The sequence below is a fragment of the Grus americana genome, chromosome 26 (assembly GCF_028858705.1).
Source record: "Grus americana isolate bGruAme1 chromosome 26, bGruAme1.mat, whole genome shotgun sequence".
Classification (NCBI taxonomy): Eukaryota; Metazoa; Chordata; class Aves; order Gruiformes; family Gruidae; genus Grus; species Grus americana.
This window is the reverse complement of record NC_072877.1, coordinates 4,790,553-5,065,511: the sequence shown is the minus strand read 5'-3', so window position 1 is coordinate 5,065,511 and position 274,959 is coordinate 4,790,553. Positions and strand designations below refer to the sequence as shown.

The following is a 274,959-nucleotide window of genomic DNA, read 5'->3' as shown; positions in this document are numbered from 1 at the left end:
TGGGGCACCCCAGCTGCTTCCCCCCCCACTGGGTGCCATCCGTAGGCTCACGTCACCAGCGGCCCCTGCGGTGCAACGTTCCACGACGGACCAGCCCCGGCCAGCACCGAGCTGCTGACCCGTGCCCTGGCAAAGCCCCTCCGGCTGGACACCCTTGCTTCCTGTGCCGGACTGACCCGCTGCCCCAGGGCTGGGATGTCACGGCTCTGCCTGGTGAGCCGCGGTTCCTGCTGGGCAATGGTCACCCCGAGGCCCGACCCCCCCAGGGGCACATGTGCGTGCCCAGCGTGTGCGTGTGCACGTGGGCGCTGTGCACGCACGCTTGTCACGAGGGTTATGTGCACCAGCAGTGTGCACGGGTGCCCCCCCGGCTGTGCCGGCCACGCTGCGGGGGCCGGTGGGGCCCATGAACCTCCCGAGTCCCTGCGGGATCCCTCAGGCTGCACTCGCCCGGCTGCGGGTGCTATGGCCAGTCCTGGCGGGAACCAGCTTCAGTGCCCGCACGGGGCCTTTGCCGGCGGCAGCCTGGGCTGCCCTGGTGCTGGGGCGAGGCGGTTGCCCCCCCGGGCCGGGTGCTGCCAGGGCTGGTGCTGCTGCTGGGTGCTCACTCCCAGCCCGTACCGGCACAAGGCCTGGGTGTGATGCCGATTCAGAGCCCGGAGCAGCGCTGAGTGGCACCACGGTGCCAGCCCGGTGGTCTGTGGCTCCGTGTCCCCCGACCTGGTGCAGTACCGGTGCTGTGCCTGATGCGGGCAGGTCCAGAGCCGAGTCCAGTGCAGCCTGGGCCGGTGCTGCACCGGGGCCATGCTGGGGCTGAGCCCAGAGCTGTGCCGGACCGTGCCAGATCCATGCCGGGCCTGGGCCAGACCCAAATGGACCCAAAGCAGACCACGCCAGAGCCAAGTCCACATCTGTGCCGGACCGTGTGGGACTGTGTGGGGGCCAAACCAATCCCACAACCGCACTGGACCGTGCCAGAGCTGAGTCCGCACCCGTGCCAAGCTGTGCCAGAGCCCAGTCCAGCCCACACCTGCGCTGGGCCGTGCTGGACTATGCCAGAGCCAGGCTGCAACCCACGCTGGGCTGCAGCGGTGCTGGAGCCGAGCCAGCTCACACTCATGCTGGGCTGTGCCAGACTGTGCCGGAGCTGAACCCACACCTGTGCCAGGGCGTGCCACACCAGTGCCAGACTGTGCCGGAGCCAAGCCAGCCCGCACCCACGAGGGCCGTGCTGGATCCAAGCCCATGCCTGTGTTGGACTGTGTTAGACCATGCTGGGCTGAGCCGAGCCCACCGCCGTGCCGGGCTGTGCCGGACCGTGCCGGACCGTGCCAGGGCCCGGCCTGCACCGGTGCTGGGCTGTGACAGGCCGAACCAGGCCGAACCGAGCTGAGCCGAGGCCAGCCGAACCCAGCCGAACCCAGCCGAGGCCAGCCGAGGCCAGCCGAGCCCAGCCGAACCCAGCCGAACCCAGCCGAGCCCAGCCGAGCCCAGCCGAGCCCAGCCGAGCCCAGCCGAACCCAGCCGAGCCCGCAGCCGCTCTGTTCCGCCCGGGGCGCCGGTGAGCGCGCACGTGGTGCTGGGGCGGGCTGCTCGCGCGGGGGGCGGCAGCTAGTGGGGCGGGACCCGGGGCGGAGGGGGGGGGGAGTTCTGCAGGGCGCTGCCCAATGGTGGCGCGGCTTCGCCCCTCGCAGGCGGCGAGCGGACCAATGGCCGCCGCGGGCGGTGCCGCGCGTACGGCGGGAGGGGGGGGGAAACGGCGCGGCGGTCACGTGGGGCGGCGGGAGGTAGTTAAAGCGCGGCAGGCGGCAGGCGGTTGCGCCAGTGGGAGGCAGCGGGGGCGGTGGCGGGAGCGGAGCTTCCCCCGCCCCAGGAGCAGAGACCCCCCCCCCGGAGCGGAGCGGGCCCGGTTCTTCCCTTCCCGGCGAGCGCGGCCCGGCCCTGCTGGTGAGCGGTGGCGCGGGGGGGGGGCGGGGCGGGCACATGGCGGCGGGAGGGGGGGCGGCGGCGTGCGCGGGAGCGGCCGTTACCGGCGCGCGGGAAGGGCCGTTATCCGGTGCTTCCCCCCCCCGCTGAGCCCCGTCTCTCCCGCAGGATGAAGAGCGGCGCAGGCCATGGCGCGGTACTCGGCCCCCAGCCCCCGCGGCCGGCGGGCCCGTAGGACGGTGGAACCCCCCTGTGCCCTATAGCGACCTCCCCCCACCCCCTATTTAATTTTATACCTAATTTATTAATCCCTCGCCCCGCTCCCCTCCACCCAAACCATGGACCCGACCCCCGTGGTGCCCTCTGCCCCCATGGCGGGCTTCCTCTGGATGCTGGTCCTGGGCTTCATCATCGCCTTCGTCCTGGCCTTCTCCGTCGGCGCCAACGATGTGGCCAACTCCTTCGGCACGGCGGTGGGCTCGGGGGTGGTGACCCTCCGGCAAGCCTGCGTCTTGGCCAGCATCTTTGAGACGGTGGGCTCCGTCCTCCTGGGAGCCAAAGTCAGCGAGACCATCCGTAAGGGGCTGATCGACGTGGGGATGTACAGCTCCATGCAGCAGCTGCTGATGGCGGGTTCGATCAGTGCCATGTTTGGTGAGGAACGGGGGGGTCAAAATGGGGGGGGGGGGGGGAGGGCAGTGTGCCTCAGTGATGGTTCCTTCACCAAGTTTCTCTTCTTCCAGGATCTGCTGTGTGGCAGCTGGTGGCTTCGTTCTTAAAGCTTCCCATTTCTGGTACCCACTGCATTGTTGGCGCAACCATTGGCTTTTCGCTGGTGGCCAAGGGGCAAGAAGGTGTCAGGTGGTCCGAGCTGCTAAAGATCGGTAAGTCCAGCTTGTGAGACCACCCCTGTGCGTGGCCTCTATCAGCACCCTGGGCTTCCCCTTCTGGCCGTAGGATGCTGATCGTGCCTCTTCTCTCCTAGTGTTGTCCTGGTTCATCTCACCCCTTCTTTCGGGCATCATGTCTGCTATCCTGTTTTTCCTTGTCCAGAGGTTCATTCTCCGTAAGGTAAGGGCTGTTCACCCTGTTTTCTGGCACCTTGGGGCTGCGGGTGCTCCCTCGTCTGCCTGTTGGACTGGTCGTTGGCTTATGTGCACCAGAGCTTCTCCAGGCACATCCGTTCTTGTGTTGACACTTGGGTGAGCCCTTCAGGAGGAGCTGAAAGGATGGAGAACTAGACCTGTAGCTGTTCCACAGAGTGGAGCCTGGGAGGTGAGGAGGCTTTGCTTCACCTTCTCCAAAACATCTGGGCCAGGAGTGTCCTGCCTGGCCTCAGCAGAAACAGCTGCAGTTTCCAAGTAGTGAAGTCACCCAGGATTGATAAGATCAGAGCTTCTTGCCAGGCTTTTCCTAAAGTCTTGGTGCATGGTTGGACCTCATCTTGTGTCAGGCTGCAGGTGAAGGCAGGAGCTGGCAGGAATGACTCTTTTCTAAAGCCAGGAGGGCCAGAATTGTCCCTGGTGCTGTGGAAACTGCGCTTTCCTCCTGTCTGGTGCCCCAGGTAAACCAAGGGGTGCTCGGGCTGGCTCCAGGGACATGCTCCCACTGTCGGGAGCCTCCAGAAGGCTTCCAGGACGAAGGATTGGGCACCCAGAGGTGCTGGAAATGGAGGTGGCAGCTTTAGACCTCATCTTCCTGACATGATGACCCTGGAGCGCAGGACGCTGTCTGCCCTGAGCAGGGGTCCCCAGCTGGCTGCGCAGAAGAACTCTGGCATTTTCTTCTGCATATTTGAGGTTAACTTAAATTATTTTAGGGGTTGGGTCTAACTATTTCTGGTTTGAGAGATGTTAAGATCTTATCGCTGCTGGTTTCTACCTGGCAGCCCTTTAAAACAATTCAGCGTCACCGCTGTCAGAGTAACCTTGCGTAACTGGCCTTTCAAAGCTGGGCTGGCCCCGTCACGCTTCATTCTGGTGCTGAATAGCCCGGTTGCTCCGTCCTGCTCAGCATTTGGTAATGCTCAGCGTGTTTGTACCAGCGCTAGACCCCAATTGCTGGGCAGCGCTGGAGATTAAGTTCTCCTGCTGCTTGGGTGAGGGCCTCTCTGTGCAGGTATGCGGTCAAATAAGCTGCTTTGTGAGTAATGGACTTTTTTATTTTGTCCAAGTCAGCTGGAAAGAGGTAAAAGCTTTGTCTGACAAATGGTTTTGTCTGAGAGTGCCTGGGCAGTTGAAAGAAAACATCCGTGCAGCTGGAGGCTGGGGAGGTCTGCAGGCTGGGGAGCCTCAGGAGGGGTTCAGGAGCCAGGCAGCCCCCAGCTGCGGGCGCAGATGAAATGCTCCAGCCTTGGGAGTGGCAAGACACTCGGCTGGTCCTGCCCTGGGGAGCCTCGTGGGAGTTCTGCCACCCTCTCTGCCCCCTCCCCAGCCCACCACGGGGGTCTGACGGTGGCAGCTCTTCAGACTCCCTCATGGGTTATTCTCTAAAAGCTGTCGGGAGCTCCGGCTTTTGGCAGGGCTGGCAGGAGCGTGGTATTTGAGCTGCTGTCAGCAGCTGACTGAAGACACAAACCCCTTTTTGGGAAGGGGCTGTTGGCTGGGCCGCTCCTCGGCTGCTGCACAAGCCTCGAGGTCTGGCTTTCCGCAGCACTGATCCTTCTTTTGCAGGCAGATCCCGTTCCCAACGGCTTGCGAGCTTTGCCCATCTTCTATGCCTGTACTGTGGGGATCAACCTCTTCTCCATCATGTATACTGGTGCACCTCGTAAGTACACGTCAGAATACTTGAACCTTAATTTTTAAATTCTTTACAAAACCTCCATTAAATGCACGATTTACCCCTTTTTTGCTTTACAGGGCTGAAATCTCCTAGAAGGCGGCTGGCCTGTGCCGGTTACAGAAGGCTGCAGGCTAGCGTGCGCTGAGTTCTGGGCTAGATAGTTGCCCAACCAAAGAGACCTGCTCAAACTAAACCCCTCCAGACCTTTCTCCTTAGACTTCACAGGACTTGCAGATAACATGACTTCCCCTTCTCTTCTCTTACCTGTGCTAAAACTCAGGTACCCGGCTGCTGCTGAAGAGACTCCTCAGGCTGCCGGTAGCGAGGCTAGGAGCAGGGATGGAGGCTGTGCCTCCTGATTCACCTTGTCCCTAAGGATAAACTAATTATCCCTGGCAAAAAGAGCTGGCACCTGTCCTGAGAAGAGGAGTTTGTACTTCAGTTTGAAAAGCCAAATTGAAATGCTTGTTTGGCTGTTGTGTAGGGGGACAGGTCGTGGGCAGGACGAGGAGAGGGCTTGGCAGGGGAGAATGGCTTTGCCTGCGGAGCCAAAGGCTCCGCAACTTCCATCCGCCGGGGTGACTCGGCGTGAGCTGTTTTCGGTCTGAGCATGGGTTTCCTGTTGTGGAGGAGTCACTGGAGGTGGGATGAGGGCAGTCGGCGCTGGCTCTGCAGGGTTTTCTCTGTAAACAGTGGCTGGAAAAAATTTTGGAGGGATGTCAGCTTCCCTTTCCCTTGGCTTTCCAGCCATGGGGAGAAGGCAGCGTTGCTGTGATGCTGCTGGGGGCACCGGGGCTGCAAAGCAGCAGCGGTGCTGCTCTGAGATCACTTTGTCACTTGGCACCCCCGAGGCGGATTCCTGTTTATCCCGAGTGCTCAGCTGCAGGAGGGCTGGGTGAGCTCTGTGCCACTCCAGTGCGGGGTTTGTAGCCTTCAGCGAGCCAGGCTTGGCGTAAGCAAATAGTCAGGTGCGTGGGTGAAGTAGCTGCAATGTTGCTGGTGGTGCATTAGGAGCAGTAAGTTATTGCCTGCAGCAGAAAATGCAGGAGTTGAGCGGTCGCAAGCACCTGATACTCCAATGTGGGGCTGCAGCATGCTGTATAACACAAAACCTGTGCTAAAAGTCACGCTGCATGTGAGAATGCTTGAAACTAGGTCACGTAACACCTCAGATGCCTTGAAACTTGAGCTTAAGTTCCTAGGGACTCGTGGAGCAGGAGAACCATCTTCCCCCAGCAGCTGGAGGAGTTAACGGAGATGCGGGGCTCTCCGGTGGGAGCAGCCCAGGTCCTGCGTGTCCTCTCCCTGACCGGGGGAAGCGGCGCTGTTGCTGCAGCAGCCGTACTGGGTGGTTTTGTTTTTTTTTTTTTTTCTTTGACATTGCAGCAAGTGAGGAGACGAGGGCTGCGAGGAGCATCCTGTCCCTGCTCAGGGCACATGCTGGTCCCTGATCGGGTTTGGCTGTGGGAGGGAGGGGAAAGTGTCTGCACATGTGAAAGATTAGCTTTTGATGGGGGAGACTGTAACCTGGGGGGGGGGGGCTTCTGTGTGGGTTAAGCTCTTGGTTTCAGTGTGGTCAGCGGTAGCTTTCTGATGCTGTTTCTCCCTGGCAGGCGAATTAGCTCAGGGATGTTGCAGGTGATGGAGTCCCCGTGCTGGGAAGAGCAAAGTCATATGTCGAGGAGGCTTTTGCCCAGAGGTTTTCAAAGATCCGTTGTTTTATTTCCTAGTGCTGGGCTTTGACAAACTTCCTCTGTGGGGTATCCTCCTAATTTCGGCGGGGAGTGCTGTTGTCTGTGCTCTCGTCGTCTGGTTCTTTGTATGTCCGAGAATGAAGAAGAAAATTGAACGTAAGTAACGCTTCTCTCTTTGCAATCCTTTGGGGAAGGGCATGCTCGGACTAACCAACTTCTCTTCCCAGCGGGAGATCTCATTAGCCGCAGGGCTGTTATTAGCAGGGATCCTCAGCTTCCGTTATCACTTAAGCTGCTCTGCAAACCCTGAGTCACTGGGGCACGTCTCATCGAGCTGGACCCTGCGTGCTCCTAACCCGCAGCAGCACCAGAAAGCTGCTCCCTGGGACCCCAAAATACCCCTGGAGGAGCCGTTGTGCTGCCAAGCGGTGTCTGGCAGCTGATTTCTGAGCAGGGCGATCTCTGCCTGCTGTCCTTTGCAGTTCGAGGAATATTAAACAGCGTGATTTCACTGTTTAATATAGAAAAAGAGGAGGCAGGAGACAACCTGCATGTTAACCGGTGTAACCTTTAATCCTCTGCATACCTGCTGATCAATCTTTGGCCTGGCAGATGCAGATCACAAGTTTAAAGCTGTGTAAGCTGATGAAATCCTTTCCCTGTAGCAAAAAAAAAAAAATCTCTATTGAAAGGCATCCAAAAGAGCAGTCCCGAGCTCTGCCTCCTGAAAAGTACAGGCAGCTCTCCTAGAGTCGTGTGTGGTCTTGCATATAAATTTTGTGTGCAGTCTGGGGCACTTAAGGAACTGGAGATGAGGGGATAACCAGTGTCCTTGTCAGACTGGTGTAATTGGGGTGTGACTAACAGCTTTATGGCTGCCCTTGACATTCTTCCAGCTGTTCGAGCTTTGGCTTAACTCCTGCCTGCAAGACAGGCTCCCCTGCCTGCTGAGGCTGCCTGCCTGCCCCAGAGCATCTCTGGGAGGAGGTGGTGATGCAGGGGCAGACAGGCTCTGCAGGGGCTCGATGCCAGGGTGAGGGGCTGGATGTCGCAGCCTGGCCCTTGCAGCAAGCAAACTGGCTGGGAAATGATCGTGTTTGTGACAAGGAGGTGGTTTGTGTTGTCTGAAGGAGCTGACCTCATGTTTTCACCTGGAGAAAACATGCTTTTCCCGGTAGAGGGGGAGTAACAGCCTCAGCTTCCAGGGCTTGGTGCTGCTGGCTTGGCTCTTCCAGTGGGACAGGAAACCAGGCTGGCCTCGGAGGTGGAGACTGGCTCCTGTTTGGGTTTGTCACCCACCAGTGGGAGCTGGAGAGGAGCCCAGGTGGGCGAGTCCTCCCAGCAGGCTGGAGCTGATGGGCTGGCAGAGGAGCTGGGCTCTTCTGGGCACCTTCCCATTGGCTTCAGGGGTCGCAACCAACTGCCCCAGAAGCAGGTCCAGAGCATCCCACGGCTGCTGGGAATGGGGATGGGACAAACATGGCTCAAAAAGGAACCTCTGCCAGAGAAAGAACAGGCATAAAAGCCCTGTGACGGTGCTCACCACACCCCGTGTGGGTGGGGGGGGCCTAAAAATAGGAGATGAGCTGGCTTGTGACAGTTTGGCTGTTGTGCCTGAGAAGGTGTGACTCCCTGGGAGTTTCCGAAGTTCAGGATGGGGGGGGAAGCTATAAATTTTTATTTAGCTGCCATAAATCTGAGTGGTGAGGGGTGTGGGCTTGCTCCTGGTGTTGGGTGTGGTGGTGGGATGGGGTTTGATGGCAGCTGCCTCCCTTCACAGGAGAGATCAAATCCAGTCCTTCTGAAAGCCCCTTGATGGAGAAGAACATCAGCCCGAAGGAGGACCATGAGGAGCCCAAGGCACCTCTGGGAGATGCCAAGAGCCCCGTTGCTGATGTGGGGTCGGCTGCGCCCCACCGGGCAGCAGTGGAGGAGAGGACGGTCTCCTTCAACCTTGGGGACCTGGAGGAGGCCCCAGAGCAGGAGAGGCTCCCCAGCCTTGACCTGAAGGAAACCAGCATCGACAGTGGTGAGCGGTGGGGGGTGGTACGGGGGTGGTGGCACCCCAGCCCAGGTACCCTGGGTGCTAAACCTCTGCTGTCTCTCATGGCAGGAGCTGTGCAGCTGCCCAATGGCAACCTTGTCCAGTTCAACCAGGCCGTGGGCCACCAGCTGAGCTCCAGCGGGCAGTACCAGTACCACACTGTGCACAAGGACTCCGGCCTCTACAAGGAGCTGCTGCATAAACTGCACCTGGCCAAGATGGGGGACTGCATGGGGGACTCGGGGGACAAGCCCCTGCGGCGTAACAACAGCTACACCTCCTACACCATGGCCATCTGCGGCATGCCCCTGGACTCCCTCCGTGCCAAGGAGGGGGAGGAGATGGAGAAGCTGACCTGGCCTGTGGCGGACACCAAGAAGAGGGTCCGCATGGACAGCTACACCAGCTACTGCAATGCGGTGGCAGATGCCCACCCGGCTGCTGACGTGGATCTGAACACGGCCCAGGTGGAGATGGGAGTCAGCGACCGGAAGGGCAGCAGTAGCTCCCTGGAAGAATGGCATGACCAGGACAAACCCGAGGTGTCCCTCCTGTTCCAGTTCCTGCAGATCCTCACAGCCTGCTTTGGCTCCTTTGCTCATGGTGGCAACGATGTCAGGTCAGTTGGGTCGGCAGGAGCAGTGGGGGTGCTCACTGGGGCTGGTGCTCATCTTGCCCAGAGCCTCTGGCCCTCTAGACTGGACCTTCTTTCCCTTCCAGCAATGCCATAGGGCCCCTGGTTGCGCTCTACCTGGTCTATCAGACGGGCGATGTGGCTACCAAGGTGGCAACTCCCATCTGGCTGTTGCTCTACGGAGGTGTGGGGATTTGCATCGGCTTGTGGGTCTGGGGAAGGAGAGTCATTCAGACGATGGGGAAGGACCTGACTCCCATCACACCATCAAGGTAAGGTCTGTCTTGGGGCAGGGGGAGGCTTCAGGCAGTCCTAAAGCTGCAGCCCACTCCTGGAGCTCCTCTCTGGGGGGTTTCATTACTCAGGTGGTGGAGCTGGGGTGTGTGTGGCCCCATAACACCTCCCTGGGGGGTCAGCCTGGGGCTGCTGGGGGTCTGGAGAGCCAAGTGAGGAGCTGACCCTGCTGTGCAGGGTCTGCTTGGGGAGAGCAGTCCTAGGTCTGGCTTGGGCTAAGCCAGCCTGACGTGCCAGGCAGCGTGGGAGGTCTGGTGCCTGCATTCTCATACACTTTCTGTCTCTGCAGTGGCTTCAGCATTGAGCTGGCATCTGCCCTGACGGTGGTGATTGCCTCCAATGTTGGTCTCCCCATCAGCACAACACACTGCAAGGTAGGTTGGGGGTGGCAGGAGGGGATGCTGCCTACTTGGTGCGAGCTCAGCTGCCTCCAAATCCTGGTGCTAATACAGCTGAGCTGCGCAGGGGGTCCCAAAAATAGGCTGCTGGCCGGCCTTCAGGTCCCAGCTCTGCCATTTGCATCTCAATGCGGGGTGGCAGCAGCGTGCCCGGGGCTGGGGGGAGTCCCTGGGTGAGGCAGCACTCCAGGAGGCTCTGGGAGAACAAAACCCCTTTGATGAATCCCTGGGCTCTGCCAAGTGGTCATGGGAACCCGGGCTCTGCAGTGCCCTCTCACCGCTCCAGGAGAGCGGCTCCTCGCCCTCCTCCCTCTGCCTGGGGTCTGCAGTGTCCCCAAGGGCTGGAGCAGGACCCCTGGCCCCATGGCTGAGGGCACCCCTGGGAAGGGCGGTGGGGTGGGAGTGGGGTAGCAGGCACCCAGTGGGTGCCCCATTCTGCTGCGATGCTGAGCTGTGCCCTGACTCCTTGGGCAGGTGGGCTCAGTGGTCTCAGTGGGCTGGCTGCGCTCCAGGAAGGCGGTGGACTGGCGCCTTTTCCGCAACATCTTCATGGCCTGGTTTGTCACCGTCCCCATCTCCGGTCTCATCAGTGCCGCCATCATGGCTGTCTTCAAGTACGCCATCCTGAAGGTGTGAGGGGCTCGTGCTGCTCCTGCTTCCCTGCTGCCCCCCTCCCCTCCAGGAGCTGGGGAGGTTCGTCCCACTGCGGGATGGGGGCTGCCATCATCTCTGGGGCTTCCTCAGTTCTGCGTAGTGTTGTCACTGAAGTATCCTTTTTTTTTTTTTTTTAATATAAATGTCTTGGCGCTAAGTTTCTAGAGCGGGCTGCAGCAGTGAGGCTGTGCCTGCCCCTGGGGTGACTCCCCTGCTGCGCTGTAGCTTTAGATTAGCAGTTATGGGAGGCCACTCTTCTTGTTTTTAATGACTTAATTAAGATCCCCTGGCAGTGATTCCTCCTTGAGTAAGGACTGGGACTGGTCCTTGCCCCTCCTGGGAGGGCCCGGGGGCTGTGGGACATCCCCCTGTTGTGGGCTGTGCTGCGTTCAGCTTTGCCTCCATCGCTGTAGTGGTGTGGACACCAGATGCTGCCCAACCATCCTGCTCGGGGGTCCCTGGGGAGCAGCCCCTGGCCCCCCCCCCTCACTGCTGCTACCTCGGATTCAATAAAGATTTCCTTCGTACACCAGTGCTGCCCCTGAGCTTGGGGAAGTGGGGGGGTGCTGGGGTGGCCCCTGTCCCTCATCATGTGCTGCCCCATGGCCTCTGCCCTGCCCCTCCTTGGACCCACACACTGGGAGGGAGCTGGGCCTGGGGCAGCTGATAAGAGCCCCCGTGTGTCCCCCAGTGTCATGGGACCAGCTGTAAACATCCCTGGGCTGTGCCCCAGCCCTGCATGGGGGGGGTTATCAGGGCCCCACAGCTGGAAGGGGGGGGGGGGGTGGTTCATCTCCCTGTTGCCAGCCCCTGGGCAGGAGCTGTTCCTGCAGTCACAGAATCCCAGACTGGTTTGGTTTGGAAGGGACCTCACAGCCCATCCAGTTCCAACCCCCTGCTGGGGGCAGGGACACCCTCCACTAGCCCAGGTTCCCCAATGCCTGTCTGTGTCCCCAGCCCCAGGGTGTCCCAGTGATGGTCCCTCCTGTCCTGGGGTCAAGGCCAGGCACGGGGACCCACGTCAGTGGGTTGCACTGGGGTGTTGCAAGAACTGCGGGGGCGATTGCAGGGAGATCGGGGACTGGCACTGGGCCGGGGTGGGTGCGGGGGACAGCCTGGACACTTGGGGCTCCCTGGGGGTGCTGAGCCCTGCCTGGGGGTGGAGGGATGGGGATGTGGGGACACGTGGGCTTGGGAACATCCCTCGTGGGTTTGGGATGTGCCTCGTGACGCTGCGTGGGGACGTCACCCACTGGGTGATGGTGAAGTGCCCTCTGGGGATGAGCACGTTTCCCACTGGGACTGGGCTGCGTCCCGCGGGATTCAGGTGCCCCTTCCTGTCCCCGTCCCTCCACCAGGACAGCTGGACACCCCCTGTGCTGCGCAGCCCCCCCCCCCCAGCTCCCGCCCCTCCCCGGGGGGGGGCCGGGGCACCTATCGGGGCGGTGGCGGGGCCGGTCCTTGACCCCAGTTAATGATTCGGCGCCGGGCGCTCCCCGTTGCCAGCGGCCCCCCGGGCAAACACCGGCCACGGGGGCTCCGGGACTGGACGGGACGGGCGCCCGCGGCCGCTCCTGGCGCCGTCGGGGCCGTGGCCGTGGGAGGGCGCTTCCTCCGCGGGGGGGCGGATTGGGCACCGCGGGGGGGGGGGGTGGAGGGCACGGGGGGCACTGCCGGGGGGGGACGCGATCCAGGGAGGAGGGGGAGCCCCTTTTGGGCGTGCGGGGGGGGGGGCACTGATCTATTTGGGGGTGTATGGAGGGGTGCTACCCCAGGTGGGGGGGGGGGCACGGGGGGCACTGCCCCATTTGGGGGCGCATTGCCTCACTTTTGGGGGGATACGGGGCGATCGGCGCCCCATTTTGGGGTTCACCATCCCGGGGTGCCTCTGTTCCCCAGGACGGCTGTTGCGCCCGAGGTGGGGGGGGGCCGGGCCGGGGCCGGGGGCCGGGGCGGGGCGGTCCCGCGGGGCCCCGTTAAAGCGGCGGCGGCCGGAGGCGGCGGCCGGAGGCGACGGCGATGGGCAGCGAGGGGGAGCGGGGCCCGGCGGCGGGCCCGGGCCCGGGGCAGGGTGACCCGCGGGCGCTGCGGAGGGACTGCCAGCACCGGTGGGGCCGGGGGGGGGGGGCCGAGGGGGGGGCAAGAGGGCGGGGGATGGGGGGCAGCAATGGGGGGGGTGTCGGGGGGGGGTGATCCGGAGCAGCAGGACCTGCGGGGAAAGAGTTTTGGGGAAGCGGATATGGGGGGGGGGGGGGGGAACGGGACACAGGACACACACTTGGGGGGGGGCAGGACCTGGGGGAAAGACCCCGGGGGTGCAGGTACGGGGGAGGGCTCTTGGGGGCGTGCGGGAGGGGGGTAGAGGCCCTGGGGGGGTCCCCCATGTAAACACGCTGGGGGGGCAGGCCAAAACAGGGGGCTCACCATGCCCCCTCCCTGCCCTGCACCACCTCCCACCCCCCCACGTCCATTTCCAGCTCAGAAGCCCATTTTTCTGCTCTAATAACTCTCTGTGGGGCCCCTGGGCCAGGCCAGGCACGCAGCCCACCCCCCTGGCCAGGGACGGGGCATGTGGGGACAGGTCCCCATCCCCTCCTCCGTGCCACCCCCAGCCCTAGACACCCCCCACCCCACAACCCCTCCCCGGTTGCCCCTAGAATTTTCGTCAACCGGAGCCTGGCGCTGGAGAAGATCAAGTGCTTCGGCTTCGACATGGACTACACCCTGGCCAGTGCGTTTTTGGGTGGGGGGAGGCTGAGGCAGTGTGGGGGGTGACAGGACACACACACCCCCACACCCCCCCCCAGCCCCCTGCCCACGCCACCCCCCTGCCCCCCACAGTGTACAAGTCCCCCGACTACGAGGAGCTGGCCTTTGCCCTGCTGCTGGAGCACCTCGTCTCTATCGGGTACCCCCACGAGATCCTCGCCTACAAGTATGACCCCACCTTCCCCACTCGGTGAGTTTTGGGGATGGGGGGAACAGGGTGGGGGTGTTGATGGGACCCCCACCCACTGATGGGGTGTGCGGCGCAGGGGGCTGGTGTTCGATGCCCTGTACGGGAACCTGCTGAAGGTGGACTCCCACGGGAACCTGCTGGTCTGCGCCCATGGCTTCCGCTTCCTCAAGGGGTGAGTCTGGGACACCCCCCCGGGGGCTGGGGAGGGGGACGAGAGGGGGGCCTCGCCGTGGGGGTGCAGCTCTGTGCTCTCTCCCCAGGGCCGAAATCCTCCACTATTACCCCAACAAGTTCATCCAGCGGGACGACATGAAGCGCTTCCACATCCTCAACACCCTCTTCAACCTCACGGGTGGGTGAGAGCCCCCTCCCCATTGCGGGCAGCTGCCCTCCCCCATGTGCCCTGCATCCCCTCTCACGGCCCCTTCCCCGGCAGAGGCCCACCTCTACGCCTGTCTCGTGGACTTCTTCACCAACTGCTCCAGATACGTCAAGTAAGAGGGAGCTGGCGGGTGGGGGCTTGAACCGGGTGGATCTGGGGTGGGGTCTTCACCCCCTTGACCCCCCCCTTTCCCTGACCATTGCAGCTGTGACACTGGCTACAAGCACGGGAACCTCTTCATGTCCTTCCGTAGCATGTTCCAGGACGTGCGCGAGGCCATGGACCACGTCCACCTCTCGGTGGGTGTGATGGGCAGGGTGCTGGGGTGGGTTGCTGGGGGGGGAGATGCAGAGGGTACCCCAGGGAGACTTCGGCCAGACTCACCTGTCCCCTCTGCAGGGCTGCCTGAAGGAGAAGACACTGGAGAACCTGGAGAAATATGTGGTGAAGGATGTGAGTATCTGCGGACCCCCATGGACCCACCCCCTGGTCCCCTTTGGGGGGGTCCCCATGGCCCCCCCCCTCCGCCACACACACTGACTTGCCCATCACCAGCCCCGGGTGCCACTGCTGCTGAGCCGCATGAAGGAGGTGGGGAAGGTCTTTCTGGCCACCAACAGCGACTACAACTACACTGATGTGAGTGGGGGTGTATGTGTCTGTGTCCACCCCTCCCACCCCCCACCCCCACCCCCAACCCCGAGTCCAGCCTGCCCTGGGGCAGCCTTGGGGGGGGCAAAGTGCAGGCAGGGGGGGGTCTGCCCTCTCCGGGGACAGTGGTGGAGACGCTGGATGTCGTTGCAGGCCATTATGTCCTACCTGTTCGACTTCAGTGATGAGGACAAGGTGAGTCTGTCCCCGATGTGGGCTGGGCAGGGGGTGCAGGGTGCCATTGGCAGCCCCTCGCTGAGTCCCACCCCGACACCTGGCAGGCCGAGACCCCGCTGCGCCCCTGGCGATCCTATTTTGATCTCATCGTGGTGGACACCCGCAAGCCACTCTTCTTCGCTGAGGGCACCGTCCTGCGCCAAGTCAACACGGTGGGGATCCCTCCACTGCTGCAGGGCCGGTCAGGGCAGTGGGCACCATCTGGGCACTGCGGGGCGGGGGTGTCCTGTGGGCACGGTGGGGTGGGCGCACCATTGGGTGGGCACAGGTAACGGTACTTCCACCCCATCCCGGGGTCCTCTTGTCCCACAGGACACGGGGAAGCTGCGCATCGGGACGTACACCGGCCCGCTCCAGCACTGCGCCGTCTATTCCGGTGGTGAGCGCCTGGCCGGGCTCTGCAGGCACCGCGGGGGATGTGCCTGCACCGTCACCCTGACGTCTGGCTGTCGCAGGCTCCTCGGACGTGGTGTGTGACCTGCTGGGTGTGAAGGGAAAAGACATCCTCTACATGGGGGACCACATCTTCGGGGACATCCTCAAGTCCAAGAAGCGTCAGGGCTGGCGCACCTTCCTGGTGGTGCCTGAGCTGGCCCGTGAGCTGCAGGTCTGGACGGAGAAGAGCGGTGAGCAGCACCTGGCCAGGGACACGGCCAAGCCCAGCTGGGGGAGGTGGCTCAGAGCCTCCTACCCCCCCACCCCTCCGATGGCAAACTGGCCGGTGGGACGTGCCCCGACAGCCCGTGTTGGTTGTGCAGGGCAGTGGGGGGATGTTGCCCCCACTGAGCCAGCCCCGTTGCCCTTGCAGAGCTGTTTGAGGAGTTGCGGAACCTGGACCTCTTCCTGGCGGAGCTGTACCAGTGAGTGGGCACGGGGCGGGCAGGGCACACTGGTGGGGGGTGTGGGCATCCGTGGGGGACCCTCCAGACGAGTCCCTGGCCGGGCCTCTCCTGCTCCAGGCACTTGGACAGCGGCAGCAGTGAGCGCCCAGACATCAGCTCCATCAAGCGTCGGATCCAGGTGATGCTTAGGGTGCTGTCCCAGTCCGCACACAGCTCAGCTCCCCCCCACACCGACCCCCCCCCCATGGGGAATGGGGAGGGGGGGGCATCATTGGGTGCCCTGACCATCCTGCTGCACCCACAGAAAGTCACGCACGAGATGGACATGTGCTACGGGAAGATGGGTAGCCTGTTCCGCTGCGGCTCGCGTCAGACGCTCTTTGCCAACCAGTTGATGCGCTACGCAGATCTCTATGCCGCCTCCTTCATCAACTTCCTCTACTACCCCTTCAGCTACCTCTTCCGGGCACCCCCTGTCCTGGTACGCAGCTCCTGGTCCCTCCTGCTCACCTGCTGTGCCTCGGGGGGGGTAACGGGGCTGATGGAGGCATTTGGGGGGCACCCAACCCCTTGACTGCTCCGTGCTGGCCCCTCTCTGCAAGCCTTCTCCCCGCTGCAGATGGCACACGAGTCGACAGTGGAGCATGGCCGCCTGGACGTGGGGGAGGCAGGCACTCTGGCACCCTGGCTAGCCCAGCACGGCCACCCCGGCCAGCAGGTGGGTGGCAGGGGACAGATGGGCAGAAGGGCATGGGAGTCCCAGCACCCTGATGGCAGTGGGGTCCCGTGCCCACTGAGCCCCCCCACCTCCATCTCAGGTTGCTGGGGTTCCCCAGGACTCCAGCGGGGAGGAGGAAGATGACGGAGAAGCCTGAGCCCACCCCAGTGCTGATGGCTGCTGAGCTGGCAGGTGCCAGCCCTCGGGAGGACGTTCGGTGGCCTCAGACCGCTCACACCGCCGGCTGGCAGACCGAAGCCACCCGTGGTCAGCCACCACCTCCGGTGGCCACAGCATGGCTGGTGGCCCTGGCCCACACCCCATGTCACACGTCACCCCATGCAGCGGTGCCCTTCTCCCCCCTGCCCCAGGAGAAGGGCCCCCCAGAGCCCTGGGGCTGCCTGGTGCCCCCATGGTCACTCATGCCCCCCCGCCCCCAGCATCAACTGCTTCTCCCAGCCAGCTCGATGACAGCCTGGGGCCTCGCGGTGCCGGGGACAGCCATCTGCACCGGGTACCGCTGGAAACCCTCTTTGCACCGGCGGGTGGTCGCAGCAGCTCCTGCCCGTGCAGCTTCGGTGCCCGGCCCCAGGCACCACCGTGACACTGGGGCCTGGCTCTGGGGGGAGCTGGGTGGACGGTGCCCCAGGGGTCTGGGGCAGGGGGGGGACACTGCTGCCCCCGGGAATCCCTTTTACCTGCTATTACCCTCTTCTGTTTTCTGCCCTTTTCTATTTATAAAATACTTGAACTCCTGGCACCAGAGAGACATAAAATTGGCTATTTTAAAGGAAAAGTGCTTTACCCCAGAACCTGGGAGTTGAGGGCAAAAGACAAATCCCAAATCCTTGGCCAGCAGCTTGGAAGAGGGTGGCAGCCCTGAGACACCCCCCCTCTGCCAGCACTGTCCCACACCCCGGAGGAGGGGGCCAGGCCTGCGGCACTCCCCCAACCACAGCCAGACCCGTGTCGGGACTTCCAGATGCTGCTCTCGGACTTCTCCCAGCATCGAGGTTTCTCAATAAAGATGCTGAGCCAACGCTGGTGGTGGCTGTGTCGTGACGAGGCAAAAAGGGGAGATGAGGACAGGACCTCTACTTGCTGGGGACGGGAAGGTGACAACGGGTCTCCCTTCCACCCTTCATGGCAGCCGTACCACTTTACTCCTCACAGCAGGGAAACCCCGCCACCCCCAGAACCAGCCTGTCACAGCAGCCTTGTGCCACCACTCGCTTTGGGGCAGAGGAGGCTGCCATAGGGCCCTGAGGCACTAGTGGGGCTCGGCTGCTTCCCAAGGACCTCCGCACCCGTTGCGCATACCGCCGTGAGCCTCCTCAGGGCCCGTGCGGAAGCTGCTGTGGTCCTGCAGTTACCCCAGTCCCTCCAGCCTCTCGCCAGTCTGGCGCAGCTGGCGCCGCCGTACAAGACTCAAGACATCGGGCCTGTGCATGCCTTGCAGCAGGGAACATCCGGACGCTGTCCGGGTAGGGCATGACACAGCTCTGGAACAAATCCCTCAGGACATCACTTCCAAAACACTGGAAGGTGCCTGGAGCACTGCAGAGTCTGAGTGACATCATCCTACAGCAGGAAAATCGGGGCATGCGTCACAGCAGAGGAGCCAAGGGCAGTCCCAGGGGACACAGCCCATGTCTCCAACCCTTGGCCTTGCACACGACTCACTAGCCCACACTACATCTCTACTGCAAGTTTTTACATGTTTACAATAGTGGTTATCTATTTGAAACAGGCTTATTATATGCCACCCCTACATATTTACATCTGAGAGGCAACAAGAGAAGTCAGTGGAGTGCATGCAAGGCAGCGCAGGGGAGCAAGCAGCCCGTACCCCACTGGGAATCCCTCAGCAGCACTCCGAGGGGTACGAACTCAAACCCTCCAGCTCTGCCACCTCTGGCAAAGCCTTGTTTTTCCGGAAGAAGAACTGAGTCTCCTCCTCAGCATCCAGGATTTCACTGAGGGACGACACCACAGGGTCATGGTCCTTCAGCATCTCTGGGTAGTGGCTCCCAGCCCGCTCTATCCGCAGCGAGCGCCGCACTGGAGTCAGGAATTTCAGCTCCTGGCGTTCCAGCAACTCCTTTCCTCTGCAGAGAGGACAAGAGCCGTTAGGTAAATCCTGCAGAGGAGCGCTGGCACAGGCAGAGGGTGCTTGCTGCCAGGAGTGGGCAGCTCAGCCTTACCTGGATGCAGACGTAACTTGTAACTTGATTGAGACGGGCAGGCTGGTCAGAGACCTCCCCGTCAGGCAGGGAGTGGCTGCCGCGTGCTGCCTCTCACTCAGGCAAGGCGTTGTAGGCTCCCAAGGAACGGGCTGCTCAGCTTTTTCCCCTGACAGGAGAGGAAAAGGGCAGCGCGGTTGCAGAGAGCAGCAGCTGAGGAGGGATTACACCACCACGGTGTCCGGACACGGGCAAGGGCACCTTGCTACAGAGGTGTGTTGGGCCGGGACCGTGCCCAGCCCTGGCAGAGGAATCTTGCCCCATTTTTGAGATCAGGATTCTGGACTTTCACAACACGCTGTCTCCATCAAGAGGGACATGGGGTGCTAGGACAGACTGCAGACCATGCTGCTTCCCTGCCTGCAGCAGCAAGGAACCCCAGCCTGCCCATGCTCCAGCCTGCCAGCCAGCCCCCACACGCACATGTTACCTTCTGATGTTTGGTCTGCAGCCTTCAAAATATCAAGGACAACTTCCCTGAGCTCCTGGAGCGGCTGCAGAAAAAAGCAGAATGCGGGTCAAGGCAAGCCTGATGGGAATGGAGACCAGAGTTACAACTGAATAGGTGAAAAGGTTTTTGCTGCATCGTGACACCCCGTGCTGGAGACAGCAGCAAAAGGCTGCAGAATTTCCCTTCGCCAAGTCAGACCCATCAGCGCACAGACACAGCTGGGCAGGCGCCCACCCGGCACGGGTAAATCCCACCAGATGCTGCAGTTACGCCGCCCAGACCGGCACAGAGCTGCTGTTGCTTTGCTTCCAGCTACAGCTCCGGCACGAGCAGGGTACGTGCCCTACCTGGTCATGCCCACACGGCACTGCCTGCTTGGCTGATTGATTAAAGCCAAAGGTGCTTCTATAGCACAAAATGGGACCGGCAGCTCTAAAGGGCTTTTTCCCCAGTGACTAGTGCTGCTAAACTCATCCCAAAATCCAACCCCTGGATCTTGAGGAAACTTGCTGGCGCAGAGGCAGGGAACACAGGGAGCTACCGAAGAGAAGCGCGCCTCACTCACCACAGCACCAGCGCAGACTGCTGCTTTGTACAACCCCGTCACATCAAAAGGGCCGCTCCGTGCGAGGAGTTTCGCTCTACAGATCCAGAACTTGGCAAATTTCTCTGCCTGGGGCACATGGGAGAGCACTGCAGAGAGCTCCTCTGCCTGGACACCCTACAAGAAGGGCAAGGTCCCAGAGAAAGGTGTCAATTGCGAGAGCCAGAGGTGCGCACCAGGGGAGCTGTCAGTGCGTAATCACTGTCTAGGAAAAGGAGGGTCTTTTGCAAGTCTTCTATGTGACCATGGCCAGATAATAGCTTTCCTGCCTCTATTGTCCCCTTCGTAAAATAAGTCTAGTATTTCAGAGGGATGTCGAGGGATAGACTCTTCAGTGCTGGCACTGACTGAGCCACTAAACCCTGGAGCAGGACTGGTGGCCAGCATTCCCAGAGGTGATACTTCAGGGCAGCTGTGAGGTCCACCAGGGACGTACCTCAAGCTGGCTCAATCACCCGAGCTGCTGCTGCAGAAATTCCTGCTGCAGACTGCGCTGCCAGGTACCAGGACATTGGCGATGACACACGCAAGCCCTGTGACTGGGTATCGCTCGTTTTGCTCGTTAGCACACCTCGCAGCGTGCCTTTGGCCTATCTGTAACTCCATGAGGACTTAATTTTCCTATGCATGATGTTACCCCTCTGACAACTACAGCCAAGCGAGTGAGAATGCTTGCTCCAAACCCCTCTGTGCTGCCAGGGGGACATGGCCCTCATCTGCCAGGACGCTCCAGGAGAAGAGGAGCCCATTCAAGCAGCTCCTTTCCCACTCCCACCTCCTCAATGAGCTTCAGACACTCAGTTAGTATGTTGTTGATCTTCTCCAGGCAGAGCTGCTCTGGTTTCTCTTGCTTCTCTTTCTCCTTGACATTTCTCCAGGACAGCTTCACTGCATTTTTCTGAAGCAGTGTCATAGGTGGCCGCTTGTATATCTTGCCTTTGGATGCCAACCACTCCTCCAGCTGTTTCCTGTTAAAGGACCAAAGGATCACTGTTACCATCCTGGCAGATGGCCAGCACTTGCCAGGCTACTGTTTTCCCTCGGAATCTCCCTCTAGCCAACTTCAGCTGCTCAGGAAGAACCAGTACATCCACCCTAAAAAGACATCCACGTTCTAGGCTCTCCTCCTGCTTGCTGAATTGGTGGGAGAGGAATCCAGGGTACCACCAAATCTCATCCCCACCCTCCTCTTTTCTGGGGCGTCAAGCTCCAAGCAGGTACTCGCCGATAAGGGGGACTTTGGACCCAGTTTCCAGCAGGTTGGTGCTGGTTCACACAGTTAAACACTTTATACTCTGCTGTCCCCTGGAGGTGAGGACAGTTGGCCAAAGCTGCTACTTACTTACGATCCGCAGCCGATGGGGTCTTGGGAACACGCCTAGCCTGGACTCCACTTGCTTTTGGCAGCTCTGGTTTAAGCCTCTCTCTCCTACTCCTAAAATCACTCTCAATAGCTTGTGTTTTGGAGCTGTGTGCGCTGCGAGACTGGTTTTGCGGGACTGTCACTCGGGACGCTGCTGTGCGTCCAGGAGGCACCACCTTCACGTCCTTCCTACCTGCCTCCCCTTTAGCCACGGGCCTTTGCCATTGCATCGTGCCACCCGGTTTCAGGCTGGATTTCAAGTTTGTGGTCCCCTGGGGCCTGCTGGAGGCCGGAGGCTTTATGGGAGATCTTTTCATTTGGGGGGGTCTACTGTGGTGCTTAAGACTTCCCACTGGAAGTATGCCAAGTGGCTTTCCTTTGGGCTCCCCTGCCATATTAGTTTTTTCCTGGTTTGCCCCTGGTTTTTTATGTAGCAAATTAGTAGAAGCAGTAAGTAACCGAGGGGGCTGCAACGGCTCAGTTTTGACACTTAGTTTTTGAGATGTGCTCTTTGAGCCTGGCAGGGTTTTCCCGAATTTATCCTGAATCAGATCTTCCTTAGCCTGGCGGTTATTAATTCTGCCCTTTGGGCCCGTGACGGCTCTTGACGTTATGGCTGAGCTTTGCCCGTGAGCCAAGACTTTCTTGTTCCCGAGATTGTTTCCATCAGACTGAAAAACTCTGTTCAGCACAGAGCGTGTAGAAGAGGTTTGTGCTCGGATGTTTTCTTTGTTGCAGACCAGCCTGTCCTGCAGACCCTCATTTAGGGAGCAAGGTGCCCCAAGAGGGGGGTGGTCACTTCCAGTCTGAGGTGCTGCAGCGGTGACAGTCTCCTGTGCAGGCTTCTTGCTCCTTTCTGGATTTAGGTGACCAGAGGTTGAAGTTGGGAGCCTTCCTCTGGGCTGCGTAGGGTGGCTCATGCTTGGCACGAGCCCCACAGGAAGCTTTGCAGTCTTCCTCGGCTGCTCCAGACGCACCACGGCCGCTCTCTGGGATATATTTGAAGACTTCTGCTGAGCAGCATGGCCAGCGTGTTGTGTGGATTTGGCACCAAGCTTGCCATCCCTCTGAGCACCCATCGCCACGTTTCTGAGAACATCCTTCTTGTTCCTGTCAACCTGGAGAGATAAAGCAAACCTCAGCCCCAAGGCAAGCTCAGCTTGGTCAAACCCTGACAGCTCACTCCTGCCCCAGCCCTGCTAGCACAGGGGATGTCCACGTGAAGGCCCACAGTGACAAAGCAGTTCTCAACAGAACAATAACACAACACCCACCAGTGCAAGGGCAGAGGATGAGTCTCCCACACTAAGTTCCTCTGAAAAATGATTAGTTGACTTATTGCCAGTTATTCAGCAATCTGATGACTGCACCCCATTTGGGGTCAGGAACTCATTACTGTGATTTGGGTACCCTGTTCTGCCCAGAGTCGCTTCAAGCGTGAAATACAAAACTAGACTCAGAAGATTTCTACTTACATGGTCTAGTTTAGAAACTGGTTCTAAGGGTGGATTCAGGTGATTCCTCCGGTCCTTTAAAAGGGGTCTGTAGGAAGTCAAACAACGTATCAGGTTATTTAACAGATATTGCAGAAAAGGTTAAATATCCAAAGCACTGCTGGGTGTCTCAGTCACAGGAGCTAATAAGAAACTTTTTGAAATCAAAAAGCTGTCAAGTACCATGTGATACTAATTCTTTTTCTTTTGTGTGGCAACAGAAAAGCAACACAAAACATTGACATCCAGCATCATCACAAAACTGACAACAAAAGTAACCAAAATGGTTCCTGCAGGCAGGGGGGGCTGGCAGACAGCAGACTGCAATAGACGCTGCTGCCCCTGACTGGTGTCCTGAAGTGCTCCTGTGCTGCAGACAGCCGAGGTGCATCCGAGTCAGCTGCTGCCATGCTGCAGGTCACAGCGGCGTCTCAGAGCATTGGCCAGGGTTTACGCTGTCACGGCAAGCCGCAATGCTGCAGTGGCTGATTCACAAGCCCTTCAGCTGCCCAAGCACCAGCAGCGAAGCGGGGAGGTGGGACAGCAGCCCTGGCTGTCGGGTCCCCCCCCATCCTGTCCTCCTTCTCCTCCCTGAACTGGAACCCTCCGACAGCAACCAGCTGCAGGGTTCCCCCACCCCTCTGCTCCAGAGTTAGCAGCTCCGTCAGAGAAGATTAATGTCTGTGCAGCTATTTTTCTGTAATGAAAGAGCCTGAAGAGTTAGGGTATTGTCCTCTATTCTACACAAGTGGTTGCCATAAAGAAAAATCATGAATCTTCTCGTTTCTGTTATATTCATGGAGTTTTCCAGAGCCTGGCACAGGGACTGGCTGGCTCTTTCTGGTCTCTGATCCTGCTTCCCTTTATCTTCTCCCCACGGAGAAGTTTTATGGCTTCTTTTGCACTACAATGTCATGAGAAATACTAACGGCAGTGAGGAGTCTTTCAAGTGTTCAGGTTTGCCAAGTGCATCAGCAGTTTCAATTAAAAGCTTTGCAGAAAGGTGCCTCCCTACCCGCAGCCTGCAAGGTGCTGCTGCTCTCACAGCAGCGCATCTGCAGGCAGCCCAGCTCCAGAGGAACGGAGCAAGGCAGCAAAGGGTTCCCGGAGCCAGGTAACTCATTTAGCAGGTGGTTGTATCTATTTCCTTTTAAATGCACTGAAAAAGCCCCTTCCTAATATTGACCTATCCCAGAAGGCCACTTAAAGCTGCCATAAAAAGCAGTGGTGAGACCTGTTCTGTCAGACCCAAGAGCTGAGAAAGTTTCACGGAGACTCAGAAAATACCCGCAAGAGACAATATCAACCAGCAGGAAACGTCAACACTCAAACCATCCCTTTGCTCCTGCTGCCAGTAACTCTACAAAGTGCTGCCGGGGTGCCGCGGGGCAGAGCCGTCCCCGGTCACTGCCTTGACAGCAGGGCACTGGGAGGAAGTGATTCTCTGTACGTGTGTGAATCGCTGCAGAGAGACACTGGCAAGTCTGGAAGTGAGCTTTACCTCAGAGAATCACTGAGTGATTTGGGTCAGAAGGGACCCTTACAGATCATCTAGTCCAAGCCCAACATCCTCCTGACTTACTTTGCACTCGGGCATTTCAGCTTTTCTTTGGCTGCTACGTACTCCTGGAGCCGTCTTCTCTGCTCCTCTGCAAAGAGAGGGTAGGAAAATGCAGCGCACGCACCACAACCTCAGTGTTTGGAGCATCGATAAGAATGGATTTCTTTTACATTCACAGCATTACTGTGCAGGTCCCCCGAGCTCCCCACCTGAGCCTGACAATGCTGTTCCCAGAAATTCCCAGAGCATTTCCATGCACATGATAATGCCCAGAGGCTCATGGGCACATAAAGATCAGAGCTCTCCGAAGCTCACAGCATGATGCTGCTGAAAACCTCAGGTGTGTGGGGCTTAGTCAATTCACAGAAGGAAAGAATGGATGCTGCCAATAACCCCGCTTCAGCTATGTATCCTGTAAGCCTGTACCCTGCTGTGGCCGAGCCTTCTGCTAACACAAGCAGGTGGGAAAAGTGAGGAGCATCTCAACAGGGGGGGCAGGGGATACCTCTGACACCCCCAGTTTGGCTGAGGACTGTGGTACTGGGGCATCTCGTGGCAGGGACAACCTGGCCCTGGCTGGAGTCCAGCATCACCGGCTCCCCAAGGCCTTGGCCCTGTCACTAAAGCTGTCCCACCCTCATCTGACAGGGCTCTGAGGGCACCTCAGTCATCCTCCCACCAGCCCTCTGCCCCCCAGGCTACCCCCTTCCCTTGACACTGCATCCCAAGGCTTCCATAGAGCCCCGAGAACAGCATGGCACCCCCAGGTGCCCCCAGTCTCCCCAGCACTCCAAGGCACACCCCAAGCCCCTCCACACTGCCTGTCCTCCCAAACCACGTCAATGCGCCCCTCTCAATAGCGGGTCAATGGGGGTACACAACACCCTCACCACCCCGACTGTCCCAATGTTCCTCACAAAGTCCCAGCAGCCACCCAGCCTGTCCCTGTCCCTCCACTCCACCCCCAAGGCAGGCCCACCCACCCCACAAAGCCACCCAAGCCTATCTCTGATCACTCCCTGCCCCAACAGCACCCCCAATTCCACGGGCACTCACGATCACCCCGTCACCACAGGGTCCCCACAGCCCGTACCCAGCGGGGCGTGCCCCCCACCCACCCCAGAGGGCCTCCCATGTCCCTGCCCCACAGGCTCCTCCGATCGCCCACAGCCCCCCCGGAGGCCTCTCCCGCCCCATATCAGCCCCAGTTCCCCATCACCTCACAGGGCCCCCAGATTTCCACTCTTCCCCCACACCCCAACCCCACAGGGCCCCTGGCGTTCTCGCGCCCCCTAACATCCCCAACCGCACAGGCCCCCTAGCCGCCCGGCCCCCAGGGACGCCCGTCACCCCCCGGGACCCCCAGCCCCTCACCCTGCGTGGCCGCCCCTGCCCGCTGCATGCCGAGCGCTCGCCTCAGCACAGCCGCCGCCGCCGCCACTACCACCAACAACCCACCCGCGACCGCCAACGGCCGCCCCGCGTCTATTGGCCGCCGCCTTCTTCAAACCGACCAATGCAGAGCGCGAAATTGCCGGGACGGAGCGGGGCTGGCGGGCGGGGAGAGCCTTGATTGGCTGGAGGCGGGCAGGGGTGCGGTGACAACGCGTCCCCGCCGGCAGCCCTGCTCATGGGGGGCGGGGCAAGGGCGGGGCCCGGTACGGGGCGTGTCTCGCTGGGCGGCGGGGGCGGGGCGAAGGAAGGCGGGAGCACACGGCGCCAGCGGCTGCCCCGGCAATTGGTCCCGATTTCCGTCAATTACCGTGCGGCGGGGGCGTGGCCTGGCATGGCACGGACTGACACGGCACGCCTTACCATGCCAAGCCGCGCTACGCCATGCCGTGCCATGCAGTGCCGCGCTGCACCACACCGTGCCCTCTCATGGCGTAACACACCAGGCTGTGCCATGCCACACCATGTAATGCCATGCCACGGCACACCATGCCACACCACAGCACGTCATGCCACCTCCACGGCATGTCATGCCACCGCCACGGCACGTCATGCCACCGCCATGGCACACCGTGCCACACCACAGCACGTCATGCCACCTCCACGGCATGTCATGCCACCACCATGGCACACCATGCCACACCACAGCATGTCATGCCACCTCCACGGCATGTCATGCCACCGCCACGGCACGTCATGCCACCTCCACGGCACACCATGCCACACCACAGCACGTCATGCCACCTCCACGGCACGTCATGCCACCACCATGGCACACCATGCCACACCACAGCATGTCATGCCACCGCCACGGCACATCATGCCACACCACAGCACGTCATGCCACACCACGGCATGTCATGCCACTGCCACGGAACATCATGCCACACCACAGCACGTCATGCCACCACCACAGCACATCATGCCACCACCACGGCACACCATGCCACGCCACAGCACGTCATGCCACACCACAGCATGTCATGCCACCGTCACGGCACGCCATGCCACGCCACGCCATGCAATGCCACGCCATACCATGCCATGCAATGCTATGCGACACCACACCACGCCAGACCATGCCATGCCATGCCATGCCGTATGATGCCAGAGCACATCACGCTGTAGCCAAAAAGATAAGCCTGTAACGCAGACCTACTTGTATTGTATGCGATAAGAAACTATTCCTTGTTACTTTAGGTAGAAGGCTAACAATTGTTAGAATGAGCACCTGCCACACATCATGACAAAAAGGAGGAGCTCCAAGACACTTCAAGGCCCTTATGTACAGACTTTGCAGAAAGGGAGGACACTAATTGTCTCCAGCAGCATCCTTATCTCCCTGAGGGGAAAGGTAATTTGGGCCAGGGTCCCCACGACCACCGACCCGTAAGCCCCCTACCCAAATTATCCCACCTCCTCAAAAGATAGAGGCGGAGAAAGGAACTGAGCGTGCGTTCTAGTTTGCATGCTAGGCGAAGAACTATGAACCAATTACTGTAACGGGGAGTGCACCGCTTTGTAATCTTTGTAATATTCGTGACAAGAGAACCGGCGCTAGGGGTGCCTGATTAGAGGAACTATCCTCCTGACACCCAGCGCTGCAATAAAGGAAATGCCTGCTTCTTAATGCTAAATTGGTGTTAAGGAGTTTTCTTTTATTCCCAAATTTCGGTGACACCACCATGCTATGTGATGTCATGCCACACCGCACGATGTCACGCCATGCTACCGGCCCACCACACCATGCCTCAGTGGGGGGTGGTGGCAGTGGCCAGGCAGGGGTGGCAGCCCTGGGTGCTGCTGGGAGCTGTGGGTGACCCCACCCGTGGGATGCCCACCCTAGCCACCCCTGGCCGTGGGGTGGGCTTGGGGACGGGGTGGCGGAGGGTCTTGCATGGGGCCGGCCCTGAGCTGTGAGGTGGCCCATGGTCACCCCCCCACCCCCTGGGCTTTGCACCCAGGCCTGGAGAGCCCCCCAAAGCAGCTGAAACAGCAGGATTTCCCCATCCATAAACCACCCCCACATCATTTAACCCCCATGAGAGCAACAAGCTGAGCGATGCCATCCTGGGAAATTTTTTATTTCCACCTCCATCACCAACAAATACCCCCATTCCCGGTAACAAAAACTACAATATTTCCAATGAAAGGGATATAAGTTAAAAGCAAGGGATGGGCACAATAAATAAGTATAAAAGCACTGGACAGACACAATAAATAAATATAAATTGGGGTGACTTGGGCTCACGGGGCCCAGAGCTGCTATTTCACGTGAAATAGATGGAGAGGACGGGGGTCCTGGCTGGGGGGTTTGTACTCGGTACATACGGCCTGAAAACCGGTGACTGCCGGTTGGGTTGGGTGCGGGAGCTCCTCAGCGCCCGCTGAGCTCATAGGTGGCAATGTTGACCTGGTCGGGCTGGTTGGTGATGCCAACGGGCTGACGGGGCTGCAGGGAGGTGCAGATGAACCAGCCAGGGAAGGCGACCGACTCGAAGCGGGTGGTCCCCTCGGCCGGGCTGTCCAGGCGGTAGAAGATGAAGCGGGTCAGCTCTACGCTCTCGATGTCTCTCCTGATGTCAGCTTCCTATAACCAGGGGGGTGAAACTGGGTTTAGGGTGGGATGGAACCCCCAGACCCATGGGGGACGGAGCAGTTGAGACCCCCCGCTCACCTCCAGCTGCAGCACGGGCTTGGTACCACTCATCACACATGACATATAGAGTTGGTAGCCCTTGATGCCCAATGCCACTGGCACCCGCCCGTTCCCTGGGCCACCCTGCGATGATCGGGGACGGTACAGAGCGATGTTGAGCTTCACTGCAGAGAGAAGGGACGGGTTAACAGGGGCTGCTGGGGCTGTGGGGTGGCTCCCGGGTGGTTCCGGGGTTGGGGACAGGGACATTGGGTTGGGACCATGTCCCCTCACCTTTCCGCCCGGCGGAGGGTCCCTGCAGGTGCAGGGCCACCAGCTGGGTGGGCGATTCCAGCACGAAGCACTTGTGGTCGATGTCGAGGATGTCAAAGGACTGGGAGCGGGTGTAGCGGTAGACGGGCGCCCCAGCGTAGCTGCCCTCGATTTGCTGGAAGGAGACGGGCTCTGCAGGGAAGGAGACGGTCAGGGGGATGCTGATGGACCCGGATCCAAGAACATCCCCCAAGAACATGCCCTGGCTGGGGTGACACCCCCGACACCATGTTCCCATACCAAAAATGTCATCCAGGAAGCCCCCAAGGTCACTGTCGGCAAAGTCCTTGTGTGCTGGCTGCTTCAGGAGCTTGGTCATGGCAACCACAAGGACAGCGGCCTGGCGAAAGGTCCTGGCAGGGTGTCCCTTGGTCAGTGTCACCTGGATGTCCACCCCAGGTGATGTCACCTCCAAGTCCAGGCGTGGTTTCTGGGGAGGAAAGGGGACATGGGGTGAGACCCTGGCTTCCCCATCATGGAGGTCTAGCCGTTCCCACCACTCCAGTGTTACCTTCTGCAGGCAGAGGCAGTCGAGGCCATAAAATGTCTCCTCATTCAGGCTGAAAGGCAAAGGGAGATGGTGAAGCCAGGGATCCCATGGCACCAGAGTGGCATCATGTCTCCAATGTCCCCCCGGCACCGCCACACTTACCTGCTGCTCTCCAACGTGTCCAAATCAGGGACGAATGCCATCTCCACTGCTGACTGCAAAAACCTGCCGGTATCTGTTGAGCGCTGTGGTGCTCGGCTGCCTGCTCCTGCCTGTCCTGCTGGCAGCGTCGCTTGGGCGCTCTCTGAGCCCGGTGTCGGCGCAGCGGGTTTTCAAGAGCTGCTGGAAGGAAGCTCCGTCAGCGGGATTTCCACCTTTCGCAATGGCTGGGTTTGCCCAGTTCCTCCAGCAAGACTGGGAAGGCTGGGGGGCCGGCTTCTCATGAGCAGTGCCGTGGGGCTGCGTGTGGGACTGTGCAGGGGGCAGAGCAGGGGCGATGCTCTGGGGTCGGTGTGTGGAGCAGAACAGGGGTGATGTTTGGGGTCAATGTGTGGGACTGGTGCTCGTGTGCCGACCCTTGGCTGCTGGGCTGACCCAGCAGGGACTGCCCCGGCCACAACCCCATCCCAACCACCAGGGCCGCAATGACGCCCATCCTCGTCAGGCCTGGGCACCACAGCTGCCCCGGAAGGGGCTGGTGGCGCAAGCACTGCCACTCCACCATTACCCCACGACTTCCTCCTGCGCTGCCCAGGCCCGCGGCACCACGGCCGGCAGGGCTGCCTCTATCACCCCTCCTGTCCTCACTGCCCCAATATCAGAGGGTGCAGGACCCTGCGTCCCCTTGTGGCCCACCCATGCCGCCCTGGGGACATGGCTTTTGGGGACACTCCTTGTCCCCACCCTGCAGCTGGCAGCGCACCCCGTTCTGCAGGATACCTCGCGTCCATCTGGGGTGTCGGCTGTTGCGCCATGCTGGCCTGGCCAGGGACGTGCGTGGTCGGGCTTGCGTGGCTAGAGGCTGTCGAGGTGTTTTCCTGGTGCCCGTTTCACTTCCTGAAAGCGCCAGCGGCCCCGCACAGCTCCTTGGGCTCGAGGCTACTGCGGCCGTGACTCACCTGGCAGGAAACTGCCAGCAACCCCAAAACTCCCCGGGGCGTCTCCTGCCCTGCCAGTCCTCCATGCCGGGGTGAGGCCCGCTGGCTGCCACCCACACTGGGATGCCCTGAAGGCCCAAGCTCCCGCAGGCCATGGCATCCTCCATGCCAAGGGGTCTTCCACACCATGGTGGTCTCCAGGCCACAGCGGGGGTCCTCAGTGCACAGAGGGGTCCCCAGGCCAGGCCGGAGGTCCCCAGGGAATGGCAGGGGTCCCCATGGTGGGGGTCCCCGGGCCGTGGTGGGGGTCCCCAGGCTGTGGCAGAGGACCCCAGGCTGTGGCAGAGGACCCCAGGCCGTGGTGGGGTCCCCGGGCCGTTCCACAGGCCGAGGCCCGAGGGCCGCACCAGACACCCGTGACGCCCCCCCACTCCCCCCCGCCCAGGCCCCGCCCCAAGGCCTGGCCCCGCCCCTAGAGGGTTCTCCCCGCCCGGCGCGCGGAGGCGCAGGCGCCTTGGGCCGGGTTCGGAGGGGGAGTGGCGGCAGGCGGGGGGTGTGGCGACGTGGTGACGCAACGGGCGGGGCGGGGCAGCGCGGGGCGGGGCGGCAGCCGGCAGTTGGGGACCGCTGTCAGAGCCGGGGCCACGAGCGGGTCGGACGGACGTGCCGGTAGGTACCGCGGCGGGGCCGGGTTGGGCGGCGGGGCCAGGCAGAGCCGGGCGAGGGCCGGGGGGAGGGCCAGGGCCGGAAGGGCGGGAGGCCGGGCCGGGCTGGGGGGGGGCCGCGGCCGCTCCTTGGTGTCCTTGGCGCCGCCGCCCGGGCGCCTCGGGGCGGAGGGGGAGAGGGCGGGAGTACCGCTAGATGGACGTCCCAGCGCGGCCAATGGGAAGGCGGTTCGGCGTCTTGCGCCGCTCCTATAGGCGGCGAGGGGCGCGAAGTCCCGGCGGCGGCGGTGGGCGCTGATTGGCGGGTCCGGAGCGGGGGCGGGCCTGGCGTGCGCGCGCGCGTGTGTATGTGGGGCCGCGCGGGGGTCCCGCGCCCCCTTCCCCGCCCGGCCGCAGCGGGGGTGTCCGCGGCCCCCGCCCCCTCCCCGGGCTCCCCCCCGGTCCCCGCCCCGCCTGGCGCGTTCGGCCGCGGGGCCGCGCCCTGGGTTGCCTCGGTCCGCCCCGTCCAGCGGCTGGATCCCCCGCTCTGACCCGGCGGGGCCTCCCGGGGCGGCCTGGGAGGGCTCAGGTGGTGCGGGGGGGTGGGTAATGGTCTGCGCCTGCCTCCGGCTGCCCCGGGGCCCTCGGCTGCCGCGGGCCCGAAGGTGCCTGGTGCTGTAGCAGCTGGGCCAGGAGCCTGCGGCCCGGGACGGCCCCGGCCCCGCCGCTTCCTTTTAACGCTGAATTTGTGCTGATTTGAACCCCCCCAAAAACCCCGCAATTCCCAACTAACTGCCTTCTGGGGCAGGTGTCACGGATTCCGGCTGCCAGAGGCCAAATTTAGTACCTTAATCTGCTTAACGGTATGCTCTTGCCTGTCCCAGCTGTTAATCTGTTATGAGTGTTCCTGTTGTTTGACCTCTCGTTGAAATTCGGGTTGCGATGTGACTGTCCCCACGGGGGCCTGGCCAACAAACCTGGGCTTCCTCTCCTTAACGCCTCTTCAGCTGTAACTCCGTGCGTGAACTTTGTGTTCGTGTGTGACCCCTGTATCGGTTATCTCGGGCTCGGTTTCCTACGTCCTTGCTCCTGGTCCTTGTGCGCTGATTTGATTTACCTCGGAAACATCCCCGCTCCAAGCTCGCCCTGGTCTGCGGCACGGCACGAGCTCACACGCCTTCAGGAAGGCAACCAGTTCTGCAAGAGGCCCTCAAAAACCAGCTGGTTCTGCTCAATTTGGGTGAAACCCTGGCATTGACCCCCGCTGTTTTCCAGAGAAGTCACTGGGACGCTACTGAGCGGCAGCACCGAAACCGGACACCAAAGCCAGAGACTCCGCCAACGCTTTTCGTCCTAAAGCTTTTTCCCCGCCGCGTGCGTGCCTGTGCGCCGACACCTGATTCAGTCAGCTCTCTAAAATATTTGCGTGTGTTTTGCCTGTTAAATCTGAGGAGGGTAAGCTGGGAAACATCTACTGCGGCCGCGCTCGCTGTCCTGCACCTGCCTGCCATTTCTTGCCTGTTACGGTCCAGGTTTGACTGCAGGTGGAAGTGAGCAAGCAGGGTGGAAAGGACAAGTGGTCTTCCCTTTTTCCCTTGAGTAAATCTGTAAAAGACTTTGGCCGAATTAGAGTGATCCTGGGTCTTCCTTGGGTTCTTTGGACCAAAATCTTGTGTTTTGAGGCGGGAAGCATAGCCACTGCTGTGCCGAGTAGCCAGAACTAGATTCAGCAAGGCAAATCTGGAAGCCTGGCTGACGAAACACAGGTCACAGAGGTGTATTTTTTTTTTTTCTTCAGTCTGCTGCAAAACTTGATTTTAATGTGGTGAACGCACGATAGCTGCTTTGACATTGGGCTGCTGCTCGTTAAACTGGTCGGGGAAAATGGAAACTGGCTAGTTGGGTCACCTCCAGCCTCCGGTCCTACCTCTTGCGGGAGGAGCTGGGTGGAAAGGGCAGCTCCAAGAAGAGCTGGCTCCAACTGCCAGCACTTCCCCCGAGGTGATCTTGCTCCAGCACTTTCCCTTGGGCTGCGGCTGTCGGTCGGATGTGTGTAACAAGGAGCGTGGTTAACCCCAGGCCTCACTGTACACCGAGAGCTGCAAGGTGGAGGTTGCTGGTGGACCTTTGAGAGGACCCACACTGGCTCTGGGTTGCTTTTCTGGGTTCCCCAGGCAGGGGAGAGCCCCTCTTTGTGTCTTTTGACTGTGTGAGCCTTCCTGGGTCCGAGCCTTTAAGGAGAAGTGATAAAGCGGTCTGTCCTGGAGCCTGCATCCCAAGCGCTTCGCACCACCGTACCTCTACTTTGTGAGGGGTCTTCCCCATAGACGGTTTCTTCCCAGCTTTATCCTGGGGCACATAACACAATCTTGCAAGAAGAAAACCTTGGCCAGGCCGAGTGATCGCAGGGTGAGTAACTCAGCAAAACTCAAAGCTGAGACCTTCTACCTGGGAGAGAGCGACAGAAAAAGCTTCCACACTGGGTCAGCATGACGAGAACTGTCCCTCTGCAGCTTGCACAGGCCTGGAGGAGTGTGCCCCGCTAGACTGGATCAGCTCGATGTGAAGGAAAACGTGACGTTCAGCATTAAAATCCAGCTGGTAACAAATTTTTTCCAGCACCCTTCTGGGCACGGTGCTTTAAAGTGCTTTTCTTTAACCTTGTACGACGTCCCTGCAAATGAGAGGTTGAGGGGCCAAAGTGTCCAACTCCTGCTGGAATCTGAGTTTCATAGAGGGGATTTTCCTGTTTAAAACAAACAAAAAGAGGATTCTCAGAGGAAGAATTAAAAAATCAAAAGAAATGAAAGAATACTTTATGGATTTATTATTGGAAAAGGAGTCGATGTTGTTGACTAGGAACTAAAGAGGAAAGCATCAGGGGAACCTGATACCTTATACTGTTAATCGGGGCTGCGTTTCACCATCAAGCATGCCTTGTTTTGTACAAAGGTGCCAATATAAAAAGGTGCAGGTGGCTTTGATGTGTAGTGGCTTGTTTGAGGCCGGAGTTGGGTACCTCACCGAGCACATCTGCTTTTCACTGTTGCGTCGGGGGAGATGACAGTGCTGTGTTGGCAGGGATGGGGGAGGCAGACCCGGCCGTGCCGAGTGTCTTGAGCAAAAACTACATTTCCCAGCTGTCTGGGACTTGGCCATGGGACCGCGTGGATGGATTAATCCAAATTAAAAACTGATCCTAAGCTCAGTTCTCTGTGCTCGGGGTGAGGAGGAGGGTGGTCTCTGCTCTGTGCTCTCCCGCAATAATTTCTAACCTGCTTTTCCCTTCTCTCTCAACAGGAACTTGCGTGAGGCGACAGGACAAACATGCTTAATTTAAGGACTTGTGTGGCAAAGCTGAGGCCGTTGACGGCCTCGCAGACTGTAAAGACAATTTCCCAACACAGGCTGGCAGCACCCAGGACGTTTCAACAGATCAGGTGCTACAGCGCACCGGTGGCTGCCGAGCCTTTTTTGAGCGGGACTAGTTCAAACTACGTGGAGGAAATGTATTATGCTTGGCTGGAAAATCCCAAAAGTGTACACAAGGTAAGGAGCAACCTCTCCAGGATATCGCCTTCGCTTCTCTCTGTGTGTGTCTGAGCATTGGGTTCAGGTAAGTGCACGCATCTCAAGGAGGATTGAATTCAGCTGGAGGGGCCGGATGATTGTGGATGGTCCTTCTGCCTCACTTTGCCGGAATGAAACGTCAGCGATTCCTTGAACAAGAGCCAAGAGGAGTTCCTCTGTTCGAGAGGGAATGCCGTGGGCTTGTGGGACGTGGGCAGCATCCTGGATCACAAACGGATACAAGGAATGCCTTATCCTGGGAATCCACCTGTAACGAGCGCCCAATGCTTTATTTTTTCCAGCTCTGATGGCTCATCAGGAGGGTTTATTCTGGAGTGGGGGATGGGGGGGAGGCAGGGAGGGTATTCTCCACATCTTGACTCGTTTCCTTTTTTGCTTCAAGCACGTGTGGTGTTACATGTTGCGGTAGACGGGCTGTAGCTAAGCTTGACTTTGAGCTTGTGTGCATAAAGCCGGGCTGCTGATCTCCAGCCTGGGGAGGGGGGCTGGGTCTGGTGGCCAGAGGAATTCCCACCAGCTGGTCCCAATTTTAAAATTGGGAAACCAGCCCAGCCGTGGGCAGTATGTGCAGAGGTTTGTTTTGATCTGAATTACTGACGCTCCTCCAGCGAGGAGAAGGCCAGCTCTTTAAACATAGAGTCCAGCAGGTGAGGTCTCAGCTGGGAAGAGGATTTCTAAAACCCAACTGCATTTTTCCTCATCCCCAGTGTTTCACAAGGAAAATGTTCCTCTAGTGACTAAGTCTCAGCATTACCCAGGGGATTTTTAAGACAGTTTCATGCATGCCCTGATGTAGAGCAGGGATTTTCTTGATTCAGTTGCACATGAGCAGTCTGCAAACCAGGTTTGCAGATGGTTACATGAGCAGTCAGGGGTGACTAAGGAATCTCATGCCCCAACGCTTGCATCAATGTTGAGTGTGTTTTTGATGGCACCGATCCCATGCATCCAAAACGCACTGCCTGTAGGGTGCTGTAAAGGTCTTAAGGTAGGATCACAGCCGGATTTTCATAAATGATGTTAACTTTATGCTTCTTTTGAGGCAAACGAGTGGCTGAGCCAAGCAATACAGACTCAGAAAGCACAAAGTACGTTGGTTTGGGTTGTGCCCTTTGTCAGATAGTCACTTGAAAGCTACCCAAGCACACGCGTGTGTTGCAGCCCAGTCCTTCAGAGGTGAGATAGTGAATTAAAAGCCATGAATCTAAGTGCTGTAGTCTAATTTAAAAATGAGCAAGGGTTATACCACGCTTGTCCCAGTGACAGGCAGATTGGCAAGAGTCTTCACGGTTTGATGCCGGCTCTTCAGCCTACAGACCCCGCTCAGTCTTGAATGTCGCTCTGAGCAGATGTGAGAGCAAGCATCGAGACTAACCGAGGCGGCTGGCTGGGAAGTGTATTTGGGTCCTGAGGTCAGACCTCTAGATCTCTTCTGGTCTTGTCTCCTCTTTAATGTAGCCCCTTGCCTGTAGGTGGGCAGTGCATGCAGTGCTGTGCAGGAGTCCTCGTGCACGCTAGCTGAAGAAATTGGAAGGAGAACTTAGGTTGGAAGGAGCCTCTGGAGCCTCTGTCCCGTCACGTCTCGCTTGGCGGTGGCATCCAGCTTGGAGGTGACATCTAGCTTTGTGGCTAGATCAGGTCACTCGGGGCCTTGTGTGGTCAAGTTTTGAGCACCTACAAGAGTGGAGCTCCCACCACCTCTCCAGGCCCCCAGTCCAATGTTTATAGTGAAGAATTGCAAGTGTCTATTAGTTCCCCCTGGAAATCAACGTCCCTTGAAGTACTTTTAAGTGCTCGGAGAGCAGTGCAGGAGTTGACATAAGATTTTTGCCTCCAGTGCGGCTGGTAATGGTTTGTGAAAGCAGGAAAATCAGTGTGAAAATGAAATAGGGTCTTTTTGCCAGGAAGCAAACCTGATGCTTGTAATGTAAAAAGCAAGTCTTACAGATTGCTTTTTAAATAAAATCAACCTGGCATCCTGCTTGGCAGAAAGGGGTTGGACCAGGGGTGTTGGACTAGATTGATCTTTGAAGGTCGTTTCCAACCCAAATCATTCCGTGATCCTATGAAATCCAGCTCCAGGTCCCAAAACTTCTGGTGGGGTTGATACCTGAGGTTTGGCATGGACTCTGCTCTTGCTCCCTGATGCACTTGACCCTCATAATTGACTTGTCTCTCCTGGGTGGATCCCACCTCGTTCCAGTGACCCCTTTACCAGCTCCTAGCTTTGCCCCTTTCTCCTCTCTGCACTTTTTCATGGTTCACCCTGTCCCCGTTGGGACACCAAGCTGCTGCGGTGGGATCAGGGTTGTGGCTGTCCCCGCTCTTGGCTCACGAGCGGTCCCCGTCAGCCTGCGTCACCTCCGACACGACACTGGAGCAGCAGTGGAACGTTTCACCACTGTCCCTGATAAGCACTGGCCTCCATCCTGTTAGACGTAGGGTCAGATCTGAGGGTGGACTTCCCAAAAAAACTCCGGGCTGTCACACAGACCTGGCTGTGGCTTATCTGTTCCCTGCACAGAGCAGAGACTGGCTACGCCTCACCATGCTGCTCTTTGCTGGTGAGAGTGAGACCTTCAGCCAGGGAGGAGCTGGGGTTTCCTTGCTGTTGTCACCAAAAACCTATGAGAAGTCTGGCCAGCACAACCTCCTGGCTAAGCAAAATGAATTCACTTCCCCATGCAGACACTGGTGGTTTAAACTGCAGAAAATACTTAAGGGATTGTTTAGAGTAGGGAAGATTTGAAGAAAAAAAAAAAATTTTTTTTTAGGCTTTTTTCAGCTGAACTCGAGTTTCTGAGTCTGGTGAGCTAATAGAGGTGGGGAAAGAGGAGGTGAGGGTGTGGGGTGCCGGTGGGCTGCTGCAGGCTCAGTGCTGCTCGCTGCTGGGACCACTTCCGACAGGAGTGGGGACGCCCTCCTCCTGCCCCACGGGGCTGAGCGGCTCTTTTCCAACTCAGGTACGGCGCTGGCTGCTAGTGATGCTCGGCACAACCCGTGCCATCTCCCCAGGACCCCGAGCAGCTTGCTTGCTTCAGGGCAAGTGGCCAGAGGTAGATGATACCCGCAGCCGTACATCTGCGACAAGTTTAGCCTTTCTAAACGGCAGTTCCTGTGTTTAGGTTGAACTGGTGTAAAGGGATACAGCTCTCCCAGTACGTATGTCCATCAAAGTCTTTAACGTGGAGTTTTTGATATGCCAGTGTGTTGATTTTTATATTGAAAGTGGCTTTATGGTCACAATGCACGTAGACATGCGTGTAACCCCAGCTTTGCTGACGTGACGGCAGGAACCTGCAGCCACACCTGGCCCTGGGAGGTGCCTTTGCTGCGTCCTGTGCGGTTGTGCTCGCAAACAGGGGCCCAGGCTGAATTTGGTAGGAGTCCTGAGAGTTGGAAACATTTGAGTTTCACCCTCCTTCTTCAAAAGCGAGCACCCTGGAGAATTGAAGGTCCTTATTTATGTTGATAAGGGACAAGGTGATATGCAAAGCACAAACTGATCAATCGCCGCTTGGCCCCCTGCTCTGTGTCGTAAATTTGGTTTGGGCTTCTCCTGTTCCGGCTTTAAGCTCTGAATGTTCCTCCTCTTCTCCCTGCTAAAGCAGGAGGTGCTGCCTGGCTTGCCGACCATGCAGAGCAGCTCTGGTTGGTACTTTCTGTCCCCTGGAGTCTGTGGCAGGAGAAGGAGCAGGGACACAGCCTGAGCTGGAGGTAGAGGCTGTGTCTCCTTTGTTAACCTCCTGGCCCGGAGCAGCCCCAGCCCAATTTGAGGTGCCCTGCGGCGGGTGGGAGATGTCACCCCTCTCCCCTTGCCACGCATGCCTGACCTCTGAGCTGGCTTTGTGGCGGAGGCTGGGATGTATTAGTCTGAGCCCACACCCTTCTCTGGGAACCGAGTCTGATAAAGGAAATGAAAGATGCTGGTTTCACTTGGTGAGCTCCTTTTGGGGCTGTTCTCAACAGAGAAGCCTGTGGTGAGCTCTGCTCTCCAAGCTGAGCTCAAAATCCCTCCAAAGCCTGAACTATCTGGGCTTGCCGCAGTCACCTGGCTCTCCCATCCTGCTCTGCCGGTGCATGAGCAGCGGCACAGAGGAGCGCCGGGAAAGCCGGTCCAGGCTAACACCTTGCGTTGTGGCTGTGGTGGGACACGTGGCTGTGGGGTGGTCACAGCAGGGACGTGGGGCTGAGAGCATTTAGCGTGCCAAGACCTGGGAGCTGCTTGTGCCCTCAGGAGTGGGGAGATACTGACTTACGTGTAGGGTATAAGAGCTGGAGGAGTGCTCACGGGGCTGCCTTGGGCACGGAGAGGGTTGGAGGGGAATAACCCGATGAGCTTTATTACCGCTGTTACCTTCAGCAAGTGCTGGATTAAGGCAAAGTCCCCCTTCCCGCGATAAAGCAGGATAACACCGATGGGGCTGTTCAGCCTCTTCCATGGGATACGTGAGCTCCAAAGGTGCTTCCGTGGGTCACCAGAAACCCCCGGGGTGGCCCTTGAATACCCTCAAATTTTAAACCACATCAGCAACTTGAAATCTGACATTTTTATAGCTCTTATCAGGGCCGCAGCCTTCACCGGGGGCGAAGCCTGCAGTCAGGCAGCCTGAAGTACTCTGTAATTACGTTGGGCAATAAAGCATTTAGCGAAAGTGCCTGAGCTGACCGAGCCAGTGCCGCACCTTGTTTGGAGAGCTTAAAATTAACTTTTTCTTTCAGAACAGAAGCAAATCGCATCTCCATGTGGTTAATATTGTTGAATGTCAGAAGGGAGGAGGTCCTAAAGGCGGCACCTCTGCCTCCTGGCTCTGTCCTTGTGCCCCCAGCACTGCTGCCAGCCCCCTCGTTGGCCTAGCAGATGCTCCCTTTCTCTCGCCTGTCTTTATTTTCCAGTACATTAAACAACCTTAAACCACTGAGCAAAGCAGCCAGCCAGATTCCCCATCCCAAGGGCACGGAGCCCATCCTGGGGTGCTCGTCCCTTCCGCTCACAGGAGCCGATGGCTTCTGGGGCACCCATGAGCCCTGAGCGTTTGGGGAAGGGAAGGGGCTTGGGCCACGAGTAAGGATTGTACAAAAAGCAGCTATCCCTCTTTTCCTACTGAATTTCCTTTAGCAGACAGCAATCAGAACAGGGTCAGATGTTTTCTGTCTTTTTTTTTTTCTTTCCCTTCTCTCTCTCTTTCCCTCCCTCGCTCCCTCCCTCCTTCCTTTGGGGGAGCTATTGTTTATCAGTTCTGGTGCCAAATTGTTCCAGATTTTATTTATGTTCCTTCAGTGTGACCTGTTTCTAAATTTAATCACTTTGCACAGCCGTGTGATGGGGGGTGCCTGGGTAAATCTGGGCTGGAAATAGCTTCCTGGGGCATGTGATGGGTGCTGCAGCCGCAGGGGCTCCAGGGAAGGGGGAGAGCTGGTGCTCCTCTGGCAAAGGTCAGGTTTTCAGTTCTCTCCACCCTGCTACCAGGGTGCAAAAGCTGCTGTTTCTGCCCCGAACCACCACTGGAGCTGCTCTCTCAGCAATTTTTGACTTGGCTTAAAAACGCTGGGGTTGGCTGGGCAGCACTTCACCCTCCTCTGCACCACTGAGGCTGGGTTTGGTGGTCTCCACAGACACGAGGTTCAGGGGCGTGCAGGGTACTGAGCACTGAGCTCTTGCTCCCGGCCAACGGAGAGACCATTGGGCTGAAACCAATGTGCAAATCTGACGGGATTTGCTTGCTCTATCTGGTGCCTCGGGTACCTGCCGGCATGCAGATGCCGCTCCGTCTTGCCCTCGTCCTTTGCTATCGCTCAGTGGCACGTGGGAAGTGGGTAGGGGTGAGAGCGTGACAGGAGGACGTGGCTTGGACTTTGGTCTGCTGGTCTCTCCCTTTCCCCAGGTCTGTTGACGCCTCTTTGAGCAGACAGATTAACTTGGGCTTGGCCTGGGAGGCTTCTGGGTTCTTCAGGCAGTGCTGGAGAAGTACCACAAAGTTACACCAAGTCTGTTGAGGGCTTTTTTGACAGGCTTTTGTTTTTTCTAACACCTAGAAATGCCCATCTGTGGAGGGGTACAGGAGCAGAGGTGATATCTGCCTTGCTCGGGGCACAGGGGACAGCTGGCACAGGGGACAGCTGGCACAGGAGTATCTGTATAGCACTGGCATCAGCATTGCTGCAAGGACGGGGAAAAATTGGAGAGGGGACAGAAAAAGTAAAAAGCTATTGCTGGTTGAGAGCTGGACAACATGGGTTACGCTGTGTCCTGGGTCTCAGGACATTTATAGCACAGAAAAGAGGAAGAGGTGTATTTAATTACAGGGTAAAAAATATTTTTCAGAAAATATTGTGGGTATTTAGAGGCTAGTCTCCTGAGCTGGAGAGAAGGAAACGAGCCTGAAGACCAGGCTGGGGCTCACCGCTCAGAGCAGCAGCTTCGAGAGCTGAGCTGGGCAAGGGGTGTCACCCATGTCCTGTCCTGAGCCCTGCTGCTGAGGGAGGGTGGCCTCTGGGATGGTCTCATGCCAAAAGAAACAATTCAGATGAATGGGAAGTGGGATAATGGCGTGACTGGAATCGTGGGAGAGCGTTAGTGCTTTCCTGTCCAAGGCAGGTGGGCACCTTCCGCAGTGGCTGCGTGGAGCTGGGGCGCAGGGGAGGAGACAGCTCTGCCCTGGGGGCTTTTACTCCCCGCCGTGGCAGTAGAGCTGAGACCCCAGTAACCTTGCTCGAGTGAGGAGGTGTTTGGGTTGTGGATAATGACGCTGTCGTCTCTCTTTTTCCCTTTATCCTAGTCTTGGGACATCTTCTTTCGCAATGCCAATGCCGGAGCTGCTCCAGGCACCGCTTACCAAAGCCCCCCTCCACTGAGCACCAGCCTTTCCACGCTGTCCCAAGCGCAGTTCCTGGTTCAAGCACAGCCCAATGTAGATAAACTGGTGGAGGACCATCTCGCAGTGCAATCTCTCATCAGGGCGTATCAGGTAAGAAGACAGCCTTTGTGCTGAGGAGGAGCGTGTCTTCCGTAGAGGGACGTGTGGTGGCCGAGGTGGGCTGGGTTTAGTGTGGTTGATGCACGTGTTTTGCATGGAGAGTGTGCAGGATGTGTGCTGGGCCGCCTGTTTTTTAACAGGAGCTGCTGATCTGTTGGGGCAGAAGCTCAGCTGTTGCTTTGCTGGACAGTCGAAAGATTAAAGCTATTGTCACCCAAACAGAGCGATTATGGTGGCAGGGAGGGGGAGGTCTTCTCGGCGCAGGGTGGTTTGCTGGCTTCTGGAATGGTGCTTCTGTGCTGTGGGCTCCTGCCTCGCTCAGCGGTGACGTGGGACACCCATCCTGCTTCTCCCGTGTTGCTAAGAGAACTTCTGAGGTCCTAAAATCAAAGTTCAGGAAGCATTTCCTTGTGATTTGCAGCTGGGAAGAGGGCTGTGGTGCCGCTGGGCTGCAACTCAGACCGATACTGCCAAAGTCAGCCTTTTGGGAGAAACAAGGAAGGAAACATCCGCCGGCTAGGGGATGGCCGGGCAATATTTTAACTTGAGAGAACATTTAAACATGTTTCTATATCTGTGTCATCTTTTCACCTTCGGTTGCGCTCTGATTTGTCAAGTGTGGGGGCTTTAATTGGTGCTGTGGTGAGAAGTTAACAAACCCAGCTGCTGTGGAGGTGTGACCATGGTCTTGTCACCTATTCCTGCAAAGCAGCACCCGCTGCAGATTGTGTTCCTGCTTAGGTACGGCGAAAATCCAATGTACAAGGCCATAGGTTAAGGCAAGAACTGCAGCACTGGGCAAGTCCAAAGGTCCACCCAGCCTTGGCCCTGCTCTCTGGCTTGAAGAAAGTGCCCCTGCCCACCTCCGCAGCCGAGGTGCCAACGTCAATGCTGGGGCACTGCCTTGCTTTCCTTTAAGAAGGAGAAGCTGGGATGTGTTTGTGAGGACCTGTGTCTTCCCTTGTGGCTGATTCGTGGGAGGTGACCATCCTGCCAGCTCTCTCCAGCTCGGGCAGATCCTGGCGAGCCGTTTCTAAAGGCCATGCAGCTCTCACTGGTGGAACGCAGATGCCAAGTTCAAACAAGTGGTGACTGATGTAGTTGGAGGCAGCAGCTCAAAGTCAGTGATTGGAACACAAAATCCACAACCTCTTCTGCATTCCCATCACTTCCTCAGGCTCCAAATGGCAGTGCTGGGAGGTGATTGCTCTTGGATGTATTCTTCTGAGCTGTTTGCATCCACCTCCCTTCCTACCCCAGTGTCACTGTAGGGCTGTATCTGCAGTGGGGTGTCCAGGTGAGGAAGTTCAGCACAGTGTATGGAGGTATGAAGGAGTAGAAAGGCAGGAGAAAACCCTTCCTGTGATGGGTAACCTACTTAAAACACCAGGCAATTAATATCTTAAGTGGATCAAGCTGAATTGTCCCTGTAATTACAGGTGAGCAGCGACCCTGCTCTGCTGCAGCATCAGCAATGGCTTCTTAATTGTAGTTGTGGTTGCATCTCCAAGTCATTATTTCTTTTTGAATCCTAGAGTGGTTTGGGTTGGAAGGGACCTCAAAGCCCATCCAGTTCCAACCCCCTGCCATGGGCAGGGACACCCTCCACTAGCCCAGGTTGCCCAAAGCCCCATCCAACCTGGCCTTGAACCCTGCCAGGGAGCCAGGGGCAGCCACAGCTTCTCTGTGCAGCCTGTGCCAGGGCCTCAGCACCCTCACAGGGAAGAGTTTTTTCCTATTATCTAAACTAAATCTCCCCTCCTTCAGCTTAAAGCCATTCCCCCTTGTCCTGTCACTCCCTGCCCTTGTCACCAGTCCCTCTCCATCTTTCCTGTAGCCCCTTCAGGGACTGGAAGGGGCTCTAAGGTCTCCCCGGAGCCTTCTCTTCTCCAGGCTGAACCACCCCAACTCTCTCAGCCTGTCTCCATAGCAGAGGTGCTCCAGCCCTCGGATCATCTCCGTGGCCTCCTCTGGACTCACCCCAACAGCTCCACATCCTTCTTGTCCTGGAGACCCCCGAGCTGGACGCAGTACTGCAGGGGGGTCTCACCAGAGCAGAAAAGAGGAGGAGAATCTCCTCCCTTGACCTCCCGGCCACACTGGTTTTGATGCAGCTCAGGATACGGTTGGCTTTCAGGGCTGCGAGTGCACATTGCCGGCTCATGTTGAGCTTCCACATCATTCCAAATTTCTTCTGCCTTAGTGAGCAACAGGTCCAGTAGTGCCTGCTCTCTGGTCAGATTCTCAGTCATCTCTACTACAAAGCTGTCCTCAACCACTCCAGTAGTTTCCTGGACTGCTTACAGTTCGCCGTGCTGCTTTTCCAGCAGATGGTCTGATGGTTGAAGTCCCCTATCAGGATCAGGGCCCGCAAGCGTGATGCTTCCTGCAAATATCTGCTGCGGTCTTGTTTTGGGTTTGGGGCTTTTTGTTTTGGCTTGCGTTGCATGTGGAGAATAACAAGCAGCATGGCTCCTGTGGGGCAAAAGACCTTCTCTTCACTCCCGCACCAATTCGAGGATTTGCTGTGTACCTGCAAACTGCTGAGTTGACCTCAAAGCCACTGGGTGCCTCCGGCTCAAAGCTGTTTGCTGGACGAAGTGGCCTCCTGGTCCTCCTGGTGAGAGCATCCTGGCCATGGGGAACAGCGTAGTGAGCTTGTGTCCTGCTGACTGCTAAATGATGGGCTGGGCCCTGTGCTTTGCTACAAGATGGACAAGCAAATAGTTCCCACACAGAGCTGGCCCAGAAGAAGACCTTTCCATGTGGCTGCCGGTGCTCAGGGGCACTTGGTCATCTGGCCCTGCAGAGAGCATGGGGGGGAACGTTGCTTTCTTAGCAGTTTGCCTTAACATCAATGGCTGATTTCAGGCCCTCTGGCTGGTAAAACCACAAAAATCCTTTGCTAAAATCCCCTTGGGATATTTTGAATAGAAATGGCTTTCTGGTAAATAAAGTCAGATCAGTATGTCTGGTTTGTGCGAGAGATTTATTAATCCCCTCATATACGAGTGATTTTTTTCTAACTGGTAACAGATTTGATGGCCAGGAGTAATGTTTTCATGGCATAAAGAAGGCATTGCACCCCATACCACAGCAGTAGTGCTTCCTGCCCTGCTCCCAGCGTAGCTGAGCCTGAAGCTTGGAGACCAGGAGCTGTCAAGAAATAAACCGTGGCTTGCCAATATGAAGGTTCTGGCAACTGAGATGAATTGAGTTTGCCCAGAGGGATGTGGTGGGATCTGTCTGTGGGCACCTCCTCCTGTGAAGGCAAAAAGCGAAATTCCTCGTTATCTCTCATTATTCTCTGTGGCTCCCGATGCAGATTCAAACCCAGCGTGGTGACTCCTGGCCTGTCTGCCACCACTGGGAGCTGTCAGGGCTCTCTTGGTGCCAAAGCTCTTTGGTATTTCTGCACCTGCCCCTTCCCAGAAGAGTGCTCCAAGTCCTGCTGTAGGCTCCTCTCTCCAAAACGATCCTGTGAGCTGCTGACCTCTAATAGCACAGACAGGCAGATGTTCCTCAGACACGTTCCTCCGCCGTTCGGGAGCTATTACTGCTGGTGGCAACGCTTGTTTTCTCTGCCACGTTGGCAGGAGAGCACCTACATCCTGCCAAAATCTGGAAAACTGCCTCTTCATTTGCTCTGATGCTCAGGAGGAAACCAGCGGTGTGGAGTTACTGCATCCGTAGAGAGGAGGTGCTTGGGTTGGACACCAGGCAAGTGGTGGGAGACCCTTGGACCGCAGTTCCGGAAGGTCTCTGCTGTGAAGGAGATCACCTTCCCCCTGCCTGCCCTGTCAAAGCCTGGCTTCAGGCAGAGCAGAGCGGTCCTTGCAGCTGGTAGCACTCACACCTACATGCTGTAGTTGAAAGTAAACCCAACTTTTCCAGGCTTTAGTTGCAGCCAGAAATTGGGGTGGCTCTGCAGAAAATGCAAAGAGGGAAACTGTGCATGACTTGTCATTGTCGGTTTTTTGTTTGGTTTTGTGTTTTGTGTGGGTTTTTTTTTTTTTTAGGAATGTCTCTTCAATTAACTTGTTTTAATGACTAATTTGTGTTGTTGCTTCTAGGTCAGGGGTCATCACATTGCAAAGCTTGATCCTCTCGGCATTAGTTGTGTAAATTTTGATGATGCGCCAGTAACTGTTTCTCCAAACGTCGGTGAGAATTACTCTGCAAATTAATTCTAATGTAATTTAACTTTTTTACCCCTCCCCTCTTTTGTTTTTCTCCCTTTCCCCTCTCCCTCTTGGTACCTGTTCTCCTTTCCATTCCTGGCCCATTTCATAGATTCGAGGGCATCATGTAGCACAACTCGACCCACTGGGCATCTTGGATGCAGATCTGGACTCCTCCCTTCCAGCCGATATTATCACATCCACAGACAAACTGGGTGAGGGCTTTGAGAGCAGTTAGTGCTGCATTGCTTGAGCTCCTCTCTCTTTCACAGCTTTGTAGGTAGATTGCTTCACCAGTAAGCGGGGAAAGGTCTTAAGTTTCCTTAGTAATGATCACTCTAAATTTATAGTCGACCGACCGGTCGCTGTGGAGCAGTTCTGCCCCCCTCCGGCTGTCGCGGCGAATGGGTCTTGTGCCAAAACCCTATTGCTCAGCTCATGTTTCTCCTCCAACCGGTGCCAATTAATTATGTCATTGAACTCATTCATCCAGGGGTGGAAGCAATTGCATCTTCTGGAAATGCAAAGCAGAGAGGTTTTGTGTTGGTGGGAGCTGGAGGTCTGTTCCCTCAGCTCCTCTTGCTGCTCTCGGGGGCCCCGAGAGCTGGGGGGAACGGGCTGGCTTTGTCTCTGAGGGCTGAGAAGTGCCTCTTGGCGTGCCCCTGCAACGATGCCCTGCCCTCCTTCGCTCCTGGCTTGCCGCAGCATCTAAATCCCTTAATTGCCCCCTTTTTCCAAGACTGAGCTATGAGTCCCTGCTGGTGATCATAACAAGGAAGCTTTGGGATGCGTTCCCATCCGAGTAAAGAGGTGGAAATTCCAATGCCTTCGAGCGAAAGATGCATGAGTGTTGCACAGAAGCGTGTGTGATGCCTAGGACTTGAAATTCTAATCTGAAATTGCTTAAACTTAGCACCTCTCAACGTGCTTTAGACTTGATCTCTGTAGTACGCTGCCATTCTTCTAGCTAGAACGAGGTTGCGGCGCTGAGCTCTTTCACCTTGCTGGTGCTTTCCAAGGGTCATTACCCTGGCACTACGAGCGCTCGAGAGGCATGCTTCTAACTTAGAGTAGAGCAGCAGTAATGATTACTAACCTCGCACAACTGAAACAGCCGATCAGAGCGTACGGTGCATGTAAACGATCTTGATTCCTTGTTCAGCTGCCAGCACAGGGACACCAGCCCTGGACCTGCTGGACCTTCATACAGGATTACGTGTACTGGGAGTGGTAGGGAAGGATTAGGTTTTGGTTGACCCAGCTCGCTGGATGATGTGGAAGCTGCTTCATCCTGAGGTCTGGACTTCTGATGTGCTTGTCCAGAGGATCAAGCCCTGGATCTGTCTGGGGAGCCAGCCGGCTCTGAGTTGGAGCAAGCCCTGTGCCTGGGAGGTTTTGATGGGAAGACCTGGGGAGATGATGGCCACGAACCCAGGTGCAGGAGAGGACACAAGTACTTGTAGTCGGCACTGTGAGAGGAGCAGGGAGACTTTTTTAGGTGACTTTGAAGCTGTTCCCAGTGGCTGGGGAGAGGAACGGGTGAGGAAAGCTGTTTCTAGCTTAGGGTTTTGGGGCTCTGCTGTGGGCACTACGATCCTTCTGAAGCAGAGCAGAGCCCTGAAACCCTGTGCCTGCTGGACGTGTTTCCCTTTTGAGAGGAGAACAGGGTCAGCCCGAAACCCAGAGCCAGCTGGCTGCAGGTGGTTGCAGTAACTGCTCTCACTCATAAGAAGAGGGAGCTGGGTGTGGGGAGCAGAGTTACTGTGCCACTCAGCAAGTCATAGACTCACAGAATGGTTTGGGTTGGAAGGGACCTTAAAGCCCATCTAGTTCCAACCCCCTGCCATGGGCAGGGACATCTTCCACTAGATCAGGTTGCTCAAAGCCCCCTCCAACCTGACTTTGAACACTCCCAATCCACCGCTTCTCTGGGCAACACGTGCCACCGTGTCACCACCCTCAGCGTAAAACATTTATTCCTCATGTCCAATTTAAACCTGCCCTCTTTCCGTTTAAAACCCTCGCCCCTTCTCCTGTCACTACAGACCCTGGTGAAAAGTCTCTCCGTGCCTTTCTCGTGAGCCCCCTTTACATACCGAAAGGCCGCAGTAAGGTCTCCCTGGAGCCTTCTCCTCTCCAGGCTGAACACCCGCAACTCTCTCAGCGTTTCTGCACAGGAGAGCTGTTCCAGCCCTGGGATCCTCCGCTGGACCTGCTCTAACAGGTCCATGTCTTTCTTGCGCTGGGGACCCCGGAGCTGGATGCAGTGCTCCAGGTGGGGTCTCAGGAGAATGGAGTAGAGGGGGAGAATCCCTTCCCTCGACCTGCTGGCCACGCTTCTTTGAATGCAGCCCAGGATATGGTTGGCTTTCTGGACTGCAAGCACACATTGTCGGCTCGTGTCCAATTTGTTACCCACCATTATCTCCAAGTCCTTCTCCTCAGGGCTGCTTTCCATCCATGCATCCCCCGTCTGCTGGGACTGGGTCCTGATCCTTGCACTTGGCCTTGTTGAACTTCAGGAACTTCACACAGGCCTACTCCTCCAGCCTGTCCAGGTCCCTCTGGATGGCATCCCTTCGCCCCAGTGTATCAGCTACAAAACTCAGCTTGGCATCACCTGCAGCCTTGCTGAGGGTGCCCTTGATCACACTATCTACGCCATTGATGAAGATATTAAACCGTACTGGACCCTTGAGGGTCACTGCTCCTTCCTGGTTTCCCCTCGGACATTGAACTCATGAGGCTGCTTCGGTGGGGAAAACGAGTTCAGAGGGCTTTTCTTCTGCTTTGACTGTGTGGTTCCTCTGAAGCAAGGTGTGCTCCAGCAGTGTCCTTGCTTCAGAGGAAGAACAGCCCAGTAACCCAAAGTGGTCCAAGAGCAGCAACTGCAGAGCTGGGCTGACAGCATTGTCACAGCTGTAGCAGAATCAGAGTAAAGTTGTATAAGCTCCATTTTTCCTGCTTCCCCAGGATGAGCAGTCACGAGCCCAGCAGTGTGACCCGGCCCGGCTTGGTGTGGTGGAAAGTGTTCAGGCATGGCTGGTCTGTAGGCATCGGCTGGAAGAGAATCTCAGCCCACAATCTGTGTCTGAGCCAGGCGTTAGGTTTAATTTCTGTTTCTTTGTGGCTTTCATACTAAGATATCTGCCATTGTGGTTCCTGGTGTTGATTGAATTACCAGGAATCCATGAATTCTTAGGAAATAACGAGTCCTGGGAACAAGCTATGCTGGTATCAGCCACTAGCTCGCACTGGGGTTGTGTCCCATGGTTAGGACCCCAGACTCAAATGGCTGTGTCTAGTCAAAGGAGGCTTTATTACAGAATCATAAAATCTTTAAGGTTGAAAAAGACCTCTAAGATCATCAAGTCCAACCGTCAACCCAACACCACCATGTCTACTAAACCATGTCCCAAAGCGCCACATCTACATGTTTTTTGAACACCTCCAGGGACGGTGACTCCACCACCTCTCTGGGCAGCCTGTTCCAACGCCTGACCACTCTTTTGGTGAAGAAATTCTTCCTAATATCCAATCTAAACCTCCCCTGACGCAACTTGAGGCCCCTTCCTCTTGTCCTTTTGCTTGTTACTTGGGAGAAGAGACCAACTCCCACCTCACTACAACCTCCTTGGAGGTAGTTGTAGAGAGTGATCAGGTCTCCCCTCAGCCTCCTCTTCCCCAGGCTAAACAACCCCAGTTCCCTCAGCCGCTCCTCATCAGCCTCGTGCTCCAGTCCTTTTACCAGCTTCATTACCCTCCTCTGGACACGAGAAGGGCTGTAAGTATTATTTATACTGAATAGACTTTCCCCTGGTATCCTCATCCTGGAAAACCTCATCCGGTTGATCTTAAAATGCAGCTTGGTGAACATAGCTTGCAAACTGTTCAGCAAGAGGGGAGGAGAACAGCGCTGGTGCAGAACGTGGGCAGAGCTCTGGCCAAGCCTAAGATCGAGTGTCACCTGCTTGTGGCAGAGAAAGCAAATTTCTAAGCAGATCCTGCTGGCTTTTTTTGCTTTGAAAGAGTATTTCTTAACACTTGATAGAGCAGTTAATAACAGGAATGGTTTTGAAACTTGGAAACAATCTTGTTTCCTGTTTCTGAGCAGCGAAATCCTTAAAGGTCAGCTTTTGTGGTGCGAGCTCTGCTGCCAACAGCTTAAACCGTGGCTGGGCAGTGCCATAATTCAAAAGGAGTTGCATGGTTAATCTCGGAAATTGATCTTTCTTCTCGCTTGCCTTTTGTTAAGCAACTGGTTTGTGTCTGGTTTGGAAGCTCTCCTTGGATTAAGCAGTGTGAGCTTTGGAGAAAATGTAAGGAGGACAAAGCCTGCCTGGGGGTACTCGGTCTGATGAGTGGTGGGGCCGGAGCCACCAAATTCCTCTTTCTCTTTTTAAAAAAATGAAATATTCTCATCCTGGTCTTCTACTGCAGCTGATCTGGCATGGTAAGTGGCATAAAACAAGGACAAGATGATTGCAGGAACTTGATGTGACCTGTCCAAGGAAATAATACCTCGGCATGCCGAAATCCAGGTTGTGCGTGGAAGGCAGTCTGTGTCCGCGCACCCATCTGTCTGTTGGTCTGTCTCTCGGTGGAAGGCAGCTGCTCCTGTCTCTTGCTCAGGGGAATTGATGGAAATAATCCTCCAGCTTGGGAAAAGCCAAGGCGAGACCCTGTGGGGAGATGGGCTGGAAGCACTGCCACCCCCCCTTTTCCTAGTTTGAGGCTTTGCTAACCAAACATCTCACCTAAACATACGATTTTTTTTTCCCCGCTGACCAAAAGGAGAGGTGTTTCCAAAGCCTTTCTTGTAACCCAGGTGAGATTGAGGCACTCGAGTCGCCTAACCTAGCCAAGGAGCGCAGCTCCGGTGACGCACGCAGCCCGGCCTGCGTCTGCCATGGCGTCCCAGCGCTCCCGCCTGCGCCAAGCGTGCTCGAGAAATGACGGCGTTGTGCGTGCCTGCCTCGCCATTGGTCTTCCTTATTAATGGCCTGCTCATTAACACCCCGATCCCCCTCCTGCCTGCGTAGGCAGCAGCGGTGCCTCCTTGGGGGTGATCTTGAAATCCTCCCAGTAGTGACGAGCAGAGCAAAACCCTCCGGGAGCAGATGTTGGTGAGAGGCAGCTCCCTGCTCTGCAGAGGATAATGCTGCCCTGGATGCAGCTTGACTGGCAGATGCCTTTTGGTTGTAGCGGGTGAAGATGCTGAGCCGGGTGGTCTCTCTCTCCCGTCCGAGGTGTGCACACGAGAGGAGATCTCAAACCATGCAGCTCAACTGCTCCCCAGTGTTTGATGCCCCCCGTTCCCCTCCCTGCTCCTCCCTCCTCTCGCCAGACTTTCCATCGGGATTTCTTTTCCGCCTAGTGTGCAGTCATCCTCCGTCCCAACCCTTTTGCCTCTAATGGTTTTTGATTGTATTTTAAATACTGTATTTTTTTTGACTTGTGCTTTCCATGACTAGTTTTCACGGTTCCAGGTTTTTTTTTTTTTACTAACTTTGACTGCGTCTCTCTATCTTCTCCCTTTCTGCACCCCTCTCCCTGCCCACCCCAGATCTCGCAGTGTTCAAGGAGCGGCTGAGAGTGTTAACAGTAGGAGGTATGCAATTAATGAGCCTTTAACCCTCTGGAGTGCAGGACTCTCTTTGAATAGGTTATTCTGGGCATGAACCAAGCCGGTAAAGCGGTCCCCTCTCGTCTCGCACCGCTCTTGAGTTTTGTGACGTGTTTATTTTTAATTTGTTTCACTAAAAGTCTTGGTGTAGGCGCTTGGTTAGTGATGCTTCACCTGTAGAGATCCCCAATTTAGAACCTTGCTGGCCTTTTCCATACTGTGTGTTTGCATGCCTAGCTTGCTAGAGTACACGTTTTGTTGTGAACATTAATTTTACGAGGCCTCAATCTCCCCGATTGGTTTGAGTCTCCTAAAAATCCAAGCTGTCTTCTCCTGACACTGCCCTGGTTTTGTCCCAGTGAAAATTCGGCAGCTCATCACTACTTCCCTCCCATCTGATGGTATTGCTGCCTATAAATACTCAGCACTGTCAAAAAAGCTGGCAGGCTGCAGCAAAGCAGAAGCAGAGATGCTTAGAGCCCTGAAAACTCCTTGTAAAATCTGATACCCCCCCCAAAACATGCCTGAGTCTTCAAACCAGCATGGCAAAGCAAGCCAAAGCCCTGTGCCGTGGGGGTGGGAGCCACAGCAAATTACCGAGAAACCTCCAGCCAGCAGCTTAACTGGGTTGCTCCGTACTAATGCTGCCTCTCTCCAGGACTCCTCTTTGGATAGGAACCGCAGAGGAGTCTTGGAGACACGGGGCCAAACCGGCCAGCTGCAGTTCAGTGCTCCCCGGCACAGCTCAGGAGCTGAGCTCCCCAGGGTCTGTCTTAATTCCTTCCCCGGGGACTGGCAGCATCCAGGAGGGTGATGTGGGAGATGGATGGCAGAGGCAACCAGGAAAGCCTCTGCTCCGGGCTTGCTGTGGGTGCTCCCAGCCTCCGGCAAGCACCGTCCTTGAGGCCACATAGGGATGAGCCGTGGCCAGCCCCGTCTCCCGCTCATCCTCCGTTCCTGGACAGAGGGCAAGGAATAGACTTTTAAAATTAAGTTCAAGGAGGGCCAACTCTGGATGGGCAAATTTTTGCCTCCCTTTGCCTGGAGGCAGGTGGGGTGTGCTGCCCTGCAGCATTTAGGGGGTGGCATCCCCCATACCCTCCCTAGAAGAGACCCCAGCTGAGGCATTGGGCTGGTTTGGAGGGAGCTGTGAGGAGCGGTGGTAACTCTGCCTCCTCCTTGGCTCCTGTCCTGGGTTAGAGAACACCTTGGAGCCCGGCTCTGTTGGGAGTTTGGGAGGGAGAAACAGGAGCCTGAGGGAAGTGTTAGTGCTCTGGGCTGGCAGTGGGCAGCTCTGCTCGTCCACCCCCCTTCCAGCCAGGCTCCTGCTTCAAAAGGGTCTTCGGACTCCCCAGTCCCCTTCCCAGCTCTGCTTCTGCCTTGCTGCATCGGTTCAGTGAGTTCATTGTCCCTCCTCCTCTGTGCCTCAGTTTCCTCAAAGACAACCACGAGCTTCAGCGGGCGCTGAGGCACCTCTGATGGCTCTGGGGTACCGTGGAGCTGCCGATGCTGTAACAGCAGCAGGCAGCGGGGCGTTCGCCTGCAGCTCTAAAATCTGACGTTCGGGTCCGAGCCCTGCTTGGCACCTTCTCCAGGCACAGCCCGGCTCCCTGCAGCTCCGCGTGCCGTAAGTAGGAGCTGCCTGCGAACCAGGAGGTGCCAGCACCAAAAAGGAGGGGGTTTGCTGAGCAGAGCTAGGCTAAACCCCTAATTAAAAGGCTGTTAATTGGGGCTAGGGGAGTATCTGGGCAGCAGAATCCCCGAAGGGCCAGCTGGCTGCCCCGCTCCCGGGCTGAGCTATTCAGGAGAGTCCGTCGCAGAGCCCTGATGCCCTTTTCTCTTTCTTGCTTCTCTTTATCTCTGTCTTTGGGGTTTGTCTGTTTTAACCATTTCCTTCTCCGCATTGACTTCCTTTTAATTCCCACCATGTGGTGACACCTCTGTTGTGCTCGGTGACTCCTCAATTCCTCTGTTTCTTTTCTCTCCTCTCTGTTATAATTTGTGGTGTATTTTTTGCGTTCTTGGGGCTACAAACTTCCTGACTCTCACCCTGGATTTTAATTACCAATTTACATGCGTATATATATATTGCTTTGTGTTTCATTTCCTGCGTTACCTTTCGTAATAACCTTGTTGTTTGGTGCTTAATGTCTTTTTGTTTAATTACGGCTTGGTTTTTATCCATATAAACCTCCTTCATGCTTATTTTTGGTTTTATGCTGCTTTTTTTTGTCTCTTCCCCACCTCTCCCAAATGCACCTGGTCCCTGCGTGACGGTGTCCCCCCGTCCCCCTTCTTCCCTCCTCTCTCTTGCTTTCGCTTGTCCCACCCACGAAAAATCCTGCAGGCTTTTACGGGCTGGATGAATCTGACCTCGACAAGGTCTTCCACTTGCCCACAACCACTTTCATCGGTGGAAATGAATCGGCTCTTCCACTCCGGGAAATCATCCGTCGGCTGGAGGTGAGGAGGGCAGGGCGGGCTGTGTGAGACCTGTTTGCAGCCTGGGGCAGGGGCAGAGCAGTTGCTTTTTGGAGGTCCTGAGCCCTGCTGCTGCCCGCAGCCTGGGCCAGCCTGCAGGTTTTAAGCTTTTCAGGTTGGGAGCTAGTCCTCAGTGCTTGCCCCACTTGTAGCAGCTGCCCCACGTTACTTGGTCATCTCTGATCACCTCCAGCTTCATGCTGTATTGGGGTGACATATTTGGTCTACCCAAGGTGGAGCAAACCCCAGGCAGCTAAGTATTGCATTTTTTGAAACCTCTCCAGCTACATTTTCCAGTTTAAAGCAGCAAACGGTGCTGGGAGAGTACAGGAGCAGGCTGGAGGCAGGCGATACCCCTCTCTGTGCGCTGGCTGCAGTGCTGCTGCCCTGCGTGGTTGCCCCTTGGAGGGTCTCGGTGCAGGAGCAGCTCCAACCTGGGGCTGGGGCTTCCAGCTTTTGCAGCCGGTTCCTCTTCACTGCCAGATTTTATACCCTGCTCCCCCCGGTCTGAGGGCACAGACACTTCCCAGGCAAGCTGCAGGCTTGCTCAGATGGTCTCTGCAGAGATGGGTTGACCTTGGGAGAAGCAAAGCTGTGTCAACATCTTGGATAAGCTGCAAGAACGGGCTACTTATTTGTTGGGGGAGCTTGTTTTGCTGCTTCTCTCCCTGCCATATGAAGAGGGGTTGTGGACCTGGTCACAGCTGATGCCACCGAGAGGGCAAATCTTGTCACCGAGGTGGATGTAAAGGACTCAGGGGTCTGATCTTGGGCCCCTCGGGGAAAGGGAATTAAACATTTTGATGCTGGGTCATGTGCAGGGTCCAACCTGCCCTGCAGCATCCCAGGATGTCCCCTGCGGTGTCCCCTTTCCTGGGAAAAAAGCTCAAACCAGGCTCCCGAAACAGGGCTGGTGTGGTTCTGGCTGCTGGGCGCTGCTCACGGGTCCCCCCAGGCTGCCGTCGCAGGCAGCGCTTGCCGGTGTTCAGGCAGCGTGATGCGGCTGCCAGGCAGGAGGGTTTGCGTCTCCGCTGGCACAGGAGGGCTCTTTGTCTTGCTGAAAGGTTAGAGGGGAACAAAAGAGTCCCGGGCCCCGTGGTCCGATATGATGCCGCACGTGCCTGTCTTTGTGGGGGGTGAGGAGTTATGAAAGCCCCGACTGTTGTCTCACGGCCCTTCTCCCGTCGGGGCAGATGGCGTACTGCCAGCATATCGGTGTGGAATTCATGTTTATCAACGACCTGGAGCAGTGCCAGTGGATCCGGCAGAAGTTTGAGACCCCGGGCATCATGCAGTTCACCAATGAAGAGAAACGCACACTGCTGGCCAGGCTGGTCCGCTCTACCAGGTATCCCAGGAGGGGTCTTCACCTTCTCCTTATCTTCCCTTGCTGCACAGGGTGGTTTGCTCCCAGCCCAAGCAATGCGGTCACCACCTGAGTCACACCTTGACGTCATCTGTCGTGGTCGGCTTAATCAGCAGGGTGATGCCAGTGATCTGCTGGTCTGGCAGGCTCAGGTGCTGGCAGCCCAAAAACGTGGGTGATCCTGAAAGAAAAGGTCTAAAAATAAGGTTTAAGTGCAGCACAACGTTGGGGTGGGGGAGCGGCCAGCTGGGTTCTGCAGAAGGAGACCGTGGTGACCGGGAAGGCTGTCAGGCTGTTGTGTGATGCCTGCTTAAGCATCACTTGGTGCTGTGGCTCCCTCGGTGCGGTCCCCATCCTTTCTCTGGTTTCTCTCCTCAGCTGTAGCCCTGACACTGATTCCTCTCTCCATTTGCCCTCCAGGTTTGAGGAGTTCCTCCATCGGAAATGGTCTTCAGAGAAGCGTTTTGGTTTGGAGGGCTGCGAAGTGCTCATCCCAGCCTTAAAGACCATTATTGATAAGTCGAGTGAGAAGGGAGTGGATTATGTTATCATGGGGATGCCCCACAGGTAACCCTGCCTCTCTCCATAGCTGTGCTTGGGGCACGGAGGAGGGGGATGCTGCCGGGGTTCGGTACTGGAGGGCACGCTGGCTTCTGCCATCATCTAACTGGTCTTGGCTGGTGGTGAAACTTAGCTGGAGAGCTCAGGCCTTGTCTGCTCTCTGCTCATCACGGTGTTTTCAGCTTCAGCTAAAAATTCATCTGGAGAGGGGTGGTGGCTCGACCGGCAGAGCTGGAATCCCAGAGCATGGTTTGGCCTGCCCACTCTGGGGCAGCTGTTGGGATGCGGTGGCAGCCGGTCCATCCCCGTGCTGAAGGCTCTGCAGTCTGCTTCTCAGGAACCCCCTCCCTGGTTGACCCTACAGCCGTCGTGGGAGGTGTGGGGTTGTTGCATTGCCTGAGTGACAGGGGGGACGGCGGGTCACCGTTGGCACTCGATGCCAGGCTGGCACTGTTGGTTGCCAACAACGGTCTTGCTTTTGCAGAGGACGCCTGAATGTTCTTGCCAACGTGATCAGGAAAGAGCTGGAGCAGATCTTCTGCCAGTTTGACTCCAAGCTGGAGGCTGCTGATGAGGTGAGTCTCCTCTGCCTGTAGCAGGTTACTGTCACCTGTCCCCGTGCGGTCCTCGAAGGCTGTGGCCGTGCAGTGTGAGCTGGATTGTGCCACCACTTGTGGTCTCACTTGGTGGCGTCAGCGTTGTAAGAATTTCCATGTCACACACGTGCTCACGTGACTGAAGCCTTCATGTCGGTGCCGCTGCTGGTCTGTCCTTGCCTGTCCCAGGGGGTGATGTGTGCTCTGGCTGGTGCCTCCAGCGCAGTCTGGGTGGTCAGCGGCTCTCCATGGGTGTAAAGCAGCCTTGGGGTGAACAGTGAGGTGAGAGGAAGGCGGACAGGAGTTGAGGTTGGCTTTGTACCCTTGCAGCAGCTCCTGGTCCCCATATGGGGCCCTAACGAAGCTCCAAAAGCCCCGAAGCTTGAATCACTTGTGCAGCAGGCTCTGTTGCTGTGATGCACTCATGCTCCAAAGCTTCCAGCATCATAAACTGGGATGATTTGGCTTTTGGAAAGCTGGGCTGGGTTGGCTTTATCCTGCCATGCCCTTCAGGTGGGGTTTTGAGGTGAGAAAGCAGCAGCCTGGGGCGTCGAGGTGCCCCAACTGGGAACTGCATTGTATTGCGAGCAGTGCGAGGGACGGCTGTACTGCCGCAGTGCAGGCAGAACTTGGGTGAGCATTGTCTGTTTTCCTGTGTCTTCCCAAACCCACCACACTTGCTTCTTCCTGTGCACCTATGGTCTTACCTAGATGGGCTTGATGCATGTCTGAGGTTTGGTGATGGTTTGGCACCTGGAACAGGCTACTTTTGCATTGCTGGGTGCCAGGTCAGCTCCTAACGTGAGTTCCTGCTGCTTTCTGCCAGTGCCTCCAGAAAATGCCCCCTTTTTCCAGCCCTTGGGGTCAGCACCACACTGCCTCAGGTCTCCTTCCATGCCCCAAAAGCCGCTCATGTTCTTGGGGTGACTCTCCTTTTCCCTCTGTCAGGGCTCTGGTGATGTGAAGTACCACCTGGGAATGTACCACCGGCGCATTAACCGCGTCACCGACAGGAACATCACCCTTTCCTTGGTGGCAAATCCTTCTCACTTGGAGGCAGCTGATCCCGTTGTTCAAGGGAAGACTAAAGCAGAGCAGTTTTACTGCGGAGACACGGAAGGGAAGAAGGTGAGTGGTGGTGAGACACCTGCAGTGAAATGGCTAGGACTGGACACGGTTTGGTGGGAAAGCGAAGAAACCCAGCTGGTTTTTGTTTGCCAAGCCCCTTCCCCTGCCATCGCCCTGACTTTGCCCCCCCATCCTTCCCCGCTGACGTTGAGGATAACTTTGGTAGGAGCTTGCCCACCTCAGGCTCCCATTGCTGCTTCCTCCGTCCCTGAATGACCGGCTCAGCCGGACTGCAGGGAGCAGCAGATGCCCAAACCCCCAGTTGGAAAGCAGGGAAATGAGGGGAATTCCCAAAAGCTAACCTAAACGTCACGGCTTGGAGGGCTTGGCGGTAGGAGCCTTGAGCTGAAGGATATTAATGTGACCAGGGATAACCATTCCTGGGGCTGGGAAAGCTGGAGCTGGCAGCAGGAGGCAGCTCTCTGCACCCAGGTGGGAGAGCAGGTGGGGAATGGGCTGCATTGGGGGTCTCTTGGCGGTCTGATTCATCACAGACCTGTCTCCAACACCAAGAAGCAGAAGGGTGAGATCAAAAGTGCTTCCCTTCCTCCTACACCCCAAGGGCTGGATATAAATAGACAAACTCTGTCCTCGTCTGACAGGCGACATCCTCAGCCAGCCCCTGGGTACGACAGCAAAATAATGTCACCGAAGCAGGAGTGAGCTCCTGGTGTGGCTCCTGCCCAAAGGTCTTCTGGGGTGAAAGCATGGGGGAAAGGAGCATTTTTCTCATCTTCCCCCAGTTAGAAAAAGGCTTTGCTTTGAGACGTGTGTGTTTGGGAATGGGACTTGCCTCCCAGCTGCTGTGTGCTGGGTGTCATCCTGCTGCCCAGTCGAGGCGCCCCAAGCATGCTGCCCTTGCTCAAGGGAGAACTGGTGGCCGTAGCCTTCTCCCCGGCAACTGCGCCAACCGTGGCCGGCTCCGCTCAGATCCCCTGAGAAAGCATCGGATACATTGATGAGGTGCTCTGTGTCCTTTCTGGGATGCCAAAGGCTCATGGGGATGAGGCTTGGGCCCTTTCCTGGTGGCTGCCCCTGCCCGCCGTCCCTGCATAGCCCCTGCTGACCGCTGTGGCTTTGTCTCCCAGGTGATGTCCATCCTCCTGCACGGAGATGCCGCTTTTGCTGGGCAGGGCATCGTGTACGAGACGTTCCATTTGAGTGACCTGCCCTCCTACACCACCCACGGCACTGTCCACGTCGTCGTGAACAACCAGGTGAGGAGCAACATCCTGTGTCCGTGGTGGTCCCTTGCAGACCAGCCTCTGCAGGCTCAGGTCTGGGTGGTAGCTGGCAGCAGGCAGTAGCTGTTTCCCAGCCAATGTTCCTGGCACGAGCCATAATCCAGCCCATGCCCCACAGTGCAGTGGGATGACAGCCCGGGCGCAGGGACTGGGACAGGCTGTGGTGCATGGGGTGCAGGAGATGGGCAGGTTGTGCTATGGCTGAGCGGTGCAGCCGTGGGGGAACCCCCAGCTCAGCTGCAGCAGCTGAGCTGCCCTTGAAGCATCCTTACCACTGCGCTGGTCCTGTTCTCTCTCGCCCACTACAGATCGGTTTCACAACAGACCCCCGGATGGCCCGTTCCTCCCCGTACCCAACCGATGTTGCCCGCGTAGTGAACGCGCCTATTTTCCATGTCAATGCGGACGACCCAGAGGCCGTCGTGTATGTGTGCAATGTGGCGGCAGAGTGGCGAAGCACCTTCCATAAGGACGTGGTGGTGGATTTGGTAAGAAATGTGGCATGAGGCTTTATCCTAAAGCTGTAGCTCTGCCGTGGGTGCTCGCCGATACCTCTCGGGCTGTATTTTCTGAAAGCTGAGGTTTTTTCTTGAGGGCTTGTCTGGCCCTTTTGACGTGACGGAAGGGAGGAGGTGGTGTAAAGCAAGGCAACGAGGCTGTGATAGCACTTGGAGAGGCAACACTGTCTCTATATGGAACCTGCCCTCACCTCCTGCATTGGGGAGGACATGCTTGGGTCCCACCTGGCCGCTTCAGACCCTGCCTAGCACAGAGACCCAGGTACCTCTGACTGCTTGCAGAGCCACGCGTTGCAAGCAGCTGCTTTCAAAGGCTCTTTGCCTTCCTGGCAGGTTTGTTACAGGCGCAACGGTCACAATGAGATGGACGAACCCATGTTCACGCAGCCCCTGATGTACAAGCAGATCCGGAAACAGAAGCCAGTGCTGCAGAAATACGCAGAACTGCTGATTTCCCAGGGGGTAGTAAATCAGCCAGAGTATGAGGTACTGTTCCTTGGGACCTGGGAGGAAAACTGCGGGCGGCATCTCTGGGGAAAAACTACTTGTTTGTTTCAGACCTGGGTGTGAACAATGTGACAGGACCATTTCTGCTTGTGCTTGTCACCTAAAGGTGGCAGAGCTGTGCTAGGGTTGAGTGAGTGCTGCAGACCTGGCAGCGACGGGGTTAGGAGCCAAGGCTCGTCCTTGGACTGTGCCAGCTCTGAACAGCACAGGAACATCTAGTTCAAGGATTGCCCCATGATCAGCGCAGCACAGGCCATACGGTGCTGGGCCACTGCGGCACAGCTGGGACCCACAGGAGAGGTGGGCTCTGCAGCACTCGGGCTTACTGTGGCCTGGGGGTATCTGGGGCAGGTCCTCTGCTCCAGCTCTGCTGCCCCGGCAGCAAGCGCGGCAGCAGCTCTGCAGGCCCTCCCTTGCCCTGGTACCACTGTGCAACATCTTTAGCGTTGAATGCGTGTTGTCGGTTCAGACGACAGCAGAGCTGTCCCTTGGGGGACGGGGCCTCCAGCAGCAGGTCTGCTCTCTAAGGCTGAGCTGCATAGCTCTGGGGCTCCCCTGCTCTGGGGACTAGCTGTACCCTCCAGCACCCTTGCAAGCTTGCGCCAAGGCCCCCAGGCTCAGCACCCTTGTTTGGAGACCCCTCGCTAATGCTTTTGCACCTCCTGGTTCTGCCTTTCAGGAGGAGATTGCCAAGTATGATAAGATCTGCGAGGAGGCCCATGCAAGATCCAAGGATGAAAAGATCTTGCACATCAAGCACTGGCTTGACTCACCGTGGCCTGGTAAGTCACTAGCAATGTTTTGGGGGTCCCTAGCAAAAAGCCTGGCTTCTATAGAGCTATGGCAGCTGTTTTCCAGTAAATTGCCGTGGTGGGGAGGTGGGGTGGTGCTCTCCACTCCTGGCATCCCCACCCTTGCTTGAGGGTGTCCATGACCTGAGCTCATGGCAGGGAGCTGGGCATGACTCCCACAACATGATGGACTGCTCCTCCTCCTGCAGGTTTCTTCACTCTGGATGGCCAGCCCCGGAGCATGACCTGCCCTTCCACCGGTCTGAATGAAGAGGACTTGACGCACATTGGTCAAGTGGCCAGCTCGGTGCCAGTGGAGGACTTCACTATCCACGGAGGTAGGAGCCTGTGGAAGCTATGCCAGACTGGGCGTTTGTTCCAGTGAAGATAGGGGATAGGGCTGGAACATAGCCTGGAAGGAAGGGACCTGTTACGGTGCTTTGATATGTGTGGCCAGCAGGTCGAGGGAAGGGATTCTCCCCCTCTGCTCCGTTCTCCTGAGACCCCACCTGGAGCACTGCATCCAGCTCCGGGGTCCCCAGCGCAAGAAAGACATGGAGCTGTTAGAGCAGGTCCAGCGGAGGATCCCAGGGCTGGAACAGCTCTCCTGTGCAGAAACGCTGAGAGAGTTGCGGGTGTTCAGCCTGGAGAGGAGAAGGCTCCAGGGAGACGTTACTGTGGCCTTTCAGTATATAAAGGGGGCTTACAAGAATGGTGCAGAGAGACTTTTTACCAGTGACAGGAGAAGGGGTGAGGGTTTTAAATGGAAAGAGGGCAGGTTTAAATTGGACATGAGGAATAAATGTTTTACGCTGAGGGTGGTGACACAGTGGCACGTGTTGCCCAGAGAAGTTGTAGATGCCCCATCATTGGAAGTGTTCAAAGTCAGGTTGGAGGGGGCTTTGAGCAACCTGATCTAGTGGAAGATGTCCCTGCCCATGGCAGGGGGTTGGAACTAGATGGGCTTTAAGGTCCCTTCCAACCCAAACCATTCTGTGAGTCTATGAGAATTAGTTCACGAGGGAACTGTGGTTAAGGGAAGTGAACCGAGGAGTAGCTCTTCTTTGGAGCTGACCCTTCCCTGCAGTCCTGATTCCTCATCCCTGGTTCATCCCTCTGGCAGAGGTGGATCTGTTCCTCTGCCCCCAGGCGTTTGCATCTGTCAGTCCATGAGCAGGTCGTGGGACAAACGTGGTGTTGCTGGAGCTCCCTCCTATGCTGGCTGTAAACCAGGTTCTGTCCCGGCAGGTTTAAGCCGTATTCTGAAAACCCGTGGGGAGATGGTGAAGAATCGGACGGTGGACTGGGCCCTGGCAGAGTACATGGCATTCGGCTCTCTGCTCAAAGAGGGCATCCACATCCGCCTGAGCGGCCAGGATGTTGAGAGGGGGACGTTCAGGTAAAGCCAGCCATAAAGGCGGTTCCAGCCTTTCCAGAAGGGATCCGAAGGGTGACGATGGAATAACACTTCCCCTTGTTCCAGCCATCGCCACCATGTCCTGCACGATCAGAACGTGGACAAGAGGACCTGTATCCCCATGAACCACCTCTGGCCCAACCAGGCTCCTTACACCGTCTGCAACAGCTCTCTGTCGGAGTACGGCGTCCTCGGTGAGTGAGGAGGTCAGCACTTGCTGCCCGGGGGTGAGGCCACTCTGGGAGGATAACACCCTTGCTTCTTTGCCATCCCTCAGGATTCGAACTGGGCTTTGCCATGGCCAGCCCCAATGCCCTGGTGCTTTGGGAAGCCCAGTTCGGGGACTTCCACAACACCGCTCAGTGCATAATCGACCAGTTCATCTGTCCTGGGCAGGCCAAGTGGGTCAGGCAGAACGGCATCGTCCTGCTGCTTCCCCACGGCATGGAGGGCATGGTAAGGATTCCCCCAGCTCAGGGGCACCCCAGGGTGCCCATTGCCTGGCCTGCACCAGAAGCAGAGCCGAGGGCAGTGGCAGCAGGTAGCACTGCTTGCAGCATGGCAGTGCCCAGCGTCGACTTCTCACGCCAGCCTTGCCCCCTGCTCACTCTCCCCCCTGCTTGGCCCCTGCAGGGTCCCGAGCACTCCTCCGCCCGCCCAGAGCGATTCTTGCAGATGTGCAACGATGATCCCGACGTCTTCCCCGTGAGTGGCGGCTGTGCCGAGCTCAACCTGGCCCTCCCGTGTCCTGGATCCCACCACTGCCTTGAAATGGGGAAGGGGGGGCAATACCACCCGGGTGGGCTCAGTGCAGTGCTGCAGTTGGGGTGGGTGTTGTGGAGCCGGTAGCAGGAGGCATGGGATGGCCTGGGCTCACGCTGCAGCCAGGAGAGTTTGGGGAAAGGGGCGGAACCCGGCGCCCAGGCTGCACCTCCATTGTTCCTGGGGCTGCTGCGCAGCATGAGGCAGAGGTGGTCCCAAAAGCAGTGTGGGAGGGGGTTGCTGGCCACCCCAAGGTGTGAGGGGCACAGATGTGCAGCCTGTCCTGGGTCTCTGTGTGCTCTGGACGGGGAGAGGAGGGAGGGAGGGCTGGGTGCCGCTCTTCTCCCCACTGCCGGAGCTGCGAGGCCAAGAGGCACCTTGTGTTTCTTGAAATTCCCTCAACTGCGCTCGCTGAGGCAGAAACTGGACGATTTTGACGTGCGCCAGCTCTACGACTGCAACTGGATCGTCGTGAACTGCTCCACTCCGGCCAACTTCTTCCACGTCCTCCGGCGCCAGATCCTCCTGCCCTTCCGCAAACCGGTCAGTGCTGGCAGCGCTGTACCCGGCTCGATGCTGAGGCAGGGCAGCCCCGTGTTCCTGCCAAGCCTGGGAACGGGACTCGGGGCGGGCTTGTTCCTGCACCTTGGCAGCAAACATGGGTGGTTTGCCTCTGCCCGGGCCAAGGACCTCTTGGTGCTCGGGGTTGGCTCAGTATGTGACGTGCTGCCAGCCGGCTTGTGCAGGCTGGGGTGGCTGCAACCCTTCCTGCGCTCCGCAGCGAGGTCAGAGACGCTGGGGCCGGCAGGAATCAGTAGATAACCCAGTCCAGCCGCTTGCCTTCAGCTCCACCCGTGGGGCAGGCAGGTCCCTGGCAGCACCTCGGATCTTCCCCAGGGGAAACCCAGACTGGGAAAGCTGGTGCTGTCAGAAACCGGTGGTGCCCAATCTGGCAGAGCACAGCCGCTGGGTGAGGAGCAAATCTCTTCAAGCTGCTCCTGTGCTCGGGCAGGGAAGGGCAGGCAGGTCAGTGCTCCGACCTTTGCTTGCAGGGGCGTTTGTGGTGAGGCTGACCACCTCGCCCTGCCTCTTCTTCCCCCTTCCAGCTGATAATCTTCACTCCAAAGTCACTGCTGCGCCACCCTGAAGCCCGCTCCAGCTTCGACGACATGCTGCCAGGTACGAGCAGTGTGGGGGTGTCTGTTTGCCCCCCGCGCCACTCTGCAGGGTGAAGGGCAGGACCTGGCCACCTGGGGTAAAGTCTGCCTGGCAGCAGACTCCGCACGCCAAAGAGTCGCCAGCCGGCATCGGGGCATCGCAGACAGCCTGTGCAAGGAGCTCTGTGCCGGCGTGGCACCTGGGCTGCCTTCCTCCCTGCTCCTCTCCAGCGCCGAGGCGGTGTGCTTGCCCCCACTGTGGCTGGGGTGTGCCGGCTGCAGCCATCTACCCAGAAAATTGAAGCCACCCCTCATTAGTGCCCAGTCTGGCATCCCGGAGAGACGTGGCTCAGCTTTCCAGGCTTTGCCGTGGCACTTCCTCCATCGGCAGCCGCTTCCCACCGGAGTGGTGTGGCTGGGGTTTGGCAGTCCTGAGTTCCACAGAGCTGTGATGGTTTGTACTGGGAGCCAGACCCAGTACCAGCTGGTCTGGCTCTGCCTCTCCAGTTTGCCTGCCCAGGCTGGGGTCCCAGGGGGGCTGGGGTCCTGGGGGGGTGCTGGCACGGGATGCGGGTGCAGACAGCTGCCGGCACGGTGCCCCGGACTGCTGCGGGTGACGGTGCCGTCCTCTCCCTTGGCAGGCACCCACTTCCTCCGTGTCATCCCCGACAGTGGCCCCGCAGCCCAGAACCCTGAGCAGGTGAAGCGGGTGCTGTTCTGCACCGGCAAGGTCTACTACGACCTGACCCGCGAGCGCAAGGCCCGGCAGATGGAGGCCGATGTGGCCATCACCAGGGTGGAGCAGGTGAGTGGGACCCGGCTGCCTCTGACCCCGTGGGCCGGGGGTGCTGCGGCCGCCGTGACGCCGTTCCGTGTTCCCCGCAGCTCTCCCCGTTCCCCTTTGACCTCCTCCAGCGGGAAGCCCAGAAGTATCCGGCCGCGGAGCTGGTGTGGTGCCAAGAGGAGCACAAGAACCAGGGCTACTACGACTACGTCAAACCCCGGCTCCGCACCACCATCAACCGCGCCAAGCCCGTCTGGTAGGGGCTCGGGGGGGGGCTGCTGTGATGCTGGTGGGGGGGTGTCTTGGGGTGCAGACCCCCCCCTCACTCCCTGCTGCCTTCTCCACAGGTATGCAGGGCGGGAGCCGGCGGCTGCTCCTGCCACCGGCAACAAGAAAACCCACTTGACGGAGCTGCAGCGGCTCCTTGACACGGCCTTCAACCTCGACGCCTTCAAGGACCTGGCCTAAGCGCCAGCCCGGCGGTGGCAGCATGCTCCCGTCCGTCCGTCTGTCCGACTGTCTGTCCCTCGCTCGTCTCCCTCCTCCCTCCTTAACTACAGACCTTGTAACACCCCACACTGGCGCCTGGAGTCCTTGTCTGGCTCGCGCCGGGGCCAGCCTTGGTGCAGCCGCCACGGCAAGGCGAGAGGGGTTGGGGGCCGCCCGGCCCAGCCACGGCGGGTGAGACCCTCAGCCCCCCCGTCCCCCAGGAGGGGGGCGCTGGTCCCCAGAATCTTTTCTGGGAGCGTCCAGCGTGCTGGGCCTAGCCCCCTCCCCAGTCCTCCCAGCCTGGTGCGGCACTTGTCCCTGCAGCCGCTGCCTCTCTCGGGGGCCCAGGCAGGTCTGGGGGTGCTGCCCCACCCCTCCCCCAGCTCCTGGGCACCCGCGGGGCGGTTTGCCTGTCCCTGGGGAGCACCGTGTCCCCCCACACCCACACAGGCACCCCGGCCTGGAGCCCCTGCAGCTGCTGGGCCAGTGCTGGGTGCCGCGTCCTCCCACGGGGGTCCAGGGGGGCGGCCCTGGCTGGGACCCCAATAAACACCGAGTCCTCCCAGCGCCACGCGGGTCGTCCTTCGGCTGCGGGGCTGGGGCGCTGGGAGCCAGGGAGGGTGTGCGCCACGCACACACACACGCAGGTGCTTGCACACGAGCGTGCAACCTTTCAAAGCGGGGCGCGTGGCTGCGTTGGTGCGGTTGCGCTGTTGCGCACTCGGTCGCGCGTTGTGTCGCTGGCACGCGGTCGCTCTGGCGCACGGGGGGGTCTGCGTCCCTGCACACACCTTGCTCACGCTCGCGTGCACGCTCAGACGGCGTCACGGGCACGCGTGGCCCTCGGTCCCACCCCCGCTGTCACAGGCACCTGTCACGCTGTCACACGCGCGCGTCACACCGCATCGCCCTGCGCACGCACAGTCACACCGTATCACACAGGTTGTCACACGCACGGTCACACACGACCCCTCTGTGTCACGAGCAGCCTCTCACACGCACGGCCCTTTACACCCGCCCCGCTCTCCCGCTCGGTGCTCGGCTGCCCGCGCCTGGCGGGGCGGGGCGGGGCGGCCCGTGCATACTGATGAGCTCGCGGCCCCATTGTGCGCGGCGGCGGCGCGGGCTCGGCTCGGTCCGGTTCGGCTCGGCTCGGCCCGGCTCGGACCCGCGCGCCCCGCCCCGCCCCCGCGCGCCCCGCCCCGCGCCCCCCCACCCCCCACCCCCCCCGCGCCGCCGCCATGGAGCCGGGGCCGCGCGCGGGCTGAAAATCCCGCGCAGCTTCCGCGCAGCCGCGCGCGCCCGGCGCCGCCAGGGCCATTTTGGGCCGCTCGCGACGGTGAGTGCGGGCAGCGCCGGGGCGGGCGGGGACGGGCGGGGACGGGCAGCGCCGCGCCGGGCGGGAGGGACCCTGCGCGCAGCCCCGCGCTGCGGCTGAAAATGGCCCCTCGCCCCCCACACCCGCCCCCACGCTGCTCGGGGGCGGCGGGGGCGGTTGCCATGGCAATGGGGTGGGGGGCCCGGCCCCGGGGCCTGTCCCCGCGGTGCCACCGAGCCCGCGGCCGGGGAAAGGGGGAACTGTCACCGCGAGGGGCAGGGGGGGCCCGGAGCTGGTGGCACCTCCCGGGGATCGGGGCAGGCCCGGCTCGGCGCGGGTGCCCCCCCCCTTCCCCCCGCAGCGGCCCCATCCCTGCCGCCCTCCCGCGGGGCCGGGAGGGAACCGAAAGCGCCGGGGTGACCCCGCGGGCGCCCCCCGCTGCCGGGCCGGGCTGGAAAAACCCCGGGCGGCGCCGGCGGCTCCCAGCCGGGGGCGGGGGGCGATGCTGGAGGGGCCGCGTTCCCCTCCGGGTCTCGTCCTGGAAAGTCCCCGCGGTTCCCCCCACCCGCAGGCGTGGGGGAAAGCCCGCGGCACCCGGTGTGTGTGTGGGGGGTGTCTGTGCCCGTGGGGATTTTTGGGGGGAAGCCGCGGTGGGCCAGCACGGGGAGGGCTTCCTGGGGGGCCACGGACCTCCCACCCCTCCACTCCCCCCCCCACGGCGGGACCGGGGCGGTGGGGGCGGGCGCGTGCTGGCCGGCTCCCCGTGCCAGGCCCGGGCAGGACGCCAAGTCCCGGTGCCGGAGGCCGGGGAGGTGGGGGGTGGGCGGGCAGGTTCCGGGCCTCCCCCCCTTGCTGGCCCCGCCGGGGTCCGTGGTCCCCTGCCCCTCCTGGGGATGGCCGCCCCCTCACCCGCAGTTTCCTCTGCCTCCCGCAGCCCCGGTGACGGTGACGCCGTCCCGCAGCGCCCGCCGCGGCCTCGGAAGACCCAGCCTGCGCCCACCCGCTGCCGATGAACTCCATGAACCCCATGAAACCCTCCCTGCCGCCCACACCCCACGGGTGAGTGCCGGCACCCTGGGGCTGCTGCTACCCAGGCCATGGCCTCCATCCCTCTGTCCTTCGTCTTAATTAATTTGTTTTTCTTTTTAGTGATGGTTCATTTGCATACGAGGCTGTTCCTTGGCAACCGAGCACCAATCAGCCGGCGGGATCCCTCTCCGTGGTAACCACCGTCTGGGGTGTCAGCAACACCTCCCAGAGCCAGGTACTGGCAGCATCCTCATCCCCCACCCCGGGGACTCCCCACAAACGGGCATGGCTGCCCCCTGCCTGACCCGCTGCTCCCCCCCCCCCACCTGCACCCCCCAGGTTTTTGGCAGCCCCATGGGCCCCGGGGGGAGCAGCTCCAGCACCCCGCTGCTGCCTGGCATGGCCGGCACCGGCTCGGGCATAAGCTCGCCACCGTTCCTGCCACAGCAGCCCTTTGCTGAGGGGGCGTCTGGGAAGGGTTACGTGCAGCCGAGCGTCTATGGCCGTGGCACCTACCCCGGCGGGCCGGGCTTCGCTGCCAGGTAAGGCCAGCCCTACACACCCTGTCCTGGCATGTGCCCCCCCGCAGGGCCGCTGCATGCCCCTTCCCTGCTTCTCTGTCCTCCAGCTATGCCGGCAGCCCCGGCGGCCCCGGCGGGATGGGGCTCCCCTCACACGCTGGCCGGCCCCCCGCCGACTTCACCCAGGCGGCTGCCGCCGCCGCTGTGGCTGCCGCTGCTGCCACAGCCACGGCCACGGCTACAGCGACGGTGGCGGCGCTGCAGGAGAAGCAGAGCCAAGAGCTGAGCCAGTATGGCGCGGTAAGAGCCTGGCCACGGCAGAGCCGGGGAGCTGGTGGCTGCCCCTGCCCTGCCATGACTCCCCTCTCTCCCCCCGCTGCAGATGGGAGCAGGGCAGCCCTTCAGCGGCCAGTTCCTGCCCCATGCCGGACCCCGCGGCCCTGCCGGCATGAGCTCGGCTGGTATTGCGGGTGTCTTGGCTCCCTCCGGCGTCTCCCCCGTGAGCATGAGCCCCGCACGGGCACCTGGCGCCGGCCCCCTGTACGGTGGGCAGCGGATGCCCCAGCACACCTACCCGGCCCCCCCCCCGAGCCAGCAGCTTCCTCGTCAGGGCCTCAAGCGGGCGTACTCCAACGAGGTGAGCATCTGCGCTGGCGGGATCATGGCGTGCCGGGACTGTTCCCCCACCACTCTGACTCCCCTGGCCCTGCAGGGATACCCAGCGCAGCAGTACCTCCAGGGCGGGCAGTACGCTGCGGCCAGTGCCCAGTACACCCCCAGCGCCCCCCAGCCCTCCGCTCCGTCCCCCTCCTACCCTGGCCACAGGCTGCAACAAGGCATGGGCCAGTATCTCTCCGCCTCGGGCAACGCTGGACCCTATTACAAGGTACCAGAGTGGGGATAGCAGGCACGGCGTGTGTGGGGGGGTGTCTCCCATCCCCTGGTGCCAGCCCCCCGGGACCTTCCTCCTCCCACAGCCGGCTGACCAGTTCAACGGACAGAGCGCCAGCTTCGGCACCTACAGCCAGGCAGCCGTCAATGGGGTGAGTCCCGGCACCGGGTGGGGGGCAATGCTGGCCTGGCCGGGCGCTGAAGGTGCGCGGTGCCTCTGCAGCCAGGCCGGTCGCTGCCGGGGTATCCCAGCTCGCCGCTAGCCGGGAACCCCACGCCGCCCATGACGCCGGGCAGTGGCATCCCCCCCTATGCGTCCCCGGGTCAGGACGTCAAGTCGCCCTTCCTGCCAGACATGAAGCCCAGCGTCACCTCCCTGCACCCATCGCCCTCGGGTAGGTGTCCCTGTGGGGCTGGACGGGTCCTGGGCGGGGGGGGAGGGGGGCACATCTCAGAGCCCCTGTGTGGGCCCCACTGCTGCCAGTCTGTAGCCATTGCCCCTTTAAAGGCAGGGTGCTGCAGGGAGGAATCTTGAGGAAAAGGGAGGGGCTTCAGCACAGGGGGCGTGGCCACCCTAAGTTTGGGGAGGGCTGGGGAGGGGCCTCAGAGGCACTGTCCAATGAGAAGGCAGATTGAGGAAGTGGGAGGGGCTGAGTAGTAGGAGGGGCTTGTGAGAAGGTTGGGACCTCAGTGGGAGGGGCCTCTCGGGTGGTGGGAGGGGCCTCTCGGGTGGTGGGAGGGGCCTCTCGGGTGGTGGGAAGCCTTCAGTGGGAAGGGATTCCTGCACGGATGGGGTTTCACCGTAGCAGGAGGGGCTTCCTGCACAGGGATGGGGTGTCTGAGTGGGAGGGGCCTCCACTGTGGGGGCAGGGCCTGAGTGGGAGGAGCATCTTTCATGGGATGGGGTGCCCTGGTGGGTGGGGCTTTCTGGGGCGTGGCCAGGGCAGGGGTGTCCCTGCTGACCGTGTCCCCGGTAGGGCCGGCCCCCGGGGAGGAGCTGCGGCTGACCTTCCCGGTGCGGGACGGCGTGGTGCTGGAGCCCTTCCGCCTGCAGCACAACCTGGCCGTCAGCAACCACGTCTTCCAGCTGCGCGACTCCGTCTACAAGACTCTCATGATGAGGTGGGGGCAGGGGGCTGCGCGGCGCGGCAGAGCACAGTACGGTGCCGCATGTGGCGCTGTGCCGCACAGAGCGGCATGGCGTCGTGCGGCGCCGCTTAGCGTGGTGCTGTGCAGTGCGGCGTGGAACAGCGTGGCGTGGCGCGGTGCTGCGCAGCGCAGCTTGTCGCAGCACGGTGCTGCGTGGCACGGCTTGGCGTGGTGGTACATGGTCTGGTTCAGCATGGCACGGTGCTGTATGGTGCCGTGGTACTTGGCATGCTTTGGCACAGCGTGGTGCAGTACGCGCGGTGGTACATGGCATGATTCAGTATGGCGCTACATGGCGCAGTGGTGCGTGGCGTGGCACAGCATAGTGCTCTGTGTGGTGGTACCTGGCATGGCTGGTCGCAGTGCGGTATGACATGATGGTACATGGCGTGGCTTGGCACAGCGTGGCGCTCTATGGCGCGGTGGTACCTGGCACGGTGGTTCACGCCCCTGCCCACACCCCTGCTTGCCCTGCCAGGCCTGACCTGGAGCTGCAGTTCAAGTGCTACCACCACGAGGACCGGCAGATGAACACCAACTGGCCAGCCTCTGTGCAGGTGAGCGTCAATGCCACGCCGCTCACCATCGAGCGTGGTGACAACAAGACTTCCCACAAGCCGCTCTACCTGAAGCACGTCTGCCAGCCTGGCAGGAACACCATCCAGATCACCGTCACCGCCTGCTGCTGCGTGAGTCACCGGAGGGGGGCCAGGGGTTGGGGCACGGGGGCTGGGGCCATGGCTGAGTCTCCTGTCCCGTCTCTCCGTAGTCCCACCTCTTCGTCCTGCAGCTGGTGCACCGGCCCTCAGTGCGCTCAGTGCTGCAGGGTCTCATCAAGAAGCGCCTGCTCCCTGCTGAGCACTGCATCACCAAAAGTGAGCGCCGCAGCCAGCACCCCTGGCCTGCCAGGTCCTGGGGGATGGGGGGCTGCAGCATGGGGGGGGGGGGACGACACCCTGGTCCAGGGGCTGCAGCACAGTGGGGGTGATAGGGCACCATGCCCAGATGCCACCACGGTGCCACCCCAATGCTGGCATCCCAGTTTTGACCCTCTGTGCCCCTCACCCCCCTCCCAGTCAAGCGCAACTTCAGCAGCGGGACCATCCCAGGGACCCCGGGGCCCAACGGCGAGGATGGTGTGGAGCAGACGGCCATCAAGGTGTCCCTCAAGTGCCCCATCACCTTCCGGAGGATTCAGCTCCCAGCCAGGGGCCATGACTGCCGGCACATACAGGTAGGGGTGGTGGTGGCAGGTGGCTGGGGGGTGCACTGCCTGCCGTGTGCTCCCCCCCCACCAGCTCAGCTGCTGCTCTTCCCCACAGTGCTTCGACCTGGAGTCCTACCTGCAGCTCAACTGCGAGAGGGGGACGTGGCGGTGTCCTGTCTGCAAGTGAGTGGGGGCCCAGTGGGGCCGTGCCCCTGTTTCCCTGCCCACGGGGGGGTTTCCTGCCCTCACCCTGCCTCTCCTTGCCTGCAGTAAGACGGCCCTGCTGGAGGGGCTGGAGGTGGACCAGTACATGCTGGGCATCCTGATCTACATCCAGAAGTAAGTGTCCCCACTCCGTCTGTCCCTGGCTGGCACTGTACCATGCCTGGGGGGCCATGCAGCTGACACCCCCCCCCCCCCATCATCCTGCCCCCAGCTCGGAGCACGAGGAGATCACCATCGACCCGACCTGCAGCTGGAAACCTGTCCCAGTCAAACCCGACGTCCACGTCAAGGAGGAGCCGGAGGGGCCGGCACTGAAGCGGTGCCGGACCCTCAGCCCCACGCACATGGTGCTGCCTAACATCATGGAGATGATCGCGGCCCTGGGGCCTGGCTCCACACCCTTCCCAGCACTGCCGCCACCACCGGCGGGTGCTGCTGCCGACTATGGTGCCCCGGGTATGGGGGAACCCGTGGGAGACAGGGACGGCCCCCATCCACGTTGTGTCCTCCCCCACCCAATTGCCTTCTTTCTTCCCGCAGGTTCCAGCTTTCCAGGACCCGGGGGCTTCCCAGAACCGTTCCCCCCCTCCGGTGCTCCCGGCACTCCGACACTGAGTGACTTCGCACCAGGACCGCCCCCCATCTCCTACCAGTCCGACATCCCCAGTGGTCTCCTGGCCCCTGAGAAGCCCCCCGCACCCCCTCTCCCCACACAGGTCAGCTGGGCTGCAGGTGGGGGGGCTCCTCCTCAGGCCCCCACATCTCCCCATTTGGGGGACTGGGAGGGTCCCAGTGAAGGGAGGGTCTCACTGCCGCACTCTCTCCTCCTAGCTGCCCCCGCCAGGGCGGATGGAGCCGTCCCACCCCCCAGTACAACTGGGGCTGCACAACACCCCCCCGGGCAGCCAGCCAGCACAGCCGCTGCACCACCGGAGCACGCCAGCACGGCCCCCCCTGGGACCCCCTGGCCCAGCGCACGCTGCTGACCTCACCTTCCCCCCTGCGCCCGGCATGACCGGGACGGGTGACGGGTCAGAGCCTGCCCTCGATGTGAGTACCCCGGTGGGGGTGGCTGGGGTCCTGCTGCTGGTTCGGGACCCTGGCTGCTGCGGGGTGGATGGGGAGGAGCTGGGGGGGCCGGTTGTCACACACTGCCGCCCCCAGCTCCTGCCTGAGCTGACGAACCCCGATGAGCTGCTCTCCTACCTGGGTCCCCCTGACCTCCCCAGCAGCAGCAACGACGACCTCCTCTCCCTCTTTGAGAACAACTGAGCCATCCTCACCCCCCCACTGGACCCCATCGTGGGGCTGGGGGGGCAGTGCTGGTGTGCCCCTGTCTGCTGCAGAGCCGGGACCCCCCCCCTCCCCCAGCAAGGGGGCTTCTCCTGAAGGGACGTGATGGGACGGACAGACGGACGGGCTCAGCCCCCCCAGAAGCACAAGGCTGTACATAGTGTAGAAACACTACTGCCCCCCACCCCCCCCGACCCACTCCCCCGTATTTAAAGGCAAGTGCGTTGCTGCGGGGCTGGCCCACGCCCCCTGTATAAATGTGCATACGCTGCTTCCCCTTGTAACATACGTGCCCGGCCTGGGGGTGCGGGGTGTGGGGTTCGGTCCCCCAACTGCCCCGCAGCCCCCCCTGCCGTCGAGCGCCCTGTACCGTCTCCTTATTGCTGGCTATTAAAGGATTTCGTTTCGGCGGGGCTTACGCGTCGCTGGGCAGGGTGCGCCCCCCCCCCCCCCCGCGTGTCCCCCTTGGTCCTTGTCACCCCGCCGTGGGGCTGGCCCCACGGCCCCCCTTCCCCCCCCCCCGGCCTACGGCAGGGGAGCCCAGGTGGGCGGTTGGGCGGGTCCTGCCCCCCCCCCCCCCCGGGCAGTCGCGGCCAGGCCAGGCAGCGAACCGTGCCCGCCGCCGTCAATCATTAACCACGGGCAGGACGGGCAGCGCTGCCGGCAGGCCCCGAGCAGCGTGGCGGGAGCGGAAGCCTTACCCGGGGCTGGACTGGGGGTCTCTGGGGCTTCTCCAAGGCGGGAGCGGGGCCCGGCCGCCCCACAGCCCGCGGCAGAGCGCCCCAAACAGCGGCTGCAGCCGCCCCCACCGCGCTCCCGGCCCCGCTCGCCCAGCAGGGCGGCTGCTGCTGCTGCTGCTGCTGCTGCTGCCTGCGCCGCCCGCCCGGCCCCCGGCCTGCCCACAGCCCCGCCGCCACCCTCCCGCCCTGGGCCTGCCCCACACGGCGGCCCCGGCCCCGCCCGCACCCCCCCCCCCCCCCCCGCGGCTCGGCCCTGGCCCCGGCCCCCGCCTCACCCCCCCCTCCCTCCCCGCAGGCACCGCGCATGCGCGCCCCGCCCTGCCCAGCCGCAGGACCCGCGCGCCCCCCGCCCCCGCTTCCCCCCCCCCTTCAAATGTGGCACCGCCGATTGGCCGTCAGCCCCGCCGCTCCGCCACAAGGCCGGCGGCCGTTGGCCGGCGCCGCGGGGGAGGCGGGCCCTCCCCGGCCCTATATAAAGGGCGGCGGGCAGCCCCTCTCCTTCTGCTGCGCCGCGCCCGCCGCACGGATTCGTCGTCGCTGCCCAGCTCCCGCCATGGCCAACCCTGTCGTTTTCTTCGACATCGCCGCCAACGGCGAACCCCTGGGCCGTGTCACCTTCGAGGTGGGGGGGGTGGGCTGAGAGGGATGGGGAAGCCGGCAGAGCTGGGGGGGGGGTGGGCCGGCCAGCCGGCGGTGCTGGGGTGAGGGGGGGGGGTGGGGGCCGCCATTTCCTCGCCGGGGCCGTTTTGGGGGGAGGGGCGGTGGGCATTGCGCCTGCGCGCCGCGAGTGGGGGGCGGCGGGGGGTCCGCGCCGCCTCCACGTGGCCGCGGCTCCCGCGCTGGGCGGGGGAGGGGGATGTGAAAGGCGGGGGGGAGGGCAGCGACGCTCTGGCAGCGGCGTGGAGGGAACAAAGGACCCGGCACATCCCCCCCCCGGCCCCGCCAGGCGCCCCCGCTGCGGGCTGAGCGGGGCGGAGGATGTGGCTCGCCTCGCCTGGGAAGCGGCGGCGTCGCGGTGCTAGCCCAGGGCGTTTCCCCGCCCGCGGGGAGCCCCGCCGCGCCGCCCGGCATTTCCCGCCCCGCCGCAGCGCGTGTCCCGCCGCTCCGCCAGCAGGCAGCCCCGCACCCCGTGCCTGCCGGCCTCGGGCGGCCTCGCCGCCAGCCCGCCTTTCTGCCGCGCCGGGAGGCTCCGCTCCGCCCCGGAGTGTACGCGGCGGTTTCCCCTGCTGCGGGATCGGGGCTGCAACTGCCCGCGCCGCCATTTTGTCCCGGTTCCCCCCCCACCACCACCCGGAACAGGGCTGCCCCTCGGCGGGCGTCAGCAGCCCCCGGAGCCGCCTGGTGCATCACAACGAGCTGCGTGACCCCCCCTTCCCGGGATGATGCTTCTAGGCTGCCAGTTGTGCTCCCGGGTCTCGAAAGGCCGGCGGGGAGCGAGCGCCGCGGTGGCAACCCGATCGCCGCAGGATTGTCGCTGCGACGGCAAAGCATTTAGCGCCCCGCGAAGCGGGCACCCGGTGGTGTGAAGCATCTCTGCTATGGCCGGGGCTGCGCTCCAGGAATCGCTGCGGCTGTCGCAGAGCCCGCGGGGAGCACGCTCCCTGTCCGGCAGCGCCTCGCTGTGCAGATGGCTGCTTGCTTGCTGCCTGCAACCCTCCTGGAGTAACTGGGAGGTGGTGTGCGCTCTGCCTTGGAAGGCTCGAGTCAAATAGGTTTTTAATTTAATCCTGGCCAACGGAACGAATGCGCATCTGCCCTGTTGAGGAGACATGCGGCATATTTAAACTCGTTTGGATGCCATGTCTGTTAGTTCAGAGTTTCCAGATGCCTCCAGATGAAAGCTTGAGGTGGGGAATGCTCTGCAGCCGCAGGCATGGCCAGGATCCACCTCCACGAGGGGGTCCCTGGGCTCCAAGCAGCGAGAGGGTGGCTGCGGGCTGGGGTGCCCCTGAGGGCGGTGACCGGTCTTTATGCAACCTGACTAACAATCTCTCCTCTCTTTGCAGCTGTTTGCAGATAAGGTCCCAAAGACAGCAGGTTGGTAATGCGGCACTGGCTACACTGTGGCTTTGTCAAACCCAATGCTCTCCCTAACTTTGGAAAAAATGAGCCATTCATGGTGGTTTTCTTCCTTTGCAGAAAACTTCCGTGCCCTGAGCACTGGTGAGAAGGGATTTGGCTACAAGGGGTCCTGCTTCCACAGAATCATTCCTGGGTTCATGTGCCAGGTGCGTGGTGCTCCCACCACAGCAGGGAGGTGGGTGGATGAGGAGATCTGGTGCTTGTGTGGGTTTTGGAGTTGGGTGCTGGCAGATTTGGGGTGGGAAAACAGTTCTGCCTCTTACCTGCGGCCTCTGAAGGGCTGCTGCACCTGGTTTGGGTCTTGTGCTGAGCCCGTGACCTGAAATGCTGCTGCTCTGCAGGGTGGTGACTTCACGCGCCACAATGGCACTGGCGGCAAATCCATCTATGGGGAGAAGTTCCCCGATGAGAACTTCATCCTGAAGCACACGGGCCCTGGCATCCTGTCTATGGCCAATGCCGGCCCCAACACAAACGGCTCCCAGTTCTTCATCTGCACTGCCAAGACCGAATGGTGAGTGGGGGGGTGGTGGGGGGGCAGGTTTGGGGGTCCCAGGTAGGGATGTGACATGCCAGGCCTGGTGGCAAGGTCCCTGCATGGGGACAGCAGGTACCAGCTGTGACCGGTGCTTCTCCTGCAGGTTGGATGGCAAGCACGTTGTCTTCGGCCGTGTCAAGGAGGGGATGAATGTGGTGGAGGCTATGGAGCGCTGTGGCTCCAAAGATGGCAAAACAAGCAAGAAGATCACCATTACCGACTGCGGGCAGCTCTCATAAACCCTCCTCTTTAACGACTGACCATTCCTTGGGCAGCCTGGGTGCTGTGCCCCGCTGCAGCTCGCCCCATCCTACCCTACTCCTGACTTACTGCTGCATTTCTACTGGGTCTCAGCCCCACGTGCATGGTCCAGCTGGGCCAGTTACCTTTGAGTCTAAATAAAACGAGTTAAACCACAGCGGCCCCTTTCTCTCCCTCTTACTAGGGTGAGTGGTGTGGGGGGAGTCAGGGGGGCCCCTGCTGTGTGGTTACACCAGGTCCCCGCACAGCTGATCTGTAGGGGCATTAGGGAAGACATGCCCCCCTCACTGCCATGGGCCCCCTGCAGCTGTGGGGCTGCAACACCCCCTCCCTCAGGCACAGAGGGGGTGGTGGAGTGTGAGTGGTGTCCCCTAAGTCAGGGTGCCTTGTGGGTCTGTCAACATGTAGCATTGGGGACTGCTGATCTGGACTGTGCTGAGAACATGAGGATTCCACTGGTCCTGGTTTGGGGGGGATCTCAGTGGTCTCTGTTGGGGGTGGGACCTGTGGGTGGAGATAGACCAGTGCCCTGTGGCCCCAGCAAGGCAGGGCCCTGTCCTGCTCTGGGGGGCACCTGCAGCAGTGCTGCTGCCTGCACCCCTTGTCTGCAACTCAGCCTTTGCTGGGAGCTGTAACCCCCTGCCTGCACCCAGAGCTGCGGCACCCCGTGTTCCCCTTGCTGTGTGATGGGGTCTGTTTGGGAGCTGGGCTCTGGTGGGGGTGAGGTCCCAGAGCAAGCGCGGAACCCTGGTGTTGGTGAGGCTGTGAAAGCGCTGCCAAGAGGAGGGGAGGGCCAGCAGTGGCTTTCAGTCCTGGCACCTTCTGTCGGGGAGCCCCTGTGTTGGGTTTGCGTGGCAAGGTTTCGGTAGCGGGGGGGCTACAGGGGTGGCTTCTGTGAGAAGCTGCTAGAAGCTCCCCCTGTGTCTGATAGAGCCAATGCCAGCCGGCTCTAAGATGGGCCCGCCGCTGGCCAAGGCCAAGCCAATCAGTGCCTCTGTGATAACATATTTAAGAAGAAGAAAAAACACTTAGAGAGAGAGAGCTTTTGCAGCCGGAGAGAGGAGTGAGAAGATGTAAGAAACTCTGCAGACACCAAGGTCAGTGCAGATGGAGGGGGAGGAGGAGCTCCAGGCGCCGGAGCAGAGATCCCCCTGCAGCCCGTGGTGAAGGCCATGGTGAAGCAGGCTGTCCCCCTGCAGCCCATGGAGGAAGGATGAGGGGGTGTAGAGATTCCACCTGCAGCTTGTGGAGGACCCCACGCTGGAGCAGGTGGAGGCACCTGAAGGAGGCTGTGGCCGGTGCGAAGCCCACGCTGGAGCAAGTTCCTGGCCGGACCGGTGGACCCGTGAAGAGGGGAGCCCATGCCAGGGCAGGTTTGCTGGCAGGACTTGTGACCCCGTGGGGGACCCCACGCTGGAGCAGTTTGCTCCTGAAGGTCTGCACCCCGTGAGAGGGACTCCATGCTGGAGCAGGGGAACGATGAGAGGAGTCCTCCCCCTGAGGATGAAGAAGCGGCAGAAACACCGTGAGATGAACTGACCGTAACCCCCATTCCCCGTCCCCCTGTGCCACTGAGGGGGGGGAAGGTTGAAGCGGGGAGTGAAGTTGAGCCTGGGAAGATGGGAGGGGTGGGGGGAGGTGTTTTAAGAGTTGATTTCATTTCTCATTCCTCTACTCTGTTTTGCCTAGTAATAAATCAGATGAATTCCCTCTCTAAGTTCGGCCTGTTTTGCTCGTGACAACAATTAGTGAGTGAGTCCTTATCTCGACCTACAAGTATTTCGTTATGCCTTTTCTCCCCTGTTTAGTGAATGAGGGGAGTGAGAGAGCGGCTCTGGTGGGCCACCACAGCCCCAGATGGGGGGTGTCCTTTCCGGAGCTCGGCGCCGTTGAGTGTGAGGTGGTGGAGCACGCGCAGAGGTTGGTCCTGGCCCCTGGGAGAAGCTGCCGTCTGTTGAATGGAGACGGCACGGGGGAAACCTTTCTGTGAGCACCGCGGCGGCACGGGGGAAGCCTTTTTGTAAGCACCGGGGCAACACGGGGGAAGCGATTCTGTGAGTACCGAGGCGGCACGGGGGAAGCGATTCTGTGAGTACCGAGGCGGCACGGGGGAAGCGATTCTGTGCTGCACCCAGGCAGGAGGAGGAGGCCTGTCGGTGTCAGTGGGTGCGCAGGAAGCCTTTGAAGCCCACGGGTGGGGGAGCCGTGGGCCCCTCCTTGACCCCCCCGATGTTTTCTCCTGCTCTCTCTGCAGCTCCGTGGGGTTGGAGGACAGTTGTCTCTTCCACGTCTCTCGCATCACGGCACTCAAGCTCCAGGCTGGGGGTCTGATGGGTGCAGCTCCCCCCCCGTGCCTGCTCCCTGTCACTCTGCCTACGGCTGGGGACAGCAGCTGGGTGATGGGGATGCTGCTGCCCCACCAGCCGATGGGGCTGGGGCTGTGGGCCCTGCCCCCGGGGCAGCCCCTCTATTCCACGGGCTCCTGCGTGCTCCACATCCCTGCCCGCCCTGGACTGCTGCCACCCTGCTGCCCCACGGCTCAGCAATGGGTGCAGGGCAGCCCTGTGCTCCACACTCTGCCCGGCAGAACCCAGAAGCTGTCAGAGGCCTCCAACAAGGGTGGGGCAACCATTGAGAACAGCGACCCCACTGCCAGCCCCCACCAGCCCGCCCTGGCCCTGTTGAACAGCAGAACCACCATGAAGCCCAAAGGTGAGTTTTGGGGGGGGCGGCAGAGCCTGCAGGTGGGTGGTCAAGCCAAGGAAAGCTTGCATTGCCCTGGGGTTTGGTTGAGTTTGTTTGCTTTTCCAGCAGCAGTGACTACCCCGGCAGCCCCAGGGAAGCCCGTCGATCTTCCCGAGCAGGGGCCAGCTGCCTTCGCCGAGGCCTTTCCTTGCAGACAAGTGACACCAACACCAATGATTCGCTCGCCTGGCTCAACACTGCAGATGGCACAGACACTGTCCCTGATATCCCTGATAGCCCCAACTTTGCCTTCCTCCACAAGCTTCCTGACCTCTCTGAGTACGTGGTGAAGGGCGGCTGCCCCAAGGAGCGAGCAGTGGCAACGGGGCTAGGGGACAGCAAGGACACTGTCCCCGATGTCTCTGACATCCCCAATGTCCCAATGTCTCTGGCAGCACCGCCTTTCTCAACCAGCTCCCTGACTTCTCGGAGTACAGGGAGGAGGGCAGCTGCCCCAAGGACCAAGTGGCAGCAGCGATGCTGGGGGATGCTGGCCCCTCCGGACTTGGGGTGGTGATGTCCCCCTTGCTGGACCCCAAGGGGAAGCAGGGTGGGTGGCGGCAGAGCTCCCCACCTGGCTGCCAGAGAGTCCCGGGGAGCCTTCTCAGGAGAGTCCTATGGAGACTTCAAAGGGGAGTCCTACAGGGAATCCCCTGAAGGGTGGCCCAGAAGGCAAGTCTCAGAAGGGTTCCCCAGAGAGTCCCCTGCTGAGCCCCCTGCGGATCCCACTCCTGAGTCCCCAGGCCAGCCCCCCAGCGTCATCCACCCCACATGGCCCAAGTGGTGGAGGAAGCTCTGCAGAGGCAGCCCCGGGGTGGAGGGGGGTGTTGATTTGTTTGTCGCTGCCGCCAGGCGTCGTCTCAGGCCGTGTGTTGCCCGTATCGGGAGAGGCGGGTGGCAAGAAGGCCAAGCACCCTGTGTCAGCCGGCAGCCCCAGGATGCAAGAGACCTCCCCGCAGGACAACGCGTCACCCAGGAAGAGCAAGAAGATGGTGGTGCGCCAGGTGGCAAAATACTCAAAAACCCTGTGGGAGGGGAAGTCAGAAAGGGACAGCACAGTGCTGGGCAGCAGCGGGCAGCAGGCAGCAGCAAGCGCAGGGTATCTGAGGACACCAACGTGCCCACCATGGTGCTTGAGCACCCTGGAAGCCCTGGGGATGCTGGAGGGCAAAGCACCCTGTGCCTGCCGCCCACCCTGCCTGCTGCGGATCAAGGAGGCATGGAGCATGGATCCCTGCAACATGCAACCCCAGGACAGGCTGCTGTGCAGAAAATTCCAGGCAAAACCACTGCAGGGGCTGAGGATGCCTCGCACCGACTGGAGGGCGTACTTGCTGAATTCCATCCGGAGTTTCCACCTGCTGGGCCAAAGAGCGAAGGCGGTGGGGCTGGCGTGCCAACCGCCGACCCGGAGCCCCATGCCAGCCACAGCGTGCCCCCCCCAGGGTCCCCAACCCCCTGCCAGTGGCCCCGAGAACCAGCGCAGGGCCAGATGCCTTCAAGCCCCTGGATGATGACAAGAAGGAGACGGCACCGGCAGCAGCATCGAGCAGCAAGGCACCCACCGGGATTGCTGCCAAACCCGAGCAGCCGAGCAGGCTGTGCCCATTGCCCATGAGGGGTGTGTTGGATTTGCGTGGCAAGGTTTTGGTAGCAGCGGGGGCTACAGGGGTGGCTTCTGTGAGAAGCTGCTAGAAGCTCCCCCTGTGTCTGATAGAGCCAATGCCAGCCGGCTCTAAGACGGGCCCGCCGCTGGCCAAGGCCAAGCCAATCAGCGCCTCTGTGATAACATATTTAAGAAGAAGAAAAACACTTAGAGAGAGAGAGCTTTTGCAGCCGGAGAGAGGAGTGAGAAGATGTAAGAAACTCTGCAGACACCAAGGTCAGTGCAGATGGAGGGGGAGGAGGAGCTCCAGGCGCCGGAGCAGAGATCCCCCTGCAGCCCGTGGTGAAGACCATGGTGAAGCAGGCTGTCCCCCTGCAGCCCATGGAGGAAGGATGAGGGGGTGTAGAGATTCCACCTGCAGCTTGTGGAGGACCCCACGCTGGAGCAGGTGGAGGCACCTGAAGGAGGCTGTGGCCGGTGCGAAGCCCACGCTGGAGCAAGTTCCTGGCCGGACCGGTGGACCCGTGAAGAGGGGAGCCCACGCCAGGGCAGGTTTGCTGGCAGGACTTGTGACCTCATGGGGGACCCCACGCTGGAGCAGTTTGCTCCTGAAGGTCTGCACCCCGTGAGAGGGACTCCATGCTGGAGCAGGGGAACGATGAGAGGAGTCCTCCCCCTGAGGATGAAGAAGCGGCAGAAACACCGTGAGATGAACTGACCGTAACCCCCATTCCCCGTCCCCCTGTGCCGCTGAGGGGGGGGAAGGTTGAAGCCGGGAGTGAAGTTGAGCCTGGGAAGATGGGAGGGGTGGGGGGAGGTGTTTTAAGAGTTGATTTTATTTTCTCATTCCTCTACTCTGTTTTGCCTAGTAATAGATTAGATAAATTCCCTCTCTAAGTTTGGTCTGTTTTGCTCGTGATGATAATTAGTGAGTGATCTCTCCCTGTCCTTATCTCGACCTACAAGTATTTCGTTATGCCTTTTCTCCCCTGTTTAGTGAATGAGGGGAGTGAGAGAGCGGCTCTGGTGGGCACCTGGCCTCCAGCCAGGGTCAACCCACCACAAGGGGCCAAAATCCATGGGAGGAGCTGCCGTGGCAGCTGTGCATGCCACCGCAGCTGCCCGCCCTTCCACCGCCTCTGTGCTATCCCTTGGGCTCCGGGGGGGGCCTCACGGCTGTGCCCACCCCGCTGCTGGAGCAAGAGGAGTCGGTGCCCATCACACTCGACCAGCAGCCCGAGCAGGAGCGCATGAAGCAGCCCAGGAGGAGTGGCAGCGGGTGGCCCTGCAGATGGCACTGGGCCGGCTGCAGGTTTTTCTGCAGAGGGAGAGTGACATGGAGATAGCCAACAAGTATGGCTCCCCATAACCCACCACTCCAGCACCGTCCCTCGTAGCACCCATGTGCAGAGGACATCCGCAGGCAGAGACCTGCACCCACCAGCTCCAGCCCCAGCCCTCTCCCAGATCCCTCTTCCTTGCTTCATTCAAGTTGGGTCTTTGCTTTGCAGCCCCTCTCTGCCTGTGGTCATTTGTGCAGTGGGAGGAGGGGTTGGGGGTTAACGCAGCCCCTGCCCACCCCGCAGGTGGCTGAGCTGGGCTGGGGATGGCCACTGAGAGCACAGGAAGACAGGGCATCGCTCCGGGTGCCAGGAGCCCATGGGAGAAACCACGTTCATTAGCATCAACTCCAGGAGGATGGAGGCCTCCATCACTGCCCCAGTGCCGGCATCACTGCTGGCGAGCTGGATCCCACGCTGGGAGGGAACTGCAGCTGCCCCGGGGGCCAGGCAGGGACTGGCTGAGCACAGAAAACAGCTCGCACCCGGCCGGCGAGCAGGCATCACTGGCCGGGTCTCGCATGCCGATGTCCCCGAGCTGGCGCTGCACCGGCTGCCCAGCTCGCTCGATCCCTTCTACAGCTTTGTCTGGTGCTGCCTGGACCTCATCCAGCCAACCCCCCTGCCCACAGGTGAGCTCCGAGCCTGTGTCACGAAAACTTCGCAAGCAGTCCGTGCTGACCGAGGCAGGAGGCCAGGTCGCAAATCATAGAATATAGAGAAAGCCAATGTCAAGTGTGTTTACTCATTACTATTTGTTCCAGGCATCATTCTAGGAAGAAACTAGCTTTTCCTGCAGGATTTGCTACAGTTTCATTGCCTTTAAAGATGACACTTCTTAGCTCTGCTACTCCAATCCAGCCTCACAGCCCAGCAAAATCATACTGTGGGTAGGAAACCTTCACCATACAGAGACAGGCACACTACGGGAACGCAAAGAACAGGCTCTTTCAACCACTCTTCCTTTTGCTTACCAAAGTTCAGAGAATGTTAGAAAACCACAACATAAAACAAAAAAAGCAGGGTTCTCTTCCACATTTTATGAAGTCCATTATATCAGCTGTTCAACACTAAGTCCAACTCCAGTCTGAACCTGAGAATAAGAAATGCCAACTTAAATTTCTGGGAAAAAAGGAAGAGCTTTGAAGTGGCCAGACCAGAAAATGTTCATGAAAGCACTGTTGCGCAAGTACGCATCACCAATCACGAACCAACTGCACCATTACCTAAACAAGTGATGTTCTCAGCTAATTTGCAGCCACTGACATCTGGAAAATAGCTCAGGGGCTCTTGTTTGTTAGTGCTGACCACGTAGGTTGGAATTGAAACTGGGAAGAAAACCATATGCAGTCAGTCTGGTTTCATTCAAGTCCAAGTATGTTCAAGTTCCCATTTACGAGGAATCACAGCAGGTCCCACCCGCCTGTCGTGGTTTAGCCCCGGCTGGCAACTAAGTGCCACGCAGCCACTCACTCACTCCCCTGCAGCAGGATGGGGGAGAGAATTGGAAAAGTGAAAGTGAGAAAACTTGTGGGTTGAGATAAAAACAGTTTAATAGGCCAAACACAAAAAGGAGGAGGAGGAGGATGATGATAATAATATAAACCAAGTGATGAACAGCACAATTTCTTATCACCTGAAGTCGATGCCGTGTGAGACCCCCAGCTGCTGCGCATGACCCCCAGCTACCCAGCCTCTCAGCCCACCCCCTCAGTTATAAATGGAACGTGATGTCATATGGTACGGAATATTCCTTTGGCCACTTTGGGTCAGCTGTCCTGGCCATGTCCCCTCCCAGCTTCTTGGGTGCCCCTTGCCTTCTCGTTAGCAGGGCAGGATGAGAAGCTGAAAAGTCTTTGCTTAGCAACAACTAAAAACATCAGCGTGTTATCATCATTATTCTCATCCTAAATCCAAAACACAGCACTATACCAGCTGCCAGAATGAAAATTAACTCTGTCCCTGCCGAAACCAGGACACCGTCCCTGCAGACCCCAACACCGCTCCTGTGCAGTGTCCCGAGGAGCAGTAAGCGCAGCACAAGAAACCTTCCTTCAAAAGAAGGCCCACAGCCTGCTCTTTCAACAAGATGCACAGAGCAGCAGCTGAGAATAACCTCTGCTTTAACTATACCTAGCTCTGCTGCCTGCATGGGGAGATCAGCTCCTAAATGCTCCCCAGCCCTAAAGACACACATCTTCCCTAGGGAAATACCAGAGCACAGGGACACCTGGTCATTCAGGTTAAGCTGATGGGGAGAAGGACTGGAAAGAGAGGAATAAGATGAGGGAAAAGACTGAGGAGCTGAGAGAGAAATAAAGGTACAGGGGAAAGGCCAGAGAGATGGAGAAATCAAGAAAAATAGGGATGAGGAGGCCTGCAGAGAGACGGAGGAAGAAAAAGTAGGGTTGGGGAGCAGCACAGAGTGATAGAGAAGGGGGGGTGGGGGGAGGAGAGGAAGGAGGGGTAGAGAAAGACAGGGACAGGGAACAGAACATACAGACAGAAAGAGAAAAAGAAGGAAAGTGAACAGGACCAAGTGACTGAGAAATAAAGAGTCAGATCCGGACAAAGAGACCAAGAGGAAAAGTAACAGCAATGGGCTGGAGGACAGAGGTGGAGGAAGAGGAAGGAAAGGCTGAGAATTAAGACAGAGGAAGAGTGAATGGAAAAAAGGGAGAGCCGGCTGGACAAGGGGGTAGAGCAAGAAACAATGGGACAGGCAGTGGGACAGAGAAATAAAGACAGGAAAGATGGGAGAGGAAGCAGGACAGAGAGACAGAGAGAGGAAAAAAGGGTCAGGGAACAGGACAGAGGTAGAGAAAGAAGCATCAGGAAGAGAGAGATAAAGAGAGAAAAAAGACAGACAGGAAGGAGGACGGGACAAAGAAGGAGACAAGGACGGGGCAGGATATGGATTGTCAGAGAAAGACAGGGACAGGGAGCAGGGCAGGGTGATACAGAGATGGAAAAAAAGGGACAGGGAGGCAGGACAAAGCGACAGACAGGCAAAAATAAGAGACAGGGAGAGGGGCAGAGATGGAGGGGGAAAAAGCCTGAGTTGGGCAGCAGGAGAGGGATGGAGAAGGCAAAAGTAGCACTGGGCTGCAGGGCAGAGATGGAGTGAGATGTAACAATGACAGGGAGCAGGACAGAGTGACAGAGAAGTACTGAAGAGAGAGTAGGAAAGAGAAATAGAGAATGGGAGGAATAGGGAGGAAGGCAGAGAGATGGAGCAAGAAAATAGAAAGATGAGTGGCAGAACAAAGGGAAAGAGACATGGATAGGGAGCAGGAGAAAGGGACAGAAGAGGAAAAAAATAGTGACGGTCTGGAGGACTGCGATGCAGGAATTAAAATATAGACACAGAGAGCAGGACAGAGTGACAGAGAGAGAAAAAAGGAATAGGGAGCAGGACAGCATTGGAGGAAAAAAACAACTGTCATGAGCAGCAGGACAGATAGAGAAAGAAAAAATATTGAGCAAGAGAGAGAGGAAAGAAGGGACAGCCAGCCGGACAGCAGAATATAGTGAGAATGGATGGGTCAGTGAATGGGACAGAGGGAAAAACAGAAAAGATGGGGACAAGAAAAATGACAGAGGGACAGTGAGTGAGAGGAAAAAAAAGGGGGGGAGGATCTGGACAGAGATGGAGAAAGAAGCAGCAGGGACAGAGGAAGAGAGGCAGAAAGAGGAAGCAGGACAGAGGGACTGGGAGAGCAAAGTCCCTCCCCCTGTAAGAGAAGATCAGCTTTGAGACCACCTGAGGAACCTGAACATACATAAGTCCATGGAACCTGACAAGATGCACCCCAGAGTCCTGAGGGAATTGGCCGATGTAGTTGCTAAACCACTTTCATATTTGAAAAGTCACGGCAGCCAGGTGAAGTCCCTGGTGACTGGAAAAAGGGAAATGTTGCACCCATTTTTAAAAAGGGTAGAAAGGAGGGCCCTAGGAACTAGCGACCTGTCTGTGCCTGGGACGATCATGGAACAGATCCTCCTAGAAGCTCTGCTAAGGCATATGGAGGAAAAGAGGTGATTCAAGACAGCCAGCATGGCCTCACCGAGGGCAAGTCTTGCCTGACCAACTTAGTGGCCTTCTGAGAATGACTGGTTGGTGATGTGAAGTTTGGGAGCAGCCTTGGCTGCAGTGACCATGAGATGGTGGAGTTCAGGATCCAGTGTGGAAGAAGCAAGACAATAAGTAGGCTTACAACCCTGGACTTCAGGAGAGCTAACTGGCCTCTTCAAAGACCTGCTTGGGAGAATCCCATGGGTTAGGGCTCTGGAAGGTAAGGGGGTCCAAGAGAGCACCACTGCCTCCTAGGTCAAGACTGGTGCATCACAAAGAGTAAGGAATCAAGCAAAGGAGGCAGGAGACCTGCATGAATGAGCAAGGAGCTTATAGAAAAACTCAAATGGAAGAAGGAAGTTTACAGAATGTGGAAAAGGGAGTGGCCACTTGGGAGGAACATTGTCAGAATATGTAGGGACGCAACAAGGAAGGCTAAGACCCACTTAGAATTAAATCTGGCAAGGGATGTCAAGGACAACAAGAAGGGTGTTTTCAAGTACATCAGCAGCAAAAGGAGGACTAGGGAAAAGGTGGGTCCACTGCTGAATGAGGTGGGTGCCCTGGTGATGGAGATACAGAGAAGGTGAAGTTACTGAATGCCTTCTTTGCTTCAGTCTTTACTGCTAAGGCCAGCCCTCAGGAATCCCAGACCCTCGAGGTAAGAGAAAAAGTCTGGAGAAAGGAAGACCTTCCCTTGGTCGAGGAGGGTCAGGTTAGGGAACATCTAGGCAAACCTGACATCCACAAATCCATGGGCCCTGATGGGATGCACCCAGGAGTGCTCATGGAGCTGGCAGATATTATTGCTATGCCATTCTCCATCATCTTTGAAAGGTCATGGAGAACAGGAGAGGTGCCTGAGGACTGGAGGAAAGCCAGTGTCACTCTGGTCTTCAAAAAGGGCAAGAAGGAGGACCTGGAAAACCGCAGACCAGTCAGCCTCACCTCCATCCCTGGAAAGGTGATGGAACATCTGGTGGTCATCTCTAAGCATGTGGAGGAAAAGAAGAATATTGGGAATGGTCAACATGATTTCACCAAGGGGAAATCATGCTTGACCAATCTCTAGCCTTCTATGATGGCAAGACTGGCTGGGTAAATGAGGGGAGAACAGTGGATGTTGTCTACCTCAACTTTGGCAAGGCTTTTGACACCGTCTCCCATAACATCCTCATAGGTAACCTAAGGAAGTGTGGGTTGGATGAGTGGACGGTGAGGTGGATTGAGAACTGGCTGAATGGCAGAGCCCAGAGGGTTGTGATCAGCAGTGCAGAGTCTAGTTGGAGTCCTGTGGCTAGTGGTGTGCCCCAGGGGTCAGTACTGGGTCCAGTCTTATTCAACATATTCATCAATGACCTGGACGAGAAGACAGAGTGTACCCTCAGCAAGTTTGCTGATGATACAAAGCTGGAGAAGAGAAGACTGACAGGGGATCCGATCAATACTTATCAATATCTAAAGGGTGGCTGTTAAGAGGAAGGGGCCAGACTATTCTCAGTGGTGCCCAGTGACAGGACAAGGGGCAATGGCCACAAACTGGAACACAGGAAGTTCCATCTGAACATGAGGGAAAACTTCTTCACTCTGAGGGTGACCGAGCACTGGAACAGGCTGCCCAGAGAGGTTGTGGAGTCTCCTTCTCTGGAGATATTAAAAACTCACCTGGATGCGATCCTGTGCAACCTACTCGAGGTGATCCTGCTTCAGCAGGGGGGTTGGATTAGGTGATCTGCAGAGGTCCCTTCCAACCCCTACCATTCTGTAATTCTGTGAAGATGTCCCTGCTCATGGCAGGGGGGTTGGACTAGATGACCTTTAAACATCCCTTCCAACCCAAACCATTCTGTCATTCTATGATTCTATGGACATGCCTCCAACATGCACAATGCTCTTCAAGTAGTTGTTACCTTAGAAGAGTCTGGGGTGGCTACCTTGGAAATTCACCTGTCTGCAGAAGAAACCAAAATTATTCTGGAGGTGTCTGGTTTCCGTTTGAGACAGGTGAATTCACAGGTAGCAGTCCTATACTCTTCTACAAGTAGCTATGTGAAGAGCATAGTTTATCTTGGTGGCAGGTCCAAGACCAGTAGCTCCCCAGGACTCCTCCCAGGCACCTTTGGACTGTTTTTGTCTTCCCATTAGAGAGCTGATTTTTTCAGGTAGCAGCCCCAGACTGCCCAGCCTCAGTAGCCCCCAAGGAAGCCATCCAAGATGTTTTTGCCTGTGTTGGAGGCAGGTCCATGCCAGTAGCTCTCTGGGACTTCTCCCAGGTAGCTTTGGTGTGGTTTGACCTTCCCTGGAGATGGCTAAATTATAGGATAACAGCCCCATACGACTCCTAGGTAGTTACCCGAAGAGTTTTGTCCATGTTGGAGGCAGATTCATTCCTGTTAGCTCTCCAGGACTCCTCCCAGGCTTCTCCAGGAGCATTTTGGTTTCTTCTGCAGAAAGGTGAATTCCCAGACTCTTCTAAGGTTACTACCCAAAGAGCATGATGTGTATTGGGGGAAGGTTCATGCCCAGTAGCTCTCTGGGACTTTTTCCAGGCATCTTCAGGAGTGTGTTCATCTCTGTAGAGAGCTGTATTTTGTAGATAGCAGGCCTAGACTCCTCCAAGGTAGCTACCCAACGAGTTTTGTTGATGTTAGAGGCAGGTTCATTCCTGATAGCTCCCCAGGACTCCTCCCAGGCATCTTCAGGAGCATTTTGATTTTCTCTGGAGAGAGGTGAAGTCCCAGGTAGCAGCCCCAGACTCCTCCAAGTTTGCTACCCAAGGTGTTTTGTTGATGTTGGAAGCAGGTCTATGCCCAGTAGCTTCCTGTGACCTTTCCAGGCATGTCTGGAATGTTTTTGCCTCCACTGGAGGTAGCTGAATTTTGAAGGTTATAGCCCCAGACTCCTCCAGAGAATCCACCCAAGGAGTTTTGCATATGTTGGAAGCAGGTCCATGCCTGCTAGCTGTCTGATATTCCTCCCAGGCCTCTCCAAGAGTGTTTTGGAGTATTGTGGAGACAGGTGAATTCCCAGGTAGCAGCCCCAGACTGCTCTAAGGTCACTACCTGAAGAACATTTTGTATGTTGAGCATAAGTCCATGTCTGGTAGCTCCCTGGGATTCCTCCCAGGCATCTCCAGGAGCACTTTGGTTTCCTCTGGAGACAGGTGAAGTCCCAGGAAACAGTCCCAGGTTTTTCTAAGGTATCTACCTGATGAGCATTGTGTATGTTGGGGAAGGTCCATACCCAGTAGCTGCCCAGGACCTCTTCCATGTAGCTCTGAGTATTTTAACCTCCCCTGGAGACAGCTGAATTTTGCAAATAGCAAGACTCCTCCAGAAAAGTCACCCAGGGAGTTTTGCATATGTTGGAGGCAGATCCATGCTCTGTAACTTTCTGAGACTTTTCCCAGGATGCTTTTGAGTGTTTTGTCCTTCCCTGGAGACAGCTGAAGTCCTGGGTAGAAGCCACATATGACTCCTAGGTAGATTCTTGGAGTTTTCTTCATGTTAGAGGCAGGTCCATGCCCGGTAGCTCTACGGGACTCCTCCCTGGCAACCACAAGAGTGTTTTGGCTTCCTCTGGAGACAGCTGAAGTCCTGGGTGGCAGCCCCAGACTCCTCCTAGGTATTTAATTGAAGAGTTTTGTTCATGTTGGAGGGAGGTCCATGCCTGGTAACTGCCTTGGACTCCTCCCAGGTATCTCCAGGAGCATTTTGGTTTCTTCTGGAGATAGGCGAATTCCCAGCTAGCAGCCCCAGACTCTTCTGCAAGTAGCTATGCAAAGATCATTGTGTATGTTGGGGGAATGTCCATGCCTGGTAGCTCTCTGGAATTCTCACAGGCATCGCCAGGAATATGTTTGCTTCCTGTGGAGTCAGCTGGATTTTGCAAGTAGGAGCCCCAAACTCTTCAAAATACAGCAGCCTGAGGGTTTTTGTGTATGATGATTGCTTCACTGGACTTTTTCAAGAGTGTTTAGGCTTCCTCTGGAAACAGGTGAAGACCTGTAGCAGTCCCATGCTTCTCCCAGTATTCTCTCCAGCAGTTTTGTGTATGTTGGAGTCAGGCCCAGGCCTGGTAGGTTCCTTGGAGTTTTCCCAGGCAGCTCCTGGAGTATTTTGGCCTGCCCTGATGTCGTGGTTTTGCCCCAGCCAGCAGCTAAGCACCATGCAGTCACTCGCTCACTCCTCAACCCCAAGGGTATGGGGAGGAGAATGGAAAAACAAACTCATGGGATGAGTTAAAGACAGTTTCATAGGATAACAAAGGAAGATAATAATAATAATAATAATAACAACAATAATAGTAACAATAACAACAACAACAACAATAACAACAGCAGCAGCAGCAACAATAACAACAATAATACAAGTGATACACAAATGCAATTGCTCACCACATGCAAAAGGAAAATTAAAACAACCCGACAATTAAAACAACCCAGTCTTTCTGAGCAGCCATCCCACCTCCCAGCCAGCCTCCCCAGTTCTATCTGGAGCATGACATGACATGGCAGGGAATATCCCTTTGGCCAGCCTGGATCAGCTCCCCTGGCTGTACTCTCCCAGCTTCTTGTGCACCTTGCAGGTGGTGGGGAGCTGAAAATTCCTTGACTTAGTGTAGACACTACAACTACCCAGCAACAACTGAAAACATCAGTGTGTTATCAATATTATTCTCACACTAAATCCAAAACACAGCAATATACCAGCTACTAGAAAGAAAAAATAACTCTGTCTCAGCTGATACCAGGACACCTGGAGACAGCTGAATTTTTGTCAATAACACCTCAGACTCTTCCAAAATAGAAGCATGCGGCATTTTGTATGTTGCCCAGTGACTCTCCAGCACTCTTCTCGGGCATTTCCTAAACTGTTTTGGCTTTTTCTGGAGACAGCTGAATTTCTGGGTAGCAGCCCAAGACTTCTCCAAGGGAGGAATCCCTCAGTTTTGTGTATTTTAGAGGCAAGTCCATGCTTTGTAGCTCACTGGGCATCTCCCAGAGTGTTTTGGCCTCCTGTGTAGAGAGCTTATGTCCTGCATATCAGCCCCAGACCCCTTCGAGTCAGTTGTTCCAGGCACTTTTTCTTCCTTGGCAGAGGTTTCTCCCCTTGTAACCACAGAACAGCCCCAGATACCTATGTGAAGTTTCCTTTCTTTTTTTCATTTTTGCTGTTCTTTTGAACTCCCAGGTTTTCCCCCAAGTTTGTTTATTTATTCAGGGATCAGAAGCTGTGTGATTTTTTTTTTCTCCTTGTCACCCTGTGCCCTTCATCAGTCCCTCCCAATGTTATGGATTTACGCACACCAGCCACTAAAAAAGGGTCATCGTAGAATCATAGTATCACAGAATAGTTTGGGTTGGAAGGGACCTCAAAGCCCATCTAGTTCCAACCCCCTGCCATGGGCAGGGACACCCTCCACTAGCCCAGGTTGCCCAAAGCCCCATCCAACCTGGCCTTGAACACTGCCAGGGAGCCAGGGGCAGCCACGGCTTCTCTGGGCAACCTGTGCCAGGGCCTCAGCACCCTCACAGGGAAGAATTTCTTTCTAACATCTCATCTAAATCTCTCTTTTAGCTTAAAGCCATTCCTCCTTGTCCTGTCACTCCCTGCCCTTGTCACCAGTCCCTCCCCATCTTTCCTGTAGCCCCTTCAGGGACTGGAAGGGGCTCTAAGGTCTCCCTGGAGCCTTCTCTTCTCCAGGCTGAACCACCCCAACTCTCTCAGCCTGTCCTCATAGGAGAGGTGCTCCAGCCCTTGGATCAACTTTGTGGCCTCCTCTGGACTTGCTCCAACACAGTGCGACCATAGGATCCTGCTGAAAATGCAAAGTCTGAGTGAAGGTTTCCAGTTCCTTTTTTATTAGTTCTCAGGTGACAGGTCGAGCTGGGCGCTCCCAGAGAGGGACCCCTACCTGCCTCTCAGTTGTACCTATATCACCCATCACCCGATCCCCAAGTCCAATCACTTAATTCTGGTTGGTCGTCTCTTCGTTTCTTATTGGTTTTTTTGGTTGCTGGGCTGGCCTTCTGAAGTTACCTCATTCTCTTGGAATTGTCTCCTTGGTCCTTTTCTTCTTCATTCCTCTCCTATCTGCGGTATTCCGCTAGTTCTTTGTAAGCACCATTAGTTTTGTCAAAAAGTTTACTCTCGGTCAGATCTTGCAGCCTAAGGCTTCAACTACTTTAGCTACTAGTGCTAAGCTACTAATGCTAAACGAGACTATTTAGAGAGATGAATACAGTTAATCAAATTTCTTCTCTAAGAAGGCACGGGCAGCAAAGAGATGCATTTGGTAGTGTGCTGATGGTCTTTAGCTCATCAACCTTCAGGCACCCATGGCCGCATGGTCCTACCCCACAGAGGCTCCCTCTTCTGGGAACAAGTGGTGGGTCAGCACCAAAGCCCCTCTTTGGCCTTGTGCCCACAAGGCCATGGCGTCTGGCTGCTTTTTGCTGACGTTGGGACTCCCATGTCATTGTGGAGAGCAGACAGGAGATGGTGTGGGGAGGAGAGGTGAGATGTGGAACTGGGGCTGGGAGGAGGGGTTCAGTGGGGCGGGGAGGGGACGGAGCTGCTGTGGGGGTGGCAGGAGCTCTAGAATGGGTCTGGACACGGGGAGGCAGCAATGGGCCAAAAGTGGGATTTGTGCTGGGGAACATGGGCAGTGACAGGAAGCAATGCTGGAGAGCAAAGGCACCTCACGGCCCCTGAGATGCTGCAGTGAGGGGTCTTGACACCAAAACAGGGTGGTGTGGGCAGGCAGGAGGACAGAGGATGGACAGAGGTCCCCAACTCAATGGGCACACATCTGCAGAGTGCTCCCCTCCTTCAGTGTCCCAAGATCCCAGCCGTGGTGCTCCAGACATCCTGTTGCAGCTACTCAGTGTCCCTCGATCCCCTGTTGTCTTCACAGGGTGCACTGGTGCCTCAGAATGGTGACATGAGGTCATGTCAGGTGATGTCATTCTGACCCTGGTGGCACTGTGCTACCAATCAGTCACCACCCTGGCTGCTGGCAGCAACCAGGGTCACACTGCAGCCTCCCCTGCCGGGCATCTGCCCAGCAGTACCCAGAGCTGCTGGCTGTCCCGCAGAGCGTGTCCTGACAGCAGTCCATGTCCGCAGAGGAACATAAAGATATTGTCTTGCGTTTGCTGCGAGAGGGAAAAAACCTCAGCAGCCCCGGACTCCTCCAAGGAAGCTACCTGAGCAGTTTTGTGTATGTTGGAGGCAGGTCAATGCCCGCTAGCTCCCTGGGACTCCTCCCAGGCATCTCCCACAGTGTTGTGTCCTCCCCCAGTAGGCAGCAAAAGGATAGAAGCATAGCATGGTTTGGGTTGGAAAGGACCTTCAAAGATCACCTGGTCCAACCTCCTGCCACGGGCAGGGACATCTTCCACTAGATCAGGTTGCTCAAAGCCCCCTCCAACCTGACTTTGAACACTCCCAATCCACCGCTTCTCTGGGCAACACGTGCCACCGTGTCACCACCCTCAGCGTAAAACGTTTATTCCTCATGTCCAATTTAAACCTGCCCTCTTTCCGTTTAAAACCCTCGCCCCTTCTCCTGTCACTACAGACCCTGGTAAAAAGTCTCGCCGTGCCTTTCTCGTGAGCCCCCTTTACATACCGAAAGGCCGCAGTAAGGTCGTCCTGGAGCCTTCTCCTCTCCAGGCTGAACACCCGCAACTCTCTCAGCGTTTCTGCACAGGAGAGCTGTTCCAGCCCTGGGATCCTCCGCTGGACCTGCTCTAACAGGTCCATGTCTTTCTTGCGCTGGGGACCCCGGAGCTGGATGCAGTGCTCCAGGTGGGGTCTCGGGAGAAGGGAGTGCCTTTGACTGATGTGGTATATTTGCTGTGCACACAGTGCAGGGGCTGGTATTGCCCTCCAGAGTCTCCCCGTCCTGCGCACCCTGGGACAGAGCTGACACAGGGAGCAGAGGTGGGGGCGATGACCTGTTAAGGAGCCCCATCGGTGCCTCTGTGGCTCAGAATTTAGCAGGCTGGTCCCATTCCCCTGCCGTTGGTGGGTCCCACACCCAGCTCCCTGACTGCTGACACCATGGACATCCACATCCCTGCGGGCCCCACAATGCCGTTGGGCCCAGAACCGGTGAACTCCTGGGTTTGCTGCCGTTACGACCCAGACAATTGTGCTACTGGTCTGTATTTATTGCCACGTCACAACTCAGAAATAAACGGTCGACCCCTGAAGCTGATTCCGGGAGTCTGTCGTCACCCTCCATACCCGTACCCCAGTGGGGCCGCCTGAGGCCCTTGCAGGAGGGCCGGGGCAATGGACTTGGGGAGCGGGGGGGTGGTTTGAGCTCCTCTGGTGGCTGGAGGGCGCTGGGCTGGTCCCGCAACAGCCGGCTGGCTGAGTTGGACAGATATGGAGGCCAAGGTGGAGGCGGGCAGACCGGGTGGGCATGCGGGCTGGTGGAGGCTAGTTCCCCCCGGTGCTGCGTGGCTGACGGTCCGCTTTTCCAGGCACAGGTGATGGCTGCTGGTGTCGAGTCTGGCTCTCAGGGTTGCTGGGGTGGGTGGGTCCGGCTGTCCAGGCGTGAGGGGTAGCTGCTGGTGTTGGGCCAGGCTCATGAAGCTGCAGCGAGGCGCCTGTGGAGACAGGAGGCTGCTGAGGCCCTGCTATGGCTGCGGTGCTGGGGGGGTGTGAGGGTGCGGGGCAGCACCGGGCACGCTGTGGGGTGCGGGCACTTTTAACTAACACTTGCAACAGTACGAAGGGGTTTCCAGAAAGAGTGCCCATGAATTGAGAGGCCACTTCAAGCATCTTATACCAGAAATCTCAGCAGAGTTTGGCCAGTAACTAACGCGGCACTCCAGAATACCCTACCCCTAAATGCTTCACGGCTACTAGCAGCCATCTAATACAGAAGTTTGGCAACTCCCCTCTCCCCCCAACAACTCACCGTCTTCTCCTCCTCCACATATAGATGGCACAAAAGAATACCATCCCAAGCAACATGGAGCCCAGGATCGCCATGGCACCTTCTATGCCGTACCTCTGGAAATCATTGGGATCCATAGCATTTGCGTTCTTCTGGCCATCCACACCTGGAGGAACCATTCGGAAAGTTAGTGTGCCCTGCAGACCCCTGATAATCTCACAGGAGGCCTGATGTTGCCAGGAAATGGCTAGTGCTGCTGCCTGGAGGCTCCCTCTGACCCTTTGCGACAAGCTGTCCCACTGAACAGAACTCATGAGGCCAGATGGAGAGCCCGTGGGGGAGCGCAGCTGTTTGACCAATTGCCCCCCTGAGAGAGACAGAGCCAAACCATCCCTGTGTCAGGGAGTGCCACCCCCAGCTCTCCCTCCCCAGCCCAGCACCCACCCCCCGAGGGGATGGAGTCAGGCCCTCTGGGAAGACAGCTGAACCGCACTCTCCCTCTTTGCCTTTTCTCCAGCATGGGCACTGCCTGCATGCCCCCAGTTTTCGGGACTTGCTCCCACTTATGGCCCCCTGCCAGGCTGCTCAGTACCTGTATTTGTTCGAAGAAATTCATGGATGCCGGCGTGGTGGGCTTCCCCGGGGTTGGACAGCGCTGCCAAGAATCACAGAAAGGTAAAGCCTCAGCGTGGCTCGGGCAAGGAGGATGCAGGAGGACGGTGCAGTGCAGGTTCTCCTCTAAGGCGGTGCCCGATCTGTCAGTGTGTCCCGTTTGACCTCAGCTCGCAGGAGGGAGCCCACGCGCCTCTGTTGTGCCCAGGAGGGCTCACGGCAAGCTCTGGGATGCAGGTGTTGTGGGAGGCACATTCCATTAAGAGTCCTATTTCCCATCATCTCCTGAGCGTGGTTCAGGTGGCCTCATTCCCCAAATGGCAAAGTTCTGAAACTCCCGTGAACTGGGTGTGGTGAGTGGTGAGCATCTCACTGCATCCACAGAGGGTTACGAGTGTCTCTCTCTGGCACCCTGATGGCAATAACCTCCGCACCCCAGAGAGGACAGTCATCCGCAGAAAGCCACTCCTGGCTTCTTCCAGAACACTTGCTCTGTACTAACAGTTTGGCTGCTGACACAACGTGCAGTGGCGGGCACCAGGGCACGAGCCTGCAGCTGCACGGTGATTTTGATTTATGACACTGGCTGACCAAAGGACAGCAATTACCTGGCACGCCTGTTGATTGAATTGCCCCCTCTTCTGCATCAGAGACTGGCACTGCCTCGCTGCCTCCTTCCTGAAGCGCCTCCTTCTCCACAGTCTCACGGTCCATCCCTTTAGAAAGACAGTAGGTGAGTTTCATTAGATGCAACTGGTCCTCATCAGGAACACGGTATCTTCAGGAGCCAATACTTCTCCAAATACATTAATACCGCTTTGAAACAAAGCTCGGACATTTGGCGGTGCACCTAGTCGCTGGTTCAAACAACGTGTCATTCACGGAGAAAAAATTAAGCACTAGACACTTTCCAGTTTACCAGTAGACAGCAAATCCCAGCCTGCTGAGAGACTAGGAGATTGCACGTGATCTCCTGGCTCGCATTCCACTTAGTGCATTTTTGGCAAACTGCAAGGTGGTGGTAAATTAGTTCCTTCAGAGAGGACAGGAAGACGCTGTAGCCAGTTCATCCGGGGAAAGAGCCCTTCTGAGCAGCGCTTCCCATCATGCCAAGTCCGTCACACGGTAAGGGTGACAGACACATGTGGTGGACCGAACCGCAAGCTCTTGCAGCCATATGCTGGGCACTTTCACAAGTGGCAGCGAAGAGCCCACAGTCCCCCAAAACAAGAGGAAAACCACCACCAAGATGTTATCTGAAACACAACTAGAAACAGACAGCTAACCCACCCGAGACTGAATTAACAGCCCTTCGCTTCAGCTGCCTTCAAGTTAGGTGTGCGGCCTCAAGCTGGGTGTCCAGCTTCCACCTGTCCCTGACCCCGAGGTGGCACTGAGAGGCCTCAGACCTGGAGGGGAACAATGGGGCTGGAGCAGGCTGTGAAGCTGGGGCTGCTCCGATCCTGGCCAGGGCATGCCTGCAGCCCAGGCCAAGTCTGCCAGGCTCAGTGACCCCAAGCTGCCTGCGCATCCTGCTTGTCCATAAATGCATCTAAAACCCCAGCTGCCCACATCTTCTGGTTCAGAGTGATCGATACCCACCACGTGCCGTGCTGTCCCATTCCTTCAGGATGTCCTTGAAGATTTCTGATACCCGCCGGGAAGATGTTCCTGTCTCGGCTCTATACTTTGCTCTTTGAGGGCCTTAACCGAAAGTAGAAAGTTCAATTTCTCACAACTACAATATTGAAAAGGAGTGCTTAGTCTGTGAAGTCAGTCAAGCCTGACTACTCACCCCTGGGATGCCAGGTGAGCTCCAGCGCAGGATCTGTCCGAGGATCTGGAAGAGCCCTCCCTGTACCCACACCTGCAACCAAACACCCACGAGAAGTTTCCATCATACACTGTGATATACACCGTCATAACTCAAGAGCAGAACATGTAAAGGGATGACGTAACGACAGGGCACACAGGATGCAGATCTGTATTCTCACACCTGCTGCAAGAGATGCCTCGCTCACATTTGGGCTTTGAGCTGGCAGCTCTCAAAGGAAGTCAAAAGCCATGACGTACCCATGCCATCTCCCTGCGCATCAACCCCGGAACCCAGCTGGGAAGCTGGATGTCCATCGCCTCCAGCCACGTCTGTAAACAAACCAAACAGAGAAATCCCGTAAAAATACTTCTTCAGATCTGAACGGCAGTGAATGCAGTTGAAACGCAGGATTGCTCTATGTCGCAATAGGGGTGCCAAGGGAAGGTGAGAGCCAGAAGGAGCTTTCCGTCCTGGCACATTCCGTGTTGGAGCAGTGCCTGGACGTTTTCAACGTCAGAGCTGGGCTCTGGCAAGAATGAGGGAGAGTGTTGGCATTGTTAGGTGAGCAGGCAAGCGCAGCTCCCCTTGTGCCACGGAACAGCTGGAGCACCAAGGCTGTCACTCACCCCATCCCACTACCACAGGCAGAATTGGCAAGCATGGCTTGCTGCTCACCTGAACTCTATTGCTGCTCACAGCCCCCTTCCCAACTCCTCTCCTGCTGCATTCTACTTCTGCAGGGCACAGTGTTCCTAAACATTGTCGTTTTGAGCGGAAAGAGGCACAACCAATGCCTAAAGAGAAGCAGCCTTGCTAATTTTGCAGTTAACCTCACCGTGCTGTATTTTCTGTGCGGAGCAGTTCCTACATGTGTCTGCTTTGGTTTTGCATCAAAAACTGGTTTTGCTTATGAGAGGCCTTGCAACAGGGTTCGTCAGCCTGGCTTTGCCTCATACCTCTCCTCCTTCTGCTTGCTGGCCGTGGCTCCTCCTGGCTCTGCCAAGGTGGAGAGCACAGCAGGGGTCTTTCAGGAGGCACATCTGTCTGGCGTGGCACGGCCACCTCTCTTCCGTGGTCAGCAGGCCCTTCTGAGTGCAGCTCTGGAAAGCAAAAGCATGAGGAATGATGCGCGTTGGGGTCAGCTGAGCTTTCAAAGTCATGACTACAGCGGATGATTCAGTAGGGCAAACTAGATCCAAAGAATGTGCCGGCACATGGCTTCTGTGCAGTAAGAAAGGGAAAAACTATACCGCTACAAAAAATGGACATTGGTTGTCCCCGTCAGTCCTCTGATGCCATGTGCTCTGCAACCCCTGTGCCCTCCTTGGGAAGGATTCCTAAGCCACTGTGTCACGCAGAAGTCGTCAGACCACTAGGTCTCACCGTGAAGAAGAACAAACGGTTCTTGGTTGAGTCTGTGGTGACAAGGCAAATGCAGTAGAAGGACACTGACAGCCCATCTGCTAACCGTCTCTGTTGAAAAGGTGTGTGTCTCTTCATCACCTGATCTTCCTGAGAGGAAAAGGCAGAAAAGGGAAAACACAATCGATTGGGTCAGGACAACCATGTTCTGTTCCTACCCCTGCCAGAAAAGCCCTTGAGGAAGGAAACAGCACATCTGAAACGCGTCTGCTTGATTGGAATTGTACCCGCCTCCTACAGCAGAGCCAAGAAACCTTCCTCAGAAAATCACAGAATCATAAAAGAAGGGTTATCCAGTACACAAGATGATCTGCACTTGTCAGTGGGAAGGGCACGAGACCAAAACTTCCCCACCAGACCAGGTCAAATGGTATCTCGGCGGAGAAAAGCCTCTGTGCGGCTGGGCAGCAGGGCAGCAGGCTCAGCGGGGCCCGAGCTGCGGGAATGTTCACAACCCTCAGGCGACGTCTGATGAGCCTCTGGAAAGAGCAAAGAAAGCAGCCCTAGCTTGTTTCCCCGAGCGTGCACTGAAACCTGAGGAAAGGTCACTGAACCTCTGGAAAAAGGTCACCCTCCTTAGCCTAGTTTGTTAGTGCTAAAAGCAGCGAATTCAAGGGTGTTCTAATGGCAAGGGTTAGAGAACCTTAACCCGAGGTGATGTTCCCAACTGCATCTGGAATGAAGTGTCGTAGGGGCGCTTGGATCCATGAGGTTTTGGGGTTAGGTGAAATTAAACCCCCTTGTCTCGTCGCACTCGGTGGGTTGCGAGGGAGGTGAATCTTTTCATCCCCCAAAGGCATGAGTCCCGCTCAGCGGAGCTGCCAATGCAATGAGCCACAGGAATGACTCAGAGGAACAATATAACGGAGTTTTATTAACAATCTAGGGGCTAGGTGTCAACAAGTGGCAACTGTGCGGATAACGGGTAAAACACTTGCCATAAGCAGCGACTAGGACAACCGACAACTAGGCAAATTGGCCTGGCAAAGGCAACAACCGGTTTTATAAGGCATGAATTTCTTAAGAGGAAAGGAGAAGAAGAAAAGAAGGACAGAAGGAAAAGAAGGAGAGGAGAGGCTAGGATAGGTATCACTACCCTTGGATGCTGCGATGTCGTCACAGGGATGGCTCCTTAGTCCGCAGGTCTTGGTCCACAGGTGGTGGGTCGACCCCGGTGTGGCGTGCATGCTCACCTTTCTACTGTTCTGCCCCTCAGGGACCACCCTTGGGGCGGTAACACGCAGATGAGCTTTGCACCTGCGCAGTCCATTGTTCTAGAAGGTTCAGGGGTTCTGTCTGCGCAGTCTGTCTCCACAGAGTTCTGGAATTGGGCTGGGGGGAGCTCCTCCTCCGTCCAAGGTGTATGGCGCACGCCCAAAGCAGCCGCTGGAAAGTTACCAGAGGAGGTAGGGGGAAGCAATCCACCGCTGTAAAAAATATAGAAGCTTAGCTAGAAGAAAACTTATGTGAACTAGAAAGCTGCTTAAGGCCTAGAACTGTTTCAAAGCCTATAATCGTGGGAAAGGGGTTTCTAATCAAGGTAATAATAGGTAATGAAGCTAACTGACCATGGCAATGTACAATGCTGCTACGTTCCTTGTACAGTCCCTACCCAACCGGACAACAGGCCCGGGGATATCAATCTTATCAAGAAGGTTGTTATGGAGAGGTGTATCCCCAGCGAGCGTACTGCGTATGCCTGCAAGAAGAGGGTCATTCAGCGAACACGGGTGCGAGACCACTGACGACCACCAGAGACCCCTGAGGACCACCAACTCAAATCACTGAGCATGCGTGACGGGGAGGAGAAGATAGAAATGGATTCTAAGAAAGGATTATCATAGGACTGCCTGTTCTTGGAAAAATAATGAATATGTATATTTTGAGTCTAGATAACCTGTGTGTTGGTAATCCCTGTATGCACGTTTGGTGGAGCTGTTTCCCCCGTACATCCAGCGCTGCAATAAAGCAAACCTAGGGTAACTCGCGTCTGGTAGATTTCTTTTACAACCGCCTCACCTCCGCAGTGCCCGCACCGCCCCCCCTTCCCCCCTCCCCCCAAAAACAACCATGAGTTCTTTGAGACAAAACAGGGGATTTGTGGCTTTCCAACAGTCTCTGACACCCCTTCAGCATCCTACCTGCCTGCACATCAGCACGCTCCCTGCCATCCTCGGGCTCAGGTGCTTTCGGCTGCAGCTGCCTCTGTGCTCACTCTTTGGCCACCACTCTTTTGTGGATTTCTCTCTGCCTTTGAGTCTGAGGACAACAACGTGGCATCCTCTGGGCTGCGGGAGGGGAAAAAAAATCCAGGTTGCTTCCTGTACGTGACTGCTACTTAGGCTACAGGCCGGCCAGATTTGTACAGAGAGCTTTAAACTAGATTTAGTGGGGGATGAGGAGGAGGGAAAGGAAGAAGAGGAGGAGGAGGAGCAAAAAGATGATGAGGAAGACCAGGAGAAGAATAAACTGGAGAAAGGGGAAGGGGGAGGAGGAAAAGTAAGATCGGGGGGAAGAAGAACAGGAGGAGGAAAACCAGGAAGAAAACGAACAGCAGCTCTCCTCAATCATGCAGGCCCCTTCACGGGTGTCTCACAGGCACCCTGAACATCACGCACAGGGTCTTCCTTGAGAAGGACCAAAGGTGGACGAATGGGCCAGATGTGGGTGGATGCAAGGGGCGTGGGGGGGGGAAGCAGGGCGGAAAAAAGGAGCAGGGAAGTCACAGTCTCAGAGGTTCATTCAAGTTGGAAAGGTCACCAGGAGGCCCCAGGCCTGCGTCCTGCGGCGCCAGGCAGCTCCAGCGAGGATGTCAGTCCATGATGCTGGGGGGTTCCTCCAGTGGGGTCTAGAAAGCCTCCGAGGATGGAGGCCTGAAACAGCGTTGCTTAACAGCATCGCCTTGGCCGCTATTTGAACGGTTGTGGCTGTAGCAGCATGGCTCCCTCCCCACCATCGTCTGTTCACATTGCTCTAAATAGCTTCGCAACATCAGCAAACATTGCCGCCTGATGCTCTCTCCCTTTACAAGTCTTCCAAGGAGACATGAAACAACACAGGGTGTGCTGCAGGTCTGCGAGGGACCCCAGCAGGATCTCCCTTGACCGCGAGAGTTGCTAGTTATTCCGGGTGGGTGTGAAGATGCAGGGAAGTGGAATCAAAGAAGCCGTTTGGGTTGGCAGGAGAGATAGCGGCTTCAACAAAGCAGCTTCAGCAGCAGCTAGCAAGGAGGAGTTGTGGAAGGAGCTGCATGCTCCGCGACACTGGCACCTGCCTGAACCTGTCTGACCTGCCTCTGGAAAAAGAGCAAAACGCAAGGGAAATGTTTCTCCTCCAAAGCTACAAGTTTCTGGGCTACAAGGCAAAGGAGAACTGAAAAGAAATGGAAGAAAATAGACACCGAGCAGGAATTTTCTGTTTCTTTTCCTTTGGTGACTCTTGCTAAGAAAAGGACCAGCAGCTCCACAGCCTGCAAAATGCATGGTATTTCATATAGCAACACTAGCCCTGCATTTGGGGGACAGGGCACCCACGACCTCTTTTTCGTTACTGCACCTAAACCCCTGTGCATTTCACACCTCCTTACAAGTAGAGGGAGAACGGGAACGACATAAGGCGAATACCTACTTGCCAATTTCTCTCAGCAATTTTGCCTAGTGATTGCGTACATGGGGTTTTGCATGCAGAAATTTCTGAAGAAGCCTTCCCGGCAAGTCCTGCAATTTCAAAAAGCCATTAAAGGACAAGGCCTCTGTTAACTCGATGCTGCTGTGCTTTTACGAAAGATCACTGCATGACACTAAACCATCTTTCCTTCCCCCCCAGTGTTGCGTATCTGGGGACTGATAGAGCATCCGTGAGAAGAAGTCCGATTCCTGTAAGCAGCAGCAGGTTGGTACCCATCAGCATTGGTAAAGACAGGATGCAGATAAGAATCCAGCAGCCTGCTGAATGATTGTGAATTGGTTTTGGCAATCTGTTGGTAAAACCCAAGCAAAATAAGCTTAGGGAGCCAGGAGGTAAACTGAAGCATTAATGTCACGTACAAGCAAGAAATCGGTAACGATGGGGAAATGATGGTCAAGTGTGCAGATACTGCAGTGGAAAACAGCTGCCAGAAGTCATTCATCTTACTGTCTTCGCTAACAACCCTAGCGTCCAGCATTATGGGGTGCATCTCTGCAGCAAGGGCTAGTTCCAGCTTGAGCTGCTCTGCCACAGCAAATGGGAAGCTACAAATTGGTTTCCACGGGTGGAACTGCACCCTCAGGAATACTGCTGTGCTACTGCCAGATAAAGTGGCTTCAAAAGCTGGAGGTGGGAATGCAATTCCATTAAAAAAAAAAAAAAAAAATGAAAGTGTCTTACCACTACTGCACTTCCTGATGTCCTCTGTTCGTACCAGGAATGTTTTATGTACCTGCGTCTCTTAACCACACTGGAGAAGATGCTGAGGTAGGAAGGCTTGGAGATGTAGCTCAGCTAGTCAAACCCACAGCTGCCTTTAATGCTGTATGCCTTACTTCAGCTTTCATTGTGCAAAACAATCCCCAGTGTGACATTGATGCAGCCTGCTTTATTTCTGGGTGCAACAAGCCCTCAAATACCAGATTTGTGGCTTGATAAGCATAACTGTGCTGATCGGTCGGTCGGTCGCTTCAAAAGAAAACAGACGGCCTAGCAGGTATCCAAAGCTCCCAGGAAAGGATTCATCTGAGACCTTGAGAAGCTCTCTGACCTGGAAGAGGAAGTCCCTGGATGGGGTGGGACAAAGCCAGGCAACAGGACATTCTCCAGCCTCAGGAGGCAGAGCTGTGTGCTGTAGAAAGGGCACTGTGACATGAGCTTCTGGTGGAGTTCTCGGTGTGACAGGAATGCCCCCCCCCAACCTCATCTCAGGTCAGGGATTTCCGCAGTTTCAGCCCCACCACCATGCCTTGTATCAGCAACTGGAGCGCAAGTGAGTCACGGGGTGCTCACCCTGGCCCGGAGCGGTCCATCTTCTACACAGCCTGTAGATGTCATTTGTAGATGTCTCCTGAGGAGACACTTCTGCCTTTCTCTACTACGTTGTATTCTTCAATGCAGGAATATGCCCCTGGTTAATCTTCTCTTTAACAGCTTATTCAGCTCTCCGAGACAGAGAGGGAGCGAGAGAAAGAAATGCAGATGAACTAAACTAAAAAGTAATACCATTGACTACAAAGCAGAAGACCCAGAGACCAGCTCTTGGTTTTAGAGGGACAAAAGCAGATGCAGGAAGAAGTACATGGAAGTGTTTGCAGGTGAAAAGCTAGCACGAGACTAAAGCTTCCTGATCTTACCCAGTATCACTCTAAAGGCAGAGGATGCTAGCAGAGCTCATCTGAGATGTGCCAAGACATTTCATGAGTTCGAGTTGCTGATTCCACCCAGCTTAAAGATAGTGACTTCCATCCCTCTCCTGTTTTTCTGACTATCCAGATAGCAAACCATCACTAGAAGCCTCGTTCACTAGACAGTTGTCTGACAAGCCGCTCTGTGACAAAAAGCAACAAGACAATTCCCCAGGAGCACAGGCTGCCTGCGCGGATTCCGTGCTTGCCAACAATCTCACACGGAGCAGAAACTAAAGCGAGCCCAAGAAAAGTCCGAGACCTCGCCAAGTGCTGTGAGTGCCACAGCAGCTCCACTGGCAGAAAACCTCCTGAGCTTCAGCTGGACTCGGGAAGGGATTTCCTAAAGCCTCTTTCCTCCACAGCTACCCCAGCAGCAGGCAGTGAAGCAGCACTGCCCAGCTTCCCTCCTGCAGCACTGCCAAGCAAAACAGCAGGCGCAATGCGACAATCAGCCTGCACCGTTGGCGCTGAGTGATCTGCACCAGAGGACCAAAAGAAGGAATAAGGCAATTAAACTCCAAAGAGAAACACATCATTTACTACCAGGGCGGGGCAGGCAGCGTGGTGTGTACTCTCCTGAAGTACTCCAGACGTGAGAGACGTAATTTCACCTCAAACACAGCAAGTGAAAAACATCTGAGGGTGGCACCCCAGCTCTTCTCCAGGGTGGCCAGCCGGCTACCCGAGCTGCTGAAACCACGAGCCAGAGCGTGGAGCATGACCACACCGGTGCCCAGCACCTTACGAAATGCACTGCTGGCACTGCTGCAGGGACAGCAGGGCTTGTTTCCACTGGAGCCGGTGCTGTTTTCACCCCCCCCCCAAACCAGAGATAACCCTTAGACTTGGTAGCATTGCCCAAATCCAGGAACAAACATTAAATCCAGAGGCACCCCACACCTGGCAGCACCCCCCAAACCTGGCAGCATGCACCCGACACAGCAACGTCCCCAAACCCTGAAGTTTCCCCGCAAATTGGCACTAACCTCCAGGCTCAGAAGCTACACCCCCCCCGAAAAACCCCCAAGCCCAGGGGCACACCTTAAGCCTGCCGACAGTCCCCCAAGTCCAGAAAGAACCAAGGAGTGCCCTGTGGGACGGCGGCGCTGCGCCTGGAGGTGGGGGAGAGCTGTCGCAGGGGAGTGGGGAAGGGGTAGAGAGGAGGGGTGCAATGGGGCTGAGGGGGGGGTGCGTGTGAGCATGCCACTGGGGGAAAGCGCTGCTCCGGAGTGACACTGAACTGCAGCCTCCCGGGGCCAGCAAGGCCTGAAGCACATGGGCAAGGTGCTGGGCAGCTGGCCAAGGCCAGCTCATAGGGAGGAATTCCGGTCTGGGGAAGATGCTGCCAACCCTGGGGGAGAAGAGCAGGGAGACCCCCAGTCCCATCCCCTAAGACTGGCCCTTGAGAAGGGCAGAGGAGGATGATGGACAAACGAGTGTGGGATCTCCCAGTGCAGATAAGATGAGCAGCCAACTTTATTGTGCTGGGGCATGGGGGCCAGCACTCAGGGCTGGCGCATGACTGGTCAGCAGCATCTTCCAGGCCTGCTGTATGGTTTTTGCGCCCGATGTTGTAACCGCGAGCGGTGTCGGATGCGGTCTGGCCCAGGGTGGCTGGAGCGGCTGCTGCTCTCGAGCACCAGAGCGCCACAGGACAGCCCCGACGCTGCCTGGCTGGCAGAGGTGGAGCTGCTCCTCTGGAGCGCCAGCAAACCGAGGAACAGCCCCAGCGCCATCTGCCAGGCAGTGCTGGGGCTGCTCGGCTCGACACTTGGAGCTGGCACATGGCTGGTCCCACGGGGTTTGCCAGGCCGGCTGTATGGCTTTTGCGCCCGACGTTGTAACTGCGAGCGGTGCCGGATGCGGTCTGGCCCAAGGTGGCTGGAGCGGCTGCTGCTTTCAGGCCCTGGGGAGCTGCAGGATGGCCCCGGTGGTGGGTAGGTGATGGTGCTGGGCCTGCTGCTCTCAGGCACCAGGGAGCCATGGGACAGCCCCGATGCCGCCTGGCTGGCGGTTCTGATGCTGGCAAGCTCTGACTTGTCACTGGCGCCTGCAAGGGGGGGGCAGGAAGGTCAGCAGCACGGCCACCCAGCCCCGGGGCAGGAGAGGCCATCGTGGTGCCCACAGCCCTCCTGAAGCCAAGCCCAACCTAAGTCCCTGCTACCAGGCCTAGCCTGGCCCCTGGCCCCAGCGCGGGGGACACCCGGGTGCTTTGCCTCTTACCAGGGCACAGGCCAGCACAGCAGTCACACTGCCAGGTGGTTGCGCTGTTCCTCAGGTAGGAGCAGCGCCTGTGGATGCCTTTGGCTGCGCAGGAGCTACACAGGAGCATCTGCCAGGACCTGGGGAAGCACAGGGGTTGCTGGTTGTGAGGACAAAGTGTCGCAAGCACCGGATTGCCTGGCAGAACCCTTCTTCTTAGTCCTTCCTCCCTGAGCACGTGGGGAGACAGAGATCCCATGCAGAGCCCTAGATCGCTGCTTTGGCAACTCACCCCTCTTCCTCTGCCTGCTCCCTGCCTCCCAGACAAAGGCACTTGCTGGCATTGCAGCGGATGTGCCTCTGATACACCAGTCCAAATGCCTGGTCGCTCTCCCGTGACGGTTGTCTGCTGGAGAAGGAAGGGAAAGTCTTGAGCCCCGGCTGCCCCAGCATCAGGCAGATCCAGGCCGTTCCTGCCCTTCTGCCCACACCCTGTTGCCAGCTCCTCCACGCAGCAGAGGACAAAGAGTCAGGGGACAGCAGGCGGCCAGGCCTGCCCTGGCCTGGCACCACGCTTGCGCCTGACGTCTTGTGAGTCGGGAAGAGAAAAACGAACCTCTTGGAGATTCGAATCCCCATGGTGAGCATTTCCATCACGAACTGATCTTTGCTTTGGCAACGCAAGCAGCGGAAGCAGACGCCGGCATGGATAGCCTGCTTCTGGATGCAGGTCCGGTGGAACCAGGCGTGTTGGCATGCTGGGCACACCATGGTGTGGTAGGACTTTTTGTCCTCCACGAGGCCCAGGCAGATGATGCAGGTGGTGTTGTGCTCTGGAGCGGCCTGCACTGCCTGCTCTGGGCGGTGCTCCCAGCAGAAGGACCTGGGAGAAGGATGGAAGGGATGGGCAAGGTGAGGTGAGAAGTGCCGAGTCCTTCCCCGGTGATGGCGAGGAGGGCAGAGGAGGTGTGAAGGAGCCCCAGCTCCTGTCCGGGCTCAGGCTCGGGCTGTGGCAAGCTGATGGGAAGCGTCCCTGTGGGTTCCTCGCTTGCTGGTAGGTGGGGAGGCTCCTGCACGAGGGCCGGCAGCCCTTACCTGTACAGCCCGAAGAACTGGGTGACACATTCACCCTCTGAGGCGCAAGGGAGATGGAAGCTCCGGTCGCATCCCTTCTGCTGGCAGGTGATGGCGGCGCCCGTCTCGCCGCAAACGAAGCAGCGCTGGAAAGAGCAGAGCAGCCCCCCTCAGCGGCAGGCTCAGGGCCTGCGTGGCTGGCCCCATGCCTCCGGGCCGGGCACAGACTGTGGGCATTGCTGGCTCACAGCCCGCAGATCGGCCTGGTCCACGAAGCTTTGGCCTGTGCCGGAGCCTCTGCGGAGCTGCTGGGAGCAGGCATTTGTCCCAGAGCTGGTGGAAGGGCTGGGATTTCTTTCCGGGGCTCCAGGTGGAGCTCCCGCAAGCCTCCCGGCTCTTGCCAGATGCTCACCTTCTGGGCTGCCTCCTGGATTGCGCGTCTGGTGTCCTCAGTGAGAAACCCGTTCCTGCTCTCTTGTGGAAAAAGCCCACTGGCAAGGAACTGCAGAGCAGAGGAGGCCAGGAGCTCATGAGATCAGCAAGGAGGGGACTATCCCTGGCTGAAAGCCGGACAGAGCCCCAGGACAACTCACCAGGCAATAGGTGTGGGCACAGAGCCCCTTCTTTGCGCTTTTGCACCCACAGATATCCGGGTCAGCCTCTGCCCGGCGACACAGCATGCATGCTGGAGGGGAGAGAGCAAATGCCGCTGGGAATGAGCACCTCTGCAGGGCTGAGGGAAGCGTCCCCCAAAGCCTGGCTCTGTCCATGCCTAGCTGGCCTAGCTTGGCCGGATGCAGACTGCCCTGACAGCCCCTCTGCCAGCCATGGGGAGCTGTGGGGAGGGATACTTTGCTCTCACCTTGCTCCCTCGAGTCGGGGTCCTGCTGCTTCATCGCGAACGCGGTGCACATGGACAGCAAGTGCTTGGAGAGGCTCTGCCGCAGCAGTGCTGGGGTTTCTCCTCTGCACACTCCTCTGCCAACCCTTAGAGAGCAGTGGGACACGGTGAGCTTGTATCGCAGGCCCCGGAGCCCCAAGGAGTGCGGCTCCCCTCCTCCCTCGGCAGCCCTGGGCAAGCCCCTTCTTCCCCTGCCCTCTCCTCACCTCGCCAGGTCGCAAGGCCAGAGCCCAGCAGCCCTTTATCCAGGCCTTGGCGACGGGTCACAGTGGCCACTGTGACATCACCAGCACTCGTCTGTCTGTGCCCCCAGTATGGGCAGGGGTGCCCTCGGCTACCTGCCGCCCCCTGTGACACGGCCACCTCGGCACCCGAGTCAGGGGGGTGGCTGCTTTTGCACCCGTACGGGGTTGCAGTGCTGGCACCGGTCGCCCAGAGAGGCTGTGGAGTTTCCAGCCTTGGAGACAGGCCCAAGCCAGCGGGATAAGGGCCTGAGCAGCCTGCTCCAGGGGACCCTGCTTCAGCAGGAGGTGCTTGGACTAGATGGGCTCCTCTGTTGCAGGTGGAGTCATGCGCTTCACTGGCGAGAGAGCAGCAGCAATATGTTTAGTGATATAAACCAGGGATTTAACAAAGTATGGTAGCGAACGTGACAATGGTTAGTGGTTTAACAAGATGCGATGGCAAAGTACGCTTGATTATTTACTGCAGAGAGGACAGGGCGAGACAAAACTGCCAGGGAGACCCTCCCGTTGAGTCATGAGGTTCAGAAAGGACCTCCTTGCTTTCTAAACTCCTTCTTAGTTAGAGCTCTGAGTCTAGGTGCGGCTGGATCCAGTCCTAGTGCAAGTCTTGATCAACAGTATATGCCTAGAGGATTATATACGCGCAATCAATCCTTTATATCACTTAGCTGAGATTTCAAAGTTTAGCGTGCAATTGATCGCTTACTGAGGATCTGCTGTGGCAAGGAATCTCTCCACCTCAAGGAGTAACCTAATACTCAAGGGGAGATCCTGGCGTGCAGCCCACGGCCGTGCAGGAGAGCTCCGTGGGCGAGGGGCTGTCCACTATTTATCGAGTAAGATGATTGACTGCTAGTCGTATTTGCGTGCCAGCAAGACCCCTGGGTCACTGTTCCAGACAGCCCCCAGCTGCCGTGTTGCCATCCGTCCCCCAAAGTGCAGCGAAAGCTGGATGCAGCCATCGTGGCCCCCACTGGTGGCTGTGGCTTCAGGTGTGGGGGGAGCACACCGCCACACCCTCCAACCTCAACCATTCTGGGCTTCTGTGCAAGGCAGCCTTGCACGTGCTGGCAGGGACCTTGGTGATCGCAGGCAGGCCTAAAGTGCCGAGCACGGGAACGGGAACGGGAACGGGGCCAACTGCACGGGGATGTGGACAGTACAGAGTGGGGACTAGGAGGTACTGAGCAAAGGGCAGGGACCTTGCAAAGTTTGGCGCTTGTGGACATTGCAAGCGCGTGACAGGGGTGGCACCAAGCACAGAGATGGGGACCTCACTGAGTGTGCAGTTAGGGACAGCGCTGAGCATGGGATACTGGTTTTGGATGGGACAGAGTTAATTTTCTTCATAGCAGCTTGTACGGTGCCCTGTTTTGGATTTGTGAGCAAAAGAGCATCGGCAACACACTGATGTTTTAGCTATGGCTGAACAGTGTGTGCACAGTGTCAAGGCCTTTTCTGCTTCTCACACAGCCCCGCCAGCGAGTAGGCTGGGAGTGCACAAGATGCTGGGAGGGGACACAGCCGGGACAGCTGACCCCAAATGACCAGTCCCATACCTTATGGCAAAGTGCTCAGCAATGAAATTGCGACCTGTTGTTGCTCCTGGACTGGCTAGGCATCGGTCAGCTGGTGGTGAGCAACTGTGGGTTTTTTGCATCACTTGCTTCCTTTGTTTTGTTTTGTTTTCCTTAGCGAACTGTCTTTATCTCAACCTATGAGGTTTTGCATTTGTACCCCTCTGATTCTCTCCTCCTCCGTCAGACTGCAGAGGAGAGTGAGTGAGCATCTGTGTGGGGCTTAGCTGCCTACCGGGGTTAAACCATGCCAGCATGGGACGTGGGTGCTGCTGAGCATGGGGCTGGGGACCCCACTGAATGGGGGGCCAGGGCCAAGCTGAGGGGTAGTGCTCTCATAGAGCGTGGAGGCCAGGGTCGAGCGTGGGGCTGGGGCCAGTGCCGAGCACAGGGATGGGGACAGCAGTGACAGTGGCATGGGAAGGGTGCCTGGCGTGGTGGACGGGTATGGCTCTGAGCCCCAGGAGATGCGGGGAGAGCCGAGGAGATGCAGGACGGCCTCTCCCCCGAGCACGTCCGGCACCAGGAGGGGTCTCACGGAGGTTGTGCCCTCTCTGCTGCTGGGCGTGACAAAGCACTGGCCCTGGGGTCCCAGGGAAATTGCAAGGCCTCACCACAGAAGCTGTGTGGTCCATTTAACTCTCCCCTCTCCAGAAAGGCTATGCAGGGGATTTAAATCAAGGGAAGTTGTGTAGTGAATGAGGAAGCAGTAAAATGTCAGCGTGCCAGATCAATCAGCAGTGGATGACTCTGTGCTGCCCTCGCACTGATGGTCCAACCCTGCTCCCACATCTGTGCGCACTTGGCAAGGTGACCGGTCCCTGCCCTCCTGCCCTGGTTGTGCTCTGTAGCTCTTGGCAGGGTTTTGAGGGACTTTGGCCCTTGCATTCTGCTCCTTCAAATATGTCCCCTGTCCAGAAGCTTTCCAGCCTGCCACTGCCAAAGGGACAGCCCAATTCAGCACCCATCACCAGACACCACAGGCCTGGGTCCATATTCCTGCTCACAGCAGTCGTAACACAACCTGCACCTTTCGCAGCTGCACTACTGTCACGAGCCCAGAGCTGCTGGCTGTCCCGCAGAGCGGGTCCTGACAGCAGTCCATGTCCGCAGAGGAACATAAAGATATTGTCTTGCGTTTGCTGCAAGAGGGAAAAAACCTCAGCAGCCCCGGACTCCTCCAAGGAAGCTACCTGAGCAGTTTTGTGTATGTTGGAGGCAGGTCAATGCCCGCTAGCTCCCTGGGACTCCTCCCAGGCATCTCCCACGGTGTTGTGTCCTCCCCCAGTAGGCAGCAAAAGGATAGAAGCATAGCATGGTTTGGGTTGGAAAGGACCTTCAAAGATCACCTGGTCCAACCTCCTGCCATGGGCAGGGACATCTTCCACTAGATCAGGTTGCTCAAAGCCCCCTCCAACCTGACTTTGAACACTCCCAATCCACCGCTTCTCTGGGCAACACGTGCCACTGTGTCACCACCCTCAGCGTAAAACGTTTATTCCTGTGTTGGTTTTGCGTGGCAAGGTTTTGGTAGCAGGGGGGCTACAGGGCTGGCTTCTGTGAGAAGCTGCTAGAAGCTCCCCCTGTGTCTGATAGAGCCAATGCCAGCCGGCTCTAAGATGGGCTCGCCGCTGGCCAAGGCCAAGCCAATCAGCGCCTCTGTGATAACATATTTAAGAAGATGAAAAACACTTAGAGAGAGAGAGCTTTTGCAGCCAGAGAGAGGAGTGAGAAGATGTAAGAAACTCTGCAGACACCAAGGTCAGTGCAGAAGGAGGGGCAGGAGGAGCTCCAGGTGCCGGAGCAGAGATCCCCCTGCAGCCCGTGGTGAAGACCATGGTGAAGCAGGCTGTCCCCCTGCAGCCCATGGAGGAAGGATGAGGGGGTGTAGAGATTCCACCTGCAGCTTGTGGAGGACCCCACGCTGGAGCAGGTGGAGGCACCTGAAGGAGGCTGTGGCCCGTGGGAAGCCCACACTGGAGCAAGTTCCTGGCCGGACCGGTGGACCCGTGAAGAGGGGAGCCCACGCCAGGGCAGGTTTGCTGGCAGGACTTGTGACCTCGTGGGGGATCCCATGCTGGAGCAGTTTGCTCCTGAAGGTCTGCACCCCGTGAGAGGGACTCCATGCTGGAGCAGGGGAACGATGAGAGGAGTCCTCCCCCTGAGGATGAAGAAGCAGCAGAAACACCGTGAGATGAACTGACCACAACCCCCATTCCCCGTCCCCCTGTGCCACTGAGGGGGGGGAAGGTTGAAGCGGGGAGTGAAGACGAGCCCGGGAAGATGGGAGGGGTGGGGGGAGGTGTTTTAAGAGTTGATTTTATTTTCTCATTCCTCTACTCTGTTTTGCCTAGTAATAAATTAGATAAATTCCCTCTCTAAGTTTGGTCTGTTTTGCTCGTGATGATAATTAGTGAGTGATCTCTCCCTGTCCTTATCTCAACCTACAAGTATTTCGTTATGCCTTTTCTCCCCTGTTTAGTGAATGAGGGGAGTGAGAGAGCGGCTCTGGTGGGCACCTGGCCTCCAGGCAGGGTCAACCCACCACAATTCCTCATGTCCAATTTAAACCTGCCCTCTTTCCGTTTAAAACCCTCGCCCCTTCTCCTGTCACTACAGACCCTGGTAAAAAGTCTCGCCGTGCCTTTCTCGTGAGCCCCCTTTACATACCGAAAGGCCGCAGTAAGGTCTCCCTGGAGCCTTCTCCTCTCCAGGCTGAACACCCACAACTCTCTCAGCGTTTCTGCACAGGAGAGCTGTTCCAGCCCTGGGATCCTCCGCTGGACCTGCTCTAACAGGTCCATGTCTTTCTTGCGCTGGGGATCCTGGAGCTGGATGCAGTGCTCCAGGTGGGGTCTCAGGAGAAGGGAGTGGTGATGTACATGACGTACCCATGCCATCTCCCTGCGCATCACCCCCGGAACCCAGCTGGGAAGCTGGATGTCCATCGCCTCCAGCCACATCTGTAAACAAACCAAACAGAGAAAGTCCCGTGAAATCCCGTAAAAATACTTCTTCAGATCTGAACGGCAGTGAATGCAGTTGAAACGCGGGATTGCTCCATGTCGCAATAGGGGTGCCAAGGGAAGGCGAGAGCCAGAAAGAGCCTTCCGTCCTGGCACATTCCATGTTGGAGCAGTCCCTGGACGTTTTCAACGTCAGAGCTGGGCTCTGGCAAGAATGAGGGAGAGTGTTGGCATTGTTAGGTGAGCAGGCAAGCGCAGCTCCCCTTGTGCCACGGAACAGCTGGAGCACCAAGGCTGTCACTCACCCCATCCCACTACCACAGGCAGCATTGGCAAGCTTGGCTTGCTGCTCACCTGAACTCTATTGCTGCTCACAGCCCCCTTCCCAACTCCTCTCCTGCTGCATTCTACTTCTGCAGGGCACAGTGTTCCTAAACATTGTCGTTTTGAGCGGAAAGAGGCACAACCAATGCCTAAAGAGAAGCACCCTTGCTAATTTTGCAGTTAACCTCACCGTGCTGTATTTTCTGTGCGGAGCAGTTCCTACATGTGTCTGCTTTGGTTTTGCATCAAAAACTGGTTTTGCTTATGAGAGGCCTTGCAACAGGGTTCGTCAGCCTGGCTTTGCCTCATACCTCTCCTCCTTCTGCTTGCTGGCCGTGGCTCCTCCTGGCTCTGCCACGGTGGAGAGCACAGCAGGGGTCTTTCAGGAGGCACATCTGTCTGGCGTGGCACGGCCACCTCTCTTCCGTGGTCAGCAGGCCCTTCTGAGTGCAGCTCTGGAAAGCAAAAGCATGAGGAATGATGCGCGTTGGGGTCAGCTGAGCTTTCAAAGTCATGACTACAGCGGATGATTCAGTAGGGCAAACTAGATCCAAAGAATGTGCCGGCACATGGCTTCTGTGCAGTAAGAAAGGGAAAAACTATACCGCTACAAAAAATGGACATTGGTTGTCCCCGTCAGTCCTCTGATGCCATGTGCTCTGCAACCCCTGTGCCCTCCTTGGGAAGGATTCCTAAGCCACTGTGTCACGCAGAAGTCGTCAGACCACTAGGTCTCACCGTGAAGAAGAACAAACGGTTCTTGGTTGAGTCTGTGGTGACAAGGCAAATGCAGTAGAAGGACACTGACAGCCCATCTGCTAACCGTCTCTGTTGAAAAGGTGTGTGTCTCTTCATCACCTGATCTTCCTGAGAGGAAAAGGCAGAAAAGGGAAAACACAATCGATTGGGTCAGGACAACCATGTTCTGTTCCTACCCCTGCCAGAAAAGCCCTTGAGGAAGGAAACAGCACATCTGAAACGCATCTGCTTGATTGGAATTGTACCCGCCTCCTACAGCAGAGCCAAGAAACCTTCCTCAGAAAATTACAGAATCATAAAAGAAGGGTTATCCAGTACACAAGATGATCTGCACTTGTCAGTGGGAAGGGCACGAGACCAAAACTTCCCCACCAGACCAGGTCAAATGGTATCTCAGCGGAGAAAAGCCTCTGTGCGGCTGCGCAGCAGGGCAGCAGGCTCAGCGGGGCCCGAGCTGCGGGAATGTTCACAACCCTCAGGCGACGTCTGATGAGCCTCTGGAAAGAGCAAAGAAAGCAGCCCTAGCTTGTTTCCCCGAGCGTGCACTGAAACCTGAGGAAAGGTCACTGAACCTCTGGAAAAAGGTCACCCTCCTTAGCCTAGTTTGTTAGTGCTAAAAGCAGCGAATTCAAGGGTGTTCTAATGGCAAGGGTTAGAGAACCTTAACCCGAGGTGATGTTCCCAACTGCATCTGGAATGAAGTGTCGTAGGGGCGCTTGGATCCATGAGGTTTTGGGGTTAGGTGAAATTAAACCCCCTTGTCTCGTCGCACTCGGTGGGTTGCGAGGGAGGTGAATCTTTTCATCCCCCAAAGGCATGAGTCCCGCTCAGCGGAGGTGCCAATGCAATGAGCCACAGGAATGACTCAGAGGAACAATATAACGGAGTTTTATTAACAATCTAGGGGCTAGGTGTCAACAAGTGGCAACTGTGCGGATAACGGGTAAAACACTTGCCATAAGCAGCGACTAGGACAACCGACAACTAGGCAAATTGGTCTGGCAAAGGCAACAACCGGTTTTATAAGGCATGAATTTCTTAAGAGGAAAGGAGAAGAAGAAAAGAAGGACAGAAGGAAAAGAAGGAGAGGAGAGGAGAGGCTAGGATAGGTATCACTACCCTTGGATGCTGCGATGTCGTCACAGGGATGGCTCCTTAGTCCGCAGGTCTTGGTCCACAGGTGGTGGGTCGACCCCGATCGCATGCTCACCTTTCTACTGTTCTGCCCCTCACGGACCACCCCTGCAGCTTTGCACCTGCGCAATCCATTGTTCTAGAAGGTTCAGGGGTTCTGTCTGTCTCCACAGAGTTCTGGAATTGGGCTGGGGGGAGCTCCTCCTCCGTCCAAAGCAGCCGCTGGAAAGTTACCAGAGGAGGTAGGGGGAAGCAATCCACCGCTGTAAAAAATATAGTAGCTTAGCTAGAAGAAAACTTATGTGAACTAGAAAGCTGCTTAAGGCCTAGAACTGTTTCAAAGCCTATAATCGTGGGAAAGGGGTTTCTAATCAAGGTAATAATAGGTAATGAAGCTAACTGACCATGGCAACGTACAATGCTGCTACGTTCCTTGTACAGTCCCTACCCAACCGGACAACAGGCCCGGGGATATCAATCTTATCAAGAAGGTTGTTATGGAGAGGTGTATCCCCAGCGAGCGTACTGCGTATGCCTGCAAGAAGAGGGTCATTCAGCGAACACGGGTGCGAGACCACTGACGACCACCAGAGACCCCTGAGGACCACCAACTCAAATCACTGAGCATGCGTGACGGGGAGGAGAAGATAGAAATGGATTCTAAGAAATGATTATCATAGGACTGCCTGTTCTTGGAAAAATAATGAATATGTATATTTTGAGTCTAGATAACCTGTGTGTTGGTAATCCCTGTATGCACGTTTGGTGGAGCTGTTTCCCCCGTGCATCCAGCGCTGCAATAAAGCAAACCTAGGGTAACTCGTGTCTGGTAAATTTCTTTTACAACCGCCTCACCTCCACAGTGCCCGCACCGCCCCCCCCTTCCCCCCCCCCCCCCCCCAAAACCAACCATGAGTTCTTTGAGACAAAACAGGGGATTTGTGGCTTTCCAACAGTCTCTGACACCCCTTCAGCATCCCACCTGTCTGCACATCAGCACGCTCCCTGCCATCCTCGGGCTCAGGTGCTTTCGGCTGCAGCTGCCTCTGTGCTCACTCTTTGGCCACCACTCTTCTGTGGAGTTCTCTCTGCCTTTGAGTCTGAGGACAACAAGGTGGCATCCTCTGGGCTGCGGGAGGGGAAAAAAAATCCAGGTTGCTTCCTGTACGTGACTGCTACTTAGGCTACAGGCCGGCCAGATTTGTACAGAGAGCTTTAAACTAGATTTAGTGGGGGATGAGGAGGAGGGAAAGGAAGAAGAGGAGGAGGATGAGCAAAAAGATGATGAGGAAGACCAGGAGAAGAATAAACTGGAGAAAGGGGAAGGGGGAGGAGGAAAAGTAAGATCGGGGGGAAGAAGAACAGGAGGAGGAAAACCAGGAAGAAAACGAACAGCAGCTCTCCTCAATCATGCAGGCCCCTTCACGGGTGTCTCACAGGCACCCTGAACATCACGCACAGGGTCTTCCTTGAGAAGGACCAAAGGTGGACGAATGGGCCAGATGTGGGTGGATGCAAGGGGCGTGGGGGGGGAAGCAGGGTGGAAAAAAGGAGCAGGGAAGTCACAGTCTCAGAGGTTCATTCAAGTTGGAAAGGTCACCAGGAGGCCCCAGGCCTGCGTCCTGCGGCGCCAGGCAGCTCCAGCGAGGATGTCAGTCCATGATGCTGGGGGGTTCCTCCAGTGGGGTCTAGAAAGCCTCCGAGGATGGAGGCCTGAAACAGCGTTGCTTAACAGCATCGCCTTGGCCGCTATTTGAACGGTTATTGGCTGTAGCAGCATGGCTCCCTCCCCACCATCGTCTGTTCACATTGCTCTAAATAGCTTCGCAACATCAGCAAACATTGCCGCCTGATGCTCTCTCCCTTTACAAGTCTTCCAAGGAGACATGAAACAACACAGGGTGTGCTGCAGGTCTGCGAGGGACCCCAGCAGGATCTCCCTTGACCGCGAGAGTTGCTAGTTATTCCGGGTGGGTGTGAAGATGCAGGGAAGTGGAATCAAAGAAGCCGTTTGGGTTGGCAGGAGAGACAGCGGCTTCAACAAAGCAGCTTCAGCAGCAGCTAGCAAGGAGGAGTTGTGGAAGGAGCTGCATGCTCCGCGACACTGGCACCTGCCTGAACCTGTCTGACCTGCCTCTGGAAAAAGAGCAAAACGCAAGGGAAATGTTTCTCCTCCAAAGCTACAAGTTTCTGGGCTACAAGGCAAAGGAGAACTGAAAAGAAATGGAAGAAAATAGACACCGAGCAGGAATTTTGTGTTTCTTTTCCTTTGGTGACTCTTGCTAAGAAAAGGACCAGCAGCTCCACAGCCTGCAAAATGCATGGTATTTCATATAGCAACACTAGCCCTGCATTTGGGGGACAGGGCACCGACGACCTCTTTTTCGTTACTGCACCTAAACCCCTGTGCATTTCACACCTCCTTACAAGTAGAGGGAGAACGGGAACGACATAAGGCGAATACCTACTTGCCAATTTCTCTCAGAAATTTTGCCTAGTGATTGCATACATGGGGTTTTGCATGCAGAAATTTCTGAAGAAGCCTTCCCGGCAAGTCCTGCAATTTCAAAAAGCCATTAAAGGACAAGGCCTCTGTTAACTCGATGCTGCTGTGCTTTTACGAAAGATCACTGCATGACACTAAACCATCTTTCCTTCCCCCACAGTGTTGCGTATCTGGGGACTGATAGAGCATCCATGAAAAGAAGTCCGATTCCTGTAAGCAGCAGCAGGTTGGTACCCATCAGCATTGGTAAAGACAGGATGCAGATAAGAATCCAGCAGCCTGCTGAATGATTGTGAATTGGTTTTGGCAATCTGTTGGTAAAACCCAAGCAAAATAAGCTTAGGGAGCCAGGAGGTAAACTGAAGCATTAATGTCACGTACAAGCAAGAAATCGGTAACGATGGGGAAATGATGGTCAAGTGTGCAGATACTGCAGTGGAAAACAGCTGCCAGAAGTCATTCATCTTACTGTCTTCGCTAACAACCCTAGCGTCCAGCATTATGGGGTGCATCTCTGCAGCAAGGGCTAGTTCCAGTTTGAGCTGCTCTGCCACAGCAAATGGGAAGCTACAAATTGGTTTCCACGGGTGGAACTGCACCCTCAGGAATACTGCTGTGCTACTGCCAGATAAAGTGGCTTCAAAAGCTGGAGGTGGGAATGCAATTCCATTAAAAAAAAAAAAATAAATGAAAGTGTCTTACCACTACTGCACTTCCTGATGTCCTCTGTTCGTACCAGGAACGTTTTATGTACCTGCGTCTCTTAACCACACTGGAGAAGATGCTGAGGCAGGAAGGCTTGGAGATGTAGCTCAGCTAGTCAAACCCACAGCTGCCTTTAATGCTGTATGCCTCACTTCAGCTTTCATTGTGCAAAACAATCCCCAGTGTGACATGGATGCAGCCTGCTTTATTTCTGGGTGCAACAAGCCCTCAAATACCAGATTTGTGGCTTGATAAGCATAACTGTGCTGATCGGTCGGTCGCTTCAAAAGAAAACAGACTGCCTAGCAGGTATCCAAAGCTCCCAGGAAAGGATTCATCTGAGCCCTTGAGAAGCTCTCTGACCTGGAAGAGGAAGTCCCTGGATGGGGTGGGACAAAGCCAGGCAACAGGACATTCTCCAGCCTCAGGAGGCAGAGCTGTGTGCTGTAGAAAGGGCACTGTGACATGAGCTTCTGGTGGAGTTCTCGGTGTGACAGGAATGGCCCCCCCCAACCTCATCTCAGGTCAGGGATTTCCGCAGTTTCAGCCCCACCACCACGCCTTGTATCAGCAACTGGAGCGCAAGTGAGTTACGGGGTGCTCACCCTGGCCCGGAGCGGTCCATCTTCTACACAGCCTGTAGATGTCATTTGTAGATGTCTCCTGAGGAGACACTTCTGCCTTTCTCTCCTACGTTGTATTCTTCAATGCAGGAATATGCCCCTGGTTAATCTTCTCTTTAACAGCTTATTCAGCTCTCCGAGACAGAGAGGGAGCGAGAGAAAGAAATGCAGATGAACTAAACTAAAAAGTAATACCATTGACTACAAAGCAGAAGACCCAGAGACCAGCTCTTGGTTTTAGAGGGACAAAAGCAGATGCAGGAAGAAGTACATGGAAGTGTTTGCAGGTGAAAAGCTAGCACGAGACTAAAGCTTCCTGATCTTACCCAGTATCACTCTAAAGGCAGAGGATGCTAGCAGAGCTCATCTGAGATGTGCCAGGACATTTCATGAGTTCAAGTTGCTGATTCCACCCAGCTTAAAGATAGTGACTTCCATCCCTCTCCTGTTTTTCTGACTATCCAGATAGCAAACCATCACTAGAAGCCTCGTTCACTAGACAGTTGTCTGACAAGCCGCTCTGTGACAAAAAGCAACAAGACAATTCCCCAGGAGCACAGGCTGCCTGCGCGGATTCCATGCTTGCCAACAATCTCACACGGAGCAGAAACTAAAGCGAGCCCAAGAAAAGCCCGAGACCTCGCCAAGTGCTGTGAGTGCCACAGCAGCTCCACTGGCAGAAAACCTCCTGAGCTTCAGCTGGACTCGGGAAGGGATTTCCTAAAGCCTCTTTCCTCCACAGCTACGCCAGCAGCAGGCAGTGGAGCAGCACTGCCCAGCTTCCCTCCTGCAGCACTGCCAAGCAAAACAGCAGGCGCAATGCGACAATCAGCCTGCACCGTTGGCGCTGAGTGATCTGCACCAGAGGACCAAAAGAAGGAATAAGGCAATTAAACTCCAAAGAGAAACACATCATTTACTACCAGGGCGGGGCAGGCAGCGTGGTGTGTACTCTCCTGAAGTACTCCAGACGTGAGAGACGTAATTTCACCTCAAACACAGCAAGTGAAAAACATCTGAGGGTGGCACCCCAGCTCTTCTCCAGGGTGGCCAGCCGGCTACCCGAGCTGCTGAAACCACGAGCCAGAGCGTGGAGCATGACCACACCGGTGCCCAGCACCTTATGAAATGCACTGCTGGCACTGCTGCAGGGACAGCAGGGCTTGTTTCCACTGGAGCCGGTGCTGCTTTCAACCCCCCCAAACCAGAGATAACCCTTAGACTTGGTAGCATTGCCCAAATCCAGGAACAAACATTAAATCCAGAGGCACCCCACACCTGGCAGCACCCCCCAAACCTGGCAGCATGCACCCGACACAGCAACGTCCCCAAACCCTGAAGTTTCCCCGCAAATTGGCACCAACCTCCAGGCTCAGAAGCTACACCCCCCCCCGAAAAACCCCCAAGCCCAGGGGCACACCTTAAGCCTCTGCCTTCCCCAAGTCCAGAAAGAACCGCCAAATGCAGAAACACCCCCAAAGCGGGCACCCTCCCACAGACCAGGCAGCACTCCCCAAAAGTGGCAGCACTGCCAGCCTCAGCGGGGCACAGGCACCCCAAGCCCAGTGGGCTGAGGCCACGCCATGGCAGCAGGGGCAGCCCCTGGGCTTGGTCCCCCCAACTTGGCCAGGACAGAGAATGGAGGCCGGAGCAGGGAGCCCGGGTAGCCCAATTCTGGCAGCAGCCTCGCCACCAGCCTGGCGGCAGTACCGCTGCTCCCCGGGACATGCCAGGGCTCTGGGGCCCAGTCAGGGCCTCCTGGGCAAGGCTGCCCTCCCCGGGGCAAGGAGTGCCCTGTGGGACGGCGGCGCTGCGCCTGGAGGTGGGGGAGAGCTGTCGCAGGGGAGTGGGGAAGGGGTAGAGAGGAGGGGTGCAATGGGGCTGAGGGGGGGGTGCGTGTGAGCATGCCACTGGGGGAAAGCGCTGCTCCGGAGTGACACTGAACTGCAGCCTCCCGGGGCCAGCAAGGCCTGAAGCACATGGGCAAGGTGCTGGGCAGCTGGCCAAGGCCAGCTCATAGGGAGGAATTCCGGTCTGGGGAAGATGCTGCCAGCCCTGGGGGAGAAGAGCAGGGAGACCCCCAGTCCCATCCCCTAAGACTGGCCCTTGAGAAGGGCAGAGGAGGATGATGGACAAACGAGTGTGGGATCTCCCAGTGCAGCTAAGATGAGCAGCCAACTTTATTGTGCTGGGGCATGGGGGCCAGCACTCAGGGCTGGCGCATGACTGGTCAGCAGCGTCTTCCAGGCCGGCTGTATGGTTTTTGCGCCCGATGTTGTAACCGCGAGCGGTGTCGGATGCGGTCTGGCCCAGGGTGGCTGGAGCGGCTGCTGCTCTCGAGCACCAGAGCGCCACGGGACAGCCCCGACGCTGCCTGGCTGGCAGAGGTGGAGCTGCTCCTCTGGAGCGCCAGCAAACCGAGGAACAGCCCCAGCGCCATCTGCCAGGCAGTGCTGGGGCTGCTCGGCTCGACGCTTGGAGCTGGCACATGGCTGGTCCCATGGGGTTTGCCAGGCCGGCTGTATGGCTTTTGTGCCCGATGTTGTAAGCGTGAGCAGTGCCGGATGCGGTCTGGCCCAAGGTGGCTGGAGCGGCTGCTGCTTTCAGGCCCTGGGGAGCTGCAGGATGGCCCCGGTGGTGGGTAGGTGATGGTGCTGGGCCTGCTGCTCTCAGGCACCAGGGAGCCATGGGACAGCCCCGATGCCACCTGGCTGGCGGTTCTGATGCTGGCAAGCTCTGACTTGTCACTGGCGCCTGCGAGGGGGGGCAGGAAGGTCAGCAGCACGGCCACCCAGCCCCGGGGCAGGAGAGGCCATCGTGGCGCCCACAGCCCTCCTGAAGCCAAGCCCAACCTAAGTCCCTGCTACCAGGCCTAGCCTGGCCCCTGGCCCCAGCGCGGGGGACACCCGGGTGCTTTGCCTCTTACCAGGGCCCAGGCCAGCACAGCAGTCACACTGCCAGGTGGTTGCGCTGTTCCTCAGGTAGGAGCAGCGCCTGTGGATGCCTTTGGCTGCGCAGGAGCTACACAGGAGCATCTGCCAGGACCTGGGGAAGCACAGGGGTTGCTGGTTGTGAGGACAAAGTGTCGCAAGCACCGGATTGCCTGGCAGAACCCTTCTTCTTAGTCCTTCCTCCCTGAGCACGTGGGGAGACAGAGATCCCATGCAGAGCCCTAGATCGCTGCTTTGGCAACTCACCCCTCTTCCTCTGCCTGCTCCCTGCCTCCCAGACAAAGGCACTTGCTGGCATTGCAGCGGATGTGCCTCTGATACACCAGTCCAAATGCCTGGTCGCTCTCCCGTGACGGTTGTCTGCTGGAGAAGGAAGGGAAAGTCTTGAGCCCCGGCTGCCCCAGCATCAGGCAGATCCAGGCCATTCCTGCCCTTCTGCCCACACCCTGTTGCCAGCTCCTCCACGCAGCAGAGGACAAAGAGTCAGGGGACAGCAGGCGGCCAGGCCTGCCCTGGCCTGGCACCACGCTTGCGCCTGACGTCTTGTGAGTCGGGAAGAGAAAAACGAACCTCTTGGAGATTCGAATCCCCATGGTGAGCATTTCCATCACAAACTGATCTTTGCTTTGGCAACGCAAGCAGCGGAAGCAGACGCCGGCATGGATAGCCTGCTTCTGGATGCAGGTCCGGTGGAACCAGGCGTGTTGGCATGCTGGGCACACCATGGTGTGGTAGGACTTTTTGTCCTCCACGAGGCCCAGGCAGATGATGCAGGTGGTGTTCTGCTCTGGAGCGGCCTGCACTGCCTGCTCTGGGCGGTGCTCCCAGCAGAAGGACCTGGGAGAAGGATGGAAGGGATGGGCAAGGTGAGGTGAGAAGTGCCGAGTCCTTCCCCGGTGACGGCGAGGAGGGCAGAGGAGGTGTGAAGGAGCCCCAGCTCCTGTCCGGGCTCAGGCTCAGGCTGTGGCAAGCTGATGGGAAGCGTCCCTGTGGGTTCCTCGCTTGCTGGTAGGTGGGGAGGCTCCTGCACGAGGGCCGGCAGCCCTTACCTGTACAGCCCGAAGAACTGGGTGACACATTCACCCTCTGAGGCGCAAGGGAGATGGAAGCTGCGGTTGCATCCCTTGTGCTGGCAGGTGATGGCGGCGCCCGTCTCGCCGCAAACGAAGCAGCGCTGGAAAGAGCAGAGCAGCCCCCCTCAGCGGCAGGCTCAGGGCCTGCGTGGCTGGCCCCCCGCCTCCGGGCCGGGCGCAGGCTGTGGGCATTGCTGGCTCACAGCCCGCAGATCGGCCTGGTCCACGAAGCTTTGGCCTGTGCCGGAGCCTCTGCGGAGCTGCTGGGAGCAGGCGTTTGTCCCAGAGCTGGTGGAAGGGCTGGGATTTCTTTCCGGGGCTCCAGGTGGAGCTCCCGCAAGCCTCTCCTGCTACAAGCCTCCCGGCTCTTGCCAGATGCTCACCTTCTGGGCTGCCTCCTGGATTGCGCGTCTGGTGTCCTCAGTGAGAAACCCGTTCCTGCTCTCTTGTGGAAAAAGCCCACTGGCAAGGAACTGCAGAGCAGAGGAGGCCAGGAGCTCATGAGATCAGCAAGGAGGGGACTATCCCTGGCCGAAAGCCGGACGGAGCCCCAGGACAACTCACCAGGCAATAGGTGTGGGCACAGAGCCCCTTCTTTGCGCTTTTGCACCCACAGATATCCGGGTCAGCCTCTGCCCGGCGACACAGCATGCATGCTGGAGGGGAGAGAGCAAATGCCGCTGGGAATGAGCACCTCTGCAGGGCTAAGGGAAGCGTCCCCCAAAGCCTGGCTCTGTCCACGCCTAGCTGGCCTAGCTTGGCCGGATGCAGACTGCCCTGACAGCCCCTCTGCCAGCCATGGGGAGCTGTGGGGAGGGATGCTTCGTTCTCACCTTGCTCCCTCGAGTCGGGGTCCTGCTGCTTCATCGCGAACGCGGTGCGCATGGACAGCAAGTGCTTGGAGAGGCTCTGCCGCAGCAGTGCCGGGGTTTCTCCTCTGCACACTCCTCTGCCAACCCTTAGAGAGCAGTGGGACACGGTGAGCTTGTATCGCAGGCCCCGGAGCCCCAAGGAGTGCGGCTCCCCTCCTCCCTCGGCAGCCCTGGGCAAGCCCCTTCTTCCCCTGCCCTCTCCTCACCTCGCCAGGTCGCAAGGCCAGAGCCCAGCAGCCCTTTATCCAGGCCTTGGCGACGGGTCACAGTGGCCACTGTGACATCACCAGCACTCGTCTGTCTGTGCCCCCAGTATGGGCAGGGGTGCCCTCGGCTACCTGCCGCCCCCTGTGACACGGCCACCTCGGCACCCGAGTCAGGGGGGTGGCTGCTTTTGCACCCGTACGGGGCTGCAGTGCTGGCACCGGTCGCCCAGAGAGGCTGTGGAGTTTCCAGCCTTGGAGACAGGCCCAAGCCAGCGGGATAAGGGCCTGAGCAGCCTGCTCCAGGGGACCCTGCTTCAGCAGGAGGTGCTTGGACTAGATGGGCTCCTCTGTTGCAGGTGGAGTCATGCGCTTCACTGGCGAGAGAGCAGCAGCAATATGTTTAGTGATATAAACCAGGGATTTAACAAAGTATGGTAGCGAACGTGACAATGGTTAGTGGTTTAACAAGATTCGATGGCAAAGTACGCTTGATTATTTACTGCAGAGAGGACAGGGCGAGACAAAACTGGCGGGGAGACCCTCCCATTGAGTCATGAGGTTCAGAAAGGACCTCCTTGCTTTCTAAACTCCTTCCTAGAGCTCTGAGTCTAGGTGCGGCTGGATCCAGTCCTAGTGCAAGTCTTGATCAACAGTATATGCCTAAAGGATTATATACGCGCAATCAATCCTTTATATCACTTAGCTGAGATTTCAAAGTTTAGCGTGCAATTGATCGCTTACTGAGGATCTGCTGCGGCAAGGAATCTCTCCACCTCAAGGAGTAACCTAATACTCAAGGGGAGATCCTGGCGTGCAGCCCACGGCCGTGCAGGAGAGCTCAGTGGGCGAGGGGCTGTCCACTATTTATCGAGTAAGATGATTGACTGCTAGTCGTATTTGCGTGCCAGCAAGACCCCTGGGTCACTGTTCCAGACAGCCCCCGGCTGCCGTGTTGCCATCCGTCCCCCAAAGTCCAGCGAAAGCTGGATGCAGCCATCGTGACCCCCACCGGTGGCTGTGGCTTCAGGTGTGGGGGGAGCACACCGCCACACCCTCCAACCTCAACCATTCTGGGCTTCTGTGCAAGGCAGCCTTGCACGTGCTGGCAGGGACCTTGGTGATCGCAGGCAGGCCTAAAGTGCCGAGCACGGGAACGGGAACGGGAATGGGGCCAACTGCACGGGGATGTGGACAGTACTGAGTGGGGACTAGGATGTACTGAGCAAAGGGCAGGGACCTTGCAAAGTTTGGCGCTTGTGGACATTGCAAGCGCGTGACAGGGGTGGCACCAAGCACAGAGATGGGGACCTCACTGAGTGTGCAGTTAGGGACAGCGCTGAGCATGGGATACTGGTTTTGGATGGGACAGAGTTAATTTTCTTCATAGCAGCTTGTACGGTGCCCTCTTTTGGATTTGTGAGCAAAAGAGCATCGGCAACACACTGATGTTTTAGCTATGGCTGAACAGTGTGTGCACAGTGTCAAGGCCTTTTCTGCTTCTCACACAGTCCCGCCAGTGAGTAGGCTGGGAGTGCACAAGCTGCTGGGAGGGGACACAGCCGGGACAGCTGACCCCAAATGACCAGTCCCATACCTTATGGCAAAGTGCTCAGCAATGAAATTGCGAGCTGTTGTTGCTCCTGGACTGGCTAGGCATCGGTCAGCTGGTGGTGAGCAACTGTGGTTTTTTGCATCACTTGCTTTCTTTTTGTTTTGTTTTGTTTTGTTTTGTTTTCCTTAGCAAACTGTCTTTATCTAAACCTATGAGGTTTTGCATTTGTACCCCTCTGATTCTCTCCTCCTCCGTCAGACTGCAGAGGAGAGTGAGTGAGCGTCTGTGTGGGGCTTAGCTGCCTACCGGGGTTAAACCATGCCAGCATGGGACGTGGGTGCTGCTGAGCATGGGGCTGGGGACCCCACTGAATGGGGGGCCAGGGCCGAGCTGAGGGGTAGTGCTCTCATAGAGCGCGGAGGCCAGGATCGAGTGTGGGGCTGGGGCCAGTGCCGAGCACAGGGATGGGGACAGCAGTGACAATGGCATGGGAAGGGTGCCTGGCGTGGTGGACGGGTATGGCTCTGAGCCCCAGGAGATGCGGGGAGAGCCGAGGAGATGCAGGACGGCCTCTCCCCCGAGCACGTCCGGTGTACCCACGGAGATTGTGCCCTCTGTGCTGCTGGGCGTGACAAAGCACTGGTCCTGGGGTCCCAGGGAAATTGCAAGGCCTCACCACAGAAGCTGTGTGGTCCATTTAACTCTCCCCTCTCCAGAAAGGCTATGCAGGGGATTTAACTCAAGGGAAGTTGAGGGACTTTGGCCCTTGCATTCTGCTTCAAATATGTCCCCTGTCCAGAAGCCTTCCAGCCTGCCACTGCCAAAGGGACAGCCCAATTCAGCACCCATCACCAGAACACCACAGGCCTGGGTCCATATTCCTGCTCACAGCAGTCGTAACACAACCTGCACCTTTCGCAGCTGCACTACTGTCACGAGCCCAGAGCTGCTGGCTGTCCCGCAGAGCGGGTCCTGACAGCAGTCCATGTCCGCAGAGGAACATAAAGATATTGTCTTGCGTTTGCTGCAAGAGGGAAAAAACCTCAGCAGCCCCGGACTCCTCCAAGGAAGCTACCTGAGCAGTTTTGTGTATGTTGGAGGCAGGTCAATGCCCGCTAGCTCCCTGGGACTCCTCCCAGGCATCTGCCACGGTGTTGTGTCCTCCCCCAGTAGGCAGCAAAAGGATAGAAGCATAGCATGGTTTGGGTTGGAAAGGACCTTCAAAGATCACCTGGTCCAACCCCCTGCCATGGGCAGGGACATCTTCCACTAGATCAGGTTGCTCAAAGCCCCCTCCAACCTGACTTTGAACACTCCCAATCCACCGCTTCTCTGGGCAACACGTGCCACTGTGTCACCACCCTCAGCGTAAAACGTTTATTCCTCATGTCCAATTTAAACCTGCCCTCTTTCCGTTTAAAACCCTCGCCCCTTCTCCTGTCACTACAGACCCTGGTAAAAAGTCTCGCCGTGCCTTTCTCGTGAGCCCCCTTTACATACCGAAAGGCCGCAGTAAGGTCTCCCTGGAGCCTTCTCCTCTCCAGGCTGAACACCCACAACTCTCTCAGCGTTTCTGCACAGGAGAGCTGTTCCAGCCCTGGGATCCTCCACTGGACCTGCTCTAACAGGTCCATGTCTTTCTTGCGCTGGGGACCCTGGAGCTGGATGCAGTGCTCCAGGTGGGGTCTCGGGAGAAGGGAGTGCCTTTGACTGATGTGGTATATTTGGTGTGCACACAGTGCAGGGGCTGGGGCTGGTATTGCCCTCCAGAGTCTCCCCGTCCTGCGCACCCTGGGACAGAGCTGGCACAGGGAGCAGAGGTGGGGGCGATGACCTGTTAAGGAGCCCCATCGGTGCCTCTGTGGCTCAGAATTTAGCAGGCTGGTCCCATTCCCCTGCCGTTGGTGGGTCCCATGCCCAGCTCCCTGACTGCTGACACCGTGGGCATCCACATCCCTGCGGGCCCCACGATGCTGTTGGGCCCAGAACCGGTGAACTCCTGGGTTTGCTGCCGTTACGACCCAGACAATTGTGCTACTGGTCTGTATTTATTGCCACGTCACAACTCAGAAATAAACGGTCGACCCCTGAAGCTGATGCCGGGAGTCTGTCGTCACCCTCCATACCCGTACCCCAGTGGGGCCGCCTGAGGCCCTTGCAGGAGGGCCGGGACAATGGACTTGGGGAGCGGGGGGGTGGTTTGAGCTCCTCTGGTGGCTGGAGGGTGCTGGGCTGGTCCCGCAACAGCCGGCTGGCTGAGTTGGACAGATATGGAGGCCAAGGTGGAGGCGGGCAGACCGGGTGGGCATCTGGGCTGGTGGAGGCTAGTTCCCCCCGGTGCTGCGTGGCTGACAGGCCACTTTTCCAGGCACAGGTGATGGCTGCTGGTGTCGAGTCTGGCTCTCAGGGTTGCTGGGGTGGGTGGGTCCAGCTGTCCAGGCGTGAGGGGTAGCTGCTGGTGTTGGGCCAGGCTCATGAAGCTGCAGCGAGGCGCCTGTGGAGACAGGAGGCTGCTGAGGCCCTGCTATGGCTGCGGTGCTGGGGGGGTGTGAGGGTGCGGGGCAGCACCGGGCACGCTGTGGGGTGCGGGCACTTTTAACTAACACTTGCAACAGTACGAAGGGGTTTCCAGAAAGAGTGCCCATGAATTGAGAGGCCACTTCAAGCATCTTATACCAGAAATCTCAGCAGAGTTTGGCCAGTAACTAACGCGGCACTCCAGAATACCCTACCCCTAAATGCTTCACGGCTACTAGCAGCCATCTAATACAGAAGTTTGGCAACTCCCCTCTCCCCCCAACAACTCACCGTCTTCTCCTCCTCCACATACAGATGGCACAAAAGAATACCATCCCAAGCAACATGGAGCCCAGGATCGCCATGGCGCCTTCTATGCAGTACCTCTGGAAATCATCGGGATCCATAGCATTTGCGTTCTTCTGGCCATCCACACCTGGAGGAACCATTCGGAAAGTTAGTGTGCCCTGCAGACCCCTGATAATCTCACAGGAGGCCTGATGTTGCCAGGAAATGGCTAGTGCTGCTGCCTGGAGGCTCCCTCTGACCCTTTGCGACAAGCTGTCCCACTGAACAGAACTCATGAGGCCAGATGGAGAGCCCGTGGGGGAGCGCAGCTGTTTGACCAATTGCCCCTCTGAGAGAGACAGAGCCAAACCATCCCTGTGTCAGGGAGTGCCACCCCCAGCTCTCCCTCCCCAGCCCAGCACCCACCCCCCGAGGGGATGGAGTCAGGCCCTCTGGGAAGACAGCTGAACCGCACTCTCCCTCTTTGCCTTTTCTCCAGCATGGGCACTGCCTGCATGCCCCCAGTTTTTGGGACTTGCTCCCACTTATGGCCCCCTGCCAGGCTGCTCAGTACCTGTATTTGTTCGAAGAAATTCATGGATGCCGGCGTGGTGGGCTTCCCCGGGGTTGGACAGCGCTGCCAAGAATCACAGAAAGGTAAAGCCTCAGCGTGGCTCGGGCAAGGAGGATGCAGGAGGACGGTGCAGTGCAGGTTCTCCTCTAAGGCGGTGCCCGATCTGTCAGTGCGTCCCGTTTGACCTCAGCTTGCAGGAGGGAGCCCACGCGCCTCTGTTGTGCCCAGGAGGGCTCACGGCAAGCTCTGGGATGCAGGTGTTGCGGGAGGCACATTCCATTAAGAGTCCTATTTCCCATCATCTCCTGAGCGTGGTTCAGGTGGCCTCATTCCCCAAATGGCAAAGTTCTGAAACTCCCGTGAACTGGGTGTGGTGAGTGGTGAGCATCTCACTGCATCCACAGAGGGTTACGAGTGTCTCTCTCTGGCACCCTGATGGCAATAACCTCCGCACCCCAGAGAGGACAGTCATCCGCAGAAAGCCACTCCTGGCTTCTTCCAGAACACTTGCTCTGTACTAATAGTTTGGCTGCTGACACAATGTGCAGTAGCGGGCACCAGGGCACGAGCCTGCAGCTGCACGGTGATTTTGATTTATGACACTGGCTGACCAAAGGACAGCAATTACCTGGCACGCCTGTTGATTGAATTGCCCCCTTTTCTGCATCAGAGACTGGCACTGCCTCGCTGCCTCCTTCCTGAAGTGCCTCCTTCTCCACAGTCTCACGGTCCATCCCTTTAGAAAGACAGTAGGTGAGTTTCATTAGATGCAACCGGTCCTCATCAGGAACAGGGTATCTTCAGGAGCCAATACTTCTCCAAATACATTAATACCGCTTCGAAACAAAGCCCGGGCATTTGGCGGTGCACCTAGTCGCTGGTTCAAACAACGTGTCAGTCACGGAGAAAAAATTAAGCACTAGACACTTTCCAGTTTACCAGTAGACAGCAAATCCCAGCCTGCTGAGAGACTAGGAGATTGCACGTGATCTCCTGGCTCGCATTCCACTTAGTGCATTTTTGGCAAACTGCAAGGTGGTGGTAAATTAGTTCCTTCAGAGAGGACAGGAAGACGCTGTAGCCAGTTCATCCGGGGAAAGAGCCCTTCTGAGCAGCGCTTCCCATCATGCCAAGTCCATCACACGGTAAGGGTGACAGACACACGTGGTGGACCGAACCGCAAGCTCTTGCAGCCATATGCTGGGCACTTTCACAAGTGGCAGCGAAGAGCCCACAGTCCCCCGAAACAAGAGGAAAACCACCACCAAGTTGTTATCTGAAACACAACTAGAAACAGACAGCTAACCCACCCGAGACTGAATTAACAGCCCTTCGCTTCAGCTGCCTTCAAGTTAGGTGTGTGGCCTCAAGCTGGGTGTCCAGCTTCCACCTGTCCCTGACCCCGAGGTGGCACTGAGAGGCCTCAGACCTGGAGGGGAACAATGGGGCTGGAGCAGGCTGTGAAGCTGGGGCTGCTCTGATCCTGGCCAGGGCATGCCTGCAGCCCAGGCCAAGTCTGCCAGGCTCAGTGACCCCAAGCTGCCTGCGCATCCTGCTTGTCCATAAATGCATCTAAAACCCCAGCTGCCCACATCTTCTGGTTCAGAGTGATCGATACCCACCACGTGCCGTGCTGTCCCATTCCTTCAGGATGTCCTTGAAGATTTCTGATACCCGCCGGGAAGATGTTCCTGTCTCGGCTCTGTACTTTGCTCTTTGAGGGCCTTAACCGAAAGTAGAAAGTTCAATTTCTCACAACTACAATATTGAAAAGGAGTGCTTAGTCTGTGAAGTCAGTCAAGCCTGACTACTCACCCCTGGGATGCCAGGTGAGCTCCAGCGCAGGATCCCTCCGAGGATCTGGAAGAGCCCTCCCTGTACCCACACCTGCAACCAAACACCCACGAGAAGTTTCCATCATACACTGTGATATACACCGTCATAACTCAAGAGCAGAACATGTAAAGGGATGACGTAACGACAGGGCACACAGGATGCAGATCTGTATTCTCACACCTGCTGCAAGAGATGCCTCGCTCACATTTGGGCTTTGAGCTGGCAGCTCTCAAAGGAAGTCAAAAGCCATGACGTACCCATGCCATCTCCCTGCGCATCAACCCCGGAACCCAGCTGGGAAGCTGGATGTCCATCGCCTCCAGCCACGTCTGTAAACAAACCCAACAGAGAAATCCCGTAAAAATACTTCTTCAGATCTGAACGGCAATGAATGCAGTTGAAACGTGGGATTGCTCCATGTTGCTCGTCTCTCCCTTCCACTCAGGAGCATTGCGCAGACAGTTACCGGGTGCTTGGACCATGCCGGTCTGAAACAAGCCGTGCACAGGGCTCATTCACACGACTTGCGGAGAAGAGCCCACTGGCCAGGGAGAGGCTGCACCAGCGCTGCCCCGTCTGTTCCCTGGGGCTGTGGGCTGGGGCTGGGTGTCCCACGGGGACCTGGGTTTGCCCAGGGAGAACACTGCCGGGCTAGAGCTGGAATGCTGCTGTCTTCCTGAGCAGACATCTCCTGAGGCGGATGTCTCTGAGGCTGAAAGCCGGGACCCAGAGCCACAGCCCTGGGCACGGCCGTGACAAGCCCAGGGATTCAAGAAGCGCTCCCGTGGGCTACTGCCTGGCCCCTGTGGTGCCACTCCGGCCCTGACATGCAGGCCGTGGAGGGGGGAAAGGCTGCCCCGGGGCAGGGTGGCACAGGGCCAGCTCTAGGGATGCTTTCTCACTGCTCCTGGCCCCAGCCTTCACCTGGAAAATGCCCCCGCAGCAGCCGCGACCCCTGCGCCTCCCCACAGGGCGTCTGTCTCCTCTTGCTGGCGGAGCTGGCCACGGCTCACCCAGCCCGGCCCGGCCCCGCTGCTCTCCCAGCCCTGCCCCACCACGACCCCAGCCCCGCTGTCAGCCCAAGCAAGGGGCAGTGGGTGCTGCGCCATGCTGCCAGGGCTGGGTGCTGGCCCTCGCCTGCCCGCCTACCTAATTCCCGTGCTTGCCACGGAGCGGCCCCGACGCCCTGGGCTCGCAGGGCCACCAGGAGGAGGATAAGGAGGCAGGTGGGGGCCATGGCCCCCCGCGCCTGAACCATGATGATACTGCTGCTGCTACTGCTGCTGCCAATGACAATGACAATGCCGCAGCTGCTGCTACTACTGCTGCTGCCAATGATAATGACAATGCCAATGCCACTGCTGCTGCTACTGCTGCTGCTGCCAATGACAATGCCAATGCCGCTGCTGCCGCTGCCGCTGCTAGCACTGCTGGGCTGGTGCCCACGGCACAGCACTTTATATCATGGCCTGGCACAGCCGGGCTCTGTGACCTCACAGCCCCGCCTCCCCACCCCGCCCCCACATTTCACCTCGGGAGGGCGGGGCTCCTGCAGGGGAGGGACACTGAGCCTGCCCCATCCTGCCCCATCCTGCCCCCCGGTGGGTCCTGTGCAGCGGGGGCCCCTCACCTCGTGAGGCTAGCGGGGATCCCCCGTGTTGGTGGGGCGTTTAAATTGAGGGCCATCAACAGCTTTCTGTGCCGGCACATTCTGTCTTGAACAGATGCTGTACGTTTTGAATTCTGGAGGTATGCTCTGGTGAGCGTGAGAGAGAGGGGACCGTTAAGTTCCTAAGCAAGCACAGACCCAGTTGAGGTGGGGCTGTGGAAGGGGTGCCAAGGGAAGGTGAGAGCCAGAAAGAGCTTTCTGTCCTGGCACATTCCGTGTTGGAGCAGTCCCTGGACGTTTTCAACGTCAGAGCTGGGCTCTGGCAAGAATGAGGGAGAGTGTTGGCATTGTTAGGTGAGCAGGCAAGCGCAGCTCCCCTTGTGCCACGGAACAGCTGGAGCACCAAGGCTGTCACTCACCCCTTCCCACTACCACAGGCAGCATTGGCAAGCTTGGCTTGCTGCTCACCTGAACTCTATTGCTGCTCACAGCCCCCTTTTATAAACTAGGCCCAGCCCCATCCTCATTGGACCCACCTGGGCTGCCCAGCCTCAGCATACAGCTGTGACATTTTGTTCCTTAATGCACAACAGAAATACCAGCCATAGAGAAGATTTTTCTAGAGGAAACTTCCCTCACCAACCCATTCATAGCCGTGCTAAAACTGGTACTGAGGGCTCGCCCTGCCACTGATAGAGTTGTAGGAGTGACTTCCTTTCCTTCTTGATGTGTACCAGCATCCAGCTGAAAAACTGAAAACATCCCGGCCCTGGTCCCAGAGGAAACTTGAAAGCCCTGAAAGGTGTTTCTTTCCTGAAACCTGTCTCTTCGCCTTATTTAAAGCCCTAATAACACTGGAGCTGCAGGCTCGTCTAGGCACCAAAAAGTCTGAGGAGCAACTTAGCATCTCTCTCGCCATCAAACAGCTTCAAGCTTCAAAACTGAAAATGTCCAGGCCCTGCTCCCAGACAAAAGGTTTCAGCCCCAGAAGGTGTTTCTTTCTTGAAACCTTTCTCATAGCTCCATTCACAGCCCTACTAACACTGGGGCTTCACGCTCACCAAACCTGCAAAAAAACACGAGGTGTGACTGAGCATCTCCCTGGCTGTTGAGCAGCTTCGAGCTTCAAAACTGAAAACGTCTAGGCCCTGCTCCCAGACCAAATTTCCCAGCCCTGAAACATGTTTCTTTACTGAAACCTGTCTCATGGCCGCATTCACAACCCTACCAACACTGGGGCTGCAGGCTAGACTAGGCATTGACAAACTCTGAGGTGCGACTTAGCATCTCTCTGGATGCTGACCTGCTTTGAGCTTCAAAACTAAAACCGCCAGAACCCTGCTCCCAGATGAAAGGTCCAAGCAGCTAAAAGGTGTTTCTTTCCTGAAACCTTTCTCATGGACCCATTCACAGCCCTAATAACAATGGGGGAGCACGCTCACCTAGCCAGCGTAAAACTGGGAGGTGTGACTTAGTATCTCTCTGGCCGTCAAACGGCTTCGAGCTTCCAAACTCAAAACGTCGAGCCCCTGCTCCCAGGCCAAAGGTGCCAGCCCCAAAAGGGGTGCCTGGGCTAAAACCTCCCTCAGCGGCCCTCGCACAGCCCTACTGACATTGGGGCTGCGGGCTCACCTATCTGCGGAAGGGGTCCAAATAGCATCTTACGTCCCTCTTGCCCAAACTCAGCGTCCAGCCTCCAAACTCAAAACGTCGAGCCCCTGCTCCCAGGCCAAAGGTGCCAGCCCCGAAAGGGGTGCCTGGCCTGAAACCTCCCTCAGCGGCCCTCGCACAGCCACACTCACACTGGGGCTGCGGGCTCACCTATCTGCGGAAGGGGTCCAAGTATTGCTTTACATCACTCTCGCCCAAAATCAGCATCCAGACTCCAAACTGAAAACATCCAGCCCCTGCTCCCAGACGAAAGGTCCCAGCCCCGAAACGTGTTTCTTTCCTGAAACCTGTCTCATCGGCCTATTCACAGCCCTAGTAACACTGGGACTGCAGGCTAGTCTAGACAGCGTAATACTGCGAGAAGCGACTTAGCATCTCTCTGGCCGTTGACCAGCTTTGAGCTTCAAAACTGAAAGCATCCAGGCCCTGCTCCCAGACGAAAGATCCCAGCCCTGAAAGGTGTTTCTTTCCTAAAACTTCTCTCATGGACCCATTCACAGCCCTGTGTCATGTGTTCGGCTAAGATAGAGTTAATTCTCACCAGAAGCTGGGATGGGACGCAGCCAGGACAGGTGACCCAAACTAGCCAAAGGGAGTATTCCATACCACATGACATCATGCTCATTATAAAAGGGGGGGCTAGTCTAGGAGAGGTAGCCCAGCTCTAGGACACATGGCTCAAGGACAGTCTGGCTTTGGGACTGGTCTGAGCGTGGGGTCTGAATTGTACAGTGGTTGGGTAAGAAACTGCCTTGTGTCATCTGTTTTGTATATTCTGTTAAGTATTGTTGTTATTTCCCTTTCCCTTTGCTGTCCCAGTAAACTGTCCTTATCTCAACCCAGAGGCTTTGCCTTTGCCTTCCCATTCTCCTCCCCATCCTGGGGGGGTGAGGGGTGAGCGAGCAGCCCTGTGGTGCTCAGCTGCTGGCTGGGGGTAAACCAGGACAGTCCTTTTTGGTGCCCAACGTGGGGCACAAAGAGTTGAGATAACAGCAGATATGACCCGAGTGTGTTGAAACAAAGTGGTCACAAGTATTTATTGCATTATTTTAAGTAGCCATCAGTCACAATGGTGTTTTGTTTGATCATGTGGCTGTGGTATCTAAACCCTTACTTTCTGTATGTACTTCTTGCAATGCTGTTTAGCATCTCTGGGAGAGGGGCACAGATTCTCATTTTGCTGTACTGTGTGATATCAACTGTAATATGATAACATCAATGGTCATGAGCTTAAGTTGGTATTTGTACAGGGCTTTGCTGTAATGTCCGTACCTTGGACATTTTTTTTGAATTGATTAATAATCTCAGCCAATCTATGGGAAAGACAGGGAGGAATACATTCTCCCACTCTTTCACTTCACCTTTTCCATTCAGGCTAGTCACAGCAGCTTTTGAGAATTTTGAATACCCTTAGGAAGTTCAAGCCAACGTGTTCTTATTATTATGTCTTCTGAATGTGTTTCAAATCTTGTTCAGGGTTGCAAAAAAGTGTTTTAAGAATATCACCCAGAGATCTTCCCTGAGGCTGAATAGTCAGGGCTGGCATGGCATGTGGGAGAATATGGGCAGGTATCTAGAGAACTTCTCACACCCAGTATTTTGGAATTTCACCCCCGAACAACGACAGAACCCTGATGAAGTGATAGAATATTTGAAAGGAAAATGCTGTGGTTATTCCAAGGATGCACAGCTTACTGCCCTGTGCTGGGCCCTTGCCACTATCTACAAAATACTGCTTGATAGTAGACAGCACCATCAGGGGGAAGAGAGGGAGAATAGCCCAGCCCCCATGACAGGCACTATGGCCACTCAAACCCCGGCAACAGGCACTGTGGCCACTCAAACCCCCATGGCAGGGACTGCAGGTGAACCAAAAACCAACCCATACCAGTATCAGTTGTCCCTATACACAAGACGAAATACACCAAGAAATCAGTTCCCTTAGTGAGCGATGATGATGAATTGGGGCCATCACGAGAACAGGAAGAAGAGCCAGAACCAGAAGTGATCACCCAATGCCTGTCCCTGAGTGAGCTGCGAGATACACAGAAAGATTTCAGCCACCATCCAGGGGAGCACATCATTACCTGGTTGCTCCGATGCTGGGATAACGGGGCCAGTAGCCTGGAATTAGAGGGCAGGGAGGCAAAGCAGCTAGGATCCCTGTCTAGGGAAGGGGACATTGACAAGGCAATTGGGAAGATGACACAAGCCCTCAGCCTCTGGAGGCAACTTCTGCCAAGTGTAAGGGAAAGATAACCCTTCGGTGAAGATGATGTATGTTGGCCAGGCAAGTGGACCACCATGGAACAAGGTATCCGGTACCTGAGGGAATTAGCTGTGTGGGAGATGGTTTATTATGACCCAGACAACACGCAGTTACCTACAGATCCTGATGACAGCCCAGTGCACATGACTCACGTGGCAGAAGTTTATACAGAGCGCACCGTCGTATGCCAACTCACTGGCGGTAATGGACTGGAAAAGCGAAGAGGCGCCAACAGTGGATGAAGTGGCTGGTCAGCTCTGGCAATATGAAGAGAGTCTCTCTTCCTCCCTTGTCTCAGCTGTAGAGAAACTGTCCCAGGAGTTCCAGCAACTCAGAGAGGATATGTCTTTCTCCCTGCCTGTACGGACCAGTGTCTCGGCTATTCAGAGCAAGCGTTCCTCGGCCCAGGAGAGAGGATATAAAGGGAACACACCACGAGGCAACCTGTGTTTTTTCCTGCGTGACCACAGAGAGGACATGAGGAAGTGGGATGGAAAGCCTACCTCAGTCCTACAGGCACGAGTACACGAGTTGCAAGGCAAAACAGTCACAAAAGGGGATTCTCCCAGGAAAAATGCCACTCCTATTTCCAGCAGGCAGTCCCCCAGACCAAGTGGAAGGCCTACTCGTACATACGATCCTCTTGAAGGGACCTCTAAGTCATCTTTACAAGAAGTGAGTAGTGAATATGATGAGCAGGATTAGAGGGGCCCTGCCTCCAGCCAGGTGGAGGAGAGGGACAACCCGGTTTATTGGACTGTGTGGATCCGATGGCCTGGCACATCAGATCGACAAGAGTAAAAGGCTCTAGTGGACACTGGTGCACAGTGTACTTTAATGCCATCGAGCCATGAAGGGGCAGAACCCGTCTATAAACATGGTGGTGTTGGGTTGACAGTTGGCTTTGATTATCCTAGAGATCTTTTCCAACCTTAAAGATTCTATGATTCTATGCTTCTGGTGTGACAGGGGAATCCCAACAGTTGACTCTGTTGGAGGCTGAAGTGAGTCTAACTGGGAAAAGCACCCCATTGTGAGTGGCCCAGAGGCTCTGTGCATCCTAGGCATAGACTACATCCAGAGAGGGTATTTCAAGGACCAGAAAGGGTACAGATGGGCTTTAGGTATAGCTGCCTTGGAGACAGGGGAAACCGAACCATTGTCTAGTCTGCCCGGTCTCTCAGAGGACCCTTCTGTTGTGGGGTGGCTCAGGTGCCAATCGTCAGGTAGGGCCATCCTCCCTGGCTGTGGTGTAGAGCACATTTTTTACATCTGGTCCTGCCCGGACTGGCCCAAGGGCAACTGCGTGAACTATTTCCTGTTTAGTTTCTTCAAAGGCTTGTTGTTGCTCAGGGCCCCACTTGAAACCTTCTTCTTCCAGGTTGCTTGATAAAGAGGGCTTACAATCAAACTGTAATTTGGGATACGCATCTCTTCCAAAAGCCCACAACACCTAAGAAAGCCTGTGTTTCCTTTTTGTTAGTTGTTGGAGGCATAGCTGCTATTTTGTTGATCACATCCATTGGGATCTGACAACGCCCATCATGCCATTTTATTCCTAAAAACTGGATCTCCTGTGCAGGTCCCTTGACTTTACTCTGTTTTATAGCAAAACTAGCTTTCAGAAGAATTTGGAATATTTTCTTCCCTTTCTCAAAAACTTCTGCTGCTGAGTTGCCCCATACAATGATGTCATCAATGTACTGCAGGTGTTCTGGAGCTTCACCCTGTTCTGGATCAGTCCATGGGAAAAGGTGGGGCTGTGTTTCCACCCCTAGGCCAGTCAGTTCCACATGTACTGGACACCCCTCGAAGTGAAAGCAAACCGTAGCCTGTACTCTGCTGCCAAAAGGATTGAGAAAAACGCATTCCCGATATCAATTGTGGCGTACCACTTCGCTGCCTTTGACTCCGGTTCATGTTGAAGTTCTAGCACATCGTACACAGCAGCGCTCATCGGCGGTGTGACTTCATTCAGGCCATGATAGTCTGCTGTCAGTCTCTGCTCTCCGTTAGACTTGTGCACTGGCTGTATGGGACTTAAAGGGTGAGCAGGTTCTGCTGATCGCTCCCTGGCTCTCCAGGTGACATATCAGCTTACGGATGGGAATTGGGGAGTCTCAGTTGGTGCGGTATTGCTGCCGGTGTGCCGCTGTGGTAACAATCAGCACCTGTTGTTCTTTGACCCTGAACAACCCCACAACAGAAGGATCCTCTGAGAGGCCGGCAAGGTAGACAACTGTTTGGTTTCCCCTGTCTCCAAGGCCGCTATGCCTTTCTGGACCTTGAAATACCCTCTCTGGAGGTAGTCTATGCCAAGAATACATGGAACCTCTGGACCAGTCACAATGGGGTGTTTTTACCACTTGTTCCCAGTTATACTCACTTCAGCCTCCAATACAGGTAGCTGTTGGGATCCTCCATCGCTCCAGAAATACATATGGGTTCTGCCCCTTCATGGCTCGATGGCATTAGTGTATGCTGTGCACCGGTGTCCACTAGAGCCTGATACTCTTGTGAGTCTGACATGCCAGGTCATCGGATTCCTGCAGTCCGATAAACCCAGTTGTCCCTCTCCTCCACCTGGCTGGAGGCAGGGCCCCTCTAAGCCTGGTCATTGTATTTGTTACTCACTTCTTGTAAAGATGACTTAGAAGTCCCTTCAGGAGGATCGTAAGTACGACCAGGCCCTCCACTCTGTCTGGGGAATTGCCTACTGGAAATGGGATTGGCATTTTTCCTGGAAGAATCCCTTATTTTGACTGGTTTACTTTTGCCTTGCAGTTCACGTACTCGTGCCTGTAGGGACAAGGTAGGTTTTCCATCCCACTTCCACACATCTTTTCCATGGTTGCGCAGATAAAACCACAGGGTGCCTCGTGGTGCGTACCCTCTATATCCTCTCTCCTGAGCAGAGGAACGCTTACTCCTAATAGCTCAGATACTGGTCCGTACAGGCAGGGAGTAGGGCAAATCCTCTCTGAATTGCTGGAAATCCCAGGACAGTTTCTCCACAGCTGAGTCAAGGGGAGAAGGGACACTTTCTTTGTATTGCCAGAGTTGGCCAACTATTCTATCCACTGTTGGTGACTCTTCATCTTCCCAGTCCGTTGCTGCTAATGACTTGGCATATGATGATGGTGCATTCCATACAAACTTCCGCCACATGGATGTGCCCTGGACTGTCATCAGGATCTGTAGGTAACTGCGTGTTGTCTGGGTCATAATAAACCATCTCCCACACAGCTAATTCCCTCAAGTACTGGGTACCTCATTCCATTGTGGTCCACTTGCCTGAATGACATACATCTTCTTTGAAGGGATACCTTTCCCTCACACTTGAAAGAAGTCACCTCCAGAGGCTGAGGGCTTGTGTCATCTTCCCAATTGCCTTGTCAATGCCCCCTTCCCTTGACAGGGATCCCAGCTGCTTGGCTTCCCTACCCTCTAATTCCAGGCTACTGGCCCCGTTATCCCAGCATCGGAGCAGCCAGGTGACAACGTGCTCGCCTGGACGACAGCTGAAATCCTTTCGCATATCTCGTGGCTCACTCAGGGACAGGGATCAGGTGATTACCTCTGGTTCTGTCTCTTCCTCCTGTTCCCATGATGGCCCAAGTTTGTCGTCATCCTTTACTAAACAAGTTGACTTTCATGTCCATTTCTTTTACATATAGGGGCAATTGATATCGGTATTGGTTGGTTCTCTAGTTCAGCTGCAGTGCCTGCCACAGAGGTTGGAGTGGCCACGGTGGTATTCTTAACTAGTTTAACCTTAAACAAGACCTGAACCACGTTCAGGAGACCTAGCAATAGGAACATACTGGTCTGAACATCCCAAGGATATACAGAATTCTCAAAAACTGTTGTCTTTCGGCTTCCTCTCCACCAACTCTCAGAAAATCCCTGGGAGCTGTCCTGATGGGGCCTGAATCAAACTGACCATAAACCTGTTGGTTGGAAACATCTTTGCAGCTCCTTGGCATGCTCGGGCAGGCATGCCCCAGCAGCACCGTCCCCTGGGACTGCGGCCCTTTTACAAAGGGGGGCCATGCCATCAGCCTCACTGCCCCCCCCCCCCCCCGCTCCTCCAGCCCACAGCTACAGCCATGACCCCTTATGCCCACTACGTAACCTGCTTGCCCAGACACCATGGCCACCATTCACCAAGTGCAAAGGAGACAGCAAGTCTTTATTCGCTAATGCGTGTAAGTCCCAGGAGTGAGTCTGCTCTGGGGCTCAGTGCCTGTACAGTCACCCTTCCCCGCAGACAACTCAGCAGTCGTTAGAGGAACAGCAGATACAGAGAATGAAAATACAGCAATGGGGAACAGGAGAAAGGAACAGAAAAAAATAAGGTGAGGGAGAAGGACTGAGCAGCAGAGAAAGAAAGGTACAGGGAAAAGGATAGCAAGATGGAGAAGTCACTAAAAAAGTGATGAGGAGCCCTGCAGGGATGTGGCGGAAGAAAAACAGGGTGAGGGAGCACAACAGAGGGAAAGACAGAAAACAATGAGCGAGGAGCAGAACACGCAGATCAAGGGAGAAATTAAATGAGAGGAGTAAGGAAGGTGGGAAGGAGAGAAAAAGATGGAATGAGACAGAGGAATTGAGGAGGGGAAAAAAGAGAACAAGACAAAGAAATGGAGAAAGAAATAAACAGTGGGGGACTGCAGGATGAGAAAAAAGGCCAGGGAGCAGGACAGAGGGGAATAATGGGACAATGAGCTGGGCAGGAGGATATAGCGAGAAAAGACAGGACAGGCAGGGGTATGGAGATGTACAGACAAAAACTTGGGGGGAGGATGGAGGACAGAGAGAATAAGAGAAAATGGACAGGGAGCAGGTGAGAGATGGAGAAAAAAAACCTGTTAGAGCAGGAGAGTGGCAAGACCAAGGCAGAGTGATGGAGAAAGAAAAAAACAAAAAAAACCAGATAGTGATGGGTAGAAGGCCAGAGGGACAAGGAAAGAGAGGACAAAGTGATACAGAAAACGGGTAAGGGACAGGTAGACAAAAAGTGGGACACTGCAAAATAGAGAGGCACAGCGAGCAGGACCCTGGGATAGGGAGCCAACGAGAATGACAGCTGGAGCATGAGAGAAAAAACAAGGACAGAGATTCAGGGTAAGAGATGAACAGGAAGGAGGGACAGTGAGGTACAGAACGAAAAAAAAAAACAAACCACAAAACAACCCAGCAACAGTGAGCAAGACAAAGAGATAGAGAAGGAAGGAGGGAGAGAGATAGGAAGGCAGGGACAGGGACACGTATAGGTGCAGAGAGGAAAAAAACCGCCAGGGAACAGGCCAGAGAAATTGTGGGAAGAAAAGGGATGGCTGCAGATCAGGACAACGAGATGGAAAAAACAGTGAAGGCTGCAGGAGAGAGACAGAAGATGGGAGGAAAAAAAAAACCAAAAACAAAAAACCAACCCCCCCACACACACACTAAAACCCAACCAATAGAGGGAAGCAGGACAAAAGCAGAGAGACAAAAAGAAAAGGGAGAAGTAGAACAGGACAGAGAAAGGGAGAGAGGAATAGGGAGCAGGACAGCAGGAAAGGGACAGGCACAGAAAACCACAGCAGCGCGGGGAAAAGGGGGGGCCGGGAGGCAGAGGAGGGGCCGCAGGGCACTCAGAGCCGGGACGTCAAATGAAGGAGGGAAAACCCACCCGGAAACCTGCAGGAAACGGCTCTAAACCGGCAACAAACCCAAACCCCGCGCAGCGCCGCACGCGCCCCAGAACGGTTCGGGCGGTCCGGCAGCCGCGTGCGCCAAAACGACACCGCCCGGCACGCGCCGGCAAGCGCCGCGTGGCAGCCGAGTGCCGTGAGACTACACTTCCCGGCATGCCCTGGGGAGCCAACATGGCCGACCGGAAGCCCCGTGCCCTAGGACTACAACTCCCGGCATGCCGCGGGAGGCAGCCTTCCATGCTTCCTGGCCCTGCGGGGACACCGTCCCGTCCCCTCGCGCCGACTCACTCGCCAGCCCCGCCGGCACCCCCGAGCTCCGCAGCGCGCCTCCGGGCTGGACTCCCCGCCCGCCAGTTCCCCCGCGTCCCCGCAGCCGGCTCCGACACGGCGGCGCCCCCGGGCGGTCTGCCCGCGATGCCGCTGCTCCGCGCCCCTGACACGGACTCCGCCGCCCTCCCGGAGGCGGCGCCGCCGCCCTCCTCGGGGCTTTCCCCGGGACCCGCCGGTCCATCCCGCTGCCCCGCTCACCTTCTCCCTCCGTGCAGCCGCAGCCCGGCGACGCCTCCGCTCCTCCCTTGGCTCACAGCAGCCCCTGCACGCCGGCAGCCCGTTACAGGGAGGGGCCGTGGCCATCAGCCTCACTGCCCGCACCTGGGGCTCCTCCAGCCCCAACCCACAGCTGGAGCCCAGCAGGAACAGGGGGCCAGCGCCTGACCCCCCCCACACCTCCTCCCCTGCCCTCCATCGCAGCCCCTCGCCCCGTGCAAAGGAAGAGCAAGCGCAACCGGGAGGGCAAAGGAGACGGCAAGCGTTTATTCATTCACACACGGACCGAGTCCCGGGAGCAACTCTGTGCTGGGGCTCAGGGCCAGGCCCTGGGACACCTCGGCAGTCGTTCCCAGAGCTGCACTCGCCTGTCCAGCGGGGAACAGACAGTGGGTCCGGCAGGACTACAGCTCCATCCATGCCGTGGGCTGAAGAGTTTTCTGATCCTGGACCCTTCAGGGACACCATTCTGCTCCTATGCTTTCCTTCTTCCTGTCCCTGAAGCCCTGCAGTCCAGAGCGCTGCCTCAGCATCCCCAACATGGCCCCAGGGTTCCCCTGTGATGGCCCCTGTTTGAGTCTGCCACGTTGTGGTCCCCCTGGAACCTCTCTGCCACCAGCCCACACCTCCAATATGGCCCCAACCAGCAGCACAACCTCCTGCCACCCTCCTCGGAGCTTTCCCTGGGACCTGCCACTCATGTGGCCCCAACCTGACCCAGTGCCCTCGGCCCCTTGGTCGGCCCCTTGGTGAGCCCCTACTGCCTGCCCTCACCGTGCTCGGGCAGCCCCGCACATCAGACTGTGGCCCCCCTGCCCGGGCCACCCACTGCAGCAGGACAGTTCTCCCTGTCCCGGTGCACCCCCAGCAACACCCACCATTTGTGTCACGATGCCTGGGACTTCTGCGGTCCAAGAGGTGCCCAGGTCTGCTCGCCACCTCCACAGGTGCAGCTGCAGCTTTGATCCTAGTTCAGCGCTGCTGCTGCCCCCGCAGCCTCCAGCCACCCTGGCAGCACAGCCCGTTTTCACAGAGGGGCTGTTGCAATCGGCCTCGCCCGGGACTTGTCTAACCCCAGCCCACAGCTGAAGCTGATCGGGAACACAAGGCCCTGGGCAGCAGCCTTGTCAGGAAAAGCTGGAGCAGCGGGAGTGCCCCAGTTCCTGAGAGCAGCTTGGTGAAAGCTGCCAGGAGGGCCCTTTTGTGAACAGAAAGGAGAAAAAAAAGTATTGTCACAGGGACAAAAGAACAAATGGAGAGGTCTGGGGTGCAATAAAAGAAGACGGAACATCAGGGCAGAACAGAGGACTTCTTGGGGCATACAGAAAGCAAAAGAGGACACCGGAGCACATTAAAAAAAAAAATCACCAGGAAAACTCTGGGACAGGAGAAAGTCGCATGGAAGACTTGGTGGCATGATGCAAGATGTACGCAGGGCCTAGGAGCACACAGAGGGCTTGGTGGCACACCCAAATACAAAGGGCCTTGCTGCCCACCGAAAGGGCTGTAACTCATGGCGCGAGGCTCAGGGTAGCTTACGGGATGCCTGCAGACAGCCCCTCACTTGTGCAAAGCCCATCTCCCAGCACTGCTTCTGCTGGCCCAGATGCCTGAGACATCAGGGGGTGTAGAGAGCAAACCCAGGAGCGGCCTAGGAACCTCTCGCGGTCCTGGAGGGGGTCCTGGCTGCCCACCAGATGATGTAAAATGTCACCAAGAGCCCAGAGCATTTATGGCAATCCAATGGAAATTCCCTGCAGCCCTGTGAACAGCACTGGGGTACTCCAGACATCCCCAGGGATCCCAGTGGTCTGAGATTGGGACCGGCTGCTCAATCCCCAACACATGATGTATAACCTCCTCACTGCACGTTGTCCTGGGCACTTTCAAGCGCAAAGGGACTGCAGCACAGCCGTACATGCAAAGAATAAAGCTACAGTTTATTAATTAATGCATGTAACTCCTGGGAGTGAGTCTGCCATGGAAGTTCGCTGCCCACACGTTCCCACTTCCCCTGTGACACCTAGGGTGCCATCACTGGTGCGGTGTTCGTCAGTCCAGTGAGAAAGGGTCAGCTCCTGCTGCTGCCGCCCTTGATGTGGCAAGTCAGTGAGCAGCGCTCCCCTCCCCGCCTCTGTTTTTTCCTTCCAGGATACAATTCCGTTCTGGTATTTGAGAGGAAAAACCTCACAGCCCCAGCCCTTTTCCCAGAAAATACGGGCACGCGTCACTGACGGCACACCGAGTTTTCAGTCATCTCTGGACCACTCAGAAAGCAGCATCCCGTAAAACCAGGATAAAAACTACCGCCTCCAAAAGGTCCAAACACCGGAGAGACTGAGGTAACGCGAAACAGCCTCTCGCCAGGACAGTGACCGAAGCAGGGGGTCACGCGCTTAAGCTGCCTCTCAGACAACCCAAGCGGCCCAAGTCAAACCGACGCTGTTGGAAAACCTTCCTTTAGGCAACAGCGTGCCAGAAAGCAGAGCTAAGCGCAGGCGGAAGAGACGTCACGTTGGCAGACTGTGCCGATGTGGAAGACAGATGACAACAGCGGCTCCGGACTGCTCTGCACCTGCGTAACTCGGAGCATCTGCTGATCTCCATCGTGCCTTCTCTTCGCGGCCCTCTGCGTCACTCGCGACACCCTCTGACACCGCAGCGCGCCCACAGCCCCCCTCCCTAGGCAGAAAGGCGAGCGCCGCGCATGCGTACTGCAGCCGGCCCTGCTCTGTGGCGTCACCGGAAGCGCCTCCCGGCGATCTCAGGCCTGGGCTTCCGCTGCCTCTCGCTGCAGGTACCGCGGCCGGCCATGAGCAAGCGGAAGGCTCCGCAGGAGAGCCCCAACGAGGGTATCACCGACTTCCTTACTGGTACGTGTGTGTGTGTGTGTGTGTGTGCGCGCGCGCGCGGGCCGCGGGCCGGCCGCGCTCACCGTGGTTCTCTCCGTAGAGCTGGCCAACTACGAGCGCAACGTGAACCGGGCCATTCACAAGTACAACGCGTACAGGTACCGCCTCCTCCCCCTTCCCCGCCGGTACCCTCGGCTTTGGGGCCCAGCCCGCCGCCGGGCGAGCAGGGCCTTCAGCGTCAGTCAGGGTGCTGACCGGCACTGTTCCGCAGGAAAGCAGCCTCCGTTATTTCCCGGTATCCCAGCAAGATACGGAGCGGGGCCGAAGCCAAGAAGCTGGTAGGTGCTTGTGCCCAGGTGGCCGGCGGGAGGACCTTGGGGGGAGGGGTGGGGGGGTGCTGGGGGGTTCCCGGGAAGGGCCAGGCTGAGCCCACCGGTGCCAGCTCCCCGAGTCAGAGCTCAGGGATGGGGACGCGGTGCGGCTGCTGAGGGGGGGGTCCCTGCCTGTAAAGGGATTCCGTTGCCGCGGGGCTTTCGCTTTGCTGCGTTACTGCTTCACTAAATGTGGGGAACTTGAGCGGTAATAATCAAAGCCTCGTTCAGAATTTGAGGGAACTGTTAATAAGGCCCTTGGATTACAGTGTTTATGCTGCCTGTGTTGTACCCTTGAATTCTTGTGCTCCCTTACGGTCCGATATTTTATCATGGTTTCGGTGGCCTTTTAGTTCCTTCTGGACTCTAAATTCTGGGGAGCTTTCCTTTTTACCCACATATAATGGCTTTAAGTTATCTTGAAGTTAACTTGTCTCCCCTCCCCCACGATATTTAGGATGGAGTAGGTGCTAAAATAGCTGAGAAGATAGATGAGTTCTTATCCACTGGAAAACTACGCAAATTGGAAAAGGTGGGTTTCTTTCCCTTATGCTCTGTTTCTCAATAGTTGCTTTTTATTTGTAACTTGCAAAGTAGCCTGCTTCCTTTGTGCAATTTCTGTTGTTGTCCCTGGAGAGACTGATGTCAAGCTTAAGAATGGTGGACATGGAGTCTATGGCAAGTAGAAAGCAGGGAACGAGAAGCTCAGCCAAAAATCTCAAAAAGGTCTATTTATGAAAATATTTTAGGTTATATAATCAGCATGTGAATGTCTTCTGTGAGAAGGCTGTGGAGTTTTGTGGTGTGATCATGCTGTTCACCTTAGCGTGGGTACCTAGACAGTTGTCAGGCGTGGTACATATGGCATTATTGTGATACGCGGTGCGACCCTTGGTAATGTTTTGTGTTGATTTATAGTGAGGCTCCAAAGCAGAGTCTGACTAAGCTGTTTTATCTTCTCAGGATTTCTTTGTTTATTGCAAATGGAGTAAAGCAGGGTTTGGTTTGTGTTGTTTTGTTTTTGCAGATTCGACAAGATGATACGAGTGCATCTATCAATCTCCTAACACGAGTTACTGGCATTGGGTAAAGTTTTTTTGTTTGTTTGTTTTTTGATTTTCTTTCCTCTTCCTGTTTATGTGGTGAAGCTATGAACAGAATTTGGGTGACTGCAAATAACGAAGAGAATGAGTTTGAGCCGATGCTGTAGTGCCCACAGTGAGATATCAATCATAATGATGACAGGAGTTGCTGAGAAGAAAGGGTACAGACGCGTTGATTGCAGACCTTGCGGTAGAGGAGCATGTCCTGGTTTTAGCTGCTAGGATAAAGTTAACTTTCACAGGAAGCTGGGTGGGGACACAGCCAAGACAGGTGACCCAAACTGGCCAAAGGGGTATTCCATACCATATGACATCATGCTCAGCATATAAAGGGCGTTGGCCAGGGAGGCAATGCAGGTCTGGTGAGCAAATTGCGTTGTGTATCACCTGCTTTGTATATTATGAGTACTGTTGTTGTTGTTATTTTCCTCTTCCTTTGCTGTCCTAGTAAACCGTCCTTATCCCAATCCACGAGTTTTACCTTTTTCTTCCGATTCTCCTTCCCATCCTGCCGCGGGGGGGTGGGGTGAAGCGAGCAAGGCTGGCTGGTGCTCAGCTGCAGGCTGTGGCTAAACCGCAACAGAGTGGAAATGGGAAGTTCCTGTGTGCGAGCTGAGAGGGGAGGGACAGAGGAGCCGGTCAAGAATGGAACTGTGAAAGACTGAGAAGAGTGGTAGTAAGATGTCCCTTTGGGACTTTTGGTGGGAAGTTGGGTCCAGTGACAACGGTGCACTCTCATGTTTTTGTAAAGTGAGTAGTAGACCCCTGAAACAGGCAACAAAATGAAATCAAATAAACCACCAAAACAAAAAACCCCTACCACATCAGGGCTCTTTTGCAGCATTTGAAACCCTTGAGGTTGAGGGTAGGGAATGCAAGTGTTCTTAAGTAATTATGGGGGAAAATGTGCTCAGAGTTTGAGGATATACTGAGATTTGAGGATGCCTTAGAGAAATTGGCATGGGATGCAGAAGGAGAAGCTTGGGTGCTTTCCCGTCTCGGGACAGTAGAAACTGCCTCTCTTGGTCTGGAATCTGGCAAGAGATGCAGGGAAGGGTAAGAAAGGACGTAAACGGCAGGTCAAGATTTGACATTTCTATTGTAATGTAAGAATCTTATTGAGGAAGTGGATCCAAAGTCTTTTAAGGGTGGTGGAGCTGTAACCATGGGATTCCAGAGCAGTTCCCCAGGAAGGGACTATGTTTCCAGGCCAGTTCTCGGCATTTTGAGGTACCGAATAGGTATCCGGGTATAACATTACTTGAATACCTGTGTCTCAGTTGAAACGTTGTTCTTTCCCTGCAGAGTCACGCAGAGCAATCTAATGACAAACGCTTAAAGGGGAAAAAGGTTCAGCCATTTGCTTGAGTGTTGTGCTTAAGGCAAACTCTCCAGCCACACTGGAGCTGGGACTGCTTTGCTGTACTGTTAGGTTGCAAACTGGAGCCTTTTTGGGTTTTTTGAAGTGCTAGTCTAAAGACACTTTTGTGTTGCTGTTGCCTTAAGCTGGTTCAGAGACTGACTGTGGTTAAAGTAGTTCTTACTGTGCATTCGGTATTGTTGTCTAAAGCAATATTGCCTGTTCGGTGAGATTTTGTTTATTTTTTACAATTATACATCACTATATAGTTATATCAATGCTAAAAATGTGCAGGCCAAGCCTTGCATAGCCATCCCTGCTGATTGAAAGTACAAACTCAAAATGCCTATGCTGAAAAGAGGGTAAGCATCAGAAGCAGCTTCAGTCTTGGCCTTGAAGAACCTAGGCAGTTACAGTGAATTCTCATGTCCTTTTCAGTGTTGTAAGATTCTTGCTGTTCCTGATGGCAGGTTGCCTTGTCTCTTTGCAGTCCTGCGGCTGCTAGGAAGTTTGTCGAGGAAGGAATTAAGACTTTAGAAGGTAAGTGTAACTTGGGGTCCTCAGTTCACACTCCAATAATGTTTTTTTCTGTCAAGGTGCCTGTTCCACAATGGTACCATGATAGCAGATATACCCTAGTCTTTGAAGAAAGTGTGTAAGATGCTAAAGTTAGCACACAGGCTAAAGGCATTACATATGTTTCCAAAGTACAGTACTTACAGATTACGTGGAAAATAACAGGGATTTTGGCTTTGAGGCGAATGGTCTATTCAAGTTTTTATCGGGAAGTGCTCTATGCATTTGTACTCATCTATCAGATGTTGAGTAGTCAGTTTAAAATCTCTTCCTTTGTGTTTGAGGTTGCCGTTTTCTTGTTATGTATTCTTTGTGCGCATCATCTTTGCGTTAGTGGAAACTTACTGTAAGATTTTTAGTCCTCAAGTAACTTTTTTTGTCTGTCTTAATTCTTCTAGATCTAAGAAAACATGAGCACAAGCTGACCCATCACCAGCGAATTGGGTTGAAGTAAGCTTTCTTGGGTGCAAGTGCTTGGCTTTTGTAATGACTCCTTCAGGCACTGGGATGTAATGTAAGGTTACACAGGCCACGTAAGGTTCTGTTCTCTCTGTGTGCTCTACATGCTTTTCAGTGGTTATTCAGAACTTTTTGTTTCATTGAGGTTGACGTTCAGTAGACTTAGTCTCCATCCAGAAGGAAATGAATTTCAAATTACTTTTTCAGTTAGCTTGTGGAGAATCACTTTAGCAAGGTTGCAATGATGGTTTCTGGGGATCTGCATAAAGTTGACCCAGGCTATTTTTTGTTGCATGCTGTGAGCAAAGTAAGACCTTTGCATGTCTGAACTTGAGAATGCCATGCAGAATGTGTGTCTGTCCCTCAGTGCTTATCAGCTTGAATGCTGCTTGCTGAGTGGCTGTTCCAGTGTGTTGCTAGTTCTGGAAGAATTATAGCTGTGTTTGCAAGAAGCTGCAACTGAACCAAATAAAGCCCTATATCTGAATTGGTTCTGTGTGGTGCCAGCTCTAGCTAGTCGGGGAACACGTGGCTCCGAGGGTGCGGTATGGCTGCCAGTGCCTGCTGTCCCTGGTTCTGGTGCTGGAGGGGTGAAGAATGCAGCTGCTGGTCAGGGGTCTCATTGTTTCACCTGGCCTCTTTCTCCACAGTCAAGCAGCATGCTGGCAGTCTTGTTTTTAAAGCTGTGTGAAAAAATACCAGGAGCTGTATTTGACTTGTGAGCTTCCATTTAGCTCTTTCCAACAGAGATCCCCTCTGACCATGGGTGAGGGACCTGTTTCTCCTGCTTGCTGGTGGACTGAGTTTTGTCAGGAACCTTTTTGTATTTTCAGAGAGCTGTGTAAATATAAACCAATTGGTTATATGGTAATATTACTCCCACCTCATAGCAGTTCTTCATATACAGTAAAAAAGATATGCAATGAAACCATCTTATAAGCATTGTCAAACTTGCAGTTGTGAGTTTTTACTAGTGCTGGGCAAGATGTTTTCTAAGATGTTTGGTGAGAATGGGGAGCTTTTTGTGATGTGACAGTAATATAAGTTGTATTCTTTCCTCTGATACATTTAATTGACTAAAATTTTAGGATGCTATCCTTGCTGCTCTTTCAGACACTTTTGTTTTTATATATGCAGATATTTTGAAGATTTTGAGAAAAGAATCCCGAGGGAAGAAATGCTGCAAATGCAGGTAAGAATATCTTTATCGAGGATGACAGGCACTGATGGCCAATGAATGACTGTCACCTCTAAACACACATCTTTCCCTTTTACGTAGGAAATTGTGCTGGAAGAGGTAAAGAAGCTGGACCCAAACTATATTGCTACAGTTTGTGGCAGTTTTAGACGAGGTTGGTACTCTGTGATCTTGTTGTGTTTATTTTGGGCTAATAAGCAAGACTCGTTAATATATGTGGTGTTCTAGAGAGAAAATTTATGCTGCAACCTGGCTTTTTCGTGTTAATATTGTCTTGACTGGTTAGTTCAGTGACGAAACACCCGCCTAAATCCTTGCTTCTCCACCCTGCCACCGTAAAAAATAGTATATTGCAACGTGTGAATTGTCTGCTTTGTTTTTACATTAACAACATTTGTGCTTCATTGCTATAGAGTACAGCAAGAAATTCTTGGGTGTTTTCTGAGATATGTGGGGATATAAACTTTTTGATGGAAGAACAAGGTTCTCTTACTTTAAGGTCATTTTTTCACAAATATCTCTAATAGTGACTGTTTTCTACCAGAAAAACATGTTTATAGGAAGAGGTTAGATGGATGTTCACCAATGTTAGTATACTTTGTCATACACAGAGGGATTTTTCTTTGCTTCTTGTCTAGGCGCAGAGTCAAGCGGTGATATGGATGTTCTCCTAACCCATCCGAGTTTCACATCTGAATCATCCAAACAGGTGTGTTTCTCTGCTTGTGTGGATCAGTACTGTGTGCTACTTCCACAAGGGTGTGTTTACACTCAGAAGATGTGTAGTCTCAGACTTGTATTGCAGCTTCTTGCATCTTTTTGTTACTGTAATAATAAACTCTTCTCTTGGATCACCAGGTTTATTTTAAGGAGTTAGAATCATTTCTCAGGTCTGTGTATTATGTTGTGTTCCCCTTGCAGAACTATCCAGTTTATTTACTCTTATCCTTCTGTCCCTCTTCTTCCCTTCACATGCACTCCCCCCCACACCCTCTAATTCATGTGCTTTTACAGCATAGAACTGTAACAGCTAGCTGGATAAAGCAGGGATTAAAGGTAAAGTATCTCTTTATGTAGCCATAATCTTTTGGACAAGAATCAAATGTCCTGCTGCCCCTGTAATCTTTTTGGGACTAACTCTGGAGAAGTCTTAATGACAGTTTGTATTTCTTGTGTTGCTTCTGTAGGTTCGTTGCTTAAAAGTTGAAAACTCAGACCAAGAAAAGAGTTTTCTCACTTCCAACGAAAGCAATCTGACATGGGGATTTTGTGGAAATTTGTTTTTATGTTGCACAACTGTAACTTTATTAGCTTTTTCTCAGTATTATTTTAACACCACCACCCCCAAGTTAAGTTTCATGTACAATAATATATATAGCGATGTCCCGTACTTATGTGGATCGTTGCCTGATAAATGGGTAAGATATTCTTGTTATTTGTGAAATAACTTCTTCTCTGTTGTCACTGTTTCTAGCCAAAACTTCTACGTCAAGTTGTAGAACAACTGGAAAAAGTCCACTTTGTCACAGATATGCTCTCTAAAGGCGACACCAAATTCATGGTAAGGCTTTTTTGGTAGTGAGGGATGTTGGGGGGCAGTGCAGGGAAACTGCCTTTCCTGACAGAAGCTAGGGTATATAAAACATATGTTGTTTGGACTGCTGGAGTTGTGGGGGTTTTTTAATTATTTTTTTTTTACTCACACCCTCCTCCCCCGCCCCCCTTAAAAACCTTCTGCAGTTAAGTCTTCATGAATCTCTCATGGTAGGATTTCAGTATTAGAAAATCTACAGGTATTTATGTAGTTCTGAACTGCAATAACCTTCATCACACAATGCCATTTGTGTCTCTGTTTTGTTTGATGTTTCCCCAGAACCTTAACACAACCTCACTTTGTTAGTTGCACCAGTGACCGCTTTCGTAACTCTGTTCTCAAGACCTTGGAAATGCTATATTTGATCTTAGGCCTATGTTTACCTTGTCTTGTCTGATACATGATATACTTTTGTCTCCTTTTTCGTCAACTCTGTTGTACAGCAGATTTAATGGCTAAGCTGCTAGACTCAAGATATAATAGGGAATATGTGGGATGCCTAAAAAAGTAATGAATTACAGAAACATTCATTTTGTTAGGTTCTTTGCTCACAGCAAAACTTTTTTTTTTCTTAAACATGTGGATTGGGTGTTTTCTTGCTTCACTTAGTTTTTCTTTTGAGGATTTCTCAAGAAAAAACTTTTTTTTAAAATTTCTATTCACTTGAGCTTCGTCTGCATTTTCCTTAATCTGTTGATGTTCGTACATACTGAAGAGCCTGATAATTAGGGCAGAGGAATGGAAAACGAGAAATCCTGTCATCCCTCCTGCTGTAACAAAAAATTAAGAAGCAGTTATATGGTACATTGAACTGTGGTTCTCTTAGCAGTGTAAAATAGTGATTCATGGTGCTATTACATCCAGCTGTTCTACTAAAATATTTTATTGGTTCAGCGGGAATTTAACTTTGCTCTCCAGGATGACTGAGGATTGTTTAGAGGTTGTTTAGGGGTGGGGAGGTGAAGATTGATCTCAAATCTGTTTAATTTCATTTTTAATTTCTTGCTTTCCTTACTTCCTCGCAGGGTGTCTGTCAGCTGCCAAATAAAGAAGATGGAACAGCCTATCCACATAGGAGAATTGATATCCGGTACACACACCAACACCACACAACCCCTCCCCTTCCTAACCCCCCCCCCCCCAACCCCTACTTTAGCTGTCTGCAACATAGTAGGCATTTGCATCAAGTTCTGCATTCAAATCTTTACCTCCACGTTCAGAATGTGGCATTTACTAGGCTTCTAATTCCTTTTCAGTATAGGAGCCGCTGTACAGCTGCCAGTATCTTCAACAGGTTATTCGCAAGAATGCTGTATTTTAAATAATGACTTTGTATCCAATTTCAGAATTGTGACCTACTTTATTATACTGCTTTGACATTAATTCTTGGCAGGAGTGCAAGCACCACAACCACGTAGTGGCTGAACACCAGTAACTTTGGGGTCAGGGTAGATATGATGAACCTTTATTTGATACGCAATTCGCTTCATTGTTGTATCTGGCTTGTGGGAAAATCAAATGTACAGAGTTGCAGAATGTGTGCATGTAAATAGGAAGTAAACCTAGAACAGTGTCTGAATGGCTGAATTCCAAATGGCTTGTAACTTTTTTTGTTACGTATTTGTTCTAAATCTGTACTTCTCTTCCACTTTTATTCTAGGCTTATCCCCAAAGATCAGTATTACTGTGGTGTACTGTATTTCACAGGAAGTGATATATTCAATAAGAACATGAGAGCTCATGCTCTGGAAATGGGCTTCACGATCAATGAGTATACAATCCGTCCCTTGGGTGTCACTGGTCAGTCTGGGCCTTTGCACAGAGTATTCTTTCTAGTTACTTGCTTTGTGTCATCTTCTCCTTAAATTGGTTTCTCAGTGTACTGGAAATACTTCTCATAAATACTGTAGTTCATTAAATTTTTCACAGTGTTCTTTCTGGTATTGGACACCATTATAGCAGGAAGAGGCAGCCTACTTATGTATATAGGCAGCACTGTGGCTCAAAGTTACTTCTTTGGGGCCACCTAATCTACTTAGAATCTTTAGGTCAGTAAGACTGTTTTTTCAGTGTCAGCAAATATGTGGTTTCTCACTCATTTAACAATCTATGTCATGTCCTTTGGTTGCTTTGTTTCAGGGAGGGGCTGACTATATATACATATATATCTCAATATAAATATATTTAACTGCATAACCACATGGCCCCAAAATTAATTTGTTACCTTATTTCTTTTGACAGTAATGAGAATCAATACCTAAACACTGTATGAAAAGGTCTGGGGGGGGCGTATTTTATTTTAAGTGTGTTTTACTTACAGCAGTTTTGTCTTAACCTTGCAATGCGTTTGGCATTTCAGGATTGTACAGACCTTCCGCCTTTCAAATAGCATCTGTAATTTGCTTGCAGGAGTTGCTGGCGAGGCCCTACCAGTAGAATGTGAAAAAGACATCTTTGACTATATCCAGTGGAAATACCGAGAGCCAAAGGATCGGAGCGAGTAACTGCTTGTCTAGGTTTGTAACCTAGAGAGATGTTTTCATAGCTTCCTATAAACATACAAAGTGCATATTCTTTCTATGGATGTTACTGGAAAAAGTGTACATTACTGATGTTTAATGTAAGTCCGTGGCACTAGCACAATGTGTAGTGAAGGTTAAATCCCATAAGATCTCATTTTGATCTATCTCTCCCTGCCTTCCCCCCACCTACCCCACCCCCCCCCGGGCCCTTGCCCTTAAAGCTGATTAAACACTTACTATGTTTAATTGAGTGGGCTGCAATACTAGAAAAACCTGCGGGGGAAGGTGGTGTGGCAGTCAGACCCCTTAGAGAATGCATATTGTCTTTTGCTTTGGGATTTAGTAAAAAATTTATCAGATGATAAATCACAGGTTTCTATTTAACCTCTGAGGGGCAGAAAGTTCTGGTGTAAAGGCAAAATGTTTCATCTTACTAAATTTCTTGCAGCTTGGTTTGAAGATGGTGGCCATCAATCAAAACTAATGCTGGTTCTTTGGAGTCACTGGAAAGTCTTACAAAACATTATTAGCCTTTTATAAAAGGCTATGTGCTTTGATTTCATAATACCTGTGGTGATCGGGCTATTAGGTTTTTTTCCTAATAATTTTAGTAGCCCTTAATAAGGGCTGTGATCATTGTTAGAAAAGTCTGGGTATTTCAAACTGAACAAGCCTTCTTAGCTTGTTTCTTGTAGTTTTGCAGAAGATGATCAGAGTTCTGATGCTTTCATGTTTTAATATCATATACACAGACATACTCTGTGCAAACATCACTAACTGTTTAACATCTAAAAACTGGGCAGTTCTTGGAGGAAATAATGTAACCTTTTTTTGCTATTTACTTTTATTTATTTTGAGGTTGAAAGACTTGGAAGTAACAACTACATTTGTGTAGTTGTTGCAAATTGCCTTTAAGTAATATGTATGATTTTTTAAATTGCTTTTTAATGCAGTTTGAGTCATTTTGTCTGTAGAGCATCTTGGAATGCTAATACAAGCTGCCGGCATAATAGAAGCTGCCGGCATAAACTGCTTGAGTAATGTAATCTACAGCATCTGTGTGGAGCAGCAGGTGCTTTATAAATAGTCATAGATCGGATTTGGCCATGGCAGTGAATTAGTACTGGCATTGCACAATTAAGAAAACTTAAATAGTTCTGAAACTTCAGTATGAGACCAGTTTGTTTCATATATATTGAAAGACTAGAAGAATTGTATTAGGAGAGCATTGTTCTTACAGAGCTTAATTTAAGTGCCGTAAATATTATAAGATTATTCTCACAGTGCTTAAATCTCAGGCTCTCTATGCTTATGTGTCTCTCTTCCAATGTATATTTGAAGGGGGGTGTGTGTGGAAAAAAGCGCCTAAAAGCCTATTTCTCATCCCCACTGAGTAGATGAAAGTATTAAAAAAACCCTTTTTAATAAAAAAAGACTTATTAAAAGTATTAAAAAACCTTTAATATTGGTTACACAAAACAATGTATTATGACTCCCCACTAGCCAGGAAACATGTCGAGGCAGGCTTTTCGGAACATGTAGATCAGGCCAAAAAAAGCCTGCCCATGTGCTTAGTTGCATAGCTAACTGCTCCAATAATTTTTGCTTAAAAATATATCATTGGAACACCTAAGACTAGCGAGAAACATGAAAGGCAGAAATATCTTAAATTCCAGCACTGAAGTTGCACCTTAGCACTTAATTATATAATGCTAAGTAATTATCGCTGCTGCTGTTGAAATACCACAGTTCTATGTGACTATAGAAGAATGAATGTAACATACAAGCCAGGCATAACTAATGATTTACCGTACGATTTCAAGTTCAAAATCAGACAAGGATTTTATATTTGAGCTCTGCAATAACTGGACCAAATAGGAAAAGGAAATGGGGGGTGTGTCTTTTGGAAGACCCTCTCTGGTCTTGAAGTGGAACTTTTAAACCATTATTCATGTCTTTGTTGGCTGCTGTCAAAAAACCTCCAGTAATGGCGAACCTGAAGCCTGCTGAGCCAGTTGGTTTCTTTACAGCATTGTTAAACATTATAGGTCATTTTTACACCAGGGGGAAATGTTTGAGGCATCTAGATTTTCAAATATTCTTTTGAACTTTTAAAGAAACTAATCTTCACTTAACTTGCCTGCCTAGGGAGAAGGGAAAGGAATCTCCTAGCACTGGGTCAGCCTATTGGACACACTACTGCTTATCATTCAGGGTTATGGACTGAAATAAGTACCTAAACACCCTGCATTTATGTGTTGCAGACTGATATTTTCTTAGTTGCTGCTGTTAGTTTGTGGAAGAGGAGAGCTGAGTTTGTGGCACAGGGCAGAAATAACTCCAGATGAAAATGCACATCCCTTTATACCGCTTTGCGTTACTAATATATCTCTTAATCTTTGGCAGGTGCTCAGGTGTGATCACTGCGCTGTTCTGCTGACTGTTTGACAAGACAAACTGAAGCCACGGTCACAGTGCTGAAAAATTTCTGGATGTTGAGCAATGTCACTGAGAACTAACTGGAAATGATGTGCGCAGTAAAGCCCAGAAGTACAGCCTGAGGTGCAAAGGCAGCTTTCTCCCTCTTGACCCATGATAAGCAGCATGTGATCTGCCCTTCTGTCCTTTCTTCAGCCACTCTATTTTGTGCACAGATTCCTCCTAGCTTCTCTCCCTGTGACAAATCAATCTTCAGCATGCCCTGGCCATGGATTAGGGACCTTCTTCCCCAGCCTCATCCTGGCTTTCTCCTTTTATTCAGTCCCAAATGTCCTACTGAAATGATTTAAGAGATCCAGAGCAAATCCTAAGGTTTCCATGCTTTCTGATGTAAGGAACACAGAACATTACACTGTCATGCATGCTTAAGTGTGGTTTGTTTTAGACAAGAGCCCTCCCTTGCCAGTTCTGAACAAATTTGTATCTCCTTTGTGGATGTTTCTCTCAACCAGAAACTAATCCTGGCTAAGCATCCATTACAGGTTTGGCAAGGTATGCAGAGATTTTGTAAATGTGTGGAAATTCTTGATGTACATAAAAGGATTATTTTCTGCCTCCTCCGCACTAGCTCTGCTGCCGACTTTGCTGTTTTAAAAGTGGTGTGCTTTTCTTTTACTAAATAATGTATCTGCTAGTGTCTTCCCTACAGAGTTTGTCCAACTGAAACTGGCTGCAAGAACTGCTGTTGTGGCTTTTAAAACCACAAGTATGTGTGCCTGTGTAGAGATCGTTCTTATACAATTGCCTCTGTCTTTGCTCTCTCTGTCTTTGATTAGAGTGTAGTTGCATATTCTGGAGAACTCCTTGGAAGTTCAATGTGTCAACTCCTTGGAAGTTTTCCAGAATAGTTTTTCTATGTGCCCATTTCTCCAGTTGGGTAAGCAGGTGTGTGAGTGCTTGCAGTTCTTATTTTATGCGCTTAGCTCTTGGTGTAATGGGCTTTGAGTGGTACAGCAATGCAGATGACTGTTCGCAATTGCTGGGAGCTCCCAAGAGCTTTGTGTTGCCCAAAGGCAGTGATAGCAGAAAGCATTCCATTTCTCTCTTTTCATCAAAGAACATTGCTACGCACATTAAATAGATTACTATTATAAGAATTGTACAGTTATCTAATTCCTCGTAACTGAGTCTAAAACAAAAGAATGTTGTCATTGCATATGACACAATGTGGAGGTTATGTTTGTAGACATAGGCTTTTGCCAGGATGGACCTTGCTTTTATTTACAAAGTAAAGGAAACACCAATACAGAACAGCACTTTGGGTGTACCTCTCATGCTAATTTAGTGTCAGCTGAGAGCAAATAGCCACATGTTTCAGATATGCTGTGAAAGGAAGAGGAGAAATGGCAGTTTCCCTTGAGACTAGAGACTCTCTAATGAGAGATGGTGCAGTCTCTGAATAGTGCTGATAATTTGCCTGGTGGTGCATTTGTCCTGGTACCTTGAGAGAAAAATCAACCTATCATTCTCTTTCTTCTGATATTCTTAAACATTCAGAAATTTATACCCGCATAAATTTTTAAAGACAGAAAGATCCATTCTCAATGAAGGTCACAGATCCTATTTTTTATGTTATGTTACTTTTTTTTTTTTGACATCAAGCCTTGATCCAAAAAATGTTGAAGAACTAGAAACAGCCAGAATGAGAAAGCTGGCTGTGTCCTGAGGTACTCCTAAAGAATACCATTTTCAACTACTATCTGTATCTCCTTATCTCTGTGTTAAGCATCCTGGTGCAGTGCTGAAGCTTCATGCTAAGCTGTTTCCGTGTCCTTTACTTTTAAAACCTTTCGATATGGCCATATGCTAATGTGACCATTCTCCTGTCGCATGTGACCCATGTTTTTTGTTCCTAGATATGTTGTAGTACTATCAGTTGCAGTGTTCTATATTTTGTTCAACTTGCCATTACCCAGAAGACTGGTCTGATTAATTGATGCATTTCTACCACTCCTATAGAGTCAGCCTGCTCCTTTTTTATATGCAAACCTGTTAGCTCTGATTTTATAGCTCCTCTTAAATCATTGTGAAAGGTAATGACTATTTTGGATGTGAGAGGAGGTCCCGTCAAGAGTGCATTACTAGTTGTATTTGGGACAGGGATTCTGTTGGTTAACTTAAAACTTAACTACTCTTATGTAGTAAACTACTAACTTTGATGTATTATAGAGCATCAACATGGAATGTATTGCTGCTACTCGAATACCTTGTAGGAGTATAAGGCAAATGTATTACAGAATTGCAAGCTTGAGAAGGCAAGACTATTTTATACATAGTCAAATTGACTATTGTTAATTATATAACACTTTTCTTGATTTGTTAATGATTAGGTCCTCTATCTGCCTTTATGGGGGCAGAGAGGAGCTTGCATCTGTATGTATTGTCAGACTACTTAACCTGACCTAAGTCATAAAACAGATGTAATACTGTTTCTTATCTGACTTAAGCCTACAGAATGACTACATTTTTACTTGTCCTTATATAATTAGTGTTGATCAGTCTTAGTAATGGAGATTACAGACTGATACGCTTGCTTATCCCTTTATTTTCTCCTGTTTTTCCTGTTGGGAGTTTTAATTTTCTGGGAATGTTCCCCAGCCCTAATGCATGCAGTGGTATGTAAGGTGACTAGAAGTTAACTTGGTACTGTGTGAAGTCTTCTGATGCCTTATAGTAAAAATATGTATAGCTGATGTATTCAGTGTTTTCTTCAATAATCAACAATAAACAAAGTGAGAAGCCCATCATGAATGTGTAATCGTGTTTGATTATTATTTGGTTTTAGCTGTAATTTTAAGACCATCAAAAAGCAGTAACACAAGCTTACCATGTTGAGCAATGTTTCCCAGGCAGCACACAGCATTACACTGCATTCTCCATCATCTTCAACAGGTAGCCCAGAAGGCTACAGTCTCAGGACTTGAGGCAGAATTTGTTGGCCTTGCGCTCTCCGTAACACTGAATTCTTCTAGGTGGAAGAAAAATGGTTTGTTCAGAGTGTTTGCTTGTTTTTCTGTAACTACATAAATATACAATGTGTCTTTTTTTTTTTTCCCCTCCCCTGCCCCAGTTAACTGGCCCTTATTCTGGGCTGCTTGGGTTACTTAGGGTTCTTTTCCTCCTCCTGCAGAAATGGACTGCAAGATATCTGGTAATTGCAGGAGGCAATAGCTGCAAACCTTGTGCTTATCATAGAGAGTATGTGCAAACGGGCAGGTGCTATACTATTGTTTGTGCATATGCAGACTAGCAGTTGGGGTTTGTCAGCGATAGCATCGTTCTGTCAGTACTCTTGTTCCACTTGCAACGTCTTGTATCGAGCGTGGATGTGCCCGTCTCCTTCCTCAGCCTCAGGGCTACAGCCGCCCTTCCTAAGGGAGTTGTCTGAGCAGTAGTTCAAAACGGGAATGGCAGTGAGTAAAGAGGTTGTTGGTGAGGTAGCTGAAGCGGTCGAGAGGAGCTGTAGCACCCGCCGGACTCTCGCACTGTGACAGGCTGGGTGAAGCGGAGCTGCCGCAGTGGGGCCCGGAGCAGTTCCCACCAGGCCTAAACGGTCTCCTCCCTCCCCCACACGCACCTCGAGCGGGTATTACAACTGTCTGCTGGCCGCCGAGACCACGGTCCCCTCCGGCCGCTTCGCCGCCGTTTCTCGGGCCAGCAGCGGGGCCCGGCGCTGAGAAGCCGGGCGGCAGGCGGGGGCGGCAGCTGCGCAAACGCACCCGGCTCTGACGGCCCCCGGGCCCAGCGCGCGCAGGGTGGGGCCGTGCGGTGCCCGCCAGCCCTGACGGAAGGGGCCGGAGCAGCTGTAGGCGTGCCGGTGCGCATGTGCGGCGGCGGGGCGGCGCATGCGGGCTGGGGGGCGCCGAGACCTCTACCCGGAGGCAGCGCGGCTGGCAGGTAACGGTGGGGGTCCGGGCCGCGGTAGGGCGGGGCTGGGCTGGGCTGGGCTGGGCGGCCGGCCGGCCGGCCGGCCCTCCCTCCCTACCGGGGCCCGCGGTGCTGTCCGGGCGATAGCCCGGTGGTGTCCTCGGGGCTGAGGTGGGCGGCCCTCGAGTCACCTTGCTGCGGCGGGGCCGGGCCAGAGCCCCGAGGGGGCGCCGGGTGCTCGCTCCGGCTGGCGCTGCCGCAGCCGCGGGCTGTGGAGGCGATGGCCCCGGGGCGCGGGCCGGCTCTGGCTGAGCGGGCCGGCTCCGGCCGGGGGTCTTGCCAGCGCACCGGTTTCTCGGCCGGGAAGCACGAACTTGTGGGGTCGGCAACGACCGAGCCTTCCCAGGGCGCCGCCGTTTACGCTGGGGAGAGGAGGAGGCGGCAGCAGCGGCGATGACGGGTCGCGCCGCCGACCCGGGGAGTTCCGGCGGGCCGCGCTCCGTTATCCGTTGCGTAATGCGCGTCAGTAACAGGCGAGGAGGCCGCGCTGCGCCGCTCGTGAGCGCGCTCGTGTGCCCGCGGCGCTGCCTCGCCGGGCCGCTCTCATGGCCGCGCAGCCCGCACCGCCGCCGGAGGGTGCGTGACAGCTGCCTGCCCCTGCGGGGAAACGAAGCTGGCATCTCAAAGAGCCGTTCTTGTCGGTTTTCTTCCTTGTGTACGTCGTTGTTTTGTTGGGGTGGTTTGTTTGTTGGTTTTATTTTTTTTTTCTTTTTTCGCAGTTCCGGTGTGGGTACTCCCGTGCTTACCTCTTCATTGAGGTTTCCGGTTTGGTGTTATCTTTTTGCAGTTAATATACAGGCGTTGGCTTACCGTGCGGTATAGTTGAAGATGGCAACGTTAAAGCATGAATGGTCCCCAACCTTTTATTCCTTGATATATTTTCCCTGTGGTGGTTGTACTAATTTTGTTGTTGTGGGAGGGAGAATCAAAGCAGGAGATAAAGGAGGTTTTATCTTCTAGGTGCTCGAAATGAGTACTGTGGCTTAGTTCTAGATCTCCGGCTTAATCTGTCTTTTCCTGCTTTACATTGTGTTTCGTCGGCTGTTGTCATCGCATCTGGTTGATGGAGACCAATTCAAATTTAGTATTAATAATTGTGGAACTGTGAGCTTGGTTCCTCTAAACAATTCTGGCTTGCAAGTAGAGCTGCTTCTTATTAGCAAAGAATTTATGTATTTCAGAATGAGCTAACCTGAGGAATCTTTTTTGTTTTGTTTTTAGAATGCTGTTTAAATACTCACTTAATATTTAACCCATACATTAAGACACAATACAGAAAATACAGCTGTATAGTGTAAAGAGAGGAGACGTGTTAGGAGAGCGAACAGGCTCACAATATTCAAGATGTCTCAATAGCCTTATAAAAATGAGGTGTAAACAGAACAGAGTGTCAGCCACGAGGGTGACATTTAGATTGAGAAGGTGATGAGCAGGATAGTAGAGTCCTCCTTTCCTTGAAGTGTTTTCAGTGAAGCTGGTGAGGAGAGCATCGAGACTACTTGGTGGTCAACTGCATTGTCATTTGTCTTTCTACGGCCGTGCCCCCTCTGTGCAGGGAGGCAGCAAGATTTGAGAGACAGCTGGCGAAGCCTGGAAGAGGTAGGGTTGTAGCATGTTTTCAGAAACTGGGGTGGGGGTGTTATCTAAGCTCCTACTTTTGTTTGATGCAACATCTTCACGTAATTTGAAAGTTAGAGTAGGCCGATGCCTTCTAAACTCTGACTAGGTCAGTCCCAACTCCCAAAATGTGTTGTGGCTCACTGCCGATCATTGGCAAACTTCTAAATGAAAATAGGTTATGTGGTTTGGAGGCCAGCTACAAATCCATATGATTACGGAGTGTTCCTGTCATGTTTTCAACAGCTGGAAGGTTCCCTGAAAGCCAGCTGTGACAAAAGAGCATTTTTTAAAAAAATATATCCCTGTGTGTTGTATGAATTCTTAGGCAGCAAGTTATCTTCCATATTGGTTTTTGCTGGAAAAAAATGTTTGAAGTTCAGGAGCATGTTAGGCAGTCACAGCGTACGTAGAGTATCACCATGTTAAAATGTCCAAGCATCAGCCTTGCTCCAAACACTTGAGTTACTAAGCTTTTTAAATCAGCGGGTTGAACTATTCTGACAAACCTATTAGAAAAAACCAACCAACCAAAAAAAACCCACAAACCCATAAAACCTCAAAATAACCCCAAACCCAAATTTGAAGTATGAGTTGAATTTCTGTATTGAGAGATTTGTTTGAACAACTAATGTTTTAAAAGATACACTCTGCTGCTAAAACTATTGTAATAATTTAAACTATACCATCGTAAAAGTGGCCATTCTCTTTCTCTTTTTTGTCAATTTAATGATTCTCCCTCCATGTTTGACAGGTAAAAAAGCCTTTTTACATAATAATTTTGAGAAGTGCCTGGTTTATGTACTAATCTTCAGATAAGGAACCTGCAGTCATGCTTGGCTATTTTAGATCCTCTAAACCCACAGGTATATACGTATCCATAGAATCAGAATATCTCAAGTTGGAAGGGACCCATAAGGATCATCAAATCCACGTAGTGATAGATACATAGTGCAGGTTAGTTATTAAGTCACTGAAAGTAGAGCGTTTGCCTGCTATGGGATGTAAATTGCCCAAGTGCTTCATTTTAGGAAAGGGCTAGCTATCTGAAAACAGGACTTAATTGCTTAATACAGATACTATTGTATTTGTGACAGAGGGACCGAGTATACCGATAAGCAACTAAAATAATGGAAGAGAGGTGATGACTTTAGGGATTTTACATGTTTTGCTTGCATTATTACTTTTTAGATTAGTCTTTCAATATGGTATAAATAACAAATGGGGGATCAGGGATTTCTGGTGTCAGGTGTTGCAGAGAAGAATATCAACAAATGTGTCAGCTGTAGGAAGGATTAAGTGGCAAAGAGTTACCCTTAAAATCAAACAAAAGCATCATCTTTGATAGCTTTTCTGGAACAGGTGTGCCTTTACATGTATGCAAACTTACTCTAGAAGGGGAAGCCTAATTTTCCACTGGGGAATAGTTTTCCTACTTCTTTTTTTCTGATGCAAAATCCCTAAATTGTGGTAACTAACATTAAATATGTCACGTCCATTGAAATATCACATGCCTGTCCTTTCGAGTGTTGTCCTCTACAGCAGTTGTAACAGTTACCTGTATTAGAAAATGTAGTTTTGCTGCTGTGTATGCACAGTGCAGAAATGCTGGTGGCTGCTGTATGACGTACAGAGGTCTCTTTTTATATTTTACGAATCTCTGAAAAAACTTTCTAAGAAGTCACAAGTGCACATGGAAGTCAGATATCTTTTTCTTTGGGATTGTTCAGTGCTGACGTGGCTTTGCCACTTGGGGTCCCTTTCAGAAAGGGTCCTGTCATGAAAGCAATGTTTGCTTGTTATGGGAACAGCACTAAGGCTCCTGCAAGCTCTTTTTGAAATGTAAGAATGTAAGGCCTACCTATGTAGTTGAATGTAATACTGTTCTTGGGGTTTAGTGATTCCAAAGAATGGATTGGCTTTCATAACTTCTTTGAATTGAAATGTGTTTGTTTCCATCAAAGCAACCATGATGCAAGGATGACACTCATGAACGTTCTTCAAAGGTCTTGCAGTTCTGTATCGGTGAAGTATGCAGAGGGTACTAGTCATGGATGCTTATAAATGCTTTGGATTTTATGCTGTTAAACCTAGGATTCTTACAGCTTCCAATGTTTCAGATCCAATGGCTGTCCCACCATCATACAGTGACTTGGGAAAGTCTGCCAGGGATGTATTCAACAAAGGATATGGTAAGTTACATGACTGTGGTTTGATAACCTTTCACAGTTTTTTTTGTAGGCATCTTGAAAATGACAATAAAAACATTAGTACCCCAGAGATCCCCAAAACACCTCGTGGTAGGAACTCAGCAGAGGCCCAGAGCATCTCGCCCCTTCTGAATTTGAACTTGAGACACGTGAAAATGGTGCAGTAGGCAAAGAGTTAGAGACAGTTAGGAGTTTGGCCTAAAGATGCACTCCAGAACAGTCTTTGAAGAATGCTGCGGTTTTTACCTTCCAGTTTTTGTATTTGGAGGCATTAAATCAGTCAAACTTGCGTAGATTGCCATAGGAGACAATATGTGGCAACAAACAGGTTCCTGAGGTAGAATGATCTTTATGTTAATCAGAACAGCCTATTGTCATGCCTATAGTGGAAATAATTTCATAATACTTGCATTCCTCTTCAAAGAATTTAAATGGAGAAATTCTGATACTAGTCCCTTTTCTGGGAGCAGTACTAAAAGCATTGATGGTTTTTATCTGGTTTTGTGAGTGTGTAATAGATTACATTTGTATCCCAAATCCATACGCTACATAAAATTAAAAAGCACTCTGGTCTGGTCTCTGCCACCCTGGAGTTCAGGCTTTGCTAAAAGTCAACTCAAGTTCCCTGCTTTAGTGTCAGATGTTTCAAGCTTTTCTGCTCTGTGCAAGGGCCAGGTATTTCCCTGGATTCATAGCAGGTTAGAAAGAAAAAGAAGAAAGCAATACTATCTCTGTATATGCCACTGGTTGAAGTAAGTTGAAACATATTTTTCTGAGAGAAGGGGAAAAGAAAAATTCCTGCCCTGCAATCAGAATTAGAAAAGTAAATTGAGTAAATCAGAAGAAATGGTAACTGTATTGATTGGTCTCAGCTGCAGGTAGCTACAGAAGGTGGAGATATTTGATGATGGGTGACTGTTACGACTATAAATTATGAGGCCACCCACTTTGAATTGTCAAAATTCCTTCAATCATTCTTCAGTATGATCAACAACTTTTGAAATATGAAAATAGGCTGTTTCAGGTCAGAGTACCCTGCTGTACTTTGGGTGTGTTGGAAATAAGGCTTGCTTGTGTGTTGTGGTGAAACAGACGCTGTGTACTCTTCTATTTTCAGGATTTGGAATGGTCAAGTTAGAGTTGAAGACCAAGTCTTCCAGTGGGGTGGTAAGTATTGGTGGCTTTCAACATCACCAGCATTGCAATGGAAGGACAAATTCCTGAACTGGTTGGTGGTAATAACTTGCTAGTGGGTGTTGCTTCTCTCCTTCAGTTCTCATTTAAAACCTATAGGTGACTGATGTATTTCTATAATAATGTGTGGAACTGACGTGGTGGTCCTTTTCCTGCAGCGTGCCAAGAATTTTCACGCATTTTGTTGTGGACATGTGGCTTTCCTCCTCATTCCCATTGCCACATCCCAAACATAATAGTTTCTTCACCCTAAATAGCTCTCCTTTCTGCTTATGAATGCAATTGAGTTTCTTTGCTGCTGTTGTTTTTTGTAGGATTTTGAGCCCAGACTGACTTTTTATCCAAAAGGCCAAGGGCCAAATAAGAGCCACAGTTTAAGTTAACTTCTTTTTAAGTCATGTCCACTGTGCTTACAATGCAAGACTTAATTAAAACTAAATAGTTGTCCTGCAGTACCCTTTATGTAGAATTTGAGAGCATTTTATAGACATTAATTAAGCTTTAGCACTTCAGGTAACTAGAAAATACTATGATCTCCACTTTAATGATGGAGAAGTGGAGCAGGGCTGGCAAAACCAGGAATGGATTTAATAATTTTAGTCTTTAACCACAGGCATATATTGTTTACCAGAGAAGCTTATTCTTACTCTGAGTCTCAGTTCCTGGTGTGCTACCACTTGATGCTGTTCTGATTGATAAGCTGTGCTGCTTTTCAGCCTACTTCGTAACCATATTTGCCTTAGCTCCCTCCTCTTGCATTCTTATCGTGCAAATGGTGTAAGTCATTCCTTTTATATTACTGTATTCTGTCTCAGTTGAGCTTTTGATGGATTACTTGGTTGTGCACGAGGAACTATGTGGTCTCTATACTATGACTCCTACCGGTTACTGACATCTCATGGTATGTGCATAGTTTTCCTGGCTGGAAGTTTTGATTCTCAAATAATATGCTAATGGTTAATTATGCTGTCTTCTGAATGTGACAGAACATGAACAACTGTATTAAGTTCTAAAATGGGCTTTTCCTTTTCCATGCAACTTCCGTGTTGGATGTTTATCCAGCTGGTAAGAATAATGACTGGTTTGGCATGTTGGTTCTTTATTGCTTTGTCTAGTGAGGTTTTCTGTGGTGCATACTGTCGTTCATAAACTGTTCCATTGGTTTTAGTCACGTTACCATCCACGTCATGACATTTGACTGTGTCTGTAGCTCTTAATCTGCTGTATGATCCATGTATGTAAAGCCACTTGCAATCTTTGTCTAACAATCCACAATAAGAACACTGTAAAAATGGCAGGAGGGAAAACAAGATAGATATGGTATTGATACAGTAGTCTGTTGCTTCAGGTTTTGTGCTCGTTAGTGTTTCTAATGAGCATTCTGCTGCAGCAAAATGGGGTTTTGGGGATGGAGGCGAGGTTAGGAACAAAGCATGAGATCTAATTCATACTTGGGTACTAATAGTACCTCTGATTGTTATGATACAGAAATGTTTTGGGTGTTTTTCCCATGGACCTAGGAAACAACAATGATAGTGTCTATTGGTTGTAATTGTTTCATAGATTGCAAGTGGTTTGGCCTAGTAAGTGCATGGTGTTCCTGAAGATGACAGACTAGAAGGTCAATGAGAAGCTGAGCTTGACTGCTTGAGTGTGACATGGAGCCAGAATGTGTTTGATTTTCAGCTACAAAATATTCGAGAAATGCTTCTACACTAGATGGTTTGATGAGATGTCTCTAGTTTAGACAGCTAAAGACTGATGGCAGCAGATGCTGACTGTGCACCTTCTGCTTCCAGAAGCAGATCCAGTTCTGACACCTGGCAAAATCCTTTGGCTTTTGATCGTATGACAGGGCAGGGTTTTTTCCTTTGGCTGTGGCATTTTACAATCTTTCCTCTGCTTGGTCTGAGAAACAAATCAGGCCTTTTTAATTGTTACCTGCCCTAAGATCAGAAGAAAGTTACTTCTGAATTCTGATGCAGGCTTGAGATGTCTTTACACTGACTTTGTGGAAGTGACATTAGAGCAGTGTGTAGCAATTATGTCTTAAAGGATAGCCTAATGCGTCCTCATTTGCATCACGTATTTTTGTTAGCTGGCTAGATGTGCTATAAAACTGCTGTGCTGTTGTAGTAGTGCATTAGCTTGTGTGTTTTTGTTGGGTTTGGGTTTTTTTGCCATGGTGTGTAAGGAATGTTACCTGGCTGTACTTCCCTGGCACTTCAAAACTATTTAAAGACAGTTTTTGTACACTCTGCAAAGTTCAGAATTGTGCAAGTAATGTATGCAGCATCCAGGAATGAGACGGATCTGGAAAGTCAGGGTTCCAAAGCTGGGATGTGTTGGCAACAGATACTGCCATATCTTAAGCACTGAATCTTTCAATATTTAAACTTCAAAAAAGGTGTAACTTGGAGAGCTAATGGCAGATTAATTATCTTTCTTCGATGAAAATATCTGAGAGATGAGGACAACTGAAATTAGATCAGTTTTCAGATGCTTCTTAAAATCTCATACACCTCGAGCTTACTACTGCGAAAATATGCCTATTCATCACTCTATACTCTGTTGTGCCTGAAACACTGAGTAGGCTACCTCTGAGTTATTCCAGAAGGAGAGACATTTATTGAGACTTCAAGTTCCCTAAGTAACAGGAAGCTTTGACGTGTGGGGTACTGGCCAAACAGCATAGGACAGCATGTTACAAAATACTTATTATACACAATTCAAAGTTGTTGGTTCAATTACACTAGTCATCGAAGGACCAGCCTGATGGAGAGATGTCAAGGTGCCACTGGGGTCAGGTTATTTTCTGATACTGTGAAGGAGAAGAGGTCTACGATTTTAAGGTGCCTTACAAAGGGGTGACCTAGCTTCTAAAGTGTAGTTGCTGGCTGAGGTAATGACAGAGAAGTTGGGTTGAGGGAGAAGTTGCTAAAGTCATCAACATGGTACATGAAGAGTCTAAGTGACAACAGTATAAAGGGTAGGGGGAACTACAATGTTAAGGTGTGGTAGTCGGTGTAAAAAGCATCAATGACCATTCTCCAGAAGACATTTTCACTGCTGAAAGGTGGGGAGGAAAAAAAAAAAAAAAGAAAAGAAACATACAGGATGTTTGGAGAAATGAGAGAAAAATCAATCTTTTTTTTTTTCCTCTTGCTATTCATCTAGCAGCGTAAGTTGGATGTAGGATTGCTTTTCTTAAGGGAGAGTGGATTTCCAGAAGACTGTAATAGGTGCTGTTTCATGCACAATTGGGACAGTACTGATAACATGATAAAGGGAATTAGAGGAGATTGTGAGGAAAAATCCAAGGATGCAAGGAGCTTTGTATCCCAAACGAGTATCATTTTGTATCTGGGTATGGACCTATGTGAAGGTACAGAGCAAGCTGTGGAATGTTGAAATAACAGTTGCCACCTTGGAGCAGAAAAATGATGGAGGAAAAAGGGTTTTTTTCGGTGTGGGGGAGGTTGGTTGATAAGTTAGGAAAAAACTTAGAGGGGAGAGCAGGTAATCAAATAATGATGCAGATGAAAAGTAAGTGAAGCTGTCAGGTCTTTGTGTAATAGTGCTTTTGGTCTTTGTGTAATAGTGCTTTTTCCAACCTAAGCAAGTTCCAGGGCTCTATCAGCACACCTCAATAAAAGAACCATCTAGAACAGAGATGCCAAAAGGAGTGGCGTTTTGTGATGCAAAAATAATTATTTTTGGTAGGGATAGGGAAGAGGAGGATGATTTTGAGGGTTCTGTCAAAAGGCCTAAGGGTAGCAAGTGTGAGTGCTGGCATTTGACAAGTGGAAAAACTGCATGTAACTGAATATCAGAGTGCTGAAACTCATATTATGCTCTTGGCAGGAATTCACTGCAACTGGTTCTTCCAACACAGACACAGGCAAGGCTTCAGGCAGTCTAGAGACCAAATATAAGATCAAAGACTATGGACTTACATTCACCCAGAAGTGGAACACAGACAATACACTGGGAACAGAAGTTTCCATGGAGGATCAGGTAAGAGGAAGTAGATACTCTGAAAATGTTTCTGTAACTGGTATGAGAAAGTATCGAGCAGAAAACATTGAAGAGTGAAAGTTGCACAAAACTATCTGGAGTATTAAAAAGAATGAAATTATGTGTATTTGCAGAAAGCACAGACTGAGAGCATCATGAATTTTGGGGGTGGGAGGGGTGCAAGCATTCCCACAGCAATGTGCTGCTATGCAATGATCCAAAAGTACAGAGTTACTGCAGTTCTGGGCGTGCGAAATGAACTAGTTGGTTGAATGAGTATCACTATTATCCACTCCAAATAGGAGTTCTTGTTTGAAAATGCATTCTAGCTATGTAGAACTGTCACTGCTGCAGTCATGCAGGGAAAACAAAAGAGGGGTCTCGCAGTTTTAAATGCTCTAACACACAAGGACTTAAGTTTGGCTGCCTTGAGATTAAATATATTTTATAAGGTTGAAGAGAAAGATTAGTGTTTGCAGCTTGGTACTGCTTATACAAAGGGTTGCTAGCATACAGCATTCTCAAAACGCAGAATTATTTTTCGAATAGCTTTATGCTTTTCACGTAATGCCTGAAGCATAAGGTAATGGTGCCAAAGGTAGTAGAAGTTCTCTGGTGCCCTCCACCGTGTATGGCCATCAATTTTTGTAGTTAGGGTTTTGTACTTTTACCTGTGCTTTACAATGGAAAATGCTGTCCAGCTCAAAACAAGGGTGTGAAAGCTGAGGTAGGTATGCGGTTTGGCCTGTCAAGTAGTATTGTGTCTTAAAAGAACACCTGTAGATTCTGAGAGAGATTCTTGAGCTACCGTATGGATTGTCGGAACCACAGGGGAATAAGCAAACATGAACTGAACAGTTTTTGTTCTTTAACATAGTTTCTCAATTTTCTTGTCAACACTAGATTTGAAATCTTCCTGTAATAACCTATCTACAAAGCATGCGCTGTTACAGGGCCTCATTGTGGGGAGAAAGTCCAAATTTTAATCCCTCATCATACAGCATCTTCAGATTTCGTGGGAGACATTATGGTCATGTTTTGTCGTCTTTTTAGACAGGAAGTAGAGCTATAGTAGTGGAATATAACAAATCATGTTTCAGCAGAGTTCTGAGCAGACATCTCTATTTTTCTTTGCAGTTGGCTGAAGGATTGAAGGTGGCTCTTGACACTACATTTGTACCAAACACGGGGTAAATATTTTCTGTTACCCTTATCTAAGGAGTAACTTTTAATTAGAAATGCTTATCTGGTCGTTGTGTAAACACTCAAAATTTACCGTAGCCTATTATGCAGACACTGTAGAATATTTTGAAGGCAATGGATAACACCAGGCTTAGAAGGACCAAGGTCTGCTAAAAATGATTCTTCAGCTTTTTGGCAAATTTGTTCTTCTGCAGTAGGTATTATACTTTTGTAACACTCCCCTTAAACAGCTAGGTCTCACATGGACCACTTAACTTGTACCATCTTTCTCATAGTGTTGACGCTCCTACTGCTGTCAACTCGGTGCCTTAAGAACACAAAGCAAAATTATTTGTTTTCCTGATGCTTTTGGGCAGATGTCTTTGCACAACTGAATGAGGAGGTAGAACCACATAGGTACTATGACAGGCAGTGGAATAGTGCTTTTTTTGTCTTTCTCAATTATTTTGTATTTATTTTTGATAGGCAGTAGAGCAAAGGAGGAGCATTTATTCTGGATAATGCACAAAGCTTGAGACTGCTTTGTAAATAATCACTGGTATTTCTTTATTGTTGGGGAGAGCCTATCAGAAAAATCAGAGTTTGAACTACTGCTTGGATGTAAGGAATTACAAGCTAAGTAAAAAATGAGACCCCAGGCCTGGGTACAAGTGACAGGCAGCAGAGTGTTCTATGTCTTCAGTGGGAGAGAAAGGAGGTTGGGGAGAGGATTGAGGTGGTAAAATTTTGTCTTGGTTACATTGTTTGAATTGATAGCAAAATAAGCACAAAGACACATTGGAGAGAGAGGAAGAGGCTTCTCCAGAGGGACAGAAAAAGGCTAAGTGGATGATGTCCAGACGATGAGGAAATTTTGTTTTTGATAGAGGAGACTGGTATCCACCAGTGAAGAAGGAAGGAAAACAACTGAAGGAATGGTGGAGAGAACTGAGTAGACAAAAAGTCACCAAAGGACAGAAAGGCCGGCTATTGGTGAGGGATGTCATGGATGCTCCTGAAAGAAACTGATGATGCCATAACACGTTGCACTCACTTGCAGAGGAAAAATTTGAAACCCGATGGTTTTTAGAGCATTAAGCAGAAATGCTTTTGTCTTTTTTGCTTCTTGGAAGATTTTAAGGAGTTTGAGATGGTGGAGGAAAACATGGCACCACGTAAATATATCCCATGCCCTCTTCAGCAGCTGTTAAGTTTTGAGTAGGCGTTACAGTCATTTAAAACTACATAGAATACATACTTGTATACAGATAAAATGGCATGTTTCTCTCCGCAGGAAGAAGAGTGGAAAGTTGAAGACCTCCTACAAAAGAGAATATGTAAATCTAGGTTGCAACATAGACATTGATCTCTCTGGACCAACCATCTATGGCTGGGCAGTGTTGGGCTATGAAGGCTGGCTTGCTGGCTACCAGATGGCTTTTGATACAGCCAAGTCTAAGCTTTCGCAAAATAACTTTGCCTTGGGATATAAGGCAGGAGACTTTCAGCTGCACACTAATGTGTAAGTATTATCTGAGCCTAGAAAAACATTATTGGAGGAGTCAAACTAGATGAATAGTGAGCATTAACTGAGTTAGGTGAAAGGTGGGTGGATGGAAGGGGATGCTGTTTTGTTTTGAAATAATTTATATCTGGTGTTTTCATCTTCAGTACAACTAAAGCAGGGGCAACTTTCCAACTCTTGGCTGTCTTTTGAGACTTTGTTTCAGGGTAATTTTGGTTTTTGTGTATTTAAGACAGTGGCGTAAAGGCACTTTATAATATTAATTTGGAATTAAAATCTGTAAATTTTAACTTCTATTTTGGTGTTAGATAAAAGAGCCTTCAATTAAGCTACTGTACCTTCCCCTGCTCCCCACCAGACAGAAAGCTTCTGGCTCAGAAATGCCCAAGGTGGAGGAGAGAGGTGTGTGTTGCATTGTGCTTGAGTGTTTCCAGCTGTCATCGCAGCATAGCTCTAGTCTTGGTGTTCCCATGCTCCGAGAGTCTTTGAGGATGGTGTATTTAAACCACTGCAGTGCAGTAACATTGTTTTCAGTCTCATCATTCCCATAACTTAAGTCTCCTTCTGGATTTGCCCCTTTATGTGTTATCGCAGGCTTGCTTTCCTAACTCCAGACAAGCAAGCATGTTATCTAGTTGGGGATTTTTTTGTCAGAACCTCAAACAATAGGTCTCAGCTGTTGGAAAGTCTTATGCCACTCTGCAAGCAAAACTTCGTTTTGAGTAAAAAACACATGAGCAGGAGTCTACCAGCTCCAGCTAGGAAGTAGATGAGCACTGGGTCCAGGGAAGTATTGGAGCTCTTGGTTCATTTTAAGAGATAACGATCAAATGATTGTGGGGGTTAATCTAAAGAGTTACCATTTACTAAACAAGGCAAGGCTTGACACACTTGCATCTATTGCAAACAGGAATGATGGCACCGAGTTTGGTGGGTCTATTTATCAGAAGGTTAATAATAAGGTTGAGACATCAGTCAATCTTGCGTGGACTGCTGGCAGTAACAACACACGTTTTGGTATTGCTGCTAAGTACCAACTGGATGAGAAGACTTCCATTGTGGTAAGAATTTTGTTACAGGAATGAGTATTTCAAGCTCCCTTAAATACTGAAAATCTGTGGTATGAAGTAATTGCTTTCAACAGTTACTGAGACAGTATGGTAAATGGCAAACTGTGGCTTCTGTTGTGGTTCAAACTTAAATTGGGACCTGACAGGTCATATTTGTGAAACAATGAAAAAAGAAATCTGAAGCACTGTTTTGTCCATGGTGAAATAGTCACTAGTCTGACTAGTGTGCTTGGAGCCTATGCAAAATATGTTTTCAGAAGGTAGTGAGAGGATGCAGTGGACTTCTAATTCTCTCATTCTAATCTAACACATAATGTAAAACTGTACTTTAGTAAAATGGTGGAATTTCAGCAGAGCTTACAGCCTTCTCCTAACAATCAGTTAACCCTTGCAGGTCTGCTGAGGGCCTGAGATAAGTGTTGTTACTGACACTTATAAATTCTTGCAGAGATGTTAGGGCCAAAAAAAGAAGTTTAAATAGCAAGAGAGAGTAGTTCAGGAGACAAAACTTATGTCCATGGGGAAGTGACAGTGAATAAAAGTAACTATGTGTACATTCTAACACCAAGAACTGAAGTAGCAACTGTTTGTTACACTTCAAGAATTAGTTACAGGACAATTCGGCCAAAATGAAAGATGGGAAATACTATTGTAAACAGCTCAAAACTTAGTAATGCAAAAAGGGGGTTGCATATTTATATATTTATTGCTCATTAAAAAAATCACGACTAAGCAATTTGTGAACAGGGGTCTGTGAACAAAACAGACTTCATTGGCTACTAAGAGAGTGTAATAACTAGTCCATTAAAGGATATAAAGAGACAGTGCTGGGGGCAGTGAAGAACAGGGTGGCATTTTATGTAGGCATAAAGGGTCACAATTTGAGGGAAAGATTGGAACTATTACTTAAGCCTGTAACAGCTTAAGCTGGAAACTCTTGAGGAGAAAAGGAAAAGATCAGAATACACCTCTGCTAGAGGTTAGTCTACAAGTAGCTGAAAGAACTAATGCATAAATCACCTTCTCAGGGCACTGGGACAATTCTGTCTGAATACTTATACACAGTGTATAAATATTGTGATTTTTTTTTTTTTCCTGTAGGCTAAAGTGAATAATGCCAGCCTGATTGGAATTGGTTACACTCATGCCCTCCGACATGGTACGTAAGTCCCAACTGGTAGCAGCAAATAGGGTTATTTTACTGTCACCTCTAGAAAAGAAGAGAGAAACAAATTATCTAGAAATCTTACATAGGCTCATAGAAGTAAAGGATGCGTACCTACAGAAGTTCCTATAGCAACTGAGAGACATTAGTGAGGCTGAAGTACTTGTGGGAGGGCATGGTACAGGGATATCCGTGTATGAAGAGTCTCTACTTGCTTTCCTAGGTGTAAAGCTGACCCTCTCGGGCTTGGTTGATGGCAAGAATTTCAGTGCTGGAGGTCACAAAGTTGGGCTGGGATTTGAGCTGGAAGCTTAATGCAGCTTTAAGTAAAACAACAGGTGGTGCTCTGGAACATGAAGGAAAAGTGTAACCAGTGTGTTTTGGCCTTAACATTACTCTGAAATTTCAAGAAGTGTGAACTTTCTACTCTTCCAAAGAATCATTTTAACCCAACACTGAAGTCCAGAGGGTGCCAGCACATCAAAGGAAAATACTTGAAGGCATGCATGGAAGTTGTGATGTTTGTGCCACATTTCACTTCGGTTTCCTCTCTTTTAAATCTGTTCCTAAAACCAAGAAAATCCCTCCTCTCCCCGTTATTGTACTGCATCCTGCATGTCCTACACTTCACAACCTTTTATAAAAGGTGGTCTCTGTGCTGTAGTGGAAATTTGGGGTTACATCAGAATGAAATAAATTGGCCACAGTTGGAAGATAATGGTAGTGTGTCTTGTCTCTTCTCTCAGGTTCAGAAAAGCTATGCTCCATCCAGCTGTGCTTTTTTTTTGTGTAACTTTAAGCATGGTTAATAGATAATCTGTTGCTTTGCTAAACTATACATGTACACTGAGGATTTCCTTCTCTGTGTTCTCTAGGATAACATCCTTATACCCCTCATGTTTTAGAGACCTGCACAGTGAAAGCAGCTTTTTCATTAAAATGTTATTGAGGGTATCAAAAAGAGCAAACCAAAAGTTTACATGGTTTAGATAATTTCGTTCCCATACAGGAAACAAGTATAAAGTAAGTACAACTGTTACACTTAAGGGAAAAAAAGTGCAAATCAGCAAAGTTAAGAAATTAAGTTCACAGTTCAAGTATATTAGGAAGGTGACAGTTACCAGTGACTGTGCAAGCTGATGGCATGCGTTGTCCGTAGTTCATTAGAAAGCCTAAAAGGCAGCAAAACAACCATGTGTGATGCCTAAGGGAAGATGCATCAGGACAGAGAATAAGAGCATCTGCTGTCTTAAGGCACAATTAAGAACTTTTTCCAAGCAATTAGAACAGGCATTTCCTACTGTATCTATGTGAAAAAAGTGTCCAAGAGGTGGATTCTAAAAGCTAGGCCATGTGTATCACATAAGCAGTAGGTGACAGTAGAAGGAGGCACTTGAACTTCCCTTCTCAGAGGCAGCAGCTTTTCACAGTTGGCTTCCTGAAGTAACATGTCTTCAGAGGCAACCAAAGTGACTTTACATCTGGGTTTGTTCTGGACTGTTTGTTTCTTCTACCTGAAGCTGCAGCCAGCTCCAATCGAGAGCCTAAAGAATAAAGAGTTAGAAATACAAAGTTCAACACTAGCTTACACTTGAGATTTCTCAAGAATAAAGGGGAAGTAATTTAAAAGATTTAATAATTTTACTGTGAACAAGTTGGTCAGTATAGTTTCGTGATGAACTGTGTGACTGCTGAAAAGGAAACCCTTAAGGTACTTATTTTCTCTAATATTTTTACTTTCTTTGCAATATTCTGCTTCATTAAATAAGCATCCCTGCCCACCAACATATTGCCACCACAAGACCATCCCAATTTTAAGAGTGCAGTTTTGCAGTATTTTTGTACAACAGGCAAGTACCTTCCCCTATCCTTTATTGTTCAGCACAACTTAAGTCCCCAGCGCGTGGCCCCCGTTCTCAGCAAGCAGGGAATACATCAAGTGGGGGAGTGGGTGCTTTCTGTCTCCCACAACTCCTACTCTCTCCCTTGTCCAAGAGAGTAATACACAGATTGCCATTAGCCATATTACTTATTGGTGGCAGAATTACACAAGCAGAAGTTGGAAGCCATGAGCTTCCCCAGTCAGTTTATAGAAGAATATCAAATACGTTACCATGAAGCTCTGCTCCTGATCCTTCATTGTGTCATGCATCACATTTTCTAGTTGGCTACAGAGTTTCTGCGATTCCAGCAGTAGCTCCTCACTGAAAGGAACAATTATTACACAATTATTTTCCATGGCAGTTTTGTTTAAAGAGATGCTGCCTCTACCTTTAAGAAATACTAGCAGGTATGCTGCAGAGCATTGAAGAATATTAACCTTTACCAGTCAATTCATAAGCTACTAATTCATATCACAACTGGGAAAGTTGGTGGTATCCCCAGGTTTACTGGGACAGGGGAAAGTTGGGTTCTTACTATGTGGAGTCACTGTTGCTATAGAAAAAGTTGCAGAACGATCTATAAAGGATTAAGCAGCATATGAATAAACAAACCAAGGTCTGTCATTGCAACTGGTGACTCAGTCCATTTAAGCAAGCCAGAACTACACGTGCTTGGTTACAGCAGTCTCTCCTTTATGATAGCTATGTAGCTCAGCTACTATCACCCTACATGACAATGCTCCAACAATTCCTATTGGCAGTGTAATTTAAATGAGCCCAACCATTCCAGATAAAACAAACCCTTTATTATTGGGGCAGAGGGAAGTGAAGCTATACATTATTCCATTTTTCAAAAGGAAGATTCACAAGCCCCAGGAAGTCCAGCTACTAGGTAAAAAAAGACTGCTGACAACAGAAGCTGAACACAAAGTGTACAATGTGAGAAAGCCTGTGTGTCATTATTTCACAAAGCAGGAGCCCCAGTTTTGTAGTGCTGGCATTAGCAGCTATAGAACTCCAGACTTCGCCTCACCTTTTCCTGACAGATTCTGATAAACTGTAGGTTCCAGAAGGGACCTGCAGCAGCAGCTGACCAGGGCTACCAAGACGTGATGTGTTCATGCTCTCTGGACTACCAGTAACAGGACCACGTACTTTACTCTGAAGAAAACACATAAGATTCAGACTGCAATTATTTCCACTAATTTCCAGCAGCCAGGAGTGTGACACAGCCTGGAACCTGGCTTTAATATTAATTCAAAACAACAGAGAAAAGAATGATAGGACATACTAAATTTACTATTAATTATTTCAGTAACCTGTGTTACAAACCATATTTTCAGGTTAAACTGGAGTTTTATTTTACTTACACAAGCAATTTTCAGCAAGTTCCACAGTTCTTTCTGTCGTTTCTCCTGAAGCCTAACAACTGTTTCCTCATCTTCATTCATCAGATTCATCACTTTCTCCACTCTGGGGAACAATTCCAGAGCCTTCTGCTTGCAAACTACAGTTTTACTATTAAAAAAAAATAATCAGATCACACATAGGCAACTGCAGTAGGGGAACTTTTCTGAAGTTTCTTATTTTCTGTAACACTCTGAGATCTCATTAGCTGTACGCACTGGTTTTTAAACCTCTCGAACAAAACCTCTTGCCAAAGGAGAAAATGTTTTCTCTCAACCCTCAATAAAAGCTGACTCTACAAAGCTCACCTGAGCTGAGCATAAATGACTCGGACTTTCTTTTCAAAGGTCTGGATTGCCTGTAGGAGCAGTCGTACTATTTCTTGGCTGTCACCGCTTGTCCTCTGATCTGGAATGAGAGTCGGGGTATTACACAGAAAGGCAGGCTTATAGGACAGAGAGGATTCTTAGTGGCTTGTTTCCACTGCTGCTTCAATCCCAAAACATCCCAAGTTCAGGGCACGCAAATTTGAGTGGGATGAATTGCACTGGATTTTAGCCACCTTCTTCAAAATGATGAAAACTGGAAAGCAGAGTTGGTAGGGTGGGTCTAATGCTTTGGGGCTGTATAGCTGCTCAGAGAAACAGCTATGTCTTTCATCCTTCCTACAGACATGCAGCAGCATATGCTCACAGCAACAGCTTGCTCTGAGAAGAGCTCCAGAGGAGTTTCAAGAAGAGCTCCGAAGGCTCCAAGAAAGCAAGGCTGGCTAGTTTAAAACTGACTCCCTGACTCCCCTCTCCAATAAAAGGCGAGTCTAGTAGAGTCCATGTGCAGCTAGCTTATGGGCAGGCCTAGAATGCAGAGAGTTTTCTCAGTGGTCATTATTGCATCTCCAACTATCCACACAAAGCAAGCTGACCTTGAGCTAAAATGTCTTTTACCTCTTGGCTTCTCTCTCAATCTCCGGTAGAGCTCTCTGGCTTGTTCTTCTCTAGAAGAAAAAGGCGAATAAGTAGTTCAAGAACTCAAATCTTTCCTATACCAGTCTGCCATTTCAGACCAATGACAGGTAAGGAGTCAAAAACTGTCTTTTAGTGTCAAAGTCCTTGCAGTCCCCCATAATTTGGGCCGAAGAGATATCACTTTCATTGTCCTGCAGTGAATAAGCTTAGCTAGCAATACTCCTGCATCTGAAGTTCAAGGTATTTCAACTCACAAATCCTCCAGTGTTCCTCCTTGTTTTCGACCTAGCGGGCTTCTCTGCAGGTCCACAATGTCTGTCTGCAGAGCCATCATCCTCTTCACTAGCTGATCCACATCATCCTCCTGAAAGCAGGGCAGAACATAAGCAATGGGACAATCTCATACTAAGAGACACTACTGCTCACACTGGCTCTTCCTTTCTCATTCACATTTCTAAACATGTCATCAAGATGCAAATGGCAGCCTTGGACAAACACAAACGAGAATGAATAATTTCAATTCAAGGAAATTAGCTTGGTGCTCTGGGATAAAACAACTTCCAAGAATTTTTTGATAAAAAAAATTCAGCCTGCAACAAAGAGCCACTGAATGGTCAGACTTTGTAGTAAATGTACTGCTAGTTCCAGGCTATCACTGCTTTTCCCCTTTTCCCTCAGCACACAACCACATCGACTCCTGGCGCCCCAAATTCTGCTTTTCACTTGAACTCGTTCACATGCAGACGTTGCCACTTGTTAGACAGTCGTTCTGCTCTCTGCCTCCTCCCAACAGAGGGGGACCAAGTGTTGGAAAAGAATAAAATATCTACTAGTCACCTTTCACTCCTCATCTGGGAGTGACGGTCCTTGGCTCTACTTACAGAGATTACGCTGTCTTGTGTCAGAAGGCTGAATACCTTACTGGGAGCAGGTGCAGAATGTGCACCAAAAATGGGAAATTGTTGCCTTTTCAAGATTCAAGACTCATGCTTAAAATTCTTGTGTTCCATCATCAAATCATTTTCTTTCCCGTTCAGTTTAACCTATGTTCCATATCCTCTTTTCTGTTATCCTGGCTCCAGAACTGGATTAGCAGGACATCTGAGTGCAACCACTGCAAAATCTCCTCTCACGTTCCCCAAGGTCCTACTTTTTTCCCCTAAGCGTTACAAACACAGTGAGCTTCATGAAGTACTGGCAATGGACAAAAATGGTGCCACCCAAACCAAAGCAATGCGACATCTGGCATCAGCCCAGACACCAGAAGTTTCTATTTAAGGGAGGAGAATGAAGAAAAAAGGAGAAAGAAAAGGAGCAGGGGAAAAAGGAAAAAGAAAAGGAAGGGAGGAAAAGGAAAAAAAAAAAACCCAAGCCTCTTTTTCTTTAGGATAAGCAGTTAGATTGAGAAACATACCCGCCCACAAAGTTCCACAGCTTGCTCCATCTCTTTCCAGGCAAACAGCAGCTTCTCGGAAGCTACAGGAATGAAAGAAGAGTGAGTGCTCTTCTCAGGTTCACACAGGAAAAGATAAGAGTGGGGATAAGAGGCATAAAGAGACTTCTGTTTGCCAGATGCTATACTCACTAATTCCAAATTCAATCTGCTCTTTATACTTCTCCAGATCGATTTGGATGCTTGTTTTAAAGAAGTCCAGCTTTGCTTTCAGCTGCTGGGAAAGGGAGGCCATAGAATTCTTCATCTTCGAGAGGGTACTATTGTAACGCAACAGATTCATCCTGCATGGATAAGAAGAAGGTCCTGTTACCCTCCCAAACTGAAACCACAAACTTCCACTTTTATCAAAAGTAGATACTTCAGAGAGTAGCAGTGAGCACAAAAGCAGTTGTGTCAGAGGATAGAACTCTCGGCTTTTCATTAATTGTTAACGGCTCCACTCATGGGCTTCCCCATTCCAACAGGGTCCCATTCCTGGCCTTTCCTTTTCACCAGGGAGCAAAGGCAGAGACAAGTATTCTAGAGAAACTGCCACCGTACATGGCTGCTCGCTGCCCCTGCTGAAGTCGGTTACAGTCCTCTTTCAGCATCCGGATTGTGTGCCAGATCTGACCCCAAACTTTCCGCAACTGGAAAAAGTGGAGATTCTTCTTTGGATCCTGAACTGCAAACAAAGGGCGGGGGGGGGGGGGAGGAGAAAAACATATGTATCAGCATGAAACCTCAAAAGTAGCATTACCACATGACAGAACAAACCAAAACATCACTTTTGAGGGGCATGTTACCTCTTGCAAAGCCTATAGTTAGCTAACCCCTACACAACTTCCCCAGCATATCAAAATCAAACACCTCCTTTCCTCAGTTATTTTGAAAAATTGAATGCTAGGCTAGTCCATTGTATTGCTTCTTCAGTCCCAATATGCCAAAGCTCTCTCTACTCTTTGCACATGATACAGACCACAGAACACAGGCAGCCCTCTCAACGCAGACAACCTCTCACATTCGTGCTAGTGAAAGTCCTTACGGATGCAGTCAACGCTTTCCGGATGAGGACGCAAGGCAACCTGAGCCTCATAGGAAACTTTCTGGTTATCGAAGAGAAAGAGGAGGTCTGTGTCTGCAGCTGCAGTATCATTCACCTGCAGAAGACAAAAGACCCAACTAGGTTCTCTCAGAAAAAGCAAGCTTCAGGAACACCATGAGCAGAATGTTCCTTCTCAGCCAAAGGCTGAACACCAAAGGCAACAGGTGCCTATTCTGCAAGGGCTGTTAGGTCAGTATGGTTACTATGACAAAAGCCTGGCAGAACAGCAGGGAGTGAGAGCAGTGCCTGCTGATTCACTCGACAGCAAGGGAGTATGCCAATCTCACCTTGCTATCAGCTATATGTTTAGTGGCCAACTTCTGAGAAAACAATGCAAGTCCAGCTTCCTGCAGCAGCTCCTGGTCCTGTTCTGGGATTCCTGTATCTGACTCGATCCTGGCCTTCACAGTCTGCAGTGTCTCCTCCTCTGTCACAGGGTATGTGTGTACAGTTCCCGTAACCATGTTCAAAACATGAAGCAACTACAAGAAGAATAAACGTGATGTGAGAAGGGTTGAAGACACATTGGTCATGTTTGAGTAGAGATCCCAGGACTGAGACACTGGCCACCGATAAGCTGTTCAAAGCACTTGCAGAGCTCAAGAAATCACTTCGCAGCTACTTCATAACATTATGCCAAAGTCCTTGTTCTCCATCAACTGGAAGACAGGCCAGATGGCAAATAAACAGCTTCAGATGCAAAATCCTGTACCAGAATATGGAACCAAGCACACACAGAAGCTATCTGCTACTCCCAACAAGCTCGGGGAGTATTTGTCCTCAAATAAGCAGGAGGAAAGCACCTGTCACTGACCGTCGGGAGACAGTTAAATGAGATTTTGTGCTGCGCCTCCTCCTAGGTCTATGACTCCTGGCTCTTCTCTCATGGGCTACAGGCAACTGTTCTCTGGAAAACTTTTCAGTGTAATACAGACCCATTGCTCACCTTCAAGTTCAAAATGTCATCCAAAGCTTTGAAACACCCATTGGGTCCATATGTCGGATCTGTACCTCTCTGCCGTGGGTGCCACATTAACATAAGTTGCAGCCATTTCTCCAGCCTCTCAGCCAAAACACTGAAGGACCAAAACAAGAAGGGGATCAGAAGAGGTAAAAGTGCATTTGCAGTTACCACATGACCAGGTCTCTGCAGGAGGACTGACAACTTCCCCACTCGCCCCGACCACAAATGAGGTGTTCAGAAAGCAGAAACAGAGACTCACAGCTACACAAGTCTGACAAGGGGCACAAGCATTGTTTGTGTCATACACTCCATTTATTCCCAGATTAACATAATAAGGCATATAATATAAACCTGGTCCTTTTGCAGAAGAAACAGTTTCTGGTGTGACCTAACAGATTTCCAGTCCTCACCTGTTTAGATTGTTTGGGCAGGGTAATTTGCTAGAAAATTTGACTTCTCCACATAAGTCTTCTGAAACGACAATATCCAGCTCACTCTTCTGTCGCACTTTTGTATGCCTAATGAATTCAAACAAGTACAATGGTGAAATAATTCCCAGCCTGTGTGTTAGTAAGCTCTTAAAGCTACTCTTGACAAATGTAATACAGATGCTGCTTTGGTTTCTGCTACCTGCCCTGCAGGAGTCAGTCCTGATCCCAAAGAGCAAGTATCAGGAATGCTGAACTTGCTCGGGTAGGTCAAACTCCTGTGAAGGGAGTCAATCTCCCTAAGGGCAAGGAACATAGTGATACTACCCTAAGAATCAAGGGATCACACTTCTACTTCCTGTAAACAGGACAGTCGCATTGAATGCGCTCTTATCACCTTCTCACTCACCATTGCACTGGCTGCCAGTTGGGTAGGAACGGTCGGAAGCCAGTAATGCACTCAAAGGCCAGTGTGCCAAAGCTCCAGTAATCCACCGTCACTGTATACTTCTGCTGTTCCAGCAGCTCTGGAGCCTGAGACAGTTTACATACACACACAAGACAAAGCCACCAATCTCTTAGCTCCCTCTATCCCTTAAGAGCTCATTAACGTTTATACAACAGATTAAAGACAGTGCTGAACAGTGAACAGCAGAAGTTATTGGCACTCCTGCTTCTTATTTTAACAGACACAGCTAGCAGACACTGTGAAAACCCACTGTCAGCAAAAAAACCAGTCACCTTTGCTAGCTGCAGCACCCCAAACGCACCCCATACCAGGACAAGTACTTCATCCCGGCCCAAAGCCTGGTAACAGTTAACTCTATCCCACTGCAAAGCAGTAGCTGCTCTTCTAGTTGAATTCCTTCCTTACCAAGTACTGTAGAGTCCCAACAAAGGATGTGCATAGGCTACCCTGATCCAACTCCTTAGCATAACCAAGGTCAATGATTTTGTGTATTAACTGAAAAACACAACAGAGAATAAGAACACTGGAGAGAAATCCTGTTAAAAGCACACCATACAGCAGAGAAAGAAAAGGTTCAGTTATTCAAAGGTACGCAGGAAAGTGTCAATGAAGAAATGGAAGGCTCCTGTAGATTCCTAAAACTGTAAAGTATGTAAAGCTGTCATTGGCTTGATACACACAGAGCTGGAGACATTACTGCTAATTGAAATCTTTAGTCAATCAGTACAGTCTGGTTCTTGCCTTAATAGGTGAAAGTCAAAACATCAGGTCTTACCAAAAGTCCAAAACAATCTTTCATCTCAGCGGCACACAGAATATTGTTCATCTGACACACAGATCTCAGCTAGCTGTTATCCTGGATCGAGTGCTCTTGCAGAGGAACCACTGTAACCGCATGAAGCACATGCATGTTCCTCTTACACTTACTTGTCTATGTAGGCAGACACGCCTGGTTCCTGCTTACCCTTTGCTCTCCTTGCTGTAGCACAATGTTCTCTGGTTTCAAGTCTCTGTGGATGATCCTGTTCTCATGAAGGTACCTGAGAGCTGAAGCTAAGACACAGAAAAAGCCACTTGTAAGAGTGTAACTAACAGTACCTAACATGAACTCAGTAAGGATTCATTTCTACCTAGTAGAAGGACGGCTTTTGGATCAAATCTTGTACAATCAAACATACAATGAAACACCAAGTGCAAGAGGAAGAGTCGGTGTCTAATACTTCTGGATACACACCAAGTTTGCTCTCCCTCACACCCTTCTTGTAAACTGGAATAACATTGGCTAGCTTCCAGTCAGCAGGGACTTCCCCAGACTCCCAAGGCCTTTGGTAGATGATCAAGAGGGATCCAGTCATAACCTCTGCCAGCTCCTTCAGCACTCTGAGGTGAATCCCATCAGGACCCATGGACTTAAGAACATTCAACTGATACAGCCAGTCCCTTACAATTTCAGTGTCCACAAATGGAAAGTCACTCACACTTGTGCTCCTCCAACTCAGGGGACCAGGCAGCCCAAGGTCTATCCATATTATTAAAGACTGAGGAGGGGGCAGGGGGGGAAAGTGCATTGCATGCCTCCACTTTTTCCTTCATTCCTATTAGTCAAGTGACCATCTTCAACAAATATCGGTCCCATGTTTTCTTTAGACCTCTCCTCTTGCTAATAGTGGACTTTAAAAAGCCTTTCTTGTTGTCTGACACAACACTGGCCAGTTTAAACTCTAATTAGGCTTTGGCCTTTCGTGTCTTCTCCCTACATATATGAACCACAGCTCTGTAATCTTCCTGTGAAGTCTGACCTTGCTTACAGACATGATACAATTTCTTTTTCCTTTTGAGCTCCACAAGGAGTTCCCTGTTCAGTCAAGCTGGTCTTCTGCCCTGCTTGCTTCACTTACAACACACTGGAATTGCCTGCTCGGTGCTTCTAAAAGGTAGTTCTTAAAAAATGACCAGCACTCATGGACTCCTAAACTCTCAAAGGCAGATTCCCAGGGTACTCTGCTAAACAGCTCCCTTGATATCTTGAGGTTTGCTCTCTTGAAGTCCAGGGTAACAACTCTGCTGTCCTTTTTTTCTCATTACACTGAAAACTTTAAACTCGATCACTGTGGCCAAGACAGCCACCTACTATCACATCTCCCACAAGTCCTTCTCTACTCACAAACAGCAAGTCTAGGAGGGCATCCTTCCTAGTTGGCTGAGTACTTATGACAAGAAGTTATCTCCCACAAACTTCAAGAATTTCCAAGACCTGCTCGTCACAGCAGTACAATATTCCTGTTGATATCTGGGAAGCTGAAATCTCCCATAAGGACATGGGCTACCAATCCAGAAATTTATCCTAACTGCCTATAGAAAAACTCATCAGTGATAACACCCTGGCTGGGCAGTTGAGTGGCTATATTCAGCTTTTCTTTACCTATCTCTTTCTTCAATGGCTTTAACCTAGAATCCAAAAGCTGCTCTGCCAAATGCTTTGTTCTGTCCTGTCCACAAGGCGTTCTTGTCTCCATTTCACCCGCAAAATTCTTAACAGAAAATTTCTATGCAACATACTTTCTCTGCTCAGAACCACTGAGACCCCACAACCGGCAGACTGATGAATTCCATCTATACTAGAAAGACAAAAAAATCTTGTCTTAAGAATACACAAAGGCAGAATAAATGTCCTCTATTTTCTCACTCTTGCTCAAGGCAATACCTTAATATATATCTCCCCTCTTGTAGATAAAAAGAAAAATCATGGTGCTAGAAAAAAGAAAACTTGGCAGCATTTCCTGTTTGTGCTTTTCCACCGTGACTCAGGCCTGAGCCAAAGGGACTCACTTTTCTGCTCCCTGAGACTTCATGTCCCTTCTGACAGTGCTGCATTCCCAGACAGAGCTCTCTCATTCAGTGCAAAATGATATCCAGCTAGGCTTTCAGGAGTTATCGACACTATAATTGTCCGTCTCCTGAAGGACAGTAGCCCTAGAAAAATCAACTAGGCATGCACTGTAAGTGATCAGGAGAACAAGTTATATCAATAGTCAAAAATATTTAAAAAAACTTGTCAGCTACAGTTCAGATAATACAATTGAAAATTTGGGTTTGTCCCTCTTCCCATACACACACAAGCATGTGAACACAAACTTCACTCTAAACGTGATCTGCCATTGTCTCTGGTCAGCACCCAGTATCATTTCCTGGTCACTAAGGAGTACAAGGATGAAGCAGCAGAATACAAATGCTCTGGGAACACAAATGATGGGAGATAATGCCTAACAGCCACATCTGCAGTAAAAGTAATGACAAATGTACATTTATTGTCTTGCCACAAGCTCACTTTCTAAGTATGCATCTGCCCCAAAGGCAATTCTTAAATATCTTCTCTCTAAAGCCTTAGCACCCGGCCAGTTTTGCCTCAGCTGATCCTCAGTAAGATCACAGCATAGCTTGACCAAAAAACTCAACCCCAAAAGTCTCTAGACAGCACTTGGCCATCTTTGCACCAGAATGGTCTAAAATTCCACATAGCGTTTGCCCAAACGCTAATGGAAACCTGCTGATCACATGCACTCTGAAGTCCGGATCATCAGCTGTTAATCTGAGGATGGAGACTGATGTGCAACATAAACCAGAGTCACTTGGCAAGTGTTCAGCTATCCAGAACCTCTCAGAAAATCCCAAGTGGCATTTTTGCTGAGCAAGAAAATCCATCTCTACATTTTCAAGAAGAAAAAAATCAAAGGTCAGCCCTCCCACAGGAACAGTTGGCAGAGCAAGACAGGAAACAAGTATACTCTCCAAAGGTCAGTCTAAGATGGAGTCATTAAAGTCAATATTACATATCCTTAGAGTGAATTTGGCACTGAAAGGGCTTCCATAGTTCAGACAACTGAAGGTACTGCTACCACTTACCAATATCAGATAACAAGATCAGAATAGCTTCTTCCCGCAAGCCACAGCAATTCTCCAACTGATTCAGGTACTGCAAGAAAACAACACAGAATTTAGTCCTTCCCTCCTGTATCCTGAGTGAGGCTCACAGTCCCACAAACTCTCACAGATGCAAGAAGTTCCAGTAACAGCAATGAAATTCTCTAGAGGCACAAAACTCTATGGGACTGTGACCTCCGGTAGCAGCAATTACAGCTTCAGGCCTTGGTCTAACTGTATGGGAGGAGAAAAAGAGTGGGTGAAACAAGTCAGTGTCATCCCCATTCTCTTCCTTCTACTTGCTCCATCCTTCATAGCCATTTCCCCTGTGCCTGGCAGTATCAGCTCTAAGCTCTGGTTTTTATGTATGAGCAGATTATAGGAAAGGTTAGAAAAACATTAAGATTAGAATTAATGTCTGTTATTTCTTCCTATAACAGATAGGAGTTAATCACTGTCAAGAAGGGCATAGCCCACAGATGTACCCTGACCTACAATGGTCTTGTTCATACTCACATCCTGTTGCACATCCCTCACACACGCCCTCATCCTCTACATGCTGTCATTTGCAGCCAAACAAGTACGAAAAGTTTCAGAAAGCACTTAAGTCTTCACGAGCTGAACATAATATCAAGGACCAACCCACCAAAACCTGTTGGTACCATGACAAGAATTAGGAAGCATCAGGATATGAACACAGAGGTTTTACATGGGAACTTCAGTAGAAACCCTAGGATCACCTGAGAAACTGATCCAGCCCTTGGTCACCATCCCAGGGACCTCACCTTGCGGAGGTCTCCGCCTTGGCAGTACTCCATGGCCAGCAATGGCAAGTCATTTGGTGCAAGCTTCTGCATCCCTTCAGGGACATCACGGGCAGCCACCACATTGGGATGGTTCAGCCTGAGGAGCGGAAATGAGACAAGTACACGTGATGAGCGCAACTAGGGTAACACCTGGAAGACAATTGTTCTTCAACAGCTATGCCGCTTCACATGCTCACAGTCATCGCGCAAAGTCCTACAAGGCCGTTAATCCTTTTAGAAACTGAACTAGTGAATTCTAAAGGTCTGCAATTCATCCATCCTTCATGGACGTAGACCCAACCCCTTGCATTTCATGTGCAGTCAGTGCATTTCTTCAACACACGTGCACAACACATCTGCCTAGAAGCCACAGGAACGGGCCTTGCGAAGAGTGTGATGCAGTCTGCTCCCACCCTCCAGAAAAGATCCAAACTGCGATCAGACAATTGCATCCTAGAAAAATCAATCCAATGCCCCAAAGGACAACCCAACACAGGCATTAAGCTAGGCAAAAGAGCAGCTACGTAGCAGAATTGTAACGCTGAAGGCAGTGGCAGAAGCGTCGAAGAAGCAAATCTAAGACCCAAGACTGACGAAACACAACGCGAGGTTTTCTTTAGCGTGTGCTTCTACGCACTTGCCCCCGCAGCGGGTCGGGCACCCTCCCGGAAGAGGCGGCCGACAGCCTCTCCCACTATTTACCTCAGCTCAGCCGTTAGATCCGCGCTCGCAGGCCGCCCCCGGTCGCGGGGCGCTGACGCAACCCCGCCTGGCGGCCACTCCGCCCGGCCCGCCCCGACGGCGAGCGGGCACTGGGCTCCACCCGGCCCGGCCGAGGGCCGGCAGCGCCCCCGCCCGCCGTCGAGGCGGCCCGCCTCACCTCTTCATGATCTGTATCTCCAGCGCCCAGCGGTCGCGGTTGCGCGGGCTCAGCTCCTGCCGGCACTGCTTGATGGCCACTTGCTCGCCGGTCTCCTGCGGACACAGTACGGGGTCGGCTGAGCGCAGGCCCCGGGCTGGGCCGAGGGTAGGGGGGCCGGCCGCCGCCTACCTTATTGTGCCAGCGAATGACGTTGCCGAAGCCGCCGGTGCCGAGGCGCTCCTTCATCTCCCAGGGGCCGCAGGTCTGCCCCTGCAGGGCCGGCGGCCGGCTCATGGCGGGGCCGCAGCGCTCGGCTCCACAGGGCCCGGGCCGCGTCCGCCGACGTTTCCGGCTCCGGCGCGAGCGGCATGTGGCGCGGGCGCCCGCCCGCCCGCCCTTAAAGGAGCCGCGCTGCCCGGGCGCGGCTGCAGGTGCGCGGGGCGGGAGCCCCCGGCTCACTCCACCGAAGAGCAGCGTCGTCGCGATCGTCACGGCCGCCATCCCTCCTGGAGTCAGGGACTCGTGGTAAAAGGACAGTAGAGCTCGTGGGCTATTTAAGTAAAATAACTCAGCTGCTGTGTCCTTCCCACGGCTTCTTTAAAATCTGCTAAACGCCCTGAAATGTACTATTTAGCTCAGTTGCCCACCTCACCACCCAAGCCAAAACGCTAATCCGTGCATTACATCGCATTTAGATATTGCTTCCTCCTGGGCTGGCTGACGTTAAGCACTTTAATGCCAGTGCAAAGACGCACAACGGCACAGGGAGGGAGGCGTGCAGCCAGACCTGCAGTGCAGCCCGTTGCACATGCTGAATCTGCAAAGGCCACCAGGCACAGAGGTGCCCCATTAGGGGGATGCGGGCCTGCTGCGGGATGTCACGATGACACACTTCATCACTAATAGTAAACAGTCCCGCTGAAGCTCTATCCTGAGAGAGGATCAGTTTAGAGGTAAGCCAGTAGATGCTGCTTGAGAGAGGAGACACTATTATTGTTGCCTTTCCTAAAATGCATTAAGCACTACAAATGGCACCCACACCACACTCTCTAGACAGCTATAGTTGTCCTTAAATTTTGAAAAGCCAGGAAATAATAACTTCTAAAATCTTCCCCCATGGCCATTATTTTGTTAGCATCTTTAATCTAGAAGTCCAGTAGCAAATAGCTGTTATCTTTAAAAATAATATAAATTATCCCTTGCTCACGCATCTTTTTTTCCCCTCAACAACTGTGAGTCCCTTCTGGAAACAGACGCAGCTGCCCTTAAATCAGATTCATGGCAGTAATGTTACCACCAGCACTGTGACTCTCAGATAAATACATGTGATAATCTTGACATAGATTTCCATACAGAGAAAGGCTAAACATTCAGAGTAACCAGCATTTCATCTTTGCCAATATGCAAAATATCCGTTGCCATGCTTCCCAACTGAGGACTCTATGCAGCTGCTTCCTGAAGATAGAGGTCACTCACACACCATTTCTTAAAATGTCTGTGCTTACAGGAAAATCTATCAGGAACCAGATTTCTAATGAATCAGTTTTTAAGTTAGGACACATCCATTACTGTAACAATTGTGTCACTGACAGTTTTCATAACCCAGCCCTAAGTTCAGCTCCAAAATGGATCATTCAGATTTGCCTGTCACACTTTGATAACCTCGTACCTCGTGACAGCACCCTGGTGAGTAGATCTGGACAGTATCAGCAGACATTTAACTCTCTGGTCCTCAACATGCTATTCCTTATTTCTATCTGAGGATCCTTAGAAGTTTTGTTCGTTGTCCCCACTTCAGAGCTCGTCTGACCATTTCTTCTCCCAGTGGCGCTGTTCACGGCATGCTGTGCTCCACACAGAGGTCAGGGTCTCCCTGCCAAAGATTCTCAATGGATGCCATTCAGAGCACAGCACGCTATGCTCTTGCTTGAAACAGGAGTTTCTAAATATCAGGACTAAGTCTACGGATTGCAGACCTCTGGTCGTGTTAGAAATAATACACCTGTGCATTCACCCCCACATTCCTAGAAGCATGATGGGACAGTTCATCCTAAGGCATACTTACTATTCACACTGTCACTGAAGCTTAAGGTCTTCAGTGGGGAAAAATTGTTTTGAAGACCGAATCCACTCTCTGCCTGGAAGACAGAAAGAACCAAACAAACTAGCTGTAAAATCCAGCGTGCCCCAGGCAGTTCAAGCAAGCTTTCCTCCTGTCCCGCAGACTCACCCCCGAGCACTCCGGACCGAAGCCACCCAGGCCGGATCGTCCCCGGGTTCTCTGGAGGGGGTGGGCAGAGACCCGCCGCTGCCCTCTGGAGTCTCCACCCCCTCGAGCGGAGTTTTAAGCAGGACGGGAGCTGTTCAGGGACCAACGCGGAGACGCAGAAAACGCAAGCAAGACTGGTCTGGAAAGGAAATCAACATCAGAATACAGAAGAGAAAAAGCAAAAAGGTAGGTTCGGCTCTGCACCCGTTGCAAAAAGTGCATTTCCCGTTTTCAACATCAATGGCATTGTCATTAAATACTACTAAATATTATTCTTTAATAAATCCCACTGAAAACACCATGGTAGTTAACTAACTGACCTATTGCCTTTCAGCTTTTGAAGAGATTCATAATGCTGGTAGCTTTCAGTTGTTTCAAGAAAGCTTCAGCTATTCCAGGGAAAGGGCTGACAGCCTCAGGCTCAGACCAGTTAGCGGGGAGGAGTCTCCTGCACAAAGAACATTAGCAAGAGAACTTGAAACAAAAGAAGAGTTAGGGACAAGTATCTTAATGGTGAGGAGAGAGTCAGAGAGCTAGCAGTGAAAGGATAATTTATCGTCTTCCTGGGAGGAGATCAGACTATGCCTCTCACCCCAGGCTCCCAACCAGGATAATGGAGGGACAAAGAGGAGGGCGGATCTTCTTCAGTTCTCCCTAGACACAGTTCTTTTCAAATGTGGCCAAAGCCACAGGAAATATTGAGAATGATTCCCAAAACGAAGGCAGAGTTTGAAACAGCCATTTCCTTCGATGCCTTCAAAGACTACAGAATCTTACCTTTTTTGTTTTGCTTTAATTCTTTTCCCCAAAAGCAGAGGTCTGTCCACTGTTATGTTTTAAAAAGAAATAGTACAAGTCTGATATTCATCTGCTCAGTTTAGAAAAGGGATACAGAAACACTTTCTCCAGAAGGTAGGAAAAGGCAGCAAGGATCTGCAGTCTTTTGCTAGAACTAGATCAAGACAGTTGTTAATCAGCAAGAAAGCTATTAGTGCTATAGACTCAGAATCAAAGTATTATGGAACAGACATACTAGGTTATTGTGAAGCATATGGGGGGGGGAGAGCTACTTTTAATTTCTATTAATGACCTTTTGTTCAACCTTGATAAGATACATCCCTTTTTTAGGTCTTATTCCACATCGGCAAGATAACACACTCTTACTGCTTAGAAGGGCTGTTATTAATAATAAATTAATATGTGGGATTTAAAGTAATCCTGCTGATGATGCTTCAGCAAAGAGAGATACATTTAGGGTATCGTGTATCTTTATGTCCTTGTGTACCTGAAAGTAAGTGTTAAAATCAAAAGGTCAGAACACTGCATCTAGGCCTCTGGCTTATTGCTAGAGTATTTTTGATCAGAGAGGAAGCAAAGGGTGAGAGCAGAAGGCATAAACTGTTTAGGAGAGCCCTACCAGAAAGCAGACTGCTTGCAGGTTTCTGCTTGGAGTCCTGTAAACATGGTATTTTTCAAACAGCTGTATGGTTTCAGTTTGATAGGGTTTATCATTTGGAACATTCCAATTGACTGGCCTAAGCTGTACCTTTCCCAAAACTGAAAATAAACATCTGGCAACATCTGTTACCAGTTTTCCATGCATAGTGGGACAGCAGCCACCAATGGATGGACAAGCTTTTCCCCATGGAGAGGGGGGAAGGGCTACAGCATTAAGCATATAAAATAAGCTAGCCTGAACAGGGGCAGCAGTAGTAAGTGGAGGAAAGGATGTAGCATCCGATGCAAGACAACTTTAGGGAGACTTTCTGTCACATTCTGCAGTATGAGCATGTGCTGTGTAAGACTTGAATCTGCTTGTATAGCAGACTACTATGCAGGTGCTTTTTAAATAGGGAGTCCTCCTTTCATGTCAGTCCCCAAGACCGAAATGCCTTTTTAAAAAAAAAAAAAAAAAAAAATTAAACATATTTCCCCCTCCCTCCTGAAAAGTAGCTATAGTTTCCTGCTGGTTTCAGGCAGCAAGGACTTGCTCGAAGATATTAGTTAGGCTGGCTTTGCCACTCTGTCCTCTCACAAAAAAAAAAAAAAAAATCAGATTTCATCAGTGTTGCCTTGTTTTTGGGGTATCTTAGTAGGTAATTCAGAAATGAGGTCTCAAGGGTTCTTTATGGTGCTTCCCAGAGAAAAATTCTAACAAAGCAGCTCAACTCAGATAAGTAGCTTCACTGAATCAGCCTGTCCTTAACAAGGTCTTAGCTAGCAGAATCTCATTTCTTAAAGCTGTCAGTAAGAACTTCAAGCCTTCTCCACAGATAGCAACAAAGATGACCAGTGGTACTAACAATTAGCACCTTAAAACCTTGCCACTGTGGGAGTCAGAACACAAGCCTGCATGGCTCTGATAGTGAGCTACAGCTGCAGGGACTAAGGATAATATAACACAGGGTTACAGCAGCAACCAAATGACTCTGGGTAGCAGCTCACATCATCCACTGCAGCTTTGGGAATGCTGCTGACTTAGTTCAGATTCAACTGAAGTCAATGCCTATTTGGAAATCACTAAGGCTTGCTATACGATGCAAAATGCTTCCTAAAAGGTGAGAAAGGGCTTGAAAGTATATAAAAAGCATACTACAAATTATACATACTAATACAAATCCCCAAGAGATTCTCTGAATTACAAGGGTCTCATCATCAAGATTGTGATCTAAAGACAAGACTTGGACTAACTAAGGTTCTCAGAAGCTGTTCCTGTGAATCTTTTTCAGTCTGACTTTCAGCTTAAGTCTCCTCTTTGTGCAGTCTAATGATGAGAAACCACAGCCTAAACTATCCTGCTGTACTCCCAGTTCTGCTTCAGATACTGGAATATTTGTGCCTTTTGCTTTTTCTTTGAACAGATCTTTAAAAAAAAAAAAAAAAACCAAAAAAACAAACCACAAAAAACCCACATACAAACTCTTTCCCTTTCTTAGCCTTGAATTCCAATTAATGATTCATTCATCTGTCATACTCCAGTTTCACCAGCTATTATCCAGCTGCCTTCCCTGGCTTTATATAAACATAGTCTGAGCTCCTAAATACTAGAAGTAGTAGTTTTCTCAAATAATTGGGTTAGCTTTCTATTTGCTCAGGGATCATATAATGTAGATGATAAAAAGCTGATAGTGTGGGAGACAGTGCCTGAATATTATTTCAAAGATTTAGAACTGCAGAGCAATCCCAGAGATTGGGAATGAAATTATACTTTCTTGCCTGCTACTCTACCTCACTCCCACCTCTTGGTTTGTATAGGAGGCATTATATTTTTAAAGGAAGAGAGAAAATGGACCCCTGGTGCTGGACTTGTTCAAAGCAGGGGCAGGGGGGTCCCATCTACATCCCACTCTCGTGATTCATCATCTCAGCCACCTAGACTGACTGCTGTAACAGTCTTGGTTAGTACAGAGAATCAAGCTAAATCTGTTCACACTGGTGATTACTTATGTCTCATTCAATTGTAAAAAAGAGCTACTATTACTGCATGCAGGAGTAACTATTACTTTTAGGAAGAAAATTATGGGTTCATGTCAGGAAACCTGTGATGAAGTTAGTTGTCTTATTGTAAGAGCTCAGATTACATAATAATGACAACTCCAGTCCTTAAAAGCTATTACTCATCTGTGAAAATCGTAATACCTTCCCAGTTTTTACTAGATGTATTGGACCTTGCTATTTCATAGAATCATAGAAAGGTTTGGGTTGGAAGAGACCTTAAAGCCCACCCAGTTCCAACCCCCTGCCATGGGCAGGGACACCCTCCACTAGCCCAGGTTGCCCAAAGCCCCATCCAACCTGGCCTTGAACACTGCCAGGGAGCCAGGGGCAGCCACAGCTTCTCTGGGCAACCTGTGCCAGGGCCTCAGCACCCTCACAGGGAAGAATTTCTTCCTAATATCTAATCTAAATCTCCCCTCCTTCAGCTTACATTTAATGCCATGTTTCTAAAAAGTCCCATAGGCACTAAGTTTCTAAACTTCTGACACTGTATAATCATTTGTATCCATCTTACTAATTTAAGTTTTGCCATGAACAGCCTCCCCCCCCACCCCCCAGCAGACTCCTGTTGGTGTACCAATAAATCCTCATTTAAAGTCCTCAAGTTCAGCAGTGTTTCTAAATATAAACTAGAACTTCGTTAGCTACCAAACTCATGCTGCTAAGGTCAGGCTTTACTGGAGTTCTTTTAGAATCATAGAATCATTTAGGTTGGAAAAGACCTTTAAGATCATCAAGTCCAACTGTAAGTACATACATACATTTCCCTGATCTTTTACAATTACTACAAGGTCACCAAGATAAAAGAATGGGCAAAATACATCTTCTTGAGGATTTTTCCTACAGGGATTAACAGAGGAGCCAGCAGCCCACAGCAAAGTGCATTGCTTTCATAGGCAACAGACCACCTCAGAAAGCCCTTCACTGCCTTTGTCTGTCACATCCAGCATATTTTTCTGCTATGAGGATGAGATTAGAAATGGCATTTAATACAGCAAGGGGAAAAACCCGCGTTGCTTAATTTCAGCAGTAAAATTTGTATACGCTCGAGACTATGCCGTGTTATGAACGCCCCCTTGCTGCTCAGAATTTTCTCTCCACCCAGCAGCTGCCCTAACCCAGCCAGCGCTTACACAAGGCGCTCTGCTTTGGTGGAAGAAATAATTTTTCCTCCTTCATCAGGAAACAAACTGGGGGAGGGGAAACCAGGGTACAAGATGGTAGCATATCTTGCTGCAGTCAGTGGCTACAGAAATCTAAATTCACGCTTCTGCCAAGAAACTTGCCTGCTCAAGGCCAGACAGAAATAAATTTTGCTACAGTAGGTAGAAATGCAAGTGGATCACAGTACCCAAATGTCCTTCCTATAGCTATCTGTGGCCAGGTCAGAGCAGTAATTTCACCAGGCTGGAAATTAACCTCTGATGACTGAAAAGTAGATTTTTCAAAGCAAATCAAATGAACGGAGGCAGAAATCCAGATTAATCCTTAACCCCAGCCACACCGTACCAGCCAGCAAACTCCCACAGGAGGAGATCATTGGCGGTTCTCTCCCAAGACACCTGCTGTAGGAGACAGACTATGTAAATCAGTCTAGAGGAAGAAGAAACTTTTCATGTGGGATGGAAGAGGGCTTCCTCTGACGTGCAAAGCTGCTGAAGGGATTAGAAGGAATAAGACATAGTTGTGACTGCATAGAAGCAACACACAGGAAGAAATGCTGCAATGAGTAAGTGAGAACACCAGACTAAAAACTAGCCTGCCAGCTAATTGCCATACTCTCCCTTTTTGGCAAAAGCACATGACAATAGTAGAATCTAAGAGCTCAGCTGGGGAGAAGCTATAGAAATATTGAAAATCAAAACCATAGCAGTGCTGTCCTCACCTATCATCGACCAAAGTCTCCTTGTCAATGCATCCTCTACACAAGAGAGAAGTCCTCACTCTCACCCAAATAAGTAGTCTGTGCAGAAAATGCAAATCCTCTTAAACTACTATTATTACAGACTGACCCTTGAGCAGATTTTTGTGCCCCTCCAAGAGATCTCTTAGGTAGGCCTTAGTAACCTGAATCTCATGTATTTAGTATTTTAGGTATTATATTTAGTTATTATTTACATTTAGTTATTATTCACTAACCTGAATCTCATCTTATTTTTAATTTGTCTCTATAGATAACTTGAGATTTGGAGGTGATGTGGAAAACACTCAGAATGGAAGGCAAATTCCCATGTCTGCTCCTGCTGGTGGGAGCAATCATGACTGCTCAATGCCAGGTAAGAGGCTAATGCATCAAATAATGCTCTTGCCATTGTCCTGCGTTTTCAGCAGCACTTCCTTACCATCGACTCCAGCTGTCTGCATCAGACAGAAGGAGAATCTGTTTATCTAACTAAAAACCAGAGAAAGGAAAACCTTACAAAGTAGCCTACCTCTAAGCTGGGATTTCCAGTAATGTGTTATCCTCGCTGGTTTTCATTTCAGTAAGCAAGTCTTCTCCAAATCTTCTTGGTGCATCTGTTCATCGTCACCTTTAACTGTTAGTAAGAGTTCCATTGTGAGCACCCTTTAATTTTCTTTCTATTGTCATCACCTTCATCATTACCCTCACAACTGGACATCGATGGTTCCCATGTCCCCTCACTTTAAGCCTCACATTGCACAGCTTGAGTAAACCATACACAATTCTAAAATGTTTAGTCTTTCTCAAAAAATTGCTGGCCCAGCCTTCCTCTTTCTATGTTATTCTTTCTCTTGTGACCAGATCAAAGAATCTCTCTAAATTGGTTTCCTCCTTAAAACTTTATCCAAAATATTTTATTTAATTGGCTGCAGGAGATATATTTCTCAAAGGTAATCAAGCTACAAAGGCTTATGGGGAAACTGCATGTCAATGAACAAAAATAACTGCTTATTCACGTTTACTTCTTTGGAAACTATTTGCCTGAACCTCCTTCAAATAGCAGAAAGCTGACAGGCTTTAGTTAGCACTTGCAATGTCCCAAGAGCACATAATCACTTCACACACAATGCGAGTACAGCACATCCCAAGTTCATGCCACTCAGATGACAAGCAATCACCTGGTAATCTGTGGCAACTTGATGATTTACAATTCTCAGTACCCACGCTGAGGTACTAAAGGCACTTTTCACTGCACTGTCTGACAAGGAGGGCAGACAGTTGCTCAGAGCTCCCCTGATTTACAAGACCTCAAGAAGAGGACTGTCTCTTTAGAGGCAATTCTTCTCTCAGTTTTCTTAAGAGAGCTGTTACTCACAGAATTAACCTTCTTTGCTTGCAGGGCTTACGCATGCGTTTCAAACGGGGAGCCAGATCTAGAGGTAAGCCAGGCAAACCACAACCATGTTACCTGGAGCTTTATGAACAGAGGAGGGGAAAGCAGATGATGCTGAGGGAATGGAGTCTGAAAGATGTTACAGTTATCTGGATGAGAGATTCAGAAGGCAAAATACCAGACCATTAATACCATCCACAACTCAAAGACTAAAGTTTTCCCCTCCCTCTGCTCTTCTTCAAAGAAAAAGAGGCCAGTCAACAGTGGAACAGTACATCCAGCAACACAGCAGTGAGAGAGATGGGACAATTGTGTTCCAAGAAGGAAAAAGGGCAGCCTGTTAGACACATGCATCACAGATACTTTTCTCCTGGAAAGAGAAGGGAGTTCTTTTGCTCAGCCAGGTCTTTTCCCTGAATCTCTAAAAGAGGATTTCCTTTCTCCAATTACAGCCATGTGCACAGACAATTCATCTGGAGAAATTTACCAGCACAGGGGGACCTGGCTGAGGCTCTCAGGGAGCAGAATAGAATACTGTAGGTGCGACAGTGGTCGGAGTCGTTGCCACACTGTGCCTGTCAGAGGTGAGTATGAAGAAAAAGAGAAAGGAAATGGTGGGGGATGAGAGATTATCCATGTAATCATCCTAAAGATGAACTCCACTGTCAGGGAAGGAGTTACCACACAGACAATTTGGCTTGAAAGTAGAGTAGGGTAGAAATGAAAATACTAATATATACCAACTTAGGCAGGACTAAGCAGAAGTGAGAAAGGGACTGAGGAAGGCTCCTCATAGTCTATGTGGAGAGAATGGAGCAAAGGAAGAATATAAGCACTACACCAGAAGACTGTAAGCACATGACAATAACAGGTAGGCAGGGAAAAATAAAACAGGCTAAAGGAAACCGACAGGAGAGGAGAGATGGCTAAACATCACCAGCTGCTTAATTCTGTGAAATCTAACAGTTTTTCCTGGCTTTCACTTATTCCACAGCCTGCACTAGAAATAAATGCTACAACGGAGGCCAATGTTCACAGGCATATTATTCCCCACAGCTCTTCATCTGCCAGTGCCACCAAGGTTTCTCTGGGAAGCAGTGTGAAATAGGCAAGTATACCATGTGAATTACTGTGAACAATGCTACTGGTTTTAGCTATGCAGTGCAGAAGGATGAGGTACCCAGAAGCTGCTGCTGTATACTAGGCTCTCTGTTAAATTGCCTCTTTTTATTCTAAAGCTAATACTACAAAGAACTTCTAAGAAGGACACCTGGGCTGTTTTCAGTGTCTCTTAATAAAACTCTAAATTTTGGAGCTGAAGACCTTTGTGTATACTTACAGCCTGCCTGGCAAGGCATTTTCACCAACTTACTAGATAAGACATCTAGGAGCCAAGTTTAAACAGAAGAGAGACTGGGGAAGCAGAGTTTGGGATGCTGTTGTTATAGTAACATTTTGTTCTCTTTTGTTCAGATACTGAAGTTAAGTGCTACAAAGATGCTGGAGTAACATACAGGGGTACATGGAGCATGACAGAGAGTGGAACTGAATGCTTAAATTGGAATAGCAATGGCTTGATGGACCGGACGTACAGCGGCCGGAGAGAGGATGCTGCTGAGCTGGGATTGGGCAATCACAACTATTGCAGGTGAGGGGCTGATGGCACACAGGTCAGAACCACAGGACTCAGCCCATTCTAAGAGCTTGGTGCAAAGGAACGGCTCTTTGCAACAGTCTGACGCCAAGCGGAGAACACTCTGCACAGGTGCAAACACAGCACAGCCCATGAGCAGCAATTGCAACTTCTGTAGCCGCCGCAGCTGAACTTCAGATCTATTTAGACTGGATGCTTATGACAGGCCACAAAATGCATACATCTCTCACCCCATAGTCTTTCCCTTGTCCCTTCTCAGTGCCTAAAAATCCCTTTGTAAGCCAGTTTCCTGCAGCTCCAGATCCTGCTCAAAACTCTAAAAATATAGTGCTTCATGCACATGAACTAAACTGCACAAACAAGGTGTCCACTCCTGCTAGTTACTGGCTGTCTCATCGTCACCTCCACGTACTCCACAATTTTATAATTAAAATAGGAATCCAAATGACTTCTGATGGTTCAGTCCATGTCTTCACTGCAGAGCAGGATTAAGTTACCGAACTAATGACAGACATGGGACTAATAACAATAGCTTTATAATAATGCATAATATCATAACTCTTTCAGAAACCCAGATGAGGATTCCAGACCTTGGTGCTATATCTATAAAGGGGGAAAGTACATCTGGGAACACTGCAGTGTGCCCTCCTGTTCAAAAGGTACATGCAGGGGGACAGGGAATGGACTTTAGAGCTTCCATGATTCACTGCATATTTAAGGGTTTTCTGTGGACTTGTGCTATTTCTGTAGCCTGAAAAGTTGAGACTCTCACATTAAATCATGTTTAAGTTTTTAATATTTATGACACCGAAAGACTGAGATAAGTATAGCTACTATATAGATGCCTTGACAGAAATCACAGTTAGGAACAGCTGACGGGTTCACATCCATCAGTTAACGTGCAGCTTTCTTATTGAAGTTGGGAACAGCAACTGCAAATCTGGAAGAGGCACAGATTACCGAGGCAGCCACAGTGTTACCAGTTCTGGAGCTACCTGTTTGAGGTGGAATTCTCGAATCCTTGTCAACAAGTTATATACTGCTTGGAGAAGAGATGCTTACCAGCTGGGCCTTGGTAGTCACAATTTCTGCCGGTATGTAGTCAGTTATAGAATTAAAAAAATCCCAACAAACTCCCTTGTGGTACTCTTGAGGCAGGGCTGTAGCCTTTTCTGTGTGTTATTAAAGCACAGGAAATAGATTACTGCAGGGAATGAAGCCCAGTGACAATAGTGATTTTATTCCACCTATCTATGCTTTTCTAATATCAGACTCCATAAATGCAAATTCCACGAGCCCGTAGGGCCCTCTGTATCTCTAGAAAAATCAAAAAGAGTACACTCAGGTCATAGTCTGCCACCTTTAGGTCTCCCCAAACTCCATGCAGATCTAATAATACAAATAGCTTTTCTCTTTCCCGTGCTGCAGGAATCCTGACAATGACAGCAAGCCCTGGTGCCATGTACTGAAAGGAAATCAGCTCACATGGGAGTACTGCAATGTGCCTACTTGCTGTAAGGATTCTAGACTCCTGATTCTTCTCTTTCTTTGAGGCATTACTGTTCTGCATGTCATTTGTATTAAACTCAAGCCTCTTACTGTAAAATAAGAGCGGGGGGGGGGAAGCTTTTAGCAGTAGAAAGAGATTCTGTGGCTCCAGTCTCACAGAAGTGCCTTTATCTCTGCCAGAAGGGAATGCTGCAGAAATGGAGGAGAGAAAAGGCAGGGTTTCCTTACTGTATTTTTCAAATCAGAATACAAGTTTCCTAGGAAACAGGAATGAGTCAGATGCTAAACAGTTCATACCAGGCTGCCTCAACATGCACTGATGACTAACAGGCTCTTAACCCAAACTCAAAGCAAGAGTGCCTGAACAAAAAGCCTATTTCTGCGTTTGTCATCCACAGCCACCTGTGGCTTACGGCAGCACAGAGTACACCAGTACAGGATTAAAGGTGGCTCCTATGCAGACATTGCAGCTCACCCATGGCAAGCTGCCATATTTGTGAAGTATCGCCGAGCACCTGGAGAGCACTTCCTCTGTGGAGGAATTCTGATCAGTTCCTGCTGGGTTTTGTCAGCTGCTCACTGTTTTGAGGAAGGGTAAGTTCAGTAGTAAGGATTCAGTATTGGCGGGGGGGGGAAATCTAGAAAATGGAAGCATCCAGTATAGCCTTACCAGAAGGGGAAAAGACTTGGGGGGGGGGGAAGCTCTTTATCCCAGTAAGTCATTCTGCACTAAAGATTATAGAGTTAATTGTGCTGAGCATTACAGACAGGCATTTATCGGGCAAACTAGCAGCATGGCATTAAGGTACCAGACCAGATTATCAGATAGCTGAAGAACAAAGTTGTTGATACAGATGCAGAGCCATCTGAAACTTGAGAACACCAAGAGGCTGGCAGAGGACCTTTGCCATGATGGCTGTAAGAAATTAGCGCAAAAATGAAGGCAAATAGGACACTTGAGGTCAAACTGCCTGGGTAATGAAGTAGTAATAGTACTAAAATAAGAAAAGCAGAAGCTCCAACAGCACATCTTCAAGAGAAGGGTCTGCTCCGATTAACACAGGAAGCAAGTAAGACTCTCTTGTTCTTTCAGCTTTAGTACAAATCAGCTGAAAATTGTGCTGGGTAGGACTTCCCGAACAACTCCTGAGGAAAACGAACAAAAGTTTCAAGTGAAGAGCTACACTGTGCATCAGAGATTTGACTCAGAAAATTTCAACAATGATATTGGTAAGAACTTTTCTGACCTCGTGACTGGAAAGGTCATGGTTGGCTCAAGTTAATGAAGTGGGGATTGTTTTCCCTCTTCAGCTCTGTTGCAGTTGAGCTCGGATGCAGAAGACTGTGCTATTGAAACAGACACTGTCCGTGCCGCCTGCCTCCCAACACCGGAACTGCAGCTGCCTGACTGGACTGAATGCGAGATCTCTGGTTATGGCAAAAATGAAGAATGTAAGTAGAAGATACAAGTCTATCCATAAGTAGAAGATACTAGGTCCAAAGTTTGGGTCCTCTGCTCTCAAAGAAATCAAACCTTTAGCATCACTTAATGTGTGACCCCCTGAATTATTATATGGGCTTATATCAGCACAACAAAATGTAAGCTTAAGTGGGAGATACACAAAAACACGTTTTGCTGCAAGTTACTTCATCTGAGTTCTGTCAGCTGCATGGGCTAGCAGAGTCTTCCTTGATACTCTCCAACAGCAGAAACACAAAAAATAGCACAATGAATAATATAGGAAAGACAGAAAATTCACAATCAGGGCTGCTACATTTCTGCTGTATTGAATACATTTAGATATTGTCATTCTGACAGAAATCCATTTCTGTCAAGATTTAACATACCATACAGTTGTAAGTAGTTGCATTATTCTAAAAGATACATTCGCTGTGCAGTGATGGAACAGGCTGCCCAGAGAGGTTGTGGAATCTCCTTTTCTGGAGATATTAAAAACCCACCTGGATGCGATCCTGCGCAACCTGCTTTAGGTAATCCAGCTTTAGCAGGGCGTTGCACTAGATGATCTCCAGAGGTCCCTTCCAACCCCTACTGTTCTGTGATTAGCAAAAAAAAAAAAAACCAACAACCAAAAAAGCCCAAAAAAACCAACCCCCCCCCAAACCAAAAAGACTAAAGAAATAACAATCCCAGATAGATATTAAAAGGCTGGATAAATGCTTTTAAAGTAAGCCACAACAAATAGGAAAAAAAATCTGTCTGAAATTATACACAGGCTGACCTATATTTATAACAAAAAAAAAAAAAAACCCAGCTCTGACTTTACTGGCACTTTCTACTAATTTATTTTTTTCTCTAACTTGTAAACTCTTTGAGATAGAGACTGCAAGGCATCCATCATAACAAGACCTCATCATGATTTGAACCCATAGGGTTTTTGGAACAGACTTGAAGATTTAACATATAAGTGTGGCATAAAGTGCTTTTAAAGCTAGTCCTCGGCATTACTTACAGGAACTACAGGATAAACTCTTTGAGAGGGAAAGGATGCTGCATCTGTAATTCAAAACTAGACTGAAAAAACAACAATCCTGCCAACTTTCAGCTTTGTGCAACTGCAGCTATGTAGGAGAATAAAACCAACACCCAAACCAAACAAAAAAATCCTTTCCATTCCAATGTAACACAAGGTACATTCCTATCCAGTTGCTCAGTATTGTGTACGATAAGGCAGCTGATTTTTGTTAGCACAAGTCTAATACTAAAAAGTCAGAATCCTGTTTCATACAGTTAGTGATTTTCATAGGCACTTCCTGTGACTTCATTTTGATTGATGTAACTGTGCAAAGACTCCTTATCCATTCACGAAACACAGCAATCTTCAATTTGGAGCCTACAAAAACCTCTTTAAGCATTTAAGCTTGCCAAAAAAGCAATATTCTCTCTCAATTAGATTTAAGCTGTTGTCACTAGCAAAGCAGAGCCCCCAAGAATTAAAAAAGACCCTTTGGCAAGAAAATACTAGTTTAGCCACCACCCCACCCTCAGCTACCTCTGTTTACTCTCCCCTAAACTACAGACATTGAACTTTTTTTTTTTTTAAATACCCATACACACAGAGACACATATACATATTTATATTGTAATTTTTCTTCCAGTTTCTCCATTCTATTCAGAACACCTGAAGGAAGGCCATGTCAGACTGTATCCAGCCAGTCGGTGCACAACACAGCATCTAGACAACCGGACAGTTACAGACAATATGTTATGTGCAGGAGACACAAGGCACCTTGATGATGCCTGCAAGGTAAACCCAATTCTGTTCCTCTTTTCTCTTTAGGTCTGTCCTTGATAGTCTGAGCTAACCAAACATAAAGCTTCAGAAAACAGTTTAAAGAAGTTCTGCATTTGGCTACATGGCAGTTCTAGTAGACTTTGTTGAACAGAACTGAACTCCTGGCTCCTTGCTCTTTTTAATTCCTCTGCCCCTCGTAGCTGGCAAAGCAGGCCACGCTTAACCAAGCAAACCAGAACCGAAAATCCCAAATATAGGAAATACCACAAAACTGAGCAGGAAACTCCACCTCAGCAGCATTTCCTACTATTTTCTCTTATGTGAGCATTCAAAACACTCAGCGGGAGGTTCTGCAAGAGGAAGGGGGTGCTGCTCTACTGAAAAGTTGAGAAAAGAAGAATAAAGGCCAAAAGATGGTGGAGAACAAGCAGCTGTAACATGAGGAAAAAGGAGGGCACGCATTCAATCCACATCCTTTCCATTTATACAGCTTTTTAATAATTTTGGTTAACTGTTACACACAGCAGTATAAAACACCTTGGATCTTTACAGCTTGAATAAGAGCATTCCTCTTTTTGTTCTTCTAAACATCTCACCTACATTTCATAAATAAGCACCATACAAAGTTAAATGCTTTAGCGGTAGATTTTTCAGTATCTCTCCCCATGAGAGGAGCATTGAGGGAGTCTGGAATATGAAAGTGGTTTATGTGAAAGCGCTGTTACTAAGAGCTCATGATTTGCGAGGGTACTTCATAGGGTATTTCTATAGACACTAGTGCACCACCAAAGCCAGTGGGGGGAAAAAACAACACAAGAACAAACAAAAAAGGAGATTGTTACTAACCTGCTACTTTCTCTGTAGGGTGACTCTGGAGGGCCTCTGGTCTGTATGAAGGATGATCGTATGTATCTAATTGGAATCATCAGCTGGGGAATAGGCTGTGGTCGCAAAGACATACCTGGCGTTTATACAAATGTGAATCGTTATCTTGACTGGATTCAGGACAACATGAAACCCTGAGAAATCAAAATGAACCATCCACAATCTTGTGGCCATGCCCTCACAGATTCCTTCTGGGTACTTTAAGGATGCTGACAGGGCTTCCTGTTTGCACAGATGCTTATGACTTTCAGTACAAGAGAAAGACAAACTGCAACATGTGGGAAGAACACATTCTCAAGTTACTCTCTTTTCCTTATTACAGGTTATTGGAAGCTAACGCTCCTTTCTCCCCACATCCCCAAGCTTTATCCTTGCATCAAATCCCATGAGTACAATTAAAAATAAATTTTGGCCCAAGAGAATAAACCAAGACAGAGAACATCATGCATCCCATGAGCAGCTATGTTGTTCTGGGAACTGGTGTGAACTGAAGGCAAAGGGGACAAATGTAATCTTATTTGGCTGTAAATTGCCAAGACATTCCAGTCAGGCTTAAGCTCTGTCCTTATACCATTTTACTTTTAAGCTGGTTTCAGGTTAACTCCAATAGAAAGAGCAAAGCTGAAGGCAGCTTAAGTAAGTGTAAGTGGGCTGTAAGTGGGCTGCTTATTTCGATATCAATATACTCCTTGCTTTTTCAGTTTGGAACGGATTCATTAACTGAGTCTGAGCTTAAACTCTCTGAGCAAATCCAGAATGGCATGCTTGTTAGGACATTCTATTCTTCCACTTGCTTTTCCTCCTGGTAGGAACAAAATATTTAAATAAATATGGAATAAGTAAAAATATTAACACCGGCCTTATCTACCACAGAATCAACACATTATTTTTTGACTATTAAATTTCTATGCATTATCATCTGATACGAAAGCAAAAGCACTCTCTCTAGCGCAGCAGGGCAGAACAAAGGACAAGTGCAATGGTAGCAGTTTTAGGTGCCTGCTAGCTTTACATCCACAAGTAAAGATCAAGTCAAATGTCACGAGGCTGCATTTGTCCTTTAATAGAAGACAGGACAGGTATAACCAAGTCACTGTGAACTAGAATCTCAGTAATCAAGCATTACTTACTTGCATTGCAGTTGCCACATGACACTAAGTGGTATCTATGGATGTCCTAAGAGTTAAGCCTCTTTGAGAGATTCTCTCTTGTTCAATTGTTTTATAAAGTAAGAGAAAGCAGGTGTGACTACCATTTTACAAAAGAAAAAAATTATATTGAGGCTACAGGAGTTTAGCTTTAGTATCAATCAGGACAGTAGCTAGAAAACTAGTCTGTTGTATTTGGGAAATTCAAAACATTGTAACTCAAAATGTTCACTCTCACAGGTTTAAGGAGCTCTCTGATCTATTAGCCCAGCCTCTAGTCTAATAGAGAAGCTTGTGTAATAACGAAGTACAAGGAGAGAGATTTGGTAAGGACACCCATTACTTCCTCAAATGGGTTTTATAAATGGCAACTTTACAAATGGTCCAGGTCTTTCTAGCTACCAGCTTAGAAACTGACCTCAAAGAGATCTTCTCTAATGTCCTCAGAGAAACTGTGGTGTAAGTCCAGTTAGCTTCAGCAATGAGTCCCATATTCCAGCCAGTGGAAGGAGGAAAAAAAAAAACCCCAAGATGTTCATTAAAAAAAAGTGTCACAGTTCAGGGGGGGTTTGTGTGATTTTTTTTGTTGTGTTAATTGTATTTTATTAAGCATTAACCTTGAGAAAAAGACAAATTAATTTCCATTCCTTTCCCTTAAACCCACTTCCAAGTGCTACTGTGCCTCACTATCCTGGCATTCACAAGCCTGCCAAGTATTTGCAGCCTGTAAAACACCCAAAACTGTTCCAATGAGTAACACAGGTAAGTGTCCTCAGGAATGCAACTTTTGTTCCACAATTCAGTCTATTAAATACATTATTTGAGCTTGATGTGATCTAACAGCCACCAATAAAATGTAACTGAACCACACCTGATACTGGTATCTTTTAGAAAAATACATCTTACAAAAAATAAGTTGCAGAGAACAGTTTTACTTCACAGTCATTACCAGCTCCTTGAAAATACCCTTACATGAAATATCCAAGGTGACAAGAAAGCTACACAAGCTGTAGTTGCCACATCTGCACTGGTTGCTTCCTTTCATCCTGGTCTGGCTTGTGATGTCTTCTCTGCAGCTGACTTAAAGAAGGGCCCAGATTCAACTCCGTATTTTTACCAAGTTATCTTACTGATGTTGTTCCCTGCTCCCCCCTTCTGCCCTGCTTCATCTTTCATTCCATAGGAACTTGCAGCCATCTCAGACTGATATACAAAGCTTGTCATAAGGGCCAGACACCTTTATGCATATAAGAAGCCTAAACCACTTCAGCAGGAAAGAAAAGATACTTAAAAAAAAAAACAAAACAAAACAACAAAGCTACAAAGCCAAAGGACAATATCAGTACTTGAGGAGCAGGAAAGTGAAGAGGTATTTCATTGTCTTCATAATTAAAGCACAGCCCTCAGCCTGCCACCCAAAACCCTACCTAGTAAACAAAAATGGTTCAACTGCATTCCTAAAGACAGTTTCACTGAGGTTCTAGGAAGAGTTCAGCACTCCTTTTGGGAGACACTAAGAAAAATTACCAAGAAAGTAATTAATTTTAGCTTTTCAGACAGTGACTTAGTCCCAAGCTGACAATCCCAATTGCATAAAGACATTTATCTCCCTAAGGCACCCACTTATCCACAATCTAATTGGCATAATTTACCTCCCTCCTCAAATACAAACTGTACTTCTTGTAAAGTCCACACAAACCACTCTGAAATGACACAGATGACATGTAAAAATTAATTTTATTGATGCCCTTGCTGAAGGTTATATTTCCACTGAACATGCTCAGCAGTAAGACCACCTGCTATGACATTCATCGGTTGCACTGGAACTTGCAGTTCCACAAACAAGATGCCACTCATCCACTGCAAGTATCCATCACATGCAAAACAGAATGTATGTTATCCTTCATTTAGGGTCAACTTGATTCTGTTCACAAGCATGAACTGTACATGCTGGACTCCACAGCCACCTGACAGATGCTGCAGTCACATGTACAGCAGCTTAGGGACAACTTCTGCTACCACAGAGAAAACACATTGGCATCTAGTGGCCAAAGAGGACATTACAGACAACACCAAACTGCAGATGCCTCTCATTTCATATTTATGCTGTACAGAGAGATGCAGCACAGACTGGAATGGGCAGATGCAGCAACAGCTCCTGCAGAAGAGATGGTCCCAGTGGAAAATCCAGCGTAGGCTTGAATCCACCTGCACAGCAGCTGATTGGTACAGAACTGGAATGAGGTAGGATAGCCAGAAACACTACAAAGGTACCAGGACACAATTATCTCAAAGACATCAGTGAGCAGGAGAACAGCAGTATCACCTTCATTTATAATAGGCAGGCAGAGACAAAAAGAAGTTCCAACAAGTTACTAGGGTAGTGATCATCTTCATTTAGCCACAGCTTCTATTTCCATCAGAGTGTTATGTCTCCACAAAAATTCTCATGCCCCTCTGTCTCTTCCCTGACTCCCCAAAGAAGCTAGGAGAATCCCTACCTTCGAATACTGACAAAACAAGAAGAGAAGTAGAATAACGTTCAGATGTCACCACCCATCAGTTATAAGAGCTACAGTCAGCCCTTCGTAGGGTACCATACTAAGATTTGGATGGGTTTCCAGCCTATTACAGAGATTCAAGATACCTGATGACCAAGATGGCTTATGAATATCTAGAAAAAAAAGCATCCACTTCTTCCCTTCCTCCTTTTGTGGCACCATCCCCAATCTCAGGCTTCTTAACATCCCATCCTGGGTAGGACAGTCTACCTTTCCACTTCTTCTAGTCCTTTTGAGGCAGAATGACTAGATGATCTCTCTGCTGCCAAGAATTATACAGCTTTCCACCCTAATGCCCAGTGATGGAGAAGGGTAGGTGCCGGACCATCACACTGGAGTTGGTTTGTGGAAATTAGACTTTGTATCATCTACGCAGGGATAAAAGCCAACCAAAATATAAGGAAGAGGAGTTACAAAAGGCAATAAACCCCTAGAATTTCCTTCAAGACAGCAAAATGAAGGTGATACAAGCTTACATAGCTGACTCACTAATCCCAAGGGACCTGAACACCTCCCCCATCTGCCATTGTTCCAAATACTTCAGATTCGGCTAGGGATGAGATGGTTTCAGGTGAACCTTACTTTTCCCTGCTCTCCAGCACCCTAAGCCCTGGCTCTCCTGCTCATGCTACTACAGGCAAGGGAGCAACCCGAAACAGATGGATGGGATAAGAGGCTGCAACCAACAGCCAGGAACAGGAGAAACAGGAAAGTGCTCTTCCTCATTATCGGGATCCTCTAGGTTCGGACTTGGAACTTGCCAGCCTTAGTCATGTATTTTATCCCCTTGAAGGGCTTGTACTTCTCCCCATACATGTCCAAGCGATTCACCTTCAGTCCTAAAGGCAAACAAATACAGCATAAGACTGACTGCTGCCACAAACAAAGCAGACAAGACTTCAGGATAAAGGAACAGAAGATCATACTAGAGGTGCAGAAAGCATAGGGAAAGTTTTAGCAAGCAGTAAACAGAACAGAAAAAAGCTGACAACTGCTAATTGTCAGAATCATTCTTTACAAGCACATCCATACCCTAGAATTCTTCGTAGTTCTGTAAGCATGAAATGCAAGGAAATGTACATAGGCTATTTCACAGAGCATCAGAAAGAACAAATCCATGTATCTGTAGTCAAAGCACACACTTTTTCTACTTGAAGAACACATTTTAGATAGAACGTACTTCAGAAGACCTGCAGAGCTACTTCAGCTACATGCAGAGCAAGCACTGACACAGCAGAGAATATTCAGCTTCTTTACCTGACAGTCACTTACCAGATATAGCCAGCTGCTGAATTTTAAACTGCAGGTTAATGGTGGGGTTTTCATCTGGTTTTGATGTCCCAGCTTGCAGGCTCACACTCCCCTTCAGGCTTGGCAACTTCTGGGGGTTTATTTTCCCCACATCCCATGACAGCAACTTCAAGGAACAGAAAACGCAGCAGTGAAACAGAAATGCAGTAACACCCTCTAAAGAAGAGTCCCCTTCCAATGACAGCTTTTAATGTTTCTTTATGGAAAGGTCTTAGTATCTTGCCTTTCATATTGGACAGACACAGTACAGGCTTAAGGAGCAGCTGCCTCACACCTTTGTTCTCCCTCTCTTTCCATGAGGTTCCCTCAAAGCCTACCATGAATGGTATTTCCAGTACTTGTGCTACAGTCCCCATTTCCTATGTGCAACAGTAACAAAAATAATGCAGAATTGCCTCCTTTCCAAGAGGTTGAAGCAGTGTTGCTTGAGGCTCTACTATGGGTAAACCATCAAATTTAAGTTTGTAATAAGGAGGGGAAAAAAAAAAAAAGGTGAATTGAACTCCAGAGGGGGAAGAACACACACCAAACCAAAACTAGAACACCCCAACACAAATCAAAACCCACTAACCAACCCAAATCCTCTGTGTTTGTGAAGGAGCAAGTCTAATGTGCAGTACTAGGTGTGACAAATAGATATGCAGAAGTCTGTAAGGCATCCACCAGACTAATGCCTACTACAATACCAGTTCTTGTATTTTCTGCACACACCAAGCAACCAGAACTACAACCCACTTGGATGCTGAGCTATCTGTTGTGGGGATTAAGACAACTTCTAGTATGCAATTGTCTGGAAAAAGTTCTCACCCCAAGAAAAGATACCGCCTTCAGAAAAGCAACTTTCAAGGAAATGTTAATGTGAGCATTAACAGCTCAACTTCATTTCCTGAAAGGTAAAAAAGATTAAAACCAAATAGCATCTAATTTCTATTTCCTCTCACCTTTGTAACTGGATCGAAGATGTGTGTTCCCTGAGAGGGTGTGAGGGTCATATTTAAGACACCTTTTGGCATCTGGCTAGTGACCATCACTCCCTCTACAGTCTTCCCCATAGTCTGCTTTGGTCCCACTGTGATCTCAAAACGTCCCAGTGAGCTGCTATCACGGAAACTGATGTTGTGTTTAACGTAGACAGGAATTGCCACAAGACTAGAATAAAGACATGAACAGAAAGTCCTTGTCAGTCTCTCGCCACCTTTGCTTTTCCTGATGCAGTCCTTGCCTTCTACACTGAAAACACTGGAAACCAGTCTCTTTAAAAGAGCAGGAAATCCTACACTCATTTGTTTGATCTAAAAGCAAAGTCAGAATCCTGTTCTCAAGTCTTAATTACACTTTTTTTTTTTTTAATCAAGCTTGCCATATCTTTAGTTTTCTACCTGTCTACAGGGCAGGTAACTACTTCCAATATAACAGGAGACTTGAGCAAAGGGTGAGGAATGTTCTTCCATGTCACAACCAAGCTGGCAAGTAGTTCCAGGCAGTGCAGCAGCACTTGAACTTCCTGTTTGTACTTTCGGTTGGATTTCCCACTCATTTTCACCTACTTGAGATAAGTCTGACAAAGGCTAACAAAATGCTTTAACATCTGTAACCCTAATTTGTACTTGGTAAGCTGCTTCTAGAAAAGAGCACAAACAGTGCACAAGAACTTGTAGTTCTATTAAGAGAGATGCCAAAAAGCCAACAAGATTACCAAACTATCTTCTTTTATTCTAAAAGTTTTTTTATAAACATAGGAAATCAACAGCTTGATTACTCCATACTGCCTAATTCTTTCCCTCTCTAGTTGGTTCATCTGCTACTAGTCTTTGAAAAATGCTGGCTGACCAAAAAGAAGTGACAAAATCACTGCTCCAAACAAGGTGAAAACATGTGTTTTAAAAAAGGAAAAATGCAAGTTATTATGCACCTCTACTTCATTTGGCACAACATGCCACCTGATCTTTAAAAGCAATTCCCTTTTCTTTTTTTTCCTAGCCAGGAAGATCCAAATTTCATAATTCACAGCACTACATTCATCACCTACTTCTGAGCACTGACATGGTAGGAAAGCAAGCGAAAATTTCCATCAGGTGGAATGAATGAGAGTATTCTCTCTGACTCCCAGCGCTTAAAACGCACACATGGATGAAAGCTGACGTCATCCAATAACCGAGGGTTCTGAAATAAAAGAAAGTCACGAGGTTAGTGAAGGCAGTACTACTTAAAATAACTCCTTCTTCTCAGTCTTCTATCCATGAAGGGCCTACCATTCAACACACTCTGTCCACTTGAAGGTATCTACGTTCAGACATGTTAAGCTATTTGATGCCGTTACATCTGTGAGATAGCAGCACTCAGTAACCTCTATCCTACTTTAGAAAATCTAGTCGTGTCAAAATTACACTGATGCATACTCATAAAAAAAGATGGCCCTTTAGGATATCTGCCTAAAGCACCACTGTATCTCAGAAACTTAGTCACAGCACACACTAAAAGTACTTTTAACAAAGAATCTGAAAATAAAACCTTTAGGCTCAAAGTTGCTGAAGTTCACTATGAGTTTCCATTGTCAGTTCTTTCTCTTTTATTTGGCATACACAGCTTCTGATCTACCGGAATCCATCAGCATGAGACTGAGATCCTAGTATCAGGGCTGGGAAATCCTTTTCAGAATACTTAAGTAAAGATACATCCTTGAGCTTTACCATAAAGGAGAGGGTAAGGTCCGGCATTCCAGTCAGCTTGACACAAGCATCAACCACCCCTTGGATTTCAGCAGTAATCGTTGAACCTGCAACAGTAAAGTAAACACGGGAGGTTATGCGAACCTGATCAAAAAAATCCCAATGTGGAAAAATCTATCAATGGGGAGGAAGGAATTTTATTGTCTTTATGAAATGTCATGGCTCATTAGGTTGCCCGCTCAACATTTTTCTCCATTCCCAACAACTTCTAGAGAAGGTGCATACAAATAAGAACCACTAACACCAGCAATGTCCAATTTAATGGCCAATGACAATAGCTCCCAACTCTAACAAGACTAAGATGCACAAAAACTAAGGAGATAGCACTATGCACAATTTTCACTCACCTTCTATTTTCCCAACATAGAATTGCTTGCAAGGCCTCGGGAATAAGGACCAGTGAAAACCTTGGTACCTTTCTAAAATTTTTGACTGAATAACACCTACAAGATGGCAACGTTCCACAGTAAGAACAGGAATAGAGCTTCCCACGCTTAGATGAGGGAGCTCCTCTTTGAAAATCTAAATCTCTCTTCAGGCACTATCAGGACATGTTACACTCATCTTAGTCAGAAGCAATTTCCATACCCGATTTGTCAATGATTGCATCTATCTCCTCAATCACATCAAAATACGCCTCATTGTTGGTATATTTTACACCAGTACGTCTCCAAGGCACCACTGATAGCTGTCCAGTAGGAAGCTGGTCACCCACATTAGTGCTTCCTGGAAAAAGAAAGGCAATCACAACAACCACAAAAGTTAGACAATGCTCCAGAACAAGTCCTTGGCCTCATATAATTTAATTGTACTTAATCCCCGAGAACCTCTATCTCTTTGTAGGAGAGCAATTACTCTTCCAGAATCACTGTTTGTATTCTACAATTTACACCTCTCTTACATCCAACTCTAAAACATACTACAATAAGGCAAGGGAAAGCGTAACTAAAAAAACAAAACAAAAAGCCACCCCAACAAAAAAAAACACACCAAACTAACTCATCCAGGAAGTCATGTCATGGCTGTAACTGGAAATGTAATCTGTCTGTTTCAGTTTAATAATAAAAAAAAAAAAATGCAGCTGGTGCTGGAACTGGAAGGAACCTCAAAGCAAAGCACCACACAGAACTCCCTAAATACACCTATGCTGGGGTTTAGAATGGTATGGGACAACATAAATTTTATTCGCCCATGTCCTAATTTACTGATGAAGGAATATTGCCACACGGCCTCCCCAGTTTATCTACTTTTTGTTTCCCTGTACCTGTTATAGTGTTGACAACTGTTCGGAGGATAGTGGGAGGTTTTATCAGTTCCTTAAGAATATTAGACTCTGTTGCCAACGGAAAGCCATTGTCCAGCATCTCCTCCAGCACCTCATAAACCACCACAACATTGTCCTTGATCATCACCTCTGAACAGACACCAAAATAATCCTGTGTAAAAGAAATAATTACTCAACAATCTCTGAAATAGAATCTTAGTGATCATTCAGTTTAGTGTCCTCCCACATAGAAATAAATCAAGCTGCTGCTTGGAGGAGGTGAGACAACACTGAAACTCCATCTATTAGTACAAGCACATCAGACAAACTAACCATTCCAACAGGCATGCCAAACTCTGAGCATACCTCTGCCACTGCCCTATTCCTTTCTATATAACAAGATTCTCTTTGATAGCTAAGAGATTCTTTTAATTAGCACTTGAAAATGGCTCAATTGCAACCAATTAAGCAGCAATATTAATAAGAAAAACTTACTTCCTGCAGCCACTACTGACTTGCATGCAGTGATGCCTTTCATTAGGCTCCAGTATTATATATCCTTCCTCAGCTGCCCTAGTCTTCATCTACAGTACTCTCAATATTTTAACTGTGCAGCACTGCTGTTTAAGGAATTCAACGTCTCCTCAAAGCTTTTCATTTACTTTTGTTATAATGGTCGCGAACAATAGGCAATAATACAATTATTAACTTCAATTCTCTAAGTATTTTTTTTTAGAATTTATCCTGATGTGGAATATGGGGGAAGCACAGCTTCAAACTCCCTGCATATTCTGCCTAAGACCATGTTTGTTTTGTAGGAGAACATTTCTGAAGTCCAGCTAACACACTACTTGTGGTTTTTCATTGTGATACTGCTTGGGGTATGCAGACTGCTTACACATCCTAAGATATATTAGGCTAATAGCAGAAGTCCAGTATTCTGAAAAGTCTGAAAAATAATTCTATCCATGTAACAAAACCTTCCTCCCTCATAATTTATGAGGTGCATAAAGCAGAACCTTAGAACATAAGTCATAAAAATAGACAGACTAGTTTATTCCCCAAATTGATTACTGTTTCTTCAGCTCCTACCCCAAAACAATAATTAGCAATATTAAAGTTTCCAGTAAAAATATACCAAGTCAAATTTTAAATCTGTAACATAACATAGGTATAGAAAACTAAGTGGAGATCTTTCAAGATGCAGCATATGTTATAGGAAGCAGTCCCAATAATTCAGCAATTTTTAAAATTGAATATGTAATTTACTCACAGGACTTCATGCATCTTTCTGGAGAGTGAGTGAGCATGCACACGCAAACACAAACCTGAGCTTCTAGATATTTAGAGCAGTTAAAGAGATCAGGCGTTCTGCACAAAACATGAGTATACATAAACTGAGATGATCAAGGATTCCTAGTCCCGCGCTACAAACACTATTTCTTTTTCAGATGTGTTGGATTTTAACATACGGACGAGCCAGTGAAGACATACTCATGCCTCGCCCCCTCATAAAAAACAAGACCTAAGCAACTGACATAATACATTTTTGGCCTGAACAGCCAATCCACTCCCTGAATCCAGCAAAACATAATTCAACCTACACTGACATTCTGATTGGCACCTGGAAGCAAAAGCTCACATGGTACTTGTTTGACCAAGTGCCCACATTTCCTGTATTCTGGTAGGATGCTAGTCACAAGACATTTCAAATCCAGACTCACAATCCTGTTGTTGGCAAGCAGAAGACAGACGTCTTCATTATTTCCCTAAACTGACTGGCAGTCATGTCAGCTATAGCACAGAGGGAATATGGCTGCTCTGGGGCAACTCCAGTGACTCACTTCTTTAGGAAACAAATACACTTCCAAGAAATATCACTAGATGTAAGCACATAGGTAAGTTGTCGCTGAGTAAAGCACATGGCTATGAATCGTAAAAACTCCTTGTGAGAGAGAACAAGGCCAGCTTGGTCTTAGTTTGCAGCTCACAGAAGAAACAAGGCTGCAAAACAGAAATAAAAATCTTGATTGCTGAAAGGTCCTTCCTGTGAGCATAGGTTGATCTTGAATCCATCATCATCCTAAGCAGTACATTCCTAACCACCGCGAGCCCTCGAGACCTACTCTAGATCCTCACAGGTGCAGGATGAGAATTAGGGGATAGGAAAAAGAGGAAACTAATTGCTGCTAATTTGAAGGGTTCCCTTTTCTCCACACACACACGCAAGCCCCGTTCTCCTTTACAACACGGCAGCGACGTGGGGCTTTTCCTCTTCTAAGCTCCTCGCCACACACCAACCAGCCCTTAGGCTAAAGCAGGAGCAGAGCGCCCCTCGCCCCCCCCTCCCCCGGCCGCAGGAGCCGTACCTGGAAGGTATCGACGACGCGGTGCAGGAACTCGATGACGAAGAGAGGCGGCACCTCGCTCTGGATAACGGCCACGAAGAAAATCTTGTGTCGGTAGACGCTGAGAAGGTAGTGGTGCGGCGTGGGGATCACCGGCGGCACGTTCTCCGCCTCCGAGGCCCTCTCCTGCGCCTCGAAGAAGTAGTCACAGACGGAGCGGCTGACGACGCTCTTCCAGTGCTTCTCCAGGAAGATGTCCCCCGAGGCGTTGATCAGGAACAGGCTGTGGATCATGTCTGCGGCGGAGCGGGCCACACGACAGGGCCGTCCTGCAGCGGGAGCCGGAGCGAGGCCTCCCCTCCGCGCGCGCTGCCTCACAAGTCCCAGCCCCTCGCGCCCGCGTCCTTGCTGTCACAAGCCCCGGCCCCCAGCGCGCGGATTGGCAGCGCGAGAAACTCCCCCTAACCTCACGGGCGGGGTTTAGAAGCGAGCACTCTGACTGGGTGACCCACTAACAGCCGCACCTGATAGGCCGAGGAGAGGCTGTGCGGATGAGAACGCCAGAGGAACGGCACGCTCCGCTCAGCTTCCATTGGGACAGCAGCCTGCCCGGGCTCCAGACAAGTCCGGGAGCGCGCCCAGCAGCGCCCAACCAGCTGAGGCTGCCGGAAGGGGAGCCCCGCCCCCCCCGCTCCCCGACAGCACGCGTTATCCGCCGCGGCCCGGCAGGGGGCGCCGCGGGGCACGGCCGCGCAGGGAGCTTCGGTGAGCCCCGGCTGCCGCCGTGCCGGACAAGGCGAGGGACGCCCGCTCCCGCTCATGCCTCCCCCCCCGCGCCTTCATCAGCTCCGACTGCTCAGCAGAGCTACCAGCCCTGGCTCCGCACACGTGGAGGCTGCTGCACGTCCCCCTTCTCCCCGATTTGAGGCGCTCGCCCAGGCTGTCCGGATGGGGTGGTCAGAATTGCATGCCACGTTGGAGATACCAGAGTCTGCGGCCTTACAAAAGATGCCTGCTTCTACTTTTAGGGGCACCCTTTTTTAGGGTAGACATCTTAGCATAGTCTATGAAATGTGTTAAGTAACCCAGTTTCTACCGTGAGGAGTAGCTAGTCGAATGTTTCCCACTGTATTATTTTGCTGGTTTGTTCACCACGGAGTAATAACACTACTGAAAACACAATACAGCTGGCATAAAAATGACAATTGTCATGCAAAATCATCTAAACTCTATGCCAAGCGATTCCTTTGCGTAATTAGAACGGGGGCTTCATGTTCATATAGCAGATCTCCGGACTTCTGAGTCAGGCAGTGCCATTGCAAATAATTTTCCAATTTTAGTACTCCACTGGGAACAAACATAACTACAAGAAGAACAAAAGAAGTCCTTTTATCCCATTACACAAGCTGTCTAAGCACACAATCTTTATTACATGGGAAGGAAGGTGACTGCCTGCTGGTTAGGACTGCTACATAAGCATTGAAAGACTCAGGTCTTTACACCTGACTGCGCTTCATGATTGTGAGCAAATCATTTAAGCAGTGATATCACCAAGTTTGGAAGATGAGTAAGCTGAATGGACTGATCATGTCAGAATGCAAAAAATGCACAGTTGAGCGTTTATATTGGCTCTTATTTTCTATTGATACATTGTAGCTATTTTTCCCCCAAAACAGGGCAGTGGTCAGTTTATTCACTCTGACACTACGTTTTAATACTCATGTATGCATCACATGTACTTATTTAAAGTATTAGATAATTCAACATGCACTAGATGAGCTTTTCGCTATAGCAGAAAATAAAGAAGGAGAAACAACTCACATTAATTTCTTTCACGGTCATGATTTGTATCAAATGCATTTTTTAAACATCAAATATTTTTTTAAAATGTCTAATTCAAATTACTGTAATGAATTACACATTTGAGAGCAACAAAGGGGTAATAATTTGTCATTTAATTACAGCACTTCTAAATTTACAATAATTATGATTTTAATATCACTTTTAATACAAAAGTATTGTGAAGATTATTGTATCAGTCTATGAGGCTCTTGGAGACTGTATTAATGGGAGTCATATAGGTATCGCAGACAGAAAGCAGCAGCACATAGTTAAATTGATCAACAACATAAAGCCTTTATCCATTTGGTTCTCCAAGAAACTCAAACCTTTCTGGTTTTAACCTGGACTTTAAAACCAACAGTCATGGGACATGGCTCTTCAATACAGGCATTTCTTTTTTGTTTCATGAAACGCAATTCAGTTTTGACCATATTATATGCTGTTTAAAACTTGCCATTTCCCTCCAACTGCTCGCACCCGTCATCAAAATTGTTAGTATTTTACCCAATTCATGATGTTGTCACGTCTGTATTTTTTCCTACCGTTATTTAAGTTTCTTTAGCCATCAAGAATGTTGGTGCCCGTACAAAAGCAGCCACGGGGTAATTAATTATTCCTGCACACCAAAGGAAAAGGTTGTTGAGGGAAAAGGGGAAATACGATTCTGCTTTAGTATCAGACAGATTTATTAAAGTATCTTGCTGGCACCTGCAGAGAACAATTTGCAGTTACGCCACTGTTTACTGCTGCAGAAACGCTGCCTGGCTGCTTCCAAACTGTTAGCACAAAAATCATGTTTTGTTCTGAAAGTCAGTCTCCACAGTGTCTCAGGAGCTTATATAAACTAGAACTTAAAAAAAGAGCATGGCAGAAGATGCTGCCAGAACAGAATTTCATTTTGCTGGTTAATTTACTGACAGCCTGAAAACTGCTCATTGAAGGGTACTATACTTCAGTTACAGTACATGAACCCCCAGAGAAACCTAAGCACAGTCAAAGAGCAGTGCTACAAAATGGCGTTGCCAAATCATGCACTATCTTTATGATAAAACAATTCCTTACCATCTGTAGTTTGCCATATGCAGGAGTTCTGATGATTTAACTGTTAGCCTGTGCTGTGAAAATAAAAAAGAATAGAAGAAAACAGATAATTTTAAAAATTTGTAATAGTCAACAAAATTAATTTTGCGAGGGTGCTAATAATAACCTACTGCTAGTTTTGAAACAGAATAGAGTCTACAGGCTGATATTATGTGTTGTAGGAAGCCAACTGTTACATACTGAACCCTCTTAGTCTTGCATTACTTTCTTATCTGGAAATTACATTTATATCTCCATTAACTTTTCTGAAAATAGCACCACAGCCTTGTAATTTAAGGCACTGGAAGCCATGCAGCATAGAACCATCCAAATTTTGAAGACTCAGGAAGAGGTGGGAGAACCCAACTCTGACAAGACAAGGCCAGACATCTATAGTCTGCGTGGCAGAAACAGAACTGTTTGTACAGTACCTCGTACAATAGCATCTCAAACTCCATTGGCTTCAATAAGTAACTCACTGAGAACATTTAACTTTTGCACCGAAAGACCTATTCTGTTAGAACACCAAGAGAGTTCTTCTTGCTCAAAAGAGAAATTTCTCACCTCAACACACTAAACAAAGCCATTCAGAAAACATCACAAGTTTGCTTTATCAACTTTGTCTCCACAAGGTTTCTTAAGATTTTTTCTTCTCTAAAAAGAGAAGCTCACACGAAACTTTACACAATAGTTGTCCTTTAAGGCAACGGTGAAAAATGCCTACTTTATAATGTGTATACACAACTGGTAAACTGACTCAGAGGTTAGGAAAGGTTAGAGAATTGCACGCAGCGCATAGCCGTTCAGAATGGATAACAATATGAGATTCTTTCAATCAAATATAACCTAGGAGAGGATGCTGTAAAATGAGAATTTGCTCTTTGCTCATTTCTGCCAACTTACAGCACATGCTAGTCGAACATATACCTCTGCAGAGCAGAGGAGAACCATGCTGTTCTATAAATTACCCAAGAGTGGACCTCTGTTCTCAGGCACCTTTTGATTGTGGTGACAAGCAGCCAGCTCTGCAGAGCCAAGACCAAAGTACCTAGATAGCTCCCAAATTATTTCTGTGTACAACAGCTAACGCTTTGGCAGCATAGCTTTACTCTGCAAACTAAAATGCGTCAAAGAAGTCAGAAAGATACACAAATCACCTCACAAAGATGTCTAAGGGTAGAGCGGTCTCTAAACGCGCGCAGCTGAGAGGTACAGGCAAGGCATACCCGCTCTCCGAGTTAAATGGCATCGTTATTTCAGAATTCTACATCACTTTGCTACCTTTAAGTCAGAAAAACCCAGAGTCGCTGTTCCAAGCGCAAACTTAATGAAGCCCCAGAGATGCATTTCCCGCCTCAGAGGCTATAACCATCTCCTACCAGAGTAGGATCGTTAGCCCAGGCCCTCCCGCCGCCCAGCCGTTCCCGCCTGGTTCTCGGCGGTCGAAGCAACCGGTAGCCATACCCTCGGTCTCAGCCTCGCGGTTTCGGAGTGCGGAGGGCTCCCCACAGCCGTAGCGAGACGTTCCCCGTCGGCCGCCGCTCTCGCGGCTCCCGCCCAAACGCTGTTTCCAGTCAGCCTTCAGCGAGCGCCGCCGCTCTCCCGCCCCGGCCCCACACGCTCCGCTCACATGGCGCCGCAGGCCGCCCTCAGCAGCTGGCCCCGGGGCGGCGGCCTGGCCGCCCTAGGAGCGGCCCCGCCTCCCACCGCCGCGCGCCCCCGCCGAGAGCCCGGTCTGCCGCAGCCCCCGTCCCTGCGGCTCTTCCCGGCGGCGGCCGCTCCCGCCCCTCCGCGCTGTTCCCCGCGCGCGCCCCCGCCCGCCGCGGGCTGTTCCCCTCCCACGCCCCCTCCCCCCGCCGCAGAGCTCCGGACCCAAGATGGCCGCCGTGTCAGTTTCGGGCTTCGCCGCCGTCCGGCCTTTGCCTCTCGGTTCCCGTCTCTCGCAGGCCTCGGTAAGTAGCGCCGGTGGGACCACCCCGGCTCGGGTGCCCGGTGCCGGGGAACTCGGGGACAGGCGGCTGGCGAGCTCCGTGGCCTGGGGAAGGGGAAGGCCCGCTGGGCGCTCCAGGCTCGCGGCCTGTTCCGGCCCCGCCGCCGCTCTGCGCCAGGCCCGGACCCGGCCGCCCGCTCCCCTGGGGCCTGCCGGGCCTACACCCTGGGGAGGTGGCGGCCGCGGCAGGGCGCGGATGAGGCGGGCGGTGCAGGTCGGGGGGTCGCGGGCTGAGCTCCTCTCTGTCTCTGGCGCGAGAGAGCGCGGCTGAGGCGGGCGCGGGCGCGGGCCCTGCCGAACCGGTACAAGGAGCCGGGCTGCACTACCCGTCTCCGCGGAGGCGAAGAACGGTTTGGGGCCCGGTTGGCTGTCGGGGCTGCGGCCTGCGCCCCGTTTCTCCTGATTCCGCTGCTGCGAGTCCCTCGACTGAGGCAGTGCGCCCCTTGGGGCGCCGTGTGCGGGGCCTGTCCGGGATAGGGATGGGGACGAGCGGTAGCAGGTGCAGGGGCCGCTTGTCACGCAGAGAGCGAGCGAGCGACCCGGCGTTGGGACCGTCCCGGTATCGCCCCAGCCTGGCCGGGCGGTTACGTAACGTCCTGCGCAGGGAGCTCTGCTGGGGCCAGAGCGCTGCGTCCTCCCTGGCCCCGGAATCTTAGCTGCTGGGCACCCCGGGAGCACAGCTTCGCTTTGCAAGGCAGGCAGGTCTCGGGGACCATATTTCCCTCTACATCTGTTGTTTGCGGGCTAAAAGAACTCTAGGCAAGCACTGCATCCTTTCTGGTAGTTCTGAATCTTTCCGGTACTGGCTGTATGGAGCTGTGCAATTGAGTCTGATGTCTGTATGCAAATGTGTTCTGTGTGTTGATAAATTCTTCAATACTTACTAGAAAGCAGAGCAGGAGAACCGTGTTGATGACTAGCTCATGACTAAAACTTCCCTTGCAGAAAATTGTTATTCCTTGTAATAAACAGTTTATAAATCCTTCTCAGTTAGTGTACTTTTGCAGTAGAAGTTCAGCGCAACATACTGTTATAAAACTTAGAAAAAGTCTTTGTTAAAGACAACTACAGGCTGTGAACCCAACTAAAGCCTCGTACCCTTCCATCTGCATCTTTAATTAGCAGTGTCATAAGCATTCCTTCCTCATTGTGTACGGTCACCTGTTACTTTGTCCTCAAGTGTTTTCAGTGTGCCTCATCTATACTGAAGATTATAACATTGTATTCTTTTTTTCTATGGTCTCTGAAAGTGGAACATTTAATTACAATCTCCAGCTGCGTTTCTTCACTTTTTTTTTTTTCTTGATGGAACAACTGTCATAGCTTTTCTTAGCAGGAGGGAATCAGACCTATGATTACGCTCCTGGAAGAGCTCTGAAAGTTTCTTGCTGTTTGCTCAAGGCTCTTGGCTATTCCTACTGCTTTCTATTGAAGTTTCAGGCAGTATCTTCCATATGCAAAAATGAAGAGAGCTGCTGCTTTTTTAAGATCTTTGTTGGGTGGTTTGTGGTTTTTTTCCCCCAAAAATATTAATTTAGTTTGTGCTCAGCAATGATATGAAACTTGGTATAGAATTTATACTGACTTATGGATTGAAATAAAAAGAGGAGACTCTCTTTCTCTAGGTTGTGTGGAGTTATTTCAGTGTTAAAGCATGTGTTTATTAGTAGTGAAGATAAAACCTTTAGTATTATTTCAGTGTTTCAGAACTGTAGTAGAGGATTAAAAATCTGCTATGTGTTTAATGAATTAATGTTGGCTGCTGATTTTTTTCTTTTTTTCTTTTTTCTAACTGTTCTTTGGAAATGTCTCTCTCCTTGTTTTCTTCCAGGCCTAATGTTACAGTTCTTCTGATTGTGAGTGTGCACACCAGCAGCTGAGGTGAGATATGCTGAAATCTTTATACCTTTGTGGAAAAATATTCTCTGAAGCTGTTATGGGATTTATTGGAAAAAATGAGCAAATTACTAATTGTTTTGCTTTCCTCTCTTCAGTGTGAAAACAAATAATGTTTGAGAAAGGAGGAGTAATTCAGAACAGAAAACGTGTATGCTATGGTTAGCTGGTTCCCATCATTCGAGAATCTGTTTTCTCATTGTGTGAAACTTGTTCAGCATCGGGATAAAGGATAACGACTCTATGGATATACAGAATTCTTCACCATGGTAAAACTCGCCAACCCGCTGTATACAGAGTGGATTTTGGAGGCAATCAAAAAGGTAAAGAAGCAAAAACAGCGTCCTTCAGAGGAGAGGATATGCAATGCAGTGTCATCTTCACACGGTTTGGACCGCAAAACTGTTCTGGAACAGTTAGAGTTGAGTGTTAAAGATGGAACTATTCTAAAAGTCTCCAACAAGGGTCTCAACTCCTACAAGGATCCTGATAATCCTGGGAGAATAGCACTTCCGAAGCCTCGGAACCATGGCAAGTTGGATGGTAAACCAAACGTGGACTGGAATAAACTTATCAAACGGGCAATTGAGGGCTTGGCTGAGTCTAGTGGCTCGTCCTTGAAGAACATTGAGCGCTTTCTGAAAGGTCAGAAAGATGTGTCTGCATTATTTGGAGGTAGCGCTGCCTCCATTTTTCACCAGCAATTACGATTAGCTGTCAAACGCGCTGTTGGCCATGGTAGGCTCCTTAAAGATGGACCTCTGTACCAACTCAACACTAAAGCAACCACTAATGCTGATGGGAAGGAGAGTTTTGAGTCTCTTTCCTGTCTGCCTCCAGTGTGTCTCCTTCCCCATGAAAAGGATAAGGTAAGACACAGTTTGCATGGGCATTTTCTTGTGATTGATGAAATGTGTCAATACAGAATCACAGTTTGAGGACAATGATTTGTTTAACTTGCATCTCGTAAGTTAGAAGTTACTAATGTGCATTTAGGATCCTGATGTGTCCAGATCTCTAAGCACGATCAGAGGAAGTGTAATAGATCGTAATTTCTGCTTTGGACTTGAAAACTGCAAATGAACTACTGTGGGGAATTCACCTCTTAATGCTTCTGTACAGCGGAATTGAATGTATTGTAACAGGTTTACTATAGGTAAGTTAGTGAAATCTAGGAAGTAAGCCTTCTCACTTTAAGGTGAGGTGGATTTGCAAAGCAAACTTGAGATCATCTCTTATATTCACTTTTTTATTTGACTGCCAGTTCGGCCTCTTATTTGACTACAGATAACATAGTGAATTGCTGATTAGCAATTGCCACCTAATGCTGTCATGGAGGCTTTCTTTGTTCTCAGTGAAAAAAAATCACTTTCTCTCCCAGAACAGCTTTGTTGTAAAATAGGAAGAGAAGGTATATAGGATATAGCAGTTGAAGAGTGAAATCAGAGGATATAGAGCACATGGAAATACTGGAGTTGAACACTTGTGGACTTCTATTCCCTTTTGTGTGTCTCCACCCTCCCTTCTTAAATATAGTTCATTATACAAACAGAAGTATTTTTCTTTTGTTTTCTCTTGTTGTTATGCTTTTTTCCTCTCCTTTCTTCCATCCTTCTGCATGCCTAAGGTCTTTGATCCTTCACTCCAACCTCAAGATGAAGTCATTGGAGTGAAATTCATACCCAGTCAGTATCTTTCCTGTCCTTGTGCTACTGTGGAAACAGAGTAAAACGAAGTCTGTCTTTGTTTATTGAAGACCAATTTGCAATAATACATATCTTTGCACTACTCCAGGACTTCTAGAATGTGAAAATTATTTTTTCTATCTGTAATAGATACCTGTTTCAGCAGTGTTGGAAATTTTTTGTTGTTGTAAGTATCTTCTTCGACAATGAGTTCTTTGAGTGTGTGCTGCTCGTGTTTTTTCAAGTCAGCTTCACTCTCATGAGAGGGCTGCTTTATGATCTATTAGGGTTTGAAGACTTAAAACTACTGTAGGAGTCTTCTTCCTAAAAAAAAAAAAAAATCTGCACAGCAGATAAACCAGTAAAGTTTCTCTGAAGTTTTAATTTAACTGTGGGAGTTCTACTGTGGACGCAGTACTTAACTGGTCAGAGTGTTGTGTTGTGGGCTGGTGGAACATAGGAAGTAAGTACTACTATGCTGAAAATTCCAGCAGCTTCCTCTCTATTTTTTTTCAAGTGTTCTGTCTACAAATGTTTCCTATATACTTCTCCAACCATATCTGTAATGAAATCAGTAGAGCTGTAAAATGGTATGAAAACTGGATGTAAACAAGACTGGCACGAGGCAGCTGGATTGAGAGTGGTAGTAACAGTGGAAAATATTAGCTGTGCATATTATTATTAACACAGTATGTTTTGCAGCCTATTCAGTCTTCTTGTAATGTGCCAAAACTCAGGACCAGCTTGATATTCTTTCAGATGAAGTGTTCCCTGGGGTTTTCTTAAAATAGGATATATCAGAATGGTGAATGATAATATCGGCTGCTATAAATACTGAATTTGGTCTGGGTTCTGGGTTTGGTTTTGGTTGGGTTTTTTTGCCCCCTGGAGAAATATGTCTGCTCAGGTCTGAGCAGCTTGAACATTAAAGGATTGTTAGTAACATTAGAATCCACTGTAGCTATAGTAGAAATTTTGCAAGAGATTTTTTCAATAAGTTCCTCTGGTTTTGTTTCTTTTAAATATTTTAAACTAACATCCTAGATTTCTGCTCTTCATGTACCATCTCTGTGCTGTGTAACCCATGCTGAGTTTCATATGAGTTTAAGTCATTTTAAAGATACAGTATTAAAAAATCTACATAGATTCTGCCAGCATTAATTGACTGGCAAGTCAGTGGAAGCCAAAAGATCAGTTCCTATTCTACAGGATTTTTAAGACAGGTTTGGGGTTTTTTTGTGTGTGTGTTTGGGGTTTTTTTGGGTTAGTTTTTTGTGTTTTTTTTTTTTAATGCAGACACTATGTGATAATCTTCCTTCACTCTACTGTTTTGTGTTAGATTTCAATCAGTTATGCAGGTGCAAAAGGCTTACTATGCTGTAGTAATTTTCTTGACTTACTGGGTGCTTGAGAGTGGTGAGGAATTTTTTTGTTGGTTGGTTTTGTTTTCTTTTTTTTCTTTAATGGAATTATTCAGTATAGATTCTTTGGGAGTATTGTGACAATTTTTCTCTTGATTCTTAGAAAAGCCTTGGCAACAACATGAACAAAAGCTTAACCTCCCAAACCTGAGAAATCCTAATGACCTGTCTCTTGTTTGCTGCCGTTAATATTTTATCCTTGCACTGTTTGGTCTTTAATATCCATTTAAGAACTCTCTGTATATCGTATGATCCAAATTTATGAATCGCAAAGGCATAATATTTCTTCCTTTCATTTGTTCAAATGTGGCTTCCACTCAGCTGCAAGTGCTCACCTGTCTGATGATAGTGTTTAGATGCCTAGAAGTGAACATTCAATTCTGCGTATTTTCCTGTGTATTATGAAACCGAGTACCTTGCAGGAGGTCTGCGAAAGTTGAGGCTTAATTTTTTTAAACAAAATAAGCATAAAGCAGCACTACAGAAGCTTTGTTTAGTAAATATTATTTGCTTTTTTAAGATGTTATTTTTTTATGTCAGTGAATACCACATTCTGGTGTTCAAGGGCAAAAAACCTGGCAAGTCATTACAGTTTACCAGGTAGTAATGAGATGTTGCTGACATTATGGTTTTGAAATCCCTGGCCTAAAAACACTACTTGGATGAAAACAAGCAAACAGAAGAAAAAACCTGCTGATGGGCAGAGCTCAGTGCTGAAATTTGCTTATCTGTTAGTGACAACGGCTGACAAAAGAAAAGTTGTCTTTAATTTTAGTTTTAAGCGCTATGTGTGCCTTCAGTCATGCGTAGGCTTTAGGGAAGTGGCCTTTTCTTTCTTTTCAGTTTCCTGTAGTTTAGAAACAAAAATGGGAATTGCAGCTAAGAGCGATTTTTGCATTCCTTGTGATGTTTTGGACTAAACGCTGGACTTGACTTTGGTGGTGTTTCTATGATAGGTGACAGACTGGTAAGATTCACAATACCTTCTACCCCTGTTGTGGAAAGAAAGAAAGGGAGGGGTGGGGGGTAGCAAATTGTTGCAATACCTAAAAGTAAAGGGAGTTCATACTGAAATTGTAATGAAAGAGAAGATGATTGAGTTGCTGTCAATAAGGAAAGTATCGAGCAAGCAGTATCCCTTCAATGTAGCTGGAAGTGCGGAAGTGTAGATGTCAGGCCTCCCACATTAGGTCAGCCAAAGAGGTGATAAGCGTGGAGCAAAGAATGTTCGGTGCCGAGTCCACCATCCATCAGTGACATCTGTGGGGACTGAGCAATACTGTGCAAGCTAGACTCTAAGTAATCCCACTGTTACAGTGCTATTTCTACAGTGAAGCTCTGATTAAATATGCATGAAAGATTTCTTTAAAGTATAACTGTCACTTCTGTTTCATGTGTAATTAGTATACTTGCAGACTGAAAGAGGATTTTTTACTTCATAAAGTTTTTTTTTTTTCCTTGAGGAAAAATTGCCATATGCTATTATTTGTTCAGAGGAGCAGTTTTATTTCTTGAAACTTCCTACTAATAATTATTTTTAAAAAATGCTTTTTTCTGAGGTGGGAGAAAAAAATTGTTCGGTGCTGCTTTGGAAACCATAACTTATCCTTGAATGAATGCCATGTATCTTTAGATAGCTGAGGGCAGAAATTTTTTTTGTCATCTTTATAAAAGCTAAACAGAATAAACAATGGTACTGTTTTAATATATGGTGGCTATTGAGATGTCTTTGGGAACAGAAGGGCTTGACACAAGTATGCAGAAAAAACTTAGAGGTTATCTTGATGAAATTTTCTGGGGTATTTCACCACCACTTGATTGGGTTTTAGTTTTGGGTTGGTTTTTGTTCATGATTGGGGCAGATGCTGTAGTGATGATTTAGGAAGTTAGTCTTACTCGTACTGACACCTTGCATCTCTGCCAGAGGTTACCACAGCCATTGCAAAGATAAAGCAAATGGTGTTTTGTTCCTCAGCTGCTGTGGTTTGTAGCCCAGTTTATTAGTATTAAATGAAATAGTTGATTTAAGTTAATGTTTGGTGTTGGGAAGTTCAGCTGCTGCTGGAGGGAGAGAATCTCCAATAAAGGGACAGAGAGGGCAGCACAGGGTGGTAGCCTCCTTAATCATCTCTGTTGTGAACTGGCACATCATCAGAGGCCTTGGTTGCATGCTATTGAGATGGCCATGCAACCTGCTATACCTTTGTTTTATCTGTACCACTAATACTTTTATTTCTTGGCTTACTTTTTGGCACAAAAGAACAGTCGCATCTGCCAGACAAAAGAAGACTTGATTTCTCTCTCTTATAGGCACTTAGTTTGAAATACTCTATTTGTGCATTTGAAGCCCAAAAAGTAATGGTATCTGATGCTTCTGTATGGCTATCAAATGCATATTATATATGTAATTGTGAGAAACTTCTTACGCAGTTGTGTGCTGCATCTTTAGAATGCCGGGGCGGGGGGGAGGACTGCAGATTGCAATACTTTAAGGGTTTTTTTGTTTTGGTTTGTTTTGTTTACCAGAAACTTTGAAATAGATAACTTTGCCTTTTTCTTTTTCTTTCTTCCCGCCCCCCCTCTTCTGTTTTCTTGAAACGGAAGAGCTCACTGAATCTATGAATCTATGTTGGTCTGGAAGGTCCTGAGTTGTCTTCCTGAACAGTTCTCACTGGTACAGTAGCCTTTATTTGTAGGGCTATGGTACCTAGTAGTTCAAGACATATTGTGTTGGCACTGTACAAAAGCATAACTGAAAAGCATCTTGTTTTAGAAAGTTGGTATTTAGTGTGAAATAAGATAATACTCATGAGAGGGAGAGCACAAGATAGTATTATCTTTGTAACAAATAAGGGTCATGGTATATTAGCTACATGCTGAAAATTTTAATCATGTCTTTTAGTCATTACAAAACAAACACATTCATGGCTTTGAGATTACAAAAAATTATGACTGTATATTATGGCAGTACTTACTGCAGGGTATATCTTCCTCTGGAATCATTTAGCATCATTTTGAAATTGTGTATCATGATGCTTAACTAGAAGGAGGAACCCAGCCACCACTTGAATACTAGCTTTAGTCAAAACACAATGAAGATGTGGGAGATCAGAATGTAGTACCTGTATAAAAGTCCAGGCAAACCATGTTACCTTATCAATGCAGCAGTTTTTGATAAATGCTAAAGCTGTTATCCCCGGAATGCTAAAGTGTATTGTTTCACTCCCTTGCATGTTCTGTTTATCTGTTCACTGTCAACAAAAATAGTAATAGTGTATTTAACAAATAAGAATTAAATTTGCCATTTGTGTGGTCTATGCATGATTTTTTTTGCAGTAAGACTACAATTAACAAGTACTATTTAATAGTTACTATAGTATTACTACAGTGCAAGAATTGCTGCACTACTAGAAGACTACTACAATACAGTAATATTTAGTACTGTTCAAGAGCAAAGAGCTCTTTCCTGGTACATCGTTGTAAGGAACTAAGCTATAGTGAGATGCAGGTCTTAAGGCTGGAAACTAGATAACGATGGCTTGCTCTGCTTTTGTTGACACTTGTTACAGCGCAAAGGTTAAAAGGCTGTAAGAATTTTTGTGAAATTGTTTAAAAAAATAATATGTTAACACATCAGCTAACTGAAGAAGTTGAAATAATTGATGTACATGTTGCATGTTTCCAGAGCATTTGAAATTTGATCTCAGGACAATAGTAGGACTGTTTCTTCCACAATTAGAAGGAAAATACAGATGGTATTAACTGATCTCCTTTTGCAGTCTCCTTGAAACTGTCTTTTATGTCAGTTAAAAAACTGGATATGGCTGTAGCAACCTTTAAGTAAATATCTTAATATTGTCCTGCAGTACAGCTGAGAGTATAAAAACAAAATTCTGAAAGTGCTTCCTGGAAAAAAAAAAAACAACCCTGCTGCTGTCTCACGTGTTCTTTATGGCGTGTCTGTTTCCTAGTTTTGTGTTGCTGTTGCTATCTGTTGGTACTTACCAACCCCTTTAACTGTGGGTTATTACACATGCAGCATCCTTTAGGCCTTCCCTCTTCAAATAATAGTTCTAGATCCCAGCGTGCACTTGTGTTTATCACATGAAGCCAAACTTCTTGTATCTTTTTAGAAAGTTTGTGTGCTTTGAGGGCATCATAGTTGTTTTGAAGGGCTTTAAGCATACAGTAGCTATTGCTGTATTGTGCCTGGTTTAGGTTAATAACTGTTAATTCTATGTCGCAAAGCAAAGGACTGTCCCATTACTGGTAAGGAAGTTACTTGTGGATTCGTTTGTTTTGGGTGGAGTACATAAATGATCTGCAACCAGAGCACTGTAATTACATTTTGAGAGCTCACCCTTGCTCTCCAAGGGTGCTCTTCAAGCTTTGGCTCCCAGCTGGAGGAGGATTAGGATTCACTCTCTTCCAGCTGGTTCTGTGGAAGAGAAGGCTATAGTTCTGTCTTAAAAAAAAAAAAAAAATCATGGTTGATAACAGATGGCCTCCATCTGTACTCTCTGTAACTCTGGAAACTCAAGTGCTAAAAAATTACTTTGAACTTGATTCATCCGATTAGTGAACAGGTGAAGTAGGCTCTTAGTAATAGGGCAAATGTAAGTATGTCAGAAATGTTACTGTCACGGGCAGCTATGAACGGATGCTATGAGATGGTGCATTTAGGGTGAAATGGTGCGGAATGACACCAAGAGGGGCTCTGGCAGCATTTGGAGTAATGGTAACTTAAAGGCAAAGTTTGTGACTGTGGCAAGACATCAGGTGTTGTGATGAGTACCTATGTCAATGGGCTACTACTGTGCAGGAAGTGTTTTTAACAGCATTCTCTGACAGTTTCAGCAGAAGCTGAGTATAGGATAGCTGGTTAAAAAGGAGGAGACTAGTCCAATATGTTGACTGGATCCCTGTTGTTAGTCCTTTATGTCCTGGAGATTGTTGACAGATATGGAATGACACATCTCTGAAGTTTCGTTAATAAGGAAACCTTATTTACTACAGAGCTTTAAAGTATAGTCAGGCAGGGAGGAGGGTGGATGATGGAGAACATTGCTAAATAGCAACAGCTTGATTCCAGTGTTAGCTTTGTTACATAGCGAGGGAAGAAACAGCAGAGAGCGTGAGGGCAGATTAATTCTGTCCCTGCCCTTCCCCTAGTTTCCCAGCAATTTTATCTTAATTCATAGTGGTGGCAGGGAAAACAGTTTAAAAGGTATAAATATTAAATGAAGTCATGTCATTTTAGTTGAAAGAGAGGTTCCATGTTCTTAAAATAAGTACAAATATGCAATCAACAGAAAATCTGGTAAACAAATCCTATGTGTGACAGACTGCCGAGTCCTTTGACATCTGTCCTCTGTGGAGTAGGTGGGTATAAATGTTTTATTCCTACTTGCCTCGTTAAAGGGTTTCAAACTAAATTTATCCTAATGAGTTGTGGTAAATCATGTTAGTTTTCGTTCCACCTATTAAGGTTTTCTCTTTATTTGTTGTGTAAATCTGACTTAATTTTTCTGTCCTCGCCAATTTTTTTGACTGTGCAAATACCTTTCCTTGGAACAGCTACTAATAGTGCTTATGGCATTGGATGAGAAACTGTAGCTCATTGCTTATTTTATTGTCTGAGAATCTGACAGTCTTTCCATTGTTACTGCTATTGTGGTAAATCTGGACTTGTAGTGAGATTGAAAAGAAAGGAGGAAGAAGGGTGTCCAAAAATAATGACCCTTGCATAGCAAACAGAATCTCACTGATAATATATTTGCTTGTTTTGAGTTACACTTGAAGGCCAGTTAACCAATCTGTGGACCCATCCATGAACGATGAATTCTGGGTTGAAAATACTGAATCTTCCAAGCATGTTTCTGTGAAGACCTGTGAATTACTAAAACTTTTAATTATCAATACCTCTGTCAGTTCACTGTATTTCTGAAAATTGGATAGAACAAATTTTGGGTCTTGGTACACAGCTAAATACCTGTACAATTGTTATTAAAATTATGAGAATTAAGCTCTTCCTTTTCTGGAATCTTTGCTTTTAAATCTTTATCAGTAAGTTGAGTCACCGTTCTGTCTCCATTTATCCGTGTGTAAAATGGAAATCATGTCAAAACGAAAGGTGTTCTGTATTATAAAGGAAATCACCATATTTATGCATTTCTCCCCATTTCTGTTAAACTGTCCCATCTAATCTTAAAAGTCCAGAAAACTTGGTGATAGATACAGCTTTTAGGTGTCGGTGTAGGTTTGACTTAATTTAAAAATCTTCAACAATACACAACCTGTCCTGGGCATTAAGTTTCTCAGTCTCTGAGACTCAATCGTGGATACTTAGTAAAGAGGTCTTTTGATTCGAGTGCTGGATCTCTGGACTTGTCTGGACTCATAGTGAATTCCTTGAAGGTGTATGTGGAAGGAAAGAAAATAATTTTGCTGCTCAATGTTACAATGACTAAGCTTCAGATGCTGCTAGTCATTAAGATGCACCCAAAATCTTTAGAGCAATCTCAGGAAAAAGTAGATGCGCTTGCTTCGTGCTGCTGCCAAATTTTATTTTATTTTTTTAAAATATACATCCATAAAAATACAGTGACTGACTGCCTTACACAGACTTCACCTGCCTTTGCAAATTCAGAGTACCTTTGTATGGGCAGTCTATCAGCAGCAGACCTGTTTGGAAAAGGTTTAGCCATGCCTGTTTGGGGTATTGCCACACTTGCTGTATGAGGCCGCTCACGCGGAAATGATCTACGCTTGTGCAGACCGCACGGGAAGGAGAATAGCACTGAATGAGGACTGTGGGTCCAGAACGTGGGACTTTGTTAAATCTTACTGTCAAGAGTGTTATATTGAGCAATGGATTTTGATAGTGAAGAATTATATGCAGAGTGGTTTTTTGGTTGGGTTTTTTTTTTTTTCCAGTCTTGTGTTCGAGGTGGTAGAGCTTCAAAAAATGAGTAGGATTTGGTTACGTAGTTGCACTTGTGTGGGTATCCTGAGTAAACTACAAATAGCAGCCTTGTATCAGATATTTTTAGCCTGTGCTAAACTCTCATTCACAGTTCCTTTTGTGCCTTTTCCGTTACCGTGTTTATGTGGACCCCTGCATTGTGTTAAATATTTTTGTTCCTTCATATTTGTTTTCTAACTGAAATATTTTCCCTTCTTTTAGGGATGCAGCTAATGTTGCAGTAAAGCGGTGTACAGTATTTAAAGATGGAATAATTACCTATGTGCACATAAATTACTTAGGTGTTTACAAAAGTCTCTTCCTCAAAGTAATTTGTTATTTTCAGAAATTAAAGTCAGTACTGAAGTTCCTTATTTTTTGTGAAAACCAAGGTATCATGGAATGCAAACTGTTTCCAATGAGAGGAGTGAAGATTTTAGTTTGCTGTTGATTTGAGGGGCGTGTGTTGCTTTTGCAGCTGTGGAAGCCTGTGACTTCTTAGAAATATTATTTCATCTAAAATTGAGTGGTATAATCATCTGTTACTCCTAAGACAGCATCCTTTATTTTCTTGCAAATTAGGAAGCTGGGACAAAGCATAGGAGAGAGCTTACAGGATATAGCTTTGGGTAAAGAAAACTTCAGTAATTTGAACTGCCAGGTTCCTGAATCGGTGTGGAGTGAAGGGACTTTCTTTATACTGCAAATAAAGAAATTTGAGCCTCCCTTCCCTCCCGCCACCTCAGTTTGCAGGCAGGAAGTCTTGGCATGTGATTCTGATCATGACGTACAAATCTTGAATTGTTTTAATCCTCTGATTAGAGGACTTGTTAGCTCTGGGATGGTTATTTAACGACTGACTGTCTAAATATTTACAGTTAACATTCTGTAAAGTTCTTACTGTGTGCATGTCTAACAGTAAGATGATTTCTTCAGTTTGAATGTCAGCCCCAAGTAGTATCCACATTGCTTTTTTTTTTTATAGGTTTCCAGATGTCGTAACCGCTGCATAGCATTCAGCCTGTTATATACTGCACTAATATCGAAGCTATTAACCTTCACACTTCACTTTGCTCTTGTAGCAGCATTTCAGATGTTCTCTCCATTGTAATAGTTCATCCTCAAACAGCAGTACTTATTTTGAATGTACTATGATATTTTTCTTTTGAAATGACCCTTTTATGTTTCTCTTAGGAAGAGGTATGTATTTCTAGCTTGTCACTTCTTCTGTATACTTTTTTTCTCCCTCATGTTTTAGGCCATCATTGTGCCATATAAATATGCTTCTTTCTTTCAAGTAAGACTCAGCTAAGTGAATTGGAGACAAAATATCCATTGACACAGGCAAACATACATGAAAAACTATTACCATAACACATGTACGTGTCTATTAAAATATATTTAGCATTGTTTTCTTGAGCACAGAGTATTTTAAGGAATTTCTGTTTTTACTCTCAGTTGCTTCATATTTTTTCTTCACCATACTGTCTGGAGAGAATGTTAAGAATTGTGATTTGGTAAGTCAGAGGAATAAGGGTGAGCCGTTAGCCAGGTTTAAAAAAACCTGAACCCATTGCTGCCACAAGTTAATATTACTGAATAGTATTTCCCAAATTATGCTGTTTTCCCTGTAATCAATAAAAAACATTATTTGTAAAATTACTTTGGTAATATAAAATTAATTAGCTCTGATTTTATTGAGGCATGGAACTGAAGCAGTATTCTTCCCCAGCCACTGATCCAAAAGGCGTGGAATCCAAGCTTTGCGATGCCCTGCTCACTGAAACATGTTTCCTCATGTTTTAAATAATTTTCTTTACGTGGTGTAGGTTGTACTTCCCTCTGGCTTTTCTGGTTCATCTACTCTTTCCAGTAGCTTCAGTATTTGAGGCAGACCTTTGCAACAGCATGGGCTATTTGAAGTGAGGAGTAATGGTTTGTCACTTGTTTAAAAACAGACACACACAAAAAAACATTACCTAGCATGAATTCTCAGAAGCCATCTGTCAGTGCTTCTGGATGATAACTTCCTAGCTAAGTAACACATGTACTGTAGTGGGGATGGTTCTGTAAATACTAGTTGTGGTAGATTCTCTCTCTGGAGGGCTCACATTCAGGATGTCTTAAAGAGCAAAGGGAAAAAAAAAAGTTTGTGCGAATGTATGTGTTTCTTTTACACTAGCTTTAATTTTGCACCTACTCGATTCCAACCACAATGACTACTACAAGCAGATGTGTGATGATGGGGCAAAGACAGTCCTGGTATCTAGTGAGCCTCTGATGGTATTAAAATGTCTGTGGGAAGCAAAGTGCATTCAGGTTACTGACAGTGACCACTGTGGCGGTGTGGGCTACAGAGTTGGCTGGGAGTTTTGAGGAGTTTCCTACTTCGCTTTTCCTAAACTGAGAGACTACAAAGCAGATGAATTGGCCAAAACTGAAGTTATAAAATATTTCACATACGCGCACACACACTCTTTTACATAGGCACATCTCCGTAGTCGCCTTTAGGAGGGGGTACAGTCTGTGAATCTGTAGAGCACGTTTTGTTTCTAGACATCCTTTGTATAGTAACAACATGTGCTGAGAGGCTGGCAGGCTGTAAGACACTGTCAGTCCAATTTGTTCTGGCTCCCTCCCTCGCTGAAGCTGGTGACATCACACAGATAGATGTGCTTGCGAGAAAAACAGCAGAAGGAGTTGAATGTCTGCCAAAAATTTGCAGTATGAAACCGAGCTGGCTGCTTCCAGTCTTGTTTTCACGAATCTTTCATTGTGTGCTTGCGTTTTTCACTTGCCAGGTTGCTCTTTGCTGAACAAACACAGCAGCAGTGAAATCTCTCCATACTTAGCATAACACAGTCTCACGCAGAAGCTTTGGAGGAGTAGCCTGATCGCCACATTCAAAGTTATTCCAATTTAATAAATTATTCTAAAACATTTTGAATTCTAGTAGAATCTTATTCTTTATTCCCCCAAACTGTAGCTGATTTGGTTTTTAAATGTGGTTAAGTGTTTGTTTGCAGTTTGTCAGAGGTGGTAAATACAGGAAACACTGAAGCTGTGAAAGTATAGCCTTTGATCTGGTTCTTCCAAAGCTAGACAGTGTTTTATATGTGGACATCCAAAATTGAAGGACTATGGGGATGAACAGGCTGCACACAAATACTGGCTAGAAGAGATAAGAAAGTCTATCTTAGACTCTTGTCTGTACAGAGGTTCTATAAAATTCTCTTTGATTAATATAACTGCTCATGAACTTCCTGCAGAGGATAGGTGAAATAGTTTACTTCTTCCCTGAAAAGTTGCATCAATGTTCCAGCTTGCTTTCACAAGGTTGCTTTCACAGATGATATAGAATAGCCATGTAGAGATGAATAGCCATATATAGATGAGGCTGGGAATGTATTTGGGAAATTTTTTTTCAGTGAAATGGTATATACATTCTGCTCCTCCTGTTTGCAGAAAAGTATTTATATTCAAGAAAAAAAAAATAAATTGCAAGACAGCTAATGAAATTCACTGCTAAGCTTTGCTAGTCAGTAACCTATAGAAAAATAAGAGAAAGGGAGAACCATAACAACTATAATTGTTCATGTCTTCTAATGTTTCACGAGGAATATGCAGCTTTATGGTCATATAAGCATTTTGTAACTAAGTCACATAGCTGGAAAGTGTATGCAATCATATGAAGCTATCATTGAATCTGAAACAATTCAGATGTGAACTGCTAATACAGTAAATTCCCCATAACTTGTATACAAGCAGGGGCTGTGGTAGTGCTGCTTTTTAATGCAAGAATGAAGTATATTGCACTGCAACTAGTGAAACAGAGTCATAGAAGACTTCTTGATGCAACATTGTGTGGCAGCCATGGGAGTATCATTAAAGTTTGGTTACTTGATTACTTGATTGAACTTTATTTGTAAGGCATCTTTTCCTACAAATTAGGTTTCTTCTGGCTAATGTCATATACTTTGCTGCAGCTACATGAGGATTTTGGTAGTGAAGTTGGATAGAAGCATGTACAAGGTGAATAGAAGCATAGTTAAGTGCAGTTTAATGATATTAAGTGACTTGCAGTTACAAATGCAGTGTAGACATGAGCAAAAGAAAAGCATGTGAGTGAAAGTGCCTGAACTAGGAAAGTAATTTTGAGGCTTATCCTTAGTGAAGCAGGATGGCAGTCCGATGAAGTACATCAGACACAAGCTTACTTGGTTGTACCTTGTTTTTTCATGCCTGCTGCTCTTTAGTGCCATGTTGTTATTACATTATAATCAAATTCTAAAACATTTCAGTAAACTGACCAGCTGCTCTGGATCGCACAATTGCTTCGAGTTTTCCCTTCAAGACAAACAGATAAAAGAAAGATGATTCTTCCCTTACTCGTACCAGGTAACATCCAGTAGTAGTGCATACACAGAGCTGAATGAAAGTAGCTGAAGTGACAGTGAAAACATTGGAGTTGTCCAGTTTCAGTGTAACTGCCGTGCTGAAATTGAACTTTAATATCAGAATTTGAGAAAGGGAAATGTTGTTTCCTTTTTACAGCCAAGTAAATCAAAGCAAAGACAAGTGGAGATTATTGCTGGCAAGGCGGAGATGTCCTTGCTGGCCAGGAAAAAGAGCCAGTACACTTTGGGGTACTGCTGCCTGGACTAAGCTTTTGCTCCGAAGGAAAATATAATTCCTTGGTTAGTAGATTAGGTAATTCATGCTCTGAGTGACTTTTGTCAGGGAGCATCTCTGAGATTGCCATGTTGCTGACTGTGTATTATAAAATATTAACTTTGCAGAGCAATTCTTATTTAAAACAAAAACCAAGGACTTCTGCTTAAAATACTGGATTTTTTTTTTCCTCACTCTGTCTCCTCCTGTACTAGTCTTTCTCATGGAAGGTGAGGGAGCAAATTAAAGGCGCAGGAAGCTGACACGTTCTTTAGGATGTAGTGGTAAAACCTTCAGCTAAAAGACTTGAAGAGGAGCAGGTGTTTTACATATTTAAAAAAATGCAGGAGTGCAGCTCAGGAAGTTTTCAATATGACACCAGTCCATTGATTGGTTAAAGATATATTTATAAAAGATACTTTTATAAATCTAGTATGGTAGTCTTCCCCAAACCCCCTGCCTCCCAAAGGCAAACCACCTCATTAATGTACTAGGCTTTTTTAAAGCGTGTCCGATTATGTAAGTGGTTTAACGCCTAGGTTTTGATTTCCAAGAACCATGGCAGTTTCTTAGAAGGGATTGCACACACACACACACACACACACACACACACACACAAGAGTAATGGGTTTGAGACATACAAAGGAACAGTGGGTCAAAGTGTATGGTTTCCTCCTGGGGAAAAAAAAATATAGTAGTCTCTCCGATCAAAAAGTCAGAGTGGAGGGCCCAACAACATTCACTGATGTAGCCTGCACTGTGTTCTTTTTGGGGTGTGATTTTTTTGCATCAGGAGAAAGGTGATAGCTGTAAATATTGTTCAAAGGGGAATAGCATTCACATTCTGAGCTTGGATGTCCATCAGACCTTTGATCAGATTGCTCCCAGAAATTACATTGATTGACATGTCACTTGTATGTTCATTGCTGCTGGCTTTTCTGTGCCAAAAGGAGTGAATCAGTTTTATTCTGCTCTGCAAAAACTATTTCAATGTGCTCTGCGTGCAGTTTAGCAAGTTGCCATTTTAAAACTACTTTTACAAAAACTAACCACAGCATTGGGACCAGCAAGATGTGAGTATGCAATTGATACCTTCAGTGGATAACAGTATCACTGGCATCCAAAAATGTCTGCTGTCACTTGTGAAATGTCTATTCTTGTATGAAAGAACTGTGTGTACTTGGTAAGAGATTCAAATGTGTGGGTATGTGTAAGTCATCTAAAACTATATCAAACAGTACTCAGGTAGAGACTAACATATAATTTAAATGAAAGTTTGGCTGGCTATGAGTTTCTCTTGGTTCATCTTTATTACTTGACTTGCATATAGAAAATAATAGTTTAAGACTGTGCCTATCTAACTGTCAGGAATTGGTTCATCTGCTATTGCTTTGTCTGGAAGGTTGCTCTATATTAGTAGGTTAATATGTTCCTATTTCTTACATGTACTTACATTTCATGTCCAATTAATTTCTCAGTCATTCCTGAGTATATTAATTTCTGTAGGTCATCTATTCTTAAATAATTTTATTGTCTGTCATTTGAAAATTATTTCCATACCCTGCTATTATCTGAATATTGGAGCTAGACATACAATCCTAATAATAGTCTTGGTAATTTAATTTCTATTTTATGTTCTTACTGTATTGATCTGTAATATTTAAATATATAAAGCTAAAATAGATAGGAAATATTTATTCCTGTTTTGCGTCATTTACAATTTTATCATCTGCTCCCTGCAAGAAGCCTTTTGCCATTCATTTCTCCCTTCCTCTTCTTGTAGGTTGTTCTGTCCTCTTTATTTTTCTTACTTGCTGCCCAATTATAATTTGTTAATTCTTACTGTATCTTCCCTATACACCTAATACTGCTGGCAAAAATCTTGCAATCTTGTTTTCTTCTTTCACATGATTTTGCTTATTCCATGGTGTCTGCTATGATGTTGACCAGAGGGAAGAAATCTCCTTTTATACTTCATGCTTTGCGAGGGGTTCACTTTTTCAAACTACATCACTTGTTCAGGGGCTGTAGCGTATGACACTTTCAGAACTAGTAAAGCTATTCTCCTTCATTTCTCAAAAAAAACCAAAAAACAAAAAAACCCAAAACCACCAAAGAAACAAGAAACATAATCACCAACTGGTGTTCATGTGTTCTTTAAGTGGTACCAAAAGTTTGAATGTCTTATCTGTGGTTATATTGCAGTTCAGTAATACAGTTAGTAAGGCGTGACCATGTAATTAAGTCCATTTCACTACGCTTGCAGATGTTAGACCGAATGCATTCTTGATTTAATCTGTAAGGGATGGTAAAAACATCAATTCTTAATCTCTGATCGCAAATATGATTTGCGTGGTTTCTTTGTCTTGTGATGTTGAGGTACAGCCCTTCTCCATGAATAAGTAGTCTCTCCAAGTGCTACTGTGATTGCATATATAGTGGAAAATGAAATTCTTCTGGTAGTTTAATTGCAACTATATGTTGACAGCATTTCTGAGTACTTATCTTTAGCAGTTTGATTCTATATATCCAGATTTGCAGAGTAGGCATTTTAGGCTTACATCAAGTCTCTGAATTAACTCATAATTTTACAGCCGTTTGAATTAAAGCCATGAATGTTTTCTTGAGATACGTAAGCAATTTAGATTGAAATTTGGTGCAGATTTCAGTTCTGAAAGTATATTGTCCCTTTAGTATTAAGAAAAACAACATTCTGTGCTTGTTCTGTTGCTTTACAGTATCACTGAGATTATTCTATATTCAGAGCAAGGAAGTGCTGGGGTTTTGAATCATGATTTCTTTTTGTATTTTTGGCAGTCTTCATTTACTTAATTATTTCTGCTTTGAATTGGTAACTTTAAAGCTACCAGAAACGTGTAGAGTAATATAAATGTTTTTGTCATAGCTTGGTTGTCATACTTAACCCTTCATTTGCTTCATTGCCTTTTTTTTTTAACGCCAGATGTAAACCTCAGCATTCAATAGTGCAACTTTAATGTCACATTGGCTCTTAACTTTGAGTTAAAAATCAGTAGACTGTGTCAGAAAGTAAGATTTAGCCATATACGCAGGGAAATTGATGCTGTCAAATGTTCAGTGATGTTAAAGTTTAACTATTAGAAAGAATAAATGTTCCTTTTTTACCTTCTGTCTGAAAGACGGTTACAACGTAGTTGAGATTTTCTATGAAACTTTATCATAACCTCAGACTCAAATGAGAGTTAAAAAAATGATTCCGGGATGTGAAATTATACTCACCGAGTCCATTTCTGGCAAAACTACGCTTGTAATATTGTAGAAGTTACAATGTGCTTTATTTAAAAGAAGCTAAAGAGTTTTGTAAAAAAAAATTACTTTTTTTTTTTTTTTTAAAAACTACCTGAGCTAATATATGACCAAATATAAAGGATGAATGAACATGCCAAATCAGATCCTAAAGGATTCTAAACCTTTTTACTGCAACTTTGTGGTGGATCAAGATCATTACATTCCTTTCAGAGGGGACTAGCAGATGCCTAGACAGGGATCACACAGTCTTTAGTTCTCGTGCTGATCAGCTTGTTGACATTACTCAAGGAATTTTCTCTGAGCATTTTCTTAAATGAAAATAGGAATAATGGTACTTATCTACTTTGTGTAGTATTGAAATGTGAATAAAATAGCCGAAAAAGAATCAGGTAATATTCTTACGGGAAAGATGAAGGTTAGTTAATAATAACTTGTTGCAAAAGGTGGTGTTTCTCAGGAGGAAGAGATTGTGAAGGTAAGATAAGTGACTGTTTCTTAGAAGATAGAGGGTAAAAGTAATTTCTGAAATGTTGATTCCAAAGAAATTAAAGCACTGACAGACCCTTAATACACAGGTTTTTTTCCCCAGTAAACCTCATCCTGACTGGAAGCATCTAGCTGTCTGGCACCTAGAGTCCAGTCATGAACAAAAAGAGAACAATTTGTGTCCAGGCAATCCCCCCTCTGTCTTAAAAGAGGATGGGGGATCCCTACATAGCTGATTTTAGCATACATTACTATAGTGACTGTGGCTGGAAAGATACTTCCTGACTTCCAGTGGAAGTGAAGATGCTAGTTTCCACTTGGATATTAATGATTTGTATGCTTGGCATAACTATCTGCAGTTGTCTTGTTTTCTCTCTTTCTTAGAAGGAGCAGAAACTGGAATCGTTCCATTAACTAAACCTGTGAATGTGTTTCAGACTGGAATAGTTTGATGGGCAGGTGATTTGATATTAGTTTACACTTCAACATCATCTGGAATTTACCCAAAGGCTAAGATAAATACTTGTGTTTGGGACAAGGAATATTAAGTTTTCATTCCTAAGTAGTCATTCCATATTGTGTGGCTTAATTCTGAAATAGCAAATTTCCTATGGCGTTCTGATATTTTTCCACCTAGTGGATGTTTTAAGGAACACGTTGGTCTGTAGGTACACTGGATCTGTACACCAGAGTTAAGATATAGCTTGAAACTTCCAGTTTCTATATTGCTGTGATATAAACCAACCTGATTTCTGCAAGAAGCTATTCTGGGTACAGCTTTTCCTTTGGCTTAGCCAGAGTAAAGATTCCTTGAAGTTCTTCTGGCATATGCTTCCATACAATAATTTAACAGCATGTGCATATGTAGCTGCATAATATACTCTGAAAAAGGTATGTGTGAAATCATTAATTGTTATGTGATACAGCTATAGAAAGAATGATACAGCTATAGAAAGAATGTGTCTCAAAACTTAGTATAATCTAACATTGTTTGTGTTTCCAGTGTTTTAAATGTGATTTTAGCATATTTTTATTATATTTTTAAATTAAATTGTGCTTACATCTTTGCTCTGACAACTATAAATAACAGACTTGTCTTGGAAAATGCAGAATTGGATTAGAAAGAATTTGCTAGATTATGAAATCCAGCACTTAATGTTACTGGAGACAAGGCTATCCTTTCCCCCTCATTAGCTGATCAAGTACCACTTTGAAACATTCAGTTACTGCACTTCTTACTACTTTGAGGAGGCTTGTAGAATGTCATTCCTTTGGTTTAATAACCTTCTGCTTATTCCAGCCCAAATGTGTTGTTGGTTAGTTCATATCTATTTGTTATTTTGCTAGTGTTGTGCCTCATCTTACATACATCTTTTTCCCTTCATAATGTTTAACCCCCTGAACTTTTTCAGAGAGAGCAGACCTTTTCGTCTGCTGCTTTTGAGATAAACAGCATAGTCGCATAAAAGAAAATTCTCTTGCAAGAAATTATTTTCATTTTTCATAACCATGTTAATAGTTGTACAGTTGTTGTTCTATAATACGTTTTATTCCAGGTAATGTGTTGCAAATGCCTTTGACAATTGCACTACCGCTTTCTGGATACGTGATGTGAATTTTTAATACTGCTGTGTTCCGTGGTCATCTCTGCCTTTTTTCCACCACTGCATCGCCTCATAGCTCGTTTGTTGACAGATAAAGGCACCGACGCTCTCTGTATTAATTTATAGCCCTCTTTCCCAGCTTGTTTTTCCATGTTTCCCCTAGCCCTGGAATTCCATTCTCTTTTCCTTTGTACCTGGGATTATGTCTCTTGTCTATGGAGTTCTGACTTCTATTCAGGTTACAGTTAATGCAGTATTGTATGGTGAGAACCAGCTAAAATCTGTGAGACATGGTGCATATTACGTACTGTTTACGTGTGATATAAATGTCTGTGTGATTTTGTGTATTATGATTTGCTCCCTTGATATAATCAGTGCCTTTATTGTCTGTATTCCTCACAGCCGGTTGCTGAACCAATTCCAATCTGCAGTTTCTGCCTTGGTACAAAAGAGCAAAATCGGGAGAAGAAACCTGAAGAGCTCATCTCTTGTGCTGACTGTGGCAACAGTGGTAGGTGACCATTTACAGTGCTGCTAGTAATAACCTGTCCACTTGAGACAAAGAGCTTGCTATAGTAACTACTACTGACCCATACATACAAGGAGTAGGTATCTATGGCATATAATACAGTTAGTTCAGCTGAATCCCATGTTCCCAGAGGAGAGACGGTTAAGTTAACCTAACACAAATAGTTCGTTTGGTTCCTGGAGGTTTCTTTAAAAATGTGGTAATGATGACCAGTTTTATCATGTTTCTCAAGTCAGTTATAAAAAATCATCTTGGTGTTCTTTTGTTTGTGGGCCTGCCACTTGCTATCTAGGCTATTGTTTTTGTGTTATAAGTAGGTAAGAATAGAAGCACCTAAAAATAGGAGTATCTGGATAACCAAAATTCTGCATGCGAATATGTAATGGATAAAGAAATTTCTCTGTAAGCTATCTGTTAGCATTAACAGTAGTGGAATGGTTTTACTGGTATAATCTTCTCCTTTTTCTGTAGGTCATCCGTCCTGTTTGAAGTTCTCTCCAGAGTTGACGGTTCGAGTGAAAGCCTTGCGATGGCAGTGTATTGAGTGCAAAACGTGCAGTTCCTGTCGAGATCAGGGCAAAAATGCTGTGAGTATAGTGGAATATGGACTGAATGAAGATGATAGCAGTCTTGTGTGTGTTCCGTTAAACTACAAAACAAAATAATTCTAGAGTCAAATATTTGCAGCTTTTGTTTGAGGCTGGTAGGCTTTGAGACCTGTGAAATACCATGGTATTTCTGTAGTTGAAAACTATGTGAATGTTCTCTTAGATGGTGACAAATTAATGGAGGGCTTAATGCTGATGCACATCTAAAGAGAGATTAACGTTATCTGTCTTCAACAGGATAACATGCTATTTTGTGACTCGTGTGACCGTGGCTTTCACATGGAATGTTGTGATCCCCCTCTTACCAGGATGCCGAAAGGTGAGGACTTTGTGATGAAAAGGGTAGTTTAAGATGGTGTTGGAAGAGATCAGTGAGTAGAAAGTGCTTCCACATATTTGGTCCTCTTTCAGGTATATTTAGCTTGTTCTTTACAGCATTGCTTTTCAAGTATTAGAAATTTGAGAAGGGTCAGAGCTTCACATCCGGATTTTCCACTATTTCCTGCTTCTTGAACATTACTGTCTGTGAAGGGTTTTGCAAAAAATCTTTGAGGTTTGAGAGAATAGAAGTGATACTTGCAGATTAAAATTATCAGCTTCCATTTGAATGAATAGCCTTGTACAAAAGAAAGAGATGGGCTTCTAAGTGTTTGAAGTCATACCTGTTTGGACAGTGGAGAATCCTGGAGTACAACCAAACTTCTCTTTTCCGTCAGAAAGCAGGTTATCTATGGAAGATTCTTCCTTGGTAGTTAGTAGAAAATTTTCCTATAGAAGATAGTTGGAAGTAGTGTAGTCATAAGCTGAACATGGGTTAATTAAACGTGTTACGTTTTCATGGTTTTCTGACTACGAGCTACAAATTAAAGAGGCTTGCTGCATGGTTCTTGGAAGTATAGCTGGCGGGTTGGGGGAAATTAACTGGACTTGAGTTTAGATTGCTGGAACGCATACATAATTTTTCTTACGTGTATATGTGATAATTGTGGCCTTTGGTACTGTTCCTACCCTTTCTGTCGGAAGGCCTGGAGCCTGTAATTCTCCTTTTTGTCCTGTATAGATGTCCCTTGCATTCAGTGATGGGGACTTGTGTCTTATAGGTATGTGGATATGTCAAATATGTCGGCCACGGAAGAAAGGAAGAAAACTTTTACATAAGAAGGCAGCACAGATAAAACGACGCTATGCTAACCCGATAGGACGTCCCAAAAACAGGTTAAAGAATCAAAATACAACGTAAGTGTCTCTATAAGGAGGAGTAAGGTGTGAGATTGTATAGGGCAGTGGGTGTTTCTGAAGTGTCTGGTCTACTCTGTGAAAAAATTTCTTTTCCAATGAAGAGCTTTTCATTATTCTTCAATATAGAATTTCTGAAGAGTGCTGTGAAAGACTAGAAGTAATCTGTGAAAGACTAGAAGTAATCTCAGTGCTTCTTTTTGCCTAGATTTTTGATTCTTTGTAATAACTTACTATTTAGTTTTGAACTATCCCTTATAGATACAGATGATTTTTGCTGTGTCAAGTCTATTTTGCTGGATGGCTGCTTCTTCCAGCATGATTGTTTTGCTTTGCATTTCTGAAGAACCCTTTCTGATGTTTAGAGAAACTAGGTAATCGATAATGAAGTATGCGAGGTGGTTGTTTGACGTGTATTTAATCTGACACTGCTGCCGGAACATATTTGGCCCCTTTCTGCTTCCATTCCACATGTTTCTCCATTTGTGGAGCACTCTGTTGTGCTGAGACTGATTGTGTGGCCTTGTCATAGTTGTTGTGGGGCAGCCAGTTGTCAGGGAATTGGATTTGGGTGGGCGGGAATTCTTTGGATAACTGTTCAGCCAGAGCAATTTCCTTGAATTAAGATTGCTGTGCAGTGCTTGTTGTGATGCAGCACCATTGACTGTGCAGGGGATAAAACAATGAAGGAGCATGTCCCAAGAACTTCTGTTTTGGGCATCAGATCAGCTTAAAAAAAAAAAAAAAAAGTTGAACTGCCACTTGATTCTAACCAATAGCACCAAAGGATGTTCTGGAGCAAAACCTTATGAAATGTAATGCTTATAAAAATGTAAAGGTCAGTCTGTGTGATACCTTTGCTTAGAGGAACTCCCAATGTAATTCAGAGTGGCAAAAGGAAAGCTAACTGTCTGTCATTGCTGTTTTGCCTCTTTTAATTTTTATTTCACAAATTTTTTTGCCTTTGTTCCATCATTTCACTTGCAAAATATATCCACAGATTTATGCACAGATGCTTAGTTTGTCTTTTTAGGAAAAACCAGCCTATTTCTATCTTCTGTAGCTGCAAAGATTGTAGCTAAAAACAGTCAGCTTCCTGAAACAGCAGTCGGTCTAGGGCAATCCCTCTGAGAAGTGTTAAGTGCTACATTATCTCAATAGAGTTTTAAAATTTCCAGCCTGAAGGATAGCAGCTGGTTGGAGATCAACATTGTGTTCTGCTAAGATGACCATCAGTGGTAGAGGTTCTTAGCAAATGTGTGTGTCCTGCATTCATTAACTTTTTGTGTAGTTCTTATGACAATTTCCTGTCAGTACAAAAACTTTGACAAATGACAAGTGCAAAAGTTCAATGACTGTAGAAATTGAAACCTTCTGTGCAATGTATTCATTCTGGCTACTGATTTTAAAATTTAATGTTGTATTACATTTGGTGAAAGTCTATTGTTTATACTCAAATTAATTGCACATAATGTTCAGTGTGGAGAAGAATAGTACAGTACTTCTACTGAGATGTTTAGAATCCTGGCTCCTCTAGGGTACATAAGGTTCTTGATTACTCCTTTATTATTAAATTCTTCAGTTCACGTTTAGCTTCTGTGTGATTGATAAATAAGTAGGGAAGATGGTAGTCTGCTTTGCAACCCAAAACAAACCACCTTACCAAATCTTCTGACCATATTTTTCTCTTTCTCATTCTTTAGATCAAAAGGCCCTTTCAGCAAAGTTCGAACTGGCCCTGGTCGGGGTCGGAAGCGTAAGATCGCTCTGTCTAGCCAGTCAGCATCATCAGAAGGAGGATACCTGGAGCAGACAGACGTCTTGGACTTCTGCAGAGATGGAAGCACCACCTTGAAGTTTAACAAGAAAACCAAAGGGCTTATAGATGGCCTTACTAAATTCTTCACTCCCTCCCCTGATGGACGAAAAGCTCGAGGGGAAGTGGTAGACTATTCTCAGCAGTATAGGATCAGGAAAAAGGGTACCAGGAAATCTAGCACTTCAGACTGGCCCACAGGTAAAGATTTTTCACCCTGCCAATGTAAGTATCCTGTACACAACAAAATGTTCAAAGGCTAAGATGTTGAAGTGACTAGAATTGTTAGAGGCTGGAAACTTTGAGCTGAAAGTTAACACTCAAATGCAGTTATCTGTGGTGCATCGACGTAGAATACCAGTTGGAAAAAGGAAGCAATCCTAGAGACCTTTGCCTCTTTATATATGATGGCAAGGTGTGATGAAGGATTAAATGATTACTGTGAGGTAAAATGCCCTTTGGTAATGAGGGCCTTGCAGATAGCCATAGGAAATGTGCTGAATAATGTCACGCTTGAAAAAAGTAACGTAGGGAGTGGTTGATGAAAATAAGAAAATAAGGTAGAAGTATCAAATGGGAAACAGTTAAAACCAGTCTGACAGACCCATGAGTTTCCGATCTATGGTATAGGCTAGCATGCGAATATTTCTTAATTGTGCCAGCTATAGAGGAGCCTGCTTTGTGCAGTTTGGCACCTTCTTGCTGGAGAGCATCCCTTCTTTTGATTGCAGTTCTGCTTTCCTTGTTTTCTTTTCTAGCTTAAGACATTAATCTATGACTGGACCTCGATTTAATTTCTATATTCAGATCTTTACAGTCTTGTTGAATAGTTTCATAGCTTGAATTGTTTCTGAGCAAGCAGCGGAAAATACTCCACCATAACATACAAGGTTTACAGCTTTAGAATAGTTATGTGCATTAGTCTGGCTGGTGCTGGAAGAACAATAATGATTCTTAATACTTTGAGGACGAGGTGAAGGCTCTTGTGGGTTTTGCTTGCTTTTTTTTTCTTGTGGAAGGGGTGTTTCTTGGGCGATGAATGTAAGTGTCCTGGTTTTGGTTGCACCAGATATGGCATTTAAATAATTGTGATCCTTGTTTGTGAGGAAACGGGCATAGCAGTAAGCCATTTATCCGAAACTGTCTCATTGTTACAAATGCCTTCATGATACTGTGAATGTCTAAGTGGTGAGTTTTGGACCTGGTTGAATATATGACAATACTTCCTACATGGCCGTAAATGCAGAACTGGTTCTTCCTTTGTGGTCCCAAATCTGAATTGAAAATCCCATCAAAAAAACTTGGCACAGTGTCTGAATACAGCCAGAAGATGTTTGTCGCTGCACTAAAAAACAAGTACTCCTTTGTAAATGTAGGTGAAGACAATTTTCTCTCTCATTTACAGACAATCAGGATGGCTGGGATGGAAAACAGGAAAATGAGGAGCGTTTTTTTGGGAGCCAGGATGTCTTAACTGAAAAAGACATGGAGTTGTTTAGAGATATTCAGGAACAAGCACTGCAGGTAAAGTTAAATTTTCAGTGTCCGGCAGCAAGTACCAAATCTGTAAAAGAAATTTAAACAAACCCAAAAAACCCACCCCAACCCAACAACAAAAGTCAACAAGAAATACAGACTCCAGATGAGTCAGTCTGTCATAGAGACTGATGTGCTTGGTTTCTGCTGTTTGAGAGTAATGGGGAATTGACTTCAAAAGAGCTGAAGGATAATATAAAAGTGAGCATAAGAGGTTAAGGTGAGCATCTACGAAAGCCACAGCCCTCAAGGCTTTTTTGTGTCAGAACATAGAGCTGTTAAATAGTTGGTAAAACATGTGGACTGTTGAAACAATAAAATATAGGACTCTCTGCTGGCAGTATGGGTCACATATGGCCTCTGGCTAATTAAAACATTCTTTTTCTAGATACTTTAACTCCATATGGAACAGGATAGGGCATTACTGCGTGTGTCTGTATGCACATATATGTACATAGTGTGCGTGTGTATCTCTCTACCTGTACATTTCAATAACTTGAATGGTCTTATGACTTAACTCCTCATGAAGCCAATTGAATTTATGCAATGACTTCCCTGAACGGTGCATCATTAAGTACAACTGTCCTTTTAAAATTCTCCAGGTATTTGACTTCTGTTTATTTACCTACAATTCTGTCGTAGGCTGGTTTAATTCCATTATACAAAATATAGTCTCTGTACCAAAACAGTTAATTGCAATAAGATGAACTACACTCACTACGTGTGTGATAAAGCAGACTAAGATGAAGTGCAGTTAACTCTTCTATTGAGGTGCAAATACACCACTACTGTGTAACACTGCTTATTTCAAACTTTGTTATAGGATTGATTTTAAAAGACCTCAGTGTGTGCATCATTGAGCAAAGCGCACGTGAGACTGCAGCTTGTGACCATAGATATGTTTTAGAAAAATAACTGAAGATCTGAAATGAAATCTATGGAAATATACCCAGAGTAGAGAAAATATTAGTCTCTAAACATCTGCTTAGAAAAAGGAGCAATTTTTGGAGAGATTTCCTTTCCCATCCCATGTGGGGAAAATACTTGTTGTAGATTAAATACTTTAAATTTAAGGTGGCTAGTTGGTTGGTTTTGGTGAGGAAAAGGTTGAACAAAGTTGTGATGCAGCTGATACAGGAACCCTGGACAAGGGTACTAACTCTCTCACCAAAGAAAATGGAAATACCGAGTGATCTATCAAAGGAGTTTGAGCTGAGGAAAAGATACTGCATGTTAAATGTTCAAGAAGCAAGTCATTTGGAGCTATCTGCAGCTAGCATAGAGGCTGAAGCAGTTGTCTGCTATTGAAGGCTTTCTTCTAATGACTGGGGTGCATAAACAGTTGTATGGGAGCAGGGTGTCTACGTTTGTGTTGGGCATTCATTTAGAGGAGGGGTTTGTTGCTGAAAAGAAGGCATAGATAGATGCAGGACTCATTATTGCAGGTGCACGTTACTCTTTTCCTTAAGACTTGTCAGATGGCTGTGATAATTGTGTTATTGACCTGTTGTGCTGGGGGATAATAGTGATTCATTTGAAACTACAGTGCAGGAAGTGCTTAAGTATAGATTATCAGAGCTATAAAGAGCTGCCTTCATCAACTGCTCTTTTAGTGATTTGTTCTGCCAAGGAGTGAAATACTGGTGTTGCATGCAACCTTGTATCAGTTACTAAAAATGCAGAGGTTGTGCTTTGCAAGTAGCAAAAGCTTTCAGCACCTGAGATTGTGCTTATTTAATAGTACTGTCCTAATTATTTTTCTTAAATACTGGGGAGCTTGTTTTTATTAAATCTAGCTTTTGAGTTGAAGTAAGATAAATTAACTCTCTTATCTAGTTTCTGTCTTAGTAGGTAGCCTAAGATCCTAAGATGAGAGGAGAAGCCTAAGGGATAAATCCATAAACTGATGGGGGAAAAAAATAATAATAAAGTGGTTCTGGATCATATGCAGGTAGTAAGCTCTAAGACCTTATTTGGCTGACTACAGAAATGCTCTGTTTATCTTCTGAGTAAGAATAGAAGGAAACACAAATCAGTTACTGATGGCTCTATTTGGAGCTCTTGGATTAAATACTTTCATAGGAGATTACTGTCCTTTTCATCTAGACAGAGCTCCTTAAAATGTGCATGCGTAGGATTAGATTCTGAGGTGACTTCTGCCTACACCAGTCCCACTTAGGAAACTTATAAAAATGTTAATTTTGAATGTTAGCCTTTCAAACCGTAAACCATTGTCCTGGGTATAGCTATTTAATTCTGCTACCGTGAATTTGCATATAGGTAATTCACTGGTACTCTACGCATTAGTTTCTGACCTCCTGCGTTAATTTGTTAATAGCTTTGCAGTCCAGGTGGTTCATATGATAATGCAAAGCCAGTGGGAGTATTTGGATTTCTAATTGTGTGACTGACAGTCTTTTGAGAGTAAATCTTCATGAATTGACAAAACATTTGTTTTCTTTGAAAGCAGAGCATTTAGTTCCCTTATTTCTAGTTCCCATAAAATACATAGTTACTATGAGAGACATAAGGGAAATAAAGGTTGTATAAGTAATTTAAAAATATTATATTTTCTATTTTTTCCCTCAAATAATTTGAAGTTTTTCTTTAAGTCTTCTGCACTCATGATGATCAGCAGGTAGCCGTACCCTGAATACTGTTTTGATAGATACCACATTCACAGTAGTACGTATAGTCTCAGAGCTGGGAAGACACTGATGTGTTACGTTAAATACTTGAATGTTCTAGATTTTAATGTCAGGAGTAGTTTATGTGTTTCTGTTCTTGGCTATTGAAATAACAAGAAAGGAAATAGCAACAGGACTGAAAAAAATATTGTATTAAATTTTGCTATGTACTAATTTGTATTTAAAATTACGATATGCAACAGTGTGAAAGGTAGCGGAGGTACGTGGTATGACAGTGCTTACTAATTCTTCCGTTTTGTGAATCGCATGCTTGCTTGCATCATAGAATCAATTAGGTTGGAAAAGAACTTTAAGATCAATCCAACCATTAACTTAGTACTGCCAAGTCCACCACTAAGCCATGTCCCTAAGCACCATGTCTACATGTCTTTTAAATACCTCCAGGGATGGTGACTCCACCACTTCCCTGGGCAGTCTGTTCCAGTGCTTGACAACCCTTTCAGTGAAGATCTTTTTCCTAATATCCAATCTAAACCTTCCCTGGCATAACTTGAGGCCGTTTCCTCTTGTCCTATTGCTTGTTACTTGGGAGAAGAGACTGACCCCCCCACCTGGCTACAAGCTCCTTTGAGGTAGTTGTAGTGAGCGATATGGTCTCCCCTCAGCCTCCTCTTCTCCAGGCTAAACAGCCCCAGTTCCCTCAGCCACTCCTCAGGACTTGTGCTCCAGACCCTTCACCATCTCTTTGGACACACTCCAGCAGCTCAATGTCTGTTTTGTAGTGAGGGGCCCAAAACTGAATACAATACTCGATGCGTGGCCTCACCAGTGCTGAGTACAGGGGGATGATTGCTTCTCTGGTTCCACTGGCCAAACTGTTTCTGACACAAGCCAGGATGCTGCTGGCCTTCTTGGCCACCTGGGCACACTCCTGGCTCATATTTGGACAACCAACACCCCCAGGTCCTTTTTCGCTGGGCAGCTTTCCAGCCACTCTTCCCCAAGCCTGTAGCATTGCCTGGGGTTGGTGTGACCGAAGTGCAGGACCCAGCACTGAGCCTTGTTGAACCTCATGCAGTTGGCCTTGGCCCATTGATCCAGCCTGTCCAGGTCCCCCTGTAGAGCCTTCCTACCCTCGAGCAGATCAACACTCCTGCCCAACTTGGTGTCATCTGCAAACTTATAGAATGTGCACTCAATCCCCTCGTCCAGATCATTGATAACATTGATAAAGAATATTAAACAGAAGTGGCCTAGTACTGATGAGCCCTGGGGAACACCACTTGTGACTGGCCGCCAACTGGATTGAACTCCGTTCACCACAACTCTTTGGGCCCAGCCATCCAGCCAGTTTTTTTACCCAGCGAAGAGTAAGTGAAGTGTGACTGGTACTGTTTTTTAGTGTCAGAAAGCAACATCTGCATCTTCCTAATTCTCTGTGAGTTCAAGTAGGATGGAGTGTGTAGATAAGAATGTTTTAATTTATTTCAGCTTAGAAGTCTTTCACTTGGAAATTCATGAAAACTTTTTTTCCCCCTTGCATAGAAAGTAGGGGTGACTGGGCCTCCTGATCCACAAGTCCGATGCCCTTCTGTCATCGAATTTGGCAAGTATGAAATCCAGACCTGGTACTCCTCCCCATACCCACAGGAATACTCAAGGTATGACTGAACATTCTTCTCCTTTGTTCTGCTTCAGTGTTTATGGGAAAGCTGTACTCCAGCAGGCATAGAAATCTTTAGAAGATCCTATCTGAATGTAGGACACAAACAAAGTACACATTATCCAGATACTTTCCATGGTAGTTAATAGATGTCTTAAGGTCTTTTTAGGCTGAATCAAAAAGTTAAGCTCTCTGCAACAACCTGCACATGCTTTGAGCATTCAAACTGCCACAGGAATATGTGATTAGAACTGACATATTCCGCACTCTGAGGAGGGAGCAGCCTCAGCTGAATGAAGTGGTAGTGGGCTGTTACTAAGCATGTAAGTGATTAGAGTGTCTGACTTTCAGAGTACGTTGGTTCTTTACATGCGATACAGAATGGTTTGGGTTGGAACAGACCTTTAAAGCCCATCTAGTCCAACCCCCCTGCTGCGGACAGGGGCATCTTTCACTAGATCAGGTTGCTCATAACCCCGTCCAACCTGACCTTGAACACTTCCAATGATGGGGCATCCACAGTTTCTCTGGGCAACCTGTTCCAGTGTCTGACCACCCTTATCGTAAAAAGTGTCTTCCTTCTGTCCAATCTAAATCTACCCTCTTTCAGTTTAAAACTATTGTCCCTTGTCCCATCACTCCAGGTCCCAGTAAACAGTCTCTCTTGGTCTTTCTTATAAGTTCCCTTTATATATTGAAAGGCCGTAATAAAGTCTCCCTGGACCCTTCTCTTCTCCAGACTGAGCAACCCCAACTCTCTCAGCCTTTTCTGATAGGAGAGGCTTTTCAGCCCTTTGATCATTTTTGTGGCCGTCCTCTGGACTCACTCTAACAGGTCCATGTCTTGTACTGAGGACCCCAGAGCTGGCTGCAGTGCTCCAGGTGGGGTCTCACCAGAGTGGAGTAGAGGGAGAGAATCCCTTCCCTCGACTTGCTGGTTACGCTTCCATTTTTTGCAGCCCAGTATACAATTGGCTTTCTGGACTGCGAGCGCACGTTGCTGGCTCATGTCCAGTTTTGCATCGACCAGTACTCCCAAGTCCTTCTCTGCAGGACTGCTCTCAATCCCTTCGTCCCTCAGGCTGTATTGATACTGGGGATTGCCCCGACCTAGGTGCAGGACCTTGCACTTGGCTTGTTGAACTTCATGAGGTTCGCATGGGCCCACTCCTCCAGCCTGTCAGGGTCCTGCTGGGAGGCATCCCTTCCCTCAGGCGAATCAACTGCAGCGCTCCTCACGATAAAAATTAATAAAGTTGTTTAGGGAATAGGATGTTAACTGTGTATTGTATTTGATTAGAAACAGCTGTATACTATTTATGGGAGTCGAAAGAGAAAAATAGAGATTTCACAGGAATTACTTTGATATATTATTTTTATGCTGTATGTATTTCAACACAGCTAAAGAAGAAATGTTTAATGTTACATATTTTGATATCTGAAAGGTTGTTCTGCTGTGGTGCATGTATAGTTGTTTCGATGTTCTCTTGCTTAAGAACTTTGCAAACTATCTAAACTGCAAACTCTCTAAACTTTAACTTGATTGAGAAACAGGATTAAGTTCTTAGGGCCATAGCTAGAGAGGAGAAAATTAAGTAAAACTCCTTATTTTACCATTTAATAAGAGCATGTGGTCTGTCATGAGCAATTATTCTAGCTATGCTAAAGTCACGGAGGTACCTGAAAATAGCATCCTTGCCCAAGCTACAGTATGTAAATGGAGTTAAATCACAACAACGTCAGGACACTTGGATTCAAATTGTTGATGTCTGTGTAGTACGTAAAATGGTTTTAAAGCAAACAGATAGATGGTGTTGTGACCCACTGCTCAGGGGAACATAGAGCTGTCTGTTACGAGAAGTAGTTCCTATTCTCTCCCTTCCCTTACTTAATCCATCCTAGCGTCACTAGGGTAAAAGTGGGGTTTTTTTTGTGTTTTTCCTAGGATTTTAATCAATGCGTGTATTTCTTCTGACATAACTTAATAATGTAAAAGTAATTATGCATGACATTACTTTTTTTTAATATGCATTCATTATGGAATAAGTAAGTGCCATGACTTTAAGCATGGTAAGGTGTTTTTGGCCTGATTAGCACATACGCGAGGTCAGTATACACTGGTTTTGTTCTCCTCAAGTTTTCTATCTGCAGGAGTGAGGAATTTTATACAAAAGTCTGTATCTTCAGTCTTTGATCTTTCTTTATCTTTGCTTACAGGCTACCCAAGTTGTACCTTTGTGAATTCTGTCTAAAGTATATGAAAAGCAGAACTATTCTCCAACAGCATATGAAAAAATGTGGCTGGTTTCATCCTCCAGCCAATGAAATTTACAGAAAAAATAATATTTCAGTCTTTGAGGTAAGTTTAAAAACTAAGCCTCTCGCTTTTATCTATAAAATAGTCTTTAGCACCCAATTGTGTGATGTTTTCCATAGCCCTAAAGATTTTCATTCTTGAAGCATTCAGTTGCTAAGATTGAAGAACTACAAGCAAGCAGTGGGAGCTGACCTCATATATAGATTATTTATCCATAAAACATATGAGAAAGTTCGCTTTGTAAAAATTCTTTTTCATTTTAGGAAAATACATTTTAAATTCTCTCTTAAACTAATGAATATAACAGTGACTTGGCCGCTGCTTTTATGCTGTGGAAGTTTAAGTCCTTTGAGCCACTACCTGTGACAAAGAAGTCTTCCTCTCATGTTAGACATTTCAAACGTACAGGGATACCCAGATGAAGCATGGCCTTGCATGACAGCAAATGGAGTGACAAAACTTTTCCTCGTTTCTGTAAGGTTGATGGCAATGTCAGCACTATCTACTGCCAGAATTTGTGCTTGTTAGCCAAACTCTTCCTGGACCATAAGACACTCTATTACGATGTGGAGCCATTTCTCTTCTACGTGCTGACACAGAATGATGTCAAGGGCTGTCACCTTGTTGGCTACTTTTCCAAGGCAAGTATTTGAGTACTTCAGACTTGGAACTGCATTTGCTATGGTGAGAAACGCTGCTTCAGAGTCTTTAAATTGTTGTAATTTACGCCTTTGCGTTATGTAATACGGGTATAGACATCTGTTGCAACCATATTTTATTTATGTTGCATTCAGAGACCAAACTACACCAACCAATAAAACCAAGTTTCTTCATAATGTTGAATAGCATATATTCTCTAAGGAACTTGCACTGTAGCTAGTAGCTAAAAAAATGCAAACTCTTCAAATGACTTCCTACTGTTGGTGGTGAGGGATAGTACCATTTGAGAGATAAATGTTGTTACCAAGTAGTTCTACCTCCTCTTTCCTTCTGTAGCTATGTTGTTTTCCAAACAAGTTTGGCAATTTTTCACCTCATTTCAAACCCTTTTTTTTTTTTTTCTTGAGGGAACAGGGCCTAGATTTCAGATACGCCTTTCCTTAAGATTTTTATCTGTAATTGTTTTACTTATTTTTAAATAGCTTTAATTGACACTTTTCCTTTCAGTCTTCAGAACAACAGATTTGAGATTGGATTTTAGTATGTTTATGGTTATAACATTTAAAGATTCACTGGAATACTGCAGTCTTTTTCAGTAAATTTAGCTACCTTCAGATTTATGCTTTGAACTTTATCTGCTACGCAGCCCATGTTCTTTACTGTATTGTATCTAAACAGAAGGTGGATTTTATGTCAAGGTTTCATTCTTTTTGTTTTTCTGAACTGAAATGATGGTAATAGAGTTTTAATATTATTCTTTCTCTTAAAGTCTTTCCTTGGCTCATGTACATTGTTGTTTCTAAGAAACTTTGTGGCTTTCTAGCTCAGTTTTTGCTACAGAGGTAGTTAGAGACTTGTACAGAACAACTTCTATTTCTCACTGGTCTTTTTTTCTTTTTTTTTTTTTTAATTTGCTGCTTTTTTTTTTTTCCCAACAGGAAAAACACTGCCAACAGAAGTACAATGTTTCCTGTATAATGATTCTTCCACAATACCAGCGTAAGGGCTATGGCAGGTTCCTAATTGACTTCAGTAAGGAACTTTTTCTTCGCTTTTTTTAGTCTTTATCTTTTCATATTTTAAAGAAAAACTTAACTGTGGAAGAGGATATTTTTCAAAATTAAAAAAAAAAGTCTTGGGACAAAGGATTCTAAAGCTCACAAAGTCACCTGAACTTCACAATTTACTCTTATTGTTGGAAGGCTTCAATTATAAAGACAAATTGATAATTTCCCCCCTAATTCTCATGTTTCCTGTGTAAGCAATTTATGGTGGAAACTATAGGCATGTGTCTGTATAGTGTTTTTAGGAGAAGCTTACCTTGTGCATGTACAGAAAGCCAACCCTTGTGCATGTACAGAAAGCTTACCTTTGTACAGAAAGCAAACCCTAAAACTGCATGGTCTGTTGAAACCTTCAACATCTTAATTAAGTGAATGAGTGTCTTAAGCAAAACGTAGTCATAGTTACATTTCAATGTAGCTTTAAGAGCAACAAAACCAGACATACTTAGGATCTGAATACTCAAATAATTCTCAGATTCATACATGGATCTCAGCAAGTTCACAGGGAAACTTGCCACTGTAAATGTATCTCTCTTGTTATGCTGAGTGCAATCTAATGCAACCTTCCCTGTGGACGTGCTAATTTTGGAGTTAATGTCCAGAGGAAAAACCCTACTGGTAGAATTGTATTAGAATGATTTTACTGGTAAATATCCTTGTGTAGGTAAGTTATTGTTTTCCTGGAAATATTGGTGAAAAAAAGGAACTCAAGATGTATCTTGAGAAATCAACAGATGTGAGCTATATTAGAGCAGCAGTGAGAAGACACATTTGTCAGCTGGTTCCCCCCACCACCACCTTTGTCACACCAGGGAGGATATAACCTCTTGGTCTTTACTGAACCTGTGTGGTATATCACAGTCTTAAATTAATTAAGCTCTGCAGATAGAGCTTGGTACTCTTCAGTATGGCCCTGAAGTTTGACAGTAGAGAATGTTCAAGAAAATTGTTTGCCATGTTAGTTTTAAATGGCTAAAATGTTTTCCCTTGGTCATCTTCAAAATTGCGATTGCAATTGGAAGATACTCAGCAGACTTTTTGTGTACTTCAGGCTTAGTATAGTTTCCAGGTAGGCAACTGCTGCCATCTTGTGGCATTGCCCGTAGCCAATATCTGATGGCAATGTAGTTTAGAAATCTCATACTCTATCATTGAATAACGGGAGTTTAAACAAACAAAAAATCAGCCAGACCACTCAGTGTATCCTTCAAAATTATATCTTGTAGGCAACATTCAGCTACTTTCTGGAAAAATGCCTTTGTAGAAGTTGGGGTGGAAACAGAAGCTATAAATGCTGATTTTTTTTTTTTTTAAATTATTTTATATCTTCAGGCTATTTGCTTTCAAAGCGTGAGGGTCAAGCAGGATCACCAGAGAAGCCCCTATCAGACCTGGGGCGCCTCTCATATATGGCTTATTGGAAAAGTGTAATATTGGAGTGCCTTTATCATCAACGTGACAAGCAATTAAGCATCAAGAAATTGAGTAAGCTGACTGGAATCTGCCCTCAAGATATCACTTCCACTCTACATCACTTACGAATGCTTGACTTCCGTAGTGATCAGTGAGTACAGGAGTCCTGTTGTATTTCCAAATAATTCCAGATGTATTTGAATGAAATTTAATAGTATTTAGAGACAAGTCACATCTAATAAGCTTCATTTTATTTAAGACTGTAGAGATTTGTGATGCACGTGTGTGGTGCAAGAGTTGTTCAGTGTGAAAGGTGGATCAGATTTCCAGCTGTCTAGCTCTACAGCTGTGGAACTTCTGAGTAATTTGCAGTTGTGAGAGAAAGCAAGCTGATCTCTTGGCCACGTTCTTTTGGGGTCCCTCAGCATAATCAGTCTAACATACTTGCAAAACAGAGCAAAGAACAGCAACCCTCCTTCTGTAGAGGGAAATCTGTTCCTTTTTCCAGTCACTGAGCAAGACAGTTGTTTCTCCCCTTTGGTCTGTGTCTCAAAGATGCCGTTAACTGTGTGGATTAACGTGGGATGCTTGAACAGTGGGACAGATCACTGGGAGAAATGAGGTGTGTGGATATAGAACAGAGGTAGTCTGCTTGCCCAGCTGAGTGTACAAGTCAAGTGAAATACTGGGAATTATTCTTGATTCAGACTGTAGCAGTTTTGGGAGTGGGGTTGTGTTCTGTTGTGTTTTGTGTTAGACTTGGAACTTACTCGGAAAACTTGAAGTTATTTGAGAACAGCTTTATGTCCTCGTTTCACAGTATGCTTTAATTAGCAATATCACTCCCAGCCCTCTGAATAAAATCCACTCTGGTAGTGGGACTGTAACGTTTTAAAGCAGTCCTTTTATTACCATTCAGTGTCTTTCACCTTATGTTGCCTGTTCCCCAAATGGCCTACCCCTTGTCCATTTAACACATAATAAAAATGATACTCTGCAGCTGAATGTTATCCATGGAAGGATAATGGCTTCACCATTAACAAGAAGTGGAAAGAATTTAACAGCACTTTCTCAGTTTTAAGATGCTTTCTCTGGTAGTCCTATGGTACTGCAAATTGTACAATTTTAATGAGCTTTCTGTCCTCTCTGAAGTTATTCATGGCAGCACTGATTGCGAGTACGCAGGTTTTTCTGTAATATATGTTTCACATGATAACATGTACAATATGTAGCCTGTTGTTGATCAGAGTATTATTACTGTTTAGATTTGTGATCATTCGTCGGGAGAAACTTATCCAGGAACATATGGCAAAGCTTAGAACTAATGTCCGACCTATAGATGTGGATGCAGAATGTCTGCGTTGGACACCTGTTATAGTTTCCAACTCAGTTGTCTCTGAAGATGAAGAGGAGGAGACAGAGGATGGGGAAAATGAAGAGCAACAACAGCAGAAAGAAAAGGATCCAGAGACCAGTGTAAGAGTGAATCTGTTATTTCTGTGTCACACATAGTTATGCTCGGTGCTTTTGCAGCCAATGCTAACAAGATTTCAAATGCTAAGCTCGGGCATTTGGCATGATTGTAAACAGCAATGCAGTCATGATTAGTTTATGTATCTTTATAGTTTCAGATTAGAAACTAAAAATAGGGAAAACATTGAGGGATAGTCTAGAGAAAGGCTAAAGACTATCTCTGAAAAGAGTAAAAAGGCTCTACCCTTAATGATTTTTTCAGTATGTGTTGGGAAGGGCAGTGTTTAAAATAAAAAAAAAAAAAAAAAGAGGGCAAAAAACCCCACACCAAAAACCACAAACAAACAAAACCCCTGCCTCCCATGCTCAAGCAGCATGGTCTTTCATCAGATTATTGAAATGAATACAGGTTTGAAGGACCCAGTTGTTGTGGCTTGAATCTGGCAGGCAGCTAAAGCAACCACACAACCGTTTGCTCACTTCCCGCCGCCCCTCCTCAGTGGGACGGGGGAGAGGATCGAAAAGGAAAGAAGTTAAAAACTCATGGATTGAGATAAAGACAGTTTGGACAGAAAAGGAAGAGAATAAGTATAAGAATAATAATGATAAAAGAATATACAAAATGAGTGATGCACAGCACAATTGCTCCCCACCCAGAACCAATGCTCAGCTGTTTCCTGAGCTGAACCGCCTCCTGGCCAACTCCCCAGTTATATACTGAGCATGATGTCATATGGTATGGAATATCCCTTTGGCCAGTTTGGGTCAGCTGTCCTGGCTGTGTCCCCCCCAGCTTCTCGGGCACCCCCCGCCTTCTCATTGGCAGGGCAGTATGAGAAGCTGAAAAGTCCTTGACCACTTAGCAGCAACTAAAATATTAGTGTGTTATCAGCATTATTCTCATCCTAAATCCAAAACGCAACACTTATACCAGCTGCTAGTAAGAAAATTAACTCTATCCAAGCCAAAATTACGACACCAGTATTTCTGTAAGTGACACATAGCATAAATGGAAATGAATCAACAAAAACTTCTAACATTTTTCACCAAAGATTTTTGCTGTGTACTTTTGCAAAACCACTAATAGCTTCAGAATTGTTGCCCACAGAGCAGTGAAGATTTCTGAAATCTAGGCTGCTGTCCTTGAAGGGTTGCACACTCACATCAGGTGATGAGTACCGACTAGAATACTAAGAGGCAAATTATGTGGTGTTACTGTATTTACATTAAACTAATTGTGCATTTTAATGGACAAATAGCTTCGAGTTTGTCTCACTTTTTTTCTTGAAAATTACACAAATACTGTGTATTGAAGGTAGTGAGATGATGTTTGCATTCCAGCAGGCCACTAGATGGCTGCTGCTGACTGAAGTCACTTGTTGGGAAGGTAATTGAGGTATATTATCACCTAGGAGGAAAGGAGTAGCACTTAGCACTGTTAGAATCTTGTAAAGGTCAATTCTTTTGTTATTCTCAGATTCTTAAAAGTCATTCTTGTTAAACTTTTCTGACTTCTTGCTCAAAAGCTTTTGTGGATTTGAATTCAGGATAGACATGTATGCTTAAATAGGAAGTGTGAAATCTCTTTATTTTTTATTTAAATCAGATGGTAAAGTCTGTGTCATGGGAGAAGAAAGAGCAAGAGCCTTACTCACCTGCAGAGAGTGAAAAAAAGCCAGACATTGTTGCTCCAGCCAATTCTGCACGGCCAAACAAGCACATTTTTCCCCTGGATAGTCTTCCTGCAAACAGTCAGCCATCACGAAGAGGTCGATGGAACCGCAAGGGCAAAAAACTTCGGGAGCCCTTTTGTGAGAAGGAGCCAGTATTACCCATCGAGGACAAAACAGCGGTTCCCAGTGGGCGATGCAGTGAATGTGAGGAGAAATCAGCAGCCTCGCGAGGCCGGTGCAGTGACTGCGAGGAGAAGTCAGCAGCCTTGCAAGGAAGATGTGGTGAATGTGAGGAGAAGTCTCCAGCCCCCAGAGGCCGGTATACTGAAGATGAGGAAAAATCTGCAGTTTCCCAGGGACAGTACGGCAAAGGTGAAAAATCTGCAATTCCCCGTCGGCAGTACAGTGAAGGTATGGAAAGGTGGAGAGGGCAGTTGAAAAAGAACACAGAGCCACTGAAGTGTAGGTTCCCGGAGGACTGCGACAGATTACCCCGCCGCTACAGTGATAGTGATAGGGCGCTTCTGAGGTGTTTTAGCGAAAGCAGTGAAGAGGAAGATGATGAGCCTGTGAGTCCTCGATCAAGCTCTCCACCTGTTCTCACCAAGCCAACATTAAAACGAAAGGTGTGTGCCTTATTTCTTGTTTTCTCTGACTACATCACGCAGTCTATCTTGTTGGTGCTTTCTGAAGGATTGCGCAATTCGTGAAGTATGTATTAAGCGTACAGGTAGCATCTGGCCACTGTTCCAGAACTCACTCTGTAGGGTACTTTCTGCTACCTTTTTGTAGTGGTGGTTTTTGTTGAATCAGAGGCAGTTGGGTTTTTTTTCTTAATTCTAACTTCTGCCTTGTGCTTTCGATTTTTCCACCTTGGTTATTAAAATTTTACTCAGTCACACAAAATAGAAACAGATATGGTCCTACTTTTAAAGGAAGTTTGCAAAACACAAATGTTATCTAAACAACTAAAATCACAGCATAAAGTCTTGGAATGATTTACCACAGAGATGTGAATTCTATCAACATGACCAAGAAAATCCTCTCTTTGTGGGATGATGCACTAAAAAGTTCTCTTCTATATCATCTTTGCAGCTTATTCTAAACTATTCACATCTATGTTGCAGTGTCTCTGAACTTTCAGCTGTTATGGATGGGCTGTTAGCTTCAGCTGTTTAAATGGTTTATGCTATTACATGAATGTCAATCTAACAATTTTCATGGAAGTCAGTCATCTTGCATTGTATTTGACATCTGTCTAACTGAAGGCAGGTGCCAGTCAGTGTTTCTAGTGAAGTCTGGATTCCAGAACGGACCCCTCTGGTCCTCGTTAGACTGTTCAACTCTGCTATTCACGTTTTCTTTTTATCAGTGGTTTATTTCTACTGCACATGATAAACTGTCTTCTCCCATCTTCCACTTTCAGAAACCAATTCTTCATCGGAAGAGGCGAGTCCGCAAGCGTAAGCACCACAACAGCAGTGTTGTTACTGAAACAATCTCGGAGACCACAGAAGTGCTGGATGAACCATTTGAGGACTCTGACTCTGAACGACCAATGCCTCGATTAGAGCCTACATTTGAGATTGAGGAGGAGGAAGAGGAGGAGGAGGAGGACGAAGAGGAGGAGAATGAACTTTTGCCCAGTGGATACTTTCGGCACTTAGCCCCACCAGACACACTCAGGCATAGACCCTCTTCTAACAGGAAGTCCAAAGATGAGGAGGAGTCTGACGACACTAATGGTATGTTTGGTGATATGCTGTTGAAAGTTTGATACAGTTAGTGTGTCAGTGAATGTCAGATGATACTAGCTCATGATGGAACAAGCTGCTTACCTAGTCTTGTAACTTCTAGACAAACTGTAGGGTTAGGCATAAATTACCAGTCAAATCAGCCTCAAACATTCCCAAGTCTTATGAAAAGGTAGTGCATGCTTTTAACTATCTTATTAGCAATGACCTGATCACAGGGTATCCTTTTGATTCAGCTTTCCTACTGGAATTGGTATCTATGATTGTGGAAAGACCTATGCAGCAGGGTCACTTAGAGAAATATAACAGAAATTAATTGGAGTGCCCTCAGTTTTCTGTAACAGAAATAGTAAATTGTCTCTTTTGAGATCACGTTCTTCATCACATTGCATGTCCTGCCTCTCAGCTTCTCATATCTCCTTAAAGTTCTCTGAACCTTCAGTTCATAAAATAAAATGATTTGGTTGGAACTGGTTACTTAGAGTGCACTGACAATTCAAAAGAAACATCTGTCATTCAGATGCTCTATTAGTAATCTTCATTATGGCCGTTATATGTTCTGTTCTCTTGATGGTCTACACTGTGCAAGGCAGTCAGCCAAATAAAAACGAAGAACTGTGTGAAAAAGAAGTATGGTGCCATTATCCCACAATAAAAAATCATTACTGGAACTAACTTGTTAATTTATGGCTTTCAACTAGCCTGTGGTTAGCAGAGGAGACTTTTTTTTCTTTAAAAGTACTCAAATACTGAAAGCATCAATATGATTATAGCCATGTATACTATCCATTTCGCATCAGTTACCCTTAAATCCTTATAGCAGCGTATAACTATTCACATTTAGTGCAAACACATGTTGATGCGGCATTGTTTGCTTAGGGGGAATATATGCACAGTCAGCTTATACCATTGGTTTTTTAATTCTATTGTGATCAGATTAGTCATAAAATACATTTTTATGGTACTCCAGCACCATTAATAAGACTATAGAGTTGGGAGAAGATCTGTTAAATAAGTGGTTTTCAGTCTTTTTCATTTGTGCTCTTCTGAATGTTTTCTGGTAGAGATGCAGATCCTTTTACAGATTCCACACACATATATTGCTTTATAAAATACATCAGTGATTTTTAACCATCTTTCGCAGACTACAAATAGTCTGTAGAGTTCCCAGGGATCAAAAATGGTATTTGGAAAGCCACTGTTTTAACTTACACCCCTCATATATACACTACAATGATAAATTTCTTGCTCACTTACTTTATAATTACTTTCTTACTCTCCACTTATAATTTAGTGCTTTCTGTTCCTTTATGTCACTTCTGTTGCTTCCCCCCCCCCCCCAAACTTCTGCAAATTTGTCAGAACCTCTGAAGTAATAAAGTAGTATGCACACTATTTTAGGGTATTGCTGCTCCTGACATCAAACTGTATCTGTTGGCTGCTTATGCCTTTAATGCTGGTGCCTTTGCATATACATAGTAAAACTGTAATGATCTTAGAGAAAATAGAATGTAATTTTAATTACCTAAACATGTTAGCCCATGGGGATAATCAGTCATCATAAACAGCTGGCATTTTTTCCTAAAAAATTAAGCTGGGTGAAGGGGGGCAGCAGTGCCTTATGACAGTTCAGAAATACAGTATTGCAGTCATTAATACTTGGTTCAGATATAGACTGTTTGAATCATAACTATCAGTTAGGAATGTTTATAGGAAGCTTAGGGTTTTTTGGAAGTTTTCCTATCACTACAGAAACCTTCTCGTAATCGTCTCTTTTTTTTGTTTTTGAACTTTCTGACTAAGGGTGGTTTGGTTTAGATTTTTCCCTGAGAACTTAATCTCTAGCTGAGGTAATGCATTGAAAGTGTTTTATGATTTCCCTGAGAAGTAACATCGCAGTCTCTTAGATTTGGTGTCTGATGAGAATTTGAATTGGTTCTGATTACTATCAGGGCTGCAGTGAGAATGGATAGTTTGGTGATTTGAGGCCAGTATTTAATAAGGTTTAGGCATTCTGGAAGACAGAGTGTGTTCTGTGGTGTAGAAAACAAATAAAGCTTGTCTCTCTATATTCTACCAATTCTGTGCAACTTGGTTAGTCTTGTGTGGGGGAAGACAGACCTCTGTAATGGGCTGGGCTGTATTATTTTGCTTTTCCTTTTTCCTAACCCACAATAAGTTTTATTGTGAATGTGAGTACTGTAAGGATCTTCTGTTCAAGCTTGCGTGCACACTGATGTTTAAGTGCAACTGAGCACGTACATATGTTTCTCGGTATCCTACAAAATGATGCACGTGAAATCTCCAAGGAGGGAGACTCCACAACCTTTCTGGGCGGCTTGTGCTAGTGCTCAGTCGCAGTAAAGAACCGTTTCCTGAAGCTCCTGTGTTTCAGTTTGTGCCCATGGCTTCTGGCACTGGGTGCCACTGAAAAGAGCCTGGCTCCATCTTCTTTACACCCTCCCTTAAGGTATTTGTACACATTTGATAAGATTCCCCCCGTGAGCCTTCTCTAGTCCCCGCTCTCTCAGCCTTTCCTCATCAGACAGATGCTCCAATCTCATAGGCGTCTTAGCGGCCCTTTGCTGGGCTCTCTCCAGTAACTCCGTGTCTGTCTTGTACTGGGGAGCCCAGGCTGGACATTTTTAATATTACATTGTTATAAGGGGAGCCTGCCATCATAAGATCGTTTAATATTTTTAGGAATAAAAAAAAAAAGAGGAAATCCGTGACGGCACAGATAAAAGCAAAGGGTCTTTACTTAAGAGGTGGTAAATGTAATCCTCTGTAGTAGATAGGAAATGTGAAAGAAGGGGAAGAGAAACAGTGATTTTTTTTTTTTATTATTTTTAATTTTTTTTAAAGAGGTGGATTATTTTTTTAAGGACTTAAGCATTAATGCTTAACAAATACTAGAAAGTAGTGTTTCCTTCTTTCTGCCCAATGATATGCTGACTGTGGCAGATCCTTTCTTTGCTTTAGTCACATTCCAAATATTTGTTTTATGGATGACTTCAAGGAGTTGTTGAATTTTGAATTCAGTATTTGTTTTAAATTCATTTTTTAATACCTAGATTTTTTTTTCAGAATGCTTCTCAAATGAGGTATTTAGAGTAAATGCCTATCTGAGCAAAGGGCAAGAGTGACTCAGCTGACCTCTGATTAGGTTTTAAGAAGTGTTTGGAAACTACTAGGAGCGCATTATTTAGTTTTACCTTTGTTGCATAACTGTGGCCTTAAAACAGCTCTTCTTGGGAAATTTGTAGCGTGGAATTAATAACATTTTTTAAGGTGGTAGAAAGGGCAAAAGTGTGAATAAATTACTCTGAATATTGGAGGGAAATGGATCTTCATATAGTGGGATGACCAACCAAATTTCAGGCCCATCAGTGTGATGTTCATCGTAATTTAACTAGTGGGATGACTGGCTTATTACTTAGTAGAAAGTCCAGGGAGGGTTATTTGCTTAATACAAATGAACACTGGTATGTGAAAAATGTATTTGTCAGACAATGATATATATTTCGCACGACTACAGCTTGGTTAATAACAGTAATTGATGTTACCTAGTTAATGTTTTGAGAAGTATTTGACTTCAAACCATCTGCTTAAGCCAAAATGTTACAGAATCAAGCTATTACATATTAAATAAATCAAGCTGCAAACAAGGAGTAGTTAAGCAGTTTTATTATTAGTGGGGTGCAAGGCAGATGGACTAGATGATCGTTATAGGTCCCTTTCAACAGAACTATTCTGTTCTAAGGGAGATTGGTCTGGGTCATGTGTCTGTCTGTACTGCTATTTTATGGATAGATTAGAAAATAATGTAGCAGCTGACAGAAAAAGAGGGATTTGGTAAATGAAGTGAAGGTCAATTTGCTGATGAAGTCTTTATGAGAGTATTTGAAGGTTGTGTCCAGTTATTAGCATGGTTTTCTAGCTCAAAGCCAAAGAGATTCAGATGATCCTTTAATATATGAACAGAGGAATCTCAAGTGGAGTAGAGACATTCTGTCATCTCTTTATTTAGCTTTGGCGAAACTACTACGACCATCTTTACTTATTTACACTTGATAAGAGTATTGATAAACTGGAATCGTTCAAAGAACAGTCATGGACTGATTAAGACACTAGAACAAACGTTCTTTACTGATAGATTCAAAGAAAGCAGAGGCAAGAGTGATTTGATAGATAGTGAGAACTCTTGTTTGGTAAGAAAGATCTTCTGCCTAGATAAAAGGAAAACTAATGCAAAAGCAGATTAAGTAAATTCAGTGTCTGAAGACAGTTGTTGCAAGTAGTAGTAGACAGCTGTTGCAGTAGTTTACCAACAGTTGTGTAAAATATCACTGACCTAATTGACAGGTTCAAAACCAAATTAATTCAGGGAATGCCTTACAGTATTCAGTAAGTTCTCAGTAAATGATCACATTTTTTTCTGGCTGTATAAGCTCTGATCCTATTGTAGTGTTTGGAAAGTCACTGAAATGCAAAACTTGCTTCATCAAATAAAAATTAGGTGAGAGAGAAATTCAGCTTCCTTTTAATGATTTCTCAGATAAAAAAAAATCAAAAAATAGCCAAATTCAGTCACCTGTGTGTTTCTATCTGCATTTAAAAGCATAAGCTATGAAAAAAGCGGAAATATTTCCTTTCTGCAGCAGAAGCACAAAATTCAGATCTAAATGGAAACACGCTTTTCTGGCAACTTCATGCGTTCCCCTACACTCGAACATTTTCATTTATCAACATACTGTAAAAATAAAAATTTTAAAGAGTGGTGAGTCTTTCCAGGACTTTATCATATAGCCTAGTGTTTAATTTGAATTGTGTATTAAAGGCTCAGAGCTTTGACCATGTGAAATCTTGACAGCATTGGTGTTCTTTGAAAATGTAATGTGCAATGTGATTGCTAATGAGCAGACCTTGATCCTTCTTGTTACCCTTCACAAGAAATCTCTAAGCTAGTATTGATACATAAAGTTGATAAACATGATGGGAATGCTTGAGAAAGCTTCCGTGAATGCTCAGGTCAAACAAAAATGTTTGAACAGTATCTTTCAATTTGTGTTTTCAGGTAACCCAACTTTGAAACCATTATCTATGCTGAGAAAATGTGACGGAAAGGATTCTTCACTTGAGCCAGACACTTCTACACCCATGAAAAAGAAGAAGGGATGGCCAAAAGGGAAAAGCCGAAAACCGCTCCACTGGAAGAAAAGACCTGGTCGAAAACCAGGTTTTAAACTGAACCGGGAAAAGGTGCCACCATCAGTTCAGGATGAAGGAGTTGATGGAGTGGTAGCTAATTCAAAACCGGGGCGTAAGCCCAAAACTTCAGATAAAGAAGAAAGCGTTGAGCAGAAAGAAGAGCTGCCTCTTATTGAGGAAAGGAAAGAGGAAGATGTGAATATGGAAGCAGAAGAGGTAGGAGAGGGAGAAGAGGAAGATGTAGCCAGCAGTGAAGTAAGAGCAGTTTCTCCTGTGGACAGCAACAGCAGTCCAGTGCCAGAAGTAAAAGAGCCTGAGATAGAAGAGGAGGTAGAGGAGAAGCCACGGGTTTTAGAAGAGCAAAGGCAATCAGAAGAGGAACAGCAAGAACTAGATGAACCTGAGCATGACCATGAGGAAGAAGAGGAAGTTGCAGTAGTGACAAATCAAAATGAAGATCATGACGCTGATGACGAAGATGACGGTCATCTGGAGTCCGTGAAGAAAAAAGAATTGGAGGAACACCCTGTTAGAGAAGGGGTGAAGGAAGAGCCTCAGGTGCAAGAATGTTTTTTAGAAACAAGCATACCAAGCAGTAGAGAAGTTGCTAAAGAAAAAGATGAAGCAGAGGCAGATTCTGAGGAAGAGCAGGCTTCCAATGAGACATCGGTGGGCTCAGAGCATGTCCCTGGGTCTGAAGATGATCATGAAGAAGAGCAAAGTAATAAAGAAGGGTTAATTGAATTAAAGGAAGAGGAAGAGATTCCTCATAGTGAACTAGATCTTGAAACTGTTCAAGCAGTACAGTCCTTGACACAGGAGGAAAGCAATGAGCATGATGTAGCTTACCAGGACTGTGAAGAAACACTTGCAGCTTGTCAGACTTTGCAGAGTTACACCCAGACTGAGGAGGATCCTCAGATGTCAATGGTTGAAGATTGCCAGGCCTCAGAACACAACAGTCCAATATCCTCTGTTCAGTCCCACCCCAGCCAGTCTGTACGTTCTGTCAGCAGCCCAAATGTGCCTGCTCTGGAGAGCAGTTACACCCAGATAAGTCCCGAACAAGGATCGCTGTCCGCACCCTCTATGCAGAACATGGAGACCAGCCCCATGATGGATGTGCCTTCAGTATCGGACCACTCTCAGCAGGTGGTGGATAGTGGCTTCAGTGACCTTGGCAGCATTGAGAGCACTACAGAGAATTATGAAAACCCCAGCAGCTATGACTCCACTATGGGAGGCAGCATTTGTGGAAATAACTCTTCCCAGAGCAGCTGTTCATATGGAGGACTGTCCTCTTCTAGCAGCCTCACTCAGAACAGTTGTGTTGTCACTCAGCAAATGGCAAACATTGGCAGCAGTTGCAGCATGATGCAGCAAAACACTGTCCAGCCTGCAGCAAATTGCAATATCAAGTCACCTCAGAGCTGTGTAGTAGAAAGGCCTCCAAGTAACCAGCAACCAACAACGCAGCCGCAACAGCAACAGCCTCAGTCACAGCAGCCCCAGCCCCCACCTCCACCACAGCAGCAACCTCCGCTGTCTCAGTGTAGCATGAACAACAGCTTCACCCCAGCACCTATGATCATGGAAATACCTGAATCAGGAAGCACTGGTAACATAAGTATCTATGAGAGGATTCCAGGGGATTTTGGTGCTGGGAGCTATTCACAACCGTCAGCCACGTTCAGTTTAGCCAAGCTGCAGCAGCTGACAAACACCATTATGGACCCTCATGCCATGCCTTATAGCCATTCTCCTGCTGTGACTTCCTATGCAACCAGCGTTTCTCTGTCCAACACAGGACTGGCTCAGCTAGCTCCCTCTCATCCGTTAGCAGGCACACCGCAAGCACAAGCCACTATGACACCCCCACCGAACCTGGCGTCCACCACCATGAACCTCACGTCGCCTCTGCTTCAGTGTAATATGTCTGCTACCAACATTGGTATTCCGCATACACAGAGGTTGCAGGGGCAAATGCCAGTCAAGGGGCATATTTCCATTCGCTCTAAGTCAGCACCACTGCCCTCTGCAACTGCACACCAGCAGCAGCTCTATGGCCGCAGCCCGCCCGCAGTTGCCATGCAGGCTGGTCCTCGTACGTTAGCTGTTCAACGGGGCATGAACATGGGAGTCAACCTAATGCCAACCACCCCTTACAATGTTAATTCCATGAATATGAACACCCTGAATGCCATGAACAGCTACAGAATGACACAGCCTATGATGAACAGCAGTTACCATAGTAACCCTGCCTACATGAACCAGACAGCACAGTATCCTATGCAGATGCAGATGGGAATGATGGGGAGCCAGGCCTATACCCAGCAGCCTATGCAGCCAAATCCTCATGGCAACATGATGTACACTGGCCCCTCCCATCACAGCTACATGAACGCTGCTGGGGTGCCCAAGCAGTCTCTCAATGGACCATACATGAGAAGATGAGCAAGATGAACTTGCATCCTAAAAACTGAAATATATATATAAATAAAGGAACCTTTTATACTGACAAACCAGAGAAAATGGACCTTTTTCCAGTCAAAATATTGCTGTAGATTTAGAGGGATTTTCTTTGGTTTATTTTATTTTTTAGGAAGCCTGGTCTTTATTTTTTGGATTTTTTTTTTTGTTTTGTGTTTTTGTTTTCTTCACAATCCTGAAACATTTTACAGCTAAAATCATTTACAGATGTTTTTTAGAGGGGAAAACATGCACAAAATCTTTTCATAATTTAAAAAGAGCCTTACTTTGCTGACAATGTGGACAGAATATGTGTAACGGTGAAATCATCTTTCTGAATATTTTTTTCAAATGTATGTCCTTCTCCCTCCCCTGTGCCCCTCTGTATGCAGTTTCTAGTGCTGCAGTCATGTAAAATGTTTGACATCTCAAAGAATAACAACCCTTCCCTCTACACCCCACCTAGCATTTCCTACTTCTAGCAGGAGGCACTTACTGGGAGACTTGGAAGGGGACACAGAGGATAAATGAAGCTCTTTATTTCTGCAAGTCAGGAAAAATTTTTAATCTTTAATTTTCCCTGACTCCCTCGCCCTCAGTAAAATTTGGAGTTACGTGTAAACGATAAACTATTCGCATTGGTGTTTTTGTAGATGAGTTAATTGAAATTGTATGTTTCATGCTGAAAATATAATGTAACTTTAAAATGATCCCATTCACCACCCAGACGCGTGCATGCACGCACACATGTTCTGTCACTCTGAACTACTGGAAGCGTCTCGAGAGAGAGAACTGTTTGTATCCCTTACGCAGTCAGGAGGAGGATAGGGTGGTTAATGGTCTCTTAGGAAGATGGTTGCAGGCTCTTCTGGTGAACTGCAAGTCAGCCACAACTCTGAGATCCCAAACTCTGCTTTAGTATGTACTTCGAAATGCTGAGGGTCTTGGTTCTGAGCCTTTGAGTCAGGCTGAGCTCAAAAGCAGCTGTTGCCAGTGGTCTGCCTCTTAATCTCTTTGCTTAGGTAATCTTGGAAGATAAACCGTACGTTTTAAGTGACTTGATGAGAACCCTGTGGTGTCCTTGTCACTCTTCCGTTCCTGGTATGGGGTAGGAAGTTGCTGAATGTGCCGCTCTTTGGGGGTGTCAGTGATGTTCTCCCTGATTCTCCCGCTATGTTTGAGACCCATTTGATAGGAATAGCCACACCTTTGATCTAGCGTGGGAAAATAAGGGAATCGGCCTGTTTTACAGGAGTGAAACAGTCCAAACACCATAGTAGGACGCAGGCGGCAGGATTTTGCTGTTTATTACCGCATAATCCAATTTACATTCTTTTTGGCTACGTTGCTGGCATGTCACCCAATACAAAAAGGGACACCATTTAATGTAAAGTTCTTTTTTTATTGTATATGAAGTAGAAATACAGACACATTAATAAGACTAATTTCTTTTGTTTTTAAACCAAAAGAGTAAAAGAAAGTTGGGGTTTCTTCAGATGCACTAAAATGGACTTTCCTCCAATAACTGCTAACCATAAAAGGCAGAATTCAAAGGACTTCCACTTTTTATTTGTTTAGTTTTGAGCATGTACAAGGCTGTGTAGGACCCCATTTCTCTGTATATACTATTCCAGTTCCAAATAACCCATGTAGAAAGCGCACTGTGCTGCCCTCTCCTTCCTAGATCTTCAGCTGTGTCACTGCTTCCCGATTGCTGGGGTGGGGTGGGTAGGGGTGGGTGGGGGTCGGAGACAGGAGGAGAAGCTGTTGAAACGAGGGCCGTGAATTTAGTTTGTTTGCCGTTATGTTTGGTTTGGTTTTGTATGTTTGTTTGGTTTTTTTGTTTTTTTTTTTAATCAATTGGGCAGCTCCCTTTTCCACAAGCCTTTGTGACTGTAGAACTATTGTAGAAAAAAAAAATGTTCTTTTCTATATATAAAAAGAAATTATCCAACGCAGTAATATTGGTACCTACCATTTTTTCACTTCTGTTTAAAAAAAAATAATGTATTTTTAGCAAGATAACTTGGGTAATCTTCTAAAAGAAATTAAAAAAAAATCTCACTGTTAGTGACTTTGATGCCTTTTAAAAATAAGAGCTTTTTCATTTCATTCCATCTTTAAAATTTTTTATCTTTGTTGTAGAATATTAAAAACTATTTTAAGAAAGATAAAATTCTCTTTAAAGAGATCTCTAGAGTGTGTGAATAGGAGCTCCAGATGCCTCTAAAAGCCGCATGTACAAATGAAGCTGAGTCTATTCCTGTCTGTTTATATTTGCTTTTCCTGTTTTGTAACCTCTTTGTACTTTGTTCATGGTGACTTGTAAGCTAAGGGGAAGGGGTGCCTAGATGCCTTTGTAATTCTCCATGTCATACGCTCCTGGCTGGATGGTCTCCCTTCCTCTCCTTGTATGTAATATCACTTTTTTTTCCCCTTTCTAGCAAGTACTTTCAAAAGAACTCTGTACATTTTAACATAAAAAATAAATTATGTTGAGCCATTTTGGATGTCAGTTGTGCGTGTGGATTTTTTTTCCTGCCATTTAAGCAGTGAACTCTGTCACTGATCCTTGGTCCTGGGAATGTGATTCCCTGTTGGGCTTTTGGTCTGGAAGAGAGATGGTACTTGGAGTTTAAGATCTCTGCCCATGTTAATTTTTATCTACAGCTTCTAATCAGAGTAAGATTAAAAATAAGAAGAAAAAAACCAAAAACTTGAAAGCTTCTCCAGAAATCATCGCCTTTAAATTCCTCTCTGCAAGGGCTGCCCAAAGCTTAAGCAAAGCGCGTTAGCTGGGTTTTGTCAGCCGCTGTTTGTACGATTGCTTGAGTTTTGACCTGTGCACTTAAAAAATTGCAATGTGTGTTTGAAGCTTTTTTTTTTCCCCCCCTCTTTCAATTGCACTCTCATCTCTATAGTTAGCGCTTTGGATAGGA

General features: G+C 49.9%; 14 protein-coding genes, 1 long non-coding RNA gene and 2 pseudogenes across 32 annotated transcripts; 10 read left to right on the top strand and 7 right to left on the bottom strand.

Moving 5' to 3' along the window:
• The first annotated feature begins 1,775 nt into the window (after positions 1-1,775).
• Positions 1,776-10,960, top strand: SLC20A1 (solute carrier family 20 member 1). Its single transcript, XM_054804418.1, has 11 exons — positions 1,776-1,947; positions 2,095-2,580; positions 2,670-2,810; positions 2,912-2,997; positions 4,599-4,695; positions 6,441-6,560; positions 8,185-8,433; positions 8,518-9,067; positions 9,169-9,354; positions 9,666-9,750; positions 10,249-10,960. The coding sequence occupies exons 2-11, from the start codon at positions 2,265-2,267 to the stop codon at positions 10,408-10,410; spliced, it is 1,992 nt and encodes a 663-aa protein (XP_054660393.1). The 5' UTR covers positions 1,776-1,947; positions 2,095-2,264; the 3' UTR covers positions 10,411-10,960.
• A 1,431-nt stretch (positions 10,961-12,391) lies between these two features.
• LOC129196771 (cytosolic purine 5'-nucleotidase-like) lies at positions 12,392-17,257 on the top strand. Of its 2 annotated transcripts, none has more exons than XM_054804702.1 (18): positions 12,392-12,536; positions 13,086-13,159; positions 13,270-13,387; positions 13,464-13,559; positions 13,648-13,739; positions 13,824-13,881; positions 13,975-14,068; positions 14,169-14,222; positions 14,325-14,408; positions 14,574-14,615; positions 14,702-14,809; positions 14,970-15,036; positions 15,113-15,283; positions 15,466-15,517; positions 15,617-15,677; positions 15,804-15,980; positions 16,119-16,217; positions 16,336-17,257. In XM_054804702.1, exons 1-18 carry the CDS (start codon positions 12,448-12,450, stop codon positions 16,372-16,374), a joined length of 1,575 nt encoding a protein of 524 aa, XP_054660677.1. In that variant the 5' UTR covers positions 12,392-12,447; the 3' UTR covers positions 16,375-17,257. The 2 variants fall into 2 exon arrangements, with proteins under 2 accessions (XP_054660677.1, XP_054660676.1); XM_054804701.1 differs by having other exon boundaries at positions 16,318-17,257.
• A 664-nt stretch (positions 17,258-17,921) lies between these two features.
• On the bottom strand, positions 17,922-25,391 carry CKAP2L (cytoskeleton associated protein 2 like). The gene is made up of 9 exons (XM_054804779.1): positions 25,307-25,391; positions 23,954-24,020; positions 22,354-22,420; positions 20,858-21,996; positions 20,291-20,483; positions 19,477-19,632; positions 18,891-18,954; positions 18,422-18,569; positions 17,922-18,325 (listed from the first exon to the last, which is right to left on the bottom strand). Exons 1-9 carry the CDS (start codon positions 25,332-25,334, stop codon positions 18,082-18,084), a joined length of 2,106 nt encoding a protein of 701 aa, XP_054660754.1. The 5' UTR covers positions 25,335-25,391; the 3' UTR covers positions 17,922-18,081.
• A 2,057-nt stretch (positions 25,392-27,448) lies between these two features.
• Positions 27,449-30,012, bottom strand: IL1B (interleukin 1 beta). 4 transcript variants are annotated; one of them, XM_054804585.1, is made up of 7 exons: positions 29,785-29,980; positions 29,008-29,187; positions 28,867-28,915; positions 28,596-28,785; positions 28,317-28,487; positions 28,062-28,207; positions 27,449-27,974 (listed from the first exon to the last, which is right to left on the bottom strand). In XM_054804585.1, exons 2-7 carry the CDS (start codon positions 29,046-29,048, stop codon positions 27,762-27,764), a joined length of 810 nt encoding a protein of 269 aa, XP_054660560.1. In that variant the 5' UTR covers positions 29,049-29,187; positions 29,785-29,980; the 3' UTR covers positions 27,449-27,761. The 4 variants fall into 4 exon arrangements, with proteins under 4 accessions (XP_054660560.1, XP_054660558.1, XP_054660559.1 ...); XM_054804583.1 differs by having other exon boundaries at positions 28,317-28,785; positions 29,785-30,008; XM_054804584.1 differs by having other exon boundaries at positions 28,596-28,915; positions 29,785-29,996.
• Positions 30,013-30,515: 503 nt separating this feature from the next.
• On the top strand, positions 30,516-64,849 carry OGDH (oxoglutarate dehydrogenase). Of its 4 annotated transcripts, none has more exons than XM_054804718.1 (24): positions 30,519-30,611; positions 33,887-34,135; positions 40,957-41,145; positions 45,448-45,550; positions 50,902-50,946; positions 53,309-53,424; positions 54,636-54,790; positions 55,229-55,375; positions 55,854-55,944; positions 56,914-57,093; positions 58,182-58,310; positions 58,646-58,825; positions 59,189-59,341; positions 60,042-60,144; positions 60,363-60,491; positions 61,402-61,552; positions 61,637-61,764; positions 61,848-62,026; positions 62,204-62,275; positions 62,753-62,875; positions 63,439-63,511; positions 64,131-64,294; positions 64,375-64,529; positions 64,621-64,849. In XM_054804718.1, the coding sequence occupies exons 2-24, from the start codon at positions 33,914-33,916 to the stop codon at positions 64,739-64,741; spliced, it is 3,108 nt and encodes a 1,035-aa protein (XP_054660693.1). In that variant the 5' UTR covers positions 30,519-30,611; positions 33,887-33,913; the 3' UTR covers positions 64,742-64,849. The 4 variants fall into 4 exon arrangements, with proteins under 4 accessions (XP_054660695.1, XP_054660693.1, XP_054660694.1 ...); XM_054804719.1 differs by lacking the exon at positions 45,448-45,550 and adding an exon at positions 45,228-45,318 and having other exon boundaries at positions 30,580-30,611; XM_054804720.1 differs by lacking the exon at positions 50,902-50,946 and having other exon boundaries at positions 30,516-30,611.
• Positions 64,850-65,897: 1,048 nt separating this feature from the next.
• Positions 65,898-72,808, top strand: ZMIZ2 (zinc finger MIZ-type containing 2). 3 transcript variants are annotated; one of them, XM_054804724.1, is made up of 19 exons: positions 65,898-66,101; positions 67,015-67,139; positions 67,230-67,344; positions 67,560-67,651; positions 67,738-67,930; positions 68,013-68,267; positions 68,343-68,516; positions 68,608-68,673; positions 68,745-68,916; positions 69,499-69,643; positions 70,149-70,359; positions 70,440-70,545; positions 70,747-70,904; positions 70,993-71,060; positions 71,148-71,216; positions 71,314-71,558; positions 71,643-71,818; positions 71,934-72,152; positions 72,267-72,808. In XM_054804724.1, the coding sequence occupies exons 2-19, from the start codon at positions 67,090-67,092 to the stop codon at positions 72,372-72,374; spliced, it is 2,622 nt and encodes an 873-aa protein (XP_054660699.1). In that variant the 5' UTR covers positions 65,898-66,101; positions 67,015-67,089; the 3' UTR covers positions 72,375-72,808. The 3 variants fall into 3 exon arrangements, with proteins under 3 accessions (XP_054660699.1, XP_054660698.1, XP_054660697.1); XM_054804723.1 differs by having other exon boundaries at positions 65,899-66,101; positions 67,557-67,651; XM_054804722.1 differs by having other exon boundaries at positions 65,900-66,101; positions 67,449-67,651.
• Positions 72,809-73,609: 801 nt separating this feature from the next.
• Positions 73,610-76,173, top strand: LOC129196785 (peptidyl-prolyl cis-trans isomerase A). The gene is made up of 5 exons (XM_054804726.1): positions 73,610-73,757; positions 75,142-75,172; positions 75,275-75,363; positions 75,559-75,731; positions 75,859-76,173. Exons 1-5 carry the CDS (start codon positions 73,689-73,691, stop codon positions 75,992-75,994), a joined length of 498 nt encoding a protein of 165 aa, XP_054660701.1. The 5' UTR covers positions 73,610-73,688; the 3' UTR covers positions 75,995-76,173.
• Positions 76,174-78,135: 1,962 nt separating this feature from the next.
• LOC129196784 (uncharacterized) lies at positions 78,136-79,051 on the top strand. Its single transcript, XM_054804725.1, has 3 exons — positions 78,136-78,178; positions 78,271-78,728; positions 78,828-79,051. The coding sequence occupies exons 2-3, from the start codon at positions 78,347-78,349 to the stop codon at positions 79,049-79,051; spliced, it is 606 nt and encodes a 201-aa protein (XP_054660700.1). The 5' UTR covers positions 78,136-78,178; positions 78,271-78,346.
• A 26,185-nt stretch (positions 79,052-105,236) lies between these two features.
• Positions 105,237-108,098, bottom strand: LOC129196600 (PHD finger protein 7-like; annotated as a pseudogene).
• A 13,588-nt stretch (positions 108,099-121,686) lies between these two features.
• Positions 121,687-123,833, bottom strand: LOC129196599 (PHD finger protein 7-like; annotated as a pseudogene).
• A 19,029-nt stretch (positions 123,834-142,862) lies between these two features.
• On the top strand, positions 142,863-159,889 carry POLB (DNA polymerase beta). The gene is made up of 15 exons (XM_054804486.1): positions 142,863-145,481; positions 145,561-145,618; positions 145,732-145,798; positions 146,289-146,363; positions 146,859-146,917; positions 148,785-148,834; positions 149,269-149,320; positions 150,467-150,521; positions 150,609-150,681; positions 151,166-151,236; positions 152,002-152,088; positions 153,147-153,211; positions 153,782-153,921; positions 154,531-154,637; positions 157,050-159,889. The coding sequence occupies exons 1-14, from the start codon at positions 145,316-145,318 to the stop codon at positions 154,623-154,625; spliced, it is 1,113 nt and encodes a 370-aa protein (XP_054660461.1). The 5' UTR covers positions 142,863-145,315; the 3' UTR covers positions 154,626-154,637; positions 157,050-159,889.
• LOC129196671 (uncharacterized) lies at positions 151,725-160,913 on the bottom strand. Of its 2 annotated transcripts, none has more exons than XR_008574186.1 (3): positions 160,720-160,913; positions 159,970-160,107; positions 151,725-153,158 (listed from the first exon to the last, which is right to left on the bottom strand). It is a non-coding gene; the product is annotated as an uncharacterized LOC129196671 (long non-coding RNA). The 2 variants fall into 2 exon arrangements; XR_008574185.1 differs by having other exon boundaries at positions 151,725-152,891; positions 160,720-160,906.
• VDAC3 (voltage dependent anion channel 3) lies at positions 160,899-175,767 on the top strand. 3 transcript variants are annotated; one of them, XM_054804488.1, is made up of 9 exons: positions 160,899-161,039; positions 164,807-164,878; positions 166,014-166,063; positions 169,955-170,107; positions 171,245-171,297; positions 172,584-172,811; positions 173,725-173,875; positions 174,986-175,043; positions 175,273-175,767. In XM_054804488.1, exons 1-9 carry the CDS (start codon positions 160,988-160,990, stop codon positions 175,362-175,364), a joined length of 909 nt encoding a protein of 302 aa, XP_054660463.1. In that variant the 5' UTR covers positions 160,899-160,987; the 3' UTR covers positions 175,365-175,767. The 3 variants fall into 3 exon arrangements, with proteins under 3 accessions (XP_054660463.1, XP_054660464.1, XP_054660465.1); XM_054804489.1 differs by lacking the exon at positions 160,899-161,039 and adding an exon at positions 162,530-162,668; XM_054804490.1 differs by lacking the exons at positions 160,899-161,039; positions 164,807-164,878; positions 166,014-166,063 and adding an exon at positions 166,070-167,155.
• A 209-nt stretch (positions 175,768-175,976) lies between these two features.
• On the bottom strand, positions 175,977-191,626 carry IKBKB (inhibitor of nuclear factor kappa B kinase subunit beta). Of its 2 annotated transcripts, XM_054804479.1 has the most exons (23): positions 191,525-191,626; positions 191,360-191,432; positions 189,484-189,800; positions 189,313-189,407; positions 188,412-188,529; positions 187,609-187,678; positions 184,670-184,758; positions 184,111-184,200; positions 183,646-183,770; positions 183,219-183,326; positions 182,791-182,920; positions 182,132-182,326; positions 181,785-181,899; positions 181,301-181,424; positions 180,890-181,041; positions 180,719-180,780; positions 179,559-179,668; positions 179,284-179,333; positions 178,648-178,747; positions 178,303-178,450; positions 177,966-178,093; positions 177,163-177,253; positions 175,977-176,593 (listed from the first exon to the last, which is right to left on the bottom strand). In XM_054804479.1, the coding sequence occupies exons 3-23, from the start codon at positions 189,793-189,795 to the stop codon at positions 176,525-176,527; spliced, it is 2,481 nt and encodes an 826-aa protein (XP_054660454.1). In that variant the 5' UTR covers positions 189,796-189,800; positions 191,360-191,432; positions 191,525-191,626; the 3' UTR covers positions 175,977-176,524. The 2 variants fall into 2 exon arrangements, with proteins under 2 accessions (XP_054660454.1, XP_054660455.1); XM_054804480.1 differs by lacking the exons at positions 189,313-189,407; positions 189,484-189,800; positions 191,360-191,432; positions 191,525-191,626 and adding an exon at positions 189,135-189,218.
• Positions 191,618-207,797, top strand: PLAT (plasminogen activator, tissue type). 4 transcript variants are annotated; one of them, XM_054804481.1, is made up of 14 exons: positions 191,618-191,749; positions 197,236-197,337; positions 198,364-198,403; positions 198,810-198,941; positions 199,352-199,465; positions 199,831-200,005; positions 200,579-200,670; positions 200,931-201,105; positions 201,440-201,525; positions 201,919-202,114; positions 202,614-202,750; positions 202,832-202,972; positions 204,641-204,789; positions 205,642-207,796. In XM_054804481.1, the coding sequence occupies exons 2-14, from the start codon at positions 197,257-197,259 to the stop codon at positions 205,798-205,800; spliced, it is 1,677 nt and encodes a 558-aa protein (XP_054660456.1). In that variant the 5' UTR covers positions 191,618-191,749; positions 197,236-197,256; the 3' UTR covers positions 205,801-207,796. The 4 variants fall into 4 exon arrangements, with proteins under 4 accessions (XP_054660456.1, XP_054660457.1, XP_054660459.1 ...); XM_054804482.1 differs by lacking the exon at positions 198,810-198,941; XM_054804484.1 differs by lacking the exons at positions 200,579-200,670; positions 200,931-201,105 and having other exon boundaries at positions 205,642-207,797.
• A 733-nt stretch (positions 207,798-208,530) lies between these two features.
• AP3M2 (adaptor related protein complex 3 subunit mu 2) lies at positions 208,531-221,679 on the bottom strand. The gene is made up of 10 exons (XM_054804485.1): positions 221,410-221,679; positions 219,928-219,980; positions 217,045-219,481; positions 214,676-214,847; positions 214,000-214,137; positions 213,373-213,458; positions 212,712-212,845; positions 211,624-211,831; positions 210,644-210,788; positions 208,531-210,210 (listed from the first exon to the last, which is right to left on the bottom strand). The coding sequence occupies exons 3-10, from the start codon at positions 217,315-217,317 to the stop codon at positions 210,110-210,112; spliced, it is 1,257 nt and encodes a 418-aa protein (XP_054660460.1). The 5' UTR covers positions 217,318-219,481; positions 219,928-219,980; positions 221,410-221,679; the 3' UTR covers positions 208,531-210,109.
• A 121-nt stretch (positions 221,680-221,800) lies between these two features.
• Positions 221,801-274,530, top strand: KAT6A (lysine acetyltransferase 6A). Of its 2 annotated transcripts, none has more exons than XM_054804412.1 (18): positions 221,801-221,897; positions 223,767-223,816; positions 223,930-224,700; positions 244,353-244,461; positions 244,951-245,066; positions 245,325-245,406; positions 246,188-246,323; positions 248,027-248,340; positions 249,545-249,663; positions 253,869-253,984; positions 256,204-256,345; positions 256,783-256,944; positions 257,902-257,995; positions 259,360-259,591; positions 260,706-260,916; positions 262,520-263,212; positions 264,013-264,331; positions 269,418-274,530. In XM_054804412.1, exons 3-18 carry the CDS (start codon positions 224,098-224,100, stop codon positions 272,003-272,005), a joined length of 6,036 nt encoding a protein of 2,011 aa, XP_054660387.1. In that variant the 5' UTR covers positions 221,801-221,897; positions 223,767-223,816; positions 223,930-224,097; the 3' UTR covers positions 272,006-274,530. The 2 variants fall into 2 exon arrangements, with proteins under 2 accessions (XP_054660387.1, XP_054660386.1); XM_054804411.1 differs by having other exon boundaries at positions 248,027-248,364.
• Positions 274,531-274,959: the final 429 nt, after the last annotated feature.

Bases quoted from the DNA above. Each gene is read 5' to 3' on its own strand.
- SLC20A1 (XM_054804418.1), top strand. From the start codon at position 2,265: ATGGACCCGACCCCCGTGGTGCCCTCTGCCCCCATGGCGGGCTTCCTC. The intron at 2,811-2,911 runs GTAAGTCCAGCT...CTTCTCTCCTAG, and splicing joins GTCCGAGCTGCTAAAGATCG to TGTTGTCCTGGTTCATCTCA. The intron at 9,751-10,248 runs GTAGGTTGGGGG...CTCCTTGGGCAG, and splicing joins TCAGCACAACACACTGCAAG to GTGGGCTCAGTGGTCTCAGT.
- LOC129196771 (XM_054804701.1), top strand. From the start codon at position 12,448: ATGGGCAGCGAGGGGGAGCGGGGCCCGGCGGCGGGCCCGGGCCCGGGG. The intron at 13,388-13,463 runs GTGAGTTTTGGG...TGTGCGGCGCAG, and splicing joins GACCCCACCTTCCCCACTCG to GGGGCTGGTGTTCGATGCCC. The intron at 14,616-14,701 runs GTGAGTCTGTCC...GACACCTGGCAG, and splicing joins ACTTCAGTGATGAGGACAAG to GCCGAGACCCCGCTGCGCCC.
- CKAP2L (XM_054804779.1), bottom strand. From the start codon at position 25,334: ATGCAGCGGGCAGGGGCGGCCACGCAGG. The intron at 21,997-22,353 runs GTAAGTAGAAAT...TTATCTCTCCAG, and splicing joins CAGTTTCTAAACTAGACCAT to GTTGACAGGAACAAGAAGGA. The intron at 18,955-19,476 runs GTGAGTGAGGCG...TTTTTTCTGCAG, and splicing joins CAGTCTGCGCTGGTGCTGTG to CCGCTCCAGGAGCTCAGGGA.
- IL1B (XM_054804582.1), bottom strand. From the start codon at position 29,048: ATGGCATTCGTCCCTGATTTGGACACGTTGGAGAGCAGCAG. The intron at 28,916-29,007 runs GTAAGTGTGGCG...TTTGCCTTTCAG, and splicing joins GACACGTTGGAGAGCAGCAG to CCTGAATGAGGAGACATTTT. The intron at 28,208-28,316 runs GTGAGGGGACAT...TTCTCTCTGCAG, and splicing joins ACCCTCCGCCGGGCGGAAAG to TGAAGCTCAACATCGCTCTG.
- OGDH (XM_054804718.1), top strand. From the start codon at position 33,914: ATGCTTAATTTAAGGACTTGTGTGGCAAAGCTGAGGCCGTTGACGGCC. The intron at 34,136-40,956 runs GTAAGGAGCAAC...CCTTTATCCTAG, and splicing joins ATCCCAAAAGTGTACACAAG to TCTTGGGACATCTTCTTTCG. The intron at 55,376-55,853 runs GTAACCCTGCCT...TTGCTTTTGCAG, and splicing joins ATCATGGGGATGCCCCACAG to AGGACGCCTGAATGTTCTTG.
- ZMIZ2 (XM_054804722.1), top strand. From the start codon at position 67,090: ATGAACTCCATGAACCCCATGAAACCCTCCCTGCCGCCCACACCCCAC. The intron at 67,931-68,012 runs GTAAGAGCCTGG...CCCCCGCTGCAG, and splicing joins AGCTGAGCCAGTATGGCGCG to ATGGGAGCAGGGCAGCCCTT. The intron at 70,360-70,439 runs GTGAGTCACCGG...GTCTCTCCGTAG, and splicing joins CCGTCACCGCCTGCTGCTGC to TCCCACCTCTTCGTCCTGCA.
- LOC129196785 (XM_054804726.1), top strand. From the start codon at position 73,689: ATGGCCAACCCTGTCGTTTTCTTCGACATCGCCGCCAACGGCGAACCC. The intron at 75,173-75,274 runs GTTGGTAATGCG...CTTCCTTTGCAG, and splicing joins TAAGGTCCCAAAGACAGCAG to AAAACTTCCGTGCCCTGAGC. The intron at 75,364-75,558 runs GTGCGTGGTGCT...GCTGCTCTGCAG, and splicing joins TTCCTGGGTTCATGTGCCAG to GGTGGTGACTTCACGCGCCA.
- LOC129196784 (XM_054804725.1), top strand. From the start codon at position 78,347: ATGGGTGCAGCTCCCCCCCCGTGCCTGCTCCCTGTCACTCTGCCTACG. The intron at 78,729-78,827 runs GTGAGTTTTGGG...TTGCTTTTCCAG, and splicing joins AACCACCATGAAGCCCAAAG to CAGCAGTGACTACCCCGGCA.
- POLB (XM_054804486.1), top strand. From the start codon at position 145,316: ATGCGTACTGCAGCCGGCCCTGCTCTGTGGCGTCACCGGAAGCGCCTC. The intron at 148,835-149,268 runs GTAAGTGTAACT...TAATTCTTCTAG, and splicing joins AGGAATTAAGACTTTAGAAG to ATCTAAGAAAACATGAGCAC. The intron at 151,237-152,001 runs GTGTGTTTCTCT...CACTGTTTCTAG, and splicing joins CATCTGAATCATCCAAACAG to CCAAAACTTCTACGTCAAGT.
- VDAC3 (XM_054804488.1), top strand. From the start codon at position 160,988: ATGCGGGCTGGGGGGCGCCGAGACCTCTACCCGGAGGCAGCGCGGCTG. The intron at 166,064-169,954 runs GTAAGTATTGGT...TGCTCTTGGCAG, and splicing joins CCAAGTCTTCCAGTGGGGTG to GAATTCACTGCAACTGGTTC. The intron at 170,108-171,244 runs GTAAGAGGAAGT...TTTTCTTTGCAG, and splicing joins AAGTTTCCATGGAGGATCAG to TTGGCTGAAGGATTGAAGGT.
- IKBKB (XM_054804479.1), bottom strand. From the start codon at position 189,795: ATGGCGGCCGTGACGATCGCGACGACGCTGCTCTTCGGTGGAGTGAGC. The intron at 189,408-189,483 runs GTAGGCGGCGGC...CTGTGTCCGCAG, and splicing joins TCATTCGCTGGCACAATAAG to GAGACCGGCGAGCAAGTGGC. The intron at 183,771-184,110 runs GTAAGGAAGGAA...AAACTGTCTCAG, and splicing joins TTGGGACTCTACAGTACTTG to GCTCCAGAGCTGCTGGAACA.
- PLAT (XM_054804481.1), top strand. From the start codon at position 197,257: ATGTGGAAAACACTCAGAATGGAAGGCAAATTCCCATGTCTGCTCCTG. The intron at 200,006-200,578 runs GTGAGGGGCTGA...TAACTCTTTCAG, and splicing joins GGCAATCACAACTATTGCAG to AAACCCAGATGAGGATTCCA. The intron at 201,526-201,918 runs GTAAGGATTCTA...TGTCATCCACAG, and splicing joins CTGCAATGTGCCTACTTGCT to CCACCTGTGGCTTACGGCAG.
- AP3M2 (XM_054804485.1), bottom strand. From the start codon at position 217,317: ATGATCCACAGCCTGTTCCTGATCAACGCCTCGGGGGACATCTTCCTG. The intron at 214,848-217,044 runs GTACGGCTCCTG...TCTTTTACACAG, and splicing joins GCGTCGTCGATACCTTCCAG to GATTATTTTGGTGTCTGTTC. The intron at 214,138-214,675 runs GTACAGGGAAAC...TTCTTTTTCCAG, and splicing joins AGTTGTCAACACTATAACAG to GAAGCACTAATGTGGGTGAC.
- KAT6A (XM_054804411.1), top strand. From the start codon at position 224,098: ATGGTAAAACTCGCCAACCCGCTGTATACAGAGTGGATTTTGGAGGCA. The intron at 224,701-244,352 runs GTAAGACACAGT...TATTCCTCACAG, and splicing joins TTCCCCATGAAAAGGATAAG to CCGGTTGCTGAACCAATTCC. The intron at 245,407-246,187 runs GTGAGGACTTTG...TGTGTCTTATAG, and splicing joins TCTTACCAGGATGCCGAAAG to GTATGTGGATATGTCAAATA.